General features: G+C 40.0%; 4 protein-coding genes and 2 long non-coding RNA genes across 29 annotated transcripts; 3 read left to right on the forward strand and 3 right to left on the reverse strand.

The window, feature by feature from the left end:
• Positions 1 to 50,477: 50,477 nt before the first annotated feature.
• On the reverse strand, positions 50,478 to 95,183 carry lnpep (leucyl/cystinyl aminopeptidase). The gene is made up of 18 exons (XM_002933428.5): positions 95,089 to 95,183; positions 82,294 to 83,128; positions 78,709 to 78,847; positions 75,695 to 75,826; positions 74,664 to 74,784; positions 73,277 to 73,431; positions 71,638 to 71,751; positions 69,822 to 69,953; positions 65,506 to 65,637; positions 61,942 to 62,099; positions 60,408 to 60,502; positions 59,316 to 59,499; positions 57,875 to 58,031; positions 55,645 to 55,820; positions 55,073 to 55,234; positions 53,702 to 53,842; positions 52,249 to 52,330; positions 50,478 to 51,669 (listed from the first exon to the last, which is right to left on the reverse strand). Exons 1-18 carry the CDS (start codon positions 95,102 to 95,104, stop codon positions 51,526 to 51,528), a joined length of 3,075 nt encoding a protein of 1,024 aa, XP_002933474.1. The 5' UTR covers positions 95,105 to 95,183; the 3' UTR covers positions 50,478 to 51,525.
• Positions 95,184 to 95,408: 225 nt separating this feature from the next.
• Positions 95,409 to 132,966, forward strand: erap1 (endoplasmic reticulum aminopeptidase 1). 2 transcript variants are annotated; one of them, XM_002933429.2, is made up of 19 exons: positions 95,409 to 95,483; positions 108,436 to 108,987; positions 109,994 to 110,132; positions 111,284 to 111,418; positions 111,622 to 111,742; positions 113,552 to 113,706; positions 114,981 to 115,094; positions 115,712 to 115,843; positions 117,508 to 117,639; positions 118,005 to 118,061; positions 120,445 to 120,602; positions 122,345 to 122,424; positions 124,233 to 124,416; positions 126,832 to 126,988; positions 127,326 to 127,510; positions 128,329 to 128,490; positions 130,173 to 130,313; positions 130,391 to 130,472; positions 131,130 to 132,966. In XM_002933429.2, exons 2-19 carry the CDS (start codon positions 108,467 to 108,469, stop codon positions 131,271 to 131,273), a joined length of 2,799 nt encoding a protein of 932 aa, XP_002933475.2. In that variant the 5' UTR covers positions 95,409 to 95,483; positions 108,436 to 108,466; the 3' UTR covers positions 131,274 to 132,966. The 2 variants fall into 2 exon arrangements, with proteins under 2 accessions (XP_002933475.2, XP_012823506.1); XM_012968052.3 differs by lacking the exon at positions 95,409 to 95,483 and adding an exon at positions 100,970 to 101,356.
• cast (calpastatin) lies at positions 130,050 to 220,117 on the reverse strand. Of its 21 annotated transcripts, none has more exons than XM_031895373.1 (43): positions 220,030 to 220,117; positions 212,705 to 212,806; positions 203,088 to 203,135; positions 190,276 to 190,329; positions 177,569 to 177,613; positions 174,541 to 174,591; positions 168,978 to 169,160; positions 165,263 to 165,316; positions 164,237 to 164,347; positions 164,023 to 164,082; positions 162,733 to 162,828; positions 160,711 to 160,794; positions 160,578 to 160,628; positions 159,665 to 159,757; positions 158,732 to 158,788; positions 156,602 to 156,652; positions 156,196 to 156,246; positions 156,011 to 156,064; positions 155,808 to 155,870; positions 155,209 to 155,307; positions 153,693 to 153,773; positions 152,881 to 152,931; positions 152,306 to 152,401; positions 152,161 to 152,223; positions 151,266 to 151,343; positions 150,522 to 150,620; positions 149,575 to 149,655; positions 149,174 to 149,201; positions 149,054 to 149,082; positions 148,682 to 148,777; positions 148,478 to 148,558; positions 147,572 to 147,676; positions 141,964 to 142,047; positions 141,042 to 141,089; positions 140,159 to 140,248; positions 139,439 to 139,525; positions 139,200 to 139,301; positions 138,229 to 138,324; positions 138,055 to 138,099; positions 137,299 to 137,394; positions 137,112 to 137,183; positions 136,291 to 136,345; positions 133,477 to 134,974 (listed from the first exon to the last, which is right to left on the reverse strand). In XM_031895373.1, the coding sequence occupies exons 2-42, from the start codon at positions 212,759 to 212,761 to the stop codon at positions 136,298 to 136,300; spliced, it is 3,018 nt and encodes a 1,005-aa protein (XP_031751233.1). In that variant the 5' UTR covers positions 212,762 to 212,806; positions 220,030 to 220,117; the 3' UTR covers positions 133,477 to 134,974; positions 136,291 to 136,297.
• A 10,915-nt stretch (positions 220,118 to 231,032) lies between these two features.
• Positions 231,033 to 232,114, forward strand: LOC116407640. 2 transcript variants are annotated; one of them, XR_004220469.1, is made up of 4 exons: positions 231,035 to 231,119; positions 231,236 to 231,271; positions 231,388 to 231,435; positions 232,081 to 232,114. It is a non-coding gene; the product is annotated as an uncharacterized LOC116407640 (long non-coding RNA). The 2 variants fall into 2 exon arrangements; XR_004220468.1 differs by having other exon boundaries at positions 231,033 to 231,271.
• Positions 232,115 to 233,271: 1,157 nt separating this feature from the next.
• On the forward strand, positions 233,272 to 241,982 carry LOC101732166 (serine/threonine-protein kinase mig-15-like). Of its 2 annotated transcripts, none has more exons than XM_031893352.1 (12): positions 233,272 to 233,379; positions 233,534 to 233,622; positions 234,106 to 234,174; positions 234,595 to 234,630; positions 234,789 to 234,854; positions 235,264 to 235,320; positions 236,078 to 236,206; positions 236,437 to 236,541; positions 236,645 to 236,735; positions 236,849 to 236,967; positions 238,187 to 238,338; positions 241,897 to 241,982. In XM_031893352.1, exons 7-11 carry the CDS (start codon positions 236,117 to 236,119, stop codon positions 238,295 to 238,297), a joined length of 516 nt encoding a protein of 171 aa, XP_031749212.1. In that variant the 5' UTR covers positions 233,272 to 233,379; positions 233,534 to 233,622; positions 234,106 to 234,174; positions 234,595 to 234,630; positions 234,789 to 234,854; positions 235,264 to 235,320; positions 236,078 to 236,116; the 3' UTR covers positions 238,298 to 238,338; positions 241,897 to 241,982. The 2 variants fall into 2 exon arrangements, with proteins under 2 accessions (XP_031749212.1, XP_031749207.1); XM_031893347.1 differs by lacking the exon at positions 241,897 to 241,982 and adding an exon at positions 239,055 to 239,284 and having other exon boundaries at positions 233,275 to 233,379.
• On the reverse strand, positions 241,878 to 242,767 carry LOC105948038. Its single transcript, XR_004220470.1, has 2 exons — positions 242,706 to 242,767; positions 241,878 to 242,625 (listed from the first exon to the last, which is right to left on the reverse strand). It is a non-coding gene; the product is annotated as an uncharacterized LOC105948038 (long non-coding RNA).
• Between the last annotated feature and the right edge of the window lie 45,591 nt (positions 242,768 to 288,358).

The raw sequence follows: 288,358 nt of genomic DNA on the forward strand, positions 1-288,358 counted from the left end.
GTTCTCAGCCTGAAAACTATAGGCCTGTTAGTCTGACATCAGTAGTAGGAAAACTTTTGGAAGGGGTAATAAGGGATAGGGTACTTGAATACATTGCAGTTCACAATACTATTAGTTTGTGCCAGCATAGTTTTATGCGTAACCTTGATGCTGGAATGGCAGTTGATGTCATCTACTTGGACTTTGCTAAAGCGTTTGATACAGTACCTCACAGAAGGTTAATGATCAAATTAAGGAATATTGGCCTAGAACATAATATTTGTAATTGGATAGAGAACTGGCTGAAGGATAGAGTACAAAGAGTGGTTGTAAATGGAACATTTTCTAATTGGGCCAGTTTGGTTAGTGGAGTACCGCAGGGGTCAGTCCTTGGGCCTTTGCTGTTTAACTTGTTTATTAATGACCTGGAGGTGGGCATAGACAGTACTGTGTCTATTTTTGCTGATGACACTAAATTGTGCAAAACTATAAGTTCCATGCAGGATGCTGCCGCTTTGCAGAGCGATTTGACAAAATTAGATAACTGGGCAGCAAACTGGAAAATGAGGTTCAATGTTGATAAGTGCAAAGTTATGCACTTTGGTAGAAATAATATAAACGCAAACTATCTACTGAATGGTAGTGTGTTGGGGGTATCCTTAATGGAGAAGGATCTAGGGGTTTTTGTAGATCACAAGTTGTCTAATTCCAGGCAGTGTCATTCTGTGGCTACTAAAGCAAATAAAGTGCTGTCTTGTATAAAAAAGGGCATTGACTCAAGGGATGAGAACATAATTTTGCCCCTTTATAGGTCCCTGGTAAGGCCTCACCTTGAGTATGCAGTGCAGTTTTGGGCTCCAGTCCTTAAGAAGGATATTAATGAGCTGGAGAGAGTGCAGAGACGTGCAACTAAACTGGTTAAGGGGATGGAAGATTTAAACTATGAGGTGAGACTGTCAGGGTTGGGGTTGTTTTCTCTGGAAAAGAGGCGCTTGAGAGGGGACATGATTACTCTGTACAAGTACATTAGAGGGGATTATAGGCAGTTGGGGGATGTTCTTTTTTCCCATAAAAACAATCAACGCACCAGAGGTCACCCCTTTAGATTAGAGGAAAGGAGCTTCCATTTGAAGCAGCGTAGGGGGTTTTTCACGGTGAGGGCAGTGAGGTTGTGGAATGCCCTTCCTAGTGATGTGGTAATGGCAGATTCTGTTAATGCCTTTAAGAGGGGCCTGGATGAGTTCTTGATCAATCAGAATATCCAAGGCTATTGTGATACTAATATCTACAGTTAGTACTAGTGGTTGTATTTATAGTTTATGTATGTGAGTGTATAGATTGGTAGGTGTGGGTTAGGTGTGCTGGGTTTACTTGGATGGGTTGAACTTGATGGACAATGGTCTTTTTTCAACCCTATGTAACTATGTAACTATGTAACTATGTAATAAGCTTGTATCAATTATAGCAGGTTCCTTAATGTTATCTTTAAATATCTGAAAAATCACAGAATTCAGTTTTTTAAGCAAATGTTATTCTTTGAATATATCATCCATATCGATATGCCCAGGAAATGTTTAAAACTCACATTTAAAAATTGCTGTGTGTTTGTAGTAAACACATAAATGTAATTTATGGCCAAATTTAAGATTTTAGAGATGTAGAAAGAGGAACGTGAATAAAATGTACTTCTGTTCTATGTTATTTGTTCTATTATTTTACAGAAAAGTTTCTCCCTAAATGTATTTCTGTATGTGTGTGAGTGGGTACATGGCAGAACACACCTGCATCTTGGAAAACATGTATGTACATGTATGACATGAAAGCAGTGACCATATAGTATTAGATGCATACAAGTCTACTACCGTATGTACTGCACCGCTGAGCATTTAATGATTGATTCTATTATATTATAATTATTATTTATTATTATTAATCCTGGATTTGACCTTGTCCATTATGTTACAGGGTCATTATGAAGTTCCTAAAAATATTTTGTATGTGCATTTGTGTATATGGCAGAACACACAGGTTTCTTGAATAATAGTATGTATTGTTACACTGTACATATGGAGGTGCTGCATTTAAAGGGGGTGTATGCTGGGCAGCCAGTTACACAGGGGGAGCTGTGTAATTGGCATTAAGTCAAGGGCTCTGTTGTACTGAGTAGTTCTACAGTTTTACACTGTGGTGAGCACCATAAACCCCATGGGCACAAGTGCTTCTTGGTTGGGCCTTAAGGGACATATTTTGTACCATGTTGTAGCACTTGTGACCTTGGGATTAGTAAGTGCAGAGTCGGACTGGTCCACCAGGACACCAGGAAAAATCCTGGGAGGCCCTGCCACCCACCCTCAAGCTAGCCACCCACCCCAAGCTAGCCACCTGCCCCCAAGTTAGCCACCCGCCCCAAGCTAGCCACCCACCCCAAGCTAGCCACCTGCCCCCAAGTTAGCCACCCGCCCCAAGCTAGCCACCCACCCCAAGCTAGCCACCCGCCCCAAGCTAGCCACCCACCCCAAGCTAGCCACCTGCCCCCAAGCTAGCCACCCGCCCCAAGCTAGCCGCCCACCCCCAAGCTAGCCACCCACCCCCAAGCTAGCCACCCGCCCCAAGCTAGCCACCCGCCCCCAAGCTAGCCACCCGCCCCAGGCTAGCCACCCGCCCCAAGCTAGCCACCTGCCCCCAAGCTAGCCACCTGCCCCCAAGCTAGCCACCCACCCCCAAGCTAGCCACCCGCCCCCAAGCTAGCCACCCACCCCAAGTTAGCCACCCGCCCCAAGCTAGCCACTCGCCCCAAGTTAGCCACCCGCCCCAAGTTAGCCACCCGCCCCAAGCTAGCCACCCGCCCCAAGCTAGCCACCCGCCCCCAAGCTAGCCACCCGCCCCCAAACTAGCCACCCGCCCCAAGCTAGCCACCCGCCCCCAAGCTAGCCACCCGCCCCCAAGCTAGCCACCAGTGCACAATTACGGCTTGATAGAAACACATGGCTATCTTTCATGGGAGGATCTTTTCCATAACTTTGTGAACATGTGACATGTGAACACTCCCTGGCAGTTTTAACTTGCAGATAAAGACCTGCTTCTAAAAAGATTCTTTAAATGTCCTCCCCCTTATAAAGAAAACATATGCTATATATTGCTTCATTAATTTATTAAAGAGGTTGTTTACCTTTGAATTAACTTTTAGTATTACATAGAATGAAATTTTCTGAAACAATTTGCAACTGGTTGTCATTTTTTACTATTTGTGGTTTTTGATTAGCAGCTCCACAGTTTGGAATTTCAGAGCTCTCTGGTTGCTAGGGTCTGAATTACCTTAGCATTAGAGAGTAGAATAGAGGATTTGCAAAAAAAAATATTAAAAATAATATAATAAAATTGTAGCCTTGCAGACATATGAGCTGCCGGGATCAATGACCCCCATGTAAAAGGTTAAAAGAGTCAGAGGAACAGAGCAAAAAATTTAAAAAATAAAGACCATTTGAAAATTTGCTAAGAACTGACCATTCTATAACATTCTAAAAGTTAACTTGAAGTTGAACTACCCCTTTAACAATTCCTACACATTGCCATACATTTATATATATATTTATTATAAGTTGTCCTTATTCAATACCAGGATCACTTGGCAGGATTGGGAATGATGGAAGCTACGGCAAAGAGTTGGCCACTGCTCCTGTATAAACAAAAGCTGTGTTTTCTGCACGCACCCAGATAAGTATATTGATAAAATAAATGCACCCCATATGTTTAGCGGTGAGCGTGACTTTCATTTTGCTGTGTCAAATAGGGCAGCAAATGTCTAGAATGTATAGAAAAAGAACTCGGCTAAATGCGCCCATTATACAGGTTCTTATCAGCCGACACACATTCTGCACAGCGCAAGGTAAGGAGAGGTCACATGTATTTTTCCTTCTATTCCCATCTAATTTACAGAACGCTTGCAACATGATTCGCTGCTGAATTTGATCACATAAAAGAGCCTTGTTTTATACAGACCCAAACATCTAAATAAGAACTTGACAGCTGACGTTTTGTTTTCTACATGTTTTCTACATTCTGGGCGGCTGCCTATAAAAACACAGTTGTGGAAAATATAATCCCTAGGAAATAAAATACTGATTCTAGCAATCTGGGTCCAAATAAAAAAAAATCACAAAATGTGTTTTAGAAATTTCACTCAATTTATCTTGGAAGATGGAGTGAGATGAGGGGGCGTTACAAAGACAGAAATAGTAATATCTTCAAATTAAAGTCATATTCATCTTCAGAGTTTTCCTGTTACATGTGTGTTTTTTTAAGACTTATGTTTTTTACAACCCAAACAAGCAAATCCCAGTTCTACTGAAAAACAAAGTATTGTGTGGAATTGAGTTTTAACAGAAGGGTTTAAACAGTTTGGAGAAAACTTTCAATGTGTGATTTTGGAAGCCTTCCATAGGACTCAATGGCACTCTACAGATCCAACCTGGCCAAAAGATAGTCAAGATACCAAAGCTTGAATGACTTCCGAAATGGTTGTAGTCTTTGTGAAAAATATGACTTTTTCGTGGAACGAAAACCACAAAAAAGTTTTAGAATTTTAATGATATTATTGTGGTCATTACAAAAAGCTCTATAAATTAGAAAATGAATGGGCCCCGAAATGCTGCACTGGTGGATAGTCAATGTATATTCCCCCTTATTAATAGTAGTTAGACAATGAGATCCTTGAGAAGAACATTGCCATGGAGGGGTGTTGATTAACTGACCCCAGGTCCTATAACCTCCAGTTTCAATGGGGTTTTGTTCCCAGTTACCAAACCTATAGGTAATGAACATTTTTTTTCTTGCAGGCATTGTTTCCAAGCTTCTTCAGCATCTCAGGTGGCCAATGTGTAGAGAGGTAGACACATGTATTAAGATGACATCTGTACCCTATTCTGTGCCCTTCAGATTGGGACATATGGGTCCTAGAGAGGATTTCCAGGGGGCCTGGATGTATTCAATGAAGGGCAGGATGAGCTGGGCTGAGTATATCAATGGTTTGTGTTTTTTCACTTTCTAGTAGACTTTCTAGCAGACCCTGCACAGAAAACTTTGGGTGACTTCAGAAAACAAAGCACCACGTGTGTTTTCCCACTGGTGATTCACTTTAGTGCCCATGGGGTTAGTCCTGTATCCAGGATTTAACCACAGGTAACAAACTCCCCTGTGTGCCATTACCGTAAGACACAAGAGGCCACATACTCTTGCTCAAGGGACCCCTATTATATTGAACATACAGGCACAGCCAGTTGCACCAGCTGAGATTTGGTTGTGACACTGCTCACTCCAGCAGCACCCACTAATGCACTAATGCACTTTTCTACAAAATGGGCCCAATGATTGTGCAAGGATTGAGGCATCATGTGCAAGTAGTAGGAATGATTAAGAATTGTTAATTGAATCATGGGTTGTGATGAGTTTTTGTACAAGATTTGTACATTAGCCCTACAAACATTTATAATCCTGTAGTTTATGGTTAAACTATTTTAGATCATGCTTCTAACTGAGAGCAATACTTAGGGCAACAACTTTTTAAAATGTTCTGAATGTTCCTAGGTGGCTTTTGCTGCTGCATATAATGCTGGCAAATGGTTCATTCAAACATTTCATCTCTAAATATAACAGCTAGTAATGACGAATCTGTCTTATTTCACTTTACCGAAACATTAGCAGACTTATTTGAGACAGCAGTGACTTTTTTTTACACAACCTTGACATTTTTTTAAAGGTACCAGTACTTTTTAATGCATGCTTGCTGCAGTTTTGCGAAAAAGTTCGGCAATGAAGAAATGCGGAATTTCACGGAGAATCCATGCCTGCCAAAAAAATTTGTTCATCACTATAATAGGGGTTTTTATTCACTTACTTCTTAGTATAGATTTATATACATTTTCTCTCAACTAAAACTAAAAGACCACCAGTGAGAAAGTAAATGGGTCAATAGGCGCCATTTGTGTTTTCTTCTTTGCACATTGTGTTCTGCTGTTTAGGAATTGCCACAGCACCTTGCACTTCATTCCAGAGCACAGACACCTGAAGCTTCCCCAAACTAACACAGAGATGACTGCATTAGTCAGTGCTGAGGGGAAGTAATGGGGAGCACATAAGCACCCCCCCCCCCACCTGTCCCCTATCAATCCAGGAGTACACACGTGTCAGTCAGATGCACAAATAAAGAAGTGCACGGTGTAGCATTCCCCAGGGTGCAAGTGCTTGTTAAGCGAGCACTAAGAAGCACACCCTTGCATGCCTTAGCACCCTATCATTTGGGCACTGGGGATCAGTAAATGACCCCTAATGTGAAGGGTGAGCAATTTCTTTTAATGTGTTTCGGTGAGTTATCATAGTAATGCTCCTGGAGTGTGAGAATGAAAGTAGCCATAACATCTGTCTTTTATTTCCAAACACCTCATGTCCATTCTTTCCACAGCAATGTAATAATATATTTTATAAAGAGGTAATAGGCACTAATACAAAATTCTTTTAAAGCAGCTGAGAAGCACAGACAGCTAGAAATGGCTGCCAGAAGGGACGTACAGTGTCTCAGCACCCAGGTATATTGCCCCATGGAAAGTTTAATATATCCCTGTTGGTTAAAATATCTCTCAAGCCCTGTTGGATAAAATACCTAGGGATGCACTGAATCTGAGTTATTTTTGGATTTGGCCAAACCCTGGTTCCTTGAAAGATTTGGCTGAATACCGAACCAAATCCAAATCCTAATTGGCATATGGAAATTAGAAGGGTGCTCGTTTCTCCTTGTCCTTATAGAAAACATACCTGGGCCCAGCCAACTATTACTATTTTAATACACTTTCAAAGCTTCAAAGATGTTGGCAAAGATCATTTGTCCTGGATATTAAACCATGGAGGAAATTTCTCAAAACTCCAATTTCATTTTTTTTCCAAGATTTTTTTTGCAGAAAAACTCACAAATTTGAATTCTGGTTTCCAAAACTCAACCATGTGATATTAATTAAGGGCAAAAAAAATCCAAAAAACTTGGATGTATAACAGGACGACGGGACTTGTCCCGGGCAAAATGTATATTAATGTATGGTTTTTCAAAATGTTTTGAGAGTTGGTGGAACCATTGGAAAACGGTGGGTAGAATTGGAATTCACCAATCACCAATCAAGCTGCAGTTATGTTTTTGTTTGACCAAGTTTTTTATATTCCAATTTTTTAATAAATAAGCAAACATTCTGGTAAAATACCGAGTTTATTTGAGTTGAAAAAAACCCTCTAAAATTCACAAATTAATAAATTGTTAAATAAGCCTCTATGGGGCAGATTTTTTAACATTTCCTGGTTTTTGAAACCACACCTAAAGCACAAATTAAATAAAATTTGTTACAGTTTGCCTAGGGCAGCTCCCATTGACTTCCTACATGACCTCAACAGCTTTTACATGGCAAAGTTTTATATTAGTGTTTTGCAGTTTTTACATTTAATACATTTTTTACATGAAAAATTAGAACCAAAAAACACGAATTGTGAAAAAAGTAATACGAATGTTTGCAAATGCCGCCCTATGTGCCTGCTACAACCTCCATCAAGTCCATTGTAATTTTACATTGTACATTTTAAGGAGGGCATTTACTAACGTTAGTTTTTGATTTTTCTGTCATTTATTGTCAAAACTGTGCCAAATACAAATGCAACATTTTGCCATCCACAAAGATTCCTTTAAAAACAGAAAAAAAGCAAGGAATTTGTGGTTTTCATGTTCTCTTTGTTTTTGTTTTCCATTTGCTTTTTCAATTCAGATCTTTTAACAAATGGCTAAACATTCATGGTTTTAGTGGACATGAGTTTAGTTGTGGTTTCAGAAACTTCTAAAACCATGAAAATCAGAATATTCATAAATCTGCCCCTAAGTGAAGCAAGACTGGGGGCCCTTAGATCACTATACACTAAACCAGTGCAAAATCTTCTGCACTCAGGGCACAAGGAAACCCTGTACGTAACATCTGCCTCGGCAGGGTGCAATGATGCCCATGGCTTCTCGTGTTCTCTCAGAATCTTGTCCTGCTGTGTTTTCTAGTTAGAATGCCAGGAACAGTTTTCTTTAGGGTGAAACATTATTATTTTTTTTTTTTTTTTTTTTTAAAACCTTCAGTGATAACATGGTTTTCTTTGAAAAAATATCAGTTCAAATGCCCTGTGTCACGGGAAGCATGTAGGCTACTGACAGATTGTAATGAAAATGCAGAAAGTGACCATCTATTACTGGTTCTCGTACTACAGCTGCCCCATCTATGCGCAGTATTCCTGCCGTCTCACTCATATTTATATTTATATATAAGCCGGAGTGGCTGTCGGAGCAGATACCCAGTGTAAATCACAGAGGTTTAACAGTGTTCGGATGCTTTTTACATTCACGTAGCCCTTGGACTGCATGCTGATTAATGCCATATTTATACATAAACTTTACCATACATTTCTTTATACAAAAGTTTTCTATAGGTAACACATATGAAACAAATTATATATTTTATACCCTTCTGAGTGTACAAAGCTGTCAAGATTTATGTTACATGTCCCATTGCCCCCCATCCCTGCTGCACACCGCCATATTACACTCTCCCACCCCAACCCTTTCTCTTTTCACTGCTTTGCAGGGGTGGTGTAATGTGGAGCTGGATTTGGAAACAAGGATTATTTATCAACACTGGGCAAAGATGCTCCTGGGCCCAAACCTGTGGCAACCAATTTACATTATTCCAGCTGTAGCTGGCTAACTACTGATTGGTTGCTATAGGTTTCTGCCCAAGTTCAAATTTGTGATGACAAGTGAGCCCACAGGAGTTCCAGGTCCCCCCTATAGCAGCTACAGGAACCAGGGCACCGGTGATCCCACTCCCAGTGTAATAGCTGGAGGGCTGGTTAAAAAGACTGTCATGACACTTGCCAAGGGATGCCACCTGTCCAGTTTTGAACCAGACATTTATGTCTCTGCTCTGATTGACGTGTATTTTAGCCAGTCATAGCTAGTTTCAGCAATCACTTGGCAATTTGGCAATAGGCTCTTCATTTTTATTTTCCCTTCGAAAGGCACAAACCCCTTATGAAATTTGAAAATGTGCCCCATACTCTTATTTGATAAGAGGTATAGGATCTATTATTGGGAATGCTTGGGACCTGGGGTTTTCCAGATAAGGGATCTAAATTTGGATCCCCATACCTTAAGTCTGCTAAAATCATAAACATGAAATAAACCCAGTAGGATTGTTTTGCCTCCAATAAGGATTAATTATATCTTAGTTGGGGATCAAGTACAAGGTACTGTTTTATTATTACAGAGAAAAAGGAAATCATCTTTAAAAGTTAGAATTATTTGCTTAAAATGGAGTCTATGGGACATGGCCTCTCTGTAATTCAAACTTTATGGATAACGGGTTTTAAGTGATGCCATGCCTATATATACAGGCCCCTCTGACTGCTGGTTCTCTAGCTTAGATATATATATAGAGCCAAGGTGGTGCACCCCACTCCCAAGTTTCTAACCTGGGGTTACGAGCAATGGTATTTGAGATAAAAATAAAAAATTGTTAGCACTCAGGATTTTGAGAAACAACAATCAGTTAAATTTATTGGTATAATGTCCCATAGTGACCAACGTTTCAGCCCCTCACCTTTTCCGCTGCTCCTGACGAAGGCCCCTGTGAGGGACAGAAAGGTTGAGTCACTTTGGGACATTATGCCAATAAATTTAACTGACTGTTGTTTCTCAAAACAATTTTTTATTTTTCTATATATATTTATATATACTAGAGAACCTGCAGGCAGAGGGGGCAGGTGAGGGCCACAATTCCCATTCAGGATCTCCATGGCCTGCAATACCCGTTCTGCCCACATCTGACATTGTGGACCCCCTTGATTTAACATCAGCATCACTGTTGTGATGTACAGGACAGTATGTTTAAATATATATTGAGTTTTTTGGGTTACTTTCATTGAAATATTTTTTACTCATACTGCATTCTTGTATGGCTATTTGGGTCCGTTTGGCCAGATAGAAATAAACATTCAACTAGAGACTTATTGGGCCAATTTGATTTAGATCTTTGAAGGCAATATTTATCAGGTTATTTATCTACAAAGGAGTTACAAAAATACTTAGGGGGTAGGTTGAACGGATGACTGGAGCCTTTGCAGCAATACCATTTTTCAGGGGCTTTTTTAAAAGTACAATAGATATACATTTGTATTTGAAATTGTGTATAACGCTAATTTGCATTGGCCTCTCTGCTTTAATCAGGCTTTAAAAACAAAAGTGCTGCCAACAGCCCAAAGATGAATATTGATCCCACTGTCATTTGCATTCATTCGTCTCTGGCTTTTATATGGGATGACAAATTAGCCTTTGAACAAGAAAGCCCTGTCCCACAGCCACAGAGAGGCTGACACATATAGTGTTTCCCTGGGCCACTGCCAGACAGAAGTGAAATTGAATTTCAGTGGATAGAGTGACGGTAGCCTGCAGAGATCTCCAGATTAGCACACAAGCATTTACACAGGATCATTAGAGGCGATGAATATAATAATATACCTGTCCATTCAGTAATAGAAAACATGCAAGAACCTTCATCTCATTTGCACTCAGTCAATGCCGATTTTGTCAACTGCTGCAGAGGAATGTGGGACTGGCCAGCATTCAGCCACCACACTCATTCCTTCCCTTCTAATATCTTCATTCCCACACTGCTCCAGGATGCCATTCCATGCTACATGATTTCTTCCAGTCCGTAACTGACTTCTTTTTGATCTCAAATTCCTAAAATCTTGATTTTAGCCCTCATTCATATTACTTAGAGCAGAAGTTTTCTCCAACAGTGGATTTGTAGCATGTTTAGTGTGGCCTATTCACTTTTCCAAAGGTTCCAGTATGCTTTGCTTCCTGACAGTCAGGGAAAGTTTTTATTAATTCACACATTTATCAAAGCAGACAAATGTCCTTTGAGCTATATTGTTCCTTATGGCGTGTTAGAGCTCAGTGACAGTTCTCTAACACTCCTTCTAAATCATTAATTGTGATTCGTGCGTCAAACATTATTATTATTATTATTATACATTTGACAAGTGTTTAAAATGATAATTAAGTATAATAAACCTCACACACATTTGGATAAATTCTTTCCCATTTGGTGTCTGTCAAATTTGGGGCAGTTGGTTAGTAAATTGTCATTAGTTTAGCAAAACAATAATATTACTTGAGCACAGTGGACTTAATGAAAGTGCAAGTGGTATTTATTGATGGCCATGAGGGAAACTATCTTTAGTATAACAAATGTCTGGCACTTGTCTGGCTGTGCCTAGCAGGTTAAAAGTTGGTGGTTTACATGCAATGGAACCTGGCTTTAAAAATAATATGCAAAACACAAATTCAAACGTATCTCCCTGAACTGAAGTGAAATAGTTTACAGAAGCCATTCAGCAGTTTTGCTGCCTAGTGTTTTTTTAGATTAATAACTAATGAAATCAAATAGGTTACTGTTTGGTATAGGTTGGCTAGAGGATATATTTTACCATCTATACTACACAGATGCCATTATATGAAGTGAAGAGGTTGGAGCAGTTACATAGCAGTAACTAGTAGTAACTTGATAAAATAAAACAATGTAATTCTCTATAAAAATATATTGCATAAAACAGCTTATAAATAAAATCCCACTATTTTCATAAAAATACAATTTTTTTTAGCAGCATGTGCCACTGGACAATCCTAAATAAAAAATTGTCATTTTAAGTGTTAATGGCCGCCCTCTGGGATCATAGGATTCACAGTGCACGCAAACAAGCCAAGGCACACATACATGCTAGGCCACAACAGCCAATTAATGGGCAGAGTTCTGTCTTTTACTCTTACACTTTTACAGTCATTCTTTTTTTCTATTGATTTTTTTCTTTTTTTATTATCTCTTTATTTTTATACATTGTTTGTGATTTATCAGGAGCAGAGAAACCATAATGGCCTGACATGAGACAGTGTTTTCTCTACAGTAAATCCCAGTAATGGTTAATACATATGCACCATAAATGCTGTCAAAAGGAAAGTATGTCTAATGCATTTGCACCATGTAGTAGTTTATCAGATGGAGGGTGCCATAATAGTTATTTTTTACAAGAACAAAGCACCCTAACTGCATGCATCCCAAAGACCCCCAGTTTCTGTCCAGCTGGAGTTTTGTTTTATGAGTCTGTTTCCTATTACCTGTAGGAATGTTGGCAAAGCAGCGACTAACTCGACTCGCTCATATAAACCTGAACATCCTGGGCAACAAAGTGTGCAACTTAAGATGTTCTGAATCATCAAATTACTTGTGCAGCACTAGTAAAAATGAACTGTTTTGCATGCTATTTAAAATTTAAAGGGGAAGCAAGTACTCAATTCCCTAACTTGGGGTGTCTTACTTTTATTTTGCTGTTATTAGCCAACTTTGAAAGCTGTAACCAGTGTTATCCAGGCAGAAGCTTGCTGCCTTCCTGTCTATTCTGTGGCACGAGGGTTCCAAAGGTTTCTCATTTGGTCTAATAACATTTGATATATCAGGTACCCAGGGTAAAAACAGTGCAAATTATTCTTTCCAAACATCATTTGCAGTCACAAATCAGCCCAAATATAAAAGTGACTGGTGCAGAAAGCTTTGCTTTCATGTCTAAACTTCTGATTAGTTGGTCTGAGTTACTGCAAAGCTAAATTTAGCTAAAAAAAATGAGACCTTCTTTTATTCTCATTCATTCTGGGGAAGTTGGCTGAGTGCAGTATCCTATGGCAACCAGTCAGCAGTCTGCTGCAGGCAAATTAGTGAAAGCAACTATCCGATTGGTTGCTATGGCTTACTGATCTGAGGTTTCATCCAGTAAATGAGCCCCACTTGTTTTCAGTTCTCTGCACAGGAAGACCAGTTGGTTACCACGTGATCATATTCAATTTACTTAAAGGCTTACATGATTATGAAGCCTATATTTGTATTCAACAGATATCAGTGTTTCAAAGGAAATTTGTAATATAAAGTTTCCGCATGACCTGCCGTTAAATAGTTTATTGTATCCTCTGTGACTGGCCAATCTCCTCTCCTAATCTTCTCATTTTCTTTGCCTTTTGCTCCTTACCTGGTTTCAATTTGCACAATATCTGTTTGGAATATTTTGGAGGCTGCTATGTCTAAACAGGAAAGCGATTCTTCCCATTACTGTGCATTAGGCCTCTGGAGTCAGCCACGGGGAAGTTCATATCCATTTTATCATAATAGAAAGCATACATTCATATGTAAGTTTACCTGTACGCTGGGGCACATTTTAGCTCTTTTTCTAGTCCATCTAGCATTCTGATTAGTTTTTCCGGTAGCATTTGATGTGTGAGATCCTATCGGTAATTTAAAAAAAATGTCATAGGGAACTTTTCTTGCCCTTAAAATTAGATTATAATAAATTTAAAGCAATACCTTGTGACCGGGTTCAAATGTACAGTACATTGTGTTACTATTCCCTCTGTGCAGATACTTGCAATGTATAAAGAAGAACGGCTCCCTGTCTGAGCCATTGGAAAGCCCAGTAAGAGACACATCATTGTGGAATGAAGGCTGTTATGAAACACACTGTGTGTAGATAAAGAGGGATTTGTCCATGGAGATGCAAATGCCGATATAATAAACAAACCCAGCTGAAGGGTGTGTACATTTGTGCAATAATCACACTTTTTATCCAATCCAAATTGTTCTTCAGAGGCAGTCAGTGGCCAAGTTCTTGCCCCAAGTCAGGTACATTACCAGAAATGGAAAGTGCATGGGTTACACTGAGCTGCCCTGCTAGCATCATTTATGTTATTAGCACTTGTATATAAGCAGTACTGGGGGCTTTTGAACCCATGGCTAAGAATAATCCAGATTAGTGATGAGCGAATCTGTCGCGTTTCGCTTCGCCATAAAATTCGCAAAATGGCAAGAAAATTCGCAAAACACATTTGGGTTTTTTTTTTGTCGCCCGCACAAATTTTGACGTGCCCGCGCATTTTTGCAGTGCCCACGGCCAATTTTGGCATGCCCTTTTTTTACATAAGCGCAACAAAAACAAATTTCCGCGCAACAAATTTTTTCGCTGGGAATTTTCACAGAAGTTTCGCAAAACAATTCGCCAGTAGAGAAATGCAGAAATTCGCTGCAAATCCATGCCTGGCGAAAAAATTCGCTCATCACTAATCCAGATACTTTACTATAGTCTTGGTTTTAGTATGTAATTTTTTCAGACATTTAACTCTAGGACCTGTTATCCAGAATTCTTGGTACCCTGTGTTTTTGGGATAACAGGTCTGTAAAGTGGATCTCCATACTTTAAGAGGTCCATTTATCAACATTCACATTTTCGTGGTTTTAGAGATTTCTGAAACAACTAAACTCATTTGTTTATCAAAAAGCACAAATTAAAAAAGACATAGAAAACGCAATAACAGCAGATTTGTATTGTTGTACGAATGACAGCATTAAAAAGCTTGAAAACCTCTAAAACCATAAAGCAAAGAAAGATCGTCCAGCTCTAAAAGGGACTGCCACTGACTTCTACACAATCTCGGCAGGTTTTAGATAATGTATTTTTGTTTTTGGATTTTGTGTGTTTTGACGCATGATAAATCACAAAAAATGGTGGTTTTTCCCTGGCAAAGTTGAATTTTGCAACAAAACAATACAATTGTGAAAAACATCAAGCGTAAGTAAATGCCCCCTAGGTCTAACAAAAATAATTTAAAAATGAACTAAACCCAATAGGATTGTTTTGCCTCCAATAAGGATTAATTATATCTTAGTTTGGATCAAGTACAGGTACTGTTTTATTATTACAGGGAAAAGGGAATCATTTAACCATTAAATAAACCCAATAGGGCTGTTCTGCCCCCAATAAGGGGTAATTATATCTTAGTTGGGATCAAGTACAGGTACTGTTTTATTATTACAGGGAAAAGGGAATCATTTAACCATTAAATAAACCCAATAGGGCTGTTCTGCCCCCAATAAGGGGTAATTATATCTTAGTTGGGATCAAGTACAGGTACTGTTTTATTATTACAGGGAAAAGGGAATAATTTAACCATTAAATAAACCCAATAGGGCTGTTCTGCCCCCAATAAGGGGTAATTATATCTTAGTTGGGATCAAGTACAGGTACTGTTTTATTATTACAGAGAAAAAGGAAATCATTTTTAAAAATGTAATTTATTTTATTGAAATGTAGTTCAGAGCTTTCTGGATTATGGGTTTCCAGATAACAAATCACTTTCATTAGTAATGAGCAAATCTGTCCCATTTTGCATTAACTGGGCTGGTGCCTCAGGCCCCTCCCACTTCATGCTTACATCTTTAGCATCGGAGCAGGTCCAGAGGAGGCCACTTTGCTAGCGCAGAGAGTGCTAATGTGCTTAAAAAACAAAAATTTGGCTCTTACAGTTACCAGAGGCAACTTTTTGCTGCCCTTGATAACTGGCCACTCACTGCCACTTGAGGCAAGGTTCTCACTAGGGATGTAGCGAACCTCAAAAAAAAAGTTCGCGAACCTGTTCGCGAACTTCCTCTGAAAATTTCGAATATTCGCGAACTTTGCGAACCCCATAGACTTCAATGGGAAGGCGAACTTTCAAAAATAGAAAAGCCATTTCTGCCCAGAAAACTGATTTTAAAGTTGTTTAAAGGGTGCCACGACCTGGACAGTGGCATGCAGGAGGGGGATCAAGGGCAAAAACCTCTGAAAAATTGACACACTGCGTTTTTCAAAATGATCGGTAATTTTGCGACTTTTTCGTATTTTCCGGCGCTTTCGTAAAGTTATCGTAAGTTTTGCGACTTTTTCGGAGCTTTCGTAACGTTATCGTAAGTTTTGCGACTTTTTCGGAGCTTTCGTAACGTTATCGTAAGTTTTGCGACTTTTTCGGAGCTTTCGTAACGTTATCGTAAGTTTTGCGACTTTTTCGGATCATTCGTACCGTTATCGTAAGTTTTGCGACTTTTTCGGATCACTCGTAACGTTATCGTAAGTTTTGCGACTTTTTCGGATCATTCGTACCGTTATCGTAAGTTTTGCGACTTTTTCGGATCATTTGTAACGTTATCGTAAGTTTTGCGACTTTTTCGTACCGTTATCGTAAGTTTTGCGATTTTTTCGGAGAATTCGTACCGTTATCGTAAGTTTTGCGATTTTTTCGGTGCCGGCGAACCCAAATTGCGAACATCACGAAAAGTTCGCGAATTTGCGGACTTGCGAACACCCGATGTTCGCGCGAATTAGTTCGCCGGCGAACAGTTCGCTACATCTCTAGTTCTCACCAACATTTTAAAAAATGCAAAACCTATTTTTGAAGGAAATGTCTACCATTAAAGGGATGAGTTTGGTGTTCCTTGGCAACTTTATGACCAAACATTTATAACTAATAATTTGAACTTAGGTTACCCTTAACTAAGGTTTTTAAAGATGTATGAACTTGCAAATAATAAATCATTATTCAAACAGGGGGCTGGGAATGTGCCTTGATCAGTCCCTATTTTGTACGTTTAACCACAGATTTAATCGTAACTATCAAAGTTTGGCTACTCACAAACTGGAGACAATAGCTACTGGGCCCTTTGTCTCAGAGAGTAGTTTACTAGAGCATGCAGTATCCTCCTCTGAGAGGCTCATTCCTGGGCAACTACTACTAACTATCACCTTGTTTTTGGATGTACACTAATTATTGCTTCAGTAATGAGGTGCCCTGACCTAGTCTTCATTGATGCCTGACCTCTTAGATTCTGATTACGCTTCCGCTCCAATTCAAAAGGGGGATCCTAGAGAGGAAACATACCATTCCTCTAACGTAGAAGGAGACACTCAATCCTGCCTATCTATTAAGATATCCAGAACAGCCTGTTTCCCCAGAGACAATTCACTAAGGTGCACTAATCACAGGGCACAAACATAACAGGATTTCCTGCTTTAGCACATCCCTACATACAGTATGTTGTTAATGCTTTAGCAAAATATTCACTTTAATCATTGATTATAAAAATACATAAAATTAAAAATACTGCATTAAAGCCATTCAGTTGAATACACTTTGTTGTTTTGCAGAGCCATAATTGTGTTATTAGTCAGAACAGGACCAAGATCTCTCACTAGGCCCATAACTTCTTTACAGAATCCATTGCCAAACAGCTAACGACAGAAGGCAGCTGATGCCCTTCAGTTATAAACAAATATCCCTCAGGAAAATTACAAACCTGAATGGCTTTTTAGCTTTTAGCATGAAATGCTTAATAGCGCTAATGGGAAGTTTAATGTGGTTGGGAGGCTATAGCTGACAGCTGCAGAGGTTGGTAAGGGAACCTAAATACAAAGGAATCCCGCTAGTAAAAGAACTTTGCCTGTGTATCCTGAGCAATGAGATTCTATCATAATTACTGTGGGTAAGATGTTGGTATTAATGCAGCAAGACTCCTGCCTCATTTAGGTAGGCTGTATAGGGCAAGAGCTTGTACTGAGGGGGCACTCTAATGCCTAAAGGCCCCCATACACGGGCCGACTATAGCTGCCGATATCGGTCCCTTGGACCGATTCGGCAGCTAATCGGCCCGTGTATGGGCAGAACAGAGCGGCCTGGCCGACCGATATCTGGCCTGAAATTGGCCAGATCTCGATTGGCCAGGTTAGAAAATCCAGTCGGATCGGGGACTGCATCGGCTCGTTGATGCGGTCCCCGAACCGACTGCCCCATAACCTCCTATGTAATCTGATCGTTTGGCCCCAGGGCCAAACGATCGGATTTTTTTTTTAAGTCCCTTGCTACCCGATATCGCCCACCCGTAGGTGGGGATATCGGGTGAAGATCCGCTCGCTTGGCGACATCGCCAAGCGAACGGATCTTATAGTGTATGGGCACCTTAAGGCAGCACCATTTCTGATTTTATTGAGGCCATTTCTATCAACCATACAGTACTTAAATGCATTCAAAACACAGGAAAACATTTGCAGAGAAAATGACTTTATTAATCGGATTCAGCCAAGTCATGGTTACACGGAAACAAAGATGAACACACACTTGGAATAAATTCACTGTTTCTCACTATGCTTTTAGGATACTTTGAGCCAGCAGGCTGAACAAAATTATTTTTAAATATGTATATTGCTAAGACCTATTATATTGTTGAATCTTCTGCCTCTAAAAGTGCAGTTGCCAGAATGGTTGGAAGACATACATAAATCCCAATGGCACCGTTTATATCACTGCACAACTCCATATTTCCTCATAGTGGATGAATCATGCACAATGGGCCTCAAACCGTTTAACTTTGAGTAAGGGCCATAGACCTAAAGGAAGGAAAATATGAATAGAGGTCGGTTTTTATTACTGCTACAAAGAGCCAAGGGGTATAAAATGAAAATAAGTTTCTGTTCAAGGGGTGTGATACTATCAAGCTGTCACAGACATAAATAATTCTAGATATCATACACTAGGCTGATTCACTAAGCAACCCACAAAAAAAAGGGATGTTGCTTTGCTATCATTTGCTAAAAAATGGGAGGAAATAATCAGACAAAATGATCCATCATTTAAATGGCCTGCTGCCAGAAACCCAAGTGCAACATGGTGAGCACTGTGAGGCGTACACCTCATCTGTTAGATGTGTAGGGCCTGCTCCCCCAAACACTTTCATCTGCTGCCAAAAACCACCCTGTACGTTGAATAGCCTATTATTTCTGTTACATTTCTTCCACTCACTGTGGAGACGTTGAAGAGTTTCTTATTGCCCGCTATGTTTGAATCTAATATATTCAAGAAAATTCAATTAAATATTCACTCTAGAAAAACACCACAGGTCATTTCTCCTGAGCCAACTCTTTCATTTATGTAATCCAGATAAGCTCAGAAGAAAAGATGAGTTCTATGAAAGTGCAATCAGATATGCGCTTGGAAGAACGTACATAAATCTTATGTGTCACTGAATCCTTTCCTTAGTTTCATATTCGGGATGTTGCGCCCTCCTACTCCTGCCCTCTGTGTTATTCAACAGCTTCTATCTGCCCTGGAGAGTCATTGCAACTGTAACTGCTCCAGTGGGTGGAAAAGGAAATAGGGGGTTATATATATAGCAATGATGTTACATACAGAATTTCCCTTGAGAAAGTTGAAGTTCAAAGAAATAACTTACTATTCATGCAGAACTCTTTAGAAAGGAAGTTCAACAGATACTATGCAGGGTCACCATTACAGGAACAACAAGGTGAAAATTGTAAGAAAAAAGTAAAATAGTGCTGTTTTACTGTTTAGTGCATAGTGCTAAGGGCTAGTAGGCAACAAAGAGCTGTGTGTGTTTTTGTCTGTGGGTGGGTGAATGAGTAGCAGTGACAGTGGGGAACAAGCAAACAGTCTTCTTAAACTGACCATAATATATTGGCAGGATTGATGTTTAGTTATTAATAGTTATCATTTAGTTAAACCTGCAAACCAGTTGTAGAGTTATAAGGCTTCTAACACTACTTGTAAACTCTGGATTATGGTGCGGAGCCAGACTATACCTCCTGGTACTGGGTTTGCTGAGCTAGGGATAGGGTGTTATATCTATTGTAATTGTTTCTTTCTGTTCCCTATTAAGTATTTTTCAACTATTATATATCAGGTTTATTGCAGGCAAGTATTATAGAAGGAGGGAAAAAATGCTGCATTGTGGGAAAAAAACATGGCAAATGTGATTGAAATGGTAGTTTGCTCACTGCACATCTGGACATACACGTGCTATCGTTTGTTTGTAGTTTCTATGAAAACTGCCAGTAGCACACACCAAGTTACTCTCTCTTGTCCTGCATGAAGGTACTCAGCATTCACAAACATCTTCTATCTAGTTTAGTAAGGCACATATTCTAGGCAGGGTTCAATGTTCTGCAGGATGGGGTTATACCCAGCAGCAGTAATACTGTTTTCTAATTTTCTTTAGATAAATTAACAACTTAAAATATTAATATAAAGGAGAGTCGTAGTTAGTAATGCAGAAGCCCCAACGTGATTTTTTAATGTGGGTTAAGCCCAGTCCAGATTGGTGGCCTTGGGTAGTTTAGAGAGGAAAACCCTTGGATCAAGTAGTCATTCTCCAGCAAAATTCTATAAGCCATCCACAACCATGAACCAATACAAAACCGGTAGGTTTTTTCACTTTGTGCACAAGTGGGAGCTGACCCCTCGTTACGTACTGAGCACGGGTCTAAAGCATTTGGAAAGGCCAGGGTACAACAACAGCAACAACAACAAACATTTGTAAAGCGCTTTTCTCCCGTGGGACCCAAAGCGCAGGGTATGCCGTAAGCACTTGTGAAGACCAATACAAAGTCTACCAGTATGCAACAAAAGAGCATAAAAACATTCAAATACTCATGCATATACTGTGTATATATATATATATATATATATATATATATATACAGGTATAGAATCTGTTATTCGGAAAAACATTATCCAGAAAGATCTTAATTACCATCTCCTGTAGACTCCATTATAAGAAAATAATTAAAAATTTTAAAAGTGATTTCCTTTTTCTCTGTAATAATAAAACAGTACCTTGTACTTGACCCAACTAAGATATAATTAATCCTTATTGGAGACAAAATGATCCTATTGGGTTTAATTAATGTTTAAATGATTTTTAGTAGGTTTAAGGTATGGAGATCCAAATTACAGAAAGATCCCAGAAAACATCAGGTTTCGAGCATTCTGGATAACAGGTCCCATATCTGTATATAAACATATGTTTTATGAGATTTGTTTTTCTTTGCTGCTTTCCCATAAGATAATAATGGGATAATACCACTGGAGTCGCTGCCTTCTGATTTAGCCATATCCTTTGCCGCTCTTCCAGTAGCCATGGAACTGTTGTGTTCATATTGGAAAGCCATGGTGCGATAAGTAAATGTTACTAGTAGAATTTCTTCACTATAGATTTGCAAAACGTTTCTTTCATGGGAGCAATGGCTGATCACTCAACAGGTCCATTAGGAGACGTTTAGTACACAACTGGAAGAGAGATATGCATGACATATGGCAAAGCCGTTAGTGTGAGTAAAAGCTGGAACGCATTACCCGGGGAATCTGTGTGGAATCTCCATCATTTTGTTATTTGCTTAAAACACTTCTCTGAATGATGACTTAGCGATAGGTAAGGCTGTGTGGAGCTGTGAGGAGCTAACAATAGCTGCCTCTGGGTATTGAGTTAGGAAAGATGATTGATGCCTTCTCTGGTCACACCATCTATAACCTTCACAGAATGTGCACATGAAAGGTACTTATTCTTCTCGTAGCACACAACAACACTGGCAACCATTATCCATATATTATTGTTTGAATGGAGGGATCTAATTTCGCCAAACACACTGTTATGGTTTCATTGTCATTAATTTAACTTTGCTGCCCTTGCGTAATAAAATGAATGTGTAGTTCTCTCCCTTAAAGGTGGGTCTTGTCTCTGAGGATTTCCCATCATAATCCAGCTGAACTCTAAAGAGCAAAGGCGAGGCAAATTAACTCTTGAACCACTGTCTTATTCAGAAAGTGATATTATTATGTAAACATGTGTATTTCTGATACAATGAGTGGGCCTAATGTGAATCACAGCTGTTTGATATCTTGATATATCCTAGCATTTCTAATGTTTGATATCTCTAGCAAATGAATCTGTGCTAATGGATTATTGGCAGTGCCCAAGGCACACAATCTGTTCAATAGTAAGTGGAGAAGCCTTCTAATAAATTGCTTTGGCTATTTCAGCATAAAACCATACAGCCATGAAGCTTCCTTAGACCAAGGTTGCTGCAGAATGGGTGGCACTGAACATTTTAGTAACTTTTGACATGGCACCACCATAGGATGCATTTTGCCAACAAATTAGTATGTCAAATTTCTGCCATGCTAAATTTGTCCCAGTCAACCATTCTATGTTCTACAGCTCTATGAAACTGAAACATCTAGGGACCACGCAAGCTCACAACATGGGCCTGTAACACTCACTACCGAGTTCTATCATTCTGGAAGCAACATCTGCATAAGAACTGCTTGTCGTGAGCTTTATGAACCAGGTTTGCACTAGCCGGGTTACTGGACTCTGCAATAGTGGAAACACATTTTGTAGAATAATAAAACACGCTTCACCATCAAGTAATCTTACAGATGGATGCCAGGAGAACCAGGGTTGGGCCAAGCTGACCGGGCACCCTAGGCAACCCGGTCAGCCACTCCCCCCCAACGCGCCAAAGCACAAGCAAGAAGGGGGAGAGGTGCAGGAGGGGGGCACGATCCGAACGGTCATTGCCTCCACCGCTAATGACAAGAGGCGGGGGCAATGACAGAGGAAGAGGACTAGGGGTAGGCAGGACAGGCTCCTGCCTGGCGCCCCCAATCGTTGTTAGAGGAATAATGATCTGGGGCTGTTTTGGCTAGGCCTCGTAATCCCAGTAAAAGGATAGCCTAATGTTGCTGCATAAAGTGACATTCTAGAGAACTGTACTTTCACCTTTGTGACAAAGTTTGGGGACTTTCCTTGTTTCAGCATGACAATGTCCTTGTGCGCAAAAAGATTAATACATTTTACTGAATTTGCTGTGAAAGGCCTTCCTTGGTCTGTACAGGGCCCAGACCTGAACCCTATCGAAAGCCTTTGGGAAGAATTGGAAGCCTGATTGTGACCCAGGTCCCACTGCCCAGCTATAACGCGGTGACCATAGATGAGCACTTAGAGGAGAATACACTGGAGGTACTCAAGCTAGCAGATAAACACAGGAACAACTTTATTTACAGTCACTCTTTTTGCTTTACCAATATTACTAATATTACTAATCGAATATCAATGAATAGAACAAAGGCCCGCCTACCCTTCTGTTCCTCCGCTTTAGGCAACAGACTTCAAGAACACAGGGGTCACCTCATCTGAGTTTATTTAGTGAGGTACTGCCAGAGCACTGGCCCTTTCCTTAACTTCTCATTGGAGCTTTAGCTGCTTAACTAGCTGGCCTACCACTATATTTCACTACCTACAGTGAGGTCTAACCTTACACTAGCTAGCCTAAGGGCAAGGCGACATTTAGAGGAGTATTTATTAACACTGGAGACAAATATCACTGGTGATGTTGCCCATAGCAACCAATCAGATCTTTGCTTTTGTTTTCTAACTTGTTGGTGACCGCTCAAATCTCATTTCTGATTGGTTAACATCCCCAGTGTTAATAAATACACCCTTTTGTGTAGGGTCCACTTCTCTACTCCTGTGTTATGGTAGGCAGGCAGATAGAAGCAGCTCTACTCTTAGTCTGCCCTTGCACTAACAATTGGCTTCTTTGGATGGCAAGCCTCAGGCTCCCTGGTGTCATTCACTCTTCTTCTTACATCATCCAAAAAAGTGGCTCACTACTCTTTACCTCTCTAGGGAAATCCCTTCCAAGTGGCACAAAGAAGAACATGCACTAGAACCTCTTCAGGGGAATCATCTAAAGGCTGGAACTGAAATAACACTATTTATACCAAACTATTTCTACGTCTTACAAAGTAGCAGTGCCTGACCATGCTGATGCTTGTTAGAGTAGGAGCTAACTCAAAAGTGCACTTTCCTCACTGCACTTGAGGACATACATGTGCCTGCATGTGCTTTTTATCCATGTAGTGTAGCATGTGATTTATTTATATGTCTGCACCTCCCTAATGCAACTGCGTGGAAAAACGATTCCTATCAAGAGGTGACTGGACAAACAACTAATAGCCACAGAGCAGTCATTTTAGATCTGCAATTTCTATTCGGCTTTAGTAAGAGGAGGAAGGGGCACTATCCATAGCATTCGTGGCATAGGGGCATGTTGCATAGGATTTGATTGTAACAGATATAGTTTTTAGTTTGTTTAGCGTCAGCAGTAAGTGAATGTGAAAGAAATTGTGGTGCAGATATTCTGTATTTATTCCTTCTAAAGCACAGATATTGCTTTAGCTTGTGTCATTTAAATGATTTACAAAAGACTCCATCCGTTTAGATCAACTTCCCTTTGCTCGAGCCATAAAACCTGGTCTGTGAGAGGCCCTTTGTGAATTGCTATACTTCTCTGGCCCTGGAACAAATTAAACCTGCTTATCTTACGTACAGTATGTAAATTAGATAGACCACCAGCAGAATGCTGGAAAATCAGTCCGGCTACTTGAATAGAAAGATATTGCTTCCCCTCTCTGACAAATTGACATTGTTCATTTAATTACATTTCTGAGACTAAAATAGCTGTGAGAATAACATCAATCACGCAATGGAGCTGTGCCAGGAATGCACTGTAAGTGCTGTGGCATCATTTTAGGACTTTCTAATCCCCTCTTGGGGTAGCACACAGCATATGTACAAAACATTCTTCCACCCCCTAAATTATGCATTTTCCTCAGTGTAGATACAATTTGTTTCCTTCATGTTACCGTTATATATATCAGGTTGAGGGATACTGGCGGATAAAAAAAGTAGGCGTTCATAAAAGGATATAATTAGGGGCTAACTATCTATTTATATAGCGCTGACACATTTTTGCAGTGTTTTACCTCCTGCCCCAGTGGAGCTTACAATCTAAGGTCCGTATCACATTCACATACACACAGGTCATTATTATCAGGAGCCAATTAACACGAGAGAACATACCACTCCAGAATTGAATTCAAGACCCCAAAGGTACAAGGCAGTAGTTGTAAGCCCCCCTTCCGTTGGTTGCATCTCCTTACCTCCAGATGCGCTGGCCAGTGGGGCCACAACATGGCTTGTCAGTGTACATGCATACCCCATCGCTTGCATCTTATTGTTGCAGCATCTTACAATCACGCTATACACAATGACATCATGAATGACGCACGGTGCAGATTGTTAATAAACAAAGGGGTAATTATAATAATTTGTTGGTTCTCCTTCCTGTCAATCACTATTATCCCTTCCTGATTGGTTCCCTGCCCTTTAAATAGTGCTCCCTCCCACTGCACCTTGGCTTCTGATTATTTAGTCCCTGTGCAAGCTTGTGTTTTGGTTGTTAATCCGGCTTTTGACTTCTGTCTATTTCCCAACTTCGATTCTTGCTGCCTGACCTGACTTTTGCCTGATCCTGACTACAGTTTCCTTCCTCCTTGTCTGTATTGAGTTTACAGTATGTCTAAATTAAGGGTCCACAGTAAGTTCCGGGGCCCCAAAAGGGAATTGGCAACTATTGGTGGTTCTCCAGTGGTTCTCCTGTTTCATGGAAGAGTAGGCCATACCAGCTGCCCCCCAGAGTTCCTTGTTAAGTGATTGTTACAGTAGTCCTGTATGTAAAAGAATTGAGTTTTCCTCAACCTAACATTGTTTTCCTGCCTGCAACCAACACACTCCTGCTGTGAGTCACTGACTGTTGCACCAGCTGATTACAACATGAACCAGCAATATGTTAGCATGAAAATGCAGCATTATTTCCTATTTATATCTCTAGCCCTATAAGCAAAAAAAGTGGCCCTGTGCCACTCCCTTCCATTGTATATGTCCAACCCTTTGGAGACAAGGCAATTATCAGTATAGATATCAAGGATTTACTATCTGGGGATCTCTGACTGTTGATGAGCTACAACTCCCAGTTCCTTACCAAGAGGCTGTGTTAGGGTTGGTGGGAGTTCAAGAACAGCTAAAGATCCCCAGGCTGAAACAGCTTAAATATAGGTAACTATTCCCAATTACAGACAGAGTCTTCTTGAATTGCCTAACTATGTCCCTGCACACATAAGCTTAGAGGGAACCCCTTAAAATAAAGATGTAAATTTAAGGCAGACCAGAAAAGTGCAGTCCAATGAGGTATCCCGAGCTCACAGAAACACCTTTAATGTTTAAATGAATTCAAGATGTTCCCTTTAAAAGCTCTAGTTCAAAGTGGCCGTGGCTGGCAATTTTCTCCTTCTGTGTTCACCGCTACTTCTATTATTGGCAAAGAGGAGCCCTGCAATCTCCTAACTGATACCATGAGTATAAGCGCAAGTCAGAGCAGACTCCTATTTTATGTCAGCTAAAAACAGGATAGACCAAAAAGTCTAGACAGGTAATTTTTATAAATAATTTTTATTCTGCAAAAACCATTGCAACAGCATTAACAAAGCACATGACTGCTCAGTGATATAATGGAGTCTGGATACAATAGCCAAATGCATACCTTTACAGGTCCAACAGGACTACATGCTTTTCGATCATCTGTTGCCTTAGTAATGCCTAAATGTACATTTAAATTCTACAGTCCAACTTGTGATAATACTATAATCAGTAAACTAAATATGGTGAGTGCATGAACAAACGGGAAGCAGGTTCTCCCTGTGCTGTTTAGGGTGGGTCCTCACCATAGGCACGTGGTAATCCCTTAATGATCTTGCCTTTATGCCTGGAGCAATTATAAATTAAGCCATTGACAATTTCCTCCGGGTACAGCCTAGCGGCACCCCTTATATCTTTTCCCAGGCTTTATAAATGAGAACTTAAGGCTCATGGCATATAGGCATTGTACATTGCAGTGGTCCTATTAGGGTGAACCCAGATATCCAAATTCTCATACAAGTGAGAGTCTATTTAACTGATGCTAAACGTAAATGTGGCATATGCTACTGCCAGGGCCCTTTAAAGGTACCAGTGGGCCCTGGGCAAAATTGAATTGTGGACCCCCACTGCACCATGAAATGTGTGATAGAATAAGCCTCAAGCAGGTGAAGTTCAATACAGTAAGGCAGGCAGTGAAGAAATGGTCTGTGCTTACTGAAGTAGACATGATGCCCATGTGTGCCTCTGGACTAACTGCCCTGGGAGGAGAAAAGTGAAAAATGAATAAAAAAAAAGTTGAATAAAATGAGGGGTCTGCCATCTCTGCAGGATGCTTCTGCCAAAAGTTATCCCAGATGAAAGGTGTGCTAGTGGGCTCCTAATCTTGGTGGGCCCTGGGCTAATGCCCCTTTCTCCATTTATTAGAATCGCCCTGGCCACTGCCAGTAGCATAGAACATTAGGGAACGCTGACATACATGGTCTTGAGCACATTACTGCCCTGGCTCGTACCCGATACATCTGGGCAAATTAGTATAATGCTCTATTCAATGGGGCAGCAAAAAGACATTTTTAGAAAGTAGTTTATGCAATATCACCATCATTAAACAATGCCTTGTATTACAGAAAACTAGCTAGTGCTGCCATGTCATTAAATAATTATCATTAATATAATCTTACAGACAGTCTGCATTAAAGTGGAGTGGAGAGGGAGAAATACACAAAGAGGGGAAAACAAAAGGGGTACTACATTCACTACAGTAACCACATCAGAGGCTGGAACAGAAGAAGACAGACACTGCACATCTAGAAGTACCTAATGGGCGACTATAGAACTGTGAAATGAACACCAGATGTAAAACTACTGCAGGGAAAGGTCTTCTTATGAATCATTGTAATTTAGTGACCTCAGTTCATTAATGTAGTCCCAGTAATAACATCATGTGACCAGTTTAACTTGAATCCAATAAGTCAATATGGATACAAATTAGAAAGTAGTGATGGATGCTGTTGGCCCTATCCCCAGTTGTTAGAAGAATATAAGGTGCTAAAGTACTTTCATGAATGGCATTAATGCTTTTTGAATTTGTGTCCATTTTAGTGCTCTGTACTTGTGGCCACAAATGAAGCTTATGGTTTTCTCCTTGCATATTTATTTATATTATTTCTTATTGTGAGCAGTCCCCCATTCCCCAGATATTAGGGCAGGTGAACACAGACCTGCAGGTGTCACAGACCTACAATAGCATTGTGCATGCCCCATTGGGCCCAGAGTAGAAATGACCCATTTGTAATAATGTCAACCATCCCCAGGCCCAGATTTGTCTGCCACAAAGGCCACATCTAAATTGAGTCCGAAGCACTGGGGTCATGCAGGAGTTTTTTAAATCTCTCAAGCACCAGTGCCCAGGTCTCTGTACCCAATGAGGAAAATCTGCATGTGCATAAAGGGGAGGGGGCGGTTGCAATGAGCACTGACAGGGGCTTAGGGGCACCTGCTAGATGAGTGTGGGCTCGACCATCCCACCACCAAGATCAACAAACTTCTGACTTCTTCTGGTGAGGCCAAATCATCAACGTTTATTAGTTCATGTATGGCCACCTTGACTTAGAACAGGCAGCAAGTTATTAGGCTAGTGATAACCAATGAATATTACCTGCTAAAACTTACATTTCTATTGTAAAACCTCTGCTGGTGAAATACTGCTCTGAATGACTTTATTGGACATACGATAGACAATTTAGGTTGAAGGGTGCTGATTCAAATAATACAAGATCATAAATCAGTAAATGCTTCAAATACTCTCTCCTCTACACTATCTACACTCCTAGAGGTAGTACTCACTGCCTTGGCAAAACAATCCCCAGGGCTAGGTGAAGCTTACAGAGGTCTCTTATTCCAGGAATCTATGTATTCCTATGCCTGACCACATGAGTCCCTATACTGGCAACATTGACACCGCAGGGTACTAATCCTTACTGGCCTTATTGGAGCCTCTGGCTGATCTACTAACTACACTGATCCTGCCTTTCACCCCTAGAGTGAGCCATTACAAATCTTTCCTGGCACTTACTTCTTCTACTGGAACCTACCTCAATCCAAGGCCCTTCAGCAAAAGAGACAGAACATGTGGTGGTGTCCCCTTTTATAAAATAGGGAACCCTGACACCCTCTGGCCAAATACTGAACTGCCAGAAAAATACTTTAACCCAGGAATGGGGGACAACTCCTCCAACTTTAAATCAGGTCCAACTCTAACCTAGTCAAAAACTTCCCCTACATATTATTGAACAACATTCTTGCATTTGCAATAAGAGAGAGAGCTTTGGTTACCTCTACAAGAGGCACTACTAACAGGTAGATAATAAACTATAGTAAATCTGCTTTTTATTAGCCACATATTGTTGTTATAATCTGTTGCTTTAACCTATTTATCCTGCAAATTACATAGTTCAGACTGAATTCTAAACTTGTTTTTACCATTTGTTCATCTCTATAGGGAGGGTGTGAGTAATTCTGCTGCCTGAGGCTGAGGCAGATTTCCCACGTAATGCTCTCCCTGCTTCCCTATGTTTCTTGGTTGCTGGGGGTCATATCCTGTTTGCACACTTGTGGGTTGCCACTAGAAACAAAACCCCTTGTGTCAGAGTAAGATTGACTCCTTGAGATGTTCTCCAGTTCCCTCAGCAGAACGGTGTTGACCTCACCTCATGCAGTTGTCCTGTCTGGCAGTTGGGCTCATCGCCTTATGCTCAGAGAATTTTTGCTGTCTTACACAAACACACCTGCGGGGTGTAGCAACTGCAAAGTGCAATTTGAATCAATCATGTCCTTTACTCATTAGTGTAGAGCAACATTTACAGGTTATTCCTATTACCTAAAGGGATATCATCATTACAGAGTTAGGGATTTGATTTTGTCCCTGGTGATTTAATAAGAACCAGAAAAACACAAGAAACTTCTACACCTTCCACATCAGTAAATATCACAGGGACTTCTCTTAAGTGGCGTCCATGGTAAGCAACAAATATAAAACACCAATGAGGAACCAGACAACATAGCAGAAAAATCCCCCCAGAGAAACCATAACTATACATCGCCCCGTCATTATTAAACACAGAGAATTATAAGGTTACCATAACAAAAATACAAATGTATTAATCCTAGTTTCCCACTTAAAAACGAATTTACTGCATAAAGAATTGCTACCAATAATCATTCACTCTCTTTAGCACCAGTGTGTGAGGAAGTTATCAAATGACTGTATTCTGTCTGAATAACAGGACGCCAACAAGCACCTCATGCTCTTTGCTTGATCCATATAAAGTAGCAGTAAGTTTCCACCTTCATGCAGTTTCAGTATATCTGGGCTCATGTTTTTAACTGGGATTCCGCAAAATGATGTCTTAGTTATTTGAATCCATTTAATCCATTTAATAATTACAGTTTTATTCTCTGTTGTCTGCTTCTACTTTGGTTCTTTATGATTAATGAGAACAGTAGGTGGATAGATAGTGTTGAATGGGGGAAATATGTTCTAAGCTGTTGCACCCACATTGGCTTTTATAGAATATGCGCCTTTCAGTCCTTGAGTCTCTGTTAACAACTTCTTCTTCGGAGACAAGTTACAGACAGAAAATCCACATGAATCTTTCTTAGATTTCTGCCTTAAATTCTCTGTTGGTCATTTCTTCTGAGAGATGAGAAATGCACAAATGTAGGGATGGCAGAAAATGCTGACATTCATTGCAGTGGATACAGTGATGACATATATGTATATATGTTAGAAACCTAGGAGCACAGAGTGCTTGGCCGGGGTGATCAAATGTCAAATTTGAGTAAAGATGTGGTTTAGGAAGTTTTTCCCTCCCATTCCCAGATCCATAGCTCAGCTCAGTCCCATTGGGGACTGCAGGAAGGTCACTTTTTGGTCAATCAGCAGAGTTATTTTCTATTTAAACAGTGGGAACTATTTATTTCAGGATCTATGATGTATCCCTGCTAGAAGTCAGCCCTGTAGCTATATCATAGCAGCATATACAGAATGCCCACATGTCCTGGTAAAACTGCTATGGTTCTTAAAAAAAAATGAAAAAAAATTGGCCTTAAACTATTTGGCTTATTTAACAGTTTAGTTCAAGTGCTCAAGATCAGTTGAACAGTTTACATTATTGGTACATTTTCCTGCCTCCTTGGTTTGTAGTAAGCATAGGGGCAAGTGTAGGTGTTTAGTCAGATTGTACCACCCAGTAAATAGTAACTCCAACATAACTCCCACATATCAGGCGGGTGCAGGCAGTATGACACATGACATAGGTTGGGTTTTATTCACTGATCAAAATACAGCAAATTGATTTGCAGCATGATTACTGTCATCTGAAACTGTCAGAAGTTGCTCTTAAACACTGATTAAATTAAAATACCTTAGGGGCATATTTATTAAGCTGTCTATGATATGTGCTGCCCTTACATATTTAGCTCTTGGATTATTTTTGCGATCGTGTTGCGTGGCATTCATTTATACATAAGCATGAAAACAATGGAGTTTTATAAATACAGTGGTACGTGATTTATTTGTTCACGCTTTTACACCATTTGGCATGCTTTTCTTTGCTATAAAATATATTCCTCTCCTTTATAAATATGCCCCTGATAGAGAAGTCCTACGAGTGCTATATTATATGACCCAGTGGGGATATATGGAGACCATTCACCCATAAGCTCTGTGTATATTTTATCACTGGTTAATAAGTATTCCTTTTGCCTTTACTGGGAATCAGTTGACAAAGATCCACTGTATCATAAAAACCTGCAAGTGTCCCATCAGAATGTGAATTGCAGAGATGCCAAACCTTATCAAGTGATTCAGAGGCAAAAATTTCCCAAACTCACATACACACATCTCACATACACACACTCACATACACACATCTCACATACACACACTCACATACACACATCTCACATACACACATCTCACATACACACACTCACATACACACATCTCACATACACACTCACATACACACATCTCACATACACACACTCACATACACACATCTCACATACACACACTCACATACACACATCTCACATACACACACTCACATACACACATCTCACATACACACATCTCACATACACACATCTCACATACACACACTCACATACACACACTCACATACACACACTCACATACACACACTCACATACACACATCTCACATACACACTCACACATACACACATCTCACACACACACATCTCACATACACACTCACATACACACATCTCACATACACACATCTCACATACACACACTCACATACACACACTCACATACACACTCACATACACACATCTCACATACACACACTCACATACACACATCTCACATACACACACTCACATACACACATCTCACATACACACACTCACATACACACATCTCACATACACACTCACACATACACACATCTCACACACACACATCTCACATACACACTCACACATACACACACTCACACACACACACACTCACATACACACATCTCACATACACACACTCACATACACACATCTCACATACACACACTCACATACACACATCTCACATACACACACTCACATACACACTCACATACACACATCTCACATACACACTCACATACACACATCTCACATACACACATCTCACATACACACTCACACATACACACACACACATACACACATCTCACATACACACACTCACATACACACACTCACATACACACACTCACATACACACATCTCACATACACACATCTCACATACACACACTCACATACACACACTCACATACACACTCACATACACACATCTCACATACACACATCTCACATACACACATCTCACATACACACATCTCACACACACACATCTCACACACACACTCACACATACACACATCTCACATACACACTCACACATACACACATCTCACATACACACATCTCACATACACACATCTCACACACACACATCTCACACACACACTCACATACACACATCTCACATACACACACTCACATACACACATCTCACATACACACTCACACATACACACATCTCACATACACACACTCACATACACACATCTCACATACACACATCTCACACACACACATCTCACACACACACTCACACATACACACATCTCACATACACACTCACACATACACACATCTCACATACACACACTCACATACACACACTCACATACACACATCTCACATACACACATCTCACATACACACACTCACATACACACATCTCACATACACACACTCACATACACACATCTCACATACACACTCACACATACACACATCTCACATACACACACTCACATACACACATCTCACATACACACTCACACATACACACATCTCACATACACACACTCACATACACACATCTCACATACACACACTCACATACACACATCTCACATACACACTCACACATACACACATCTCACATACACACACTCACATACACACTCACACATACACACATCTCACATACACACATCTCACACACACACATCTCACATACACACTCACACATACACACATCTCACATACACACACTCACATACACACATCTCACATACACACACTCACATACACACATCTCACATACACACATCTCACATACACACACTCACATACACACATCTCACATACACACATCTCACATACACACACTCACATACACACATCTCACATACACACACTCACATACACACATCTCACATACACACATCTCACATACACACATCTCACATACACACACTCACATACACACATCTCACATACACACTCACATACACACATCTCACATACACACATCTCACATACACACATCTCACATACACACACTCACATACACACATCTCACATACACACATCTCACATACACACATCTCACATACACACACTCACATACACACATCTCACATACACACTCACATACACACATCTCACATACACACATCTCACATACACACATCTCACATACACACACTCACATACACACATCTCACATACACACTCACACATACACACATCTCACATACACACATCTCACATACACACACTCACATACACACATCTCACATACACACATCTCACATACACACATCTCACATACACACACTCACATACACACATCTCACATACACACATCTCACATACACACACTCACACATACACACACTCACACATACACACATCTCACATACACACATCTCACATACACACACTCACACATACACACACTCACACATACACATATCTCACATACACACATCTCACATACACACACTCACATACACACTCACACATACACACACTCACACATACACACATCTCACATACACACATCTCACATACACACACTCACACATACACACATCTCACATACACACTCACACATACACACATCTCACATACACACACTCACATACACACACTCACATACACACTCACATACACACACTCACATACACACATCTCACATACACACACTCACATACACACATCTCACATACACACTCACACATACACACATCTCACATACACACATCTCACATACACACATCTCACATACACACATCTCACATACACACACTCACATACACACACTCACACATACACACATCTCACATACACACATCTCACATACACACATCTCACATACACACACTCACACATACACACATCTCACATACACACATCTCACATACACACATCTCACATACACACACTCACACATACACACATCTCACATACACACACTCACACATACACACATCTCACATACACACACTCACACATACACACACTCACACATACACACATCTCACATACACACACTCACACATACACACACTCACACACACACACACACACTAATACTGCTGAAGGACTCTTGTTTCCATTTAAATAGGGATTTTGACTTCCTCTGATATAGTGATATAGTGATATAGGGTTGATATAGGGTTACAAGAATTCGGAACTCACGAACACAGAAATAATAAAAAATGTTGATACTAGCAAAGATCAGAATACTGACAAAGAGTAATTTTATCCTCTTAAAGTAGATTTTTTTTTTTGCATATTTGTGTGACAGCATTAAATGGGGTTTTGTGGACCATTTAAAGGAAAACTATACCCCCAGAATGAATACTTAACAAACAGATAGTTTATATTGTGTTAAGTGACCTATTAAAGAATCTCACTACACTGAAACATATATATATATATATATATATATACATATATATATCAGATAATATTGTCCTTTTACATCTTTTCTCTTGAGCCACCATTTAGTGATGGGCTGTGTGCTCCCTCAGAGATCACCTGACAGGAAATAATGCAGCTCTAACTGTAACAGGAAGTATTCATAAAATGGCAATTTTCTATTTAGTAGTGCCCAACAGCTCATATTACTAAAAAAGTATATTTTTATGAAAATGGCTTATTTAGATGAGGCAGGGTTTTATAATATATTTTTATAGAGACCAACATTGTTTGGGGGTATAGTTTTCCTTTAAAGGGTCACTAAACATTGTAATTATGAGCTTGATACTGCATGTATCTGCAACATTAATGCAGTAGTATTTGCAATGTATGTGTATTATTTTTTTCTATATTTAAATTATATAATCTTTTATAATAAGTAATAGGTCCTAACTGTAATCATTATCCCAGTTATAGTCACCGCTAACTAACACCTTCCTTGTGGAGAGCGTAAGTGGCAGCTCCCAGAGAACCTACACATGCCTCCAGCATTATTATAGAGCATTACTGTCTAACAGTCACTTAGATTTAGTTTTGCAGGTAAACATCTGCCATTGGGCCCAGCGTTTACTACAAGCAGGTCCATGGGTAATATAGGGCATCGCCAAATTCTGAGACCATATACAAGAGATGTCTGTGTATTTTTTCGATGACATGTGCAAAGTACATATCAACATGTTAATGTAAAGAACAGGGGTGCAGTTTGCAGAATAGCCCCACCTGTGTCTGCCCCATAAATATAGCGGCAAAAGGAAGGAAGGTCCCACCTCCTGCCCCCTAACTTGCACATCATTTAGATAAGCACTGGGGAGGGGGACACAGTCTGCCCCATGGGGTAAATGATTGCAGGTGTTAAGTACAGGGCTCCTTTTCGGTCTGCACCCACCAGCAATTCTTAACTTGATGTTATGGGACAGGTAGGGAGTAGGAGAGGGAAAAGTATGTCCAGTATGCCCTTCTAAACAAACTGAGAGCTCTGATGTTTTTAGTGCAGTGTGGTGTGTATGTGTGATTGGAATGGGACTTAGACTGAAATGTCTACTGGGGCAGGGACTGATGTGAGTGATATATAATGTCTGTAAAGCTCAGCAGAGTATGTTGGAGCTATATAAATAAAGAATAATAATAGCGTTATTATCCTAATAGTTACTGTTTGGGACTTCTTCATCCATTTATTACAGATGGGTGGGCCCAGGACAGCTGTACAGCACTGAGAGGTGTTGGTGTCTGCCAGTGCTTCAGGCTTGACTCGTATCATTGTCCCTAAGGATTTAATAATATCCGCATGATCTGAGAGACCATACATTACTCCCTTTGAATTCAGACTTGAGCATATTTTCCCAGGGAGCATGCAGTTTTATACTGATGACATAAACAAAAATTACACATGGAAATGAGAGAATAAACAACAACGGGATGTTTCAGTCAAAAAAGATAAAAAGTGAGTTTTGCTTGAGCCAAGCAAGAAGAGACAGGAACGCGATGTACAAAAGTATTTATGTGGATTCAGAGGGAAAAAATGACTTTTTCATGATGTTTCAAGCTGTTATATTGGTGTCATCTGCTAATAAATCATAGTGCAAACCTTCTGCTTACTCATGGGGTTCTTTTAACTTTTTATGCAGGGTAAGACAGGGGTGTGCTACCCCTGGGGCCCCTGCCAGCCACCTGCTCCCCCACCGCAATTGGGGAAGGGGGTTAGCAGGGCAGTGATAGGGAAGGATGGGCAGGAATCAAGTCTGGGCCGGCCCAGCCTGACAATGTTCTTAGGCACTAATTTACACCAGTGCAGATATCTATAGCACAATCAGATACAGGTATAGGATCTGTTATCCAGAATGCTCCAGACCTAGAGTTTTCTAGAGAAGGGATCTTTCTGTAATTTGGATTCCAAAGGATTATTTTGCCACCAATATGGATTCATGCAGCATAGTTACCATCAAGTACTAGGTATTGTTTTATTATTACAGAGAAAAAGGAAATCATTTTTAAAAATTAGAATTATTGGCTTAAAATGGCCTTCCATAATGCTAAGCTTTCTGGATAATGAGCTTCCAGAAGAGGGATTCCATACTTGTACTAGATTGGAGTCAGTACAAAACAAGTTAGAAAATGTAAGCAATTTTTAGAAGACTAAATCAGCCTTTCTGTTGTGGTGTGATAAACACAGTAAACCATTTGCAGTACAGGGTAATACAGTTACTCCAAAAACCATGGTACCATGAACTTACTAAGGCAGGATAGGTGCAATAAACCTGATACTTTCACTCACTTGACTAGGAAATAAAGAGCTTAGAAAGATGTATAAAGATGAAGTGAAGCTGTTGAACTCTAAAAGTGGCTTAGAGATCATTGTGCAGAGAGTCTCTTTGGAGACACCACCAGCATATTCATTTAATTCTAGTGTTGCAAGTATCGTAGGCTCAAAAACAGAGGGGATATTTTAGGAAAATCCTAAGATCTTTAACATAATATAAATTATGTGACATTCTTTCAAGTAAAATCAGTCTATACGTTCAAGCTCAGGAAAAACTAGTGAGCAAAAAATAAAGGGGAAAATATAATGTTGCTGTACCACCTGTTGTGCCAGGAAAAAATTGGGATACAGGTACCGCAACCTTTGATAAAAGGCATTTCTGATGTGATTTTCTGTTGAGAATAACCAAATTTTATATGCTGCCTACTAAGGAACGTTACCCCAAACCCCACACAAAGTGATTGTTGGCCGCATCATCTGAAAATGACCAGTAGGCCCAAACATATTGCTCTGGGAATAGTTAAGTCATTCCTGCTGCATTGCAGCTGTTCAATAACTTCAACTACAACCACCATGCCTCATTCATCTCATCTTTGTGCTGTCATTCATAAACTTGCTTTTGTGCATTTCCAGATGTGAGCTACTGATTAAACTGCAACATGCATATGTAGGTATGTGTGCTGGCGAACTTAGATTGTAAGCTCCACCGGCGCAAGGACTGATCTGAGTGATCAACAGTTTCTTTAAAGATCTGCATCCTGTGTTGGTATAATACCATTTAAATGAAACATAAGCTCTGGTTGGAAGTAAGGTAAGTACAGATCCCAGCAGCCTAATAATGTGTGTGTTGTAAGTGCAGATCTGTGACTTTTATAATGTGAACTTTCATATAAAAGCTGTTAAAAAGTGATTATCCCACTCAGTATTGTATTGCACTGACAGTCATAACAAACTGGAGGTGTGCAGAAAATGTAACTGGAAGTGAGAGTGGGGCAGTTAAAGAAATATCTAAAAAAATGGCTCAGACAGGAAAGTTGCTATTTACACAGATAATACAATCGGTGTGAGGGGCAGTCCTGCACATTATCTACGCGGTAGGGAAAGTAGGTGTGAAAAAAGACAGCATGTCAGTTTGCATGTGGTCCATATGTGTGGCATTTGTGTGAAATTTGAAAATAATGAAACAACCTTTTTATTGAACGTCTACGCTTGATTGACTCTTCCATTTCAGAGAAAGAGACATCTGTCTGGCAAATGCATAGCCTTTAGGATGGGAACACAGAAATGATAGGCTTTCCATGGTCTTTCCATGAAACATGAACATCAGGAATAAGAATAACTTACCCTTTATTAGATTTCATGGGTTGCTTAAATTTGCATTTTTGTGACCCTCAACATTCTGAAACAGAGTTCATGGTTACTCCCACTTGTACAGGCAGGGCCACCACCATACGTCAGGAAGCCCCAATCAAATTCTTGGTGTTTAACTGCTCTGCCTAGTAGCAACTAGACTCAATGCGTCTTTCCTCTAAGCTAAGGCTGCCCACTTGCCTTTAGTCATTACAGTAAATCTGCATTGTGGTGCTCTCCTCTAATTATAAATCAAAACCCCCATACTTCTTAGTTGGCTGGGTCCCTGGATTTGTAGGCCACCGCCTGTCTGGCCCTCTGGGTGGCGAAACCCACCAACAAAGTAGAAATTAGCCCTATTAACCACCCTGGTTAAACCAGGGAAACCACAAATATTGACAACATCTGTTCAGATCCCTCACTGGGACTTGGCCCCTGACAGGACCCCAGACGGCCCTGCAGATATTTATTACACCTTTACATGCTAAATGTGCTAAACATTAACACAGTACCTTTTCTGTTTCTGCTGACCAAAATATAGTTACCTAATAGGGAAGGTTATAAAAGACACATACACAAAGTTCAACCTTTTGCCCAAGTTCCAGTATTCCTACCTTAATTTCAGCTGGTTTAGAAGAAGGCAAAAAAGAACCTATTCCCATTTTTATTAAAGAGTAAAAAATTAACCAGTCCCATGGTCTACATTTTACATATTAATATGAGTACTTAAAAAGGTATCCAACCCTTGCTTGAAACTGTCTAATGTATCTGCCAGATCAGTTGCTTCAGGGAGAGAATTCCACTTTTATCCTCCTTAGGGTGACGGAACACAAGGTGCTTTGTTGCTTTGTTTCCATGTCAACAAAATTGCTGCAGGTAAATTATGTAATTTATTTAATTATGTGTTTCAAATATTTTGGCTGTGCTAATTCACTTTCACTTGCATGGAAAGCTTGCAGACAGCAGGCCGGAACTACATAACTCACAATGCATTTCACTATGATGTTCCTTTCCTTATTGATATCACACATGCAGGGAATTGTGGGATTTGGAGGATGCAGGCTGAAGGTAGGCTGAAGAACTACTGTAATATATTTATATATATATTTTGTTTTTGGTTTTTTTTTTTGAGTCTCAAAGTAGCCAGCCAGATCAGCAAGAGAACTGGGGGCTTTTATTACATATTACATTAAAAATCATGAAAGGCAAATATTGAATTGATGTATAATGCAAACTTGCTTAAAATTATGTTTTCAAAAAGCTTGTGTTTGGGTGGAGTTCCCCTTTAAGTAATGTCCCTTCTTAAGCAGCAAAACTACCCTGCGCATTCTAGGGTCCCATTCTTATATCCTTCAAATCCCGTTACCATAAAACACCATTAAACATCAGTTTCTCATTCCCACCCCTCTATCCACCCATTTACCTTAAAGCATGTACTATACACTTTATTATGAGCTGACCCCTTTATATTAAGTTTATTATTTTTTTTCCTCCTATGATGAAATATTTCATTATTTGGGCTCCCTTGTGCTCTTGGGCGTGTTTGTACTATAACTGCATTACCTGAAAATACACCTCTGCTATTGTCTGGAATCGTTCTGGAAACAATTAGGTTGTGGCCCTTAGTTCCTTGCCCATATGTTTGCATTAAGATGTCAATACGTTCCAAATCCAGACTTGCTATAAGAGCTGGGACTGCAGGTATTGCTACTGAGACAAAGCATAAACATGTGCACTGACTGTTGTAAAATGAGGATCTTAAAAGCAAATGGGCTGTAGGTGTAATGTAACAGGGTGCTGTGAGTTACTGCTGTCCAATGGCTCTCGTGGCACACCTGTATCCACTTACAGCCAACACTGAGCAGATGTGTCACGTGGCTCCGCTCAGGAAAGTAATGGTACGATCCCGAGATTGTTCCTTTGGATCTCATATTCTTAATATAGAGGCATTTCCCAACAAAGCAAATATCCTCAGTATGCATAAACATCATAAAGGCATTGGCTGGTTTAGTTTCCATATCACAATTCTTTTTGAATAACAAAAAAGTATGAAGGAATATGCCTCCAGCTGACTGCTTCACTAATGGAATTTCATCACACTTCTTCTTTCCTTTTATGTCACAATATAAAGTTAAAATATTAAAAGGCAAAATGATTCACAGATGCTATTTTTTATTAAAAATAATCTTGTGACATACGTGATGCCAAAGTCTGGGGCGCAAACGGCTACGGTAAGGAGCAGAAGATACAATTAGAACATTTTTTTTTCTTCCTTTTATATTATATAAGGTGATAATATGGCTTTATGGGTTCTTAAAAAAACACTAAATAGAATTTCCTTCTAGTTATTTGCACTTTAATTCGGGGGTCATTAAGAGCTGAGAGCTTTTGTGCATATACTGTATGTACAATGAAATAATATTCTCATCTGAAAATGTCCCATTTTTGAATATTAGGGGCCTATGTATTTAAAGGCACTAAGTTTGCCCAGGTGCAGTAACCCATACCAACCAATCATCAGGAAGCATTTGCTGGTCACTTCTTTAACAGCAAACATCTTATTGGTTGCTATAAGTTACTGCACCTTTGCAAATGTTGTGCCTTTTGTTACATATTGGGGTTATTGTTTTATTTTTTGGTATATTTAGTACAGGTATGGGAAATCCATTATCCAGAAAGCTCTGAATTACGGAAAGCCCATCTCCTATAGACTCCATTTTAATGAAATAATTCAGATTTTTAAAATTGATTTCCTTTCTCTCTGTAGTAATAAAACAAAAAATTGTATTTGATGCCAACTAAGATATAATTACCCCTTATTGGAGGCAAAACAATTCTATTGGGTTTAATTATTGTTTTATTTTTTTTTAGTAGACTTAAGGTATGGTGATCCAAATTACGGAAAGACCCCTTATCCGGAATACCCTTGGTCCCAAGTATTCTGGATAACGGGTCCTATACCTGTAGTTTGTTCATATTTAGCAGATTGATACAGCACTTTTTGAGCAAATTCCAAACTGAGATTGAGTTTCCGCCTGGACTTTAAAAAGCTTGATAGTATTTTTAGTTTGATCAGCCATAAATGAATAAAGATATGTGCCGCTGACTGTTTCTTAAAGGAGACATATCGGATAAATGGGAAAAACCCTAATATTGTAGGCAATTATGAATAATATATGGTGCTGGTTTCACTTTGGGCTACAAATTAATCCTATCTGTAAAAATGGCCCCTTTATTGGAGCTCCCTATAGATCCTCTCAGGTCCCTGTCTGTGTTTTAAATGAAGGTTGGGCGTGTCCGAACAGTCACTGCCAGAAGCACAGTAGGAGGGGGAGAGCCAATCCTCTTCCATATGTCTTCTGTCTTTGGAATCCCTGAGGCGGCGCATGCGCAGTAGAGTGGAAAAGCTGACTTTCCTGCGAGGCCAGAGGCAGGAAGAGGAGATGCTCGCTACAGGTACCCCGGGCTGGTGCGGTTTTCTCCTAACAGGGGCACCAGCCCGGGGTAAAATGTAAGCGATTAAAGTCACTTTCCTTCTCCTTTAACAGCTTACTGTATCAGGCATTCTTCCATTAATTACTCTGCCAATTCATCTTGTTAAGGCTCAGAATTCTGAAGTGGTATAAACAATGGGTTTGAGATACAGCGGGATGCAGGGCCAAAATTAGAAGTGTGTATGTATGTCTTTATTTATAAAGCGCTACTTATGTACGCAGCGCACTACAGTAGAATAGATTAATACAAACAGGGGATTATTAAGATAATAGATAAATACAAAGTATAACAATAAATACAAATAAATACAAGATACAGTTGCAATAAGTTAAGAGTCAAAGACACAAGAGGATGGAGCTCCGTAGAGCTTACAATCTAGATGGTAGGCAGAAGAGACATGTACCTAGGGAGCAATGGTGGGAGCAGGCACGAACTAGTTCTGACATTACTGTAATTTTGGAGGCAGCTAGCAGAAGGACGGGGGAATTTATCAGTACTCTGTGATGACAAGCAGAGGGATTTATGTAATTCCCATACTCATGCCTGGGGCACCCTATTTGTTCGGCCCAGCACAGACAGGATCTCAGACTAATGCTCTGTTCTAAAGACAACTAGAATTACAGCCATGAAGCAAGAAAAGGTGGCTGCTTTGTGATGGACATTAAATGCCGGAGAATATCTGTGCACATGTATATAGCTACATACATACTGTAAATGGAGTAATTCTTCAATCATAAATTCTAAATTGTTTAGAATCCTTGATCAGTCAGGTTTTACTTAATCTCACCAATGCACCTACTCCAGTTTGTAAAGCAGTATTGGAAAATGAAAAATGGATTGTGTATTCATTTAAGAAAGAAGCATGTCATAGCCTAGATGTCAGCGAAAGACACAGTTAAACCAACATCTCTTACATATTCCAAAAAAAGAAGATGCTAAATAATACCCAAATATTAGAAGTCAACCAGGAAGCAGCTGGATACAGAAAACCACGGTAACTCAATCAGAATATGTTCATATCTCATCACGTACCTTGTTCCCACGTTCTATAGCTTACATAGGGATCCATTTATTAAAGCCTTTCAGCGGCAAATCTGCAAAATATTATGCCTCGGATTCCCCAAGCTAAAGGAATTCTATTGAAATAGCTGAGAATGTTTCCTATTGCTTTCATGTTTAGGTTTCCAGTATAAGAGTAGTACAGAAATGACTCCCAAAGAGCAGCACTTGGAATTTATATTTCTATAGGTTACCAGCAGTGATGCAAATCATAAAAAGGTTGTAGTGATATATATAGTTACATAGTTACATAGGGTTGAAAAAAGACCAGAGTCCATCAAATTCAACCCATCCAAGTAAACCCAGCACACACATATATATGAACAAATGAATAATACTTTTTTTCCTGAGCCCTTGGGGACTTTTTGACATTAATCAATCATTTGAAGGAATATAGGTAACTCTCCTTCACAGACTGCAGCAATTAAAAAATACTTCTAATATAGGTAGTTAGGCAAAAATGGAATCTATAAAGGCCGGAGTGGGCAGATGTAATAGCCCAGAACACTACTACCTCTTTTACAGTCAGTAACCAATCAGTGACTTTAGGGGGGGGGCATATGTGACATAACCATTTGGTTAGTTTGCATTTGAATCTGACCTAGACGCTCACAAACTAACTGAACAGTTATGTCCTATGTGGCCCCCCCTGAAGTCACTGACTAACTAAGGGCTTTGGCACACGGGGAGATTAGTTGCCCGCGACAAATCTCCCTTGTTGCGGGCAACTAATCTCCCCGAAATGCCATCCCAATGGCGAAAATGTCAATCGCCGGTGGGATGGCATATGCCAGAGTCCTAAGAGGTTAGAGAGCTGAAAGCAGGAAGTAGAGTTCTGACTATTATGTTAGACATCCACTCACTCCAGCCTTTATAGATTACATTTTTGCCTAACTAACTATATTACAAATATTTTTTAATTTGCCCAGTCTATCCATTTTACCCAGTTTCATTTTTACACTTAACTGTTCCTTTAAAGGAGTAGTCAACTTTCACGTTTTTTTTTTCAAATAATTTGCAGGTTAAGTTTGGTAGAGAATGGCCCTCAGGATTAAAAAATCAATAAATACAGGCCCTACTGATGCCCATTTCTGCTACTGTATCAGGCATCAGTGAACTTCTGCTAATACCATTAGTTAAGGCCTTGTAATGTCAAAGGCTTGGAGTTACAAGAGATGACTTTATCCCTATGAAACCCACTATTATAAGCCAAAATATTTATATAACTCAACTACAATTTTTACTGTGTGTTGGAATTCTGAAATTGCATTAGTGCCGTTCCAACTAATTCCCATAAATACTAGTCTGTTCTCTGATTAATTTCCTTCCGTCTTTCAAATATAGTTACCAACTGCACATCTGAAAGCAACAGACAGCGGCAAGGTTGTGCGCATTACTGCAATGAATCTCTTTGCTAAGATCTACACATGTGTGATCAGCCTACAAGACTATTGGCAGTTGTACCAGGAGGAACATGTGGCGACATATAAACAAAGCAATGAATACGTGTCTATCGACCTTTTGGACGCTTGTCCTTGTTTAATTATAGTAGGTTCTGAAAATAAACTCTCCTGTATAACATTTCACCCCCAGGGTATGTCCATATGGGTGTCTTCTTGCTTTGTCTTAACTGCACTTATCAAAGCTCACATTTGTAGCTTTATATATAGAGTATTACATCCAAGTCTTTCTAGTTCCTTTTAATACAGTCTGTATTACTTTAATCTGTGCAGTACTCTGCTAGGTGAAATACATATTGGGGTTTAGAGTGACATAGAGTGGCATTACATTTGCACAGGTGCAGTTACCCATAGCAACCAATCAGCAGGTAGCATTGACTGGTCACCTGTGTAAAAGCCAACATCTTATTGGCTGCTATGGGTTACTGCACCTTAGTCCCTTTTAGTACATAATTAACCAATCCCCACTGAGTGAGGTTTAATTATTATGTACGTTTTCGTAAAGATTTAAAAAAAAAAAAAAAAAAAAGGGAGGGGGAAGGGTATAAATAGCCAGGGGCGATTGATGGTGGGCTTATTGGCTCCTGAGGAAGCGTGCCGTGAGCACGCGAAACGCGTTGTGCATTTTGTTGTGTCTGATATACTGCTTCACACTGTAAGTAGCCTGCATTGTGCAGGGGCTTTATTTTACATATTAAACAATTTTATAATATTTTCGATTCCTCTTCATTCCATATACTCTGAGGACTAAGGATACACTGCAATAGCCGAATTGATTTCTCTACATGCTCTTATTTCAATCAAATCTGGTGAGCTTTTACTTTGGACACATCGTGTGGGTGTGATACACTGCATTGGGCTGATGTATAAGCACTTTTGATTGCTCGATTCACATTTTGCACCAAATTAGAACGCTAAAAATCTTTTAGCGTTTTAGTCACAAATAAAGTTTTGTACGTATTGCACTGGAAGAATCATTAGTTGAGTATAGCAAATTGAACATCTGTAAAAGAACAGGAGGCTGGAGATGGTGCAGGACAAGAGTTTCCGGACACCCAGTTTGAAAAGTGCAAGCCTAGGAACAAACAGCTACACAGTGTATGAATGAAACTGATAAACAAAGTCTTATCTGCTAGGAAATAGATGTACTGCCAGTTTTACACAGGACATGGCTGATAAGTTGTGGTGCCTGCAGAAGAGATAAAGCAATATCTGTAATGAGTAAATGTAAAGTGCAAATGTCCAATTTCTGTGTTTTTCATTTGCAGGTAACTGATTGGGCTGGTTACTCTTCCCCAGGTACTCTTACAACACTTTCCCTTTTAAATTCATTGTACAGGAATGGGATCCGTTATCCAGAAAGCTCCGAACTACAGAAAGCCCATCGCCCACAGACTCCATTTTAATCAAATAATTCAGAATTTTAAAACTGATTTCCTTTTTCTCTGTAGTAATAAAACAGCATCTTGTAATTGATCCCAACTAAGGTATAAATAATCCTTATTGGAGGCAAAACAATCCTATTAGGGTTAATTAATGTTTTATTGATTTTTTAGCAGACTTAAGGTATGGAGATCCAAATTATGGAAAGACCCCTTATCCGGAATACCTTCAGTCCCGAACATTCTGGATAACAGGTCCTATCCCTGAACACGATTTGATTTTAAAGTTTTTTAGTTTAAAATCTTTATGTGACTTTTAGTTTTAGTCACGTAACTCTTCTTTATTGCAGTAGGCTGTGCTGTACACTAATTCCTCGGACAATTGTTGGGGTCTGAAACATAGGGAGATATAGTGACTTGTGGCGATGAGCAACATTTTTTACCAGGTTTCACCATGAAAACGCCCATAGACTCCAATAGCTGCAAAAAAAAGTTGTGCATTAAAAAAACATCCATTAATATTAATGCATTTTGCACATTTTTGCCCTGTCGTGAATACTTGAAAAGTATCCAATATTGACAGGTTAGATATGATCAGTGTGTGTATGTCTAATTCTTCTTCAATCACTTTAGGTCTGGATATAAAAGATTTACTAAAAGAAGCAGTAACTTTCCCTTGGGATTGTTACATACATGAGGAAATGTAGTTCTATGAGGGGCATCTTATAGAGACTCTTAATAGGGCAGATTAAGTGGTTTTTGCGAGTATTTAGTCATACATTTATTTATTCCTGCAAAACATATAGCAAGCTGTAGAGAGACATTAACTAACAAAGTTATCAGACATAAAAAGCGATTGCAGCTATTACTGCCTTAATGAAGGGAACAAATCAGATGGTTAAGGTTTTCCTTGGCTGCGGATACGCTATTGCATGTTCAAATTGGTGGTAACACCACATTTAAAGATAATTGTTATAGAAGCTTCAGCCAAAATCGCAAATTGAATTCAGAAATTCATCTGGTATCAGTTAGCAATCCTGTTTAATTTAAAGCAGTTTAGGCAGATAATAAATCCATCTGAAAGTTCCCTTGACATCTGGTAATCAGAGGAGAACCCAGGCAATGCAAAAACAGAGAAAGGGATCCATTGGTTTAGTGAAATCCGTTGGTCATTTCAGGCTGACAATCTACAAGTTTCTGATCAGACTTCTGTCCCTCAACAGTACGCTCGGACCTAAGGCCATGAGCAATAGCAGCCACACCAGCTATAATGTCCCATGGATACCTGTGAACATGGCTATAGCCCAGACCTGCTATCTGTAACCTGCTCTGTCTGAGTGCTTGAAACATTCTTTTAATTTTAATGGTATTAATTACCAAAAAACTTCCTTCTTTGAATGTTTCTTTTCATTAGTAGAGATTAAATAATCCAGACATTGAATAAAAGACCACCTTCGTCTTACAATATTTGGGACCTTTTAACTTATATAAAACCATTGCACTTTCCTACTAGATTTCCAAGAGTATCAGATACGTGTATACCACAACATCTCATTCTTACCGGCCTATGGTTCTTGTTACTCTCCTATCTCTATTGTATCCATCAAGTTCTAGAGCTGCATTACTCCTTCCTCTTGTATTTACGGATAACTGTATTATTTTTAATATTCATAACAAGATGGCTGCAAAGCACCATGTGAGACTATGAAACATGCAATTGGGAGCGTGTCAAAGGTCAGTTCCTACCTGTATTAAGGAACCTGCACAGGTATCATTTGCAGCCCCGTCCTGGAAGACATTTGGGTAAAACCATACAATTTATTCCTACCTTCTCATTGTGAAGTTTTCAGTTAAAACCATAAAAACCTGAGAAGGCAGTTCTGTATCAGCAGTGACAAACCTTTTATGAGTGCACTGCAGATTTATAATATACATATAATTCGTGCCAGTTTACGTACATTCTATTGCCCTGACATGACAATACAAGGATTAATATAAATACTATAGCTATGATAAATGAATCAGTTCAGATGGTTTGGATTAAGATTTTGATTCCAGCAGACTGATCTGTGGCTGCTAGATGGTATTTAGATGCAACATAAAATTAGAAATCCATTACTGAGGATGATGGAGAAAAATACATTGCAAAGCCCCCAAATACATCATTTGAGATGAATAATAGCAAGATATTAGAGCTTGCTTGCTTTATATATCCCTGAATCTAGTGAATCTCAGCTGCTCTCTACCCTCTGGGTCCCTATTTTTAGCCATATCCCACTGGGAAGAATAAACATCCTGCTCAGGATTTATTTTCTTACATGCTTTAGTGTCATTTGCACAAAAAAATAAATAAATAAATGAAAAAGTGGCTGTACAGAACTGTGTTTAGTGTCAATCTGAATCTCATGGACAGTCGCCAGCGACTGAATTGTGAGATACTCCATGATACTCCAACTGCATGTCTGCAATATAATAAACAGATATGAAAGTTGTGCAATAGTTCCGCAGCTGTGTTATGGGCAAGGGCACACGGGATGTTTTTACACTGCATTTTAAAAACACAGATTTGAGCGTAAATATGCTAATAAAACCACACATGGCTGATGATGGGCGATTCTCAGGCAAATGTAAGGTCACCAAGCATCATTAAGCAATGTAATTAATTACAACACGAAAGTTACACCGCTAATAGGTTCAGGCACTAGCAACCTTGCAAGAGTTTTGCTGCCATTCTGTAAATACTCAGCGTACAGCGTACTTCAGCTTAGTATATAGGCTACCATGCGGATCCCATATTGCTCCATGGAATGGAGTTTTGTAGGCATATTGGCGTTTTGGCACAAGAACACACACAATGGTGTAGCCTGGTGGATCTCTGCTTGTAAGTGCACCTTGGGATTACAATACTGTGTATCCCATCATTTCCTATAGGGCTGCATATTATGTTAAAGTGGACCCGTCACCCAGACATAAAAAGCTGTATAATAAAAGTCCTTTTCAAATTAAACATGAAACCCAAAATAATTTTTTTATTACCACATCCATACCCATTATAAAAGCATTTTAAAATCCCAGCTGTCAATCATATAATGCCTGCCCCGCCTCTATGCCTTAGGCATAGGGGTGGGGCAGACAGTTACTTTAACTTTCAATTCAGAACTTCTTAGATGTCACTGCACTCCTCACATCCCCCCTCCCTCCTCACCATGTAACTGTGTAACCAGTGCATGGACATGGGTATCAGGTCCCCCCCATACTGGCACAGAAACAAGATATTGGCAGGATGCAATGCCTGCTTTGATAACAATGTCCACAAAATGGCCCCTGCCTGCTTGCTGCAATTGTGAATTCAAAGGCTGAAGAAAATAAGATTAAAATAATTTATATAGTGTAAGTAAAGTTTATTTTGTTTGCCAAACACAATAGAAAACAATGTGAAATTATTTCTTAAGGTGACAGGTCCGCTTTAATGTACGCTGAAATCCATGTTTTTAAAAATGTTACATAGAACTGCTCCATGTGCCCTTGCCTTTCCTTTGAAAATGTATTCAAATATTTGTTATAAGCTCTAGATAAAAATTGCTACTATCAGTAATTTGCTGGTAACCATTCCATAGTTGTACTCAATTTTCTCTTGGAAATTTCAAGCAACCTGGATATATGGCTACTATGGTCATCTGCATCAGGTAGGGCAGTGGTTACTAAACTTTGGGGCTGGCCCACTTGGGGGGCAAAGCCCATGTTCTTTGTCAAACATATCAGATAATAGGGCTTCTCCAGCAGAATTCGGCATTGAAATCCATTTTTCAAAAGTGCAAACAGATTTTTTTATATTTAACTTTGAAATTTCACATGAGGCTAGCCATATTCATAATTTCCCAGTGTGCCACAGCCATGTGACCCATGCCCTGATAAACTTCAGTCACACTTTAATGCTGAGCTGCAAGTTGGAGTGATATCACCTCCCACCACCCAATCAGCAGAATAATGGGAAGGCAGCAAGATAACAGCTCCCAGTAGATATCAGAATAGCACTCAATAGAAAGAAATCCAAGTCCGGTTTGGGACTCCTCCAGATACATTGGAGTAGGAGAAACAATAGGTTATCTGAAAGCAGTTCTAATGTGTAGTGCTGGCTCCTTCTGAAAGCTCAGACTCAGGCACAATGCACTGAGATGGCTCCTACACACCAATATTACAGCTAAAAAAAATACTTTTGTTAGTTCAATAATAAAATTTTAAATGGTAGAGTGAATTATTTGCTATATAAACAGTGTAATTTACAAATAAAATAACACCATAAATATTATGACATAATTCATTGGGATTCAGAGTAAGCACTTTTTTTTTCGCTTCCATGATTTCTGATAGAGGGATAGGGGAAAGAAGCTACCGTGCTCAATGTCACCTCATTAGAATAAAATCTGTCACAGAATATGATTTTTACTGTACTAACAACCAGTCCCTAAAATGTAAGAAGAGTCTTGTACTTCTGTGTGGATGTTATCTACTCCACATCGTTATACCTTGACTTTGAAAGCAAAAAGCACCACAACCAAATAAAACATTATACAAAAAAACTTTATATTATAATTTATACAAGAGATTTTGTGCAAGCATGGAAGTGAGTCTGCATCAAAAGTTTACATCCATATTAACATCTTTCAAGACATAGCAGTTATTAGAGCAACATTTTATCAGTGATCTTAAAAACCTATGCATCCAAAGCTCTAAAATTGAATTGTACTTTTTCACCCCAAATATTCCTTTTCATAATCAAACAGGTCAGTCATAGATGTGCCCCCAACTGAAAAAGCAACACTCATTGTAAGATACCACAGTAAAGAAGAAAGTGACAGTATCCCTATACCTGTTGCTCTAAAGGAGATGTAGGTCATTAGACACCAGGTACATCACTTAAGGAAAAGGAGGTCTAAGCAGAATATATTTAAGGGAAGTAAAGTTGGAGGAAATCCCATGTGACATGCTTTGGGCTTTTTGGCACTCATAAGTGCTGGACTTTTCAGTATGAGAAATCCCAGAAATGGTCAGTGAATCTGGTGTAAGCGCCAGACTATTTACCTCAAAGAGTGTAATGCCCATGTTCGCCAATGGAGAGACAGATGCCGCTTTAAACAGACAATTAGATTAGTAGCTCACTGGACTCTTCACTGAAGAATGGCACCATGTCCATGTTTCTTCCATAAGAGAGGTGGCTGCAAAGCCTATTTACAGTCAGTGAGTAGCATCCATTTTTCTATAAGAGGCAGCAGGTAGGCGAGCTGCCAGCTTGAGCTCTGTATAGTCCAATGTTTAACAAGCAACTGGAATACAGTGTTTTTTTAACAAAGTGTAATACAGAGGGAGTTTGGATCGCTCTACAGCTTTATGGCAATAATGTGGTGATTACCACACTTTGTAATAAATACACTCTCGCTCCTCAGCATTCGCACACAAAAAAAAAAAAAGAGGAATTTTTTTTTGTTTTTCGCCCTGAGCTGTCAAAAACACTCAAATAGTGCAAACAGTGTTGCAATTTCCACCCTCGCTTCTGCAAAAGAAACAGAGCAACAGTTCAACGTAAGAAGTTCTCTGGAACATGGAAATTCTAGTGTGAGGACTGCAACCAGGTCTTAAGGCTATCAAGGTTGTTTTTCATCCATTCGATGTTAAACTTGATTGTCTCCACGGCCTCTTTGACGCACCACATTTCTCGGCTCTTCCCCTTGGTTGAATTAAAAAATGCAATAACCTGAAATAGGAAAGCACTTTTTTTTAGCTTTGTGCCAATAATTACTGCTAAAAGTCATAATCAATAAAGAAACTATGATCATCAATTAAGAGGCTCTGTGCGTGTGTGTAACTGACACTGGGGCAGGGACTGATGTCATTGTGAAATAATTTGGAGATAGGATAAATATAGTACAATCGAGAAGTACTAGAAGTTACCAGTAATGGGATCCAGTTAAGACCAAAAAAAGGGAATGTTTTGGGCACTCTGTTCTCATTGTCAAGGAAAAAGTAAAATAGTGAAAACAGACTTGGAGATGGAGCAAATGTTACCTATAGGATGTATTTTTTATACAAATGAGTACAGTTACATGTTCCTGTTGCAACAAATTATTCTAAAATAGCCTGAAACATCTGTGATATGGCCTTTCAAATGTGCAGCCTTTACTCCACCCTCACTGAATCTGAGGAGAGCACCAGGTTTATTGTGCTGTGCGCTTGAAGCCAAGGATGCTAAACCTGAAGACCGCTTTTTGGTGGGATTGAAGCAAACAAGACCATGTTTGAACCACTCTTTGTCAACTATCATTTTGTTACTAACCTCATTTAAATGGGTATCAGTGGAAAAGTGGTAGGTAGTCGTGGAAACGATACTCTGTATAGGAAAAGATCCAGGCATGAACCTAAAACAGAATGTCCATTAATGCATATTTTTCTAAAAGAGTAATAGTGAATTTAAAGCAAACTGAGGCCATGAGGTCCCCAGTGCCTGATATCAAACTTTCCTACCTTTGGAGGAAGTCAGGCCCCTTTGTGCCCCCATAAAAAACACATTTTATAGCGCTTGGGTCGAGAAATTCTAGGGACTGTAGCACTAAAAGTAGTGCAATTTTTAACAGCCACAATTTCAACGTTGTCTATCTCCTTAAAACATATTATCAAGATAGTTCAATGGTAAAATATAAGGAAAAAGTGCTATGGAATCCCCTGGTGGCACAGCACATGCATACTTACAGCTGGTGCACTGGCATGTATGGTTTAAATGCCAAACAGGGAATGGATTGTTCCTCTGGTACAGAGCCAAATGAATGGGAGACAAAAGAAAAAACAAAAAAACCCACAACAAAAGACACAACCATACTTTTCCCTAGATAATCACATTTCATTTTATTATTCTATCTTCTGTTTAATCCTGGATGACTGTGTAAAACAGAAGTTAAGCAGATGTGTTTAAAGGATCCACTCCTTTTAACCACAATCCTCCATAAACTGAACTTTATTTTCACTTTTACAACAGGCACTTTATGCGCATTTAAAAACATTTTAGCAGTTCTCACTTACATGGTTATGTAGGGCATGTGCTGCCCACCAAATCTGAAATATCCCTACCACAACTATAATTAATACAGTTATATGCACAATTTTTCCATTTCCAAATTGCCAGAAATGTAATAATAGGACTAGCAATCAGGGCTGTGGAGTCGGTAGATAAATTCTCCGACTCCTCAGTTTCTGATACTTCCGACTCCTCTGTTTTTAATATGCTAATGTATTTAGTGAAGCATACAGTCAATGAAAAGCATGCTTCATGGTCACTCAACGTGTTCGTTTATGCACTGCGTGCATTGGGCTTTATTCTTATAGCAGAGAAGTAATTAATAAAGACTGTTTGTGAATTGGGACATTTAAACTTGCTTTATTTTTTTATTTTTTTTTATTCCCATTTAAATTTAGTAGGAGTCGGAGTTGGAGTCGGTTCATTTTTTGCCGACTCCGACTCCAGGTACCCAAAATTGCCTCCGACTCCAGGTACCCAAAATTGCCTCCGACTCCACAGCCCTGCTAGCAATATGCAACTGATAGCACATTTCATAGACTTTGCTTAAAAGCAGCCACTGACAAAAACGAGGAAGAAGATGTCTTCCCAAACCTCACCAATCCAATTAAGCCAAACAATGAGGCTTTAAACATGACAGTATTTCTCTTTTGGGTTATATGGGAGGGGGGACTTTTAAAATGAGATCTGCAGCCATATTATTAACAGGGATACTTACTTCTGAGTTATCAAATCCCAGTTCTGCTTGGCAAATTCCCAGGCCAGCAAATACCCAGGTGAACCTTTAGAAATGAATCCTAAAACAGCAGGCAGCTCCTGAGATCTTATCAAGCCCCCATCAAGACTCTCTTGCATCAACCTGATAGGAACATTGTGAGGTTATACAATTAGCCACTATTTATAGATTCGAAACCATTTTTTTAAGGGCACAAGAAGAATTGATTTAACCACATAACCCACGTATTTTATTTTTTTATATTTTCGTTTTATAAGATTATAAGATATAGAAGATACGGCTTACTTCTATGAAGTATGACATCATTACAATAATGTATAGATGGGATATATAGCACAATAAAATAAGCAAAACAACTTGTAGGAAAAGTACAACAGTCAGTATACCCAAGGTTAAAATACAGTATACATCACCAACCATCAACCAAGTACCAACCTTTAATGTAATCTCCTAGCTAATACCCCCTCATCCTCAGTGTGCAATCCTCCTTCATCCCCTTCTTGTCCCCCTATAACCCTGCATCCCTACTCCACTATTCCCTTTCCCTTCTGCTAAGGCTGCATTCTCACTCTGGCTCTGCATTCTCTCTAGGGATGCACCGAATCCACTATTTTAGGATCTGGTGAACCCTGATTCCTTTGTGAAAGATTCAACTGAATACCAAACCGAATTTGTATGAAGATTAGGACATGAGCTTGTTTATGTGACAAAAAGTCACAAAGTGAATTTGGTTCGCCCAGAGGCATGGATTTGGCCGAATCCAAATCGTACTGAAAAAAGGCTGAATCTTGGGCGAATCCTGAACTGCATCCTGGATTTGGTGCATCCCTAATTCTCTCCCAGTTAAGCAGAAACCCCCTCACACTCCATCTATCACTCTCACCACAAAATTACACCCGCTTGATCTGGAGAGATTGGAATATGGCATAATATAAGCCAGATTTTTGTTTTAAAATATTGGCAAGGATACAAGTGTAATCAGCACACTGGATTGTTAGAGTTCTAGGTCTAACTGTAAATATTCTTTAGTATTCCAATAACAATGCAGTGAACATGGGATATACTGCAAGTAAAGAAAGATGGCAGATGCACAGGTTATGCACATAATCATTGCTGAGGTACCAATATTGCTGAAGTACAGCATGCAGCCCAAGAAAGGCTAAATATACAAACAACTATCAATTTAGCCCACTGAGATTTATAATTCTATTCAATTTGTTATTTTATATAATAACTACAGTTACATTTTTTTCAGCATGCCACACTATATTTCTTGTCCTAGATAACCTTGTGTTTTACTTGTACATGCCCAAGTAAAACCACTACTAATGGTTTGGTTACTAATCCACATACCACTGTAATTTTCGGCCATTATCTGTACTTGCAAGAGCTTCAAGAATTTTCCTCTTTTCTGTCTCATAGAGGGAAGTTGTATATTTATCCCAGAGAAAGGCCCAGCCTTCTGCAGTTTTTGCTCCAACCTTAAACACAACCTTCATAACATCGGTGGGAATTCTAAGGAAACAAAACACACACTTTAGCTTCTAGGTAACTCAGCAGCATATTACAGATGTGAATAAAAAAAACGAAGTACTTCAAAGCACTAGGGCAAAGTCCAATTTCTTTTTTTTGTATATTCTGATTTTAGATAAGGTGACCTCTTCCTTTATACTGAAGTGGTCTGCCATTTTTACTTGGATGAATATTGGAATGGTCTTGGGAACCCTTATTAACAGAGCTAATTTTCCTGCTGATGCCGGTCTCCACCAACTGAAGAACACTTCATGATGCAGCTGCTAATATTAATTCTACATGCAGACACAGCAGACACAGCAGCCCTGTAATAGAAAAGTTATGCTTTCTTGATCCAAGTAGGCACAACTGCCGGTACTGGTGATCAACTCCAATTTAATGCTGTGTCTTACCTTGTGTTATTAAGACGCCAAATATTAAATAGCTCCATTGCTTTATCTACACAACTTTGAAGGCCACTTGAACAGGCAAAATCCAAGAGAGAGGATCTCAATTCTCGTTCAGCCAGTGTTCCTTCATCTTCCCATGTTTGGTTGATAAGATTAGAGAGTAGTTTTAAACCACGTTCCTAAAATGAAATTGATGTTACACTAAGGCTTATAGATGCCATATATCTGCAGCTCTTTCTACCACTTGGAGACATATGTACAGTGGATATAAAAAGTCTACACACCCCTGGTAAAATATGTCAGGTTCCCCTGGTAAAAATGAGACAAAAATAAATCATTTCAGAACTTTTTCCACCTTTAATGTGACCTATAAACTGTACCACTCAATTGAAAAACAAACTGAAATCTTTTAGGTGGAGGGAAGAAAACCAAAAAAACTAAAATAATGTGGTTGCATAAGTGTGCACACCCTTAAACCAATACTTTGTTGAAGCACCTTTTGATTTTATTACAGAACATTTTGACTTTGCAAGATTTGCCCACTCTTCTTTGCAGAAACACTCCAAATCTGTCAGATTGTGAGGGCATCTCCTGTGCACAGCCCTCTTCAGATCACCCCACAGATTTTCAGTCAGATTCAGGTCTGGGGTCTGGCTGGGCCATTCCAAAACTTTAATCTTCTTCCGGTGAAGCCATTCCTTTGTTGATTTGCATGTATGGTCATTGTCATGCTGAAAGATGAAGTTCCTCCTCATGTTCAGCTTTCTAGCAGAAGCCTGAAGGTTTTGTGCTAATATTGACTGAAAAGGCTTTCCCCTTGCCACTCTACCCCATAGCCCAGACATATAAAGAATACGGGAGATTGTTGTCACATATACCACACAGCCAGTACTTGCCAGATATTCCTGCAGCTCCTATAATGTTGCTGTAGGCCTCTTGGTAGCCTCCCTGACCAGTTTTCTTCTTGTCTTTTCATCAATTTTGGAGGGACGTCCAGTTCTCGGTAATGTCACTGTTGTGCCATATTTTCTACACTTGATGATGACTTCACTGTGTTCCGTGGTATACCTAATGCCGTGGAAATTCTTCTGTACCTTCTCCTGACTGATATCTTTTAACAATGAGATCCCTCTGATGCTTTGGAACTCTCTGTGGACCATGGCTTTTGCTGAGGGATGCGACTAAAAAAGACCAACTAGAGCAGCTGAACTTTATTTGGGGTTAATCAGAGGCACTTTAAATGATGGCAGGTGTATGCTGACTCCTATTTAACATGATTTTGAATGTGATTGCTTAATTCTGAACACAGATACATCCCCAGTTAGAAGAGGGTGTGCACACTTATGCAACGACATTATTTTAGTTTTTTTGGTTTTCTTCCCTCCACCTAAAAGATTTCAGTTTGTGTGGTACAGTTTATAGGTCACATTAAAGGTGGAAAAAGTTCTGAAATGATTTATCTTTGTCTCATTGTTGTACAGCACAGGAACCTGACATTTTAACAGGGGTGTGTAGACTTTTTATATCCACTGTATGTACACTGTCAATATTTACATAGATCATGATATAATTGATTAAACTGTAATTGCAAGTACTATTCTCAAATAATTCTTGAATTTCTGAAAGGTTTCCACCTTTCACAGCTTATTGTCAGGACACCCCCTGCCAGTAAAAGCTGAGTTTTGAAGATTCATAGATGCCATAATAACATTTCTAATTATACCATGGTGGAGGATAAACTCACACAAGTAATGCAGCCAATGTGGGAGATAATCGTGTTATTGATATGATGCCATAACATTTTGGCGGCCATATATTTGTTAAACAATCTCTTCAAAATATATGTGTATGCATGGGAATATACTGGAGTAATTTTAAAGTGTTGAAATTAGACAAAGTGTGTAGGGGATAATTTTGCTTAAAAGAAACCTTGGGAATTAGTCCCTTGTCTCTTGTTGGTGGCAATTACCATGACTCACATGACCTGAAGCTGCAAGGCTTTCTGGGTGCTAAACAATAGCCCTGCTTGCAGGTCTACGGCCATGAACTTTTAAGAAGCTACAGGAGGAAAGCTAGTGTGACTTCATAGTGTCACAGCTTATGAAGGCTGCATCTCAGAATCCGATTATGCAACTGAGCTATGTGCATAGACTGACATGCTACCACAGAGCAATTAAAGACCATACTGGTATAGGCTATTATAGGAATGAATAACAGAATATTATATACAAACCATAACTTTGTCAGACAGCTCATCCAAACCACGTTTTAATAAGATACCATGAATATGGTAAAACTGGTTCAAAGCTTGGGTGATGGGGGCACTGTTTGTTTCATTTGCAAGGTACCCAAGCAGTTCAAAAGCCTTTGCCAGAGGGACCTTCCCCACACTGTGGAAAAAAACAAAACAATAAGTCTATCACACAGAGGCGGCACTCAAAAAGACGAGTAGAAAGTACAGATGCAGAGTCCATCAAGTTCAACCCTTCCAAGTAAACCCAGCACACACAACCTATACTTACCAATCTATATCAACACATACATAACTATATATACAATCATTTAAAAAGTCTGTAAAAGTTTTCAATGGCATTTGTAAATTGCAACTGGAAGCAGTATTTATTGATCAGTTTCTATTCACTCCTGGATCTGACTATTGAAACAACGTAGCAGAAGCCAGCTTCCTAATGCAAGGCATTGTGGGAACTGGAGCCATTAACTTGGTGAAAATGTTTAATTAATGCATAATGGAAAGTTGCTTAGTACTGTTCCCCTTTAACTATAGACAGAAGATTTAAGACCTAGTCAAGGTGTCTTTAAAATGGTTCCAGAGGCAGTCTGCGGCCCTCCTTGTCTTGTTCCCAAATCCAAGCCCCAATATTGCCCAACACTTGCTGCCTAGGCAGCAGTACAAAATGAATGTGTGCACAATGGGGAAAATTGGGAAGCGATAACCATATAAAGTCAGATAGGTACCTATGTGACTTTTTACGTGTATCACAACCCAATACTCCCTATTGTGCATATATCGGTTCTGTGGTTAGCACACGCTCGTCTTCTTCTGATCTCAATCCTCAAAATTGGTGCAGGATCCCATAATCCTTCTTATCCCTTCCCTTAATTTCCAAAATGAACTGAAAAACCCTATTGCTAGTCATATATTGTTCTCCTCAAAACCTTAATTTTCATTAGGAGGCACTGATCAAACATGTGAGGTTTACTCCTGCGGTGTATCACTCAACAGTGTTCAAGACATGGTTATACTACAGTGCTTTTCCCTGTATTTGTGAGACACAGGTTTGGGAATCCTTAGTTTACTGCAGCAATCCAAAGGTAACCAGAGATGTGCTGAGGGTTGTTCACTTAGAACACTAATAAATCAAGCACTTTGTAGAAACATTCAGAGCAAGTTTAAGGTCAATTAATATTTCCTGTCCAACATAAAATACACACAAGAACATTCCAAAGAGCAAAGCAAAATATTTGCTGGCAAATACAGAAAAGCAAAAAGAGAATTTGTTGCATTAAAAATTACATTAACAAGAAGTAATTCATTTCTTATCATATGGTGATAATAAAAGGAAGAGATTTGATAAAGGCCATACAGCCTTACATAGACACCACAAGGCATGGGAACAAAGAACAAAACAAGAGAACACAACATAGCCCTTTACCCTGCAAGCATGAATATGTCATGGATCAGATTGGCTCGGTCACTGGAATGTAGCACTGTGTGATCCCTGAGAAGCTGCTTTATGAGGGCATCCCAGCCGTCAGCACCATAGTCAACTATATAGTATCCAGTCATGTTGACATTGAACTTCACCCATGGGAACTCACTTGACACATTTATTCTGCCTAAAAGAAACAAAAGAAAAATACAGTTTGTTTCACTCAGAGTAACTTGTCTGAAGAATGGCCAAGGTATGTATTTACCACCCCCACCTACCTACCTCCCTATCTAGGGATATCTATTTTATTGTAATAGAACACAAAATAACATTTTGTCTTTGTAACACTGATCAACAGAAATAGAATCCTTCAAAATGAAAACAGATCTCTGCAAAAAAAAATTACATCATGTTACAATGAAAAAATGAAAAATGAAAAAACCCCCCACTAAATAACTGATTACATAAATAGACACCCCCTTAAGATCAGTATTTAGTAGTAGCTACTTTGGCAGCAATTTCATATTTGAGCCTGTGTGGATAGGGGGTCTCTGTCTGCTTTGCACATGTGGACATTGTGATTTTCCCCCATTCCTCGTTGCCAAATCTATCTACAGGTATATCTGTCAGGTTGCCTGGATCGTGAGGGAACAGCGTTTTTCAAGTCCAACCCCAAATTCTCTATTGAACTCAGACCTGAGGGGGCATTTACTCTGCCTTCAGGCAGAGGTACAGCAGCAAGAGTGCACTTCTGTCCATACATGAGCACTGTTCCCATGAGTCAAAAGGAAAAAGCCCACCCATGTGAGGATACCTTGGTGCCTTCCATTACTCATAAATATGAACAGTAAAGCACAGAAACCCACAGCAAGAGGGAAAAAGACACAAATGGACTTTGACTTGGCCATTCCAGGTCCCTGTTATTTTTAAGCCATTCTTGTGCAGTTTTGCTTGGCCTCACCTCTGTATACGAAAGAAAGCCATACTGTGCAACCAACACGTTTAAAGTAAGTATGGCTCTCCCCTACAACAGCATCAGTACAGTCCTGCAGATATTGTATATAATATTGTATATTGTACTGTATTGTGTCTTACCTGTAACCTCTTTCAGGAGATAGATGTTGTCACACTGAGGTTCAATACCACTACACTTTCTGGTTACGTAAGTCAGTGGAATATGCCACACAGTACTAAATAAAAAAGGAATAACAATTAAAATACAGAAGGTGTAACTCAATATTAACAATTTTGTAAATTGTTCTGAACTACAAAATATTAAATACATCATACATGAAAAGGCTTGTATATACTCATGTACACTGCATGTAGCCTTGCAGCATAGCTAAACACAAATGATTGTCCTCCACATCTACTGTAGGTTCTGAACAGATCTATAGGTTTTGGGCTCATACACAGACTAATATACTGCTTTCTCACTCAAAGGGGTCTGAGCTGCCAGGGAAAATAAACCAAGGAAAGACACTGTATTCATCTGTCACTGGTGTCCTATAATATGAGCATTATTTAGAATTCTTGGCAGCACAATGCCTATTTAACCAAAACTGAAATGTACTCTCTAGTTGTGGTAGAAAAAAAGTGAAAAGGCAGATGAAAAGGTTACATGAACTCATAGGCAAAATAAATTCCATGCAATAACAATAACAAAACAAAAGAAAAGTGCAGCAAAAAAGGAAATCCTCTAATTTATGTAGCTTTCTGCTTACTAAACATTAGCTAAGTTAGCAAAAAGATCAGAGCTTCCAGCTAGTACGCTTGGTTTGGCTAAAGCTTGCCTGCTGTTTTTCTGGATAAACAAAACAAGCTTTTTGCCTTCAGGCCCCTAATGATTTATTTTCATATTTTGGTCTCCTGGAAGTAATCACTTTTCAAAGCTCTATTAGATTTAGAAGGTTTGCCCTTGCAGATGCAGGCATTCCCCACAATGCAAGCAAAATGGCCAGTTTAGAAATGCACATTTGTTTATATTTGGCCAAAGTCTGGGAGTTTGGAGTAAATTAAATTGCTTTTACAAAGGCAATTCTTCAGCAACATTTAAAGCATTACATACATTAATGGTAAATGAATATGAAGATGGGGAAGCAGGAGAGCTCCGGGTCCTGCTTCTGCCCAAGGTAGCAGACCTGTTGCTGCCCCCTTCCCACTTACTGCGATCAAACTGGGGTGAGAGGAGTATGATAGCCCTATGATAGTGTGTGTAATTGTGCTCTCTACACTAAACAGGGAAAGTGTGCTGTTGTCCATGAAAGCTAGATGCTGCCCCTTTGGCCTATATTCACTTACCACGCAGTCCTTACCTAGAGACATTTAACTACAAAAACACTTTTATTCTACAATATTTTACTACAAAAATGTTCAAAAGTCCAAAAGACTGCTTTTATGGTCTACACAGTACCTTTATTACATTTTAACAAGTCTGATTAAAAATAAATGGATAACTCCCTGGCTATATAATTTAAAAAGGGCATAAGCCAAGGGTATTTTCTGCTTGTTAATGATTTGGGATCCCTGCTGACTGCAATATATTTTGTACATAGTTGTTTAAGCAGTACCAGCCTCACACATATTAATTATTCTATGATGTATTTTGCCTTCTAACAGAAAAGCACACCTGGCATTTGTAGCATGGTCTGGACTAGGGGTACGAAGAAACCGCTCCTGCTGAACCGTGATCTCTTCACCTTTCCTCAGAGCTGTCACTAGAGGATAACCAGCTTTCTGAGTCCATGTCTTCATCATGTTTTTCACATTTGGATTTTTGTTGGTGACCTAGAAAATGAAAGTGAGTTTAGAAGAACATTACAATATTGTTTGTTAGTCTAGAACAAACACCACTAACAGCCTTCAGATAGCTGGAATAGGAAGAAAGCCTGCAAATATGTGCAGATAAAAATAAAGGAAAAGCAATTGCTAGAAAACTACTGTGCACACAGAACAGATCACTTATTACACAAATGGAACCATTTACCAATTTAGAAAATGTTAATTTTCCCCTCCTCCCAAAATAATATAAAAAAATATTTATGCAACTTTTGGAACAAATGTCATATTTCAAAAGCCACTTTGTTCACCTGACTTCTTAATTGGGTATGAAATATTTTAATGACCTGATGGATAGAGACATTATGTCCCTAAAACATATATGTCAAACACAAGGCCCGGGGGGCCAAATCCGTCCCACCTGGCTGTTTTATGTGGCCCTTGGTGAGTGTGTCTGACCATCCAGCCTGATCAATTTCCATTTTCCTCACATAGTAACTAAGACTAAGGGGCATATTTATCATGCTGTGTAAAAAGTGGAGTGAAGCATTACAAGTAATGTTGCCCAAGGCAACCAATCAGTATTGGATTTTAACAGTAGCAAAGCATCTATTGGCTGCTATGAGCAACATCACCAGTAATGTCTTACTCCACTTTTTACACATTGTGATAAATATACCCCTTAGTATCTTACTAAGTATATTAATAAAAAATTTGGCCCGCGACTTAGCCTGTGTTTTAGATTTCGATCCCCTTATGTGATTGAGTTTGACACCCCTGCCCTAAAGGTTCCTAAAGATCTATTTTCATCCAAAATGTCCTCTTAGCTCTAATTGTACCATCACAGTTAAGCATGCATATAAGGGCAGGAGATCTAGATTTGCTGGTAGAATAAAACATGCTGTAAAACAAAAACCCAGGGAGGAACTTCTGTCTATGACCAAGTTGGGGGTGGGGGGCTCTAGAACAATTTTTCCCCAATATAATAATTTCTACAGTAAGTAGATTTTAATAGTTCATCATGCTTTATATTCTGGTTTGACAGGTGACAGAAGTCCAGAGTTTATTTAAGCCTAGCATTTTGTGATCTTCCATGGTCCTCCTTAGGTTGTAAACTCCACTGGGGCTAAGTAAGTACTGAATGAAGTACAATCTATGTAAAGCACTGCGAAAACATGTCAGAGCTATACAAATAACAGACAATAAAATGGAAGACCTAGTTTTAGGCTAAAGTTTCCATAATATTTTAGGCTGCAACACTTAATCAATGACCAGTAAAACAATAAAGAAAAACCCAGCAATGATTATACACCTAAGCTGTGAGCCCCTGCTTTATAGTAAATAACATTAAATGGTAAGTTAAGACCCAACAAGGTTTCCTTTTATTTGCAAATGGGGGTATATTTTTACACATATAGTATAAACTACAATACTACTTGAGAACCTCTCTCTTAACTTATGCGAGGGTCAATGTATGCGAGGGTCAATGGTCTCACCCCCTCTCTCGGTTATACTCTACATTTTCATTATTCTCAGCTTCTTATTCCTTCTATTTTTCTTACACTTACCCTAATTTTCTTCATCCCTCGCTAATATACATGACTAAATGCGCACGGATATTGGGGTTTCTGCTAATACTATGCATGGCTCTACTCCCCTTGTTAATGAAATGATTAGAATGAAAGCACCATAAAGAAGAGCTAATAGTATCCTGATCTGGCAACACATCTGTCCAGCTGCACTCAAAATAAAAATGAAATTTCCACAAAATAGGGGACCCTAGAGCAATAAATGTTATTCATTTTCAGAGATGGAGGATATATTGCTTTAAATGTATTAAAAATAACAGTAAACTCTGAATGAACTTGTTTCAATAAGCTTATTTCCTGACTAACATTACTTGCCGAGATCACAACCATTAGAAATAAAAGGAGACGTAAACTTAATTAAATGAAAAGAAAAGGTGGATATGGTCTCTACTGAGATTTTGGATGGAACAGACACAGAGCAATTCTCCCACATTGTTTCCAAGACTTCTACATTTCCATTTATATTTTTACTTCTAGTTACCTACAAACAAAGCCTTATATCACAACAGTTGCTGGCTCATTTATAATACTTGGACTTTATTTTATTCAGCAGCAACTAAAGGCTTTCAAGCTGGAAGAGAAAAACTAAACTTGAATATATTATCCTTTATTAATATAGCACCAACATACGTACTACTGATATCATTGACATCAGACTCTGCCTGAGTGGAGCTTACAATCTAAGGTCCCTATCACATTCCCATAAGTCCCTGTCTGAGTAGAGTTTACAATCTAAGGTCCCTATCACATTCCCATCTGTCCCTGCCCTACCGTATAAACAGACTGTGTTCAGATGTATGAAGGACCAACTCATCTGCCTGTATATTTTTGGAGTGTGCTAGGACATACAAACTGGTTACAGATGAAATTGAATCTTGGATCCCAACACAGCAAGGTAGCACAGGAAGTCAAAGTTATCTGCATATTTGTGTTCATTTATATGTGTGGGCACTGCCATACTAATTGCTCCTGTACTATGTGGGAATGGATTAGTATGCATTCCTTATTATCAGAGGAGAGAATGTGAACACTCATGGTACGGTTTGTTCAATATGATTTTAACATCATATTTTAACTAAATACAGTGCACTTTTAAGCATAAAAAGTGCACTGTATTTAGGCGGCCCTTGAGCGAGGTGCCCAGTGGGATGCCTGTCAATACAATGGTCGGGAGCATGGTGAATTCAGTAAATATGCAGGTGCAGGAAAGATACTATGTCTGCACCTAATCCATTCAAACGTGTCCAATTTCATTAGGCACAAGTACACTATTTCCACCATGTGGCAGACCTCCATGCCCAATATAAACTTGAGGCCTCCTACTGGGTTCACTTTAAAGCTATGTACCTTGCATATGTATTAAGACTACTGCTAAGCACTTTTCTGTATGTAGCCCTGTCATCTCTCTTCTTTATTGTTCCCCCAGTTGCTACATAGGATTACTTTTGTGTAGCTGTTAATGTGGAAAGCAGCTCCACCTACAGGGAACTCATAAAAGCAAGTTTCCTTTCTGTATAATTCACAAGATTAGCTAAAACAGGTAAAAAGCAACAGATTAGAAAAGAAAATTCCTAGGCATTTTATCAACATATGGCTTCACTTGACACAGCAAAACTTTACAAGCATTAATAGAAAATCTACATTTCAGTACAGTTTCTGTATTAATATAAGATGCAGAAGTTTAGCTTTTCTTTGGATTTCAAGTGATGGGTGCTGAGCAGGTGTTGGTGCAACCGGGAGAATTCTCTCTCACACATAAGGCTTTTAATCTATTCTCCACATGACAATTTTACATATGAGGTAAAAAAATAAAAAGCAGCTCATACCACATTCATGCTGTCCCATAAACTATCACTGGTTGTAGATCCATACTGATGGGCTTGCAAATACTCCATGATGCAGTGATGGAACACATCCTCTGACAGGAATGCTTGAAGCATTAATAAAATGGACGCGCCCTAGGACAAATGAAAGCAGATGTTAGGTTTGGTATGCATGTCCTAGCAGCGTGTTCTAGCAGAGAATGTAAATTATGATTCTGGCTAAAGCCAGTGTATATACCAAGCAATTACACGGCCAAATAATATTCTAACAGACTGTGCCACGAAGAGAAGAAAGAGGAATTCATACTGGAGAGGATCTATGAAGCCCTTGAGAATACACTGGAGCCATTGATTTGCATATAATTTGCGGTCTTTTACAATTTCTCTTATAAATGTGGACTATTCCCTGCCAATCCCAAAGTTACAGGCATTAGAGTTTCATGGGAATCTGACCAGCAGCTCTAAAGGTGTTAACTTTTAGTATGTTGTGGAGAGGGCTATTCTTAGGCTATTTCCAGTTCGTCTCTCAAGTTTGGAACATTAGCAGTTGCCTGTTTGCTAGGGTCCGCTTTACCCTAGCAACCAGGCAGTGGTTTGAATAAGAAACTGGAATATGAATGGAGGTTCTGAAAATAAATATAAGTAATACAAAGTAACAATAACTATAAAATTGTAGCTGGAGGAAAGGCCTACGCATCGCGTCAGTTTTCCTGAAGTCACACAAAGTTTCCTCCAGCAGGTAACATCTCACTAACTTTTTAACTTTAGGGGAAAATATACTAGGAATACTAAATACTTAGTATGCTCTAATACCACACAGATGAGTTGGTCTGCAAATGTATTTGCTTATCCATTAAATTTTACTACCACTAAACTCTTTCATCTCTTATTCTACTAACCTTCACATATACAGGTTATTTCTCAAGCCCCCAACTCAACTTCTCATGCTACTGCTCCTGATCTCCGACCCTACACTTGGCTGCACCTTTTGACTTTTTTCTCCAGCTGTTTCCCTGGCCAGCTACTGTGCTTCTGCTCCCTTTTGCTTAATTCATCAACCTCTGCCATCTCGACCCCCAAATTCATTGGCCTCTGCATAGCATCTGATTTAAAGGAACAGTTCAGTAAATAAAACTGGGTAAGTAGGCCGTGCAAAATAAAAACTGTTTCTAAAATAGTTTATTAGCTAAAAATGTAATCTATAAAGGCTGGAGTGGGTGGAAGTTTAACATAATAGCCACAACACAACTTCCTGCTTTCAGCACTCTAACCTCTTAGTCAGTCAGTAACTTAAAGGAACAGTAACACCAAAAAATGAAAGAGCTTTAAAGTAATAAAAATATAATGCACTGTTGCCCTGCACTGGTAAAACTGGTGTGTTTGCTACAGTAACACTACTATAATTTATATAATAAGCTGCTGTGTAGCCCCGGGGGCAGCCATTCAAGCTGGAAAAAAGGAGAAAAGGCACAGGTTACATAGCAGATAACAGATACGTTCTGTAGAATACAATAGTGTTTTATCTGTTATCTGCTATGTGCCTGTGCCTTTTCTCCTTTGAATGGCTGCCCCCATGGCTACATAGCAGCTTATTTATATAAATTATAGTAGACTTTCTGAAGTAAACACACAACTTTTACCAGTGCAGGGCAGCAGCACATTATATTTTAGTTACGTTTATACACTTTCATTTTTTGGTGTTACTGTTCCTTTAAGGGCTACATGGGACTTCATTGTTCAGTTACTTTGCTTTTGATCCTGAGCACACAGGTCAGACTTAAAAGCAAACAGTTATGTCCTATATGGCCCCCTCAAGCCACTGATTGGTTACTGTCTAGTAACAGGTAAGACTGCAAATGAGGAAGTAGTGTTCTGGCTATTACGTTAGACATCTAAATCACTCCAGCCTTTATAGATTACATTTTTGGCTAACTAAATAAATTGAAAACATTTTTTTTACTGTGCTCCGTGAACTGAACAGCTAAAAACTTTATTTAGAGAATACGCACTTAGTTGCTCTGCACGTTTTTTTAATATGGTAAGGTCGCATCATGCCTTATTAAGAAAACATTGGCCACAGCAGACAAGCCATGTATAATCATGTATGCATCAGTTCTGCTTTTTCCTATTCCTGGTCAGTGCTACAAGGGTTTAATAACTCCATGCAGAGGTTGGCAAGAAAGCTAAGACTTTTCTTAAGTTCTTAAGGTATCAGTGTTGCCAATCAGGGGCATTACATGGTTCAGTGTCACCCTAAGGTGGCTTAGTTAATGCCACCCTGAGGTGCTTAGTTTTTTTTGTGGCATTGTGAGTTAAAAGTCCCAGCACTTTCTGCAGGATTTAGAGTAGGGGCACATGATTGGGGGTGAATAATCCCCCCTTATGTACCCTTACCCTAAAAGTCATGTAATTTACAATCTCTGGACAACTGAATGTGACATTTTTATTCACAGATGTTTTATTATGCTATTCAGGGCTTGGATTCTGTTTTGCAATGAACCAAATTTTTAAAATTGATTTAGCCAAAAACAAACAAAATGTGTATATGTTGCGTGCCTACTTCCATCCCAATCTCTTTGAAGGAAGATGTGCCGAAATTGGTCATCTGAAGGGACTGACATTTCCACAGAAGAATCATTAGCCCCCTTTATATATTCATGTTTTCATATGTTTTCTCTACAGTGCAAAATCCCAATTAGGGATCCTCCTTTATTACGGTTTATGGATTGCCACTTTGAAAACCACTATGAAAAACAAATCTTCCTACCCTCACCAAGAGTTCCAAGAAAAGACTGATTCTTCTAGCAGGAGTTTTAGGAGCCACGGGTTGCAATTGGGGAACATGTGTCTTTCCTCAACCTCAAAATTTGGTTGCTATGTAAATATGAAAGGGATATTGTTTTTGAGACCCTTAGGTTACTGAGCAATGTGTCTAGGAAAATGATTTTTCCACAAGTAAATAGGAGTGCTGGACTTTATTATGTTTGTTCTTGCTCAGCTTCCCTGCTGACTGCCAAATCCATTGTGAGTGCAGTACAGTTTCCAATGGAGAATTCCTGCTGGGAAATGTCACACCACACCCAAGAGGAGAAAAGACTAACTAGTAAATGCCTTCTGTTCGAAGATGCCCTCTGAAATATTGTAAATTAAAGAAAGGAGAGGATAAAAATATCATTGTAACATTGACTGTAGCATGTTTGTGTACACTCTACAGGCACACCTTCCTCAATGCTCAACTCCACCAGGGCACATGTTTGAATAAACTAGAACGAGAATCCCATCTAGTCCTTTCAGGAGCAACATATAAAAAAATTAGGAAAACCCATGCCCAGCCAAGGAATGCTGCAATAAAAAACAAGCAAAAATGTCTAATAAAATGTCTAATATCATATCAATAAGGAATAGGACAGTTGTCATAGTGAATCTAATTGATATCTATGGTCTCATGTGCATTACTATGATGTGTATTACAGAAACAGGTTGGTGGAGGAAAACACAATCAGAAATAGACAAAAAGTTTCTACCTGAACAACTCACTGATTGCCAGGCCATAGTAGTGCAAAAGAAACCGAGCTACCCATCATAAGATAGCAAAAGTACAGAACATATGCACTGTAAAACACTTGAATTGACCCAGGCCCAACTGTTCCCCCTATATGAACCACATTTCTCTAGAATTCCATAAAACTGCCCATTCTCTTGAATCAGGCATTCTGATTGGGAGGGGGGGGGGGTCAGAAAACTTGCAAATTCAATATAGGAAAATGCAATTACAATATAAGCTTAAATTAATAATAATCAATTAAAAATTCTGTACTAGTCCTCAAAATATCAAGTTATTCTTTATTCGCCCAGTCTCTGCAATCTGTCTCTTTTTATGAGGGGTCACAGTCAAGCCCCCATGCCCCCTCATAAGAATCTTTCTCAAAAAGCGTTCCTTTTCTTCCCAGGTTTCCGGTAGCCTACCCCTAAAACAAAAGTAGGACTTCTTGTAGAACTTCATTTAATGCAGTGCAGCCAAGGTCAGGCCAGTAAAGGCTACACAAATCTATTGCATGTGTCAGTGTCACAATAATACTAGAGAAAATACTAAAAGCTCTCCATCATATAAAAGCAGAAAAAGCATGAGGCTACTACAACACACCTATGCCATGGTAAATTTTTCAGTGAGTGAGTGGTCCACCAGTAGATCTTAGGCTGGTAACTAGTAAATCGCACCGAATCCATTATTGTTTACAAACAGCTCAATTAGATTGTCACTGCAGCACTATAAAATATTTTATAAATAAGAAAACTAAAGAGATGTTGCAGCTCTGTACCTTTATATAAGACAAATCATCAAACATTTCCTCAATCTGCTCTGGAGATTGAATATCTGTAGATATAGGATGAGAAGCATTTAAGGAGTCCTTTTGTAGGGCCGTGAAGCGCATCTTCAAGAAGCTATTTTCCTATGAAAACAAGAAATTTAGAAATATTATTATTATCATTTATTTATAAAGCACCAACATATTCCGCAGCGCTGAAGTATGCAAGATATGTTAAATCTACCAACAAACCATAACTGTTATTAAATGATAAAGTGTGTTTGCATGGTATATTTTTTTTTCAAGTAGGGGTCTAGGAATACAACAACATTGTAGGTGCAAGGCAGCTCGTGGCTTTAGCCAAAGATCCCAACAGCTCCACAATGTAAGGATATAACTCACCACTGTATACGTACTGTATGCATACTTACAAAAATAAGAGCACATTGATGAAAAGTGATGCACTATAAAGTTAAAAGGACAAATGCACATATCACAGAGCAGCATGAAAGCAAATACAACTGCAGCCAACAAATTCATGATAGGAGATGGTACATTGAAAATAAGACCTACCAGTAAGTACATGGTATAGGACATACTATCTGAGCACCATCTGTAATTTCCAAGTCTTATATTGTAGGAGATCATATATTGTGCACAAATTACCTGGCAACTCAGCTGACCAATCTTTAACTGCTGTCAGCCTAGGCCTCAAACTCGCTAGGGTTTATGGAACTACACAGAAGTGAGTAATGGTGGGGGTAAAGAACGTTGTGATTAGACAGCCTGACACAGCGGACAGCAGTGGACAGGAAAACTATACTCCTAACAATACATACTCTATGAAAATATATTGCATGAAACAGTGCATATGTAAAACACTGCTTCATCTAAATAAACCAATTGTCATAAAAATGTACTCTTTTTTAGTAGTATTTGCCTTTGGGTAATCCTAAAAAGAAAATTTCCATTTTAAATACTAGCCCCTATGATTCACTGTGCTCACACACAAACCAAGGACACACATACATGTTTTTTTAATTACTGATAAAAAAGGGGTAATTACCAACAGTATACCTTGTGTAATGAGTAGTAGTTCACTCCTAGCAAATACTGCATATATATGCCTATAAGTTATACGTGCAGTATTTAGTGCTTTTGTGTACCACTCAATCAATAGACAATTCACTGCTAATGGATGAATATTATGAAATCTGATACAGTGGTCAATGGTCTGCTAACTTGATAGCAAATTTTCAGTCATCTCTTACTGCACATAAGCAGCTTTATGAGTGCAACTAACATTTGATAAAGCTCACAGGAGATAGCCCCTACCAAAATCATATTCAAAATATGCATCTTTAAAAAGCAAAAAAGTGAAAGAATGTTGTCAACAGCTTGTAAACGGAATAACATTTTTAAAACATTATGCATGTAGCGCCATCTTGTGGCATATTGAGAAATATATGAAATTGCATCTAGTCTGTGTGGAGTATTTTGGGCAATATTGAAAACATGGCTAGAAAATAACTCCCACCAGTACATGTACATGACACTTTATGGACAAATCATCTCACAATCTGAGGCAATTTGGACAAACCTGTCAAATATCGCTAAGGCCAGTCTGTATATAGCCAGCATTGCTATCATAGAAAAGAGTGCTCTGATATAAAAACAATTAAGTAAATGCAGTGGATATTTTCCTATAAACTGAGAAGGAGCACCCATCATATACAGTTGGCACATTCATGGAGCAAAGGATATACTTATACTCTAATATGGTGTGTAAAAATGATTAAGCTACTTTAAGACAATACATCACACTTACTGAATTCAGTTCTGGGAAGAGAGAGCTCATAGACACATATTCCATATATGTTGCAAAACCTTCATTCAGCCACAAGTCATTCCACCATTCCATGGTCACTAGATTCCCAAACCACTACAAGGAAAAGAAAAGCCAAAACTAATCAGACACAGCATAATATGGAGTAATAAAATGGTAGAAGACTAAAGAGGAAAACATGCAATTATTATACAATTTTAAATGATAAGTAAACCACTTACTATACAGATGCAATAAAAGGTCTGAGAACGCTTTGATATTCTGGATTTCTGAAAAAATTACTTATAAAATATGTTTTGTGTTGATATCCAACTCACAATAAAAGAGAAACACAAACTTATCACACAAAATTGTAATTTTGTCAATACTGCCAGTCCAGACAGGAAAAAGAATATGAGACTCTGGGTTAAAGACTACTCTAGAATCTACTCTAGATTCTACTCTAGACTCTAGAATCTACTCTAGAACTAAAGTCAGATGTTTCAAACAATGACATGACATTAATGAGGTGGTTGGAAGTTTTTATAGAATAAAAAAAAGAAACAAAAGTTTGAGAGTGACAGTCGCCCCTTTTTTAATATCACGCTGCAATCAAAAAAATATCAGAAGAAATTATAAGGTGTATAGGGCTGGAAAAGGCAACATTTCTAAAAAGTGTTCATTTACTAGTAAGACAACTGTCTACAAATGGAAGAGATTCTGTTCTGTTTTTACTCTTCATAGGAGCGGGAAAACTAGAAAATAGGAGCATAACAAGCATTGGTAAAGGAGAAAAGAACAGTTTAAGGGGTAGTTCACCTTTAAATTAAGTTTTGGTATGATGTAGACATTAATATTCTGAGACCATTTGCAATTAGCCTTCATTTTTTTATTTATTTTTTGTTGTTGTTGTTTTTCAGTTATTTAACTTTTTGTTCAGAAGTTTGGAATTTCATTAGCTCTCTGGTTGCTATGCTTTAAATTACCCTAGCAACCAGGCAGTGGACTGAATAAGAGAGTAGAGTATGAATCGGCGAGGGACTGATATAACTAACAAAAAATTAGCAATAAAAATAAAATTGTAGTCTCACAGAGCAATAGTTTCAGGGCTGTTGGGGTCAGTGACCCCCATTTGAAATCTGGAAAGAGGTAGAAGAGGTAAGAAAAAAATTAAAAAAAACTATAAATTGGAAAGTTGTTAGGAACAGGACATTCTATAACAAACTGAAAGTTAACTTAAAGGTAAACCACCCCTTTAATGGCTATTATAAATGACTTACCTGTCCTGTTTTTACTTTGGCTTACCTTGTAAGATGCTCTATTACGGTGATGACACACATAAAGATTAGTCTCCCGCAATAAATCTCCTTTATTGCGGGCAACTAATCTCCAGATAATGTTTCCAACAGGCAATAGTGTAAAAAAGTTGCTGGTAAGGAGACTTTGCAAAACTGAAGTGATGTGTGTTTTCCCACCAGTGATTTGCATTACTGCCTGTGAGAAACATTTTCGGGAATTCAGTCGCCGCGGTAGTTAGAATTATTGTGGACGACTAATCTCCATGCCTGCAATAGCCCTAATACTATAGAGAAGTATCAGAAGACAAGCAAATAACTGGCATTCTGCATTACAAATAAAGTACCTGATGAGCCAGTTCGTGAGCAATCACTTTGGTTATGGATTGCTTATCTGCAACAGAAGAAGAATCTTCTTTGTATAGAAGAGCAGTCTCCCGAAATGTGATCAATCCCCAGTTTTCCATTGCCCCTGCTTGAAAGTCAGGAATAGCCACCAGATCTAGAAAAACATTAGAGTACAATAGAATATCAGTATTTCACTTCTATATGGTTATGTGAATATCATAAATAACTGTAGAACATTTAAGAGAGCAAGACAAAAGCACGTTACCTAACCACACTTCTAGATATCTGTTGAAGTAACAAAAAAATGGAAGGTAAAATTGGGAAGGTCATTTTGATATGAAAGTAATTTAAGCAATTCTTAATAAGGCGACTGTATTAGGGCAGTTGTGACAACCTAAATAAAGTCAAGCCAGTTGGATGCTGTAAAGAGAAGACATATGCACTGTATATTATAGGCATGTATGGAAGTTCTGGACACAAACTAAACCAGCAAATGGATCTATTGAGGTTTAATTTAAAAAAAAAAACAAAAAAAAAAAACCAACAACAACAAAAAACGACGTCCACAATCAATCCATAAAATACACCAGTATTATCCGTGTATCATACAAACTGTATAATCAACACACATAGTCTATAATAAGACTAGAGATGTCAGAACCGATGTGGCACTGGCTAAATTAACACACTACATATCATAGCTGATATCCCTTATATCTAACCTTTATAGACTATGGGTAAGCCCTTGGTATCCTCACTCATGCTGCCATATAAATACCCCTCCAACCATGTCCCCCCAACGTGGCTCTGTTTAATCAGATTAACACCACATACACCATTGCACTGCTGTGCCATGTGGATAATGTTGTAGCAATGAGGTTTACTTTTTAGCCTTTGGTTTACTGTTTTTTAAATCACTGGCTATAATTTACATAATCATTACATTATCCAGACTTTCTAAGAACACAAATCACCTTTAATGATGTATTTATAAATATAAAATTGTGACATCCTTCCCAGAAATACTTGGCTTGTTCCCAGCCAATAATAAAACCCTGCATTCTCAGAGTAAACATCTGTCATTTATCCTACATTAGTGCTTATCACAGACCACATAAATTGAAAACAAGCCTCCTCTTCCCTGATGGCTCAGAGAACACGATTATAATTTTATTTGGTGTGCATAGTGCAGAAATCTAGAACTGGGAAATGTATGGCTTTTTTGACTATACACCCAACTGCACATTCCTGCATTCTCGGTGCATCAAGATTTATACAATGAACTTTGCTGCAAAAAATATATTTTTGCTCTAGTCTTTAAGGACTTTACACAGAGATAGAATTGTTTTTTTATGCAAATTGTACTCTAAATGATAATGTACAAACCTAGTTTTTTAAGTGGGTATGCAATATTATAATAATTTGAATAAAAATACAAAAGCTTCATAGCAGAATCCAAAGCGTACTTGACTTGATCCATTTTCTCTGGTACAGCATAGACAGACACCTGGGAAATACAGAAATAAACAACACTGAGACACAGATAATGTTACTGTACAGACTTTATGCTCTTGGGGCTAATGCCTCTCCTTATATCATTTTGGCTTATGATGTTAGCAACATGAAAAGTAAGCAAAGTACCATGGCTTTTTTAATTTAGAAGTTATCATTCCTTGTAACAAAAGTGTGTGCATGTATTTATGTATGTAACACAGTAAATAAAGTACCCCCTTTTGTAAAATATAATGATTTTATGTCAACAAGGAGTTCCATGACCTCATAAAAGCACAAGACCGAAGGCCAAATGCTTTTATACAGGCCATGGAACTCCAAGGTGACTTTTAATATCCTAATATTTTTCAACAGGAGGTGCTTAACTTATTATTATAATACCCAAGTTTCAACAAGTTACATGACAGAAATGATATGAATAGAAAGGACTATACATAGCTAAACACCCTTTATAAAGATATAGGATATTCATGGCTCTTGTGTATGTCTATGTTATCAGAATTCTCCCACGTGAAACACCTTCAGATGACACAGCAACCATAGGGCCCATGGCACATTGGGTATCTTGACTGTCGAAAAACAGCGGTGGTCAAAATATCCCTATCCACAATTGACCATTTCCTGTGGAGAGGTATAGGCAATGCTCTGCCTAAGGGAGACATGGCAGTGCAGGGGCCACTACTGTGGAAGAAGGTGTTTCTGAGATATAATCTCAAGTCAAATAAAAATTGTTTCTTGGCAAAAAATGTGCTTATTGAAGATGCTCGATCAAAACATACAAACATTAAGGGGGTGATTTATCAAAAGTCAAGTTTGAGTCAATTCGAGTTTTTGGTGCTTAAAAGTTATGTTTCGAAAACTTGAAACTTAATAATCAATTTAGAAAAACAAAAAAAGTTACTTACCAGAGTGTCATTTGTTTCTTGAGTAGTATTCTTTATGTCACCGACTATAAAAGCAACTAGGTAAGTGCTCATATTCACACTAGTTGAATATTCATCTAGAAGCAGGCCATCACTCATTGTGCTTGTTTTTGCCTGAAAAGCAAACACCATTGAGTATAATAGGAAGAACTGCATGCATGCAAATCATATTATTGTGTTTCTATTGGAAAAAATAAGGTACTTTTCTAACATGCATAAAACTAATCCACTGCCATATCCTTCATTTCCCACGGTTTCACAGCCATGTGACTTGTGCTCTGATAAACTTCAATCACTCTTTACTGCTGAGCTGCAAGTTAGAGTGACATCAACCACCCCCCTTCCCCCCCAGCAGCCAATCAGCAGAACAGTGGGAAGGTAGCAAGCTAGCAGCCCCCTGCCCTGCCACCTGAATTTCTAAAAGTCACAGATATCAGTACAGCACTCAATAGTAACAAATCCAAGTCTAGCTCATGACTCCTCCAGTTACATGACAGTAGGAGAAACAATAGGTTATCAGAAAGCAGTCCTATTGTGTAGCGCTGGCTCTTTCTGAAAGCTCAGGCACAGTGCACTGAGATGGCTGCCTACACATCAATATTACAACTAAAGGTTCAAGAATAAAATTTTAAATGGTAGAGTGAATTATTCGCTATGTAAACAGTGTAATTTAGAAATAAAAAGTACACCATAAAAATCACAACAGAATCCCTTTAACATGCATAAAATTACCTCACTGCATGCACCCTTTTCCTCTGTTAAGTTCACTGCTCAAACCCCAGACTGTAGCACAATCGCTTTCTGTTCTTTCACCCCAACAATATTTCAATCCACCATTAAACGTGCTCTTGTCACACCTATACTCAAGAAGCCAATTTCTGATCCGACTTCCCTTGAGCAGATTGTCTCCAACCGGTTGCTGAACTTTCTGCATACCAACCACCTTCTCGATTCCTTTCAACCAGGTTTCTGTGCAGGTAACTCTACTGAAACGGCTCTAACAATGGTCATCAACAATATCCATGCTGCTAAAGACCAGGGTCACTATTCCATACTTACAGATGACACACAAATCTTTCTTTCCTGCCCTGATCTCAGCCCTGCTATTCAGGCAAAAATCAAGAAAGGACTTACTGCCGTGGCATCTTTTATGGCTGCTCACCACATAATGCTTAACATGTCCAAGACTGAAATGCTTATACTCCTGCCTAAACCTGGCTCCATCCCTTAGTTTAACATTACAGTTGAAAATGTCACCCTACATCCAGTACCCAAGGCACCAGTCTGGGTGTCAATTTGGCCTATCGCTCACATTCTCAGCCCACATTGCATCCCTCACAAGAATTTGCTGCTTATTTCTAAGTAACATTGTCAATATACACCCCTTCCTCTGCCCCTCCACTACTAAAACACCAGGCTCTCACACTCTTCAGGATAGACTACTGTAACATATTACTAGCTGGTGTCCCTGACCCACATTTCCACCCTCTGAATTCAGTCCTTAATACTGCTGCCGCCTGATCTCACCTGTAATTAAATCTCTCCCCACTACTAAAACTAATCTCCTGGCTTCCAGTCGAGTGGTGCATTAAATACAAAATTCTTTTCCCGGCTTTCAGAGCCCCTCATCCTTCTGCTCCTCTTTTTATATCAGCTCTCATCAGCCCATACACTCCCTCCTGGCCTTGCGCTTAGCTCAGGACAATCTAATGGCCATACACCATAACCACGGATAAATACTTTTTCATCGATTGTGCCACGCCTCTGGGATGCTCTACCTGATCACGCATCAGGAAAGATCCCACAATGACTCTTACTAACACCAATTCCTTAAAAACCCCCTTCTAGATGAAGGACTTCGCTAGTCTTCCTCTGCAGCAACACACCCTTTTCCTAAGCATTTGTACCCCACTGCCCTTTTTTTCCCTAATAGATTATAAGTTCCTTGGGGCAGGGACCTCATCCTAACTATATACTGAAAGCTCTTTAACATTGATTTATCTATTATTACTGTGTAACCTAAAGGAGAAAAGGTAAAAATTAAGTAAGCGTTATCAGAAAAGTCTATGTAAATACAGATATAAGCACTCACAGAGTCCTCTAAGAAAAGAAACATAGGATTTCTTTTCTTCTTTTGTGTACACATTTTCTTCAGTGTCAGACTTCTGAGCTACCAGCAGCTAGAGCTGCAGCACAGAAGCTACTGAGACCAAGGTAAAATGGCAGTTGCTATCTTAAAGGAGATGGAAAGGCTAAGTCACTTGGGGGTGCTAAAATGTTAAGCACCCCCAAGTGACTTTAATCGCCTACCCTGTACCCCGGGCTGGTGCCCCTGTTAGGAGAAAACAGCACCAGCCTGGGGTACCTGGAGCGAGCACTTCCTCCTTCCGGCTTCGTTTCGCTGCGACTAACACAATAGGCGCATGCGCAGTAGAGTAAAAACCGACTTCTCTGTTAAAGTTCCGCTATTCACTCTACTGCGCATGCACGCACAAGCGATACAGGAAGGAGGAAGCGCTGCAGGTACCCCGGGCTGGTGCTGTTCTCTCTGTACAGGGGCACCAGCCCGGGGTAAAAGGTATGCGATTCAAGTCACTTGGGGGTGCCTAACATTTTGGCACCCCCAAGTGACTTTGCCTTTCCTTCTCCTTTAAACAAACACAGGGAGCTTCTAGATGTTTACTCAGGAGGGGTAAAGCTTTCTGCAGAATAAATATAGTATTCTAGCACTAATGAATAGTATTCTATTGTCAATAAAATGCCATAATGACTTTCCTTTCCCCTTTAATATAACTATACCCCTGTTTGTGTTCACACCATGTAAAGAACTGCAATTGTGAAGCAATATAAATAAATACAATACAGAAGAAAGTTTAGGTTGGTCCAGTTTCTTTAAAGAAGCGGGGGTTGCTATCATTACAGAACTGAATTATAAGTTTAATTGACCAGAAGCGAATACTGAATGGAGTCTGATAATGGATGGATGTAAAGCTTACCTTTGGCATGTTTGAAAGAGAGATCATACTTTGATTTCTTATGATGTTGATCTGGAATGTGGATTTGAAAGCAGGTTCATCAAAGCACGGAAACACTTTTCTTGCTGCAAGTGGCTCAAACTGAGTGGCTGCAAGAGATCTGTGAAAATTGAAAAAGCATCAAACTGAAGATGAGTCCCGGAGACCTTGTTTATTTGGCTATTAGATGGACTTATTTAATATTTATAAAAGCAAAGGCAAGCAGCAGGTCCCTTTGGAAAGCACATTATAAGGTGAAACCAAGGGAGGCATAGTGGAGTTGATTGATTGTTACTACTGTGTAACTGAAACACTATTCCATAAACATACACACTGCTTCAGCATGCCTATGAACGTGTAAAGGCTGGCTGCTTCTCTACTGGAAAAGAAAACTCTGGTTCCATAAATGCAGAAAATTCAGATTCAAAACAAAGAGCTTGAAGAGAGAATCTGAAAATGGCTCATTCATAGGAATAAAACATAACTTAAAAATGCCTGATATGCATTTATGGTACATGTGCTCCTTTACTGTATAAACAAAAAAAGAAAAAACCACAAGGACTTAGTAGGGATTGCACAGTATAGGCAACAATGAATTCCCCAACCAGTGGCTCGTGAGCAACATGTTGCTCACTAACCGCTTGGTTGCCCCCAAACCAGGTAGTTATTTTTGAATTCCTGACTTGGTGGCAAGTTTTGGTTGAATAGAAACAAGATTTACCACCAAATAAGCTGTAAGCTGATAGTGTGCATAGAGGCTACCTAATAGCCAATTTTAGCCCATATTTTTCAAAAATTTCACAATTTTTAAAAAAAAAAAAACATTGCAACTTGGTAGTTAGCATTAGAAATGTTGGATTTGTCAGAACCTGTTCTTTTTCAAATATGTATTGCTGGAGTAAACCTATTGAAAGTTGAATTTTTGGCCTTACAACCTGAAAAATGCAGATTTCTGGATCAGTGCATTGGAAATTTGGTGGTGTAATGCTGGGAGAAGTTTCCATAAAACTGTACATATATTTGGTACTGGTGCGTTCAGGAGATAAAGGACTTTATAAATCAGCTGTAGTTTTGTGCATAAAACAAATTATGTTTATATTATATGTTTATATTAAGGAAAATGATTTTTTTTTTCTTCATTTTTTAGACATTCTGTAACAAGATATAGAATTCTAGCAGTGGAATTACACAAGAATTCTAACATATTTTGAAAGTTTAAGTTGTCCTAAAAAAGCAATACAAGGAGTTTTTCTGTGATTTAATTTGCATATGCAAATGAGGGCACTGATTCAGTTTGGTATTTGGCAAAATCCTTTATGGCGTATTTGTTATTCGGCACTAAATAATGAAAACAAATTTAAATGTGCTTAGAACAGGTTTTATAACATACTAAGCTTTATTATATGGGTGAACATTCCCTTTAATGCATATATGGTAGAACAAAGCGTATTTTTTTCACTTTTACACTGCTGAAGATAAACTAGACTAAAATCTGTCTAATCTCCATGCCTTACAGCTTGTGTTTTTGAATGAATACATTTATTCTTTATTCAGTGGATACAGTTCTCTGCCATGCAACAACAGAGACACTATTCTAAAAACATGTTTAGGCCTTGATGCTCAGAAGCAATGTTCCCACGAATACCTTCTTGGCTGTGTGCGCAAAAAACAATTCTTTTGTGCACTCATTTTAAACTTGTGTGCGCATTTTTAAAAACACTGTGCTCAAATCAGAATAGATATAACATTTAGGGGCTGATTTACTAATCCACGAATCCGAATGGGAAAAATTCGGATTGGAAAACGAACATTTTGCGACTTTTTCGTATTTTTTGCGACTTTTTCGTAGCCGTTACGACTTGCGCGATTTGTCGCGAATTTTTCATAGCATTATGACTTGCGCGAATTGTCGCAACTTTTTCATAGCATTATGACTTTCGTGAATTGTCGAGACTTTTTCATAGCCAATACAAATTTCGTGAATTGTCGCGACTTTTTCATAGCCATTATGACTTTCGCGAATTGTCGCGACTTTTTCGTATTGAGTGCTCGAAAAAGTCGCAAAGTACCGATCATTACGAAAAAAACGCATTCGGACGCTTTTCGGACGTTCATGGATTAGTAAATGTGCCCCTTAGTGTTTTCACACAAAATTCTTTGTGCGCACCACAATTTGTTGTAGATGCTGGTCTCAAAATTTGTGCACGTGCACAAGAATACACCATATAGGAAAATTGTTTGGAAGCTAAATACTTTTTCTTACCCATGTTTTCTGAGATATTAAGCACTCTCTGATCAAGGCCAATAGAAGCCATAGTTGCCATTACTGAAATACTCTGTAAGCTGTAAGATCTTGCATGCAGTGTCTGCTCAATTTTTGGCTTGTTCCTTTCTGTTTATAGGGGTACATGCCCCACATTTCCTACCCTCTGTCAACATGACCAAAATAAACAGATCTTTTAATTCTAAGTTCTGTTATACAGGGTATTTTGTTATTTTTTTTTTTTTTTACTAACTTATTATTTTCTTAAAAAGCTTTAATGCATAATCATAAGGGCTGTGGTTGTCTTGGACTGGTACAGAAGCCCAAAATATAATGTACAACATTTATTTTTATTTTATTTATTTACAAGGCATTTTGTTGTGATTATGTGATTCAGTGTTTTACTGGTGGGGATAGACACTGATTTTCAAATAAAGATATTTTCAGAAATTTTGTTTCCAGTTCTGGAGGAGATTTAGCGCAGGTGACAAAATGCCCATTCTACCATCACATACACCCTAAGGGCGGTGTTGAGCAATTCTATGTTCCACCATATGCAACACATGGGATATAATGGTTTTATTTTTTCCAGTAGGTCTGTACCAACAGGAATGTCATCAAGCCTAATCTGTATTGCATTCATCCTTTATTGGCTGCTATATGTGGTCAGGGATATAGTTATCACAATTAACCTCTTTTATAATAACTTTGTTACATTAGAGGTTCCCAATTTTATGTACAGTGTATTTTTTTAGTGAGGAGGAGCACTGGCCCATGTTTTGAAGTTAGAGATTATATCACTGGGGGGGCGCCTAATAAATCATTTTCCCCTAGTGATCAAAGCTGTCCTTTAAGCCGTAAAAAAAAAAAAAAAGTTTGCAAAACTACACTACATCACAAAATATTTTACATTGTTTTCAGGTAAACATAAACACTTTGCATTCTGATGACAGCATCCCTTTAAATTACCACTGGGAGGCCATTGATTGTGAAGGATTTAGGGGTTTGTTTTCTTTATCAGTTTGAAATGTATTTGTTTTGTGTTGCAAGGGCATGCGAGATTTGAAATCAGGTCCAGATCTACCAAAAACCAAACCCAGGGAATGTCCCAGAACATCAGGACGTGCAGGCTCTACTGAGAAGGACCCACATTACATCTTGTATTGGTTAACGGTTATGCATTTCTGTATGTAATCTATAGAGTATGTTCTATTTTACAGTGCTAAGGAACATGTTTTACCTATATATTTACAACTTCACATGTATAATATATGTAAGTAAATAAAGTAAAAAAAAATTATTACCTCTTATTGCCTTTCTCCATGTAATCAATTTTGTAAAATCCATAATAGGTGCTTGAAAAGTTAGATGTATATTGAATTGTAAGCAAGCATTCCTTTCCTTTCGGCAATGATTCTGGTAAAATAATAGCAATCTCCTCAAATGTAGGATATTCCAGAACTTCAGCATCCATAGTTGTTCCCTCAGTTACAGAGACATGTGCCTTGATGATGCGAAGCCCTGAGCTGTGCAGCACAATATTGTTGGAGCTCGCTGTGATATTCAGCTTTATCTGTACAGTGCCAGCAAAATACATAGTTGTCATGTCTGGATGCAAGGTAAGAACATAATGTACTGGTTTTATGGAATTGGGAAGTCTACTTTTTGCCCATGGGAAAACTTTTCCATTTGTAGCAATGGGATAGACTAGTTCCAATGGGTGCTTTTTTTCATGGCACCCATCTTTGGTAAAGGTACACTTTGGAAGGAGATAAACCACGGTAACAACAGAGACTGCAATAATGACAACAACTACACACACAATAACTGTCCTTGCAGAAGGCACTGGGCACAACCCATCTTGAACCTGCCTGTAGTTTGCAGCACTATTACGAAGACCTGAACTTCTGTTCATGAATGACATGCCTAGCAGTTTTGCAGAGGATTCATAATCCTCTTCATCTTCATCCAATTCATTTTCACCCAGTCCACGCACCAGTAATCTTGAGCTTCTTGGTTCATACTCAGTTTCCTCAGATTCTAATGGATTCAGAGTGGGCTCTTTGGCCAAGTCAACCACATCCGGTTCTTCCTCAAACATACTGTTTTCAATCATATTTCTTGGCAACTGGGCCCGATCTGAGAAAGAAAATCAAGTGTTAAATTCTTAAATGAAACCCTTAGAAAGGCAATGTCATTACAGAAGATGCACTTCATAAGATTTGTAAATGTAGGGCCCAATTGTTTTATTGAGATAATTACAGAAAGCAAGACTGAAAAATGAGTGTTAAAGTATAGAAACTAGGTCAGCTTTGTATACAACCCATTTAAGAAACAGGAGCAGCACAAAACAGATACATGAGGGACTTGGCAGGTTTCCAAAGGAAGCACAATGAATCAGTAGTTTAACATTTTTTTTCAATTATGTCTACAATTATTTTATAACTGCAGGAAATGCCACTGTATACAAGGAGATCATACTCAAACAGCCTAAGGGCCCATAAATTAAGCACCAAGCAGGTCTGCCTTTTGGTAAAGCTAAAAGTATCGCAGAGAATCTACTTTTTTGTATCAATGGTGGACATTTCTGTCTGGCAATAAACTACGCAGGATTAGGAGGTGCCTTATTTTGAGAGTTTGAGATCACTTGCACTCAAATAGATACCCAGGTACACAGATGGCTGCATTAATGAAATGTATTACAATGCAAATGCTGATGGCCCATCTATGAGAATGGCCAAACTATTTAATATGTGACTGATACCAGTGGTATCACATCACTGTAATGAAATGTTCTATGTCTTGGAGAGTATTATAAGTGACTTACTGCTCTTATATTCCTACAGAGTAATGCAAATATCTAAAAAAGACTGAGCTAAGCAGTCATTTTTGGTAGTAGGTTAAATGCCAAGAATGGATGATGAATAGAAGAAGACATTAAAAATGTGAATAATATACATTAACTTTAAAATATATTTAGGCTCATATTTATTCCACTTTCAAGTTCACATGAATCACTGTTCCTAATGAAAATATAGATTACACTTTAAATCCTAGGCAGGAAACAGGCAGGACACAAAGGTAAATTATTAAAAAAAAACCAAAATGAATACAAATTATAATAAACTGCATGTTGCTGACAGGATGAATGTCCTTTATACTGAACCAAATCTATCTGGCTGGCATTGACCATTCCCCAGGCAAAGCCAAAAGAGCCTGGCACATAGCCTATACTTCTGTAAGCGAGTGTCTGTTTTAGATAACAGTTGGTTTCTCTTTAGCACAGCACCAACATCATTATGGGAATTTAAATTCAGACAGAGAATTTAGCGGAAACCTTTAGCTTGCAATTGGGCTTTCAGAGCATTTTCGTTTTTCTGCTGCACCTGTTTTAACACAGGAATAAGGGATGCCATTAGGGGTGGCAGGGTCTCAGGAACAATATTCAGCATGGGCCCACTTTGTATAATCCAATTTGCAACTCTGTAGCTGTAACTAAACAACAACCAGTATCCCCAGACAGCCTTTGGCAGCATCTTGCCTTTCTATGCACACTTGAGAGTGAAGCAAAGAAAAATCTTTGGGGTGCATCATAGTCTCAGCAAATACACCAAGCATCATTGCCTAAATGCCAGGCATAACCACTTAAAATCCACCATATTCATGAAGCGGTGTTTTGGTTTTAGGCAATTGTGTACCTCTTTCTAATATTTCAACACCAAATGCAAGTCCATCTTTAGAAACACACAATTTATTTGACACAATTTTTTTATGGCTCTTCTGGGGAAGGAATTTTTCCAGTATAGCCATGATTAAAACAAGAAAATATTTTTTGTACTCAGGGTTCTTGAACCACTATTTATAGGACAGAGTGAATTCCTGAAGGGCTTCATGTGTTCAGACCTCATTTGCTATTTGTACATCTTTATCTAAATAAAAATAAATGATCTGACCGTCTGTAACTGCCACATTGCACACCACCCACCGGCTGTCAGAATGAGCTGCTCATTCTTGCTCGCACTACTAGCAAAGGGTCGAATGTCACCTGTATGATAATTAGAGACTCTGAGAAAATGCCCATCTGTACAATCCTACATCAAAGAATTGAATCTGATATTGCACTTTACAGCAGGATTTAATTTCACCACTCTTCCTTTGTTTAAATAAGTACCTACAGCTGCAAACAGAAACCTTAGCCAATAAATGTCTTAATAGTCACATAGACATACTATTAGATTGTGCCAGCATGGTTTTATGCGTAACAGATCTTGCCAGACTAATTTAGTCGCCTTTTATGAGGAGGTGAGCAGGAACCTTGATGCTGGAATGGCAGTTGATGTCATCTACTTAGATTTTGCTAAAGCGTTTGATACAGTACCTCACAGAAGGTTAATGATCAAATTGAGGAATATTGGCCTAGAACATAATATTTGTAATTGGATAGAGAACTGGCTGAAGGATAGAGTACAAAGAGTGGTTGTAAATGGAACATTTTCTAATTGGACCAGTGTGGTTAGTGGAGTACCGCAGGGGTCAGTCCTTGGTCCTTTGCTTTTTAACTTGTTTATTAATGACCTGGAGGGGGGCATAGACAGTACTGTTTCTATTTTTGCTGATGACACAAAATTGTGCAAAACTATAAGTTCCATGCAGGATGCTGCCGCTTTGCAGAGCGATTTGACAAAATTGGAAAACTGGGCAGCAAACTGGAAAATGAGGTTCAATGTTGATAAGTGCAAAGTTATGCACTTTGGTAGAAATAATATAAACGCTAACTATCTACTGAATGGTAGTGTGTTGGGGGTATCCTTAATGGAGAAGGATCTAGGGGTTTTTGTTGATAACAAGTTGTCTAATTCCAGGCAGTGTCATTCTGTGGCTACTAAAGCAAATAAAGTGCTGTCTTGTATAAAAAAGGGCATTGACTCAAGGGATGATAACATAATTTTGCCCCTTTATAGGTCCCTGGTAAGGCCTCACCTTGAGTATGCAGTGCAGTTTTGGGCTCCAGTCCTTAAGAAGGATATTAATGAGCTGGAGAGAGTGCAGAGACGTGCAACTAAACTGGTTAAGGGGATGGAAGATTTAAACTATGAGGTGAGACTGTCGAGGTTGAGGTTGTTTTCTCTGGAAAAGAGGCGCTTGCGAGGGGACATGATTACTCTGTACAAGTACATTAGAGGGGATTATAGGCAGTTGGGGGATGTACTTTTTTCCCATAAAAACAATCAACGCACCAGAGGTCACCCCTTTAGATTAGAGGAACGGAGCTTCCATTTGAAGCAGCGTAGGTGGTTTTTCACAGTGAGGGCAGTGAGGTTGGGGAATGCCCTTCCTAGTGATGTGGTAATGGCAGATTCTGTTAATGCCTTTAAGAGGGGCCTGGATGAGTTCTTGATCAATCAGAATATCCAAGGCTATTGTGATACTAATATCTACAGTTAGTACTAGTGGTTGTATTTATAGTTTATGTATGCGAGTGTATAGATTGGTAGGTGTGGGTGCTGGGTTTACTTGGATGGGTTGAACTTGATGGACACTGGTCTTTTTTCAACCCTATGTAACTATGTAACTATAGAGGGGATCTACAGTCAAAAAGCGAATTGCTGGAAATTTCTATTTTAACGGGTTTGAGAGGTAGTAACAGTTACAGCCAGTGTTTGACTGGTTATACCAGGTTTTCAACTCAACAGTTCTCTAAAGGTCAGAGTGTGAGCAATCCAATTTTCTATGCACTTCCTGTAAAGTGAGTTTTTCTGACTTACAGAAAGAGATGTTAGGCCAAAATCCTAGTAAACTGCTAATATCTCAGAAACCGCTAAAAACGAAAAACAAATGTAAATTGCAAAAACCTCAGAGAAGCACTCTGAGTAAGTTTACATCAAGTCATTGTTTGGGTTAAGATCTTCTTTCAGCATTCTGCAACACAGGCAGTGATTTAAAGGCCAGGGTAGCACGCTCCAAGCATTCAAAGAGTATTTTTGCAAATTATTTCACCATGGAAGGACTGCACCTTGCACATCAATTTACCATTTTACTTTTGCAACTGGGCATATTACATTTAATCAAAGGAACAGGAAAAATATGTTCAGGACAAAATGGTCTCTTTTTAAAACACTCTAAATCAAAATCTTATTAAACTTTTACTCTGCCTGCTGACTCTTCTGAGGAGAAAGCATCCTCCCATAAAGATGTTATGAGGTGCGAGTGCAGGTTTCCTTCTCGGAGATGTAGATTGTTGTCTCTCACCACACCACTTCCTGGATACTTCCTGTATGTGTGCTCAGCAACACTTGACAGTCTCTTATTTATACAGTGCTGACACATTTCTGCATTGTGTTACAGAGATTAAAGGGAACCAACAAATGTATTTTTTTTAGTAATATTGATGTGTAGGCACCATCTCGCCATCTGCACCTGAGTCTGAACTTTCAGAAGGAGCCAGCACTACACATTAGAACTGCTTTCAGGTAACCTACTGTTTCTCCTACTCCCACTGGATTTCATACTATTGGATTTTGACTGGACTTGGATTTCTTACTATTGAGTGCAATTCTGATATTTACTGGGAGCTGTTATCTTGCTACCTTCCCATTGTTCTGCTGATTGGCTGCTGGTGGGGAAGGGAGGGGGTGATATCACTCCAACTTGCAGCTCAGCAGAAAAGTGTGACTGAAGTTTATCAGGGCACAGGTCACATGGCTGTGGCACCCTGGGAAATGAAGAATATGGCTAGCCCTGTGTGAAATTTAAAAATGTAATATATAAAATAATTCTGCTGAAGAAGCTCTATGCGGTTATAAAAAAAAAAAAAAAAAGTTTTCCCATGACAGTATTTCTTGAAACACTAACATCAGACCAGGTGCGGACTGAGATTCAAAACAGGCCCTGGCATTTTAAGTTCACAGAGGCCCAGCAAATATTGACTGTCTGTGGCATCTTACAGCAGCCCCTCTGGCATTTGTTAGAATTCACAGATTTCCAGTCCAGGCCTGCATCGAACCCGGCCCTAGTAAAGCTTACTATGGTCCCGATCACATTTACACACAGTAACATATGGACAAAGGTGATGTAACTGGACTTTGCAATTATTTTGCAAACTAACAAGTAGTTTTTTTTTACAGCTGCACAATGTTTGGGGGGTTTCTAGCATGCACAGACAGCTTTGACTTGGTCATTTCAGAACCCTCCATTTCTTATTTTTCACTGTTCCTGGGTAGATTTACTGCAATGTTTAGGGCAGTGGCATTGCCTTAGTAAAAATCTTCATTACCGCTGGCACCTAATCTCCTTGACATGCCATCCCACCAGCAAGAATGCGAATTGCCAGTGGGATGGCATATGCATCGCTTCGGTTTCCTGAAGTGACCCGAAGTTGTCTCTCAAGGAAGGCAATTAGTTTTTTCTAGAAGGATGTTTTTGGGGTATTGGTCCTACTATTTAATTGTAGTGCTTTGTTTGATGTACACCAGCAAGACGGATATTAATGTTCTCTCGGCTCTGGGGATAGGTAGAATAGGTACAGGTATAGGTAAATCAAGGTTGTTAGCTGTAAAATTAGTTTTAGAGGACCAAAAGTGCTGGATTTGGAGCAAGCACACAGCATATGCATAAAAATGTGCTGGGAACTTTTGGGTCCTAGGGCACTCATCTTAAATTCATTCTATATGGTGTAAGGGTAATGTACCACGAACAGATCTCTGCTACTGCAGGTGACTAATATGTCAGAAATGCCTTTCCACTGGCAACAAAGGGAATTGCTGGTGAAGAGGCCTACGCATCGCTTTGGTTTTATGAAGTCGCACAAAGTTGCCTTGCCTGCAGGAGGCAACTAATCTCTCCATAAGACATTACTCTGAGATACGCCCAAGGGAAGAAAATTTAAAAAGTGAACTAGTTTATCCCCTGCAGAAAGCGAGTTGTCAATAGAGTATCAAGTGCATCGATCAATATGTCCACAGATAATGTGTCCACATTCAAATGTCCTTCAGTTGGTGTATTTTGATTGCCAAAGAGAAGTGATGAGAGGAGGCATCCTGCCTTGTACCCGTGATTATACCTTTCCTTCCCCTTTAAAGAAATGTTAAATTCCTGGCAATTTATCTGCATACCCATCTTCTGCTGTAAGCTAAGCTTATGCTCTAGTGCCTAAGGCTATGAAAGAAAGCAATAACAACACATATAGTGCTGCATTTTTTGTATAGCTGACACACCCAGGCACACACAGTGCACATGATATCCTTTAATCCAAACAAAACCAAAATGTTCCTCTTACATTGGGGGTGCTTAACATTTTAGCACCCCCAAGTGACTTAGCCTTTCCTTCTCCTTTAAGTATATTAAAAAATAATTTAAACATTAAATTAAACTCAATAGGATTGTTTTGTCTCCAATAAGGATTAATGATCACTTATCATATCTGAGTTGGATTAATTACAAGGTACTGTTTTATTATTATGGAGAAAAAGGAAATAGTTATAAAAAATGTAAATTTTTTGATTAAAATGAAGTCTATAGCAGATGACCTTCCTGTAATTCAGTTTTCTGGACAACAGGTTTCTGGATAACACATCCTATACCTATACTGGAAACACGCTGGTGCTCTGGCTGGAATCAAACCTAGGACCCCAACACTGCAACGCAGCAATGTTAAGCACTATGCTACCAATTTTTGCACGGCTTACATAAAAGACCTACCTCCCTTTAGGTAGGCCAAACAAGTGATTAAGTTGCCATAGGTATCCATATGTGAAGGAATTTACCCAGGGGAGAGGCTGTCACATAGAGGTGAGTTCAGGCTGCTTTAATGCGGGTGTGTCAAGAGGCCAAACAAAAGGATGTCACAGCTCATATTAGGCTGTAGCTGTGTTGCAGCCAGCATGCTCTGTTTAAGCAGTGGCAAGTGTGCACCAGAGAGACCAGGGACAGACATAGGATATTTATTTTGTATCTTATAATATTTTCTTAAATGTAATTAGCTCTATAAAAAATGTTTGAGGGCTGTCCAACTGACGATCTGGCCCTCCTATAGACTGTTATGGCCCTCAGACCTTCTCAGGGTGCCACAACCATGTGACCTGTGCTCTGATAAACTTCAGTCACACTTTACTGCTGAGCTGCAAGTTGGAGTGATATCACTCCCCTCCCAAAAGCAGATCAGCAGAACAATGGGAAGGCAGCAAGACAGCAGCTCCCAGTAGATATCAGAATAGCACTCAATGGTAATAAATCCAAGTCGCACTTGTGACTCCTCCAGTTACATGGGAGTTGGAGAAACAATGGGTTATCTGAAAACAATTCTAATGTGTAGCACTGGCTCCTTCTGAAAGCTCAGACTCGGGCACAATGCCTGCAAACCAATATTACAACTAAAAAAAAAAATAAATTTGTTGGTTTAAAAAGAAAATTTTAAATGGTAGAATAAATAATTTGCTATGTAAACAGTGTAATTTACCATCAAAATCATGGCAGTATCCCTTTAACACCAGCTGTGTCATTTTCTTGCCCCATAAGAGACAAGCAATATCAAAAAATGCAACTTGATATAGACAGACATTTTCTTAGCCTGCGTATAACAGCAGGCTGAGAAACCGCTACTCCAATCTGCTTTATGGTATGTCTGCACCAAGAGACACTGCGAAATCGAGAGCACAAACATGGAATGGATACAGGAAAAGGGGGCTTTACCTTGAATTGGTATGGTGGCCTGTCAATTTTATGATCATGTACTAAAACCTCAATCAATTTAGTAAAACGGGACCAGGGAATGTGCATTTATTAATCCCTTATCTTCTGTATGCTTTTAAATAAAATGATATTACAGGCTCTTTATAAATAAACCTTCTTTTACTTTGCATAAAGATTTACAATCAAATAAATGCCAAAATATGTTTGTCAGAAGCATGGTTTGTGTTGATCTGAAACAGCGCATAATGTGCCCTTAGCATAAATACACATTACAGGGTTTGCTTATACACAGATCTCATTATAATTTCCTGCAAATATTTAACTTATAACAAGAAACATGGAAGACAAATTCATGTCCGTTTCAAGAATGATTTATAACTGTTCCTGTAATTATGTAATGTTTAGAGAAGGCGGGTACTCTGCAATTCCTGACAGATTTTGTGAGACATAGCACCCATGTGCAGGTTAATTATTACACTATTATGGCAGCGTGATTTTAGGGCAATTTAACATTCCTAGTATTTTGCTGACCATGCATTTTCCAGCTCCATGAAATTGCATGTACTAAAAAACACTGGCAATTGCCCCTTAGAGAAATAGGACACAGGGCTGTTTGGGGTGCCTTAAACACTTTGTTTTTAAGTAGCCAAAAAAATGACAAAGCACCAAATGGCCAGGCAAAACTACACATATCCAGGCACAGACATGGTCAGTACAGTAATATAAGCTGTGTTTACTTTGCTTGTGCAGGATAGTTACCCATGATTACAACACATTGTTTTTAAATAGCACACTATAAATTACACTTTTTTTTTTATTGCTTTTTTATTTTTCTACACTTTCAAAAGTTTCCAGTTACCTGCTCTGTAAGCACAGTCGCACACTTTCTAAATTGTTAGTGTTTGATATTAGTTACTGTCAAAGCTTCAAGTTGGGGAGCATGCTCAGTAGGGCTGAGGCTGCTGCTGTTGAGATGACAGCAACCAAAGTATCAAACTGTAACAGTTCAGTGTAATTTATGTGTTCATATTTGGAGCCAAGTTATAGTTAAATTATGGTTGCAGTTCAAATGTAAAGCAGAGAACCATGAGTTTAATCAATAAATCAGGAGTGTTATTTTCAACACCAGTAAACATGTACAGGAAGCAATACTAAAAGGTCGCAGCAAAGTGTACAGAACCAACAACTTTTATCATATCAACTCTGCCCTTGAAGATTTAAACAGTTTAGACAAACCAGAGTACTGTTTATGCCAACTATTTTACCAGTTTATCAGAATTTAAAGCATTAAGCATTTTACAACAAATGCCAAGGGAAGTGTGATATGTATCCCTAGCAATGCAGTCTGTGGCCACTTGTAGCTGCCCGGAGGCTGACGGCTGAACTTAATAGCTTAGTAATAATGCCTACAATCTAAATACACTCTTTCAGTTCCAATAACAATGAACTTGATTTAAATCACCACTGGAACATGCAGCTTCAACAATCTGACCCCCACATTGCACGTGAAACCTGGCACAGCAATTAGAGAGATTATATACAAAATGCTACAATCTTATATACTGCTTTGTGGTAAAATGGTAATAATACTGCTGACAGTGATCCCATGTAAAGACTGTACTTTCAGTTTACATCTTTCTGCACAAAACACTTCTCCTTTTGTGTCGTGAACACATAGCGAAACTATCGGTATATTTAAACCACATCAAACTATTTTATTTGTAAGTTTAGATTTCCTTTTGCAGTATTTAATACTCCATATATTAACCTATTATCTGTATTTCCTCCTTAGTCTCTAGGTACAAATAAAAACCTATATAAATAAAATAAGGCATACAAACACAGAGGACCATTATGACTACTGTATATACTTTAGGCCAGGGGTCGGGAACCTTTTTGGCTGAGAGAGCCATTAACACCACATATTTTAAAATGTAATTCCGTGAGAGCCATACAATATGTTTGGCCACGGATGCTGCGGGGCAAGGTAGGGTGGGTCCCAAGGATGCTGGATGTGATGAGGAGGAGGGCGTGGCCTGTGCTCGGCGGAGAGAAGATGTTTTCTAAGGCTTAGAACACGTCTTCTATCCGCCGATCGCAGGCCACGCCCCCCGTTATTTTTTTTATCAAAGATTTGGCAGTGAGCCAGATGCAGCCATCAAAAGAGCCACATCTGGTTCGCAAGCCATAGGTTCCCTACCCCTGCTTTAGACGAAAAGAGCTTCATAAATATTCCCATATTTTGTACCCAGTCACAACTTAAAAATATAATTTATAATAATAAGTTAATTAATTTTATTAATGGGAGATGTAATACCCCTCCTCCAATGAATGGGCCTTGGTAATGAGTGACAGGGACAAATACAACTGTACGAAGTAAAAGAAAAGCTATCATCTCAACTGGACTTACAAGTCATTATTAACATTATTACTTGGAAAATGTAGGTTTGGTAATACCTTTTATTGGCTGAGTAGGTAAAATTACAAGCTTTTGAGATGATAATATTACATCTCTAATTCATGCTTAAAGATGCTACATTAAATGAAACTTTAATAGAAGACATTTATACACACCAAGATGGAATAGTGGGGGTTTAACAAATGACTGCCAAGTGGCAATTAGACAAGAAAAAAGTAAAGGATAAGATAAGGGTTAGTTGAATGCAGAGTCTAGAAAGCCAACATTTTGGGAACAACCATACCCTTCCTTTGTTAACCTGACAAGCCCAGACTGGCAATCTGTTGGTTCTAGCAAATGCCAGATACCTGGTAGGGGCCAGTTTGGGCCTCTGTGTACTTGCAATGCCAATACACATTTTGACTCTCAGCCCAGACCTGCAGCTTGTTGATGGAAAGCTAACGTGGCGCCAACCTGATATGCTGCCATGTACTAATTTTGCCAAAATTGAATAATTCCACTTTTAATAAGGAGATGAACTCCATCTGACAGCCACGCTGTACCTGACAAGGCAAGTGCAATGGTATGACTGTAAACAGGACTTATCTTTAAAGAACAACCCTGTATATTGCAACAGCAGTTTAGCCACATATAGGAGTATAGCAGCTTTGGCCTGGCTGCTAAAGGAGAAAGCCCCCCATTTCCCAAGCAAGTTCTTAAATAATATGGGTACTTCCAGGAAAAGTGACTTGTCTCAAGATTGTAGATGACGCTGACAATTTTCAAACATAAACAAGTGGAAGGCTCCCAAGTGCGGCGCAAGTAGGTGCTACTAATAAGCTCCCTTACCAGTCCATGTTATCTCCCCTAGCAGGGTGCTGTGTGTGACCTTCATCTACCCCTCTGCTGCAGCCGGCAGCCTTGTCTGCCTGTAGCAAGAGGTTCCTGCTCCGGGACACTACAAACAAAGTGCTAAGCTAACAAGGAGAGGGCACGGCAGGCAGTGTATTCATCAATATCACTTACTATTTATAGAGTGCTTTGGACACTTTTCAGTCTTATTTTATGTAGTCGCTTCAGTTTCATTTGCCCCCCACCCACCCTTTTGGGAAGCACAACAACTGCCCTAAAGTCATACCCACAAGCCAGGGTGCCACGGTATTTACAAGCTAAATATCCTAACTACAGATCTCACAACATGCAAATGCATACGAGCGACCAACCCTTGCAACAGTGACGGTTTCAGAGGTTGTTTATCAACACAGAGTGACCCATGTCGTGCCCAGTCCCAAGTAGCAGTGATAATCATAATCATAGCTGCCAAATATTTCCAGCACACAAGTGATGGGCCTGGGCACCCCAGGGGACTTTCTGCATGAGGAATAGGGTGCACCATCTATAGGAAGTCTAATAAGCACCAACTCTCAGTTGTATTAAGCATGTAACAGACTACATTACCTGCATAATAGAGACTGTCTCTCTTTGTCATATACACAGAGGGGCTGCAGTCACTCAGAAGAATATCTTCATGGGAAATACTTCTGTTGCTGTTGGGCTAACTCTGACATTAGCAGGCAACTGTGTGAGCAGCTGAGATGGCCACATTAGCCGGGGCTACTCTGTGAGCAGCCGAGATGGCCACATTAGCCGGGGCTACTCTGTGAGCAGCTGAGATGGCCACATTAGCCGGGGCTACTCTGTGAGCAGCTGAGATGGCCACAATAGCCGGGGCTACTCTGTGAGCAGCTGAGATGGCCACATTAGCCGGGGCTACTCTGTGAGCAGCCGAGATGGCCACATTAGCCGGGGCTACTCTGTGAGCAGCCGAGATGGCCACATTAGCCGGGGCTACTCTGTGAGCAGCCGAGATGGCCACATTAGCCGGGGCTACTCTGTGAGCAGCCGAGATGGCCACATTAGCCGGGGCTACTCTGTGAGCAGCTGAGATGGCCACATTAGCCGAGGCTACTCTCACACGTGACTGAGCGGGTTTGGGGGAAGTAGGGGTACCTACCGTTTGAAGTCTCCATGTTCAGGACGTGCGTGTTCGCTTCCGCAGGGACTCAGTGTATGTTACAGGCACCCGCGGAAGGGAAGGGACTGTGATGGATATGATGGGGGGAATGCACTGCGGCAGTTAATTTGGAACCATGGTGCGCCGGAGCGCAGCGCTAACAGTACCAGGGACAGACCACAGATTAGAGTACCGGGAGGAGGAGCGACTGTCTTCGTGCACTTCCTCTTCCCTCCCCTGTAATGTCGCCCTCCCGAGCACTCTCCAACCCACACTCACTGACAGGCGGCTCTCACGTCCCAAGCACAGTGCTGCAGACCCCGCCCCCCTCAGCCTTTGCTTCTGGATCTAGGGCCCAGGCCCCTCCCCCTGCTGGCTGAGCCCTGCTGCACCCGGTGAGTTTGGGACTGATGCTGCCGCCTCTCGTACTGTGACTGCGCTCACTCGCGTACCTCGGCATAGAAGCAGTTAACTTAAAGAGGAATGCTCCTTAGAAAAATAATCTTTTTTTGTGGTTAAAACTTAATGAAAAGATGAACTGGAAAAAGTCTAGTGAAAATCAAAAATCTGCTTATAATTTGCCCTGTGCATATCCTATAGCAGTCCTGCCCTGCTTTATGGCTAATTCCAGAAATATTTTTGTAAGTGTGTTCTGTCACACAGTGGCCATGGATACTAGGGAACCCGCATTGCTTGGATCTCTGTAGTCTGAGATCTGTATGATGATTCTGGGTAATCCCAATGGTCATTTCCTTGAATTGTCATGGTCCACTTAAAATTGAGGGTTGTGGGAAGTTCTGCAAATGTGGAGCAAGGCCTGTTATTGTGGAGGGAGAAGTCCTGTGGCCTGGGGTCTATATAGGTAAGTTGTGAGAAGAAAAGGCCCCCATGGGCTGATGCAACTTTGTCAGTGTAGTGGTCATGGCCAGCCTGTGTGTGAGTGCGGGCTAGGCCTCAGTATAACTAGCTAGTGACAGTATTGACCTGTAATAGCTTCTAAGGGTGAAGACACACAGAACTACTAAGTAGCAGCTACTTGTCATGGCTACTAAACTCCAGAAAATACCCTGCCTTAAGGCCGTGGCAGATGGAGAGATTAGTCGCCCGTGACAAATCTCCCTTGTCGCCCGCGACTAATCTCCCCAATATGCCATCCCACCGGCGAGAATGCAAATCACTGGTGGGATGGCAAATGCGGCGCCATGATTTCCCGAAATCACGGAAGTTTCCTCTCAAGGAACCGCATATGCCATCCCACCTGGATGATACTCTCCTAGTCTGCCAATACTGAGAATTGCCTCTGGTAAAACACACATAGAGATAGTTATCAGTAAATGATCAGCATTGTCTATTTCTGTAGCCATGACAAGTAGCTGCTTCTAGTAGCTCTGTGTGTCTTCACCCTTATACAGAAAAGACAGCCAGGCTAGTTAGTATGGCAGCTGTCACCCCATGTTGAAGATTATTGGCTGTATTACCCTGATAAGTGTCACCAGATGGAGTAGCAAGTAGTGAATTGGCTTAGGATAGTCAAGAAAATGTATAAACTGTCAGCGAGCCAGCGACTGTGTTGTGTAGTACAGCTCAGACATCATAAATATATAATAAAGGGATTATTCGCTATTTATGGGGTTTACCCCTGTGAGGTTTTCAGGCAACTCTCCCATAAGTGAGTTTGAGTGATGCATTTCTAATAGGTAGAGTGCACTAAATAGGGCCACTAGGGTTCAAAGGCTTTAACTGTCTATGGCTGGAGAAATTCTGCAATATAATAAAAAAGTATTGGTTCACTGCAAGTGTGTATACAGTGGTGTGAAAAACTATTTGCCCCCTTCCTGATTTCTTATTCTTTTGCATGTTTGTCACACTTAAATGTTTCTGCTCATCAAGAACCGTTAACTATTAGTCAAAGATAACATAATTGAACACAAAATGCAGTTTTTAAATGAAGGTTTACGTTATTAAAGAAGAAGGAAAGGCTAAGTTACTTGGGGGTGCCAAAATGTTTGGCACCCCCAAGTGACTTAGATCGCTTACCTTCTACCCCGGGCTGGTGCCCCTGTATGGAGAAAACAGCACCAGCCCGGGGTAGCAGCGATCGCTTCCTCCTTCCTCTCTCGCTGCGCGCGCATGCGCAGTAGAGTGAAAAGCCGAACTTTAACAGAGAAGTCGGCTTTTTCACTCTACTGCGCATGCGCCGGACTTGGAGTCTAGGGGAAAGGAAGGCGGAAAGAGGAAGCGAATCGCCCCAGGTGCCCCGGGCTGGTGCGGTTTTCTCCTAATAGGGGCACCAGCCCGGGGTACGAGGTAAGCGATTCAAGTCACTTGGGGGTGCTTAACATTTTAGCACCCCCAAGTGACTTAGCCTTTCCTTCCCCTTTAAGGGAGAAAAAAAACTCAAAATCTACATGGCCCTGTGTGAAAAAGTGATTGCCCCCCTTGTTAAAAAATAACTTAACTGTGGTTTATCACACCTGAGTTCAATTTCTGTAGTCACCCCCAGGCCTGATTACTGCCACACCTGTTTCAATCAAGAAATCACTTAAATAGGAGCTACCTGACACAGAGAAGTAGACCAAAAGCACCTCAAAAGCTAGACATCATGCCAAGATCCAAAGAAATTCAGGAACAAATGAGAACAAAAGTAATTGAGATCTATCAGTCTGGTAAAGGTTATAAAGCCATTTCTAAAGCTTTGGGACTCCAGCGAACCACAGTGAGAGCCATTATCCACAAATGGCAAAAATATGGAACAGTGGCCGGCCGACCAAAATTACCCCAAGAGCGCAGAGACAACTCATCCGAGAGGCCACAAAAGACCCCAGGACAACATCTAAAGAACTGCAGGCCTCACTTGCCTCAATTAAGGTCAGTGTTCACGACTCAACCATAAGAAAGAGACTGGGCAAAAACGACCTGCATGGCAGATTTCCAAGGAGCAAACCACTTTTAAGCAAAAAGAACATTAAGGCTCGTCTCAATTTTGCTAAAAAACATCTCAATGATTGCTAAGACTTTTGGGAAAATACCTTGTGGACCGACGAGACAAAAGTTGAACCTTTTGGAAGGTGTGTGTCCCGTTACATCTGGCGTAAAAGTAACACAGCATTTCAGAAAAAGGACATCATACCAACAGTAAAATATGGTGGTGGTAGTGTGATGGTCTGGGGTTGTTTTGCTGCTTCAGGACCTGGAAGGCTTGCTGTGATAGATGGAACCATGAATTCTACTGTCTACCAAAAAATCCTGAAGGAGAATGTCCGGCCATCTGTTTGTCAACTCAAGCTGAAGCGATCTTGGGTGCTGCAGCAGGACAATGACCCAAAACACACCAGCAAATCCACCTCTGAATGGCTGAAGAAAAACAAAATGAAGACTTTGGAGTGGCCTAGTCAAAGTCCTGACCTGAATCCTATTGAGATGTTGTGGCATGACCTTAAAAAGGCAGTTCATGCTAGAAAACCCTCAAATAAAGCTGAATTACAACAATTCTGCAAAGATGAGTGGGCCAAAATTCCTCCAGAGCACTGTAAAAGACTCGTTGCAAGTTATCGCAAACGCTTGATTGCAGTTATTGCTGCTAAGGGTGGCCCAACCAGTTATTACTTTTTCACACAGGACCATGTAGGTTTGGATTTTTTTTCTCCCTAAATAATAAAAACCCTAATTTAAAAACTGCATTTTGTGTTTACTTGTGTTATCTTTGACTAATAGTTAAATGTGTTTGATGATCAGAAACATTTTGTGTGACAAACATGCAAAAGAATAAGAAATCAGGAAGGGGGCAAATAGTTTTTCACACCACTGTAGCTCGTCTCAAATACAATAAAGGCCTGCACAGTTATTGTAACGGGGTGTGTAGTCACCCCTAACCCCATGACACTTGTTTATAATGAACAATATACAATGAGCTGCATAAATCAAGTGTTCACAACATTAAAATCAAGCTTGTAGCTGGTACCTTCTCAGTTTATTCTGCAGGTAGGCTTATCTGAAAAAAGATTACGGAATTATCTGTGAGCCGAGTTAATACCTTGTTATCGTCCTCCTCCTTTCATCCTGTGAAAAACACCATATTGTTACCTTTAGCAGTAACCAGTAGCATGTTGCCTTTTTGCTAATCAGCAGAATACAAAAATGAATATAGCTAATTCATTTTTTTCTGATACACTTATGCAGTCAGATTCTTGTGCGAAAATAATAGCTTAGCATGTGGGCCAGATGTTCAAAATACATTCTACCCACAAGAATAGCCAGATTTCACTAATCAATCATATTAATCTAGGATTGTTAGGTATGTGCAGTTCTATTTCCAGCCAGCCACATACTGTACATAGTGCACATGGTCGTCAAGATTTTCAGTCAGGAGTGGCCAGCAGTAATCTGCGAGAAAAGACATTTTTACTCAAATTGATTCTTCTTGATAGTTAATGTTAACATTATTTTTAACATATGATAACAAGAAGTAATTTACATAAATATTTCCCATATCAATTCTTACCACTTTTCTTGCTTATTGTGTCAGGCCAAAAGTGCTGGAAGACGTCACTGGTGAAATGCCACTACTTAGTGCTGGTGAGCTGTTGGGGAATTAGTCTACGAGTAGTTATTTCAGATAGCACTTCTTCTTTTTCCTTGCCTTAATACTGCTCCATATTTTGGGGTATATTTCTGTGTTAGAACAGTAAAGTTCAGTAATCTGTCAGCATCTGTCACTAACCTAAAGAAATGAAAATGTAATATGTGTATAGATGTATGTGTGTAGTATATTACTTTTCTGGTGTAATTTGAGCAGAAGTTTATTTGTGTGTTTTGTATTTCGTATTTAAAGAGGAACTCTGGCTTCTGAACCAACATTTTTAAAAAGGCCCAAACAACACAGAAACTCCTAATATACGTATCACTGCAATCTGTTCCTTCAAAAAGTAAGAATAGAATTTTTTATGCTGAAATCCAGCTGCAAAACTGTTCTTCTCTTTCTGCATCATTTGAAATCCTGGCAGGGGAGGAGGGACTAAAACATGGACGTTACAAATAATAATAACTTGTAATAAAATTGTAACTCCACAGTTTACAGACAGCATGCAAGAACTACATAACCCATGCATTGAACTGTGAAGTTTCTTTCCTTATTGACATCATGTGTGCAGGGATTTCGAGGGATACAGGCTGAAGGTAGGCTGAGGACAGTTAAGTAATGTTGAATGTCAAAGTAGCCAGCCAGATCAGCAGCAGAACAAGGGGCAGGTTTAGGTAACTGTTCCAAACCAAATTATTACATTAAAAATCATGAAAAGGCTGCATATTTGTAATTTGATGTATATTGCAAAGTTGCAGGTGAAATTATGTTTACTTTTCAAAAATCTTAAATTGTGTGTGGGTTCAGTTCCCCTTTAATTATGGTAACCATATGCTGGCTTGGATTGATAGATTGAGGTGCCAGGGACCTCTGGCAGACCAATAACCATGGCTCCTCTCATTAAAAGGAGTGAGTTCTAACCCCAAACCACCTTTTAGAATTCTTTCAGTGACTCTTTTTCTATATTTTGCCTTCATTTCTTACATCTCTGCTACCCTTATGGCCTTGACTCCTTAAATTGTTCTCTAGAAATGAGGTGTCAAACCCCAAATTGTAGGCAGTGTGTCAGGGTTCTCTGAAAATGTCAATTAGAAGTGTTGCAGAACACTTCAATCACCACACCTAGGGAAAATTGGGGGAATACCAGGGAAGTGTGGGATACGCAAAACTTGGCCTGACTAGAATGCTGGAAAAACGATGAATTTCAGGAAGTGATGCTTCTGAATCTTATTAAAGCAGATCCTACATAAAGATGATACGTAGTTCTGTGCCTTTAATTGCTCGGCTTTCATTTTACACCTCCAGCCGTTCATTTTACTTCCCATAAGTGCTAGGCGAAAGCTTACAGTGAAGGGTATCTGTGTGAGTAGATGAAACATTTTGCTTCTAATAAATGGAATGTGGGCAAATCTCACAGAATTATATACATGTGTCTTTGCACTTTTCTCATGTTATAAACAATCCTGTTTTCCTACGTTTGGAACTGATCCAGCTACTGAAGAGAAAGTGAAAGTAAATGCAGGCAGTTTGCCTGGGCCGAGGGCACTGCTACACTGAATATATATTTCTATCCTTCAAGTCTCCCCCCCAACACACACACATTGTGTGCATGGGAGAAATAGCCTTCACTTGTCGGAGCCTTACTATACTGGAATACAAGAGAGGCTTAAGGGTGGACTTTTATTTTTGGTAAGTTCCTAATATGATTATGAATCGTGTATAATGTGTAAGATCTGTTCCCAGGCCCTTATAACTTATATATCTTTATAGCTATTGCCATACATACTGTACATGTATTGTCTCTTTCCAGGTGAGCATTGCTAGCAGCAGTTCCTGTAAAGTCAGACTACAAATGTTTATCCATGAAACATCTGGTATAAATTGTTATGTGGCAATTACCTGTTTATAAAGATACCGACCAGTGCTGTCTTTAATGGCTACAGGGCCTGTTGCTAAGCATCCTTTGTATAAAGGGATGTTGTTAAACTACACCCCTGATAACCTTTTCCTATAACTGGATGCTGAAATTGGTTCTGCTACAATAGGCGAAGGCCTGTTAGGTGGGCAATACATAAAGCATAGCTGTAGCCTTGCAATATCTATTTCCCACCCCATAACTTCCTAACCACAACTGCTGCCCTATAGGGTCTTGCCTATGTCTATGTGTGATTTTCTCACTGGCTTTATAAATTCACTAACAAAGATCATATTTCTTTCTGTTCTAAATAAATTCAGCCCTGCTGCTTAGTACTTTGTGCATGTTTATGCAGGAATTCTGTTCCATAATTCCAGTGCCTTGGGTTCTGGATGTGCTTGTATGTTTTTATACATTTTCTGGCTGATGATAAATTGTAGCAATGAACAACTAGTTGTACGGGAGGAAGAAATAGCAGATTACTTTCACTTTAATGACACTGATAAACTTACGATTTATTTAGAAAACAGTTTTCTTTGCATTTGCTGCCTTTCAAAACTGTTTTATGGCAGGTTTCCCTGTCCTTTCGAACATACTGGCATCATTCATGGTATTTGCCTGTATTAGGCTTTAGCTTTACTTCCTGGCTCACTCCATGTGACCGCAGCCATTTTAGGCAGGTGCAGTACAGGAGACGTGTGTCTGGAAATACTAGTACTTCACGTTTTTCTGTCACAGATATCATATTCTATGCATATTACTGTATTGCAAAAAATAATGTATCTAAGGTAAAATGTCTTTTTAGATGCAAGAATGATTCTATAATAACTAGCATGTTCTACTAAACACCCAGCATATTGCCTAGGAGTAGGCCATGAAATACTGACACTGTATCATAACATTGTCTTTGCATGCTTTTTATAGTTTTGCCTTAAAAGTATTTGCTGGATCCCCATGTCCCTCTATGAGGGGGCGGCCATATTTGTGCAGCAGGAGGCCGTTAGTATTAAAAGCTATAACTGACAGGCTGAGAAGGGACAGTCAGGTTGGCAAAACAGACAGGTTTAGGAACTTAAGTAACAATTACTTAGAGCAGCCCTATCATTGAAAATGATCAACATGACTTATAGGGAACTTTTATGTACATTAAGATTTTGAAAAGTATTGTATGGGATCCGTTATCCGGAAACCCGTAATCCAGAAAGTTACGAGTTACAGAAAGGCCGTCTCCTATAAACTTCATTATAAGCAAATAATTCTTATTTTTAAAAATGATTTCCTTTTTCTCTGTAATAATAAAACAGAACCTTGTACTTGATCCCAAATAAGTTATAATTAATCCTTATTGGACGCAAAACAACCCAATTGGGTTTATTCAATATTTAAATGATTTTTACCAGACTGAAGTTATGGAGATCCAAATTACGGAAAGACCCCTTATCCGGAAAACAACAGATCCCGAGCATTCTGGATAACAGGTCCCATACCTGTACTTTAAGGGCAGGGGTACACGGGGAGATTAGTCGTGCCGCAACAAATCTCTGTTGTCGCGGGCGACTAATCTCCCTGCAATGTCACCCCACCGGCTAGAATCTAAATCGCTGGTGGTATGGCATACACAGCGCCGTGATTTGCCGAAGTCGCCTTAAGAGGAAACTTTGGTTGACTTAGGTAAATCACGGCGCCGCGTATGTCATCCCACCAGCGATGTACATTCTAGCCGGTGGGATGGCATTGCGGGGAGATTAGTTGCCCGCGACTAATCTCCCCGTGTGTCACTGCCCTAATACTGACTGCTGTAGCAGGGTGTAGGGTTAAGACACACAGGGCGATTAGTTCCTGCAGCTTTTTAAAAAGTTGCAGTGACTGATTGACAGGCATGAATAATTGAAGTCCCGTGTGACTAACCACCCCGTCTGGAATTGACAGACGTCTTTCTGTCTAGTTTTCAAGGAAACACTGACATTACTACTTGAATAAATGAAACAAAATTACATATTATTCCTGTGATGTTCTTTAAGGACTGTTCTTTCTTATCATGAATATATTATACATGGGTGTAGAAGATACAGTAAAGAACCCAACAGAATATTTTGCATGTGAGTGGGGGTTACAGGGTGTATTATTTGGATCAGCTGTAGAAATCGATACTAACTAACTAGTAGGTAGCATTAAAGGGGTTGTTCACCTTTGAGTTAACTTCTAGTATGATTTAGAGAGTAATATTCTGAGACAATTTGCAACTGATCTTTATTTTGTATTATTTGTGGGGTTTTTTTAATTTCACTTTTTCTTTGGCAACTTTTTAGTCAGTTATCTAGTTGCTACGGTTCACATTACCTTAGCAACCAGGGAGCTGTTTGAATGAGGGACAAAAATATTTATAGGAAAGAAAAATAGGAATAGAAAAAAAAGTAAAAGAACAGTAAGAATAACATAAAATTGTAGCCTCACAGAGCAATAGTTTTTGGTTGCTGGGGTCAGTGACCCCCATTTAAGAGTCATAAGTCATAAGTCAAAAAACTAGACAAGATATAGAATGAAGACGAATTGAAAAGTTGCTTAGAATTGGCCATTCTAAAACATATTAAAAGTTCTCTGGTAAACAACCACCTCTTTAAAGGGGTTGTTTACCTTTAAGTTAACCTTTAGACTGATACAGAGTAATATTCAGAGACAATTTGTAATTGGTCTTCATTTTTCATTATTTGTGTTTTTTTTAATTATATTGCTTTTTGTTCAGCATGGCACCAGTTTGGAATTTTAGCAGTTATCTGGTTGCTAGGGTTCAAATTGCCTTAGAAACCAGGGAGTGGTTTGAATGAGAGACTGATATATTTATATGGAAGTACCCGAATAGAAAAATGAGGAATAAAAAGTAACAATAACAATAAAATTGTAGGGTCACAGAGCAATAGCTTTTTGGCTGCTGGGGTCAGTGACCCCCATTTGAAAGAGTGAGAAGAAGAAGGCAAAGAATTCAAAAACTTTAAAAAATTAAGACCAGTTGAAAAGTTGCTTACAACTGACCATTCTAAAACATACTAAAAGTTAACTTAAAGGTGAACCACCCCTTTAAAATGTTTGCTTGTTAGAAGCGAACATCTGTTTCTCTGCCGTCTCAGGGGAACACAGGGAACATATGGGGTATAGCTCCACCCTCCAGGAGGCAGGACACTTGATTAGCATATTGAAGGGGCGTGCCAGGTGCCGGCTTTACCCCTCCACTGTACCCAATCCAATCAGTTTTTAAAGTGTCCTGCTTCCAGGAGGATGGACAGCTAGGTCCATCCTTTGGTCAGGGCCCAGCCCTGACACCCGGGGTGATACCAGGAGCAGGGTTACCTGCGACCTAGATGGTTAGCCCCCTACGAGGGAAACCCACCGGGGTCGACGTTTATCCCTTAGGGGAATACACAGACCACCCAGACATTCCTGCAACCGCTCCCCCTACCTAGAGCATAGCAGAGGGTCTGACCGGTGAGGCGCATCGGTAAGTACTGGCATGCCCCTGCCTCGAGGCTGTTCCCAGCTTGACTCGCGCAGCCCGCGTATGGAAGGGGGGTTCCCCCCCTCTGCAGGCTGGCTCCGGACAGGGTGCGCGCTGCCCGCGCACGCTCACGGGGCTTCCGCTGGCCGTTCCGGCCACGGGAGATTGAGCGCAGTCCCGCCAACGGCGCTTCCACCCGCCATACCAGCGCGTGTGCAGGAAGTGATGCACAACCACGCGCATCCCTGACTTGGCGCCAATTCAGTGGAACGCATACCACTTCCTCTCTCACAGCGCACCAGACAGCGGCAGTCTCACTGCTTACAGCAGCACTCCTGTTCTAACTGACAAACAGAGGCTGACAGGCTGCACGGTCTTCCCTTACTCCTACCCCTTCCAAACACCATGGCAGAAGGTAGGTCAGGGGGGCTATTCCCCAGGGCAGGGGGCAAAGCACCCAAGGCAGCACAGGTGACATTTTTCTCCTGCAATAAATGCCAAAATAAGATCCCAGGGGGGCAGGTTGACCCGCTATGCAGATCCTGCTCCAAGGATCAGGAAACTACCCCTGCCCCAGAAGGTAACCCCAGCCTGGCCACAGCACAACCCGTGGAACTTCCCCAAGAGGGCACATCCTCAGCAGCCGCGGCGGGTCCCCCGGCTGAACCACCACCCCCCCTATGGGCGGTCCAATTATCCCAGTCACTGGCATCCCTTCAGGGACTCCCCTCCCTCGCTGACTCCCTGGGAAAGGCACTGACCAAACTTACTAGCAAATCCAGCCACAAGCGCAAGCGATCAGGAGACGGCAGAGGTGAGGCCAATACCCATAGCCCCTCTGATGTCTCCTCCGGGGAACTGGGCCCCTCAGGTTCCGAAGGGGAATTACCTCCTTCCGATATCTCTTCAGGGGAAGAGGAGGATGAGGAAGAGAGTCATGATAAAAACAGAGACACTCATCACGACATCAACGGCATCATCACGGGGGTGATCGAGATATTGAACATTTCACAGACAGCTGAAGCACAGTCTCATCCTACAAGCCTTTTTAAAAGACAACACAAGTCACCGGTCATCTTTCCTTCACATGACCAGCTCAATAACATAATACAGGATGAATGGAACTCCCCCGAAAGAAAATTCCAAGCCACCAGAAAAGTCATATCCATTTTCCAAGGACCTGATGGACAAGTGGAGTATTCCCCCATCTGTGGATGCCCCAGTCTCCAGGTTATCCAAGTCTACAACACTCCCAGTTACAGACGCAGCGGCCTTCAAGGACCCCTCGGACAGGCATCTCAAGGGATTCCTAAGAGCAGTCTTCACCTCCTCCGGCTCAGCCTTGCGCCCAGCCTTAGCCTCGGCATGGGTAAGCAGAGCCATACAAGCCTGGTCCGAATCTCTCCTCAGGGGACTTGAAGACGGAACTCCCAGATCGGAATTAATATCGTCTGTCCGGTCAATAGGCGACGCTTCAGCCTACATATGTGATGCAACTCTGGAAGACGGTATTCCTCACGGCAATATCCTCGGCGAGGCGAGTATCCGAGTTGGGCGCACCATGCGCCGCACCATTCCTGATTTTTCACAAAGATAAAGCAGTCCTACGCACAATTCCATCTTTTCTACCAAAGGTGGTGTCTTCCTTTCATGTGAACCAGGAGATCATGGTACCGTCCTTGTGCCCGAACCCCAAAAACGACAAGGAACGACGACTACACAGTCTGGACGTTCTGAGAGCCCTTCGCAAATATACTGAGAGAACTAGGGCATTCCGTCGCTGTCAATCGCTCTTCGTCATTCCCTCCGGCCCCCGACGAGGTCAGGCAGCCTCCAAGACATCAATCGCAAGATGGATCACAGAGACCATTCGAAGAGCTTACCTAAGCAAGGGCAAACCGTTACCAAATGGTATCAGAGCTCACTCTACGAGAGCGATTGGGGCCTCCTGGGCGTGGCACAACTCGGCATCCTTGGACCAGATCTGCAGAGCAGCCACCTGGTCCTCTGTACATACCTTCACAAAATTTTACAGAATAGATACCTTTGCATCTGCCGAAGCCTCCTTCGGACGCAAAGTGCTGCACGCCGTGGTGCAGTAATATGTCTAAACACTAAAACAGTATCCCACCCTGTTCTTCCTGGGGCTGCTTTGTTAAGTCCCCATATGTTCCCTGTGTCCCCCTGAGACGGAAGAGAAAATAGGATTTTGTTACTCATCCGTTTCTCTGCAAGTCGATAGGGGGACACAGGGCTTCCCGCCCGTTATTTAATACATTCCGTGACCACGTTGGTCAGCAGTTGGAATAGTTCTTCTGTTACCTGTTACCTGTTCTGCATATTATTGCTAGTTTTCTGATACTGTAGCAGTATTTCTTTGATACAAACTGATTGGATTGGGTACAGTGGAGGGGTAAAGCCGGCACCTGGCACGCCCCTTCAATTTGCTAATCAAGTGTCCTGCCTCCTGGAGGGTGGAGCTATACCCCATATGTTCCCTGTGTCCCCCTATCGACTTGCAGAGAAACGGATTTAACGGTGAGTAACAAAATCCTATTTTGCTGTGGGTTACTAAAGCTGGAATAAACTTTGCATCTGTTTATAAGTCACGAAAGGGGCTGGGGTTCCCCTAAATATTACATTTATAGAAATGACAGGAAATGAAACTGAACTTCAGGCATCCCCAGATCAATTGAATCATTAGAGGTTACAGGTGACAATCAAAGCTCAAGGATAAAAACCTTAGCCAATAAAATACCTAATGGTATTTTATTGGCTTCGTTATTAAAAATGATACCTTATGCCAAAGTTAATAATAGGCAAGTAAAGATAACAGGGAGGCTAAAATATTTTAGGGAAAATGCTTTCAACCTTGCAACAGATAGGAAAGTACTCAAACAGCGAGAGTTTCAGTGGGAGAGCTGTAGTACGGTTATATTCAGTGTTCCCTTTAGGCTGTTTGGGCAGCAAGGAAGAGTAAGGATCAGGGAAAGGATGGCACTGCCAGTGATGGGCCTAAGCTCAGATACACAAGTTATATCATGGGCTGCTACCACTGGACTGATTGGCAGCAGAATATAAGCAGAGCACAGTATGCAGAGGAATAAGCCTCTTTATTTACAATGGGTGATGTTCACTCTTTAGATTATAATAATGTATAAACAATGAAACAAATAGTTTGATATGTATACATACATACCTACACACTCAGTAGCACTCCTTTGCCAGTAGCAACCTATTAGCAATTAGCTATGAACAGTCTGTTACTTAGTGCACTAGTGCAGTTTGCTACCTATGGTCATTAAGCCTCATCCTACACAATTTTTTCTTTCTTAATTCATTTTTACATTTTTTTTCTTTCAGAGTTACCTTTATAAACAACCAAGGAAGGAAAATGCTGAGCACTGCTATAAAGCCACGAAGAATAAAGGACCTGCCATTGTGCTTTGTGGTTGTGTATTTAATGTGCATATCTTTCAGTATTCAGCCTGCCTTAGCTGCTAGCAAGGCTTTAGACAATGCTGAAATGTTCCCTTGGAAGAACCTAAGGTTACCTACATTTGCAGCTCCTTTGCACTATGACCTTCTAATCCACCCTAATCTAACCACTCTTACATTTAGTGGCCTCACCAAGGTTACAGTTACAGTAACCCAAAAAACTAGCTTTTTGGTCCTTCATAGTAAACACCTGGAAATTACAAAGACAACTATAAAGAGAAAACTTGGAAAGGATCCAGTGCTTCAGGACCTATTGCTGCGAGAGCACCCTGTGAATGAGCAAATTGCACTTCTGGCTGCTGATCCATTGATTCCTGGAGAAAATTATACAATCTACATTGAATATAATGCCAACCTTTCAAAGAATTTTCGTGGGTTTTATAAAAGCACCTACAAAACCAAAGATGGAGAGGTCAGGTATGTCTATATTGAAATACCGTACTGCCATTACATAAGTTAATGTAGATGCTGCATTCTAAAAAAAAGGATATATTTTTTGTGTTCAGATATATAATACAAAAAGATAAACTCATTATTTATCTTTTAAAAGCATATTTTTTCAAATTACTTTTTTCAAAAGCTACCCAATATATGATGACTTCATAATGAAAGTTTAAATAGTTCTTCTGTTAAGTACAGCCTCATATAAATAAATGTATGTACTCCTTTTACACTATCTGGATGAAGATGATTCTTCTCTATTGGATCCTCAGTATTATGTCTGTAAGCACTGCATGGGTAGTCATCCTGTTTAACAGTAAAGGAGTGGGGCTAGGTACTCAGATTATAGTGTTTGTGTGTGTGTTGTGCCATTTGTCACGTTTAGAAACAGTAATATTCCATTGTTCCACGTCACAATAAATGACCACTTTTATTTAAGTCCTGTGAGTGCAGAATCTATCTTTATGGTTTATGTGATATCTGACATACTGCACCCAGGCACAATAGCTCCAGAATTATACGTGAGTGCCTGTATTACCATGTATCAAATGTATTTGAGCATAGTGCTTTGCCACAGCCCACCAGTGCATGGGAACAAATATTGCCCATAACGTGATATTCAAATGCAATGACATTAATTGGTTGGTGGAGGATTTTGGAAGTCGTAATATAACAACTGCTGGTTAACCTTCATGCCAGTCATGGTAGCGTTTGCACAGTTATAGTGCTGGGTCCCAGTTTTATGAGTTGTAGGAGCCTAAAGATGAATTTAGTGGGAGACTTGGGGGCACATTTACTAATCCACAAACGTCCGAAAAGCGTCCGAATGCGTTTTTTTCGTAATGATCGGTATTTTGCGATTTTTTTCGTAAATTGACGCGACTTTTTCGTAGCCGTTATGACTTTTTTGTAAATTGTCGCAACTTTTTCGTAGCCATTACAACTTGCGTGAATTGTCGCTCTTTGTCAATCTTTTTTTTAGAGTACTTGCATCAACCCAATTTGAGCCAACAGCGGCAAGAACAGCTTTCCCATGTTTCGATGAGCCTGCCTTCAAAGCTAGCTTCTCAATTCAGATAAGAAGAGAACCAAAGCACCACGCTGTGTCTAACATGCCTGTAGTAGGTATCTCTAGTGCGCATGTCTACAGTTTAGGATATTTTTTCATTTACTGATCCATCTTCAGAATAAACTGAACATTTTCAAGCTCATTTATATTTTTGGTTATTCTGAAGTTAGTTAAGATGTATTCCTTAGTAATTAAGCTACTAGTTATGTTTGTGTTTTGTTTGTAAGAGATGCCATTCCTCATTTAATAAATACACACAAAGAAATTACTGTTCCACGGGTAATCTGCTATGTAGGCACAAATGGATAAATACTGGACCAAAAAGAAGTGCAAATATTGCCTTATCTATAACAAAGTTAAACAAGCAATATTAGCTAACCCACAGGGCAGGTTACCAAAAATCATTGTCAGTTGTGGAAATCGCACACAAAATCACTAATGCAATTATGAGATTTTGTGTTATTAAGAAAAAGTAAGGAAAAAAGCATTTTTTAAGGTGCCATAAAAATTAGTTGGAAGTGGATGTTCACCATTGTGGCAAGTGAAAATTGTGTTTTTCTACACTAAAAAACACATTCATGATATTATATAAATATGCAACACAGTGCAACACACAGTGTTGGGAAAGTCAAGAATTTAAACTGTAAGCACTGAAGCACTGAAGTCATAAATATGCTTTAACCCCAGTGTAGATCAGCACCCATAAATAGAATATGTAAAAATATATATATTTATACAGGTATCTATTATCTGGGAACCAATTATCCAGAAAGCTCTAAATTATGGAAAGGCAGTCTCCCATAGACTCCCTTCAAATCAAATAATTAACATTTTAAAAAATAATTTTCTCTGTAAGGATAAAACAGTACCTTGAACTTAATTCCCACTAAGATATAATTAATCCTTATTGGGGGCAAAACATTCCCTTTGGGTTTTATTCATGTTTAAATGATTTTTCAGTATGGAGATCCAAATTACAGAAAGATCCCATATCCAGAAAACCCCAGGTCCCAAGCATTCTGAATTGCAGATCCCATACCTGTATATTTAAAATATGGGAAAAAGTTAAGATCTGCATGGTATAGATGTAAGGCAGTTTTGAAGGGAACTAGCAGGCACACAAAGGAGAGTATGTGAATACATGTACTGGATGAACTCATTTAATCATTTACTGGTAGCTGATAATTTCCTTCTCTTCTATAGGTGAAGACTGTGAATATTGGAGGGGGGCTGCTTGAGGACCATTTTGCTGCTAGTGTGAAGATGAGCACATACTTAGTGGCTTTCATTGTCTCAGACTTTAAATCAATCAGTCAAGTGACAAATCATGGAGTTAGGGTAAGTGTTACTAACAGCTACACATGCTGAACATCATGTTGATGACATGTTAAAAAGTATTATATATGCCCTAAAATCTTAATTATTTTTAGATGCTTCAAAAAACTGGGCACATTGTGGCTGCCTCATACTATTCCAAATAAATAAACTGTTGCAGGAGATGCATGCAAAACCATTAATCAGTTCTCTGCTGCCCTTTACAGATTTCCGTGTATGCTACTCCAGAGAAGATAGATCAAGCAGAGTATGCCCTGAAGGCAGCTGTAAAATTGTTGGACTTTTATGAAGACTACTTCAACATTTCGTACCCTTTGCCAAAACAGGGTAATGCAGTGGATTTGCTTGTTTTTATAATATTATTGTGGGCCAAATTCATTACTGCCAATGGCATTCTCAGTTCTATAGGGAAAGTTAAAGGGAAGGAAAGTCATTTTGGCATTTTACTGCCAACAGATTCACCACATTAGTGTCACCTAGAATGCTATATTTATTCTGCAGAAAGCATTACCATACCTGAGTAAAGAGCCCTAGAAGCTTTCTCTGTTTAAGATTGCAGCTGCCATTTTAGCTTGGCGTTCATAGCTTCCTGCTTGCAGTCTAGCTGTTATAGCTCAGATTACACATTCCTAAGGGTGGGGGGAGTGAGTTTTATGAATTCTTATGGGAGGGGGGTGGGAGCAGGAGATGAGAGAACTGGGCAGACTCTGGCCCCAAGAATGAAGGATTTTTCGGAGAGAGGAAGTCAGATACCCTAAGAACATGTTTACAAAAAAGACAAGAAATCCTGTCTTTTGTTAGGAGACTTAGTGCAGTCAGAGTACTCAGAGTACATATGGCTGTATTTACATAGACCAGTGCTGTCCAACTTCTGTGGTACCGAGGGCCGGAGTTTTTCCAGCCTCCGTGGTGGAGGGCCGATAATGGAAGCTAGTTTTGACCACTCCCCTTTTTAAAACCACACCCACTTAAAACCACACCCATGTTATTGCATGACCATAGCCATATTAATGTTAGTAGTACAGCAAAAATCTGCCATACTCTGCCTTCCCTACCCTGCCTGTGTGTGCCATACTCTGCCTTCCCTACCCTGCCTGTGTGTGCCATACTCTGCCTTCCCTACCCTTTGTACACAAAACACAGAAAGAAATCGCCAGTGCTCGGTCTAACCCACGCTGTAGCGTTGACCAGCTGCTAGAAACACACTATTATGCCAGCCCTCGGTCTAACCCACAATCTGGAGTTGACCATCTGCTATAGACGATAAAAAGCTATTAATTATACACAAAGAGAAAGAAAGTTTGCCAGCGCTTAATTTGCCTTTTAAATTATTTTTAAAGGCAAACTAAGCGCTGGCAAACTTTCTTTCCCTACCCTGCCTGTGTGTGCCATACTCTGCCTGCCCTACCCTGCCTGTGTGTGCCATACTCTGCCTTCCCTACCCTGCCTGTGTGTATGGCCACATACAGGCAGCATAGGTCAGGCAGAGTATGGCACACACAGGCAGCCTACAGTGACACAATGCTGGCACTGCTCCTACAGTCTGCACAATAACTATATATTAAAAAACTTTTTAATTGCTGTACCACCACAGTATATGTTCTTTTTATAGTGTGCAGGGTTTATTTGTGGGTTTCAGACACCTGGTCTGAGGTGTGAACAGGGGAACAATATGGGTGATTAGAGCCTGAGCCTGAGGTGTGAACATTGCAGGGGGTGAACAATGCAGAAACTAAAAGGTGTGAACAACACAGGGGATTATATTTTGAAACAATACAGGGGGATTACAGCCTGAATCTGAGGTGTTAACCATGCAGGGGGGGCAGTACTGATACCATTTAAAGCTTACACAAAGGTAAGCCATCAAAGCAGCCAGACAGGTGGGGGGCCACACAGAGGGGGGTCGCGGGCCGCCAGTTGGACAGCACTGACATAGACCTTAGTTTTTACCTTTCCTTCTCCCTTAAGGAAATAAAGAGGAAGGTGTTATCTAGGGCTTTTCTTTTTTATGTATCCACGGGACTATAAGTTGGTTGACCCATAAACAGGGATAGGGCATGTGTATTTTATAATACCCTTCATGGGTATTTTACAGAATCCTGTACTCAATGCTTTTTTTAATGTCTTATCTTAAAGATCTGGCTGCAATACCTGATTTTCAGTCTGGCGCTATGGAAAACTGGGGTCTGACAACCTACAGGGAGTCTGCGTTGCTTCATGATCCAAAAACATCAACCGCATCGCATAAACTCTGGGTTACTATGATAATAGCTCATGAGCTGGCACATCAGGTTAGTAGTCAATTATGGATTTCAGATTTATAATGAACCATTAAATTATAGATAATTAATCCCAACATGAATCTGCTATTCTTTATCTATAGCAACTCAGTTTTGGATGTTTATTTGGCCTCATTGTTTTGCAGCACTAATTTGAGTGTCTATTCATAGGGGCCATCTGTTTGCAGCACACACCCACGTGTGCATCTTACCTTTGATGACATGACAGTGCCAATCGTTTGCATTAATCAATACTGCATGTGGATGAAACATGTTGAGATGCGGAGTGCTAGGGATATGACAGTTTCTGGCCTTTTGTGCTGGAGAAAATGGGTCCTCCACTTTTTTGCATAGTGAAAGAAAATACCTAAGAAAATTCGAAGCAACTTTTCAACTTTCCAAACTTTGCCTTAGGCGCACACAGAGTTTGGCCCAGCACTGTACATAGCTTACAAATTTTTAATGGTTCTGACATTTGTTTGTAAATGTAATTGCTATTAAAAGCATTACCTGTATGATTGTTTACATTGCTTAAATGCTTAGAATTAAATTCTCTTAACTAACTGCAATGTTAGCAATATTTATTCTACCAAGGAATAGAATGCCAAAGCCTTATCATTTGTATTTAGTCACAGTAAATGTTATGTAAAGGTGGGCAGAAGGTCAGAAAGGTCAGATTTAAGCTGCCAATTCGAGTCCTATAGACCGATTCTGCAGCTTATCTGCTTGTGTATGGGGCCCGCCAGCATATATGGCCACCTTAACGGAATAGTTCAATGTAAAAATAGACAGACTGCGCAAAATAAAAAATGTTTTCAATATAGTTAGGTAGGCAAAAATGTAATCTATAAAGGCTGGAGTGGGCAGATGTCTAACATAAAGGCCAGAACACTACTTCCTGCTTTCAGCTTCCTGCTTTTTAATGACTTGAGCGGAGGCCATATGGGACATAACTGTTGAGTTAGTTTGCATTTGCATCTGACCTACATGCTCACAACTAACTGAACAGTTATGTCCCATGTGGCCCCCCTAAAGTCACTGACTAACTAAGAGGTTAGAGAGCTGAAAGGAGGAAGTAGAGTGGTGGCTATAATGTTAGACATGCACTCACTCCAGTCTTTATAGATTACATTTTTGCCTAACTAACTATATTACAAATATTTTTTATTTTGCACAGTCTGTTTTACCCAGTTTCATTTACACTAAACTGTTCCTTTAAGACAGAAGGGAACACAGTCTGTGAATATATTGCAGGTTAATGTTAACACAAGCTTTCTTTTCATTAGTGGTTTGGGAATCTGGTAACGATGGAATGGTGGAATGACCTTTGGCTTAATGAAGGCTTTGCTAAGTTTATGGAATATGTTTCTGTCAGAGTTACCTATCCAGAGCTGCAAGTGGTAAGTAAACTTACTGGTTATACAGTGCAACCCACACATATTGTTGTATTTGTTATGCTGTACAATGTGTGTTGACATCCAAAACAGTTCATAGCTTTAGCACCTTACTTTAATATATGTAGGGTGAAGGAATAACTGAAGAATGGCACTTACTGGGCCCGGGGTTTCATGGTTATAGCTACTGTGTCAGCTAAATGTCTTGCACCAGAGTTAGATTGTATGTTTTTACAGGGCAGGGAGCTTTTACTGTAAGGCGAGCCACCCCTTTAAATCATTTTTTACAGGGAAAGGAAATAAAAAATGTTTATTCTTTTTTTTAAGTTTTGCAGACAGTTTCTCTGCTCAGCTTGATATTTAACCTATATACAACCTTCCTTTCTAGGCAATAGTCTAACATTCAGGCTTTTATATGCCATGAATTGAATTTGTTGCAAACAAATAAACAGATATTCAGTATTGTTCTAAATAAAGCTCACCGGGCCACCTTGGCTACAGGTTCAATATATATACATTAATCAGTATTCACAAATACTTAAAATTCAGCAACATGATATTGTGATTGGCTGGTTGGAACCAATTGGTCTTATTTCAAGCGCATCATTTGTTTTTGCCTTCAGGAGGATTATTTCCTGGACAAATGCTTTCGGGCTATGGATGTTGACTCACTGAACTCCTCTCATGCTGTATCTACACCTGTGGAGAATCCAGAAGAGATACAAGAAATGTTTGATGAGGTCTCATATGATAAGGTACAATATTGGGGTTGCAATAATAACAGGTTAAGGCAATGTTATGTGATGGTGGGGTCAGGGAGAAACCCATTTTATATACTATGTACTCCTAATGTATAATGTTTATTAATTGTGCTAAATTTAATCTGTTTTCCCATTTCTTGTATTTCTGTTATTCTGATCTATTAAAGTGTATACTAAAATTTGTAAGGAGGTTGAATGTAGGAAATGTAATATTAATATAGGGCAATGAATTCAAGCACAGCCTTGCAACCCATATTTCCTTATTTACTTCTTTATCTTTTTGAAGTAGTAATGTACCTTTTGTGTTCATGAGAATAATGTTTTATCCATAACTACTCCTTATGGCTTTCTTAAGCTCTGCTCAAAGATTTCACTTTCCTTCCACACCTTATTTCTTTATTTCCTGGGCCTCTTATCTGGGGTTTCTCTCTTTGGTTTCACTTCCTTGTCTCCATTCCTTGTTTATTCTCAGTTCTCCAGCCCTTTTGCTGCACCCACATCCCGGTTCCCAAGAGCTGACCACACCTTCTCTTTTCCTGGTTGCCTTTCACCCCCTTTCTTCAGAAGTTGCCTACTTTCTTGTTTGTCAAGCCCCTCTCTTCAATGACTTTACAGCCATTCTACTATATGGACTTAAAGGGTTAAATCCCCTGCCCGATCCTTACCCACATTTTACAGTAGCTGTTCCCTGTCACTTTCTAACAACTGTCTCGTTCTTCTCTCCAGTCTGGTCCACTGCCAGTTGCTTCTTAAAGTGGACCTGTCACCCTAAGGAATAATTACAAGTTGTATTCTATTGTGTTTGTCAAGCAAAATAAACTTCAATTACACTATATACATTTTTTGAAACTTATTTACTTCAGCACTGGAATTCACCATTGCATAAAACAGGCAGGCGCCATTTTGTGGACACTGTTATTAAGGCAAGCTGTGCACCCTGCCAAAATCTTGTTTATGTGCCAGTATGGGGGGGGGACCTGATACCTATACCTTTGCACTGGTTACACAATTACATGGTGAGGAGGGAGGGGGAATGTGAGGAGTGTAGTAACATCTAAGAAGTTCTGAATTGAAAGTGAAAGTAACTGTCTGCCCCACCCCTTTGCCTAAGGCATAGAGGCGGGTCAGGCAATATATGATTGACAGCTGGGACTTTTAAATGCTTATATAATGGGTATAGATATGTTAATAAAAAAATGACTTTGGGTTACATGTTTAATTTGAAAATGGCTTTTACTATACAGCTTTTTATGTCTGGGTGACAGGTCCACTTTAATCCCTTCTTTGTAACAGTTGTCTGGTTCCAGTTGCCCACCCCTCTCTCCAGCCACTGTACCCTGCTTCTCTGCCCTGCCAGTCTAGCTCTTCTCTGCAACACTTTGGCTCCTGTGCCCAGCCCCCCTCATCATCTAGCAGATTCTAGCCCCCCAATCTTTTCCCATTACACATTTAACCTCTTAGCCTCATTAAACTGTTATAAGAACTTGTATTTTGGATAAAAATAAAGCCCTTATGGAATAAAGTACTGCAAACAAAAATATTAATTATACACACTGCTTATGACTCTGTAATGACAATTTTAATTAACAAATAATATACTAAGTAAGAATATTGCATATTGTGTAATGGGCTCCATTCTGTCCCCTCATATTTTTTAGGGTGCTTGCATTCTTAATATGCTGATGGACTACATGGGTGCAGAAAGCTTTGAAGCTGGAATTGTGGATTATTTACGTCGTTATAGTTACCGCAATGCTAGGAATGAAGACCTGTGGAACAGCATGACGGATGTAAGTAAAGTTTATTATCATTTATTATAGTTTTTACATAGGCATTCTTGGCCAAAATTTCTCCCTACAGGTAGGAAAGTAACGTAATCTTTGGTGTTGGAAGAACTTGTGCCCTTTGAGGGAGGAGGGTGTTCCATCCATCGCTAGTTACTTTGTCAGACGAACCTTTTAATAGGGGCACTTTTCCTTGAGAATATCTGCAGACTTGTTAATGTTAAATGGATATAATTTATCAGTTAGATTATGTTTATTGCAGTCGCCCTTTTACTTGTAGAATAGATACATTGCTTGTAGTATAGACACATTATTTGTAGTATAGACACTGCGTTTGCATTGATTAAACTGTGGTGTGTTCTTTCCCTAAGGTTTGCCCTTCAGATGAGACAAACAGTGGATATTGTACAAAGACTCGCCAAACATCTGTAAGTTGTCCAGGATCCATTAAAAAATCATCACAATCCAGCTGATAGAGCTTCATATCCCCCAGGGCTTGCAGCATTAAAGGCACCATGCCAATTTCTCCCCTGTTTATTAGTGCTCAGTGCAGAGCCATACTTGGCTACAAAACTGGTAAATGCATGGTGGTACACATCCCCATCCACACAAAGCACCAATACTATCCTTGAAGCCCAAATAATGTGTACCTGTGAGGCGCTTAGGAATCTACTGTACCAAGGCACCAAGAGTCACAAAACTGCCATCTCAAACCTGAATAACAGCACTTCAGTACTTCCCCTGGGAAGACAATCACTGCTCCGGTTTTATACCCTCTGGCACAACCCACAACTTTCTCAATTACTCTCTGTACCAGACCCACAGCTATGAGCTAAATACATCAAATACCTGGATTAAGTGATAACAGGGTGAAATACTTCCCTATAACACTCTAAAGGCCAGATTCGAATTACCTAACTGGATGCACAATTATTTTTAGTTACGCCACACACTCAAAACTTTGTTGGGTCAATCTGATATTAATATGACCCCTCAAAGATTAGGAGAGATTCTCTTCAGCCCCTCACTTAATATACCTGTCTCCCAATTCTACTCCTTACTAAACAAACCAAGGAAAACTGGTGTTACAACTGTACGAAAAATGGTTAAGAGATATACCACATCTCACTAGAAATGTGGAATACTATTATTGAATCTCATAGTACAGTACTAAATCTCATAGTATCAGTTCTAAAAATAAAGATATCTACACAGGACGTATTTGACCCCTCATAAGCAGCACTTAATAAATGCAGACATACCTGACAGCTGCCCCAAATGCAATCACTCACCTGTGGATTTTATGCACATTTACTAATCCACGAACGTCCGAAAAGCATCCGAATGCGTTTTTTTCGTAATGACCGGTATTTTGCGACTTTTTCGTGAATTTTTCGAGCGCAATATGAAAAAGTCGCGACAATTCGCGAAAGTCGTAATGGCTATGAAAAAGTCACGACAATTCACAAAAGTCATAATGGCTATGAAAAAGTCGTGGCAATTCACGAAAGTCATAATGGCTATGAAAAAGTCGCGACAATTCACGAAAGTCAAAATGGCTATGAAAAAGACGCGACAATTCACGAAAGTCATAATGGCTATGAAAAAGTTGTGAAAATTAACGAAATTTGTATTGGCTATGAAAAAGACGCGACAATTCGCGCAAGTCGTAACGGTTACGAAAAAGTCGCAACAATTTACGAAAAAGTCGTAATGGCGACGAAAAAAATCGCAAAAAATACGAAAAAGTCACAAAATGTTCGTTTTCCAATCCGATATTTTTCTCATTCGGATTCGGATTCGTGGATTAGTAAATCAGCCCCTTAGTCTGGCAATGCCCAGCCATTCAAAAATATTTGTTGTTGGTCAGAGAGAAAATCAGCCAACTACTGGCACTTATTGACCTTGCCCTAATATTGTTGTTTAGATTATGAGGCATTTCAGATGCCATAAGGTACAGATTTTGTGAAACAATTATGTAATCATCTCGGCACGTTAGTCACCACAGGTTTCAGATTTGCTTAACCATCCTTCACTTTTATTGATATGCATCTGTCCAGATAAAATAATCCACAGATGCAGAAATGAGAGGCGTCATAGTTCCTTTTTGATTCCACTCAGAACCTCCCTTACTCACCACTGGCTGGCACATTGCTATTGGCCAAATGTAACAATATCTTGCCGTTTGACCCAAGTACTTGTTGGTTAACAGTAATGCCAACCATATCTGGCCTCCCTGATTATTTGAAGACGATTACTTTGGACTAAAGAGAGATAGAATTTTTTCTATTAATAACTAATATCTTGGAGATTCCTTTTGAATACTACTGCCTGCATCATACTTAAGTATTCTTATTGTTATCTTTGCTTTTAAGAAATGATTTGCTTTTCTGTGTGTTCAACATTCAAAGTAAGAAAAATACCTGGCTGAAACTTCTAGCTCTTTGAATCCAATTGACACTTAACCTGCAACAGAACTTCTTTCTAGTAATGTCATATTCTGCTCCAGTTCTTATTTTTACCCACCCAACAAACAATAATTACTTGTCTAGCTTATCGCTTCCAGAGAACACTTTGGTACCCAGTAAATACCCCTATAAAGGTCTGAGCTGAAGCAAACACCATGCACCTTCTTCATATTAAGTTAATAGAAAGTACTTCTCCAACCTAATTTTTCACTTGGGTAATTAAACAGCTGAAGGTCCATGCTTCTAACATATAAAACAAATGTAAAACAAATGTGAAAATTTAGTGTCCCTATATCTCATTATTGCACCTTAAAATGAATTTTTCCCATTTTTGTTACTACAGCACTGGTCTGAAGGTGAAATTATTGATGTGAAGTCAATGATGAATACTTGGACTTTACAAAAAGGTTTCCCATTGGTGACTGTAACAGTGAAAGGGAAGTATGTTTATCTCCATCAGGAGCATTATCTCAAAGGGAGCACTGATACTGAAGCTTCTGGGTAATTTCTATAAATGATATCTCATTAATTGTTTTCTTGCACTGAGAAGTATATATAATGGTGGTAGTGTGGGCAGTTATAGTTGAGCAAGAGGGTCTTGGACATATGAAGCACAGGTTGTTCTAACCATTCTGATACATTATTATGGTGTTATACGGTTATACAGTTATATAACTGCAAGTGGAACCATTCTGGATTTCATTTCACCATTGGTCGCACGAAACATCGTCAGATCCGCCACACACCATTCAGGGCTGAATCGGCAGGTAAGGAGGTAGAAACAATAGGATTTCTACCTCCTTCTGCCGATTCAGCGCTGAAGGGAAATTTTGGTCAGGCGCCTTCTATGGCGCCCGATCAAAATTTTCAAACTGGTCCGATCGGCGAGTCGGCCGATATCAGCAGCTTCCTGCAATATCGGTCGACTCGCCGACATACCATACACGCACCGAATATCGTACGAAACGAGGTTTCATACGATAGTATCGGTGCGTGTATGGCCACCTTTCGTATAGGTGTATCAGTTCTACCTGTTGCTAACTGAGGAGTTGAACATTCTGCATATACTCATAATAATCATATAAACACCTATATTATTGATAAAATATAATATACATATATATCTCAATATGCCAGTAGTCTATATAAGAACATTTTTGATACAAGTAGATACAGATGGATCAGCACTCTCTTAGTTATCAGCAATTCGTAGGTTATTCTGTCATATAATGTATGATATAAAAATATACAACATTCCTCCATACACAAACCAATATCCATAAGTGATTCTGTTTCCTGAAATGACTTTGCACGGTGATGATGTTTAGCTTTAAAAATACTATAACATTTATGTTATTTATATGATTTTATTAAACATAGCACCGAACCCACCCAGAAGGATTCGGCCGAACCAAATTCTTATTAACATATGCTGCGTGCGCGGCAAAATTTTTTTCCCCTGACCATTTAACCCTTTCTAAATTCTGATGAGCATATGCAAATTTAGGCTAATTAGGATTCGGTTCGGTTGGACCGCGGAAGCGAATCCTTCAAAAAAAGCCTGGATTCAGCCCGAATCCTGAACCAAAACTGGGATTAGGTGCATCCCTAATTAAATACAGTCATGCTGTTTGTTCTTGAAAAATCTATGGGCTGTGTTGTATCTTGAGGTAAACAGGGAAACCAAAGCTACCACACGTTTTGTTCTTGCAAGTTAGATAATGAGATTACCTGTATACAACCCCCTTCCTTTACCCTGTGTTGCCATTAAGTACGAGGATTATTTTAGAGCTGTAAAGTTATGGGATACTGTTGGGTTTGGCTGTGGTGGCACAGTTCCTCAATATGTTGACCCTGGTGAAATTTGATGTTAGTGGTTACGATGGATTTTAACCCTTGATAAAGCAATATTGAGTAGTGGACTGTAGGTGTATGAAGACTGTTGGATCGGTAGCAAAAAATTATTATTATAATCTTATTCTTAGGCAAGGCATTCTGGGAAATTCTGGTAGCTAGATTTACAAGTGAGTGCCTCAGCTGATGCATTTGTCTGGCTCTATAAGGGGCCATTGATACATTCTTAACATTTTCCCTACAGCACTGGGAATAATCACGTGTAGTAGAAGACTACAGAGAATGCTAATTGTATTCAGACAGGCAGTTATTTATTGTTTAATTGCTGTGTGTTAGAAGCAACGTTTAAAAGTTACTATAACTGCCTTGGTTGTATTTACTGTTTCTAGATTACTTTGGCATATCCCTTTGACGTACATCACAAGCAAATCTAACACAGTGCAAAGATTTCTGCTGATGAGTAAAACAGGTAACTATGTATCTATAAGGGGAGAATCTGTATAAAAAGAGTGGCATGTGCTGTATATACATAAAGCTATAACTTGAACTTCCCACTGCGTCCGTCCCACCTCCTGTGCCTGTTGATGCTGGGGAGCCCTGGGGCTATCGCCTGGTAGATCTAGGGTGCACACAGCAGCCTGCGTTGGTCGATTCAATGTACTTGTGTACTAAAGAATCATGTGCAGACAGCATTTTGGCACAGAGCACTGCTATTGACGCAATCCTGACTTTCAGCTCAATTGTGTTTGATTCAAATTTGTTTAGTACCATGAGATGAATACCATCTGGTCATGCACCTCTGTTTACCTTTTCATATTCTAGGATTTTTGATTTTCCTCCTGAGTCGCCCATGCATCAGTAGTTAATTTGTATTAATCTATTAGCCTTCTATTTTCCATGTGCAGCAACTGTAACATATATAGGGAATTTGGTTTTTGGTGGCTCTAGTTCCCCAAACATCTGCTCAACATTCTAAACATGCACATTTCTCTGCTAGCAAAAATGTAAATACCCCTGCTGTGTAATAAGCCAGTCACAAAATTAGGAGGCTGGAAGGGTATAATGGTTGGTGGCTGGCCCACAATTAATTGGAAATGGCAGTGGGCAATTCAGGTTTTCCATAAGACCTAATAAAGAACAGTGCCAAGGAAACTGAATATAACTCCAATAACCGATATTCTGCTTAGCTGTACCCCTCCCGTTGGATACACCCCTCAGCATGTTTTGCAAGCTTGAGATAAGGAGGATTGAGGAACTTTGCTGATGTTTGTTACAGCCAGATGGACGTCAGTAGTGTGTGCTACCAGAGAAATGGAGCAGAGAGCCAGGACTTGCAAGTTTACTCAGACTCTGACCAAAATCATATGAACATCAGCAGCTGATCCAGTTCCCCTTTCTATGTCAGTGCCTTGCATGGTTTCATTGTTACACTGAGTAGAGAATATGTGCAGGAACCCTGTATTATTCTCTGTTCTACCACTTCTTCTTTCGCTCTTCTGGGGCCTGGAAGCCTTTCCTGTACTCCTGAAATATCCACATAGATCAGAACATTTGGGCATTATGAAAAGCCAGAGGGTTTCTCAAAATTAGATATATTTACCGTAAACCAGTCCCAAAGAGCTCTTCATTATCACTTACTTCAGTCCCTACCTCACTGGAGCTTACAGTCTATGTTCCCTGACAAAGCCATCAACAGTTTCATCAGGACCCAATTAACCTGCTGCATATTTTTTAAATTAATTCTGGCGATGCTGATGTGCATTCTGAGGTAGGAATATAATTGTAAGCTCTACTGGGTCAGGGACTGATGCTAATGGTTAAACACGCTCTATATAGCAAAATGTCAGCACTGTATAAATGATCAAGAATATAGGTATGGGACCCATTATCCAGAAAGCTCTGAATTAGGTGAAAGCTGTCTTCCATAGACTCCATTTTAATCAAATAATTCGCAATTTTAAAAATTATTCCCTTTTTCTCTGTAATAATAAAACAGTACATTTTATTTAATCCTAACTAAGATTAGTAATTAATCCTTGTTGGAGGCAAAACAATCCTATAGGTTTAAAGTAATTTGTAAATTATTTTTTTAGTAGTAGTTAAGGACTGGAAATCCAAATAAAGACTCCTTATCCGGAAAACCCCATGTCCCGAGCGTTCTGGATAACAGGTCCCATAACTTAATTCCTATAACATACATTGGCTTCCATTAAGAGGCCACCAAATATAAATATCTAGCAGGTTATTATCCCAACTCTCTGTTGTTTGGCACTGCAGATGTCCTAGTCCTGGCAGAAGAGGTGGAATGGATAAAGTTCAATGTGGGGATGAACGGTTATTACATAGTACATTATGAAGGGGAAGGTTGGGATGCACTGATTAAGCTCTTACAGGAGAACCACACAGCTATTAGCAGCAATGACCGCGCCAATCTCATTAACAGTGCTTTCCAGCTGGTAAGGTAAGTGCCACAGAGGTATCATTGGGCATCAAGCTATAAAGCATAGTTTCCATTGACACTGAAGAGTAAAGGAAATGCTTTATGGATATGAACCCAGCTAGTGATTTTCAGTGAATATTATTGAGATAATTTTAACAAAATGTTGGTCTTCCACACTTTGGGCCAACAGTGTTGCTTTGCAATCATTTTCAGCACTTATTGCTCTTTGTTTCAGTTTTGGAACTTAGTAGCCAGTCAGCATATAGCACTCACCTTTGTGCTGTGTGAAATCAAACATCTGATTGGTTGCTCTGCCTTACCTAACCTGGAGCAACCTTTGTTACATAGTTACATAGTTACATAGGGTTGAAAAAAGACCAGTGTCCATCAAGTTCAGCCCATCCAAGTAAACCCAGCACACTTAACCCACACCTACCAATCTAAACACTCACATACATAAACTATAAATACAACCACTAGTACTAACTGTAGATATTAGTATCACAATAGCCTTGGATATTCTGATTGATCAAGAACTCATCCAGGCCCCTCCAAATCCATTTACCCACATCAACCAATCACTAGCACAAATTGGCCACACTCTGCAGGCCGCTCTGCGTATTTACGCTGTGCTTCTACATGTGGTACAGCCCCCTGGAAGGCATTGTGAAAATCAGTGAAAAGTCTATGTACACAGAGTGGGACTTTTATCATAATTACTTTATTTATATTCCATTAAAAGCATATAATGAGCATATATATACAGTCAGGGCCGCCATCAGAAATCACGGGGCCCCTCAGAACAGAATTTTCTGGGCCCCCCTCCTCCCACGCCCCGCTCCCCTCCCCAATGGCCCCTCCCATCAGTACAAAGGACACAGAGGCCCCCTAAAACACTGGTAGCCAGGGTAACATTTTGCATTGGTGCCAGGGCAGAAACCCCTAAAACATTGCTAGCCAGCCCAGGGCCCCCTAAAACATTGCTGGTCCTCCCCCAGTGTCCTCATACTGTGGGCCGCTCCCTGCTGCAGCATCCTCCAGCTCCCCCCTAGTATCCTCCAGCTTCCCCCAGCATCCTCCAGCCCCCCTTACCGTCCTCCCCAACATCCTCCAGCTCCCTCCCCAGCATCCTCCAGCCCCACCTACCATCCTCCCCCAGCGTCCTCCCCAGCATCCTCAAGCCCCACCTACCATCATCCAGCTCCCCGTGCTTCCTGTGGCTCTCCCTGCTCCCCCCAGCACCGCCTGCTACGTGTGCTTCCTGCGGCTGGACCCTTTTCTTATGCCCACCGGCTCGCCGCTGCATCCAGTTTTTATAAGGTTGCGCCCCGTGCATCCTGACGTCACATGTACGCACGGGGCGCAGCCAATTGAATTACCCGCTGACCACCAATGACCCAAGGGCCCGTAATTCTTTAAAGGGGGCCCGTGCTTAAAAGCTGTACCACGGCCGGGCCCCCTTTAAAGCAACAATCGTCAGGGCCCGGGACAACAGTCCCCCCTGTGCCCCCCTGATGGCGGCCCTGTATACAGTATATGTGTATCCCACAGGACCACACACTTGCTGAGTTTCATGGCTACTTGCCATTTCCTCAGAAGTTTTTGATGAGGCTACTGTATATTAAAAACTAATGCTCCATGTACATGGAATTTTGACAACAACCAATTGTTTGGTTACATAATAAAAGGTGAAAAGTTTGCTACAGATCTAACCACTATAGCAACCAATCAGCAGGTAGGATTCACTGGTCACATGGCCACATGTGTTACTGCAATCTATTGCACCTATTGTTACATTACCCAAATTTGGTATTATATATTATAATAGGTATTGGCGATTGGGTTGTATCATTGTATTTTATTGATAAAAGTATTTCTTATACATCTTAAAGTTCACTTTTCAAGTTAACATTTAGTATATTATAGTATGGCCAATTCTTAGCAACTCTTCAGTTGGTCTTCATTTTTTAATTTTGATAGTTTTTTAATTATTTGCCTTCCTCTTCTGCCTCTTTCCAGCTTTAAAATGGGAGTCACTGACCCCAGTAGCTTATAAACTATTGCTCTGTGAGGCTACACTTTTGTTGTTTTTTGTAAATGTTTTATTACTTGTCTTTATATTCAGGCCCTCTCTTATTTATATTCAAGTCTTGCCATCAAAGCAGTGCCCGGTTGCTAGGGTAATTTGTACCCTAGCAACCAGATAGCTGCTGAAATTCTAAACTAAAAAGCAACTTAACAAAGAGCTAAGTTTGAAAAAGACAAATATTAAAAAAATTGCAAATTATTTATAATGTGACTATGTACAGAAGATGAACTATTCCTTCAAGTACAGAATTGATATAGCTGTAAGTTCCTGGTGGCTACAGGAATAGAATGTATTATGGTAATACATACTAAGCTATGCACTATATTGTTTTTATTTACCATTACCAGCATTGGGCGATTGCCCATTGACAAAGCTCTCAGCCTTTCTTTGTATTTGAAAAACGAAGACAAAATCATGCCGGTGTTCCAAGGGATGGATGAGCTGATTCCAATATACAAACTAATGGAGAAGAGAGATATGCAGGAAGTAGAAAGTCAAATGAAGGTAACTGGAATGACATATCTTTGGGCTGGGCTGTGAATACATGGGTATCTGTTACCTGGATTGTTACCTGTATTGTAACATTCTCTGTAATGGCTGATGCAGAAGTTATTTGTAGGTTAGCAGTGTCCTGTTTGAGGGGGGTCACTTTGATTTTGCTATCTGCTTTGGCTGCTTTTGGGTTTCTCTCTCTTGGGGTTGAATGGTAAAGTTGCTCTTAGGGCACCAATGCCAGATTTGCTATGGTCACTGCTTTTATGAGACAAAAAATAAAGGTGCTATTTAGTGAAAAAGGAGTGGTGACGTGGCAACAGAATTTATTGAATATATTTATTTGCAGAAATATATTCTCAATCTTCTGCGCAAGTTGATTGATGCCCAGTCCTGGACAGACGAGGGCAGCGTTTCTGAGAGGATGCTGCGCAGCTCGCTCCTCCTGTTTGCCTGTGTGCGCCAGTACCAGCCGTGTGTGCAGAGGGCAGAGCAATATTTTAAGAGATGGCAGGAGTCCAATGGAACAATAAGGTATCTGGTGGCACTAAACAAACGTCATTTAAACATATTAGGGCTTATTTACGAATGCAGCTGCAAATGTGACTGAGATAAAATAGACACATATTATTATCATTTATGGATCCACTTTTTCGGATTTGGCCGAACCCCCGAATCCCTCGTAAAGGATACCCAACCGAATCCTAATTAGCATATGCTAATTCCGTTTTGGAAGGGTTAAATGTCCGTGCGCAAAGAAAAATTTTCAACTTCTGTGTTAATGTGACAAAAAGTCACATGATTTTTAGGATTCGATTCAGCCAAATCCGAATTCTGCTGAAAAAGGCCAAATGCTGGATTCGGTTATAATTGTATTAAACATGCCTGTGTAATGGCGCTAATCACCAATACATCCAGCCTGCTCTGATGAATTGCGCCACACAAGTTCCCTGAATCAGCCATTTTAGGCCTACATAGACGCACTGCAGCAGGAGGGGCAGTATGAAAATGGCCTTGTGTATGATCAGCAATTCTCTTAAGCCCCTGAAACCTTCCCACATACATTAATGAACAGATAATAGCTATTTACTGTTACACATACCTTGTTACTAATCAAAAAGGTACTTAATACCACAACCAGTTCTACCATGTGACTTGCTCATTTCCTTCTACCATGTGACATAGTGGGGCTCATTTATCAATACTGGTCAAATCTGCACCGTTTTATAGAAATATAAAGTTTTTGCGCAATAATCCTGGATATGTCCATCTGTAATACCTGCACCCTGACATGTACCATAATGGTACATAAATCCCTAATCTGCCTCTAACAGGCTTTGTGCTTTCTCCAGCTTGCCGCGGGATGTCGCATCGGCTGTTTATGCTGTGGGGGCGCAGACTCCTGAAGGATGGGACTTTCTCTTTGAGAAATACAAAACGACTCTGTCCGGGAGTGAAAAGAACCAGATTGAATTAGCCCTGGCTATCACTTCTCTTAAACATAAGTTACAATGGTAAAGCAATTATGGCAACACAATTATAACAACACGGGGTTATAATTACACTTATTATATATTATATCAAGGCCTGACAGTGTGGTCTGATCTTAACACTGTGGGGCTTATTTACTGATGCAGTTAGCTCTTTATTCCCCACTAAACTGCTGGGCTGCAAGGCAGGGGTGGGGGGAAATTGCACAGCCATTACCCAGAATGCCTTGTAGAACTGCTGTACCTTATTTCTAATAGGTTTAGTAACTGGCCACAAAAGGCAAAGGAGGTGCCCCTGTGCGGCAGCTATACATGCTGAACCTATTCAAAAATGGCAGATATTTTATCCACACTGCATTTCCTGGTCATTTGTCATAATCTTTTATAAACTAGCAACCAGCAGCCTTCTGTATGTGATCTTGGCTGCCACAGGATTTGTGGAGTTGTAATTCAGTAACAACTGCATTTTAAGCAATCCTTAAAGGAGAACTATAGTCCTGGGCGCTAAAATCCCACTTAAATATCACTGCCTAGACAGACCCCCCCTCACCTCTCCCTTATCGCATAGTTTTTAAGTTTAAACTCTGTCCCTATCGCTACCCGCTAGCTAAAACAGTAGCGCAGTAGTGTACCTGCCCGATGTCTTCTTACCGACTGAAGACTCTATGCGATAAGGGAGAGGTGAGGGGGGGGTCTAGGCAGTGATAGTTAATGGGGCTTTCAGTGCCCGGGTGTATAGTTCTCCTGTAAGAGATTTAGTACAGGTATATGAGCTGTTATCCGGAAACCTATTATCCAGAAAGCACCAAATTACAGGAAGGCTATCTCCCATACGGCTGATGCCACATGTGGCGTTTTTACGCTGCGTTTTTTCTCAGCCTAAAAACACCGCACAAGCCACACAGCCCCTGACTATGGCGTTTTTCAGCCTAGTACTGGTGACGTAGCAAATCCCGTTTCCATGGTGCTAATAGTGCGAAATAGCAAAAAACGCTGCGTATTTCCGCTAGGTCTGGCATCTGCCTTTGTGTATACATAGGAATAGCTTGCTTTGCAAATACTGGCGTATTTCAGCCAATGCTTGCAAAATCCGTGCTAAGGCGTTTTCTAGCGTATTTCCGCATTGTGTGGTTTGCTTCGAGTCTTTTCAAGCTATTTCTATGGATGATGATATCGGGCGTTTTTCAGCCGCTGAGAAAATTAGAAAATACGCAGCGTAAAAATGCCTCGTGTGGCATCAGCCTAAACCAGTAGCTTGTACTTGATCCCAACTAATATATAATTAATCCTTATTTCATGTTTAAATATATTTTAGCAGACGTAAGGGATGGTGATGTCAAGATTCCTTATCTGGAAAACAGGCCCTATACCTGTACACTAATTTCAGTTAGTCAAGTGATGCAAATGTTATAAGGATCCCATGTAGAACATATCATGGCTCGAGTGCTTTAAGTTCTACTTCATTGGTTATTTCAGCAGCTAAATGGATTGGCTTATTCACCCAATGTAGAATCTACAGCTTCAACATAAAAGTGTTGCAGAACCCAGGGTTCCAGGTTCCCTTTTGATCTATACCATGCTGTCAGCATTCGGTGCCGCTAGTGGTGCAAGGAAGGTTTAAAAAGCACTGCTGAGTTTGCCTGCTTTGACCCCATTTTAAACATTTAAAGTAATAAACTGCCTGTTGTATTTGTTTCTAATTTCAGGCTGATGGAAGAAGGGATGAAAGGGGATCATGTCAGAACTCAAGACCTCCCCCATATTGTTCTGTATGTGAGCAGGAACCCAGTGGGTTATCCATTGTCCTGGGAGTTTCTAAAGAACAACTGGGGCAACCTGGTGCAAAAGTAAGAACTGTTACTTGCCTTGGATTGGCATCCTGGATGTTTACTTACTGGCCTGATATGGTTGGTTCTGCTTGCAGGTTTGAGCTGGGATCGCGTACAGTTGGCGACATGGTTGTGGGAATCACAAAGCAGTATTCAACTAAAGAGTGGCTGGAAGAGGTATAATTTGCAAGACACATTTCTGAAAAGCAGTGCTAGGAACATTAAATGGAGGATGGGGTCCTTCCACCGAAACTGATCAGCTGCCTGGCATGGAGCAGTGCTTTAGTTACAAGGGTAGCCATCTGTTTCTGTAGGCAAAGGAGTGGGTCAGCAGGGATTGAGGTTACATATTTAATTTAGTTTGCAAAAAGGCCAAAGTTCATCAATTTCAACCTCTCCAAGTCACCCCCCAGTGCACATATATATAGCAAATAATTCAGAAACTATAAAAAATTATGACCAGCTGAAAAGATGCTTAGCATTGGCCATTCTACAACATCATAAAAGTTCATTTAAATGTTTTAAAAAGAATTAACTTTTGGATGATACCTTGGGCAATGTGAGTAAGGACTTGCTCCAATTTTAGGTTGAAATGTGCAATATTATATTTAATTAGAGTTTTGCATTTATCTGTATCATTGTCACATTATATCTGCCATCATTAGGACAGCCAATTCAATTTGTATAGAAAAACATGTGGGATTGGCACCAGCTTATTAGTTAGTATAGTAATAGTATAAAAGCTCAGAGAATGCAACCTGCACCAAGTTTGTTAATGCCCACATATGCGGGCATAAATGTGGTTTAACTGTAAACTCCTCTCCCTCTTTTAAGGTCACAGGATTCTTTGATTCATTAAAGGAAATGGGCTCCCAGCTCCGCTGCGTTCAGCAAGCCAGAGAGACGATTGAAGAGAACATTAGATGGATGGATAAGAACTTGGATCTTGTTAAAAGCTGGTTAGAGAATAACAGCTAGAAGTTATTTGTTTAAGAATCACTGACACTGGCCTTACTAAACACAATTGGTTTTTGCTTTAACTGGTGAATGTCTATTTTAGGAAATAAGGGCTGCACTGAAACCTGGATTTGGTTTGGTATCTGGGCAAATGAGCCTTTTTCAGCAGGCTTCAGATTCCACTGACTCTAAGCTGAATCCTTAAAATCAAGTGACTTTTTGTCACATGAACAAGGAGCGGTATTTTTTATTATTATTATTCCTTCCTTACCCTACTTTAAATATACAAATTAGAGTTTCAATTCAAATTGGGATTTGACTGAATCCTTTGTTCAAGATTTGGGTTTCAGCTGACTCCCAAAAATAGGCAATGGAGATGTGCCAAAAATCATCCCGGCTGCCTCCCATTCACATGTAAAGGAAACACTTTTCAGCTGGAAAACACTCTCTGTAGCATCTCCGGGTTGAAAACTGTTCTCGTATAAGGAATGGGAGACAGCAGGGCTAGTTTTATCATCTCTTCCCTGATAAAAAGAGCCCCATGTGCCACAAATCAGCATCTGTAGCCACACATACAATCTTGCAAGCCTGATTTAGGCACCCAGGCGACAAGTTTAACATGTTGATATCATCATAGGGCCCCCACCAATCTGAATATTGGAGCCAGCTGAAATATCTCCCCAAGCCCCTATATGACTGGCCATCATTTGGGCCTCAAAAATGAGCTGCGATGCTGACTCTGGAGTGGCCAAATTGGCAGTAAATACGCAAATGGTTCAGTCCAGTTGTTTAGCCTTGAGGTCAAATGACCTTATAGTATAAGGGATATGTGTGGCCTTTGTACTTCCCGCTTGGCTAAAAAGACACACACATGCTCATTATGGGCACTAGCCATGTTTACTGGTTCACTGCATCAGAATAAAAATTTACAAAACAGTTGATTGATGGCCACACACAGGGCAGAAATCCTGGACTCCCAGTGTAGCTTAAGTGGTCTGCATAAGTGCAAACTCGTGCACTGTCCCTTTATTACCCCTTCAAACATCAGGTAGATTGATGAAAGCTGTATCATACAGGAATATACTAATGTCTAAATCACAGGCCCCTGATACCTTAAGGCAGGAGTCCCCAACATTTCTTACTTGTGAGCCACAGTCAAATGTAAAAAGACTTGTAGAGCAACACAAGCACCATAAAAGTTCATGGAGGTGCCAATTAAGGGCTGTGATTGGCTATTAGGCAGCCTCTATACTCACTTACAGGAGGCTTTATTTGGTATGAAATACTGTTTTTACTTAACCAAAATTTGCCACTAAGTCAGGAATTCAAAAATAACTACCTGGTTTGGGGGCACTGGGAGCAACATCCAAGAGGTTGATGAGCAACATGTTACCCCCGAGCCACTGGTTGGGGATCACTGCCTTAAGGAGATGGAGTAGGTTGATGTAAATTAGTCCACATCTCATGGAAAGGGTCCTGTGAGTGAGCATGCCAACAGTGAGCTGCACGCCCAATGAAATTGCTGGATATTGTAGAAATGGCTCTAGAGAAATAGTGCCATGTATAATACAGTACTAAATCTAAAGTATTCAGCTGGGGGGCTGGAAAACTATGTGTAAATGCTGGACATTGTTAGGGTTTCTTTATTTTGCTGAAATGTGTGAATTGTGTTAAAGATAATTTTGGAATTAAATAAAAAATGAAATAAATGTAACATGGCTAGTCGTTTGCTTTAGTGCAAGTCAGTAGCTACATGAGGAGAGATATCACACAGTGTCTGCTCTGCTCATGGCTACTCAGTAGGGCTAACTGGGCAACTTACTGCACATGTGCAGATACAAACTGGAAAATTAAATGACCATTGCATCTATGCAAGGACCTATGTACATAACTTAGCCCTACTCATTGCATATAGTGAATTTTAGGTCACCCAAGCACAGGGATGGGACATCTTTATCTGACCCACCATCTCTGATCCCAATATGGGGGGGGGGGGGGAGGAGTTGCCCTCAATACAGAAGTCACACAAACCTGGACAATGATATAAGGCAACAAAGTGGTTAAGAGCTGACTTGACACCAGTGACAGGAGCAGTAATTTGGGGTGTTTTGATCCTTGTTCTACCAATACAAACACAGTGGGCAAAACAGTAATGTCAGAAAAGCCGATTGGTACACTATTACAGTTCTGCCCAGATGAGGCCGAGAGAAGACAGGAGAGCCACTGACATTAACATCTTTATTTTCCATAGTGTTCCACAGTTCCGCAGTCTATAGCAATAGAGCCCTTTGTATCGCTTGATGCTTCAAACAGTAGTGTCAACTAATTCCTTCTGTATTTTTATTGTTACATACAAGCCATGGGTGGGCAACATGTGGCCCCCAACACCGTTCAGCTGTCAGTGAGAGCATCCTAGAGGTTGCTGCTTTGAGTTAACCCTTCAAGTGCTGTATAATCTACAGAGCTTACATTCTGTTTTCCCCTACTGGAAATAAGTATGGTGCCAATCACAGCCAGCACTCCAAGGGTTAACTGTGTGGGTAACAACTGCAAGGTTTGCACTAGATCTAGTAAAGTACAGATACCAATCAACAAGCAGAATGTGCTGGTTACCTGAAAGCCAACATTTGACTGGTTGCTTTGAGGAACTAGACCTGGTGCAAACTATTATCTGACCCTCTATCTGTAGGAAGATGACAAACGGAAGCATTCGCCTGGGGAAGGAAGGCATATAGTACTGCGCGCCCAGCCAGGACGGTGCATGTGAGCCCCCAAATAGGCAGGATATGGACAATGAGGGCCATGTGAGCAATGGTAACAAACAGATTATTACAAGGCACTGTTCATGTAAACATTTCATATAGAGCCAAAGTACTGCCCCCACTCATTATATCTGTCATACTGGAATGCACCCCCTTCAGCCCTCCCAGCAGCAACCTGAGGCTAAAGGAAAGGCATTCTTGCTTTATCTTCAAAAGGAAAGTAAACCTTAAAATTTAACATTTAATGTACTTTGAAAATAAATGTAAGAATCTATGTATTTATATTTGCCCCTCAACTTATTTTCCAATTTAAATAACTGGTTGCTGGGGTCAGTGACTATCAAGCACACAGCAGAGTAACACTAAGGCTAGAATTTTGTATTTCTGACCATACTATTTAGTCCCTAGTATGTCATCCCAACCCCGCGCATGCTTCAGCCGCTGACTCCAGCAACAGCACAGAACTAAACTGGCAATAATAAAAATGGTAACATTCTACTGAGAATTCATTTTAAAGTCAATTTCCCCTTTAACACCTGCCATGTAACCTTTTTATCTGCAAAATATTAATACAAGGAAAAGTGTTCCTATTTTACACCAAAGTAGAATACAACACTGACACCCCAGAATATAGGAAGAATAAGGCAGTTCTAAGTTACCCTTGAAACTTAGAACTGCAGTATTTATACCAGAGGAAGACTGTGCAAAGGCTGCAGGCTTTATTCTGCCACAGAGAGGACTAATTCATAGTGATATACATCTTAGTACAAATATAAAAGCGTCCCCCTTTGAAGAAATAAAGAAAACCAAAAATAGAGTTTGATGAGTAAAAAGCACTTCCAAAAGTCTGTCAGGGTGCCAATCCAGGGTGGAGCCAGCACCCACCCCATCTACAGGCTGCGCCAGCTTTCTTCTTCCCAAGCAAGTCTTGCATAAGTGCAAAGAAAACTGTACATTAGCCTAGGAGAAAAAAGGAAAAGCAGAGGCTATTATCCCCACTGCTACTATAGGCACCATCTCTCCCTACTATACCTGCTATCCCACAGCCACAGTCCCTTCCCAGAGGCTATTATCCCCACTGCTACTATAGGCACCATCTCTCCCTACTATACCTGCTATCCCACAGCCCCAGTCCCTTCCCAGAGGCTATTATCCCCCCACTGCTACTATAGGCACCATCTCTCCCTACTATACCTGCTATCCCACAGCCCCAGCCCCTTCCCAGAGGCTATTATCCCCACTGCTACTATAGGCACCATCTCTCCCTACTATACCTGCTATCCCACAGCCACAGTCCCTTCCCAGAGGCTATTATCCCCCCACTGCTACTATAGGCACCATCTCTCCCTACTATACCTGCTATCCCACAGCCCCAGCCCCTTCCCAGAGGCTATTATCCCCACTGCTACTATAGGCACCATCTCTCCCTACTATACCTGCTATCCCACAGCCACAGTCCCTTCCCAGAGGCTATTATCCCCCCACTGCTACTATAGGCACCATCTCTCCCTACTATACCTGCTATCCCACAGCCCCAGCCCCTTCCCAGAGGCTATTATCCCCACTGCTACTATAGGCACCATCTCTCCCTACTATACCTGCTATCCCACAGCCACAGTCCCTTCCCAGAGGCTATTATCCCACTGCTACTATAGGCACCATCTCTCCCTACTATACCTGCTATCCCACAGCCACAGTCCCTTCCCAGAGGCTATTATCCCCCCACTGCTACTATAGGCACCATCTCTCCCTACTATACCTGCTATCCTACAGCCCCAGCCCCTTCCCAGAGGCTATTATCCCCACTGCTACTATAGGCACCATCTCTCCCTACTATACCTGCTATCCCACAGCCACAGTCCCTTCCCAGAGGCTATTATCCCCCCACTGCTACTATAGGCACCATCTCTCCCTACTATACCTGCTATCCCACAGCCCCAGCCCCTTCCCAGAGGCTATTATCCCCACTGCTACTATAGGCACCATCTCTCCCTACTATACCTGCTATCCCACAGCCACAGTCCCTTCCCAGAGGCTATTATCCCCCCACTGCTACTATAGGCACCATCTCTCCCTACTATACCTGCTATCCCACAGCCACAGTCCCTTCCCAGAGGCTATTATCCCACTGCTACAGTAGAAACCATATTGATTTAATATACTTGCTATCCCACAATCCCTTTCTGGAGGCTGATTATTACTACTGACATAATTGTTTTCATATAAATTGCCCTTCTTGCCTTCCCACGTAGAAAGCTTTGATTTTGTGTACTTACTATGGGTCTAGCTTTTGCCAGCCTTTGGCACACTTGGTATCGCTGAGTTTGCCTGCTTTACAAACAAGAGAAATTAAAAATTAGATTTCTTTTTTAGCAATTTGTATTAAGGTCATATCAGAAATAAAGAAAATTTTAATAAATAAGGTGATCATGCTCCTTATTGGAGAGTCTTGTTAGTAATGGCTTTTCCTGCTAATATGAATAGCAAACACTTTAATTAAGGAGCTGCGAGTTCAGTCTCTGCCTTCTTCCTGTCAATATTCCTAATATTTTGCCCTCCGCCAGAGAACTGTTAAGTGCTCTGGCACACGGGGAGATTAGTCACCCACGGCAAAACTCCCTGTTCGCGGGCGACTAATCTCCCCGAGTTGCCTACCCCTGCCATCCCACCGGCGAACATGTAAGTTGCCGGCGGGATGGCAGACGCGGCGGCGCGATTTCGCGCAAATCGCTGAAAAAGACTCGCGGGTCTTTTTCGGCGATTTCCTGAAATCGACCCGCCGCGTCTGCCATCCCGCCGGCGACTTACATGTTCGCTGGTGGGATGGCAGGGGTAGGCAACTCGGGGAGATTAGTCGCCCGTGAACAGGGAGTTTTGCCGCGGGCGACTAATCTCCCCGTGTGCCAGAGCCCTAAGGTTACGGTGCTAAATCAAACTTAATCTCCTAATGTTAAGGGGGGGGGCTTTAATGGCCCAGTAAGAGGCAAGGAGATAAGATAAACAGATGCAAATTAAGAAGGACCAAAGAAATTACACACAAGACGATACTGACCCTTACTGGATTTCTAAGTATGTATGTATGATTTTGTGTACTCACCTTTGCAGCATCAGGTGCCTTTCCTGAAGGCTGCGACACTGGAGCGCTAGCACATTGTTTCTCAGTCTTGTCCTACACAGACATTACAATACATCGTTACAGTGACACCTAGCAAGGTACAAGGACTCCCTGAATATCAAATATAAAAAGCAACTGTGATTCAGAAAAGTAAGGTGTAGTACAATACCGTTGAAGGCTGCTTTGGTTGTTCAGTAGATTTTGTGTCACATGATGCAAATCCGCTTGAAAGAGCATCGATCGCTGCATCGTCACTTAAAGGCTTCTGAAACAAGATGTCACATGGGTCCATCAGATCAGGATGAAGTCATTTTGCCCCTTTAACATGGAAATGCAGTATAAAACCAAGAGTGGCCTTAAGGCGAGTTACACTGCATTTCCTTGTCAAAGAGACAAAACAAGTTAATGTATGAACCCAGAATAATGCTATGCCAGATTATATTGCATCCAGAACTGGATTGTTCACACGTGGGTTGGGCATACTGCTGCCCTGTTGGGCAAAAGCAGCATGGGTAGGGGCTGCAAGTGGCCAATGGCTCTGCAAGGTCCCCTTATGGAACCCAATCTTTTGCCTGAGGGCTGATCTGATGAGATAAATTTTGGCCTAAACCTGAGCAGCCAAAGTAGGAAAAAGGTTCCTTGTTTGGTGAGCTAAATAAGCACACTATTTCCAGCTACCTACCTAGTATGGTAATAACAGAACATATAGGACTGATACCGTATATAAGTATCGGGATTCAATTACTACATAGATTATTAGAGCATATTATGTTATATATATGGCCTGTTTTCTTTTTATTATTTATGATGCTATATTACACACACACACACAGGCCGTGGCTTTGTGCTCCTCTTGCTCTGCCTGCGCCCCGGTACAGTAACACAGGGATGTAAATGCAACTTATTGTTGCAGACAAATTTTTACCTTTGGTTTCTCCTCCGCTTTCGCTGGTGGTTTTGCAGGTTGTCCCTGAGAGAAGAAGCACAGGAAGCTGTTAGCACAGACACAAACCAAAGGGAAACATAATGGTGCAGCAGGGGGCATGGGTATAGTGGCAGCTGTGCAGCAGGGTAGAAGATCTTCTTACACTAGCCTTACCTTATCATCTTTACCATCCAGCAGCTTTCTGTATTCCGGTGGGATTGTATCATCTCTGTCCCCCAGTTTGTCTATATGCTCAGCTTTAGCTTTTTCCTGCACCAAATAAACAGCAGTTTAAAGCTGGCCACAGACACAAAAATATAATCATACGAAACAAAGTTTTGTACGAATTTCAGACCATGACAATCAATCAGTCATTTAGTCGATCTGACAGGTTAGAATATTTTGGTAGGATAACATTAATCTGTGCACGTATTGTGTATCTGACAATGTCATTGGGGGACCTACAGTGTATTTCTGGGGCATCACTTTCGTAGGAATTTCGTTCTACAGTTTCAGTCTGAATGTTAGTTTTAGATTGTTGCATTAAAATGTACAATTGATACCCAAAAGTTTGTCTTAAAACAACTAAAATCTAAACGCGCAAGGCCAGCTTTATCCTACAATTTCAGTCTGAATATAGATAGTTATATTTAAACGTACGACCAATATCCTAACGTTTGTCAGAAGAAGACAAGAATATAAATGTTTAAGTCCAGCTTTATTCTTTCAGTCATGGATGGAAGAGCCGAGGCTTCCCTTCAGTCAATCTCCTTGGTAACACTGGCCCAGCTTATATATAGCTTATATTTTTACAGTATTGAGAGGTTGCACCACTGCTGATAAACTAGAACTCCTACCAATACCACAGAAAGTCTGCAGTTGTGAGTTGTAGTTCAGCAACTGCCAGATGGCTGTGGCTCTGCTGCATGCAATCTAATTTTGCTGCCTGAAGAACAAAGAGAATAACTGACTGGCAACCATAGAAGAGCCCACGGTATCCTGCTGCAGCCAACAGTGCCAGAGAATACAGTCTATAGCCCTGTCATAAACTCGGCACAAAGCACTGCATTTATTTATTTTGTTCTTCCGGTAATACATATACATTGCTTAAAGACAGGTGCCACACCCACTAACCAGTTACTCACCTTAACTACATCCACCACCGGTTTGTTTTCATTAGGATCCACCTCTCTTTGTCCCAGGGAGCCAGAAAGTAAATCTAGTGCATCGTCGGGAATCTGTATATCCTGTAAACAGAAAGCGACAGTTACACTTCCCAATCATATACCTATACTTATTTTTGCCTTAGACATCAGCCAATAAATATTCCTTGCATGTACCCAGTAAATATATATACTGAAAGCAGGCCCACCCCCCCACTCACTAAAGCAGCGTCCTGTGGAGCTCCAGACTTGACGGCGGAAGCTTTAGAACAAGATATAACATCTTCTGATCCAGAACCTTTTTTTTTCTGAAAATATTAAGAAAACATAAATATAAGAAGAAGACAATCCAGCAGGCAGCCTAAACTCCTACTGCAAAGCTTCCCAGAGACAGAAGGCTTTTGATAGAACTTTCCATCTTTCAGTTTTATTTTCCTACAGTATACACCGCCCTTTCCTAACTGGCATGCAATGAGAAATTTGTGCCCAGAAATCTGTTTGCCAGCTCCTAGCCTACTAGGCATTGCCACTATTTATGGCAGCAATCCAAACAAAATAGATTGCCTCAGGCTGCCTCCCATTGTCAGGATACTTTAAGCACTGGATGTTAGTCCTACAACTGTGATGATCATCCAGATCATCCACTGTTTATGTGGGGATTCTGAGTAACACTGTACTTACACATGATAAAACCCTTTCAAAGCAGTGGCATCTCCTCAGCAGTTAGTTCTACACATAACTCATCTTAGAGGAGCACATTTTTGTGTTTTCTGTGGCATCATAAAGTTGCTGCCATTAACTCCCATTAGCTTATGCTCACTGGAGCATGCGGAGAGATATTATTATTATTAAGTCCAAAACTTTAACAAATGTAATTTTCTTCCCGAAACCATATGTACAAGCTTGTGCTAATACAATAAATAAGTGTATACGGGACTTACCAAAGAGCCCTGCAGTGGGGCATCAGGAGTGGCAGGGGAAGTCACAAAGCCTTCAGTCAAAGCATCCAGCAGCTCGGCCTCACTCATTGGCTGCATGGCCATGGTGGAGTTGAAAGAAATGAGAGAATATACAGGTAAATAATCAGCAATGAGCACACCAAGCTAGAGTCGGGCAGGTACAGGCAGCAGAAATGGCAAACTGCATTAGACTCCACGTGAAACACTATCCTGTGGCCAGTGAAACATGAGAGACAAATGGGTGCTGCCTAGCAACATCCTATAACAACAGAGGGATTCCCTAGTGCATGTTCAGCCTTCAATATAAGCCTACACACAATAGAAAGATAGGCACTGAACTGAAACACAGATTATATAGTGTTAGAGATATCTACAATATCATTCTGGGCATTAAAGTGCCCCATGGACAAGCAGATTAAGTGTGAGGTTACCTTGAGAGCCTTATGATCTGGGGATGAATATACGCTGAATAGCCTTGTTAGTGGCTTTATTGCCTCTAAGCACTCAGTATACTCAAGGCCTTTGTAACATTGCATTAATATTTAAAGACAGTAAGTTAATACTTTACTCTTAAGTGCTCAAATTAGCATGCTGGCTTGCTGTTTACAAAATGGGAAACAATGCTATGATCTTTCTGTTGGCCACATATAATATCCAGACACAGCCCTGCTTCCCCCAATGGTAATTTGCTCACCACTTGTATCTCATGCATATCAACTTAGATCCATCAATCATTAACCTGGATACACCACTATCACACAGCCTTGTTTCCCCTGTCTGACATATGGCAGATTTGCACTGTGTAGCACCAAAATCACCAGCGTCCAGTGTACTCACTATACAATATACATTCAGTGAAACCTACCTTAGGGCTTTGTTCAAGTTTTGGCAGCAAGGGCTTTCCGTCTTTATCCTGTATGATAAACAGCAATGACCTTACAAAGGTAACACTGGGTAGTTCTAAAAGCTAACAATTACTACATCTATGAAATGTGATGCAATATCTCTCCTGGTTGGATTATTAGGGCATAGTCAACTTCAACATAACCAATATATAGTAACTATGAAGGTCTTTGCACTCCCACCTTGTGAAGGAAGCAGGATAAGGACCATGAGTGGAGGTTCCGCTACTTCATTCACCCCAGAGCCCCTAAATACTAAATTTTAAGAAGCACATTGTTCACTTCAGTACAGGCAGGGAACTCATTATTTAAATATAAATAATTTATTTAAATATAAATGATATCTTAAATTTTAATAGCTGGGTTGGCTGTTCGTCTGTAATAAGGCAAAGCTTTATGATAAAACTAACTCAGTACAGATCTATGTTGATTCTTTTTTAATGTTTAATCTGCGTAGGCATAGGCACGTGCCCCATATTATTTACAGCCACAGGCCAGAAGCGTTGCATGTAATAGATCCCACAAGTTTGTCTGAAGTGCTCCAATTTAACTAATGTTCTTACATCCTGTTCTTCTATAGCATGACTGCTTCTTGTGCATTTATAGGATTCAAAGGCTTATGGCTGTGTCTTAAAACAAGGATGTTGTTCCGTAAGAGATAAAACAAAATGGCACCATCCAGTACATAGAAACCTGATCTTTCAGGTGTTCTTAGTGTGGTTTTGCATTAAGAACCTGGATTTTTTTTGGGATATAGTCAGTTTCCCTTTAAAAGCATGATTATGGCCCACACCCAAGGAGCTCTGTGAAGTTGTCGCTTTACTGTGTGATGAAGCAAGGATAGATCTGTAACATTAGTTTCATACATGAACTTAACGGAGGTACCTTCACTTCCTTTAGCCGGCGGTCAGGATGTATTGTTTTTTCATCTTCTCCAAGCTTTTCTTTCTTCTCTTTGCCTGTTCCCTCCTGCAAGAAGCAGCAATGGTGAAGTTTTACTGAAAAGTTTACACTGAACTTTGGCAGGATCTGACACAAATGATGATACATTATCTGTACACTACTGTATAGTCCATTGTTGCTATAAAGGAGAAATATAATTAACTTTATATCTAATAATATCTAGTATATGCACCAGGATCACTACAAGTATGGCTACAAGGCACAAACAATAGGTTTTACCCAAAACAAGTGTTAAATCAATTTGTACCAGCAATGTATGGTTCCAGGAAGGGCAATTTATATACACTGTATGCAGCACATTTACTGGCCTACCCTCTGTACAAAAAGCATATGGACTAACAGGCATTGACCATTTGTTATAGTGCACTAACACATACAGATAAAGCTGGGTGCTGCTGGGTGTATGCAACATATCCCATGCCAGACTGTCCCACAGTCCTAGAAAATACTGTACATAGACACACACATACACATCTTAAACGATACACAATAAAGTATACAATACAAAACAATGAATAATGCAAGAATTAAACAACAAAGCAGCTGTGTAAAAATAAACAGGGGCTATTGTAGGATGAAATGGCTTTCATTAATCATGCACCAACACTATAATACCCGTTCTCTGTAAACTCCTATGAACTCCATACTAAACCTCATGCATTAATTACAAACACAATAGTCTGTAGAATTCAAACAGCCAGATATGAATCTTGATAAAAACCATTTAGATAATAGGAGGAGAAGTCTAGATTCTATTATTTCAGTCCAGGTTAAATGGTATTATGAAGAGCAGAGTAATGGCAAACCTAATAATTAGGATATATTCTACAGACACAGAAGTCTTACGTTTAGCATTTGCCATACTCAGCAGATCATCAAGCCTGGACCAGACAATGTAATACAGGTCTGAAAAGTCAGTGGCATAATATTGGGGTTACCCTGCTTAAAGGGGTTGTTCAACTTTAAATTAACTTTTAGTATGATGTAAACAGTGACATTCTAAGACAATTTGCAAATGGTCTTCATTTTTTTTTATTTATTGTGGTTTTTGCATTATTAACTTTTTCATTAGCAACTCTCCACTTTGGAATTTCAGCAGTTATCTGGTTTCTAGGATCCACATTAAAATTAAAAAAATCCACTGGAGAGCCAAATGCGTTATGTGTTGTTTATTGGACACATATACCTTGGACATTCTACACCAATAAACAACACAGAACACATTTGGCTCTCCAGTGGATTTTATTTTTACATGGTACTTATTGAAGTTGACCTGGCAAAACCTACACCACTGTTTGATTGAGCCCCATCACTGAGTTACACAAGTTAGTATTTTTCTTTTGTCATAGGATCCACATTACCCTAGCAACCAAGCAGTGGTTTAAACGAGAGACTTGAATATAAATAGGAAATGGCCTGAACAGAAAGATAAGTAATAACAAATGACAAAAACAATAACATTTTAGTTTATGGGCTGCTGAGGTCAGTGATTCCTATTAGAAAGCTTGAAGGAGTCAGAAGACGACAAATAATTCAAAACTATTAACTATAAAAAAAGACTAATTGAAAAGTTGCTAAGAATTGGACATTCTACAACATATTAAAAGTTAAACTGAAGGTTAACTACCCCTTTAATAGGAATTAAGTCCTCTAGAAAATCTATAGTTAATAAGGTGGCAACTTCTTTGCTAACCACTTCTTCTAATCAATTCTTGGCAAATAGGTTGCTTCCTACTATTACCCTGGCCAGCTCCATGTCAGTTACGTATGGGGTAGATCCTCTTCTTAGATCCCAGACAGAGGGCCCTCCCCTATCACAACCTTAAAGCCTTCCCCCTTATACAGGTGTATTTTTGGTCTTTTATCTTTTGATCCTATTTTAAAGGATACATCTCAGGGCTTTGCCGAGAAGAAAGCCTTTAGGGGGAGTTAGGTTTAAAGATCTTCTTTAAAAAGAGCCACTGACTTGTGTAGGTAAGATATATACCTTGTTGTGAGTGTTGAATCTTGTTCCTTATGTGGTTACAAGGTTGCAGTGAGTAAGTAGGTATCTATTTCATGTGGCTACTGTTTAGGCTGCAGGTCTGTATTCCAGACACAAATTGTTTTGAGGAATTGTATCCAATCCAGGTGCTCTCAGTTGCCTGCTGACTCCTATCAAGCCCCAGCATAGCTAATTAGCCACTTACCTGCACTGCTGGCCACACCCTGCTATGGGGTTTGCTTTACAGGCTTCTGGCCTGTGTTACCTATCACCCAGAGGCAGGAACTGAACTTGGTGCAAGCAGTCCTATACCAGGTCTGTTTTTCAAACAGCAACAGAATATATTTTCTGCTAGTGCTGAGTATATGGATTTGATTCCTTCTCTTGATTGGCTGTATGGAGATTAGATGAGTTCAAATATATTCAGGTATTCTATTACACATTGGTGCTGATGTTACATTCTGAGTTGATTTCTTTATTTTATGCTTTTTATATTGCTTTATTAGTCTTATTTGTTAATACTGGGTGTATCATACTAGTTTCACCATACTGGTTATTAAGAGCTGTCATTCTGTGTAATGCTGAAATCTTGCAAAACGGTCATTCAGTAACAGAATACTGTACATTGCTTAACAGGCCCTTTACAAATAGGAGAACTTATTAGTTGTATACTGTGTATATCACTATAGGCCCTTTTACATTTAAGGCCACTCAGTAAGTGGGTACTGTATCATGTATAACACTACAGGCCCTTCTAATCAGGGCCACTCAGTAATTGTTTACTTTATATAGCACTACAGGCTATTTGCATTTATGGCCACTCAGTAATTGTACACCATGTGTATCACTATATAAGCCTTTCCTCAAAGGGCCACAGCAATTTTGAACTGTACATTTTACTACAAGCCCTCTGTATTTAAGGTCACTCGGTTATCATGTACTGTGTAAATTACAAACCGCTCTAGATTAGAGCCATCTAGTTGAAAATACTGGGTATAACAACAGCAGTCTCAATGTACATGTATTGAGTTGTCAGTGTAGAAACTCAGCATCTAAAATGTTCTAGATACTATCTGTGTACTACTGCATATAAGCAATACCAGCCCTTAGGTTGTAGGCCATTTAATATGCTAATACTGGATTTTAAGTGTTAGCCTTCTATTTATAGGGCTATTAAGTTATGTGTATTTCTATTTTATTTACAGTTAGGGCCATTTCTTTTACTAGCTGTGCATGCTTTAGGCCAAGCCTTCTGTCTATACAGCCATTTATTATAATGTCCTACTGCAATGGCCCATTTAGCTTTTAGGCTAGTCAGTATAAACATGCAAAAGGGTCCTGGGCAGGACTGTAGAGTCTTACTGAAGTGTTCTATATCATTTTTTTATTCTAGGCTGCTGCTTATTTTGGTGATACTTGGTTATAACTGGTAGGAAGTGACAGTGGAAAACTTCTGTGAGATACTGCTGTTTCATATTAAAACTGGATGTATGGCATCAGCTGATATTTTATTATGTCCATTCAGTTTTATCTATACTCAGATACGATTAATTCAGTTCAGCTTTTAGTTCTGTGTTGTCCTGATCTAGAAGAGTACCATCATACTTAAAGTTAGTGTATAAGGTAGGGTGTATTGCGGAAGTTGGTCAGTCGTATGGTACTGCAGATCAGTATTTTGCTATTATCAGTATTTCACGACCATTATGTCTTTGGTTTATAGCTATTTGGATTATTTATACTGTGATAGTCCAGTATATTCATAAGGGGAATATTCTGCAATTGACTGTAAGTAAGATATTGCAGGCTGCAATTCACTTCACTGATGTGATCTGAATGTGTTTCTACAACCAATCATTGATATGAAGCTCCTTAACTACTCAGGTTATTAGTTTCAGCAGTTCTGCACAATGGATATACTCCCTGTTACACATACTGTGTGTAGATGACTGCAGTTAAACGCTCATCACTAGGTTATTCCAATGGCATATAAATGCAGGACATATCACTACTGTCCATAATGAACTCTTAATTGTTTATAAGTGGTATCGGAAAATTCATACTGCCATTTTTCAGTTTTATGTTTTACAAATATCTTTTAATGATTTACATATGGGCAGGCTATTGTTACTGTGACTTTGTGGTTCTCAGTTTTTTAATACCAGTAAGATAGCACTGCTGTATTTTACAGTCTGATAAGCTGGTATTACTTGGATTGCTGAGATGCAGATTTGTATAATATATGTTCATAACATAGGGTTGAACATGTATTAACACAGTCCTCATACTACTGTACAAAGAATCTAGGTTACAGTGGACATTACATTAGTGATTCAACTTCCCTGAGATAGCCGGTGTTTTACTTGATTTTGAGAGCTCTTACCAGTATCTCTTTTGAAGGTGTAATGATATATATACTATAATGATATATATACTATAATGATATATACAATTCCTGTATATCATGGGTATATTATTATTATTATTATAGTAAAAATTAATAATGGTTGCCCTCCAGTTTGTTTTTTTCTTGTGTGTAGATTGCATGTTGGATTTAACCTCTGTTTTATTTCATCTGGCATCTTCAAGCTGTTTCCAACAGTTTATATAGGTTAAATTAGTTGCATAAGCTGGGTTAGAATGAGAGAAGAATCTCTCTGCTCTGGGCTTGGTACAATGTTCTGTAAGTTGTCTCAGCTGTTTTAAGTTTTCAAAGATCTTTTTGATAATATTTGCTTATATTCCCCTCCCTATATGTTAAGCTTCAGTACATCACATGTGTAGCTGACATGGAGGGAGATGACCAGGCCCGGATTTGTGGCGAGGCCACAAAGGCCCGGGCCTAGGGCGGCAAACATTTAGGGGCGGCATGCCGCCCCGCCGCACCGAAGTTCTGCTCCCATACGGAGCAGCGGGGACCTCTCCCCGCTGCTCCGTATGTGTTCATATCGGCGCCCGCAAAAATGGGCGAGTTGCGCATGCGCGGGGGGGGCGGCTGCGTTGGGTGGCCTCCGGGCACTCGGATTTTAAATCCGGCGCTGGATATGACCAGGGTAAAATGGAAATTACATCATGCTTACCGTGATTTTCTATTTCTGGCCATCTTCCATGTCAGCAAGTTTTTTCTGTTCTCTATGATAAAGGAACCTGGCTGCTTGGACACCTGTTTAAGGGAGTGGGAAGGTTTTTAAAAGCGGAGGGTCTTCTGTCTGGGGTCGATGGGGAGCAGCTAACCCTCAAGTAGCCAACATGGAAGAGGGCCAGGAAAGCAAAAACACGATAACTATGATTTAATTTTTTTTTTATTCCTCATTTTTACCTTGAGATCTGAGTTGTGCATGAATGAGTGAAGAGCTATCATAACTCATGTTCTTTACCAAGAATCCCCCTATAGCCTCTGAGCCAGGTTAAGTAGAAGAAGATGGAAGGCAGGATAACTCCAACACTTGCTTTCAAATTGCAAACTAAAATATATACAGAAGAGGCCAACAGAAAATAGGGCATCAAACTTTATGGTAAGTTAGCAAAAGTTGAGATGCATACTGTTACCTTTACTTTATCCACTGGAGGCTTCTTGTCACTCGGTTCTTCCTTTCGAACACCTAAGGTACCAGACAGGCTATCGAGTGGATCAGCTGGAGGTGCTGGTGCTTTCTAAAACATTGCAAAACATAAACCCTTTTAGAATGACAAACAATTTCACACACGTTATTCCTCACATACACCTTCTGTAGTCCGCTCATTTCTTTCCATAAATAAGTAAAGCATTTGGAATACATTTTCAGTAAAATACTAAGTTTTTTTTGTTTCTTTATTACAGTCGCTTCAACTACAGCTCTTTGTTACTTCCTTGTCTATTGTGAAGCTCCGCCCCTTTTCCGAGCGCTCCTCTTTCTATGATGACCTTGAAAAGGTGCCTACTGTGCATGCCTGATTGGTTTTAATCAGAGCAGAAGCAGCGTGCATGACCAGTAGGTACATCTTTGAGGTCTTCATGGTCAGAGAGAGGAGTGCTCAGAAAGCAAAAGGGGTTGGAGCCTCACACTAGACAAGGAAGAAACACAAATCTGTAGTTGAACAGGCTGTAATAGAGAAATTAAATAAATCTGCATCCATGGAGACAGGTATGTTATTCTGGGGACTCTTCACATGTGTCAAACACAAGGCCCGTGGGCCGAATACGGTCCTTCTGGCTGTTTAATTTGACCCCTGGTGACTGTGCCTGACTGCAGCACCAATCACCTGACTGCACTGTGACTGTGCCTGACCGTACAGTATCTTTATAAAAAAAAATTGGCGGCAACTTAGCCTGTGTTTTAGATTTCGCCCCCCTTATGTGACGGAGTTTGACACCCTTGGTTTAGAGCAATTTTAGGGAATTTTAAGATAAAAGGCTTAATATTTCTTAAAGAGCTATATTTTACCAAAAATTTTATGAAAATAGCTGTCACTTACAGAAGGAGTGGGTGCAGCTTTAACAGTAGCAGAGGAGGCAGCAACTACTTCTTTTTCTGCCTTTTTCTCTTGCGAGGAAACCTTTTTTTAAAAAAAACAAAAAAAAAAAAAACTTATTCCTGCACATGTAATGACATTTACTCTTATACTTCTGACATAATTATGTTATGCAATTACTTAAACATGGAACATTTTACAACGTACTTTAGGTTCGACAGGATGAGCCTGTTGTGTTGCAGGAGATTCAGAACAATCAAAGTCCATAGAAAACTTATCAATCAGCTGATCATCGGTCAGAGGCTGAAATTCAAAATGAAGCAGTTGAAAGAAAACCTTGATCTAAAACACAAGAAATAACCCTGCAGGATTAGTCACTGCGACTGAAGCAGTACACTATGGCAGGAAAGTCGCTGCTTTTGGTCACCGAGACCAACTTATTAAAAGTCACGGCGACTAATCATCACCCTACGTGTCTTCGCCCTTAGGTTCATCAGTTAATCAAATGCAGCCTAGACTGACTGCAGTCTTAAACCTCCATAAAAATAAGCATTATTAAACACAATATGCAAAGCTTACCTTTTCCTCTGGCGGTGGTGGGGGTGCATCTTTTCCATCTACTTTCCCCTAAAAAAAAAAAAAAAAAAGTGGTGCTTTAAGGGGATTCTAGAAATTTTTTTTTTTTTTTTTTTTTTACATCAGTTAATAGTGCTCCTCCAGCAGAATCCTGCATTGAAAAAGCAAACAGATTTTTTTTTTTTTAATATTTTTGGGGCTAGACATACTCTTATTATGAATATGAGCCATGTGACTTACACTCCGATAAACTTCAGTCACTCTTTGGCTACTGCCACACAGAGCAGTTTCACTACATCAGCCTGGGTACAGACATACACAGTGGCTTTCGGCAACAAATTGCATACTTGTGTGCATTCCATGTGTTTCCATGCCAATATACGCTATGTGTGTCTGCACCCAGGCTGATGCTGTGCAGACACTTTTATTGTAAAAAGTGCTCCCATGCCCCACCTAGTGGTAAATATGAGTAACTCTCAACAGAAAAACACAAGGCCTGCCATGACTCCCTTACTGATACTTACATCTAGTAAGTGCCTGTATGCTGGAGGGATGCTGCTGTCTCTTATCCCAAGTCCCTCTCTGTATACCGCTGTCTCTGTTTCCTATTATCAGAAATACAGGTATGAGAAAATGCAAATATTCTGCTTAAATGTAACATGAAAGCACATAAATACTGATGATAAAATGCATTTTTTTAAATCTACAATTCTACTTATATAGTGAAGATTATATTGTAACTATGTGAAGCTCAAATAAAATTACAAAGCACTGTAGGTAATTAGAAAAATAATTAAGTGCTAAGCTAGACTACCCATCTTCCATATTTGTAAAGCAGCATATCCTTCACATGCAATATTTGATCAAATATTGAGCCCTTTGAAAGGATTTTAAGGCCTTTAGTCCTTCATCCTTTTTATGTCAAAATAAAGATTCCCAGTTGGTATCAAAAGGTCTCCCCCTTGTTGGAGCCCATGTAAGGTTAAAACTATAGTGCCTTGACTCCATTACCCTTCTTTACTATCAGGGATAGGTTCTTATTGCCATCCTTGCATTGGCTTATATGCTTCAACTTGCAAAAGGCTCTCAATTAAAATTTCCACCACCCTATAAATCTAGAGCTCTACTTTACAAACCCAATTACCGAAATGCAAGGGTAGAATATCTAATTTTACAAAATGATTCAAAAAGATTCCTTCAGAGGCAGATGGTTCTCAGAGACTGATCTGACAGGTAGGGCTCTGGCTCTGAAGTCCCTCCACACTATAGTTGAACTACAGGTGGCCTTGTGTATTGTGTTTTGTACCTCAGTAAATCTACCTGAACAAAAAAAATCCAAGGCAGATACAAACCACTTGGACTTTTACATAAAGGAAGAAAAATAGAAAAGGCAGTTGGGCAACCTTAGTAAATCATTATTCTATTAATAACCAAGGCAATCATCAACCCAATAAAGAAAAGAAATCCTTACCGTCACCTCTGGCCCAGTGTACACAGGTGATTCAGGGGCTGTTGGATCAGGACCTTCCAGTGTTCCCAATAATTCATCTAATGCACTGTCCATACCACCCTACATCAAACAAAAAGAACTAAGTTAGGGTGATAAACTATCCCAAACCAACACAATTTGTATTGGCAAAAAAATTATCACATCACCACCACAGTAACTGGCAAAACAATTATATAGTGCTATGTCCTATAACCCAAAACATCCTAGTGCCAATTAAAACCTACGTTAAAACCTAGGTTAGTCCTACTAGGACACAAATAGCCATTTTTTTTACCCATTCCAGAGTAACAGTGGGTGTCCTCTAAGCAGCAATTTTTTTTCTCAGGGCACTTGTGAGTCAACTGAATAACTTTTTGAAGGGCAGAGTAATTGATGGCATTAGCAGCCAATTCTATTGGCTTTCATATAGGTAAGATGTGGCTATAGACACAATCCAACCACAGAACCCTGTAAGAGATACAAGCACCTTTGGAAGTCAATTTAAGCACTTTGCAATTAGCTTGTGTAAGTAAATGAGCTCTACTCTGCATCTTTCAAAATCTGTGTATAAAGCAGTTGGTATATGCCAAAGGCAATCAGTATTTCAGACATTAGGAAAAACAGGGCTTAATTTAATTGCATTTTCTATGGGACAGTAGAAGTTATCATTCGTGGTATTTACAGAATTGTTGGCTATAAACATCAGAGGCTATATTAGTTACGTACGGAGGGCGCTGCTGCTTTTACAGTGGATGCAGATGATGCCGCAATTTCAGGTTTCGTTTTGTTACCTTGAGGAGTTTCCTTCAAAATTCCAACAGACAGAAAATCATATTAGTCTTTGACATACTTTATTGCATAAATGTAGCATTTGTGTGGTTAACTCCATACATACTTTTATATAAACTTAAAATAGTTTTTAATAAAATTAAAATGAAATGTAAACACAAATCCAAAATTATAATATTCAAGCTTTACATAAAAAAATGCTTTCTCAATTAATCCAAACAGCCATGGAAATGTGTGTTAAAAAGAATAATTTCCTATGGCAGGTTGCTCCAGTGTCTAGTACCTTATATTAGGTGATTTGATTGTTTGATTTACAATACACGTGCCCTGAGTTCAGTCTCTTCATATAAATATTCAATGACTGGGCCAAACACTATCTGCAGTTACTGTTAACCTTTGAGTTAACTTTTACTATGCTGTAGAGAGTAATATTCTGACAACATTTGCAATTGGTATCCATTTCTTTGTGTGTGAGTGTTTGACTATTTGTTTTTGTTCAACAACCCTATCAACCAATTAACTGCTAAAATTCCAAACTACCTTTCAAACCAGGAAGTGGTTTGAATGAAAGAGTGATATGTTTATAGGAGAAAAGCTAAATAGAACATTAAGTAATAAAATAAAAAAAAATAATAAAATTGTATCCTCACATAGCAATAGTTTTTTGGCAGCAGGGGTCAAAGAACCCCATTTGAAAGTTGTGAAGAATAAGACATATAATTCAAAAACTAGAAAAGATAAAGACCAATGGAACTGGCAATTCGACAGCATACGTGTAGTTAACTTAAAGGTGAACTGCCGATTTAAGGCATCTACTCTAATCAAGACTTACAGATGATGAAAGTTGGCTCACTGACTTTGAGCAATAGCACTCGTGGAGATCTTCAGTGTTCCTCTATGATGAAGTACAAGCAGTGGCACTTGTTAGGTTATGATTAAGAAAAAATGCCCACTAGAAACATACTGTATGGACTTACTTTGGGTTTAATGGCTGGCGTGGTCTGAACAGTAGGTGAACATGAAAGCTCAAAGTCTTTGGAAAACACATCTACAAGCTCTGTGTCGGTCATAGACTGCAAGTAGAATACATTATACACACAATAAGTTATCATGTAAGCTGTTGTTTTTTTGCCCCAATCCACAACCTCAAGCCCCTATAATACATTGTTCTGTTACCAGTTAGTTCTGAGACCTGACGAAGGGGCACGCCCATGAAAGTTGTGGTTACTTATGCAACTCAATAAACATGAGGGGCTCATCCCCCACTTGCATCACCTTGTGTGCTGCTACCTATATTTTCTTCTGTGACCAGTTGCATAACTCTGCATCCAGTTATGCCATATTGCAAAATATATTGCACCCATTTACACATTCATACAGAGTAATGTGGTAGGAGAGTATTCATTGAGAGCACAAGGACAGACATGCAGAGTAGTTGCAAAGGTAGGTTCATGACCATGATCATTTGACAAACCACCATTACAAGGTATATAGTTAAACTGCGTCATACATAAATAAAACACAGGCATGTGTATATTTGAGCTTTTCCTACCGGTTCTGGTTCAGGTGCTGAAGGCCACACATCTTTCCCATGATCCTTTCCCTGAAAAGAAGATAGTTCAGTGACTTATTGCATTTGATTACTATTATCATTTGCCATAACAGGCCTTTTGAAACAAAAACAGTATGGTTAGAGGAGATGTGGCTTCAGTCTCTCAAAAAGTACTGAAGGCCCAGCAACAAACCCAATGTATTCAGTGCTTTCAAAGGGCAACACTTTGCCACATTTATTTTATGCATCTGACAAGCAGGTTACCGTCTTACTCATTTAAAATTTACATTTTGCAGAATTCTGCATCTTTTATACCTTTGACAGATTCATTCAGTATACATTAAAATTGACAAATGCAAAAAATCAACTTGTGTTAAAAAAAAAAATTTGATATGTTTGGAGTTTATTTCAATAGACGGACATGCAAGGGCCTTAAATGTGCTTTCAAAGCCTCATCAGCACACTGCGTATTGGTGCAATTATGATCTGATTCAGGTGGAGTGGAAGGAGCTACAGTTCTGTACAGCTTTAATTGCACTGACAGATTTTTATAGCATTTTGTGCAAGTGAGAGCAGTTGATAAACAAAATCAGTTTGAAACTGAGTGAGCTGTTTGCCACAGAAAAACAATCTTGCAGAACAGACAATTGTAACAAATATAAGTAAAGGACAGGAAAAGGTTCACAAGTATTTTTATAGTTTTATAGAAAACTATGTGCTAATATTTACTTGTCATTCATTCAGTTCATTTAAGTACTCTCCTATATTATTTTTAAAAGGTATAAAACGACATATTTATAAGGTATACATACATCTAATAATTTTCTGTATTCTGGAGGGATCGTACTATCTCTTTTTCCAGTTTCTTCTAAGTATGTTGCTGTAATGTTCTCCTGTAGAGAAAACAAAAACTCTTTAGAGAAACACATACAGTACATAGGGCAATCACAACAGCTTTTAAACCAATCACATTATTGTTGTTTTCTATGAATTTCCCTGCGCTTCTTAGTTAGATAAACTGTTACCCATGGCAAATTATAAGCATTCTATCCCACTAGTGACAGCAACTGAAAGTGCAAATCTCTAGGGAACTGCAAGGCCCATGAGCTTTCAGGGATAACCTTGCTGCCAGTAGAAGCAGAACATCTGGCACATTTAAATTGTCTGAGTGAGCCTTAAGCCCTGCTGAATCTGTGCTCACACTGTATCATTTCATTTATTAAAAGACACACAGAAATGGAGATTTAAACTTGTGTTTAACTTGATTTAAAGCTATGTATGTCTTTAATGGTATCGCTATACTTTTATACAGTATATTAATCTCCACACACACCACAAAAATATTTTTTTTTTGACATAATAAAAGAAATAAATGACTTATAGGCATTTGCCGGAGTATACAGGTGTGTTTCTCCCAATACAAGGTATACTGTTTGGCTTAAAAGCGCCCAGGGAAGTGAATGCACCCTTAAAATGTGTAAGTGGTATGCTGAAGAATTTGTTTTCTTTGGACAAAATAAACTTACGCATAGATGTAACCACAACAGTGTTTGCTTTATAATACATTTCTCTGACCTCTGTTTTTCTTCATAACTTCCTACAGCCACTGACTAATGCTAGAGAAAGGTTGTTCAGATGCGACAATATGTGTTACTTGCCTTATATTTACTGCATGCTAACAAGATACCTATTAGATTGGATCATGGTTTCTTCACCAAAAACAGACCTTCACTAAGCCTGAAGAGACACAGAGCTCCTAGTAGCAGCTAGTATTGTCTGTGGCCAGGTATGACAAGTAGCTGCTACTAAGTAGCTCCATGTGACTTCACTCTAAGGGTAATGTCCCATGGAGCAGTTCAGTCACCTGCAACAGATCTCTGCTATCACAGGCGACTAGCTGCTCCGAAATGGCTTTCTACCGGCAGCAATAGGGGTTCTTACCCTAACACAACACACAGCCGGATGATTTCATAACCTTTATTTCTCCATTCTATTCTAGAAATGATAATTGTTTTTTTGGTGGCATATGTTACTGTCCCCATTACAATATTTCCTGCCCACCCCTGATTTTTACCATTTTGGTGGCTGAACCACTGCACATCTTACTGCCTTACTTACTGCTTATTTGACTGGAAGTGATTGTGATTATATTGTGCTGTAGAATATATTGGTATTTTTTTTTTTTTATAAGCAAACAATGTACAATTACTGAAACACACCACTCATAATGTTGTGGGTGTAAATGATGATGAAAGTGTTTACAGTAATTCTTAATTAAAGTAGAAACAATAATAGAAATAGAATAGGAAACAGCAGGTGACATCTTACAGTAACTTCTGGACCCTGAAATACTGGAGACCCTGGAACATTTTCTGGGGGTCCTTCAAGTGTTCCCAACAACTCGTCTATTGCTTCTGATGGTATGGACTAGAGAATAAAAATGAAAACTCTAATTAAAGCATTGGCCAAAAACCCTTTGCATACTGTACAAAATACATAAAGTTCTGAAGTCCCACTGGCAACTGCAGAAACTCACTATGGGAACCACATCATGGTAAATAAAGTCCTTGAACAGAATATGTACTGGCCATAAGTCACAGCACACAGGGTCTCATCAGCTGAAAATATGTATAACAAGCAAAATTGATTGTCACTGACATATTTTGTCCAAGGTTATGCTTCATTACCTGTTATGCCTAGTTTTTCAGCAGCTTAAAAATGTAAGACCAAGCAAAACTTATGTTGTATGCTAAATGGCTGATAACAAAATTGCTTATACTTTAACATTAGGGCATGTGTATAAATGGTGCATGTGGTGCAAAAGTCAAACGGCAAGTGCATATGAAATAGTATTCAGAAAGTAATTTAGTCAAGACAAAACAGCCAAAAAAATAGGCATAGCACCTCAGTTCAATAAATGAGATTACCTCAGTGCTTTGTTTGGAAGCTTCGGCAGCTGTGGCTTTTGCTGTGGCTTTTACCTCTTTTTTCTGTAAAAGAAGGATGCATAAATGTTAAAAACTAGCAGTAATGACAACTAAAAGCATACTTTAGGGGTCATTTACTAACACAAATGTACAAAATTGTACAAAATTAAGCAAAAACACACCAGACAAATGAATGAGATTACCTGAGTGCTTGGTTTGGATGTGTCTGCTGCTGCTGCCAGTTTTTCCTCTTTTTTCTGGGAAAGGAGAAAGATTTAAAATTGTATCCAATCAGTAATGGTAACAAAAAGCAGACTTAGGGGCTTATTTACTGGAACAAATGCACAGTATTAGAAAAAACACTCCTCAGACATATGGATGAGATTACCTGAGTGCTTGGTTTAGACACTTCTGCTATTTTTGCTTTTTCCTCTTTTTTCTGGAAAAATGATACAATTAGACTTAAGGGCTTATTTACTAACACAAAATATCAGTAAATGCACGAAAGTATGAAGCATCTATCCCAAAGTGCATAGCAAATGCTTTAAATGTTTAATTATCCAAAACAGATGTAAGACACTTTTTCATTTTCTTATGTACTGAAAATGCAAAAATATTAAAAAAGGGATTTTTTTTTTTTTATCCAGAAAACCCCAGGTCCCAAACATTCTGGACAGTAGATCCTATACCTATTCAAGTTTTGAGGATGTGGGTGGGTCCTGGGAGTTTTGCCCCAGGGCCCATAGGGATATAATTACGGGCAAGTCCATGCCCAAGTCCATGAAAGAGATTACCTGAGTGCTTGGTTTGGAAGTTTCTGCTGCTGCGACTTTTACTTCTTTTTTCTGTAAAAGGAACACAACATACAAATTGTCATGGTGACACTTAGGGGCAGATATATCAAAATGTACTTTTAGAGCTCAATACATAAAAACTCACCAACTTTCTGTTTATTCCTATGGAATTTTTAGTAGCATAATTTATCAAAAGGTGAGTTCTAACTTTCACCCATTGATAAATAATAGTTTTTTGTGTGCAGTTTCTGAATTAAAGGGGACCTGTCACCCTAAGCAATAATCCTAAATACATTTCCATCATGTTAGTTGAGCAAAATTAAACCTCACAAACTATATAAATCTTGTTTCCTTCAGCTTTGGAATTGCTCAATCACAGCAAGCAGGTAGGCGCCATTTTTGTGGACATTGTTAGTGTCCCATGCCCATGCACTGGCTACACAATTGGATGGAGAGTAGGGAGGGGAAAAGTGAGAAATGCAGTGACATCAAGAAAGTGCTCAATGGAAAGTGGTTAGTTATTGTGGCATAGAGGTGGGACAGGCAATATATGATTGACAGCTGAGATTTTTAAAAGCCTTTTATAATGGGTATGGATGTGTTAATAAAAAAGTAATTTGGGTTTCCTATTTAAATTTTAAAAGGACTTCTATCATACAACTTTTTTGTCTGGGTGATAGGTCCCCTTTAAAAATTAATCAAGGTACTTTTTATTATCTGCTTCTCAGATAGTAAAGAAAAGAGAAAGAAAAGAATAGAATGGGATGCATTTCATGCTGTACTTCCCTGCAGGAGAAAATGCACGTATGTACGAGCCATTAGATCAGTTAGCTCAAATACATCTTTACCTTCAGGCAGTGGAAATATGTAGCAATGGTGTATTTGAGCTGTCTGTTTAAAGAAAAACAGCTGACACAATACAAGCCAGTAGAGACAGATGCTGAGAGGAGGAGAGTGAAAAGTAACTGAATTATTTCAGTGCCAGTACAGAATTTTTATTGATTATATGTAGAAGGATTCTTGTTTGCATGAAGTAAAGCTTGCAAAAAATGTTTGCCTTTATGATAGTCCACATGCCCCTCCTAGCTTCTTATAGGAATAGTAACACCAAAAAATTAAAGTGTATAAAAGTAATAAAAATTATAATGTACTTTTGACCTGCATTGAAAAAACTGGTGTGTTACAGAAACAATACTATAGTTTATATAAATAAGCTGCTGTGTAGCCAGGGTGGCAGCCATTCAAAGGAGAAAAAGCACAGGTTACTCAGACAACGGATTGTATTCTACAGAGAGTAAAGGTCCCCATACAATGGGCAATTGTAGCTGCCGATATTGGTCCCTTGGACCGATTCGGCAGCTTATCGGCCCGTGTAGGGGCAGAAACGAGGGGCCTGCCTGACCGATATCTGGCCTGAAATTGGCCAGATATCAATCGCCAGGTTAGAAAATTCAGTCGGATCGGAGACCACATCGGCTTGTTGATGCAGTCCCCGAACCGACTGCCCCATTGCCGCCAATATAATTAGATTGTTTGGCCCCAGGGTGGGGATATAGGGTGAAGATCTGCGAGATCGCCAAGCGAGCGAATCTCAACATGTATAGGGACCTTACCAGTTATCTACTACGTAATGTGCCTTTTCTCCTTTTTTCCAGTTTAAATGGCTGCCCCATGGCTACACAACAGAATTATTGTCACTGATACCTTGATGTGGTATGGTGGCTTACCAATGTTATGATCATAATTTTGTAACTAAAAACCCCTGTGTTTTGTAAATACATGCACTAGCATAGATAATTTACTTATGAAACAGGGGACCAGGGAATGTTCATTGATCAATCCCCCTCTCTTTTTTTTTTTTTTGTATGTTTGTAGTGTCACTGATAAGCTTATGGCCATTCATCATGAGCAACTGGCAACTTTGACCTATGTCACAAATTTTTGTCAAGCAGAAACACTCGTAAAATCACACTTTGCCACCTCTCAGAGTTAAATGCCAATTCAATGTGCCAGCTTTAGGGTGTGATTCTAGGCCGCAAACAAGTGATGGTGCTTTCACAGGATTGGCTTTCAGTTCTATAGGGAGGGGAGAAAGCCAAGTAGAGACGCATTTGCTATCAAAATTATTACCTGCACATCTGGCTGTGTGGCCACTGCTGCTGCTGATTTTGGTTTCACTTCCATTTTCTGTTAACAGAATATATTTAGATTAACTGTTCCAGATTTCAGTTGAGGAAAAAAGAGCTGCCTCTTCTTATTTTAATTATCCCCACTACTATACACCATATCATCCTACTATACCTACAAAATCACAGCCACAATTCCTTTCCTGAGGCTACTTAACTATTCTACTATTATAGGAACCATCTCTCCCTACTGCGCCTGATATCCCACAGTCTCTTATCAGAGGCTATTATCTCACTGCTACTATAGGCACCATATCTCCCTACTATACCTGCTATCCCACAGCCATAGTCCCTTCCCAGAGGCTATTATCCCCCCACTGCTACTATAGGCACCATCTCTCCCTACTATACCTGCTATCCCACAGTCCCTTCCCAGAGGCTATTATCCCCCCACTGCTACTATAGGCACCATCTCTCCCTACTATACCTGCTGTCCCACAGCCACAGTCCTTTCCCAGAGGATATTATCCCACTGCTACTATAGGCACCATCTCTCCCTACTATACCTGCTGTCCCACAGCCACAGTCCTTTCCCAGAGGCTATTATCCCACTGCTACTATAGGCACCATCTCTCCCTACTATACCTGCTATCCCACAGCCACAGTCCCTTCCCAGAGGCTATTATTCCACTGCTACTATAGGCATTTTAATAAAAACAGGCCAGAAGATCTGTACGTAGGACAACTACTTCACCAGATCTCTCTTGGATTCTCATGAATGAAATAGTATCTTGCTTTCATCACTAAAATAAATATGGCTGGTACAAATGTACAGATCTTGAGGTGTCACAGCAATGTGCGTGAAAGATATGCAATTATTGTACTGAACAAGTGCAATAAATAATATGTATTCGCATATAAAAAAAATGTTGCTCACCTCTTCCAGCTTTGGCTTCTTTACTTCGGGGGATGCCTGACTGCTCTCAAAACCAGAAGACAGGGCTGCAACTAATTCATCATCATCCATGTGCTGGCAAGGCACACAAAAACATCAATGTAAATCACATATGAACTAAACTACTCCTACAAGTAGTAATATATAAATGAAGATACAAATATACATACTGTGCACATAATACACATTCATGGCAGTTACTCAAATTTACTTGAAAAACAATTTATTTTACTTTAAATAAATATAGATGGAAAGAAAAACCATATTAAATAGGTAGTTCACCTTTAAGTTAACTTACAAGTTACAGAATTTCTAGTTCTTAGCAAATTCTAATTTTTTTTTTTTTTTTATATCTTCTATAGGTATCAATTTTATTTTCCACTACTGTGTTTCCTTATACCTGTAGCCTGACGGCACTTCTTTTTTGTTTATGGAGACCCAGTGAAATAGTTCCAGGGTCACAGAGTCTAGCAAGGAGGGTGCGTTCTCACGGGGCAACAATGGTGCAATGCCCTGGAGTGCACATTACCCTCTACATTTTGCCTGGAAGTGCTTACATGTCTGTGGAGGTGTGTTAGGTTTTGGGTAATTGGGGCAGAATGTAGGTGGAGTGTGTTGATTGGGTCACTGCCTGCAGATTAAAGTACCTTAACTCTATAAGTTGCCTTAGAAATGAAATGTATTTTTTCAGCATCCCTTATAACTGTATGATCACTGAACTCCAAGGTGACTTCTAAATCCTCATATTTTACAACATTGGTTACAGTATTTATGTGATACATGACATCACTAAGCACCAAAAACCTCACTGAGCACTGTTTATTAGCATATGCTTTACAAGATATTCATGTGAAACATTTCCAATTTTTTTAGGAATATTTAACCGATTATTCACCTCTTCGGGTTCCTCGGGTGGGGTAGGGGGTGCCATCTTTTCACCTTTACCCTGAGGAAAACACAAAAGGCCACTGTTAGGATTTGCCTTCTCCTCAGCTAGTCTAGCTGTTTAACCAGAGAGAGTAACTTACATCCAGCAGGTGCCTGTATTCAGGTGGGATGGTGAAATCCCGTTTTCCTAGCTCCTCCAAATACTCAGATGTAACAACTGTGTCCTGTGGTACAGAGGAGGGAGTATAACTCCTGTTACATATTTTATGCTTACAATAGAAATAATCAACTACACTGTAGTGAACAATATGAGCAATGTTACAATAAAAAAACTGAAGAAGAGAGCTGCTGTAGCCTTGCAGTTTGGCCCTTTAATGATTTCTCCATCTTTTAGGGTAGGTTTGGAATCCCGATACCTTACACATCTGCCTTTTATTTTAAGCAAATAACCACTAGGTTAGAGGGATATCCCTTTTGCTAGCCTAAGGTGGGGAAGAGGCCAGAGCCCTTATGGCCATCAGCCAACAGTTCTACATCAAGGGGCCCATTTACTAACCATCAATTTTATTTTTTTTTAAGCTTGATTCAAATTTTCTTCAAAAAAGTAGCAGAGAGATTTACTATGCGTTTAAAAGGCTAAAAATCCAAATTCAACAATTTGCCAGATTAAACTTGCCGAGTTCATGTAGTAGTGAATGGCAAAGGCCCCTTCACTTTCCTTGAAGCTCTTTCTTTTGTCATAAAACTTTAGAGATTTTGCTGGATTTTGTCCAAAAATTACAACTTTTTCGAAAGTTTGGTTTTTACAGCAACACTTCAAAAAAGTTGAATTTTTTATGACTTTTCTTTTTTTTTAGTAAATATTAGACACTCAGGAAAGTGAGTTTAGTCGAATTTGAAAATAAAAAAATGAGAAAGAAATGAGTTTTAGTAAATGTTCCCCTTACTTACTACAAACATACCAATATACAATGTATCATTATTTCTATTAATTGCCAATAGCAAATGTTGTAATTTAGTATTTCCTCTTCCAGCATGCTAATTTGATCATTCAGCTGGACTCCCTGAATAGGCCAACTGTGCGAAGGCTCTTGCTCTCCAATAAAAGGAACTGATTCTTGCTATTCAAAGACACAACCTGTACAACTCTAAATCAGCATTTGGGCTAAGTGCGAAACTTGTTTATTATATAATAATGAATACATGTGTTTATTTAGTAATGGATTTTCCCTGAGGATACTAACCCTGGCACAGAGAATGTAGCCTTAGTTTTAACCCACAGGTACCAAAATAATGCATGCATGCACAGGACTTTTAAAGGTATGGGTATACTGAATACACTTACAAATACTGTCTGTTTTAATTTTCATTTACTGTAATTAATTTCATTTAATTTCCAGCTGCTTCCACACAGAATGCCAAACCAGACTCCCTAGTGAACTATACAACAACCCCCTACTGGCCCATAAAGAACCTGCAGGCTGCTTGCAAGAGGATTATAAAAATGGAGGTGGTTGTGGCATGACAGCTGAATGTCAGTGACACCACTGGGGAAATAATACATTGCCCAACAACAGCCCTTTAGGAGTAGAAAGTGCCAGGAATTCTCTGTAGGTAGAAGCCACTAGCTTTAAAGGAACAGTAACACCAAAAAATGAAAGAGCTTTAAAGTAATACAAATATAATGCACTGTTACCCAGCACTGGTAAAACTGGTGTGTTTGCTACAGTAACACTACTATAATTTATATAATAAGCTGCTGTGTAGCCACGGGGGCAGCCATTCAAGCTGGAAAAAAGGAGAAAAGGCACAGGTTACATTGCAGATAACAGATAAGTTATGTAGAATACAATAGTGTTTTACCTGTTATCTGCTATGTGCCTGTGCCTTTTCTCCTTTGAATGGATGCCTCCATGGCTACATAGCAGCTTATTTATATAAATTATAGTAGACTTTCTGAAGTAAACACACAACTTTTACCAGTGCAGGGCAGCAGCACATTATATTTTAGTTACTTTTATACACTTTCATTTTTTGGTGTTACTGTTTCTTTAAACTTGCCCTTTGCAGATAAATGTGCATGCACATGAATTAGAAATAGGGCCATTGCAGGCTGATTGAGATTAAACTGGGAAACACTGCAGGTAACTAAGCATGTTCACCTGGATTTCTGGTCCAGTAAATTGTGGAGACTCTGGAATATCTGCTGGGCCCTCTAACGTTCCAAGTAGTTCGTCCAAGGCTGCATCTGCGTCTGTCTAAAAATTCAAAAGAAGCCATTTTATTTTTATCAATCAAATGGTCTTAAGTAAAATTGCTTTCCCAAGTTTATAAGCAGCAGTGTCACAAGGGGAGATTAGTCGCCCTCGATAAATCTTCATTACTGCAGGCGAATAATGCCCCCGTAATGCCATCCCACCAGCAAGAATGTAAATCGCCGGTGGAATGGCATACACACCTCTTCGGTTTCCAGAACATGGAACAGACATGAATGGTTTGAAGACACACTGAGCTACTAGTAGCAGCTACTTGTCACAGCTACTAAAGACAAGAAAATCTATGCATACATACACATACAACATGTCTATTTAGTAGCTGTGACAAGTAGCTGCTACTAGTAGCTTCGTGTGTCTTCACCCTAAGGGATGGTAATGTAAACCAGTCTATATCTCTGAAATCTGCTCTCAGTCAAACCCAATTATAATAGCATGTTATTTATTACTTAGAACAGGGTGCACTATAAACCTGCTTCAGAATAGAGCACGCTCTGTAAATATGGACATTACTACCATGTCCCTCAGATAAACATAATGCCTTCTGATTTATTGTCCTTGCTTCTTTCAAATGACATGCTCGAGCTTCACAGTGAAACATTAGTTTGACTTGGTGATGCCCCAAGCACTGACCTGCCCCACCAGCTCACTCTTCCTTTTTGGCCAAGAAACTATTTATGATACTGTAGGACAAGAACCACTGGGGTGCAGAAAGCTTTTCATGCCACTAGATGGCACTAGTTCTGTTTAAAAGCCTGATCTTTGTGCTTTTAAAAGCCATTATACCCAAGTAAGGTAACAAATAATTTGTCTGACAGCCCTTCTGAACTCTTCTGACACTTTTCAGACTTCACATAGTCTGTACTCCAAACCCTCCAGGCCAATTAAGATTAAAATCTTGACTCCGCAACCACCTCATGTTCCTTTTTTAAAAACTCTGAGGAATAAAAACAAGATATTTCCAAATAATCAGCAAAATAAAATTGCAGCAAAGCTTTCAGTCTTGAGTGCCCAGGATTATTTGAAGTGCTTAATGTGAATATTTAGGCAAGGTGGTTTATTGTCTTCCAGAGTAGTGCATGAGTATTAGTAAATTCATTGTTAAATATTTCCACCAGTCAATCCACATGTACATTTAGAATGAATATTTCATCCCTTATATAAAAGCTCCATTCTTACCTTGGCCGGTGGCCCAGAAGAAACCTTATCCCCAGTAATGGCTTTCTTTTCCTCTTTACTCTGCAATATAACAGTTTGAATTCTATCAAAAATAAGGTCTAGGTCTCGCAATGCATTTTTTGAACAAACATATACTTCCCTTTTAGAGTCCATTCTACTAATATTTTTATATAAAATTTTATATTTCTTATATTATTTTCCTTTAGCTAATTACCTCATCTTTCGGCTTTGTTGACTGCACAGCAGTGACTGCAGCGGCGGCACCAGCAGCTGCTAGAGCTCCAGTGGCAACTGCAGATACTTTACCAGCAGAACTAGGTGTCATCTAAACAAGGAGAACAGGAGAAACTTAGCAATATATTCCATGTATGTTGAGATTTGGGTTCTTGAATGTACATATAGGACAGCTTGCTGGTTTTGCCACAGTTTCTCCTGGTGTGTGTTCAGTGCTACCAATAACAGTTACACTTTAATTCCCTGCTATCAATAACTTTTACACTTCTTAAAGGAACAGTAACACCAAAAAATGAAAGTGTATAAAAGTAACTAAAATATAATGTGCTGCTGCCCTGCGCTGGTAAAAGTTGTGTGTTTACTTCAGAAAGTCTACTATAATTTATATAAATACGCTGCTATGTAGCCATGGGGGCAGCCATTCAAAGGAGAAAAGGCACAGGCACATAGCAGATAACAGATAAAACACTATTGTATTCTACAGAGCTTATCTGCTATCTGCTATGTAACCTGTGCCTTTTCTCCTTTTTTCCAGCTTGAATGGCTGCCCCCGTGGCTACACAGCAGCTTATCATATAAATTATAGTAGTGTTACTGTAGCTAACACACCAGTTTTACCAGTGCAGGGCAACAGTGCATTATATTTTTATTACTTTAAAGCTCTTTCATTTTTTGGTGTTACTGTTCCTTTAAGTGGCTGCACTTTTAAATATCGCCATTAGGGCACATGAGTAAAGTTGCAACTGTGGGGTAACTCTTTGCAGAATGGTGCACAAACAGTAGTGCCTCATTTTGAATAAAGCACTGCCTGGGTTTTGCTGCACTGAATGCAGAATGGATGGTGAATTGAGGGTACATGAGTGTCCCCTGGAATGCCGGTAGGTCAGATGTCATCCAAAACGTGCACATTGGGGAGGGCCGGGGATACACGAGGGGGAGAGAGAGTTTTGTCAATTTAGCCTGTAGAACTAAACATTTACACTTTATATAAGAAGTCAGTTCTTACCTTAGGTAGCACAGCTGGAGAAACTTTATCACCACTTTTCTTTTCATCTTTACTCTACAAGAGAAACTTTTCTTTGTAAGGAATAATTTAAATGCAATTAGTCAAGTTTTAGAATTTAGTGGTTTCTCCCAAACTTCCCTTATCTATTTGGTCATGGCACATGAGACATATTTCCTGGCATAATTTTTTAGGTAGCAGCGGAACACCTGGATCCTGCCAAGGAGCCTGTCATAGGTGGTTACCACTGAAGCTAATAACAGGTTTCCGCTGACACAGAAAATGCTCTGCGATCCATGAGGTTTGCAAACTATAATTTGTACAGGATCATTTTTGTTGTGCAGATGTGTATTGACAAAAAAATAAATAAATAACAGAGTGGTTCACCTTTAAGTGACTTTTTGATATGTTATAGAATATACCATTCCTAACAACTTTGCAATTGTTCTTCATTTTTTATAGTTTTTAATTATTTGCCTTCCTCTTGTACATCTATACAGCTTTCAAATGGGGTGGGGCTCTGTGAACTTAGTTTTATTGTTGTTGTTACGTTTTATTTTTTATGTTTCTATTCAGCCTCTCTACTATTCGTATTTCAGTCTCTTTGAAAACACTGCCTGGTTGCTAAGGTAAGCAAGACCCTAGCAACCACACAGCTGCTGTACAAAAAGCTAAATAACTGAAAAACAACAAAAAAAAAGACCAATAGCAAAATGGCACACAAAGAGTTAATTGAAATATGAACTACCCCTTTAACCCTTTTACTGCCAGCCATTTTGGTCAAAGCGGAACTTGTATTGCCAGACAGTTTTTGAACATTTTGCACTGTTTCACTTTAGGGGCCTTTCCTCGGGGGGACTTTTAGTTTACCAAGGAAAACAATATATCGTTTTTTTCAGAACAACCTAACCTTTAAAATATGGTAGAATTTTTGTGTAATTCCAATTCTGTAACAAGATATAGGCTTCTAAATGTCTAAAAATGCAAAAAAAATATCAAATTTTCCATAATATAATCACACATACTAGAAACAAAAATTATTTTATGCACGAATATACAACTGATTTGGAAAGTCCCATGTCTCCTGAACGTGCCAATACCAAATATATATAGTTTTATGGAGATTTCTCACTTGTATAGGTCAAAAACTCCCAGCAGTACACTACCAAATTCCCAAAGCACTGCTCCAAAAAAACTGCATACTTTGGATTTCAAGGCCAAAATTCCACTAACAGAAGGTTTATCCCAGAAAATTGTACATTTTTGGAAAGAACAGATTCTGGGGAATACAGAATAGGCACAACTGTCTGTCTACTCCAAACTATCAAGTCGCAATGCTTTCCTAAAGTTATTGGTTTTTATCAAAATTTGTGATTTTTTTTAAAAATCGCTTCAAAGCTTCCAGTCTATAGTATCTTATCTCCTACAGGTCATAAAGTAACCAAATAAAACACCCTAAATATGAATGCCTGGGGTCCACTGAACAGTTTGATGCCCAATATGTATAGGTTTACCTAAGTATGTGGCATGTAGGGGCCCCAATGTGAACATACCCCATATGAACTGTCATTTCTGTCATTTCAGCTTCTGCAAAATCAACACATTTACATCATTATATGTGGGATAAAGCTAGTAAAAAGTATGCTCACCCCAGAAAGTCATATATTTTTGGAAAGTACACATTCCCCCGAATCTAAAATGGGTACCCATGTCTTTCTACTCCAAAGTACCAAGCCGCACAGCTTTTCTAAAGTTAGCAATTTTGATGACATTTCCAAAAATCCCCTCAAAGCTTCCATTTTGAAGCATCTTATCTCCCACATAGTGTTAGGTACCAAGATAAAACACCCTAAATTTGAACGCCAGGGGTCCACTGAACAGTTTGATGCCCAATATGTATAGGTTTACCTAAGTATGTGGCATGTAGGGGCCCCAATGGGAACATACCCCCATATGATCTATCATTTCAGCTCCTGCAAAATCAACACATTTACATCCTTTATGTGGGATAATGCTACAAAAAAAGTACATTCACCCCAGAAAGCCATATATTTTTGGAAAATACACATCCCCCCGAATCTATAATGGGTAAATATTTCTTATTGCTACAAAGTACCAAGCTGTAAAGCTTTCCTAAGTTTGCAGATTTATATGACATTTCGAAAATTGCATAAAAATGTTGCAATTTGCCGCATTTATCTCTCACAATTTCTTGATAAAGATCAGATAAAGACAAATCACCCCAAAAAGGAACACCAGAGGTCTACTGAACAGTTTGATGCCCAATATGCATAGATATACCAAAGTCTGCGGTATGTACTGAACCCTAAATGAAAATAGCGCATAAGGATTTCTCGCCTGCCAGCTCAGCTTTTGCACACAGAGCCCCCTGTCAGTGTATTATGTGCCAAAACTTCCCCTAACCATACAGAGACCCCCACAAAACCATATATTTTTGGAAAGTACACATTCTGACAAATCCAACAAGGGTAAAGAGTCCTTTCTACACCAAAGTACCAAGCCGCAAAGCTTTCCTAAAGTTATCGGTTTTTATGACATTTCAGAAAATCGCCTAAAAATGTTGCAATTTGCCGCATTTATCTCACACAATTTCTTGCGTACAAAGGCAAGTCACCCCAAATAGGAACACCAGAGGCCTACTGAACAGCTTGATGCCCAATATGCATAGATATACCAAAGTCTGCGGTATGTACTGACCCCAAAATGAAAATAGCGCATAAGGATTTCTCGCCTGCCAGCTCAGCTTTTGCACACAGAGCCCCCTGTCAGTGTATTATGTGCAGTAACCCCCCCCTAACTATACAGAGAGCCCCAGAAAACCATATATTTTTGGAAAGTACACATTCTGATGAATTCAAAATAGGTAAAGTTATTTTTGTACACCAAAGTTACACCTGGCAAAGCTACGCTAAAAACAGATCAGGAATACTAATATAGGGATAAAATGTGATAAAACCACAAAAATTGTGCAAATCAGTGAAACAACAAAATAAGTTACATGACAGTGTAATTAGTGGCCAGAATATCTGATCCAATAGTTACGCTGTCAAAATAAACAGTTTTTAGGTAAAAGAAAATAAAAACAAAGTGGTAAAATGAAAAAAAAAAAAAAGCAAAACAAAAACAAACCAAAGTGTTTGTGTATACATGTGTAAAAGTTGTGTGATAGTGTGTAAGTGTGTATAAAAGTGTGAAAAATGAAAAAAATAAAAATAAAAAAAAAAAATAAAAAAATGCTAAAATGTGTGTGTAAATGTATGTAAGTGTGTATAAATGTGTGTATAAGTGTGTAAATGCAAGAAAAAAAAAACTCCTTACCTGTTCCTGAAGACCCGATCGCTCCTTGCTCAGTTGGGCCGGCGCTGGGGGAGAGGGAGGAAGCAGGAAGCAGCAGACGCGATGCGATCGCGTCTGCTGCTTCCTGGAGGGTCCTGCGAGCGATCGGCTCGCAGGACCCTGATGACAGCCCCCCTGGCACATTGCCCAGGGGGGCTGTCATTGTTAGAAGCCCTCTGCAGCGCTTAAACGCCAACGACGTATGAGACACGTCGTTGGCGTTTAAGCCCTTTTACTGCCAGCACGTATGCCATACGTGCTTGGCAGTAAAAGAGTTAAAAGCAATGGTTAAAATGTCAGTAGCAGGCAAGCAGCAGCACTGTGCATTGAGAAATGAGATATCCAGTATTTTAGGTCTCACCTTGCTGTCTGTTTTTTGCTGCTTCCCAGGGATAGGCTTTATATCTTGTTTGGGAGGCGATTTTGCTGCACTTGGCTTTGTTTTTGTTGGTTTGGTTGCTGTTACTGGGGCTGAGGAAGGTGCTGCTGTTGGTTTGGATGCAGCCGCCAGGGCTGCTGAAGATGCTGTTGTTGCTTCTTTTGGCTACAATGAAAGAATACATCAATACTGGAGGAGATGCCAGTTATGACTCTATATATTGCTAACAAGTTCTGGTCCCTACTTTGGTCTACTGATATCTACAGGGTGGGCCATTTATATGGATACACCTTAATAAAATGGGAATGGTTGGTGATATTAACTTCCTGTTTGTGGCACATTAGTATATGTGAGAGGGAAAACCTTTCGAGATGGGTGGTGACCATGGTGGCCATTTTGAAGTCGGCCATTTTGGATCCAACTTTTGTTTTTTCAATAGCAAGAGGGTCATGTGACACATCAAACTTATTGGGAATTTCACAAGAAAAACAATGGTGTGCTTGTTTTTAACGTAACTTTATTCTTTCATTAGTTATTTACAAGTTTCTGACCACTTAAGGAAGTTAATATCACCAACCATTCCCATTTTATTAAGGTGTATCCATATAAATGGCCCACTCTGTAGAACAGGTTCACCCCACTTGTAAATGACAGCCTCTAAATCTAAGTTACCTTCTATCTACTATTCTAGTATTATAATATATGTTTGTAGCACATCTTTTACAGTTTGTTTTCTGATGGGCAGTGATGATACAGCCCAAGTCATTAAACACACAGCAATCCACCAGTGACTGGAATATGAATTCAAACTGAACACAGATACTCACTGCATTTTTGTGCATCTGACCTGACCACTTATTACAGCCCTGTATTTTACTCATGGGTTTCTGTGCATTTCAAGGCACCACAATCTGGCAAGCTAATATCCTGAGTAAACATCACCTTAAATACTAATCTAGGAGCTCTAAAGAGACTGCAAAACAGAAATGGCGGGGATACAAAGAGTATATGGCTTCACCCATATAGTAAGACTAAACTAAAAGTAACTAAAAGGTTAACGACAATTATGAATTTCAAACCATTTGAATAAAGTGTTATGTGGAAACTGAAAGTTTGCTGTTACAGACAGAAAACATCAGGGAAAAAATCAACATGTAGAAGCTTATATATACTGATGGATTATGCCTATTTATAAAGCAGATAGGTGGTTATAAAAGACCTTTTCCACCTTCCATCGCAATACTAAACTCTTATTTATAAGGTGAGGTTATCCAACCTGAAGTGCAGAAGTCTATAGAGCAAAAACCCTAGAAGCTATTTGTAAATTAGCAGAGTATACTATTCCTATGATCAGGCATAATCCTTCAATTGCTACTTTATACATTAAAAAAAACAATGCCCAAGCCACCTCATTCTACCCTTGTTATATTAAGTGGTAGAAAAGACATTTCTCCATCAGTAACACTGAAGGCATCTTTCCTCCTTAACTAGGAGGAAACATAACATAAGCATGACAGAGTATTGACATGTCTGGGTGTGTAATGTTGGTAGGCACTCAGCCCAACAAACACCCAACTGTATTTGCTGACAAAGGAGATTCCTCCAATGACTGAGAGTTGTTTCTCCTTAAAGTTTATAACCCATCATTTCTCATGACTCATATTCTGCTTTTGTTGCTATTGGTCCTATACTGAGAGTAATTTTATTATTCATGTATTTAGTAACTTATGTACACAGAACATTGTTACTGTTATTAGAATTATTGTTATTACCATTTATTTATACAGCTCCCACATATTCTACAGAGCAAAGACTGTTCATCATTCACATCAGTAATATAGGCTTAAAAAAAGACGTCCATTAAGCTCATTTTACTTTCTACGTGAAACGTGCCTAACTGCAGGTTGATCCAGAGGAAGGTAAAAAAATCTGTATGAAGTCTCTCCAGTTCCTTACTGACTCCCAAGAGGAAATTGTGCCAGTCCTTGGATCAGCTTTGTGCTAAGAGCTAATTTCTGTAACCTTGTATTTTCTTAATTGCTAAACAGCAATCCACCCCTATTTTGAAGCTATCTAATGTATCTGCAAGTTCAACACAGTCCTCACTGTAAAGTCTTTTTTAGAATAGTGTGATGGAACCTTCTCTTAATTTCCATAGATGCCCTTGTATCTGTTGGAGGGATCTACTAGTAAATAAAGCATTAGAGAGTTTATTATATAGTCCCCTTATATATTTATGCATAGTTATATCCCCCCTTAAGCATCTCTTCTTCAGCATAAAACAGACCCAACTTGGCCAGTCGTTCAAAACTGACACATTCTATTCACCAGCTTAGTTGCCCTTCTTTGGACCTCTCTAATTCAGTTATACCCTCTACGGGCACTGGAGACCAAAAAAAAAAAGGTCGCTATCTCATTTACACATACTATGGTTAATTTTGGTCAAATTAAGCCAATTAACCTAAATGTAGGAAGAAATCAGAGCACCCAGAGAAAACATATGCTCTCAGGAAGAACATGCAGACTCATCTGCGAATAAACCATGGCCTTCAACAAAGCAGTCAAATTAACTACATGTAACCATTCTCCGCACATTTCCATTTCTGCATATAAACAGGATAGCAGATCCTGGCAAAAAAAAAAAACAGCTTAGACGAATGCAAATTTAGCATAAGTTGCAACATTGAAATAGCCATAACAGGAAACCTTATAGTTAAAAACAATACAACATAAAAAGAAAATTATAGAAATAACTGTTTAGGTACAAGAAAAGGACACTGAAAAATAGTGGAATCATCTGTACATGGGAGGAGAAAAAAGCCTTGAGGAAGTATATTCAGTAATAAGCTCAGTGACATACAATAAGTCAAATTTAATAAAGTCAAAACAGCAGGGAAGGACAGGGAATGCAGCTGAAATAACAGAGGTGATATGGGAGGTGGATAAAGGATGATATAAATGAATTTACCAGAAAGGGTCGGGTATGATAGAAAAGAAAGAAAAATAAATCCTATTCAGTCATAGAAGGTTTGTTATAGACAATAATTCCTATATTTTTCCTTTTATTTTTTGAGTATTAAAAACTGAGAAAATAAAGTGGAATTTTGCTGTTTCTTATTGAGCTACCCTGCCGAGATATGAGAGGTATTAACAGAGGAATTGCTATACTGCACCTCAATTCTGCTACCTACTGCACCCCTGATGGTCACAATCTCTATGGGACTTAATACTAAAGATTTTCAGGTTTCCCTTACACATGCCAGGCAATATGGCTGCACTGGCAGAAGTGCATCTACGCAGAAGGAATTATCAGTAGTGGTGAGCATAAGTTTTGTTGCAAAGACATGTCCATAGACTCCAATATATTGTGTGCTGAAAAAAAAGTTGCTGCAGTTTAGGAAGGTTTCCACAATAAAATGACCTTGAAAAACAATGGAAAAGAACATCAAAATGGGACAGATTCGCCCATAACTGGGCCATTCGCCATCAGATGCCCACATAATATACTGCCCAAGAGGCAAGTAAATTCCTGAATGATATTGTGGCACCAAGCTTCCCACGCTGCCTAGTCCCTATCCAAGTGCAAGCAGTAACTGACATGAGGGATGTGACAGCCAAGATACTAATTATCCTTTGTGGTGAGGCTGGTCTGCAGCCCTGCAATTCTAGTTTCTATTTTGTGACATTTAAAAAAAAAAAAAAAAAAAAATAATACTGAAGGGTTTAAAAGTATCCCTGGCCACAAAACAGTACCCGCGTGGATTTTCTGCCCCTCACTGCCCAGTAATGCTATTTTTGCTATATAGCTACATTCCCAAATCCACCATTAAAAGGGCAGTGTATAAATTTACCCACCATACACAAAAGCTCATATACATTAGGAGAGGCCCACCAGCTGTTACCTTGGCAGAGCTGCAGTCTAAACATGCTTGCAAGGTCCCACATTCCCCACAGCTATATACTTTGTAAGTTATGTGTTTATTTTTTGCTTGTTAAATTGCTGTTATCCATTGCACTAATTATAGATAGAGATGAGCGATAGAAAGGGATAAAGAAAGAAGCACAAGCCATTTGCACAGTTCTACCCAACAGTAAAATAGAAAAATAAATACCAATATTATATAATATGGAAAATTACCAAAAAAAGACATTTATCTGCCTCAGGCAATTATAGTTACATGTCTTCCAAAGAACAGCCCTGATAATCAATAAAAAGTATGTGTATTTAGGCAGACAAGTGGCATATATAACACTATGGAGGGGAAGAGCGAGATCAGTAGACAATGCCTATTTGATCTCTTAAATATTGCTAAAACTAAGCCTAAAAATACTCTTTTTCACTGTATCTCATAAATTGGGATTATGTAAACAAAAAGGTGGATAAACACTATTAGAACTGGCAAATACATATATTATTTATTTCTTAAACTCGGCTTCTGAATACCAGGAACCATCCCATCCCTGGTAAATGGTCGATAAAAGATGCCGACTCATTCTAGCCAGAGTTGGCTGCTTACTGCCGCCGACGGGTCTGCCTAAGTGATATCTGGCTGAAAATTAGCATATGTCAGTCAGCAGTGACTATTTTTATGTGACGGCAAGGACCACAATGTATCATTGATGCAGCCCCCACCCAACAGTCTGCATTGGTGGGCATTATGATCTGATTGTTGGCCGAGTGCAAACATCTGCTTGAATGGTGACTTTATTAGCAGATCTTTAAGACAGCTTTAGACTGGGAGAGTCCTTCAAACCCTCCCTCACCTTTTCCAGGTTTAAGAGGTGGATTATGGGACTTGAGTCTCTCTACTTTCCAGAGAAAGTGGTTCACAGATTCTCTATGAGGGCTCGTATGAGCATTTTTTTTAGGTGTTCCCCTGTTGGCGTTCTCCTGTGTTCCACCACAGGGGAGTGCCTTAACAATTGCACCCCATTCTCCCTTATGGGGCTGTACTAACACACGCACATGATGGAACACAGCATGCTGCATTCCACCTGAGCTAAGAAAAAAAGGTGTGCGTAGGAAGAAACGATTGTCAGTACAAGCCCTAAATCAGAGGGGACTTCAAGCCCTATAATCCATATCAACAAAAAACTCACATAATAGTTTTAGAGTGGGATTTGGCAGTAGCTCAGATGTGTTATTCCTAACCTACGCCTCGTGGAAGGATAGTTATCGCTCACCCTAGTGTATGTTATACTAAAAACCACATCATAACACTGAATCTAGCGCTTAGTGAATGCAGTGGGTCTCCTGCAATAAAATACTAAGCTGTGGGGGTGGGTCCATATTAAGTAAGGTGGGACACTGTATTTTACTATAGCCTGGTTACTCCTTCATGTGGAAGGAACAGAAAATCAATTTCTGCAGCCTAACATAGCCATTGATTTACCGTAATTATCTACGAGCGAAGTATTGTATTAAATTTAGTATTACGTCCAGTGAATTGCAGGTATTATGCAAATAAGAATACAATCAAATCCATGCAGTTATTTGCCAGTTGTACAACAGCAGGAAAGGATAAAATCGTTTGAATAAGCTCACCTTTGTTGGCTTTGTAGATTTGGCTGGTTCAGTCTTGGGTGTTTGTTTAGCCTACAAAGATATGCACATTTAAATAAGTTTTAGTTTGCTCTGCCATTAGTTTCCAAACTGAATCTATATATTAGAATTTTATAGTCACAGTATAGACCCGTGTCATTAGGGTAATAAAGATCCGGTCTTGCATTTTTTTTAAAAACCTAATTCCCAATCACTCCAAATGTTAACATGAAATAAGCTCTGAAAAATGGGCAGAGTGGATCATTATCACCCTAATGATATAGTGCTGAAGGGATTTTGTCATGATTTTTATGGTGTACTTTTTATTTCTAAATTAAATTGTTTACATAGCAAATAATTCACTTTACATTTATCTAAAATGTAATTCTTGAACCAACAAATTTATTTTTTTTTAGTTGTAATATTGGTGTATGGGCAGCCATCTTGGTGCATTGTTTCTGATTCTGAGCTAATCTGTAGCCAGGCATGCAGAACTTGGATTTTTTACTATTAATTGCTGTTATCATATCTACCTTTAGCAATACAGGTGTCAGGTAGCTCCTCCTTGCTACCTTCCCATTGTTCTGCTGATCGGCTGCTGGGGGAGGGAAAGGAAGGAGGATAACATCACTCCAACTTGCAGCGCAGCAGTAAAGTGTGGGCGAAGTTTATCAGAGCACAAATCGCATAACTTTGGCACCCTGGGAAATGAAGAATATGGCTAGCCTGATGTGAAATTTCAAAAATCTGTGCTTTTAAAAAAAAAAATGGATTTCAATGCAGGACTCTGCTGGAGAAGCCCTATTAACTGATGCGTTTTGAAAAAAATATGTTTTCCCATGACAGTGTTCTTTTAACATCTCTGCGCTGCTTGCAAACTAACCCCATATCTGTAAGTATTTGTGTCTAGGGTAGTACAGTAGTTATATCCTTTTAAGATGAAGATTAACTGTTTTGCTATACCGTTCACATTCTAGTTTGTGTCAGTGCTCAATTTTTCCCATATCCTTTCCTGATTCAGGCAGCCCACAGAACATACTACAAAGTAATTGAGTGTGAGGCTTATTTACTAACACTAGGCAAAACCTGCTGAGATTTATCTAGAGCAGTGCTGTCCAACTTCTGCGGTGCCGAGGGACGGAATTTCTCTCACATACATGGTGGAGGGCCGCTAATGGAAGACCGTTTTGGCCACTCCCCCATTTTAAACCACTCCCACTTCAAACCACACCCACTTTATCACAATGGTCGCTGCAGGGATATCAACCATCATTCATATGTTAAAGAATTATATTATATCATATTAAGACACACCCTTAAATCCATATGCCTCCTCCTCCCCTGTGGATAGCACAGCATCCCCCAGCATATAATTACACACCGTAGGAACCATTATGGCTATTTCCAACTGCTAACAAACTCCCAGAACAAACTCCTGCCAGGTTCACCTCCCACAGGCAGCATGGGGTAGGCAGAGTATGGCACACACAGGCAGCACTCTGCCTGTCCTATGCTGCCTGTGTGTGCCATACTCTGCCTGTCCTATGCTGCCTGTGGGAGGTGAACCTGGCAGGAGTTTGTTCTGGGAGTTTGTTAGCAGTTGGAAATAGCCATAATGGTTCCTAAGGTGTGTAATTATATGCTGGGGGTTGCTGTGCTATCCACAGGGGAGGAGGCATATGGATTTAAGGGTGTGTCGTAATATGATATCATATAATTCTTTAACATATGAATGATGGTTGATATTCCTGCAGCGACCATTGTGATGAAATGGGTGTGGTTTGAAGTGGGAGTGGTTTAAAATGGGGGAGTGGCCAAAACTGGCTTCCATTAGGTTGCTGTGCTATACCCTCCCTGCCCTATGCTGCCTATGTGCCATACTCTGCCTACCCTATGCTGCCTATACACAGGCAGCATAGCCCAGGCAGTACAGTACAGTTCTGAGGTGTGAAGAAGTGAACAATGTGGATGATTATAGCCCTGAGCCTGAGGTGTGAACACTGCAGGGGGTGAACGATGCAGAGATTAAAAGGTGTGAACAACACATTTTTAAACAATACAGAGGGATTACAGGTGATAACTTTGCAGGGGGCTAGTTAATCTCAGTACTGATACCATTTAAAGCTAACACAAAGTTAAGCCATCTAAGCAGCCAGACAGGTGGAGGGCCACACAGAGGGGGGTCGAGGGCCGCATGCGGCCCGCCAGTTGGACAGCACTCATCTAGAGTAAGTCAGCTACATATAACAAGGGGCAACTCCTTCAAGAGACACCAGTGCCACATCTCCTCTGTACTCAGCTGGAACACAACATAGTTCATGGCCCCTCGCACTCTTGCAGCCCAGTCGAACTTGGGCAATCCCATCAAACATATGCACGGTGCCCAGAGCAGCCCTATAGGTTCTAATAACTACAAAACAGACAATTCACAATAATAATGCAAATCAATGTAAATTGCTCCTAGCATGTCCATAAGTAATCCCAGTTTATATGCAGGATACAATGAACCCTAGCCCTAATTTATGTATGTGAATTACACACACATAGAAGATAAGACAATAATGAAATACTGTGGGCACATTTTAGCATTTTAAAGTGGTATAAGTGTGAGATGAAAAGCTTTATTGAGCTGCTTGAAAGTGATTATACGGTTCTTCTGAATAGGAAAACTAATTAGAGCTCAAAAAACATCATATTGCACTTTTATGTTTTAAAATAAAGCTTAAGAAAGCCCATAAATTACAGTGTATTATTACAACAGAACCAAATATAGGTCTTAATTCTCTTTAAAACTGCAAAACATAGACAACAGATGGTTTACCACTTTTAAATAATTACTATAGAACTAGTTTTAAATAGGTTGATTGTACCATATGTCTTAATGTATACTTTGCAGGGTGTACTGGTGTATATGTGGACTACATCTAAACTGGTTACTAATCAGCGTTGCAACAAATGGATTTATTTAAAGGACAAGAAGCAGGCACACTAATAGTTACATAGAACACAGTATGAATAGTGAACTGCTTACCTGTGTATCCGCCGGGTTCATAGTTTTTCCTGAAGCACTAGGAGTCTAAAAAGAAATATACATAATTTTAGTAAAATTTAAAACACATTTGTATATGTTTTAGGACTAAACTCTAAAGGAGATTTTAATCAGATTTTGTGGGTCAGGTTTAATCTGATCTTGTCATGCAACAGCACACAACATCAGGCAACAACATAGGGCATAGGATCCTCCAAAATATGATCTCCACAGCTGTAATGATAGTCGGATAGTGTTTTGTTCCTGCATCTACATCCAACAGTCAACGTATTTGAATGAGAAAAAAAGTCTGTCAGACACATCAGAATTATTCTTGTCAGAAGCAGACGCGACATGCAGCATTCCCTTCCCTCACGCTTGTTGTGTTGGATGGCAATCCTTTCATGTAGTTTACACATCAGATTTTATATCAGTCCTATTATATTTTAACGCATGCAACTACATACGACTTATAGGATGCATTCTGTTGATCCAACACCATTCTACAAAATCTCCCATGGAGTTTTAGCCCTTAAAGGAAAACAATTTAAGGTTACTTTTGGGTTGCAGAACATAAAAGCCAAGAACCCCTCAAACTGATTCAAGGGAGCAGTAATTAGAATGCATCACCAAACAAAAGTTTTTATATGTGATCTTTGTGATCTTATGACAATGGCAAACCAAGGTGTTAATTTAAAAACAAGCCCTTTACTCCTGGGGGCACATTCCTGAAAACAAGAGTTAGAATCCCGAATGGGATAAATTTGGATTGGATACGATAACTTGTTAAGATCGCAAATATCACGAATATGCTTAAAAAAATCGTATTAGTCACGATAATATTGTATTGGCAATCTGAAAAACATGAAATTTTTGTATCCGAACGATCGTAAAATGCAGGAAAACCTTCCCGACTTTGATCCTTCCGTGCATGATTTTGGAAACCTCCCATAGGAATTAATGGCACTCTGCAGCTCCAACCTGGCCCAAGTCACAATAATGCAGCTTGAATGAATCCGAAACTTTCGTACTCGGCGCAAAAATACGATTTTGTCGCAAGGTACGAAAAAGTCCCCGAAAATACACCGAACGAACACTCGGAGCGTTCGTGGATTAGTTAATCTCCCCCCTAATCTCACAGAACCTGGCACAATCAAACATCCCAAGGAATGAAAGAGCTCACAGCACACTACCAAGAACCCAAGTCTAAGATGAATATGAGAAACATTAAGTTTATTGCCAGAGAGGCTGCTGTAAAATGCCATACACACTCACTACTTTTTTTCAGTCAATGTGCGGATATTTAGGCCTCTATGTACTTTAAATGCCAGGGCCTATTTTCAATCTCAGTTCAGACCTTTTCTGATATATTAAACCTTTTCTGATATATTAAATAAAATGTAAGCCCCACCTGGAATGCCTCATGTCACTATATGTGCTTTAATCTCTATGAAAGATGCTAAATATTTTACTATTTTGTTCTTATTTTTGTTTTTTGTATGTTTATTTCTTTTTTGCTGAATCGTAAGGCTAATGTTACACATTGCGTTCTGCTGCCATCCACCCAGTGTTTCAAAAGCACTGACAGGCATGTCAATGTTGCTAAATTTTCTTCTGTCATGTGGCCTTCACTGCTGTTTTTAAAAGTGATGATTGCCACTATTTAGCAGCTTTTGCATTTTTAGCTTCAGAATGGGGATCATGCAGAGCACAAATCATGACAGCCTTTTAACCCCGGGCATGGGAGGGGTCCATATCGAATGTTGTGGTGGTGCACAGTAACGTCAATTTACATCCCTAAGTCTGCTTAGTAATTAGTGTGGTAGCATACCACAAGGCTGCACAGCTACCAGAAGTAACTGCTAATCAGGAATGCAACATTCATATTTAAGTGGTGAAGCCTTTGTATTTGAACATGTAAAAGATTCTAACTTTCTGCAAACCAGCAGTTACAAACCAGATACTTATACCTTTTAAATTATGTTAAATGCTATCACAAGAAAAAGGCTTGCTTTAAAAGACAATATCCCTCATACCCTCCCACAGTAAACCTGTTAAATATATTGTATAGCTAGATTCCTGTTACATTTGCACTTCCGGCATAAACATTTCTCAAAGTTCATTCCAGACAGGCAGCTGATATTAGTGTAAGCATTTGGCAGCTACATGAATGTTCTAGTCTTTATTTCTGGAACTCCACGAAATTGGGTGAGCAGTGACATAGAAGTGCAAGTGCCAATCTATGTCATCTCATTTGTAATAATATAGGGTGGCACAAGCTGAGCTAGGAGTAATGCATAAAGTGCTTGTGGAAGAATGTCACTTGGAATAATGCATAGAAAGCTGCCTCTATATCACTCTGATCAGTTTTCATTCCTTTTGATGCTTTTACCATTTTGATACACATGAAAAAAATCATATATTTTAGAACCTTATTGGGAATTCAGCATGACCCAACATTTGGTATGGACTGCAGCATGATGTATTTTTATCTAATAAGACAAAACCACATCCTTCAGAAAATGTAAAACTATACTGATTGGTTATCTGGATGGTGGAAGGTCTTTCCTCCATATTAATAACATTGGCATCAATATCATTCTTTAACTAGCCAGGCTGGTAAAATGCTGATCAGATGGCAACCCTAGTTGTTCCCATTCTGTTACTGTTACCAATGGAAAGTGGAAAAATGTTGCGTTTAGCACAATAATGTTACTTCATCTGGTGAAACTGCCAATTAGTTGCAGTGCAGGAATGTATCCAGCTGTGTGTAAAGGAAAACTATACTCCAAAATGAATACTGAATCAACACATAGTTTATATCATATTGTGTTGCCTATTAAAGAATCGTGCAAAACTGAAACATATATATCAATGAATATTGTCCTTTAACGTATTTTCCCTTGAGCCACCATTTAGTGTGTGCTCCCTCAGAGATCACCTGACAGCTCTAACAGGAAGAGGTGTGCGAGAAAAAGACAATGTTGTCCACTGTTAAGCTGGTTTGTTTGTGCCCACATGATTTGTATGATCCCAGGTGGTGGTCCTTAGCACTTAGGGCTTATAAAGATGGACCCTACAGTCCCTTGAAGTGGCATTTTCCTACGTTCCACCGCAAGGAACACGGTGTTGTACTTAAGCATTAGTGCCCACTCCTGTGATACAGACCAACAGAGCAGAGTTAAATGAGTCAACAATTGCCATGTGGTGGAAGTAATAGGGAAATAAAAACCACATGGTACACATGGGTATGTAGCCAGTGCTCATGCTTTCTTGTGGTTGTATATCTGGTGAGTTGGATTTGTGTACATGTGCACTGCACCCTAAACATGCTCTTACCACAGAACCATATCTGAATATACAGTGGTGTGAAAAACTATTTGCCCCCTTCCTGATTTCTTATTCTTTTGCATGTTTGTCACACTTAAATGTTTCTGCTCATCAAACACATTTAACTATTAGTCAAAGATAACACAAGTAAACACAAAATGCAGTTTTTAAATGAGGGTTTTTATTATTTAGGGAGAAAAAAAATCCAAACCTACATGGCCCTGTGTGAAAAAGTAATTGCCCCCTGAACCTAATAACTGGTTGGGCCACCCTTAGCAGCAATAACTTCAATCAAGCGTTTGCGATAACTTGCAACAAGTCTTACAGCGCTCTGGAGGAATTTTGGCCCACTCATCTTTGCAGAATTGTTGTAATTCAGCTTTATTTGAGGGTTTTCTAGCATGAACCGCCTTTTTAAGGTCATGCCACAACATCTCAATAGGATTCAGGTCAGGACTTTGACTAGGCCACTCCAAAGTCTTCATTTTGTTTTTCTTCAGCCATTCAGAGGTGGATTTGCTGGTGTGTTTTGGGTCATTGTCCTGCTGCAGCACCCAAGATCGCTTCAGCTTGAGTTGACGAACAGATGGCCGGACATTCTCCTTCAGGATTTTTTGGTAGACAGTAGAATTCATGGTTCCATCTATCACAGCAAGCCTTCCAGGTCCTGAAGCCGCAAAACAACCCCAGACCATTACACTACCACCACCATATTTTACTGTTGGTATGATGTTCTTTTTCTGAAATGCTGTGTTACTTTTACGCCAGATGTAACGGGACACGCACCTTCCAAAAAGTTAAACTTTTGTCTCGTCGGTCCACAAGGTATTTTCCCAAAAGTCTTGGCAATCATTGAGATGTTTTTTAGCAAAATTGAGACGAGCCATAATGTTCTTTTTGCTTAAAAGTGGTTTGCGCTTTGGAAATCTGCCATGCAGGCCGTTTTTGCCCAGTCTCTTTCTTATGGTGGAGTCGTGAACACTGACCTTAATTGAGGCAAGTGAGGCCTGCAGTTCTTTAGATGTTGTCCTGGGGTCTTTTGTGGCCTCTCGGATGAGTTGTCTCTGCGCTCTTGGGGTAATTTTGGTCAGCCGGCCACTCCTGGGAAGGTTCACCACTGTTCCATGTTTTTGCCATTTGTGGATAATGGCTCTCACTGTGGTTCGCTGGAGTCCCAAAGCTTTAGAAATGGCTTTATAACCTTTACCAGACTGATAGATCTCAATTACTTTTGTTCTCATTTGTTCCTGAATTTCTTTGGATCTTGGCATGAAGTCTAGCTTTTGAGGTGCTTTTGGTCTACTTCTCTGTGTCAGGTAGCTCCTATTTAAGTGATTTCTTGATTGAAACAGGTGTGGCAGTAATCAGGCCTGGGGGTGACTACAGAAATTGATATTGAAATTGAAAATTGAAATTGATAAACCACAGTTAAGTTATTTTTTAACAAGGGGGGCAATAACTTTTTCACACATGGCCATGTAGATTTGGAGTTTTTTTTCTCCCTTAATAACGTAAACCTTCATTTAAAAACTGCATTTTGTGTTCAATTATGTTATCTTTGACTAATAGTTAACGGTTTTTGATGAGCAGAAACATTTAAGTGTGACAAACATGCAAAAAAATAAGAAATCAGGAAGGGGGCAAATAGTTTTTCACACCACTGTAATGGGAATGTAGTTTGGCTTGAGGGATGACAGCTGAAGATCCCAATGTTAAGGTTCTAAATAAAACTGAAGAATATGATGGACAGTGAATTTTGCAAGGGTAGCTCTGCATACTCCAAGTCATATCTTAGTGCAAAATATTACAAGATTACCTAGCAACTGGGCACAATAGGTGCCTGAGTCATTGCTCCGGCACTGGGTGGGAGGAGATCCAGCTGAGACACACCCATGCCTGACAGTAGCACTCACAATGTCTGGTCTGATTAAAGTTTAGTACTGAAAATTGTTTGCTATAACAGACAACAGAGAAATGCTTCATTCTGTGCAGGACAAACCCTGCATGCTGCCAATGCAGCCCTTGCTAGAGTCTCAGGGGGATACTAGAGTTTGCTAACAGAACGTGCTTTACATTTTCCCAAGGCTAACAGCCTTCTAATGTGTCCCATAAACTCTGCACTGTCATCAATCAGACTTCTATGCAGCTGTCAGTGCACTAGACTCACCAACCAAAATTGTTATATTGACCAGTCACAAAAAGAAAGCTGCGTAGGGTGACTTATTGCTTGGCAAGGTCAGCCTAGCATTCAGGCACTTTCCAAGATCATTTGCCCATTAGCAGCACAGAATCTATAGATTATGTTTCTTTTTTCCTTGGAATGTGATGCAAAACACAGAACTAAGTGGTTGGTTTGTAATTCTTTTACTTAAAGGGGTTGTTCGCCTTTAAATTACCTTTTAGTGTCATGCAGTGGGTAGTAGTCTCAGACAATTTGCAGTTGGTCTTTATTTTTTATTTGTGGGTTTTGAATTATTTAGCTTTTTGTTTAGCCGCTCTCCAATTAAGAATTTCAGCAGCTATCTGGTTGCTAAGGTCAAATTTAAACTTGCAAGAAGCCAGTGGTTCTTCCAGCTCTGTCCTCCGAAATGTAGTGTTGGTTTGTAGTCTTAAAAACAACATGGGTTCATTTACGTCCACAAAAGCAGCAAGCAGAGTGCACTTCCAAGTCAAAACACCATGTGTTTTTACCCACAACCTAGTGTTTTTGCCATGATTCCACCACCATTTAGTGTGCAAGTGGTATGTGCAATCTGATTGACGCAGGGCGCTGTGTTAACCCTAGAACTATCACCTGGTTCAGTGGTGGAAGTAGCTTCAGAGTCCCCCTGCTTTAATAGGTGCAACTGGACTCTATTTAGAATGGATGGTAGGAAGAACAGAGCAGCGTCAAATGCAACTATATGGTATTGCAAGGAGCACCTTTTGATTACATACCTTTAATTAATAAGACTTTTTGTTATTGTTGTATTAGCGAGACTGCACAAGCCGTTGTAAATAGCCTGTTTCTACTATAGAGTGTAGTTATTGAAGATTCATGATTGCTGCAGCAGTAATAGTTGTCTGCATTTTCTAACAGCTACTGTTGCACCCACTTCTAGGTGATGACCTTACAGTGCAGTATAGAAATTTTTATCTTCTCATACATGAACAGTTTGTACCACTACAACTGCCACCAACAATTGCTGGTACTTATAGCTACAACTACTCTCCTCTGCATTTACAGACCTCACAGTTCATCTTGGGAAATGAAGCATCTGTGAGAATGTCATTGATGAATCCCTGCAGTAAGCATTATGAATATAATGGTGGCAGCAGGATCAGTGTTCTAGCTGTCCTGCTACTAAAGTGCAAGCAAACCTTGGAGCACAGCAATGTGAGTGCAATTGCAGCAGCACATGGATGACAATGTTAGAGGAGAAGATTATTTCAAACCATAGCATGCATACAGAGGGAGAGATTTTAGTGGATTTGTGTGTTTGATTAGCTTGCACATTATAAAGGATAATGTACTGCTACTAATTTCTGAAGCTGTGTAATAGATGCACAGCGCGGGAACAACTGTAACAACCTATATCATTACTACTATAGAGATGCTGAAACTTTAAGCCAGTGCAGTCAGTTTATAATATAAAATATGACATTTCTAGCCATATTCATTTTTAGGGGTTAGTTCTCCTTTAAAAGCACCTATTACCTAGAAATGATTTCCCCTATTGGGTGTGGTACTAACAGAGCCTATACTTGGGTGCTGCATAGTGAGTGAGCTGGGGCTCATTTTGCACCCCAAATTGGGCATCTCACACTAGGGGGCTGATTTACTAACCCACGAATCTGAATGAGAAAAATTCGGATTGGAAAACGAACATTTTGCGACTTTTTCGTATTTTTTGCGATTTTTTTCGTCGCCGTTACGATTTTCCCGTAAATTGTCGCGACTTTTTTGTAACCGGTACGACTTGCGCGAATTGTCGCGACTTTTTCATAGCCATAACAAATTTCGTGAATTGTCACAACTTTTTCATTGCCATTATGCCTTTGGAGAATTGTCGTGACTTTTTCATTGCCATTATGCCTTTGGAGAATTGTCGCGACTTTTTCATTGCCATTATAACTTTCGTGAATTGTTGCGACTTTTTCATAGCCATTACGACTTTCGCGAATTGTCGCAACTTTCGTATTGAGAGCTCGAAAAAGTCACAACAATTTGCGAAAAAGTCGCAAAGTACCAATCATTACGAAAAAAACGCATTCGGACGCTTTTCGGACATTCGTGGATTAGTAAATGTGCCCCTAGGAGTGTGAAATAAGAAAACACCAAGTGCTCCCACTGCTCCCTTAGCCAGCAGCTATTTGGAGTTACAAAAGCGTTTCCCTATGGCACACAAGCTGACACAGCGCCTATGAACGCAAACACCACAGTGGGCTAAGTGGAGAGACTGTTTCTTAGCCTGGAAGAAACCGCACTGTGTGGCACTACCCAGATGGCAAATAAATTGTAACCGAGCCACATGTCTCTTTACCTTAAACTGCAAGAGCACCACTAATCCACTTATCAACCAAAACAAACTGCTGTCGAGGTAACAGCCAAGAATAATGAAAATTCAGTTTTTGGCACAAGAAAGTTCTTAAGCCATTGCAGCTAAAGCATGGGTCACGTCACATGGGTGTCACTGTCACTGCAAACTGCTGTCATTTCCAGTTGAATGGCACAGGTTGGAAAGTTTGGGCAAAGATGGCTAATATTATTGTCTCTAAGCATAATAGGGCGTATCTATGAAGCAAATACAAAGTTCAAAATTTGCATACAATCCACTGTGTTTACAATTCATTACGTGCAAGTACAGGTGCATTTATCTGGAGCCTGGCCTGGCCCTATTTTCACTTTTACCTTGCTACCAGGGAGTATTCGCTGACTCCTCTGCGCTTCTTCATCCATTCATGCACCATGCACTGAACACAGAAAGAAATCGCCAGCGTTTGGTCTAACCCACGCTGTAGCGTTGACTAGCTGCTAGAAACACTCTTGTGCCAGCACTTGGTCTAACCCACATTCTGGAGTTGACCAGCTGCTAGAAATGATAAAAAGCCATTATTTATACACATAAAGAAAGAAAGATTACCAGCGCTTAGTTTGCCTTTAAAAATAATTTTTACAAAAAATGAGGCATTAGTACCACACTTTGGCCAAAATATGTAAGCTCACATGCCACGTCAAGGCCCCGCATTGTACATGAGTCCTACACTGCCTATTAACATTGAGTTTGTGATGCAATTAAAATAAAGTCCCCCCCAGTGAACAATGTGACTGAGTAGTAAGCCCCCGTTGCATCTACCTTTAGCTCAAAAGGCTCTAGTGAGAAAGCAGGGAGCTTTTAAGCCCCAGCTCATTAACATACACATGAAGTAGTTCATTATTTAAAAGGCTACATAGCAGCTAGAAGCAATATTTGGCTACAATTTGTCACATTGTGCGCTGGGGGACTTTATTTTATTTTAATTGCATCACAGACTCAATGTTAATAGGCAGTGTAGGACTCACGTACAATGAAGGGCCTTGACCTGGCACGTAAGCTTACATATTTTGGCCAAAGTGTGGTACTAACACCTAATTTTTTGTGAAAATTATTTTTAAAGGCAAACTATGCATAATGCACTGGCCAATACAGTGCATCGGCAAATAAAATTTTCAAATCTACCAAATCCATGATTTAAGAGATATTCATGGAACATAGATCAGGGTGATCCAGCAAGAATACGTGTACCAAAAATTATAATAACTTTATTTTCAAGCAATATCACTGGCATGTGCCTTCTTTTCCTGTTATCATTGCTCCCTGTCAAGTCGGGGGTAACTATACATCATTCACATCAGTCCCTGACCCAGTGGAGCATACACTCTAAAGAAACTTCCTAAACCCTTCCATGAACCTCAAACCTCACTACATTGCTTGTACCTCCATGTAACTGTGTGTATTTATATCTATTTATTGTAATGTGTGGCCTTCCTGTCAACACTGATAAATGTACAGTTCTGCTTAAAAAAACAGCAATATATAAATACAGATATATGTAAATAAACTATTCTGTAAAACGAAAAGGACCAAGCTGATCTATACCACACCCTGTAAATAGGACAGCAAATACAGCAGCACCCATGGGAATTCCTTGTCAAACAGACAACACACTCTAGAAAGACACTATGTGACTTTGTACTGCCAGAGTACAGTTTTTGCTTTAGGCATCCCTGCCTGTATCGGTACAATAAGAGAAAAAGACTTAATTCAGCTTGCTTGCTACATGTGAACTCTTCAGTATGTGTAAGTGCTCAGCTGCTACAGCATGCATTTTGCTCTCTAGGCAAAGAAGGAGATAATTTGGTTAAAAGTCCCTACCTTATTATTTTGAGTGGTGTCCATGAATTGCCAGCTTCTCCCAATTCTGCTTCACTAACCACAAAATAAAAATGTCTTTTTGACTCTGTTTGTGCACACGCCTCTGCTACGTAACAGCTCTCTTCCCAAATCTCACGCACACATGACAGGGCACAGCCATTCCTGAGTGCAACTGTAACACTGTTACTCACCACCCAAAACAACCAGTGACCCCACCCCTTTCTCTAGACTTCCTTAACTCCTTCAGGGCATTTCAGAAATGAACACTAATGTTCTATGCAGGGATTTGCCTTAGTCATTTATTGCCATCTGTATAAAAACAAAATGCACGTAACGATTATTCAGAGGGAAGCATGAAATTAACAGTGACACAAAAAGAAATCAGCTCAGCATTAGCAGGGTCAGAGTGAATATTACAGTGTCCCTAATAAAGCAATGCCCTGCACTGTCACTAATCAAAAAGCAGATTACATAATTGAGTAGGTATCACTCACATGCACGGAAAAAGGCAAGAACAGCTAACATCAACGTGTTCAAACATCTTATGAACGTATGTATTTTCACTTACGTCAGCATGGATATTCATACAATATTGCTTAATTATCACATATATAGTTGTATTAACTTAAAATTGCTACCTTTATGAGTCACTGCTTGTAACCGGATGTGAAATGGTAAACACTGCTGACTGAGAGAAATATTTAAAACTCTGCTCTATCGAAATAAACAATTTTTTATAAAAATATACTTTTTAGTAGTATGTGCCATTGGGTAATCCTAAATAGAAAACTGACATTTTAAAGGGATACTGTCTAGCAAATAATTTGCTCTACCATTTAAAATGTTATCCTTGAACCAACAAATGTATTTTCTTTAGTTGTAATATTGGTGTGTAGGCAGCCACTGGCATTGTGCCTGATTCTGAGCTTTCAAAAGGAGCCAGCACTACGCAGCTACAAAGAAGACATGCAGCAATAATATTCTGCAACTTTTTGAAAAGTTGTGACGAATAATTCGCAGAGCGAAAAACTGCGCGACTATACGCCCCATGTGTCTTCATCCTTACATCAGTTTTCAGATAACCTATTATTTCTCCTACTCCCACGTAACTAGAGGGAGTCCCAAGCCGGACTTGAATTTTTTACTATTGAGTGCTATTCTGATATCTACTGGGAGCTGCTATCTTGCTCCCTTCCCATTGTTCTGCTGATTGGCTGCTGCGATGGGGGTGAACTTGCAACTCAGCAGTAAAGTGTGACTGAAGTTTATCAGAGCACAAGTCACATGGCTGTGGAACCCTGGGAAATGAAGGCTATGGCTAGCCCCATGTGAAATTTCAAAATTGAATATAAAAAAAAATCTGCGGTTTTCCATGACAGTATTCCTTTAAAGGAGACATATCCTATAAAAATTAACAATGTACCAGGCAATTGTACTCCTCTAGATATAGAAGGATTGTGCTAAAAAAGTTGTTTAATTCGATTCACGATGCACACACACAAACCAAGGGCATACATACATGTTAGGTCACATCAGCCAATTAATGGGCAAAATTCTGTCTTTTCCTCCCACACTTCTTCCTGTTACAGTTACGGCTGCATTATTTCCTGTCAGTTGATCTTTGTAGGAGCACACAGCCCAGCATAAAATGGTGGCTCAGAGTAAAAGATGTAAAGGGCACTATTAATATATATATATATATTTTTTTTTTTTCCCAGTTTAGAAAGATTCCTTAATAAGCCACTTAATATGATTTCATGTGTTGGTTCATTATTATTGATTACTGATTTGTACCCCACAAGCACATAAGTCTGTTGTTTGCAGGACATACACAAAAGTAAGGAAGTGAATGCCCCACATACCTGATAAGACTAATATTTTATATTTCTGTTTTCAGTGGACAGAATAAATCTGTGAATCAGCTTTGAGACCAAAAACATTGGTTTATAACCATTCACGCACCTTAGTTTTAAAAAGAAGATTTTCATTATTAAAGGAGAAGGAAAGGTAAAAACGAAGTAAGATTTATAAGAAAGGTCTATGTAAATTTTTGTAAACATGTTCTTAGGGTATCTGACCGACTCTCCCAGAAAAATCCTTCATTCCTGGGGCCAGAATCTGTCAGTTTGATGCTAGCAGTACTGTAGCAATAATTTGAATCCCCAAACTCCACTGTAGCCAGTGATTAAGCAGTTAAAAATATAAAAACACAAGTGTTGAATAGATTTATTGGCATTTTAATCAGCTTAATTATGCCTTTTTGTAACTTGCTCTGGTTAAAAAGCTGAAATTCTACCTATGCAAACATATTGAATAAAAATTACCTTTCTGCCCTGCCCTGCCCTAAAGCCATGCCTGGATGCATTGTTTCTCATACTCTTTATTTCTGGATTGCTTGTCTCCTTATAAAAGAAACTAGCAATTTAATTTGATTGTAAGCACTGCAGCTCCTAGGATTTCCATGCCATTATTTAGATGTCCCTGTTTTCCTGGGATTTCTATGGTTAGCACCTTTTCTGGAATAAATACCAGCCTTCCTATGTCTCTTTTATCTTGATTCCCCATTAATAACACTGGAACCATGTGCTATTATTACTGCATGAGTCAGTATAATACAGGCCACATGGCAAAACCGAGACTGAAGGATAAGGATTTAACACAATCTATAAAGTATATATACTTTAGGTCACTTCCGCAGAAACTGACCCACCAGCTCAGTACCAAGGTACATATTTAGAGATTCTAGAGAATATTTAGAGAATCTGAAATTCAGAATGAGCAGCTGTAAGACAGGCAGAGGCTACAAGATCTACTAGTTAGAAAATGACATCAGCTCAGCTCTGAAATCTCATAAATGTGTGAAACTGTCATGAAGTCACCCTGACCACAGTGTAACATTCTTGAACCCAATAAATGAGACATTTTGTAGAAACCGTCCCAAATTCCAGCCGTAAACACAACATTTTGTAATAAAAATGTGTTTACCTTGCTGGTCCCACTTGCTTGGGCCCCTGAAGGGCCACTGGCACCAGTTTTCTTCTGTAGAAACATAAAATACAAAATTATGATATAACCATAGAATTTATGCAATACAATGAACATGAACAGTTATATGGGACATAAAAGTTTATTATATTTATGAAGTACCAAGAGTTATCTCAATAAGAGATGCCAATAAGAACATATTGCACAGTTTTGGATGATTAGGATCAGACCCAGACAAACAAAAATGTTGACATATTTAATGTTTAGGGTATGTGTCACTTAATTATTCTTGATCTTGTTAGTCATCAGGCAGATTTAATCCTAAGAATGCTATTGACACACACACAAACATGCACACACTAAATTTCCCATTCACTCGTAATTCATACTAAATTAACAATGGCAGCAGCTATGCCAACACAAACAACCTATGAAACACCTTTTGGTGTTTTGGCAGCCAAAAAATATGGGCACAAAACACCAAACTGTTTCCTCTATCGCCCTCTATAAGGCAATACAGACAGTGCTAGTTCAAGGGTTTCCTTGAATCACCCAATATGATAAGCCCCTAGGGATGCACCGAATCCAGGATTCGTTTCAGGATTCAGCCAAGATTCTGCCTTTTTTAGCCTAATCTGCGTAGGCAAATTAGGATTCAATCCAGTATCCAAATCCCAAAATAGTGTATTTGGTGCATCCCTACTCCAAACCAGTGCGTTCCCCCCTACCAACACCCAAAGTCCTCACTACATTAACACATGAGGTAGATGTGAGTTGGGGTGGGGGGTTCAAAGGACCTTACAGGCCTCTGGTCTGCCTGCACCCCACTGCTCAGAACCCCCTGTGTGGCACTGGTTTTATAATCAATTGGCATGAAACAGTGGATTATCATTACTAGGGATTTTTAAATTTATTAAACCTGGATTAAAAAACACCCCTCATATTGTTTGCTGGGGTCATTTCGTACAATTACTCCTAGGTCCTCTTTATCAAATATTCACATAAATCCTTTTAGCAATAGAAGTATCAGGCAGTTTTAAACTCCAAAGGGTTTCCAATTATTTTAAATATCCCTTCAAAAATCATTCTTCCTTTGCAAAGTCAGTTGTTCTACAAAGCATTAGGTAGTGTGCAAACACAAATATGTTGCTTTTATTAACCACTCCTTAGTCGCTAACATACAGATTAAGTAAATGTGACTCAATACAGAAAGAGAGCTGTGACAAACACTCTCTGTACAGAGTTTTTCAGTCAGTTTTCTATCCATGTACAAACTGTGGTTGCAAGACTAACCCACCTTAAAGGAGAAGGAAAGGTAAAAACTAAGTGTGCTTTATCAGAAAGGTCTATGTAAATACAGCCATAAGCACTTATAGTCCTCTATCAAAAGAAACACAGGATTTCTTGTCTCTTTTTTTGTAAAGATGATGTTCTAGTGTCTGACTTCCTCTCTCAGAAAATGCCTTAATATCCCGGGCCAGAGTCTGCGCAGTACTCTTCACTTTCCCCTCTCTTGCTCCCCCTCCCTATAGAATGCTAAGAACTCCCTCCCCCTCCCTTAGGAATGTGTGATCTCAGCTGTAACAGCTAGATCTACGAACAGGAAGCTGTTAAAAATGGCAGCTGCTATGTTAAGCAAAGGGAGGAAGCTTCTAAAGCTGTTTACTCAGGTATGTTAATGGTGTTTGCAGAATAAATATATTGTTCTAGGTGGCACTAATGTGGCAAATCTATTGGCAGTAAAATGCCAAAATGACTTTCCTTCTCCTTTAATTTATGAAACCAAGCTGTGTCAAGTTACTGAAACACTAGTATAGCATATAAAGTGATTTAGGAAATATCTTCCAAGTTTTGTAGAAGCTATATTAGATGAGGCAACGTGACTGATTAGCAAAAAACAATCACTAGGTAGCCTTGGACAGACAATACTAATTTCATGTAGTGCCTCTTAGCTCCATATTAGCAAGATGTGAAGTGGCAGCAGGTGACCCTACGCAAACCCTGGCACACAGACAGGAACAGACAGTCAATTATCATTAGAATCCACTTGCTGTAGCTATACAAACAAACTGTCTGGGGTATAACTACACTGACAAGATAAAAAGGGAAAAGTACACAAATACAGTAGTAAAGCTAGAGATTCCTCTATACATAAACAGCTCTACATTAACTCTAGCTTCTGCTCTGATAAAGAGGTAGTTTTCCTTTAAATTCGGTTTTACTATGATGTATACAGTTAGATATTGAGACAATTTGAAGTTGGTCTTTAATTTTTATTACGTGAATTTTGATTTATTTAAATTTTTCTTCAGCAGTTCTTCAGTTCGGAATTTCAACAGCTATCTGGTTGCTATGGTCCAATTTACCCTACAAACCAGATGGTGGTTTAACTAAGACAATGGAATATAGGTAGGAATTTTGGATTCAGTTCGAGATCCAAGAGCCTCGCCAAACCAAATCCAAACCCTTTGTATTGCCACATGCACTTCTTGCACATGAGAAATTTTGTGCACCAGCGTTTCCAGCATCATCTTAGGGAACTTTCACTTCTGGTTTTGGATTCTGTTCAGTATTAAGCGAAATCCATACCCAAGAATTTGGGTTTGGCCAAATTACAGATGATCGGAGTGTAGGGCTGTGGCTTAGGCCTTAAAGTTAAGTTAAAGGTGAACTATCCCTCATAACAGTTGATCTGCTATTCAAATAACAGATATCCCCAAATCCAGATGATTTGTCAATAAAAGCCCCACTGTAGCCAGGTCCACTTAAATATGGAGAGCAGGGGAACCCAATAGAACCCAATTAGGAAAGCAAAAGGGGAGGTTAGAAATAGTTAAATAACAGACCAAATTCATCAGCTGGCAGAGTGTAGGGCAGTGTGGTCATGTATTATATCTGTTGCTATTCTTGGTCCCAAATGCAACCCTACACTGCGCCTACTGAGTAATTCTAGGGGTTTTATGTGGTCATCTGAAAGTGTTTAGGAGAAAAAAGCAGCAAAGTGACTTTTTACCCACTTGGTCTGCTAAGAGAGTACTTATAATGTAATAAAGAGACTGTTGACAAATGTCACTGTTCTGTTTACCGAACGACTGTAACATTCCTGGGATTACAAAACAAGGAGGTGCCTGTGAGATGTCGGTGCAAACTGTTAAATTTAGATGATGGGTTAATGAATGCATATATTGTCACTGAGCTGCCTGGTAAGGCATTACATTATAACAGCTGAAATAGACTTTATGGCATAGTAAGCCCCACTTATTTGCCAATATTTTCCCTCTTTATATCAGAGGGAACAGCCCCAACTGCTAATTTCATTCAGATTCTAATGAAGGGCAACCTGCAGTGGCTATATTGCCAAGAAATATGGAAGCAAAAACGTTTGAAACATCTGAAAGGTTTTCCTCAATAAGAAAAGCTAAACTACATTACCTAATGCAGCTATTACTATTCCATTCACTATGTAAAGGTTTCATTCTGTGAGGAATATTGTATTGAAAACAAATATATCTTCACCTGTTTAAAGAGCAGCACACAAGGAGAACTGTATTCAACTCCCTGTATGCTGGTATCTAAGTGCTGGGACTGCCCTAAGTTAGTGTCACATAAAAGGGCAAATCTACAGAACTGGAACCACTAATCTGCTGGAACAGGTTTATTTGAGATAAAATTGTGCCATCTACAGACTAAGAATGACACAACAGGGTTTTTTTCTATACTTTTCAGAACTTTATACAGTGGTTATTTCTGTCATAATACATTTCCTTTAAAGGAGAAGGAAAGGTAAAAACTAAGTAAGCTTTATCAGAAATTTCTATGTAAATACAACCATAAGCACTCACAGAAACGCTGCACTGTGTTCTCTTTCAAAATATACAGGATTTCTTGTCTGTTTGTTTTCCTGTGCCAGAGACACACAGCCCTCTCCTCTCTCCTGCTCCCCCCTCCCTCAAGAATGCTAAGAACTCCCCCCCCCCTTAGGAATATGTGATCTGAACCAATCAGCAGGAAGCTTCCTCATAGTCTTATAAACTGAGCATGTACACCGGTCTTGGTCTTGGTGCAGGAGCAAGGCATTATGGGAACTTTCTTTACAGAGCTCAGCGGTTTTTTTTTTTCCCTAGGAGGCTTCTGATCATCTGAACAGGAGAAATATGGGGAAACTTAAGGGCACTATTGAGACAACTGAAGGTATGCCTGCAGCTTAAGGCTCTCATATCCCCCCCCCTTACTTTTTTAGAATGTCAGGTTATTATAGATGGTTTGCATTAATAATTGCATGTTTTTTATGCATGTTTTTTTTGCTGTTTGTAACACAGTAATTGCCAGGCCTTTCTGGGTATCTCAGTGCATATGGCTGTGGTTTGAACAGTTGCACCGAAGGTGCAGCTTATCTTGCCAGTTTTAGCAAGTCTGGCTGTTAAGCAAGTCTGGGTGTGTCACATTCATGTTCTTCTCAGGCACAGGAAAAGGCAACCAGGGGAACTTGCTACTGTCATGGAATGATGTTTTTCAGCATTCCACTAACTGCAAAATAAGTGGTTCTTTTCTAGAAATGTTCTTCTCCAAGGTGCAAATAGGGATACATAGTCCATTACCTGGTTTTCAAGTTGTTTTTTAACTGCTACTAGGCTAAGAGATCTCATGTCATTAAATAATATTTAACATTTTACCTATTGGTAATTAGGAGCAGATTTACAGCAAATTGAATTGTTTCACAATTACTAAACACTGTCCTGAAAATGTTTCTGACAGTTGAGAGAGTTTTAAGAATTTATACATTTAACCCTGATTCACTTTGTCACAATGTGTTCTATGGGGTATTACAGCATAGACGTAGTATTCGTAGCAGCACTGACCTGTCAGCCATCTAAATCATTAAGCCCCCATGTCAATTGCAAGCAGTGTAGACAAATCTTTTACACACTAGAAAAAATTCTTCCTCAATGGAAAAGAGATTGTTATATCATAAATGTTATTTTTCCCCTTCATAAACTGTCCCCTAAATTGCGTTGTGAACTAAGCTTTTCTCAGTTCCAGCACATCGCAGACTCTGCAATAAAGCATCTATTACACAAGGGTAAATAACATACAGCATGTTGGTTACATTTAACTTTATGCTTTAATATCATAAGTCTGATGTCCTATGCAAAGACTGGCCAACCGCGATTGAAGAATCTCTCTGAAATTCCACCGGCAACAAAGGGAATCATGGGTGGAAAGCCCTACATATCGCTTTGGTTTTCAAAAGTTTTGCATGAATTCAGAAAGCCAAAGAGATGCGTAGGTATCTCCACCGGTGATTCTTTTAGTGCTGGTGGAAAGGCTAATGCATTGCTTTGGTTTTCCAAAGAAACTTAGCGACTTCGGAAAGCCAAGACAATGCCTTTCCACCAGCAATTCCCTTTGCTGCCTCTGGAAAGGCATTTTAGAGAGATTCGTTTCCACATTAGCCTAAATGACAAACTTTTTCCTCAGACCAGAAGTCCGGAAGATATTCAATTTCCAATCATTAATTGTAAATGTGACCATACACTGAAAGATCCGCTCGTTTGGCAAGGCTGCCAAATGAGCATATCTTTCCCCTATATGTCCATTTTAAGGTGGGCAATATTGGATTAATATTGACTGAATAACATTGGCAGGATGCAGGCCATCGGGGCAAGGACCACATGAACAAGCTGATGCTCTCCTCCCCCTGACAGGATTTTTAAACCTGCTCAATCGACAACTGCCCAATTTTTGCCCAGATATTAGATGGGTGCGCCTGTCTGAGGGGCCCATACACAGGCTGGTAATTTGCTGACTCGGCCGTCAGCAGCTTTCACTGGCCTATGTATGGACGCCTTAAGTACCTAAAATAAGCACTAACTGAACAGAAAGCCATGACTGAAGCAGGGGATGGAGAAGACCTTAGTCAAATGTTATGGAATCTTTTGACAAAGGCATCAATGTGTCAGTTTATATTCTAAGGACTTAAATTCAAGGGCAATTCATTAAAAGTATTATAATCAATTACTCATCGCCTCAATGTGCACCTTGATTATACCTTAAGTATTCATATGTGTATATATAATGACTCTGCAGACACAAGGCACTTAGTATTAAATTCTAGTCTACCACACCCAACATTGGAACCTAATCTGGTTACTGGCATGTTATTATTTATATCAATGACATTATAGTTTGCATACATAGAATGATTTAGTAAATTATTGGAATATAAGCCTCCAGCTGAAATATTAATAAAGAAAGGCTGTTTTTTTGGGGGCTGGGGCTGAAATGCAACAGTGCAGTTGCCTATAGCAACCAATCAGATCCTGGCTAATTTAATTTAAAAAAAAAAAGCCTTTAATGAAAACTATAACTAGTCACACAGTGGGGGCAGGTATCAATCTGTTAGCTCACCACTTACCTATCTATCCCTATCCTTAAGGTGGCTCTACACAGGCCGATTTTAGTTGCCGATATTGGTTTTTGGTATTGGATATTCGGCGGCTTATCTGCCTGTGCATGGGCATGAACGATGGGCCTCCCCAACTGACATTTGGCATGAAATCGGCCAGATCTCGATCGGGCAGGTTGACCACCAAAACAGTGACCAGATGGCAACCCTACTCAGGGTCAGAAACCATTATCTTTTGAATTTCTGGTTATCACATTTTACTAGAAAGGCAGCTAATAGTGTACAACTACCAGTTACCAAGTGGTCGCCAAGTGAAGTGGATCTTCTCCCGATATCCCCATCTATGGGAGGGCGATATCAGGCTGATTCAGTCTTTGGATCTAGGGCGAAACGATCAAATTCAAATGGCTAATATAGGCACCGTTGGTTAGGGGAACAAATCTCCTAGCGGTCCCTGAACCAACGGGCGCCTATATTCTCCATTTCAATTTGATCGTTTTGCCCTAGAGCAAAATGACCGAATCAGCCCGATATCTCCAACCTGAAGGTGGGGATATTGGGAGAAGATCCACTCGCTTGGAGACCTCGCCAAGTGAGCGGATCTTACCATGTATGGCCAGCTTAACAATAACAGGTCAAAAGTTAGCTGGGTTTACACAAGCCTAAAGTAACTGGTAGTCGTACACAATCAGCTGCCTTTCTAGTAAAATGTGATAAGCAGAAATTAAAAAGATAATGGTTTCTGAGTCATAATACCCTCAGTAGGGTTGCCACCTGGTCACTGTTTTGCTAATCTGCCAATTGCAATGAACTTTGATGCCAAGGTAATTAACTGAGATGAAAGAACATAGAACTATTGGTATTATTCTTCCAGGTGGCAGCCCTGACCCTGGCCAGTGTCACCAAAAATTTTTTTTAGGCGTGTTATAAAAGCTACATTCATGCAAGTAAAAGTCTTTTCTATACAGGTATGGGACCTGTTATTGAGAATGTTTGGTGCCTGAGTCTTTTTTTTTTATAAGGTATCTTTCCGTAATTTAGGGGGCAGATTTACTAAACCTCTAACATTTCTAATTGTTTTATTTTTAAAAATTCGACTAAACTTATTCCCACAAGTGTCTGACATTTACTAAAAAATCCAAACTAAAAAAGTCCACGCTGGAAAAAATAGCACAACCTGAATTATTTTGAATTGTCCCCCCGAAAAATGCTAATTTTACGAATTGTCGCACAAAAACCAGTGTCAAAACTCTGAAACCTCTAACGTTTCAAGGCAAAAGAAGGATCTTTAAGGAAAGGGACATCTGCCATTGACTTCTACATGAGCTTGGCAAGTTTTAGCTGGCGAATTGTCGGATTTGGAATTTTAGTCGTTTGGATGCATAGTAAACCTTGAAAAAAATTTTTTTTTTTTACCCCGTGACTTTTAGCACTAAAAATCAGGGGGAAAAACTCCCTAAGTATACCTAAAAATCATTTAAACATTAAACAAACCCAATAGGATTGCCTCCAATAAGGATTCATAATATCTTAGTTGGAAACAAGCACATGGTACTGTTTCTTATATATATCTCCCAGCATGACAACACATATCCGGTCTGACAAGGTGAGCTCCATACCTGATTACTAAATGTGAGCGGAATCCAGATACCAAACTAATATACTTGGGATTGATTGTTAAATACTCCAAGAGGAAACCCTCATCCTTTAAGTATGAAGTCAGGCAAAATCCCTAATACAGTTTTATTTCTGTATGAATCATTGAGATTAAGGCAGCAGCCTAACTATCAGTTGTCTTTTCTGTTTGGACTACAAACATCTAATTATATTTAGGTATAACTGCATATTAAAATAATTCCACATAGCACTGATTGAACCTGCAAAGTTTCATATGACAAGTGCAGCAAGCACACTAATACAATACTTATTAACACTGGAGACAAACCTCATCGGTGATTAGAAGTTGATGTTGCCCATATCAACCAATCAGATCTTTGCTTTTGTTTTCTAACTTGTAGGTGACTGTTAAAATCGAATTGCTTATTGGTTGCTATGGGCAATGTCACAAGTGATGTTTGTCCCCAATGTTACTAAATACACCTATATAAAGCCTACGACTGGCAACTGAGATCCTCTGTAGATACGCTGTACATCTGGTCTCACAATCTTAGACTATGACTAATGCCTTCTTTAGAAAGCATGGCTAAGCACTTTGCCCCTTGTGAAAAGCATGCATATTTGTGCCTGTAAAACAGAAATTGTAGAATGTAAATGTGAAGCCTACAGGCACAAAGGCTACAGGTGTCACTGACGTCACCCATGCAGTATTTTCACTGCAACTGTCAATCCCTGCAATGCACTGGCACCTGGCTTGCAGGCTAGATAGGCTTTCACAGATATTGTAAAAAAAACACCAGATGCAGTGCAAAGAAAAGCTGTACTGCAAAGCAAAAAATTGTATCCATCAAAATGCTAGTGACAAGGGTGCTCAAATTAATAAACCTTGCACTAAAATGCCATTTGGGAAGATTTTATTGCATTAGCTGCATACTACAGGGTTTACAGATCAAGTGGGGCTCTGAAATGAACACTTGCCATAAGAAGGCATTACTTCCAGGGCTCTATTGCATGCTGTACCAGCACAAACAACCTTTGAATAGCATGCTATAGCTATGTCTGGCGATGCATATATCTAAAAAAATACAATTTACACAACATCAACAAAATGAGGGCACAAATTTGAATCTGTGTTGTTAGCACAGCAAATCGTAGGCAAAATTCACAAAAAAATCTGTATTGTTGGTAAAAAGAAACATGGAGGACTGCAGGAAAAGTTTGCACCTTGCAATTGCTTCCTAAATTATCCTTAATGTAAAGTGTCATACAAAACACAGGTGGGGAGAAGCGGAGCCAAGACTCTGTGTGACTTTGGCCTTAAGTGTATCAAGGAGAGCAAATAGACTTTGGCCCTAAATTACACCTAAATTAGCCTCTATGCAGTGTTGGACTGGCCCCAGGATACCAGGAAAACTCCCGGTGGGCACAGGGGTCAGTGAGCCCTCCTGCTCCTGACCATTTGGCCTACTTTATGGTCATTCCCTATTTCTGAATGGGAACAAAGAGGAGAAATAAATGGAAGAATAGATGCTAGCATGTAAATTAAAAAGACTTGGTGAATAAAGTGGTTTAATCAGGAAAGGAGGAAAAATAGTTTGAAGTGTGGGCCCATGGTCTAAGGTTTTCTGGTGGGCCACTGGGGTCCCAGTCCAACACTGCTTTATGCTTCACCACTGTAGCAGATCCAAGGATATGAAATCTCTGTGGCCTTGTGCAGAGTTGCAGTCAGGGACAGAGTAGCAGTGCATGACCAGACATGGTCTAATGAAATGAGAATTCATATAAATGAATTCCCATTCTACCAAGCCAGCCAAGTATTGGGGGGTACACCATGCCAACAAATTAGTATGGGGGGCAAGAGTTGTTAAAATTGCCCTTGCCTTATGTTGCATGCATTATTTTATATCACTCAATGGGGAGAAACACAGAATGTGTGCATGCTAGTAATAGTTGCACACTGTATTTCTTCTTTCAGTTGGCAAGATGCACAGACCTAGTCAGCCAGCCAATCCAAACCTGCAGACTTAGAGGACACCCTCTGGCCTGCCAGACTTGATGAATACATCTCCAATACAATATTATTATTGACACCAGAACCTGTCTGAGCTTGTCTACTTGGTTATGCTGTGAGTGGATCATCCATATCTCCACTCTATCTGTTAGAAGGAATAATATATTTATAGGCTGTCATTAGGAAAATATTGTTCATTTTATAAATATAAGCACTTAGTGGACATTCACAGTTTAATATTGAAAAACAAAAAAGATGATTCGGGTGCAAAATGACTGCAACCGGTGATCATGGCTAAGGCACACATATGTTTCATGTTAACATGATCCAGTAGAAGCCAGAAGCTATCTCATCAAATAAAGCCACACGGGGCTACTTAGACATCAGTTTGAACCTTGCCTTACTACTTTCTGTACCAAAATCATTTTAGCCCTCCCCCCCACAAACTTTGGAAACAAGTGATATTCCCATTGGCAAATATTAAAACCGATGATCAGTCAGCACTCCGCTTCCCTTGCTAAACCTTCTGGGTCCCCAGCAGTTTCAGGATCTGCTTCTTTTATACTGTATTTATACTCCTGCTGCCACCTCTAATCAGAAACCAACAAAGCTGCATCTATGTGCCTGGCCTCAAACCAGCAGTCCAGTCAGAGATCAATATCTGGATGTACAGCACGTGGCAAGCTCTTTATTAACTCCCACGTAACAAGATGGATGTTGGCTGATCTATAACAAACAAAGTGAATAGCTTGCTAGTTTTTTACTACAAATTGTCATGGGGTTACATCAATTAATATTCCCATATTAGAACAACGGATCTATTGCCAAGGCTGGTAATTCATAGCCCTCTCCTGACAGGTTAATGACATAAGGGATCATTAATAAGTGCAAGTGCACTGTGAAAAGTACACATTTGCATATAGCTTGCATGTTTTTAAATCACAATGCAGATTTTTCTCCCCCATAATTCCTGCGTAATTGTAGCACCAAGAGGGAGTGGCAACTGACACAAACAAGTCCAATGCACAGAAAAATTTCAGTCAATTGCGGTGCACAGCAAACACTGACATGGTGGTAGCTCCAGAGCACCCCGGAGCATTGTACATTATATTTTGGGGCTCTGAACTAGCCCAAGACATCCACAGGCCTTTAGTAGGGAAGATCTGTACCTGTAAAGATGCTCCAGTAGCCCCCCATCTTCTTGTCTGTGCTTCACTGCACATGCTCTGTGCTGCTGTCACTTACTGAGCTTAAGGACCCACTATATATAGAATATAAATACACTATATATATATATATATATATATATATATACTATAAGGCTGATTAGTAATTAATTCAGGTTCATCTTACATGGCAGCTCTGAAACCAGTGCAGTTAGCATCATTATATAATAATCAGCCCTGCAGCCAACCTCATTTTCTGCTTGCTCATTTGCGTCGACCCCTAAGCTTAGCTTCTTAACAGCGGCCCAGACCACACTGAGCATGTGCAGTCACAACTTCTGTGACAACTTTGAAGGCCTGCATCTTTACTGTTATAGACATGCTAAACCTTTAGACTGTTCAGTATATAAAATATGACAATTGTATCCAAATTAATTGTTAGGGTTTAGATCTCCTTTAATAAATAAAATTGATTCACCCAACTGCATACATTTCTGAGTGACTGCAACTGCTTTTGCAGGCCTAAACCTTTTTTGTACCGTCTCTGTTTAACTCTTTGTTAACAGACATATGCATACAACCATTCACAGTCTGATACATTTCAGCCGTCACACCTTAACTCAGAATTTCTCTAGCTGTAGCACTTTCATGCTTGATTGATGCCCCCACTTTAATGCTCAAGATGATACAATGTTATATCTAAAGCACAAGGTGAGTATGCAAAGTTAAATTTGGAATTAACCTTAGTTTGCTATAGACATAAACAGATATAAACACCAATATCCTAAGGTAAGCTTTGGCTTCCTTCCCTGCCTTTGTCTGTACTGAACTTTAAAATGTCTAACACATATTTTTCTGTTCAGTTTCTCATTTTCTTCTTTCACTCTACCATTCAAACCCCTCCCTTGTTGCTATGCTCATAACAACTCAATAGCAGCTGAAATTCCAAGCTGCAGAGAACAAAATTGATCAAAACCACAAAAACCCCCTCACTCTTAATACATATGAAATGAACAGTTTTTCTTTAGACTTACCCCCTGTATGTAATAAAAGGCAGTAAGTTTGCCCAGGTGCAGTAACTTACAGCAACCAATAAAATGTTTGCTAACCCCATAATAAATCTTGTCTGTAATACTGAGAGTTGTCTGTGATACTGAGAGCAATCTGGAGTGCTTGAGATTATTAATCCCTGTGACAAATCTTCGTTGCTACCCGCGATGCCATCCCACCGGCTAGAATGTAAATCGGTGGTGGGATGGCATATGCGTCACTACTATTTCCCAAAGTTGCCCGAAGTTTCCTCTCAAAGGCAACTTCGGGAAATCGTAGCGACGCATATGCCATCCCACTGGCAATTTACATTTTAGCCGGTGGGATGGCATTGCGGGGATATTAGTCGCCCTCTGCAACGAAGATTTGTCGCGGGCGACTAATTTCCCTGTCTGCCACTGCCCTTATATACAAGGCAAGCAGTATCTATCCAATTATACATTATGGTTATTGACCTTATCTTGACTAATTCCATTGATTGTTTTAATTTGTTTATAGTAATAGTTTCCTGAACTGTACTTTCTACATGGTATTCAGATTTGTGTAATAAAGTTAGCCTTACCTCTGCTCCTTCTGATGGCTTCTTGTCTGCAGGCTTCCTATCACATTGCTGGAAAAAAAAATACTGTTATGGCAACATACATCAAGATTATGGGTAGTGGTTTAAATGACAGAACTGTGCCAATTGCTAATAATAATACAGGTATAGGACCTGTTATCTAGAATGCTTGGGACCTGGGGTTTTACAGATCTTTTTTACAGTGATCTTTCCATAATTTGCATTACCATACTTTAAAATTGTTCAAACATTGAATAAACCCAATAGGATTTCACCTAAAATATGGATTCATGCAGCTTAGTTACCATCAAGTACAAGGTACTGTTATTACAGAAAAAAAATATTTATTAAAAAATAAAGTTATTTGGTTAAAACTGAGTGAATGAAAGGTGACCTTCCTGTAATTCCAAGCTTTCTGGATAATGCGCTTTCAGATAACGATCCCATACCTGCATAAACAATTACAAATAATATGCTCAATAACGGTACCGTGTCTTGTTTTGGCATAGAGTGCAGTATTCTACCAAAAACTAGAACCAGAAAATATCCTGCCATAGACAATACTGAGCATTGCCTCTGCTAAAACACATGTAGAGACAATTATCAGTTAATGATCAGCATTGTCTATATTAGTAGCCATGACAAATAGCTGCTACTAGTACCTCTGTGTGTCTTAACTCTAAGGGCTCTGGCACACGGGAAGGCAACTTCGGCGATTTGCGAAATCGCCTGCGCATCGTGTGCCATCCCACCAGCGACTTACATTTTTGCCGGTGGGATGGCAATTCGGGGAGATTAGTCGCCCGTGAACAGGGAGATTTGTCGCGGGCGACTAATCTCCCCGTGTGCCAGAGCCCTAAAGGGATAATATGAATAATGTTATTCAAGATCAGTATATACATGCAACGTTCCCTCTAATTTTTTATAGGCTGTGTGCGCAAAAAATATCATCCGTGCGCATTTTAAAGCAAGATTAAATTTTTGTGCGCTACAGAATGTTTGTTGGAGTTCAGTTATGGGCATTTTTGCGCAGGTCTTTCAGTTTGTCTAAATCAAGTTACAAAAACACGATGTTATTTCAGTTATCAATAACACTGTTTATTCAAACAAGTTTCATTGTTAAATGCTATACCTATTAATAACGTGTAATTATATTTTATAGGTAGCATTTCGAAACTAAGAGTAATTTAGTTTTCACAGTTTTTCTCTGCGATCTTTCATATTTATCCAGTCTGAATAAATTCTGTCAAGATCTATCGTGCCTCCATTTTGAAGGTTACTCTTAATACGCATCAGCATTTCCAAATGTTCCAAACTGTAAACGGTTCCTTTGCTTCGTTTTCAGATTGTTCATTAAACTAAAACCACGCTCACAATCTGCACTCGAAGCTAAGAATGTGGCACCAATGTCCATCAATTTTGCTAATTCTGCAAATTGATCATTCTGAAATGAAAATTTGCTGGGGCGAAAACTGCCTATAAGGATTTACACATTTAGAAATCAGGACAGGACTTTGTCTTTCCCCCAACCTTACCCTCACCCAGCATTCCTTCAGTGAAGGACCTTCACTATACATTGTGTGCCTATGCCACATCTCCAACTACGGTTGCCCCCTGGCTGGTAAAAATGAAGCCTGATGCCAAAGTTATTAATCCCCCATTGATTTGTTTGCTGCTGAGCCAGCACTACCAAAGCAGAATCTCCATGTTAGCTGGGATGGCAGTGTAACTGTGCTGTACATACTTGTATACACCTACCTGGTCCTCATGACATGCCATCCAGCACTTCCCACAGCGCAATGCCTTTGGAAATAACTCAGACGTCTCCTCGGTCTCCCTCCCTCGTTACCCCGGCAACAGGTACTTCTGGCTCCTGTCCGGTGCTGAACGTGCTCCTTGCGCGCACCCCCCCCCCCCCCAGACGTCCGTGCGTGGGCAAGTACGCGCGCAGGTACGCACGGACACTCTACACATTGCACCGGACAGGAGCCAGAAGTACCTGTTGCCGGGGTAACGAGGGCGGGAGACCGAGGAGACGTCTGAGTTATTTCCAAAGGCAAAAATCATTTTAGGCAAAAATTTAATTTTTGTGCGCGCTATTTTAATTTGTGTGCGCGGGTTCGGAAAGTCGTGTGCGCGCGCACACGCGCACAGCTTAGAGGGAACAGTGTATACATGTACTTGCTTAAGTACACAGGTTTGTAGATATGTACCTTAGAACCAAGGCATGGAAACCATGAAATCCAATAAAGGACTTATAGCTCTAAAATTCACCCCCCTAACTTTCTGACTGTGAAGTTCAGTGACCCTTTAACCAGTAAAGGGTTTCAGTGTCTGGTTAAGGCATCTTACAGGTGTTGATCTTCACCCCTGGAGCAATGCCCAGAGCTCTAGTGACAAGGAGTGGAACACAGATTAAAAGCATATAAGCCATAAGTATTATGGAGTTCTCTTAGAAGTACAGGACTGTTGTCACTGTGGTTTTAAGAAATAGCAGGAGGACCCAAAATAGAAATGTCAGAGGGCCACCTGGTATGTCACAATAAATGTAAGGAATGGTAGTGTAAGGTTGCAAACCACGATATGGGCAATGTACATACTTCAAGGAAACCTATACCCCAAAATAATGTAGGTCTGTATAATAATATATTGCATAAACAAGCTCATATGTAAACCCTGCTTCATCTAAATAAACCACTTTCATAAAAAATTAACTTTTTTTAGAAGTATATGCTATTGGGTAATCCTAAATAGAAAATTGCCATTTTAAGAATTAAGGGCCACCTCCTGAGATCATAGGATTCACAGTGCCCACAAACAAGCCAAGGCATATACATGCTTTTTGCTCCCACACTTCTTCCTGTTATAGTTAAAGCTGCATTATTTCTGGTCATGTGATCTCTGAGGGAGCACACAGCCCATCACTAAATGGTGGCTCAAGGGTAAAGATGTAAAAGGGCAAAATTTACTGATATATATTCCAGTTTAGCTACATTCTTTAGTAGGTCACTTAACATAATATAAACTATCTGTTGGTTAAGTATGCATCCTGGTGAAATAGTTTTCCTTTAAGCAGTAATTAATTACTTTGGCATAGTAGTAAATTAAATAATAATAGCACTTCAACCTGGAGCAGTTCCTTCCAGACCATTAGTCGACCCATAAAGCCATGCCTTTACTGCCTATAGCGGTTATCTTTGCCAGTTAACTCCAAGGAACTTGTTGCTATTATCCCCGGTAACATTAATGTAATATGTTGTATTACCACAAATGTTTTCTGGGCAATCTGCACAATGAAACATATTTGAGCCACCTACAAGTTTAAACTGCTAATCTCCTTGTGTGACACTAGTCTAATATGTAGCAGTGACCATAGTGGGTTGTACTTTTTTTTTACAGCCCTAAGATACAATGACGAATTTCCAGCCAGCCTAAAGAATTTTAATCTGTTTATGTGCTGCAATAATTTCATTTCTGTCATTATGAGAGTGGCCTTGAGAATGCAGATTTACACATTTGTCATTTAAATATCTATTTAACAGACACTGATTTCATAAAGCCGTTAAAGAAAACATGTATATTATGATGGCATATGCCCTAATTCCAGGTAAATACTGTATATGACATCTAGCCCTGTGTAATATTACCTCAGTTTTGTAAATTTACTTAAATAGTAAAATGAAAGTCCAATAAAATCAGTCCTATAAGTGATATGCTGTACCTATTTTATAAAGAACTTCCCCCCACCGTACACCAGAGTCTTTCTACTCTTCTTTACCCTAATGCCTCCCACGCATCCAGATTGGTCTGTAAAGGCATGCAAAAGAGATACTCTCTAGCAAAGATGTGCCCTTCTTACTTTTCACATTTTCCTTACTTTATTACAGGTATGGCATCCCTTATCCGGAAACCCGTTAACCAGAAAGTTCCAAATAACGGAAAGACCATCTCCCATAGACTCCATTATAAGCAAATAATTCTAATTTTTAAAAATGATTTTCTTTTTTCTCTGTAATAATAAAACAGAACTTTGTACTTGATCCCAACAAGGGATGTAATAATTCCTTATTGGAGGCAAAACAAGCCTTTTGGGTTTATTCAATATTTAAATGATTTTTAGCAGACTTAAGTTATGGAGCTCCAAATTACAGAAAGATCCCTTTTCCGGAATTCCCCGGGTCCCGAGCATTCTGGATAACAGGTCCCATACCTGTACTGCTGTTCCATAAAAAATTATGTACCTGTCAAAAATGATTCATTTTCATGAAGCCTTTAGTTCCGGAACCCTAAGTTAAACTTAACACTCATTTACATTAAACTACATTTACATTATTTGTGGCCTTTGGGAAAATATACATTGTCAGGAGAGGAAGGTCTGGATATGCAAGTTTACTAGTTCCTACTAGTGAACACTTCTTACCCTTCTGCATGAAAATATGAAATATTCTTGTGGATCTGCTTTAAATATATAGATTTGTTTATAGGGATACTATAATCTCACAACATTGTACATATTTTGTATTGCACGTGATATGATTTATAGACATATCTGCTTATTTTATTGGTAGGTAGGAGTCCGATCAGTCATTGGATCTAATCATAATTCATCCAAATAAGGCTGCACTTGCATCCAAAACAGCAGACTGGAAGCGCCAGAAAGTGAAAAGATGCACAGGGGGTCACAATTAAAGTAGGCCTGGTTCTCGGCCCAAAATCATCAGCAAATGCAAGCTTTCCCTATGTTTAGCTTGTCTCTTAAGTCTCTGTATGAAACAAGGGAAAACTGTAGAAATATCAATTTCCTGACCAGGGAACCCCTTACACCAGTTTGACACAACTGTTGCAGCAGTTAATCTGGGAGCACAAAGGGTGCTGATTCAAGGTTCTGACTAGGGTTGAATAATCCAGTTGTGCTCTGTGTGGTGATGAAATGGCATTGGTCAGCAATACGTCAGTAATTATTCATGGATCAGGAATAGGGAGTTTTCTTTACCTGTTTTCTAAAAATATATAATGCACTTATTATATAATTGGCCGATCCTTGTGGCTGGTGTTTACTTTTAATGGAATAAGAGTTTACAAACCTGTATATTTAATATGTAGACCAAGAACTGTTCTATCATTCTGCACCATATATATTAATTTGTTATAGTAACAGGCAGCTCTCTGAATAATATCATTTAATAGCATTTATTATACAATATAATTGTACCATTTAGATGATATGAAGCCTGTCATACAGCATTTGAGAAACTGATATTTGAGAATCTGGTAAAATTACCCCAGATCTGTCTGACAGATCATTTTATTCTCTGTATTAGACAGTTACCAGATGCAGAAATTATCAGGGATACTACTACTAAATGCAAGCTACAGGGCTGCACTAATTGCAAAATGATTACATTTCAGTTACAAGCAATCAGCACTGCCATTCTAACTATATTTTCTAGAGGGGTCCCCATTAACATATTATCTAAACACTCACTGTATACCATCTACTCTAAAAAAGGCTGTAATACCATTCTGCTATAACTGCTAGACCCCCTAACCCATACTTCAGTGTGGACACACTCCACACTCCAACACAAATTACTGTTCCCCCCATCTGTAGTCTCCATTAATATAGATATGTGGCAACAAGAGAGCGAGACAAGTGATGTTAACATGGATACTGAATACATGGCAGGGTTTGCCAACACTGAGATTTCACCTTCCTATACCACCTTACACCTGACCTCTTATAGGATTGCCCCCTTGCTGTGCATGGTATCCCTAGCAAGATATGTGATTGATCTGTATTAAAAATTAGTGGCTCAGTATGCACGCTTAATTTGCTAGTCACACTGTCAGATTTTGTCATTTACACCCTGTATAATCATTTGTGTGTTTCTGGGTGCAAAAAAATATATTATATATATATATATACAGGTATCGGACCCCTTATCCGGAAACCCGTTATCCAGAAAGCTCCGAATTACGGAAAGCCTGCCTCCCATAGACTCCATTATAAGCAAATAATTCAGAATTTTAAAACTGATTTCCTTTTTCTATGTAGAAATAAAACCGTACCTTGTAATGGATCCCAATTAAGATATAAATAATCCTTATTGGATGCAAAACAATCCTATTGGGTTTAATTAATGTTTTATTGATTTTTTTAGTAGACTTAAGGTTTTGAGATCCAAATTACGGAAAGACCCCTTATCCAGAATACCCTTGGTCCCAAGCATTCTGGATAATGGGTCCTATACCTGTGTGTGTATGTATATATATATATATATATATATATATATATATATATATATATATATACTAATCAAGCAAATTAGGCCTAAATAAGGCCTAATTATCAATCTGTGTTAAGAAAATGGAGATCTAACCTAACACCCCACACATTGCTACTTAAAATGTCAAATTTATTAAATTATGCATTGATTTTAGACAATTAAATAACTCTGTGGCGTAAAAACAGCAGAAACTAGAAAAATGCTGTGTGAAAAACTGTTCCCTATGACGACTTTTTACTTTAACAATGACTTTTGCTGGAATTTACCTTCACCTGTAAACATACTGCACTTCGTAAGCACAGTTACACTCATAGGTAGAACTACAATATGCACCATTATCTAAATGTGTAACTTTGACCTTGCAAGTTAAATATTTCAGCCTACAGCAAACAGCTTTTTACTGGCCAAAAATAGTTATGTGACGTGAGTGCTTGAAATTCTACATTATTACTTCCTGTCTAAGCAATGGAAACTAAATGTATATTCATTTACAATTCTAAATGCACAGCATTCCTGGTGCCCTTGTTGTCTTCTACCTATTATGGTTTTTTGTCTTTATTTAAGCCCAAGAGCCTAAAGCTGCTCTAATCCCAGCATTCTCAGTGATCCATTGGCATAAGCTAAAAATTGCTCGTAGATGCCAAATGATGCTGAGCCATTAATACTTTCATGTTTCTTTCCTGATGAGGCCAACTCATTACAAATAATATAAAATATTATAAAGCAATCTTTGCAGGTGGATAGGATTCTCAGGCTACAGTGTCTGTCCTACAAACTTGCGGGTGTGAAAAAGACCTGTCCTATCATGGAAAGTGACTGACATTTAGCCTTTTGCAACAATGCTCAATAATACAAGATTCCCCCATTTACATTGGTGTAAAAGTCACTGATAAACTACAATGGTGAAGCTTCTGTGCATTACATATCCTGTCTGCTACTGACAGCAGTGCTGTGTGCAACTCTGGAACCCTTGGGTACAAAGCTTCCTGTTCCTATCAGTTACAATGACTGGAGAGAATATCTGAAGTTCCGAAACCGAGGCAAAGCTGTAAGACTTCCTAGCAGGATAAAAGCAAGGGACCTGGAGCTGCCATTGCAGGGTGGGAAAGTTTAGCACATTGTATCCCCGAGCCCAGCACAAAAATGCAAAGAATGTCGTGACAGCTCCCATCCAAGTACTGCCTCTGTGTAATAAGCAACAACAGAGGGGAGCACAGCCCCAAATACGATCATAGATCAGTACTTTGTTCTAAAACAATACACACAGCAGCTCCTATTGCACAATGCTAAACCCATACATAAACAGAAGGATGTATCCATTGTGAAATATATTAGTTTAAATAAGATGGTATTTACCGTAGCATACCACCAGCTTGCAAAGGCCATGTCTGGGTTTCTTCTTGCTTTTTATCCACTTGTTATCAACAATATCCCCATGTACTTAGCTCGACTGCTAAATTCCAAGCTTAGCAGTGATATTCATACACCTCTGGCTGGGAGAGGAGGGACACTCCAGTTCTCCCGCCCCGACGCTCCTTGGCTCTGGGAGGGCACAATACCAGTGTACTTAGAAGAGTGGAACTGCACTGGCACCACACCCATGCTCCTCTGTGTTGTCCCCCGCCCCTCCAGTGAAGCAGGGTGATCCCCAGCCTGGGAGGAGTAAAGCTGAAAGCACTGGCAGGTACTGTCCTGATTTAAAGACTGCCATTAAAAAAAAGCACTAGATCAGATAGTCAATTCCAATACTACCAGCACAACTTCCATAACTTCTTTCTATGTATGTTCTGTGCAAGCATCTCTGCAGTAAAGCAAACTTTGTTGTAGTACAACTCCCAGCATTCTCTGAAGAAAAGTTATTTCTAACAGCAGGAAGTGAATTTAGTCAGTGGCACAAGGGGCAATGCCAGGTGTATTGCTTGGCAAGTTTTTTTTGTTTTTTTTTAAGTCAGCATCAAAAAGCCTAAAATTGTCCTCCATTCTTAAGCAGGAATGGCCTGACAAGTACCTGTACTGGTAAAGTTCAGCAGAGGCTCATCAGATCCAGGCTCATACTGGCAATCTGTGGATTCTGGCAAATGCCAGAGGAGTTGCTGTAAGGTGCCACAGGCAGTCACTATTTATTGGGCTGGTGGTGGGCTGTTTAGGCCTCTGTGTACTTGAAATGCCAGGGCCTATTTTAAAGCCCATTGTGGGCCTGATCAGAACATGAGACAGACACTCAGAGCCAGTATTGACCCCACATTTATATAAACATACCCCCGGCAGGCACATGTAGAGGGTAAGGTGGTCTACAGTACCATTCTGTTTGGGCATCACCAACCACTTGCATATGAGGGTATAAAGAAATTCCATTACTAACCCCTACCCAACTACAAATGAGGAAGGGGTGGTTAAAGTCATATAAAGCCAGCAATTAAATGGGAGTCTATGGGACCCATGTTAATTTCCTTACCCCCCTACCCACTGCCAGATGTAGAAGAAAAGGAAGTCAAGTGTTTTCCAAGGACACAAGAATACAATCTGTTTGTGATATTGCTGTTGTTTTACGGTATTAAAAACTGTTACATGGAGGTCAGTCACATCTGCTGTAAATGGGGGGTAGGAACTGACCATTGCGGTGGTCCCTTGGACTGTTGTCCTTGTCCATCCTATGTACTACATCTCGAAAGAGATGACCTTAGTACCCCATACAAAAATAAACCCCTCAGATATGGGGCCTAAAGACCAGCAAGTCTCCCCTGCACAGTAATGGAGCAGCCATATTATCATGTGAAATAATTATCATTTATATTGAAATCAGTGTGGGTAAAGGGTGCCTATGCCATGTGAATACAAGTGCATTTCCCTTCCATTTGATGCCACATATATAAGTACAGAAATACTCCCAATTTAGCATTATTTGCCAGCCGGCTGATTGCCACTTCTCTTCCTTTGCCCTTAGTGCCTGAAGGCAAGGTGCCTTTTTCAAAGTAGGTGCAAGTTCCCCTTTAAGGTCTATGAGACATGAAAGGAACAGCGCCCATATCCGCTGAAGCCCCAGGAGGCAGCGGCACTTGGCTTCGGTTCAAGTCTGTGGCGAAGTCCCCCGGTAAGTGGCCCTGCAGCATTGCCTGTACTGCCCCAGCCTCTCCCCGCTCATCCCGCTAGCGCAGCCCGCAGTGAGTCACTCCCCAGGCATGTCAGGCACTCGCCCTGTATGCTGTGTGTGGCGTCCGCCCTCAGCCCTCCCTATACGGGCTCCTCTAATCACCTGGGCGCCTGTCACCCTCTTCCTGCCAGTGCAAAGTTCTGCCCTGGGTGCTCCCTGTGCCAACCTGCACACTCACTTACCTCTTTAGTGCCCTTGCCTGGCCCCGAGTGCTTCCTCCCTTTGCCCGGCTTTGACATGGCTGTAGCAACTTACTGCTCCCCTCTCTCGCTTCTTTGGCAGGACTGGAACAAAACAGAGAAGAGGCAGCTTATGAGGGAACTTCCTAATGCATGAAGCAGCTTTTCCGAGCCGAGTCGCACAAGCCCCTCCTCTGCCGCCTGCTGCTGCTGCTACTCCTGCTGCCAAGCGCTGCCTTCCCCCGGCCCTGCTCTCTCTCCCTACTGTGCCAGGACTGAGCTTACCCAGGCTTTGCGCTCTCCCCTATCTCTGGGCTCAAGTGCCAAGTGCCGCCCTGCCCTGGCTCTGATCTCTCTCCCCAATCTGAGGGCTGAACTTTCTCTTTGTGGCTTTTAGGGTGCGTGATTGCGGCCCAGCACTTTGTATACCAGCCCCTGTATATCTTGCCTACCGGCCAGGGGTGTGGTGTTATATTCACATGCTGAAGTGTTTGCTAATAGCGAAGGCGCAACAGGTCCAACAGATTGTGCAGCATTCTTTCTGCCTGCCTGGGAGACTCCCTCAGCCTGTCTCTCCTGTCAATCCTGACCTCTGCTGCTGCTCATTGCGCCAGGGCAATTCACCTTGGCATCTGGGGGCTGTGGGACAGTCAGCCGCAGGGTTGGCTATGGGTGCCCAGCTGTACACATAGATACTGTTCCTACCTAGTGTCATCTAAACAAACACTACCCCCAGTGTGCCCCCAAACATCAATACATACTGCGCTGTGGGCTATGTTGGCGTTTTATAAATACATGTGTAGGGGCCCATAGGGTTAAGCTCCCTATGGCTTTATCCCCCTACCTCTTTACACCTCTATTGTTATTGGGTAATAGCCCCTGTACTTAAGTTACAGTTCTAACACTATTCCCTATAGGTCTATGCAGATTGACCACTCCCCCTGCAGACTGATATAGTGTCTGGTGGCAGACACAGGCCCCAGTACAGCTATTTTACCCCAGAAACCACCACACTATCTGGAGAAGTCAGGGACAGGGCCCAGTGAACGAGGTTATTTTAGTATGAGGACTTAGACTGATTAGTCATAGCACGGAGTGTGACTTAGTCAGGGCTACTTATAGGAGAATTTAGTGGGTTTAGCATACTCCAGGCTCTGTCTGCCTTGCTGTAGGGACCACAGTTCAGACGCAGGTATCAGGCTAGTATTAACCTCTGAACCACTGTTGGCAGTAGGGCTACGGTCCAGTAAAGGGTATTCAACCTTGGGAATCCTGCTAGTGCCTCACATAGAATCTCCATTGTGGTGCTGTGCTGTTTTTCTGCTTTACAACTGCTATTACCAACTGTACCAATCTACCTCAACTTGCTGTGAGTATTTACTGATCCCTGTGATAATAACATCTGTCTTGGACAATAAAGAGTTAACTAGTTAATCTGCAAGAGCTCCTGGTGTCCTATTACTTAATACACTACACAGTACTAGTGGGAGTTGTAGTACAACAACATCGTGAAAGTCACCTTCCACTTAGCGAAGGCCCACTCCTTTGAAAGAGAGTCCTAATGTGCCCCATACTCTAACCATAGCCTGGTGTTTAAAGGTGATTTTTAGCCAAAAAGGGGTTACACATGTTAATAATAATAATACATAGGTGTGTTATGGCTGCTGCCTGTAGCATGGGGGCACAGGGGCGGAGCAATAACAATGTAGATTGGAGGAGGAGCAGTAAAACAGCACCAGCAGTACAGCCAAGACAGGAATTCCATATAGATTCCTAACACTGACATCTTAAAGACAAAACAAAAGTTAAAATCACTGAAAAAAAACATTTTTAGGCAGAATATAATTTCAGCCAGTCATGGTGCAGGTGCCTAACATTTAACTCTTTCAGTGCCGGACACAGGATTTCCTCATACAGGGCTAGATAATATATTGGTTTATACAGTATAGAGCAGCTTTTGCTTTTTGACACAGATATGAAGATTTTTAGGTAGCCTTTGCTATACTTCTCAAATGTATAAAACCAACAGAACTAGGAAGATTGTGTAAGATATTGTAAGCTTTTACACAATTTTAATTGTATACCAAATTGTACATTATCTATTCCCGATGTACCATTAAATACACTAGTGATGACTGCGGCAGGGTACACATACAAGTGCTTACCACAGTTTTTGCATTTTGAACACTGCACTTACCACCCGTACGTGAAGCAAAATGGAGTGCAAGTACCTTAAATTTCTCTAATTAATGCCACAGTCGTGCATGGTGTACCATCTGATTCTCTCTGTTTTATATGCAGATGGGGAGAAGCTGATCTATTCTCATTTGCAGCCCTGTGTAGCTGCACTGACAGGCACAGTCTCGGCCTGAGTGCTACATGGAGCGAAGATTGACCTGAAAATGCATGTTTTCACGTTTTTGGGCCAATCTCTGCTTCGTGCATCTGCTGCACAAAGGCCAACACTTTGACTGTCAGGGCAGCTAGACATAGGAGTGGACCTGCCTTCCTCTGCCTGCCTACAAATTGCAGGCAACGATAAGCCCTGTGGCCTTAGACAGCCAGCGGCATTCAATTCATGAAGGGAGGTCCAGCAGGCACTGTATATGGGCATCACCTTTGACAGCCTAACTTGCACATAATTCAGAAATGCAACCTAGGGAACACCAATGGGCACAAGATGCAGCAGGTCCCTGTTCTTACCACCCATAGTGCTCCACTTTGCACCCTACATTGCATTTAGCACAAGGTGCAAAGTGCAGGTAAGGTTGGCCTAACAGGTAAAACACCTGCCAAGGCCGGGGCCAGAATTACAAATTTACCCACCGGAAAATATCTAATACCCTTAAGATTGGCCCCTGGCCAGCCTCAATCTGCCTAACACCTCATAGCTCTGCCCATTTGTGTCATTGTCCCATCCATTTGATATTGCCCCCTCCCTTTGTGTCCACCCCTCACCTGCTTGTAAAATATCACTAGAAAGGTGGCAACTCTAAGCACAGGCTAAGAATCCACCCCTATGCTTCAAAACTCTGATTGTTGTGCCTGCAACGGGAGCCATTGCTTATCTGCAGTCCAAGAATCTGCCCCATGTGGCATTAGCCTTCAGACGCAAGTGCTCTGTTACTGAACACAAAAAAGTAAATCTGGGAACTTAAAAATAAAGCTTGTTGAGTTTTTCCCTTTGGCCCTTTTTGTGATTTTGTTTAATTTATAATCCAGATACAGGCACTGAATGTAGCACTATGGTCAGTGCTGCCAATAGAAATAAATTGGTCTCAATTAATATTGGAGCCCAAGGCAATATTACTTGGCCATGTGCTATATTTTTTCAGCCTGCTGCCTGAGTAATAAAGAAGTGCATAGTACAGGTATGGGACCTGTTATCCAGAATGCTCGGAACCTGGGGTTTTCCGGATTAGGGAGGCTTTTTGTAATTTGGATCTCCATAAATTAAGTCTGCTAAAAATAATTTAAATATTGAATAAACCCAATAGGCATGTTTTGCCCCCAATAAGGATTAATTATACTTAGTTGGGATCAAGTACAAGGTACTGCTTTATTATTACAGAGCAAAAGGAAATCATTTTTAAAAATTAGAATTATTTGCTTATAATGGAGTCTATGGGAGATGGCCTTTCCATAATTCGGAACTTTCTGGATAATGGGTTTCCGGATAAGGGATCCCATACCTGTTACACACACTGGAGGGGAAAAGGTGGATTGGTGGCTTTTGTGTTGTTCTGCAAAAAGGAATTGGAACTGCCTTGTGGTTGTTAGGTTTAGTAAAGTTGCTCTTGCACTACTGTTATTTCATAATGCCTTTATTCTATAGAGTCACTTTAAAGCATTATTAGGCACAGAGCAAAGATATCATTGCACTCTTACTACCACCCCCCCACCCCACCCATCTTGCAGCACCTAAAAAAAAACTTAAAAACACCATCCTGTCCCCCATACTGGAAAGTGCCATTGCTCATGTTTTTCTGTTCCCCCATGGAAAGTTAGAACTGTCACTGACTAGTCAAGCTTGAGAAAGGCAGCTTGGCATTGAGGCCAAGCAGTCTAGTCTGTGAAGAGGAGTCGTTTACTTTTTCAATTGGTATTTTTTAAGTAAGTTTTATTTTCGTGGAGTTTAAGGGCTGTGATGCACAGGGAGATTAGTCGCCACACGACAAATCTTCCTTGTCGCAGGCGACTAATCTCCCCGAAATGCCATCCCAACGGCTAGAATGTAAATTGCCAGTAGGATGGCATTCGTGGCGCCGCGATTTGCCAGTAGTCAAAGTTTCCTCTCAAGGCAACTTCAACGACTTCGCAGCGCCGCATATGCCATCCCACCGGCGATTTACATTCTAGCTATCTCCCTGTGTGTCACAGCTCTAAATGTGAAAGTTTACAATCATATAGATGGAAAATTCATGGTGATTTTCTGTCTCTATTACTATTATTAATATTAACACCTAATTATAAAATATTGACGTATTCTGCAGCATTGCACAATAACTGGGTGTATATATTAAACATATAAGAAAACAGAGAAAACAACCAACCACCTATACAAGAGGTAAAGAGGGTCCCACCCAAAAGATCTAACAAGTTACTACAAAATATTGAGAACTTTTTTTTACCTGAAGAAGAACACATTAAAGGAGACATATCCTATACAAATTATGAATGTACCAGTGAATTATACTCCTCTAGATATAGAAGGATTGTGCTTAAAAAAGTTGTGTTTCAGACTGATTTATTGAGAAATTCCACAAAAACCCCACTAGCCCCGCCCATCTGTGCCACTTCCTGCTGGCTGAATTCTCTGGATGAGCTGGGGAGCCGGCGGCCCTCCGTACCCTGCACTGTAGGATAGGAACCAATCAGCAGCTAGGCTGACCTGATAGGGAACTGAAGCCTGTCTGTGCTTGTGTAAGTGCAGGGCTGTGATTGGCTCTCCCCCTCCTACTGTGCTTCTGGCAGGGACCGTTAGGACACGCCCAGTCTCCATTTCAAACTCGGACAGAGAAGTGAGAGGATCTATAGGGAGCTCCAATAAAGGGGCCATTTTTACAGATAGGATTAATTTTTAGCCCAAAGGGAAACCAGCACCATATATTATTCATAATTGCCTACAAAATTAGGGTTTTCCCATTTATCCATTTTATGTCTCCTTTAAGGGGTCGATTCATTAAGACACGAGTTTGAATCCCGAATGGGAAAAATTCGGATTGGATACGATAATTTCTGAAGATCGCAAATATCACGAAAATGCTTACGAAAAAATCGTATTAGTCACGATAATATAGTATTGGTGACCTGAAAGTCACAAAATTTTCGTACCGAAAGATTGTAAACAGCAGCAGAACCTTTCTGAATTTTTTGCGCAAGCATCCGGAAAAGTCGCGCAAGTGTACGAAAAAGTCGCGCAGGCATAAGAAAAAGGCACGCAAGCATTCAAAAGTCAACGCTCCGAGCATTCGTGTCTTAATAAAGCCCCCCCTTAGTGTTCGAAACGTTGGATTAACAAAGATTTTTTGTTCTTTTTTAAAGTCCCTGCGTGTGTGTAGCACTCTGTTCTTCGTTCATTTATATATATATCATTTATATATATATATATATATATATATATATATATACAGTGGTGTGAAAAACTATTTGCCCCCTTCCTGATTTCTTATTCTTTTGCATGTTTGTCACACTTAAATGTTTCTGCTCATCAAAAACTGTTAACTATTAGGCAAAGATAACATAATTGAACACAAAATGCAATTTTTAAATGAAGGTTTACGTTATTAAGGGAGAAAAAAAACTCCAAATCTACATGGCCCTGTGTGAAAAAGTGATTGCCCCCCTTGTTAAAAAATAACTTAACTGTGGTTTATCACACCTGAGTTCAATTTCTGTAGTCACCCCCAGGCCTGATTACTGCCACACCTGTTTCAATCAAGAAATCACTTAAATAGGAGCTACCTGACACAGAGAAGTAGACCAAAAGCACCTCAAAAGCTAGACATCATGCCAAGATCCAAAGAAATTCAGGAACAAATGAGAACAAAAGTAATTGAGATCTATCAGTCTGGTAAAGGTTATAAAGCCATTTCTAAAGCTTTGGGACTCCAGCGAACCGCAGTGAGAGCCATTATCCACAAATGGCAAAAACATGGAACAGTGGTGAACCTTCCCAGGAATGGCCGGCCGACCAAAATTACCCCAAGAGTGCAGAGACAACTCATCCGAGAGGCCACAAAAGACCCCAGGACAACATCTAAAGAACTGCAGGCCTCACTTGCCTCAATTAAGGTCAGTGTTCACGACTCTACCATAAGAAAGAGACTGGGCAAAAACAGCCTGCATGGCAGATTTCCAAGGCGCAAACCACTTTTAAGCAAAAAGAACATTAAGGCTCGTCTCAATTTTGCTAAAAAACATCTCAATGATTGCCAAGTGCGTGTCCCGTTACATCTGGCGTAAAAGTAACACAGCATTTCAGAAAAAGAACATCATACCAACAGTAAAATATGGTGGTGGTAGTGTGATGGTCTGGGGTTGTTTTGCTGCTTCAGGACCTGGAAGGCTTGCTGTGATAGATGGAACCATGAATTCTACTGTCTACCAAAAAATCCTGAAGGAGAATGTCCGGCCATCTGTTCGTCAACTCAAGCTGAAGCGATCTTGGGTGCTGCAACAGGACAATGACCCAAAACACACCAGCAAATCCACCTCAAAAACCCTCAAATAAAGCTGAATTACAACACCATAGCAGAAAAGTACCCCATTATGACTGCAGGTGAAGCCGCTATTGTAGTTTATAGAAATTAAGCAATATGGTAGCCAAAGTTCTGTGTGGACTGATAACAAAATAGATGGTTAAGTTAAATGCTGCTCATAATTTGGAAATGCATTGCCTCTAATTACATCTCACTGTTAACTCACTCACTGGTTAAATGATGTGTTGTAATTGCAAGTTGTAAGCTGTACTTACATAGAAAGCTCTTCCTTTTATTGCATGGGCCATCCCAAAGATTATGAGGTCAAGGGGAAATAGACCTCCTGACACTTCTTTTCTTCCTCATTTTGTATCCTTCATAACCCACCACGAAAGGTCATTGTACAAGACCAAGTGTTATGAAGGAGTTATGAAAGTAGCATTTACATACGGTGCATTAATGGGGATATTGACACCAAAACAGTTTATTGCATAAACAAAAGGCAGAAGTAGATAATAAGTAGATGTGCACAGATCAGAACTTGTGCCACAATGCTGTGTACCAAAAAAATGCAACATATCCTATAAAGACATAATTCTACAAGCCAAACAGTTAAAGCTACCTTACCTTTAGTTTTTCTGTGCAGTGTCTTGGAGTGTTTCCTTGACTCTACCATAACCTTCTTTACTTTAACAGTGAAAGGGATGGAATAGGTGAGCAGTGGGAGGAGAAGGCCTGAGGGAAGCAAGGTTTCATGTATCATGTCCCAGTTATGCATTTCTAAATACAGTATGCCTGGCATGTCAGGGCACCTTCATACTGCATTTGTACACAAGACAGAGAGAATGTGGTAGGACAGTATAATGTTCTGTGTCCCAAGTAATCTGCAATATACTGGCCTAGGGGTTACTGATAATGGTTAGAGGATCTCCTGCATACAGCACAGGAAAAAAAATTGCGACTGAGCAGCAGCAAGCATAATGAAAATATTTACTTTATTTAATTGTTTCATTTGCCAAAAGGAAATGTAGGTAAGTGAGGTAAAGGGTGTGGAAGGGCAAATCAGACATGGAATGTGCAGGACAGAAGCATAATCTACATTTCCTTTGTTATACTAAGGTCAAGAGGTTTGCAGAAAAAGATGTAGAAATTACATATTGTTTTTCCTTAAATATACAGTAAAGCTGTGTTTTCAGCCTTTTTTTTAATCAAGTATTTGCTCAGTTCTCCTGTCAATTGATAAAAATGTTACAACTATTTGAAAACATTACAGCAGCCATTCTGCTAAGCATTTCCTTTTTTAATCTGCATTAAAGTTCTGCCATGGGGTGCAGGTTGCATCATTGGCAGGCACAAAGCAGCACTGTCCTACCACCTGCCAGTGGGCAGACAATAAGTATAGGGCACCTTGGCACTCTAATCTGGCAAGAAGAAGGACCTCACCCACATACCCTGGCGCTCCGGTAGTGATGAACTCGGTGCACACATGCTACAAATGATACAAGCAGAGCAAGCCCTTGCAAATTTATTGCAGACGTCCAATGTTTTGGATGCTTGACAAAGGGTTTTTTTGCTCCAAAACATTGCACGTCCACAATAAATTTGCTAGGGCTTACCCTGCTTGTACCTGCTCTGAGTGCATGTGCGTTTTTTTGTTCACTGTAATCTGGCACCATACATTTGCCTACCGGCACCTATTAACTTGTCTAAATGATACACTAGCTAGAGGGTGGAAAGGGAGGCATCCAACTTTCCCCCATTTAAATACAGTGCTGCAGCACTGTATTCATATGGAAAGCTCAGGATCTGAAGAACCTGCAACCACAGGGACTGATAGTGGGGCAGGTTGCAAATTTTAAAAACATTGTGGCTTTTTTTTTTTTTTTTATAAATTTTGTACTTTTTGTGCTTTGTAATCCCCAAACATATTGCTTACAAACCAGTTGGATATTGATCCCAGTGTCTTCAAATTAGCTACTTATTTTTGAATTCCTAACGTGAAAGCAAGCTTTAGTTGCACAAAAACCATGTGTGCTGCCAAACAGAACTTCTTGTTGGATGCCAGTCGACATAGGGGTTACCAAGTTTGGGCACCCCCGGCAAATTTAATCATTTTTTTTATTTGTGTTGGTGTCCAACTCTTTTTTTGGATGTGGCTCACAGGTAAAAAAAAGTTGGAAACCCCCGTTGTAGAGAATCTCTCAGATTGGGCAAGAGCTCAAGACTGAGGCAGTCTGAGGCATTCTTTACAACAGGTGTACCCCTACTTATGTACTCATATACCCCTACTCAGATATATATGGAATGTTTATTGGGTGAGGAGTGTGCCAAAAAGTGTCTATTTTTTGACAAACTGTGTCAAACTCTATGCAGCTTTAGATATCAACTATCAAAAGATTGCTTGAAACAATAATACATATTAGTTTTCAAGGCCTTATCACTGAATTCCCCCACTAGATTTAAATCTAGTTTAAAGTTTTGCATGCAGGCGCTGGTGGAGCTCCCTTCTTTCTTCTCATCTTTATAATTGGTGAATAATCACACAATTACAGGACCGGTCTCTCTTATTTGTTTGCTTTAGGTAAGTGTATTCAAACTGAGTAATGTGAAGTGAATGAAGTAAATTACATTTGACAGGCCCCAGGACTTCTGATGAAATAGAATTGCCAAACACACTGTCTAATTTTATTCTTTCTTTTAGTAGATACATGCACACTTTCAGATGGTTGAGCCGCACCTAAGCAAGGGGCTAAAGTAAGAGACTAACAAGAATTAACACTCAGGAACTCAGGTATACTCCATGTATATACAGGAACTAAAATACAATGGACCAGTAAATGTATATAGGGTTTTCATGCATGTTAGTTTATGTACAGAACAGAAGCGAATCTAAAGAACTGCAAGAGCATTGAAGCTGACTCTGAAGGGCTGAAGATGACTCTGGGCAGAGTGATGAAACTGATAATTCAGCATTTTATAGTAATGTCAGGCATATTTCAATAAAAACACACGCACACAAAAAAACACATGTACACACAGTGACACAGAATTATATTCTAATTCATGCCAAGCAGCAGGCTGACACACCTAGGCACACACTAGCAGGTATATCAGGGAGAGATGGTGCCTATAGTAGCAGTGGGGGGATAATAGCCTCTGGGAAGGGACTGTGGCTATGGGAGAGCAGGTATAGTAGGGAGAGATGGTGCCTATAGTAGCAGTGGGATAATAGCCTCTGGGAAGGGACTGTCACTGTGGGATAGCAGGTATAGTATGGAGAGATGGTGCCTATAGTATCAGTGGAGGGATAATAGCCTCTGGGAAAGGACTGTGAATGTGAGATAGCAGGTATAGTAGGGAGAGATGGTGCCTATAGTAGCAGTGGGATAATAGCCTCTGGGAAGGGACTGTGGCTGTGGGATAGCAGGTATAGTAGGGAGAGATGGTGCCTATAGTAGCAGTGGGGGGATAATAGCCCCTGGGAAGGAACTGTGGCTCTGGGATAGCAGGTATAGTACGGAGAAACGGTGCCTATAGTAGCAGTGGGATAATAGCCTCTGGGAAGGGACTGTGGCTGTGGGATAGCAGGTATAGTAGGGAGACAAAACAATTTTTCAGTGTGAATGAAATGTATAACCCACTCCAGATACCTTGTGCTTCGGTTTAAACAAAAAAAATACTTAACTCTGGAGCGCCCTCTTCTGTCCAGACTTCCCAGATGAGGTCTTATGGGGTAAAATAAAAAAAAAATAGCGTAATACAGTAATATGATATTATTAATTATTAATTTATATCTAAAACAAATCTAGTGAACACTGCTACTAAATTTACTTCACTTTTCTGTGAAACCACATAAATACAATCCACCGCAGAATGTTCGTGTCTATTTAAATAAGTGAATTTCCGTATTTCACACTCTTCCGTGACTACTTTTTATCCTTAGCCAATTGTGCATATACTTACAGACCAACACTGTGGTCTTGGAGCTTGTAACAAATTCCCTCGTGGTTGAACTATAACTCCCAGCTACTCTTTTTCCACTTTCTCCTGCTGCTGGACAAATATACAACGGACATGTGTAAAATCCTAAAACTTTATTCTAAAACATATTAAAAGTTTAAACTCACAAACGCCATAAAAATTGCGCCCATCGGGAGTCCTTTTGTAAACAGCGTTGGATCCTTGCTTGCTTATCAGTCTCTTTATGCGATCTGCAGTACTCGCTTTGATCCTTGCTTGCTTATCAGTCTCTTTATGCGATCTGCAGTACTCGCTTTGATCCTGGCTTGCAAATCTCTCCGTCCGCTTTCTCCCTTTGGCGTCTCTCTCCACCGCTGATGCGTTTCGCCGACTGGCTTCCTCTGAGCGATGATCTAGTAGGGAGAGATGGTACCTATAGTAGCAGTGGGATAATAGCCTCTGGGAAGGGACTGTGGCAGTGGGATAGCAGGTATAGTAGGGAGAGATAGTGCCTATAGTAGCAGTGGGGAGATAATAGCCTCTGGGAAGGGACTGTGGCTGTGGGATAGCAGGTATAATAGGGAGAGATGGTGCCTATAGGATAATAGCCTCTGGGAAGGGACTGTGGCTGTGGGATAGCAGGTATAGTAGGGAGAGATGGTGCCTATAGTAGCAGTGGGATAATAGCCTCTGGGAAGGGACTGTGGCTGTGGGATAGCAGGTATAGTAGGGAGAGATGGTGCCTATAGTAGCAGTGGGATAAAAGCCTCTGGGAAGGGACTGTGGCTGTGGGATAGCAGGTATAGTAGGGAGAGATGGTGCCTATAGTAGCAGTGGGGATAATAGCCTCTGGGAAGGGACTGGGGCTGTGGGATAGCAGGTATAGTAGGGAGAGATGGTGCCTATAGTAGCAGTGGGGATAATAGCCTCTGGGAAGGGACTGGGGCTGTGGGATAGCAGCTTTGGTAGGGAGAGATGGTGCCTATAGTAGCAGTGGGGGGATAATAGCCTCTGGGAAAAGACTGGCTGTGGGATAGCAGGTATAGTAGGGAGAGATGGTGCCTATAGTAGCAGTGGGGGATAATAGCCTCTGGGAAGGGACAGTGGCTGTGGAATAGCAGGTATAGTAGGGAGAGATGGTGCCTATAGTAGCAGTGGGTAACAGATTCTGGAACCACCAGTACAGCACTGTGTATACTGTCTCTCTGTACCACCAGTACAGCTCTGTGTATACTGTCTCTCTGTACCACCAGTACAGCTCTGTGTATACTGTCTCTCTGTACCACCAGTACAGCTCTGCTTATACTGTCTCTCTGTACCACCAGTGTACACTCTGTACCACTCTGTCCAAAGTACATTTTGTCTATAAAAATACATTCTATATACAAAATGCAATCCCCAGTAGACAGAATTAAAGTGTGGATATAAACACTGGTAAAAAATATACAAAAGATATATTTCTAGTGAAGAATGAGAATAAAATCAATTTTGTGCACAAAAGGATATTATTATATTACAAACTCCATTCTTTAAATTTTAACAAGCTTTCTGTCTCACAAATGTATAACATCCATACAAAAAAACAGTTATGTGTAAAGTTGCTTACAGAATGAATAATGTAAAACAAAACTTTGACAAAATATATAATGGTGTAACTGGCTAGCATATTCCAGCTAGATTTTCATGACAAAATAGATGCGTGTAACAGAAAGCAATATTCTATAGCACAGAATTCATTGTATCAACAAAATGAATACACAGTTCCACAAAAATAATAAAATATCCATTCTGTGAAACAACACTGTCAATCAAATTCATGAACCAATAAGAAACAAGCATATTCATTATCCAATAATATGCAAGTTTTAACTGGAGTCAATTTACTGATCTGCCCACTGTTTTAATTTGTCTATAAAGTGTTCACACACACACACACGCTACATACATACATATTGTACTAGTTAGCTTACAGCAGTCTCTTAATAATTTACTTATCCATAGTTCAACTACTACACTATGTAGCCACAGGGGAAAAAAAATCCCAGTGGGCCCCACTTTGGGCGCACCACCCCCAACCCCAACAGTGGCTGCAAGGAGGAAGAAGGGGGTATGCAGTGTGCATTACACACAGGGCGGGGGTGAAGGCTGGCAGCGGGGGAGAAGTTGGCAACTGAGGTGAGGGGCTCCTGGGAGGGCAGCCCTGCTGGACCCTGGACACCCCAGTGCAACACCACGCACACACATAATACATCATATAAATAATTGATGATCCTCCTGAAGTACCAATATGTAACTGATCCCTTTTGTTTGTACATAGTACTGATGTATGTTGTAGTTGAACTACAGCTAACTAGGATACTGCTCATAAGGCCTACACATCATACTATACAACCAGCCTGTCTGCATCAAGTTCTGAAGTGGCTGAATCACATGGCTACGCATATTATGTAGTAGTTGAACTATAGCTAAGCACATTATTAATATTGCGCTATCAGCTAACTGCTGCAATATTACAGCTAGGAGGAGTGCAGACATTGGAGCCTAACAATCACCTACAAAGCTTATTAGGGTCACTACTACAGTGGGGGAATTATACAAACTTGTGCAACTTCATATTGCAGTGTAAAGATATGAGTCAGCTGGTATCCTTGGGGGGAGGAGCTTATATTGCAGTGTAACAATATGAGTCAGCTGGTATCCTTGGGGGGAGGAGCTTATATTGCAGTGTAACGATATGAGTCAGCTGGTATCCGTGGGGGGAGGAGCTTATGTTATATGGGTTTGTGCTCTACTCACTGGTGTAAGTGTCTCACATATATTGAGTTACACTGCTACCATAAATATCTGTATATTGTACTATATCAAGGGCCCCCCACATGAGTGGTTATTCTGCTAATGTTAGAGTTTATTTGAAATAATGCTATTTATATCTTGTGTTTTATTGACTTGTCAGGGGTAGGGTTGCTAACCAGCCAGTAATTTGCCAGTCTAGCTAGTAAATACCAGGCAAGGCCGGGGCCAGTATTGGGAATTTACCAGTCTACCTGTCATTCTCCAGCCTACCCTCAACCTGCCCAAAATCCCTAATCAAGCCAGGTTGTTATTGCCTATACACACAGGGTTTCTGTGGCTCCGCCCCCAGCCTGCCCACCTATATCACTGGTCCCTCCTCCTCCTCCCCCTACATTGCTGTCTCACCCCCTCCATGTCACCAATTTTCCCCTCAGGGTCCTACTCCCACTCCCTTAGCTTGAGCAAGAATCTTTCTAAAAAAAATAAAAAGGGGGGGGGCAATCATAATTAGGCCTGTAATACTTACCTGAAGGTATTATATTTATGTTTTAAAATGCTTTATTCTAGATTCATTTTTAGCTGCACAATCTAGAGAAACATCATTAGATCAGTTTGTGCCACAGAATCAGTACAGAATTAGGGTGAAGACACACAGAGCTACTAGTAGCAGCTACTTGTAATGGCTACTAAAACAGACAATGCTGATCATTTACTCATAACTGTCTCAACATGTGTTTTAGCAGAGGCAATTCTCAGTATTGTCTATGGCAGGGTATTTTCTGGTGTTTAGTAGCCGTGAAAAAGTAGCTGCTACTAGTAGCTCTGTGTGTCTTCACCCTTATAGTTCTCATCCACCTGTAAGACATTCCATTTAAGAACCTGTAGAGTTTAACAGCTGCCCTTTTAAGAGTGTTTGTTCTTTGTTAATGGTTATTGCCATGCAGCACAGCAGCCATTAGAGGGCACCTCTATATCAGGCCACACATCTATACACTGGGGATGGTGCAGCCATGTGGGGCAGAGCTGGCAGTTTTTTACCTTGTGAAATAAATCCTACAAACAAATCCTCCTTTGGGTGTGTGGGTGTGTGGGGGTGTGTGGGTGTGTGTGTGTGGGGGGGGGGGGGGGCAGGGTCAACACTTTATATGAACAATTCAAACAGTGGGAAGAAAGACCAGTAAATGGACTTACATTAAAACTTGCATGTTATTGGATAATGAATATACTTGCTTCCTATTGGTTCTTGTTTCACAGAAGGGATATTTTATCAGTTTTGTGGAACTGAGTATTCATTTTGTTGATAGAATGATTTTTGTGCTATAGAATCTTCCTTTTTGTAACAAGCATCTATTTTGTCATAAAATCTAGCATGGAATAAGCTAGTCAGTTACACCATTATATATTTTGTGCAAAGTTTTGTTTTACATAATTCATTCTGTAAAAACTTGTTCTGCTGTATGGATGTTATACATTTGTGAGACAGAATGCTTGTTAAAATTTTCAGAATGGAGTTTGTAATATGATTATATTCTTTTGTGCATAAAATTGATTATTTTCGCAGAACTATATCTTTTGTATATTTGTAACCAGTGTATATGGCCACACATTTATTCTGTGTCCTGGGGATTGTCCTTTGTTTATAGAATGTTTTTATGTAGACAAAATGTACTTTGGACAAACGGCACCCCATACTGTACCACCAGTGCAGCTCTGCGTATACTGTCTCTGTGTACCACCAGTACAGCTCTGTGTATACTGTCTCTGTGTACCACCAGTGCAGCTCTGTGTATACTGTCTCTCTGTACTACCAGTGCAGCTCTGTGTATACTGTCTCTCTGTACCACCAGTACAGCTCTGCGTATACTGTCTCTCTGTACCACCAGTGCAGCTCTGCGTATACTGTCTCTCTGTACCACCAGTACAGCTCTGCGTATACTGTCTCTCTGTACCACCAGTGCAGCTCTGCGTATACTGTCTCTCTGTACCACCAGTGCAGCTCTGCGAATACTGTCTCTCTGTACCACCAGTGCAGCTCTGCGTATACTGTCTCTCTGTACCACCAATGCAGCTCTGCGTATACTGTGTCTCTGTACCACCAATGCAGCTCTGCGTATACTGTGTCTCTGTACCACCAGTGCAGCTTTGCGTATTCTGTCTCTCTGTACCACCAGTGCAGCTCTGCGTATACTGTCTTTCTGTACCACCAGTGCAGCTCTGCGTATACTGTCTCTCTGTACCACCAGTGCAGCTCTGCGTATACTGTCTCTCTGTACCACCAGTGCAGCTCTGCCTATACTGTCTCTCTGTACCACCAGTGCAGCTCTGCGTATACTGTCTCTCTGTACCACCAGTGCAGCTCTGCGTATACTGTCTCTCTGTACCACCAGTGCAGCTCTGCGTATACTGTCTCTCTGTACCACCAGTGCAGCTCTGCGTATACTGTCTCTCTGTACCACCAGTACAGCTCTGCGTATACTGTCTCTCTGTACCACCAGTACAGCTCTGCGTATACTGTCTCTCTGTACTACCACCAGTACAGCTCTGCGTATACTGTCTCTCTGTACCACCAGTACAGCTCTGTGTATTCTGTCTCTCTCTGTATCACCAGTACAGCTCTGCGTATACTGTCTCTCTCTGTACCACCAGTACAGCTTTACGTGTACTGTCTCTCTGTACCACCAGTACAGCTTTGTGTATACTGTCTCTCTGTACCACCAGTACAGCTCTGCGTATACTGTCTCTCTGTACCACCAGTACAGTGCTGCGTATACTGTCTTTCTGTACCACCAGTACAGCTTTGCGTATACTGTCTCTCTGTACCACCAGTACAGCGCTGTGTATATTGTCTCTCTGTACCACCAGTACAGCTCTGCGTATACTGTCTCTCTGTACCACCAGTACAGCTCTGTGTATTCTGTCTCTCTCTGTATCACCAGTACAGCTCTGCGTATACTGTCTCTCTCTGTACCACCAGTACAGCTCTGCGTATACTGTCTCTCTGTACCACCAGTACAGCCTTACGTGTACTGTCTCTCTGTACCACCAGTACAGCTTTGTGTATACTGTCTCTCTGTACCACCAGTACAGCTCTGCGTATACTGTCTCTCTGTACCACCAGTACAGCTCTGTGTATACTGTCTTTCTGTACCACCAGTACAGCTCTGCGTATACTGTCTCTCTGTACCACCAGTACAGCTTTGCGTATACTGTCTCTCTGTACCACCAGTACAGCGCTGTGTATATTGTCTCTCTGTACCACCAGTACAGCGTTACGTGTACTGTCTCTCTGTACCACCAGTACAGCGCTGTGTATACTGTCTTTCTGTACCACCAGTACAGCTCTGCGTATGCTGTCTCTCTGTACCACCAGTACAGCTCTGCGTATGCTGTCTCTCTGTACCACCAGTACAGCTCTGCGTATACTGTCTCTCTGTACCACCAGTACAGCTTTACGTGTACTGTCTCTCTGTACCACCAGTACAGCTTTGTGTATACTGTCTCTCTGTACCACCAGTACAGCTCTGCGTATACTGTCTTTCTGTACCACCAGTACAGCTCTGCGTATACTGTCTCTCTGTACCACCAGTACAGCTTTGCGTATACTGTCTCTCTGTACCACCAGTACAGCGCTGTGTATATTGTCTCTCTGTACCACCAGTACAGCTCTGCGTATACTGTCTCTCTGTACCACCAGTGCAGCTCTGCGTATACTGTCTCTCTGTACCACCAGTACAGCTCTGTGTATTCTGTCTCTCTCTGTATCACCAGTACAGCTCTGCGTATACTGTCTCTCTCTGTACCACCAGTACAGCTCTGTGTATTCTGTCTCTCTCTGTACCACCAGTACAGCTCTGCGTATACTGTCTCTCTCTGTACCACCAGTACAGCTCTGCGTATACTGTCTCTCTGTACCACCAATACAGCTTTACGTGTACTGTCTCTCTGTACCACCAGTACAGCTTTGTGTATACTGTCTCTCTGTACCACCAGTACAGCTCTGCGTATACTGTCTCTCTGTACCACCAGTACAGCTTTACGTGTACTGTCTCTCTGTACCACCAGTACAGCTTTGTGTATACTGTCTCTCTGTACCACCAGTACAGCTCTGCGTATACTGTCTCTCTGTACCACCAGTACAGCGCTGTGTATACTGTCTTTCTGTACCACCAGTACAGCTCTGCGTATACTGTCTCTCTGTACCACCAGTACAGCTTTGCGTATACTGTCTCTCTGTACCACCAGTACAGCGCTGTGTATATTGTCTCTCTGTACCACCAGTACAGCTTTACATGTACTGTCTCTCTGTACCACCAGTACAGCTTTGTGTATACTGTCTCTCTGTACCACCAGTACAGCTCTGCGTATACTGTCTCTCTGTACCACCAGTACTGCGCTGTGTATACTGTCTTTCTGTACCACCAGTACAGCTCTGCGTATGCTGTCTCTCTGTACCACCAGTACAGCTCTGCGTATGCTGTCTCTCTGTACCACCAGTACAGCTTTGCGTATACTGTCTCTCTGTACCACCAGTACAGCGCTGTGTATATTGTCTCTCTGTACCACCAGTAAAGCTCTGCGTCACCGAGTTTAGATACTTAGGTATAATTGTGTCACTAAAGATAATGGATACTTCACTGATAACGTTATAACTGACTTGCAGAACCCCTCGACAAAATTATAAACTAAGCAGTGAATTAATATTCAAAACTAAGTAGAAACATATCTGATTGGCTACTGGGTACAGTCTACTGACTGTTCCAAAACATTGTCCTATTGCATAAGCACATGATGGCTGGAGGAATGTGCCCTACAGGTATAAAAAAAATATTGTTGATGAAAGAAATATACTCCTCGCAAAGGAGGCCTTTAGTCCCCCCCCCAGTTTAGTAGATATCCATGGCTCTGATCAATTTTTCTCTCTTAACCAGGAACCATCTGTTGGATCTGGCAACTTTGTTTGCCAAGTGAGTATCAAATAATTCAATAATAAAACACCAGTCCCTTGATATAACATATGATCTATTTTCCCTTTCTAAAATGCTGACTTGATTTGATAACTTGACTTTTATCTCTTAACCAGGAACCAACAGAAATCCCTGGCAACAATAACTGCCAGGTAAGTAGGTTTGGTTTTCAGAAGTTTAGGGAATTTGTATTGTACAAGGTACATTTTAGACACTAAACTACAGAGTTATAGTAAGTTGATTAGATAACTAACTTTATTTATCTTAGGAGGAGGAGCCAGAGCAGAAAATGGAGCCGGCTATTAACATCTGCCATGTAAGCATAAGAGAGGGATGAGGGGGCAAATAAAAATCATCCTATATTTTATTTATGCAAGACTATGGGGCCCATTTACTTACTCACGAACGGGCCGAATGCGTCCGATTGCGTTTTTTTCGTAATGATCGGTATTTTGCGATTTTTTCGGAAAATTATCGCAACTTTTTAGTTACCAATACGATTTTTGCGGAAAAACGCGAGTTTTTCGTAGCCATTCCGAAAGTTGCGATTTTTTCGTAGCGTTAAAACTTGCGCGAAAAGTTTCGCTTTTTTCTCAGCGTTAAAACTTAAAAGGCGCGACGTTTTGCGCAAGTTTTAACACTACGAAAAAAATCGCAACTTTTTGCGCAAGTTTTAACGTTACGAAAAAATCGCAACTTTCGGAATGGCTACGAAAAACTCGCGTTTTTTCGCGCAAATCGTATTGGTAACGAAAAAGTCGCGATAATTTCCGAAAAAGTCGTAAAGGCGCCGAAAAAATCGCAAAAAACACGAATAAGTCGCAAAATGTTCGTTTTCCAATCGGAATTTTTCCAATTCGGTCGGAATTCGTGTCTTAGTAAATCAGCCCCTATATATCAGCTTCTTTAAAACATAAATATTAAAACTTGCAATATCGTTTTCTTATCTTTTTTCAATCAGGAGACTCCAGAATTCCCTGATAATAACATCTGTCAGGTAAGACAAAATAATAGGGGCACAATAGAAAAAGATATTTAAGAGAATATCAAATTAGAGTTTCGCTTTGGGGTGGCAATTTGTTAGGCACCACCTACTTGGCCAGAAATTAAGGCTAATGCCACATAGGGGGCTGATATTGGCCTTCAGAAAAACACAGGCCAAGAATCAGCCCCTACACTGGCATCAGCTTTCTTCCTGGTCTGAAACCAGAACCATTGCGTCAGGCAATGTGTTGAAAAGGGCTCAGTTTTTATTGGAGCCATGAAATTATTTTTAAAATCTTTTTTTCTGACTTAACCAGGAGGAAGACCTGATAGTGGAGGCGAGTGCCGACACCAGCCCCTGCCACTACCAGGAATCTTTGATTGAGAGCGGAGTCCCTCAGTATAACACCAGTGAGGTATGGGCCAAACATTTTGCAGGGTTCCCAATGTGTTTAAAAGGGCTCAGTTTTTATTGGAGCTACAGGGGTTATGAATAATATCTGTAAAGAATAATAATAATAATATTTACCCAACAGTGAAAATTATTTACTAACATAGTTTGGTGTGGGCAACTGCATTTGGGCAAGTTAGCCTCAGTTAACCAGTCAGCATCTGTTTCTTACTGGTCTTCTAGCATGTATAAATTAGAAAATAAAAAAATATGATTGGTTGCTACGATTACATACACTCATACAATTTAACTCATAGGCTCCTGCCACACATGCTAGATACTCGGCCTTTGGATAAACACAGGCTGAGAATCCGACCCTATGTTCCTAAATGCCACCGCATCCGGCATTTACCCTATATAAGTAAATAAGTACCACTGTGTCGGGTATATAAAAATCACCCTATATTTTATGCAAGACTGTATATCAGCTTCTATACAACAGAAATATTACAATGTGCAATAACTTTTTCTTACCTTTTTTTCAATCAGGAGACTCCTGATATCCCTGATGATAACATCTGTCAGGTAAGAAAAAATTATAGGGTCACAATATAAATAATATAAATATAATATTTTAGGAGAATATCCAATCTAGATTCACTTTGGGGTGGTAATTTGTTAGGCACTGCCTACTTTGCCAGAAATTAAGGCATCAGCCTTCTTATTGGTCTGCACCCAGAACCATTGCGTCAGGCAGTGTGATTAAAAGGGCTCAGTTTTTATAGGAGCAATTAAATTATTTTTTAAAATCTTTTTTTCTGACTTAACCAGGAGGAAGACCTGATAGTGCAGGCGAGCGCCGACACCAGCCCCTGCCACTACCAGGTAAGCAGAAAATTATGTAAAAGAGAAACACAATTATATTAAAATATCCAACTTGGCTACATAAAATCCATTGTGACCGTTTCTTTAGGAACATGTTAATGACACTTTTAAGCTCTCACTTAGATGGTTGAGAAACTGTATTTATATTTCCCAGCGTCACCTAAAGAGACTGGCACCAACACTAGCCAGAACGAGGGCTCAGTAAAGGAACTGAGCCAAGAGGATAAGAAAGACCTGAAGGAGGTTTGAGCTTCATTTTTTTTCCCTATAGTTTAGGTTTGAGTTTAATTTAATATTTTTTCTCTCGATATAGCATTAAATCATTTTAAACCTATTTGGGCTCCGAGCAGGTCCCCATCCAACCACATCATGCAAACTCTTATGTAGGCCCCATCCCACTCTTACCTGCAGGTCAATGCACAAGGGCTCAGTGGGGTGGGTTGGGCACCACTTTTTGCCTCCGTTACATCCTCTCAGACCTTCCACATCTCCCATTGCCCTTCTAGAACATACACACTAAAGCCAAGATCCAGGCAGGCTTCACTATACAAACTCCTGCAATCAGAGCAATGAGGGGTATAAAAGAAAGGACACTGCAAAACATAACAACCATCAAGCCCACTCCAAAGCTCTATCTCCCCTTATTTATGGGCACAAACATATACATTTGGGTGTTGCAGTTCTACTTTAAGATCAGTTTATATAACAACACATTTTCTTTCCCAGGAATCTGGCACTACCACCTGCCGGCCCGAGATCTCCCGAAGAAAGCGAGTGGAACCTCCGACCAACGAGGTGGGTCTCAATGAGGTTTAAACAAACAGACCTAATTCAACCTTTTCATCGATTTATATTTAAATTGATTTCCCCTTTTCAATCCTTCTGGATAATGAGCTGCTCTTATCTCAAAGCCCAGCAGTTCAGCTTGTGTGGGAGAGAGGGATTTTTTTTATAAAGAGGGTTCAAACTATAAGCAAAGTATAGTTCAGCACAAGGCCTGTTCCTTAAACTAAAGTTGTAAAGGGGCAAATGTTCTCTGTTTTAACCAAGATGTATCTGCCAGTCCATTATAAACGTTCTATGTATGAGCCAAACGACTTTAACTAACATACTGGCACCACATAGTAAATGAATCCTTTCCTTGCTCTACAAAATATAATGTTAGCAGTTCCACAAAATGAGTTGCTCTGATTAAATCCCTTTTCTCTTCCTCAGGGGAATAACACCATCTGACTGGCTGAGAAATACCCAGTAAGTAGCTGTAAAACTGTATTTTGGCTTAAATGTTCCAGCCCCCAGTCTTCTACCCTCTGTTTCCTCTTACACCTTCTGTGCTTCTCACATGTTAGAAAGGTTATTTGTCCAACTGCTTAATATTAGTTTATCACATTTTCAATGCTGTTTTTCAGGAGCCCGGGAGATATTTCAAATTGGGCGAACAAATTGGAGAGGACCCCAATGGAGTGATTTACAATGTAAGATATTTTGTTCTGTGTTAAAATATATGTGTGTGCTTTTGGGTTATTATTATGTAATTATTATTATTATTATTTTGTAATTCTGTCCATTGGTTGTGCCCTCTAGAGTATTGTCCTTTCTGTGGTTTTCTTGTACTTCAGCCAATAAACCTTTCAATATTTTTATTTGTAGATTGTAAGCTCTTTTGGGCAGGGCTCCCTTCACCTCTTGTATTGGTTATTAATTGCTTTTTATGTTACTCTGTATGGAACCCACTTATTGTACTGAATATGTGCTGAATATGTTGGCGCTTTATAAATAAATGTTAATAATAATAATATTTATATGCTTCTGTATATGTTTTTGCTTTCCCATTCTGTTTTGTTAGCAATGATCGCTGAGTTTCTTTTCCTACTTTTGTTACAGGGATGGCACCGAAGCAGACGAGTGGAGGTGGCCATTGTAATCATAAAAGATCAAGAGGTAATGTGTCTTCATGATTACTGATTACTGTAATTAGATACTAATTAGCCTTTTGTTATACCTACATTATGGTTATCGGTAGAAAGAGAACTTGTTAACCAAATACAGTCAGTGAAATACCCTGGGCCTAATAACTATGTTACTGTAAAATAAGAAATACAGGTATGGGATCCCTTATCTGGAAACCTGTTATCCAGAAAGCTCTAAATTACGGAAAGCCTGTCTCCCATAGACTCCATTTTAATCAAATAATTCAGAATTTTAAAACTGATTTGCTTTTTCTCTGTAATAATAAAATAGTACCTTGTAATTGATCCCAACTAAGATATAATTACCCCTTATTGGGGGCAGAACAGCCCTATTGGGTTTATTTAATGGTTAAATGATTCCCTTTTCTCTGTAATAATAAAACAGTACCTGTACATGATCCCAACTAAGACATAATTACCCCTTATTGGGGGCAGAACAGTCCTATTGGGTTTATTACACTTTTTTTAGTAGACCTAAGGTGTGGATATCCAAATTACGGAAAGACCCCTTATCCGGAATACCCTTGGCCCCGAGCATTCTGGTTAATGGGTCCTATACCTGTACAGTTTGATATTAAATAACTAACAGAGTCTCCGTCATATTATACAGTACTCATGTAGGGATATTACAATATCACTGTCATTTTTCATAACATCAAGTTAGGTTGGGGTATTTGAAATTGTTATTGTATCCATTTTATTTACCTTGTTTCTTTTTTTGAAACTAGAAGCAAAAAGGAATACAAAAAGAAGTTGAAGTCCTTGAAATGGTGTCAGGCCATGAAAACATCGTGGATTTCTATGGGGCTTATTACCATCAGGCCCCACGGACACCATCACTCCCTGAAGGACTATGGGTAAGGAAGTGTTTATTCGGAGAGGTTACACATTTATGTAGCAAACATGCCAATTTTAACTGATCTAATACGCATTTTGGATGCAAACATGATCCAATTTGATAAGAAACAGTTGCAGCTGATATTGCAGTCACACCAAGACTTAAAGCCACAAAGCCTCTTCCTTGGGTTCCCAATACATTTTTAGGGAAATAAAATAGTTGACCAAATATTCTTTATTTGTTTTCTAGATTGCTACTGAGTTCATCACTGGTGCCACTCTACAAGACCTCATTGGCACCAGAAAGACCTTAGGAGAAAGGTGGATCTCCTACATCTGCAAACAAATAATCACGGTAGGTCACAAGTTGAACTCCTTGGTGCTACTCTGCATATTTCTAATTAATCAATGAGTACAAAAATATTTATATACTTACTTTTGCTTTCTTGATTTCTCAGGGCCTTTTCCACATGCAAAAAAAGAATGTCATCCACCATGACATTAAGCCCGGAAACATCCTAATCACCTCTTTAGGAGAGGTGAAGATTGGTAAGTGACGCTTGGAATCTGAACACAAGGATATTTTTTTCTCCATGTTGTTTATTGGTGGCTAGCATGTCTAAATGAACATTAACATCCCTGCTTTTCTCATACAATTTCAGGTGAATTTGGATTTGCCACATTTGGAGGAAAGAGCAGCAGTACTTTTGGGACTATAACATACTCGGCCCCAGAAGTACTGGCTAATTTTGCCAGCAACAAGCTCGAGTATGACCATAAGGTATTGCGATGTCTTCCCTATCTTTTTAGTTTAGAGTTAATGTCTCTCACTTTACTTACCCCTCTCATAACAGAGAATGCAGAGCTGTAATGTGGTTTCTGTGATACGAGAATCTGAAATGAGAGAGTGAAATGCATTTTAGGTGCAGGATACACAGGGTCAGACTGGGGGGTGAAGGGCCTGCAGGTGCCCCTGCCGGCCGCGTCCTAACCCCCCCACAGGGGCCCCCCTAACCCCCGCAGGGCCCCCCATCCGACGTCCTCCCCGAGCACGTAAATTTAACGCATCAGGGGAGGAACAGTTGGGCAGGGGCAGCGCCAGCAGGGTCAGATCTGGGCCCATCAGGATTTTTCTCGTTAGGGGGAGAGGGTGGGGAAATGGAAACAGGAAAGAGGTGGAGAGGGTGGGGAAATGGAAGTAGAAAAGAGGTGGAGAGGGTGGGGAAATGGAATAGGCAGTTAGGGGGAGAGGGTGGGGAAATGAAAACAGAAAAGAGGTGGAGAGGGTGGGGAAATGGAATAGGCAGTTAGGGGGAGAGCAGGAACATGGAAATGGGTTAATAATGTGTGTGAATGAGAAAGAGAGTCAGGAAAGGTAGGGAAATGGTAAAGGTAGAAGTTATGGTGAGGGGGACATTGGGATATGAGGTAAAGTAAGGATGGGGAAAGGGATAAATGGGTAAATGAGGGCAGGTAATTGCTGTATGATGCCATAGACAGTCACTTTTTATTGCGCTGGGGGGGGGGCTGTTTTGGCCTCTGTGTATATGAAATGCCAGGGCCTATTAAGTGTCCCAGTCCGGGCTGAAATAAGGGTGAAGGTGATGTGTAACATGTGTAGCTCTTGAATGCACGAATGCAGACTCTCGTGCTGAGCTTGAGATCTTGGGGCTGGTATCTGGCAGCCAATACAAGCCAGGCTAAGATGTTGGCAAAACCAGAGAGACAGAAATTTGGTCACAGGTAAATGTACCCTAATAATTCAGGGTTCGTAATAAATGGGCTCACCCTCTATTGCTGTCTCGAACAGCCCCTATCTGCCTGTGTTGTGATTGGGCAGTGAGGCACTTTAAAGAGAGGATAATGGGGTATACAGGGCACTTGGCTGTGCTGATTCTATTAACAGACTGTTAAACGTGTGAACTCTGGAAAATGAGATATTATGTAACATGAACAATTATGATATATGATATAATTTTGCCACTGTTTCTTTTTTCCAGGAGCGACGATTTCCGTTTCTTCATTTCCGAGTACCTGCAGAGAGACCCATCCAGAAGACCGCCTGCAAGGCAACTTCTGTCGCACCCCTTCATTGGAGAGATCTGGGGTGAAAGGGGTGTGCAGAAGAACATTGCCCAACAGCTGCACAGAGGTAAGGGAACTGCTCATTCTCATTATAGTTCACATGATGCATTGACTTTAACTTTCTACTGCTCTCATTCATACAATATTCTGTTGCTTTCCTACATACAAATTCATTTGATACTAAAGCCACCAATAATAAAGACTTGTATTAGGGCAGAGGTCACTAAACTGGGCCAAAGGTCTCCATACACGGGCCGATAGTAGCTGCCGATATGGGTCCCTTGAACCGATTCGGCAGCTTATCGGCCCGTGTAGGGGCAGCAACGACAGGCATGCTCGACCGATATCTGGCCTGAAATTGGCCAGATATCGATCGGCCAGGTTAGAAAATTCAGTCGGATCGGGGACCGCATCGGCTCATTGATGCGGTCCCCGAACCGACTGCCCCATTGCCACCAATATAATTTGAATTAATTAATTTTTTTTACCTACACGCTCCCCGATATTGGCCACCCGTAGGTGGGGATATCGGGTGAAGATCCACTTGCTTGGTGATCTCGTGTATGGGGACCATAAATCTACGGGACAGACAAACAAGCTGAGATGGGAGAACACGTTATTATTAGATAGTTGTAGTTGACCTTTACATTAGCAGCAAAGGGAACGTTATATATAAAACACGCAATGACAAAAACTATAAATGCAAATAGTAAAAACAAACAAATGACAGAATTATTAAAAATTCACCTATTCCATGAATAACGCTGAACAATCTCTCCTTAGGAATGAAGCACTAAAAGAACAGAAGAAGGCAGCCATCGGGGGAGGGTTTGGGGCATAAATAAGGGGGCCTATTTAACATCCTTGGGCCCCCCACATAACATCGTGGTCCCGATGGCAGCCCTCTATGTTCTCTTCTTCATGGACAACAGCATCTTCTAACAACTGCATCTGAGAAATCTTTATTGTGTACTGATTTATACAATAAATATTCCATCTTTAGATTATATCAATCCATGCTAGATTTTCTTATTGGGGAGGCCATAATAACCTTCAAGCCCACTGTTGGCTCATATCCATCATCCTTTTAATATAAATTCTAATAATGAGTAAGAGAAGAAGGCATAGCCCACAACTGGACAAAAAATAAAAAAAATATACAAAATATTGTATTTTCATATAGGAAATGCCTACTTAAAGGGTAAGGCAATTTAAGATTCCCAGTAATATAGTGGCATTCTAAAACATATATTATTATTTTTTTTTTTTTCCCCAGCTATTGTGTTTAAATTGTAGTATGGTTTTTTCCTTTGGAGTTGCCATGATCACTGACCATAGCAACCAGTAAGGAAACAAGAAAGGTGCCCAAGTGACACCCATAGAATGGCCAGCCCATTGAATAATTGGTTTATCGGTCAATTATAGGAAAGGTGCATCCTAAATAGAAGACCTTGAATAAATAAAATTGTAACTTGCACTTGATATTTATTTAAAAAAGGAGCAAAAAAAAAACCAAAATGAAAAATGTAAAAAAGAAAGCGATAGATATTTTTAAAAAAAATCTCTCTCTTGCCCTTTTAATTGCCCCATTTTTAAATAAATATCTGAGCAATGGGGGCTCTTCTGGGCCTGTTGCTGGCTGGGGGCCACCTCCCTGGTAGGATAGTGAGCACTAAGAGCACAAACACTCCTTACTCTTAAGGCTTTTCTGTCCCTGCTAAAGGCACAGAGAAACGGGCAACGAGGCCCTCTGGCACAGAGAAACGGGTAACGAGGCTCTCTGGCACAGAGAAACGGGTAACGAGGCCCTCTGGCACAGAAAAACGGGCAACGAGGCCCTCTGGCACAGAGAAACGGGTAACGAGGCTCTCTGGCACAGAGAAACGGGTAACGAGGCCCTCTGGCACAGAAAAACGGGTAACGAGGCTCTCTGGCACAACAGTCACTATTTACAACAGAATCACTACAGGTTTCCATTGCTGCCAACTGGCTGATAAGGTGTAAACATTTTTGTCCTTATTTTTACTGAGACATTCAGGGACTGTATTACAGCTTTGTGTTGCCTTTGGGGATCACTGCAGGGAGATTATTATCAACATATGGAGGTTGATACTGATAATAATGAGTATATATATATATTAGCGATTAAAGTGCCCCCTATTGTAAAATATAGGGATATTATAATTATAAGTCCCCGAGGAGTTCTTTATAATATATAGAAAATAAAGTACTCTCTATTGTAACATATAGGGATATTATAAGTCACAGAGGAGTTCCTTATAATATATAGTGCATAAAGTACCCCCTATTGTAACATATAAGGATATTATAAGTCCCCGAGGAGTTCTATGACCTTATAAAGGTACGAGGCCAAGTGCTTTTATACAGGTCATGGAACTCCGAGGTGACTTCTAATATCCTCATATTTTACGACGGGGGACTTTATTATAATATACACGTTGTAGTGAGTCATGTGACAGAAATTACATCACTAAGTACCGTTTATAACAATATTATTTACAGTTTGGTGCCATAGGGAAATGACCAAACTGTATATTGTATATATATGTTTCCATTTCACACACATTGAGGGCAGTGGCTCACCTCTTCAAGCAAAAAGCCCAGCCCTATCAGCAGCTCATACTCCACCAGATTTATATAATACACAAAAGTCATTAATATCCTGTAAATTTTATCCTTATAAAGGTGCTTAGTGATGTTATCAATTAAAAGAAAAGTTGTGTGAAGTTCCCTCGGAGTTCTATGAGCTGTATAAAAGTACTCAGTCCTTGGCCTTGTGCGTTTATTTGGTCATGGAACTCCTCTGTGGCTTATAATATCCTTATAATTTACAATAGGGGGTACATTGTTCCCTATATATTTACAATGCTGCGGGCAAGAACATTCCAATCACAGCAGTTTGATGTTACAGAAAAAAATTCTAAATCATAAACTTTGGGCTCACTCAGTGACCAATCAGGTTTTCATATTAATAGTTTTATAGGCCCTTTTTGCAACAGGCCCCCCCCCCTCCCCCCTGCTATTTGGCATCACCTGAAAAAGCCAGAAGCTCCAAGATGAACAATCATTGTAACTGGCATATGTATGGCCACCTTTACCCTAAGGGCGAAGACACACGGGACAATTAGTCACTGCAACTTTTATAAAGTCACAGCGACTAATCGGCACAGCGCAAACAACATGCAATTTGTCGCTACTTGTATATTAGTCTATGGCAACTTAGTTGCATGATTAGTCGCTGAACTTTTGAAAGTTGTGGTGACTAATTGCCCTGTGTATGTTCGCCATTACACCACAATGTCAAAGGGTCTCTGACTTTTGTACTCATTAGTATTAGAAGCCTAATGTGATTGAGGGCAGTGCTGATATTATTTGTACCCATTATAAAGATATGTACAGGCCACACACGGATTTCCTCAACTAAGCGGCAGTTGTCCCACTTGGGAGGGGCACAGGCACAGAGCGAGTTTGGTCAGAACTAATTGTTATCATATCTAATCAAATTATTGAAACAAAAAAAAAAAAAGAACAAATATTTTGCTAAATTGTTCCTCCAAAATGTTGTTTAATTTGCATTTTTTTTTGTTTGTTTGTTTTGTTTTAGGGTATAGTTGTTGTGTTTGGCCGGACTTGGGGTATTGTTCCTGAGAGGAGCAGGCAGTGCAGAGATGAAACATGCCTGTGTGGTACTGAGGTTGGTGGCACCGGGCTGGCGAGAGGCTGGTATGATATAAATAAGGAATCTAGTTACCTATTACACACCTGGAAGCTGGTGGGATCTACAAATCAAGCAAAAATCATTCTGGGCAAACAGAAATCCTAAGCGCTGCCTATTGCTGCACCCCCACTGGCGCCCCCTGGCTACAGTGGTTATGCGGCACATAAGGAATATGGTTGGGCGGTGACATGCAGACCAGCATTGTGGGGTCATGTGGCATACAGTATAGGGCTCATAAAGAAGTAGGAGGTCCCCCCCACAAGCTGGGGCAAATGAAACATTCCAAGTGCAACACGACAAATGACAGATAATGAGCGTTCCACCAGTAACTGGCTCAACCAATCACAAAGCTCAGACTGAGAACAGCTCAAGTGAGTGACTAGAAATGGCAGTGGAAGAGAGTTGAACAGTTTGGTCTGTGATTGGACATGATGGAAAGGGGCGGAGACAGAGTTCTCATTTCACACATCCATCATCTCATCCTCCAGCTCTGCATCCTCTGCTTCCCCTTCCAGCTCAGCGTCATCCTCCTCCTCTTCTTCCTCGGACGTGATGTCGGGGTCATCAGCTTGCACTAGGCACTTGGGGCAGGAACACATGAACAGGTAGTTCTCCCTGGGCAGAAAGAGAGCAGGAAACATTGGGGCAGGGTTCCACAGACTCTCTATAGATCGCTATAAATAAGACTATGGTACCTGAGAATCTTTTGGCGGCTGTGCCAGCTGCGGTCCCTCTGGCAACAGTCTAGGTAACTAATGCAGATTTCCTAGGGAGAGAAGCAATACAGGGGGATATATGGGCACAACAGAATATGGCAGATATAGAGGTAAATACCCCAATGAGGGGATCCTGCAGTTACAGCAGTCTGGTGAATAATTATTCCCTCTATATATTTGTCTTTATACATGTGGAGTAGAGCGACCATATTATTTCCACTACAGCATAAAATGGGGGGTGGGGTGCAATGCTAAATGTACCTCTCCAGGCTGGATATCTTCCAAAGAAGTAAGATGGAGGATAAAGTTGTCTGGAAAAGATGCCTCTGCGTTTGGCACACAGCTATGGTTACCTGCAAGGGAGTATGAAACATCTTCACTGTGAACATCTTCTTTTAGGGCCACTAAACCCTAATATTTCCCTGCTGAATTGTGTTTAGTACAGGGGAATCCCTATGCTGCCATAGTTTTATGGTATCTCTCTGTACAGGCTATGAGCAAACTTAGGGGGCTGTTCCTGCTGAATTGTGCTTAGTACAGGGGAATCCCTATGCTGCCATAGTTTTATGGTATCTCTCTGTACAGGCTATGAGCAAACTTAGGGGGCTGTTCCTGCTGAATTGTGCTTAGTACAGGGGAATCCCTATGCTGCCATAGTTTTATGGTATCTCTCTGTGCAGGCTATGAGCAAACTTAGGGGGCTGTTCCTGCTGAATTGTGCTTAGTACAGGGGAATCCATATGCTGCCATAATTTTATGGTATCTTTCTGTACAGGCTATGAGCAAACTTAGGGGGCTGTTCCTGCTGAATTCTGCTTAGTACAGGGGAATCCCTATGCTGCCATAGTTTTATGGTATATTTCTGTACAGGCTATGAGCAAACTTAGGGGGCTGTTCCTGCTGAATTGTGCTTTGTACAGGGGAATCCCTATGCTGCCATAGTTTTATGGTATCTCTCTGTACAGGCTATGAGCAAACTTAGGGGGCTGTTCCTGCTGAATTGTGCTTTGTACAGGGGAATCCCTATGCTGCCATAGTTTTATGGTATCTCTCTGTACAGGCTATGAGCAAACTTAGGGGGCTGTTCCTGCTGAATTGTGCTTTGTACAGGGGAATCCCTATGCTGCCATAGTTTTATGGTATCTCTCTGTACAGGCTATGAGCAAACTTAGGGGGCTGCTTTTGCTGAATTGTGCTTAGTACAGGGGAATCCCTATGCTGCCATAGTTTTATGGTATCTCTCTGTACAGGCTATGAGCTAATGGTGTTTACCTGAACTAATTATGAAAAGATTTTATTTTTCTAAATGTTCCACAAATGACATCAAACATTTCTAACTGGTCCTAATTGGTCAGTAATGCTCCCTGAATTGTGCTTAGTACAGGGGAATCCCTATGCTGCCATAGTTTTATGGTATATTTCTGTACAGGCTATGAGCAAACTTAGGGGGCTGTTCCTGCTGAATTGTGCTTTGTACAGGGGAATCCCTATGCTGCCATAGTTTTATGGTATCTCTCTGTACAGGCTATGAGCAAACTTAGGGGGCTGCTTTTGCTGAATTGTGCTTAGTACAGGGGAATCCCTATGCTGCCATAGTTTTATGGTATCTCTCTGTACAGGCTATGAGCAAACTTAGGGGGCTGTTCCTGCTGAATTGTGCTTTGTACAGGGGAATCCCTATGCTGCCATAGTTTTATGGTATCTCTCTGTACAGGCTATGAGCAAACTTAGGGGGCTGTTCCTGCTGAATTGTGCTTTGTACAGGGGAATCCCTATGCTGCCATAGTTTTATGGTATCTCTCTGTACAGGCTATGAGCAAACTTAGGGGGCTGTTCCTGCTGAATTGTGCTTAGTACAGGGGAATCCCTATGCTGCCATAGTTTTATGGTATCTCTCTGTACAGGCTATGAGCAAACTTAGGGGGCTGTTCCTGCTGAATTGTGCTTTGTACAGGGGAATCCCTATGCTGCCATAGTTTTATGGTATCTCTCTGTACAGGCTATGAGCAAACTTAGGGGGCTGCTTTTGCTGAATTGTGCTTAGTACAGGGGAATCCCTATGCTGCCATAGTTTTATGGTATCTCTCTGTACAGGCTATGAGCTAATGGTGTTTACCTGAACTAATTATGAAAAGATTTTATTTTTCTAAATGTTCCACAAATGACATCAAACATTTCTAACTGGTCCTAATTGGTCAGTAATGCTCCCTTCCTGCATTTTTGCCATGCTAGGCAAGGGCTAGCTCCCATCCTTATGGGCTGTAAGAACACTGATCATTACTGCTGTGCACTTAGCACTTAATAACCAACCATTAGTGTTTTTTAGGTACAAATAAAAAAATTCTTGTAACTTTTTTTAGTTTTAAAAAAAGTATTTGATGCTGTACATGAAATGTAAAATGCATAAAATGTAGCTGCCATATGAAGTATCTGTAGAGTCATTTAGTTTTTTATTTTAAGATTCCTGTTGATCAATATTATTTAATATTATTTCACTAAGTGGTTTTCTTGTAAATGGATGTAAGTACCCAGAAGATAGAGGCTTCCTGCAGTGGATTGTGTGTCTCTTCTCCTCTCCTGTACTGTCCATTCATAATGGAGTGCTTATCTGCAGTTAAGTATAAATCACAGACCTATATATATCGTTAATATAGTCTGGGGAGATCCTCCTAGTATAACAGAATGTCTGTGGCAGAAGAATGTCATTTCCAGTTTTGATGGTGGCCTGGGAGAGGGGAAGGGGTGGTATGGGAACCCTTCAGTATTTTGATTTAATCTGTACGGATTTTCTTAGTTACAAAGATGAAAGTTAATGAAGTGCATGCAGAGCATTTCAAAAGGAATGAATTCTGAATTCTAAAGTAATTGACGGTAGATCATAAAGGGTCATAAGGGCTTATTTCTGAATGCAGTACATTATGGAAATGTTGTTGATCCTAATCGTATAAACTGCAGTGTTTAAATAATAAAATGTTAAGTTTCAGAAGACTTTCTCACACTATTATTAAAAGGTTCCAATAGATTTCAAATACTCATCCTCCTTACACAAGGGGGTGTCACCTGGTACATACATGAATAGTGAGGCCATCCTTGTTCTCCCAATTTCATCCCATACTCTGTAACGGTATCGTATAGATTCACATACCAACATTTGTACATCAATAGCAAGGGCTGGCATTTGCTGCATTCTTTTCTGATCCCTCACAGCCCCATAGAAGCAATTTGCTGCTGGCTAGTGCAACTAATATTCATAAAAAGCTCGCTTACAGTCTAGGATTTAATTAGATTTTATTATATATTTTCGGGTGAAATGTAGTCTCTTCTGTAAACTTCTTTGAAGCTCTTTAAATGCAATTATTATTGTGCAGTGCTACAAGTCCCATAAGTACGATATGGTTTAATCAGAGGTAAAATTTGATATGTTGCTTTGGCATTGCTGCTAGGTATTCCATAAAACCATTTTGACTTGTAATTTTATTTTTGGTAAAAAAATCCTGCTTTATGTCTCTAAGAAGTTTCACAACCGTTATGTGAGCCTTCATTTTGTATTTTATTGGTCTGATTTCTTTGGTCCTTTGCTGTTTGTTAGTGCACATCAGGATAGACTGTGCTAGACCAGAAAACCAACTACTCTTGGTTGCTATGGGTTACAGGACTGAGCTGGTATTCCTGCATAAGTCAGATAATGTTTATCTTTATTTTTTACATAAGTCTTAGGATATATGTTGTGTATGATTCTATTACTGTTTGGCCCATTAAAAAGATTCCTAAACTGGAGTGAGAAAAATCATCACAGCTTGCGAGTTGTGCTTTTTTCTAACTTGTTTTTTTCCTAGAAGCGACATGCAAGAGCATAGTGCCTGTGTTTGCCAGTCATGTGTGTTTGGCTGTACATGATACACAAAACCTATATCTCCGTTTTCAGTTAATTACTTACTTTTGTCATATTATTATTTGTTTATAAGTATTAAACACAGCAAAAAGATCTCTTGATGTAAAAGTGCAATATACTTTATAGCCTGTGCAAGAAATACAGTATGCGAGCTATTGGCCCCATTAGAGTAGTGTAGTGCTACCATTCTAACAATAAGCGAGTAGTGTAGTTTATAAACAAGTAGTGTAGTGATACCATTCTAACAATAAGCGAGTAGTGTAGTGCTACCATTCTAACAATAAGCTAGTAGTGTAGTTTATAAACAAGTAGTGTAGTGATACCATTCTAACAATAAGCGAGTAGTGTAGTGCTACCATTCTTACAATAATAGAAATCCAAAAAATAGGAAAAAAGCTTCAGCAGGTTTACTGCAAAACATTTATTGTGGGTAGTGGTAACCCACAATAAATGTTTTGCAGTAAACCTGCTGAAGCTTTTTTCCTATTTTTTGGATTTCTACAATTGTATTTGGTTGCAGCACAGAGCAACAACTAGGAGCTGAAGCTTTTGTTCGCAAGTATTTTATACAAAGTTCACCAATTATTTTTTATTTTTGTACATTCTTACAATAAGCGAGTAGTGTAGCGCTACCATTCTAACAATAAGCGAGTAGTGTAGCGCTACCATTCTAACAATAAGCGAGTAGTGTAGCACTACCATTCTAACAATAAGCGAGTAGTGTAGCACTACCATTCTAACAATAAGCGAGTAGTGTAGCACTACCATTCTAACAATAAGCGAGTAGTGTAGTGCTACCATTCTAACAATAAGCGAGTAGTGTAGTGCTACCATTCTAACAATAAGCAAGTAGTGTAGTGCTACCATTCTAACAATAAGCGAGCAGTGTAGTGATACCATTCTAACAATAAACGAGCAGTGTAGCGCTACCATTCTAACAATAAGTGAGTAGTGTAGCGCTACCATTCTAACAATAAGCGAGTAGTGTAGCGCTACCATTCTAACAACCACACAAATAGGAAGCTGCACTTAGTCTGGTTTTGGCTTTTCATCAGCACCTTTGGCAACTTCCATATCATTTATAGCTCTCAGTGGATAATAGTGAATAGCCATTAGCATGTTGGTTAAATACCATCTGGCGAGTCAGACAAACTGGTTTTAAATAAAACGACACTGGGAATCCTATAGGATCAAGCAGAGTTTGAAAAGAGATTGTTCTTGGAAAAGTACAGGAAAGTAAAGCCTGTCTGTGTGGTGGAGCCACATAAAAGCAGTGTCCGACTGGGACCCCAGGGGCCCACTGGAAAACCTTAGACCATAGGGCCACTCTCCGAACTATTTTTCCTCCTTTCCTCACCTAACCTCTTTATTCTTCTAGTCTTTTTTACTGACATGCTAGCATCTATTCTTACATCTATTTCTCCTCTTTGTTCCCATTCAGAAATAGGGAATGACTATGAAAGAGGCCAATGGTCAGGAGCAGGAGGGCCCACTGACACCTGGGCCCACAGGGAGTTTTCCTGGTATCCTGGTGGGCCAGTCCGACACTGCATGAAAGGCATTGCAACCTCAGTCACTAACCCAAATCCTGGGCTCTTCATCTGTTGAATGTCCACCAGACTTGTTAGTTCCTTTTTAGACAGTGGTGGCACCATCTTGACAGATCAATGGAGTCCCATCTGGCTGCCATTGGCACTATGCATGCATAATGCAGAGTCCAATAGTCAGTGTACTGTGTGGGCATTAGGCCCCACTGCCTGTGGGGTGCTGCTTGGAAAGTAAAGGCTACCTGGAATCATCGGCATAACTACTATACAAAAAAGCCTGCGAGAGGGGTCTGTAGGTTCTTGATAGCCACTTCAAAGGTGAAGTTCTGAAATCCTCATCCTAGAATTGTGAAGTCTAATTGTAGTAGCCTGAGCTGTCAAGGCATGTTTTTGCATTGAGAGAAGCTACAGTAAAAAGATAAAACTCTGCTGACACCTATTGGCAAGAATGCATAAATTCTTGAATTAAAAATTGTTACCTGAAATACTAAACTAATTGTTTGTCTACTCAACACAGAGGCCCACCAAGCTGTACAAAAGCCCATGGTAACTCTCATAATTAAAGTGCTGTTTACTTCAGAAGGCCTATTACACTACACTGGAAACCCCCCAATAATATCCAACTCTCTATATTTGTATTTTATATGTAGGAGTTGCTATATTGTTTTCCTTAGGTAGTACAGTATGAGGGTATAGCACATTTGCGTCTGATCACGCCATTTTAACTATAAAAGGAGTATTTTTAGAAAAAAATGGGGTGTGTTAATTGGGGTGCCCACAAAAGTGGGCATGGTCAAAAAAATTTGCCACGCGGCAAATCTTCTTGTCCCTCTTTTCATTTTTCAAATATTGGGAGGTATGTTAATGGCGATTAGCAGCATATTGTCAGGGGCCAAATTGATGTCTAACCCTAGAACAATAGGTTCAAAAAGCCTCATTAACACATATATAATCTAGTAAAACACTGATTAAACAAAAAGTGTAATTTATATAATCTTATATATAAAAAGTTTTTACCTCACATTTGCATTATTATGCTAGTTTTAGTTAAATTAATTAGGAAAAGTAAAGCTACCCAGACAAATACCCCTCTCATTAATCACTTCACTGACACTATCCAACTTATCTGTGCCCCCATAGCATGTCCACAACTACAGTGATGCTTGATAACATTGGCCACCTCCTTTAGCTGTGTCATTTCTGTTTCCAGCAGCCATCTTGTGAGTGTGACTAAGCAGTACATGCACACTGGCAACTAAACTGGGATCATGGGGTAATCTGAATTCAAGGTTGGACTTGCCCAACACGGCACTGGGGAAAAACTTAGTGTGGTGGGAGAGTGTAGATGTGGGACTGGATTTGATGGCAGACAAATTGTTATAAAATGTGGATAAAATATCATCTAAAACAGTAGTCCCCAACCTTTTTTGTGCCAAGGACCGGTGGCAAGCGGGTAAAATTTTCCACGTACTGGAAGATGGGTGGGCGGGGTTACGCACACGCTTTTATACGCGCCTATTTAGCGCAACCAGGAACAGAGGCGGCCCACTACAAAGCAGCCTGCAGCCCGGCACTGGTCCGCCGGCCGGCGGTTGGGGACCCCTGATCTAAAAGACTAAATCTGAAAACTGTCTGTTTAAAAGACAAATTTCCAGAAGTGGAGATAATAAGGCGGAAAATCCAACAAATCTATCTCCACTTTATTTTGTCTTAATATGACTACATTTGTGAATTACCCCCCATAGTGTATTGCTAATTCTGCCTGAGCCTTGCAGCTATCGTTTTACTAGTAGCCTAGACACAAATCACATTTAACCTCCCACTGTATCTTTCTAATCCCATTATAAAAGGTGCGCTTGTCCTAGCAACCCAGGGGTATGATAGGGCATCGTTGGGGAGTAACCTGCAGAATATACATGCCACAAGGTGACAGCAACCTAATTTACATCATAAACTGTTATAAGAAGTGCTATAAATCTACGCCCATAACAGTATTCCTCAGTATTAATCAGGCTTCTGCCAGAAAATTTGGGGATATTTTGGTCGCGGAATCAAACAAAGATGCCAAAGAGATGGGGGGAGAAAAGAACTGATGTTTGTTAGCTTAGTTTAGGGACTAGATGTTACAAAAAGATTAAATAGTTCTACCAATTGATTGTTGCTTGTTGATGCGGCCTTTACCTGGATGGCATGCCTTTACCATTGTTGGGATCTGATTGTTTGGCTTGAGGGACAGACGATTGGTTCAACCTGATAATGGCCACCTCCAGTGTTGGACTGGCCCACCAGGAAAACTCCCAGTAGGGCCAGATATCAGTGGGCCCTCCTGCTCCTTATTATTCTACCTACTGCATGATTATTCCTGTTTTTGTATGGGAACAAAAAGGAGAAATAGATGGAAGGTTAGAATATAGTAAAGTATAAAGTAAAGAGACTAGGAGAATAAAATGGTTGAGTGAGGAAGAGACCCCTGGCATCCCAGTCTGACACTGACCACCTTAAGGTTGGAATATTGGGGAAAGCTTCATTCATTTGGTGGGAACTACCTTGTTCTAAGGAGTTTAAAGTGACAGAGAGCTCTTATCTGGTTTTATGATTTTATTTTTATTATTTATTTTACTGGGTTCTTTTGGTTTTTAAGTGATACAAGTGATACTTTAGGGCCTATAGTTAACTGTATCAGATGGAATTGTAACATGTTAGCAATAATAACCAGCTCACATATACAAGTCTAGTACTCAGTACTCATTTCTCAGACCAAAACTTCCACTGGCAGTCACAGGTTGTTAAGGAATTATTTTAAGATATTCACCCCAATTAAAGTATAGTTGCATGGCTAGGTCATGTATTTCATATTAAAGGATATATACCGTATATACTCGAGTATAAGCCGAGTTTTCCAGCACTCAAAATGTGCTAAAAAAGGAATCCTCGGCTTATACTCGAGGCAACTAATTTTGTTAAATAAAAATTATCATACCATGTAGCAGGCAGGTACACACGCATGTCGCATCCCCAACCCCCACGTCACACGTAGCGCTGCCCGGCCCAGGCACTGCAGGACTACTCATCACAGTGGCGGGTTTAGGTATCAGGAAGTGGTTATAAATAAATAATGAAACAAATATTCCCTAGTGCACTAACTATTCGGTAGAAAAGTGATCGGTAGAAAAGAAGCAGGAGATGATGTTTTACAACTCGTCACAGCGGTGGATCTGGCGCCCGAGCCTCGGCCAAGCATGCATACACGGCGCTTCTCATTCGTGCGACTGGGGGAGGTAGCGCGCGGCGCTAGGGCGCCGGATCTGCCACTGTGACGGCTTGTAAAACATCATCTCCTGCTCTGTTTTCTACCGATCACTCGTTTTTGCCTGTAACCGAATAGTTAGTGGCAGGTTTTTAATTTGGCGCGTAGTACTGCAGTGCCCAGACAGGGTCCGGCCGGCGCTACGTGTGACGTGCGGCGGTGCAACAGCGGTGCATGCATGAAATGTGTTTACCTGTCTGCTACATGGTATGATCATTTTTATTTAATAAAATTAAAAACCAGGATTATTTAATTATTCAGTTAACTCAATTTGTTATACTGTGGCTATACTTGTGGGCTATACTGTGGGCTATACCGTGGCTATACTTGTGGGCTATACTGTGGCTATACTTGTGGGTATACTGTGGCTATACTTGTGGGCTATACTTGTGGGCTATACTTGTGGGCTATACTTGTGGGCTATACTTGTGGGCTATACTGTGGGTTATACTGTGGGTTATACTGTGGGCTATACCGGGTGCCTGTGCCTGTGTGTAGTTGTGTATGTGTGTGGTGCCGGGTGCCTGTGTGCAAAAATGTTGCAATTAAATTGAGATATTAACCTGTACAACCTTGTATGTGGTTATCTTATGTTGGATGCGCCTCATTTTCCAGCCCATACCTTGTGATTATTAATATGGTAGTCATGTAAGCACTTGTGAGTGTCCTTTTATTAAATAATTTGATTATTTAAACTTAGCAGTAGCGGCTGCATTTCCCACCCTAGGCTTATACTCGAGTCAATAAGTTTTTCCAGTTTTCTTAGGTAAAATTAGGTACCTCGGCTTATATTCGGATCGGCTTATACTCGAGTATATACGGTACATTGCATTTCTCAAAATAACTCAACCAATCAAACTATTACGTAGTCAATGATAAATAATTCTCCTTCTTCTGGGTTATAAAATCCACCATTCTGGGATTTGGCAGAACCTCAAATCCTTTGTGAAAGACTCAGCTGGATACCGAACCAAATCCTTATTTGCATGTGCAAATCAGGCCATGGAAGGGTGACAGAAACCATGTACTGCGTGCCTGGTTAAAAATTTTCAGCTTCCATGTTTATGTCATGAAAAGTCACATGATTTTAAGGATTTAAATTTGATTCTGCCCCGCAGGTGGATTTGGCCGAATCCTGCTAAAAAAGGCTACATTTTGGCCGAATCCCGAACGCATGCTGAATTTGGTTCATTCCTAATAAGATTTTCCTTTTCATCCACTGGCCCACTGCCTAGTGCCATAGTAACCTCACTGCATGCTGGGTAAAATATGGTGCAGTATCAGCCCTTTGATAAATGACCTTCATTTCTATTTTTAATGTAGATCTTCTGCAATAAAGAAGGCATTAACACATTTTGATAAAAGGCAGCCCATTTTATTGTATTTATATATGTTATACTTTAAACCCATTAGGGATTTTTTGTTACGATTAGAGAATGACAATGTAAAGCTATTGACTGGTTAATCGTAAGTGATGCGGCCAAGCTCTGTGACGGGTATGCTGCTAATTCCCTTGCAGTGTACAGAATTCAGATGGGTTCATGGGATGTGTGCATGCACATAAATTGTGCTCTTATTAGTAACCTTCATTCTCCAGCACTAGCAGGCATTGATCCTGGCTTGCCACTTTGTAATTAATGTGTGTGTGTGTTTCTCTGTTTTTCTTTCTTTATTCTTCTTCAGCCCAATGCTCTGTGCTATGTAATGATTCTCACTGCTCCGTGCAATTCATTCTATTGATCTATGACCTACTGTACAATGACAGTATTGACTGCACAAATGCTTTAAAGAGATTTCAATAAAACATGAATTGCTTCAAACTAATATCATAATTGTATAACTCGGCCCATTGTTTGGATATCCAACTGCCCAAGTCTGCCCATGACAATTCCTTAACTGATCAATGAATGCAGATGGAGCATTTGGCATAGGCTTTTTTCCCACTGAAATGAAGTGTGCTCCTGGTACACCATAGGCACCAATAAAGCCTGCACCATCATATTGAACAAATTCATTATTTTGTACACAGCACAGCCCCTAGACTGCCAAATCTCTATTTATATATTGGACATTTATATATTGGATGTAATCCCGGTGTTATACATTGTACTTTTTTGTTTTTTTGCTGCCAAAATAAATGGCATTGGAGGTGAAGCTGAACAAACTTCATTTTAGGCCACTCTGTGTAACAGAAAGGAGCCATTCATTGATCATATGATTTTCTCTCTTAATTTTATATATATATATATATATATATATATATATATACAAACCGGATTCCAAAAAAGTTGGGACACTAAACAAATTGTGAATAAAAAATTGAACGCAATGATGTGGAGTTGCCAACTTCTAATATTTTATTCAGAATAGAACATAAATCACGGAACAAAAGTTTAAACTGAGAAAATGTACCATTTTAAGGGAAAAATATGTTGATTCAGAATTTCATGGTGTCAACAAATCCCAAAAAAGTTGGGACAAGTAGCAATAAGAGGCTGGAAAAAGTAAGCTGGAAGACCAAATAACACTAATTAGGTCAATTGGCAACATGATTGGGTATAACAAGAGCTTCTCAGAGTGGCAGTGTCTCTCAGAAGCCAAGATGGGTAGAGGATCACCTATTCCCACAATGTTGCACAGAAAGATAGTGGAGCAATATCAGAAAGGTGTTACCCAGCGGAAAAATTGCAAAGATTTTGCATCTATCATCATCAACTGTGCATAACATCATCCGAAGATTCAGAGAATCTGGAACAATCTCTGTGCGTAAGGGTCAAGGCCGTAAAACCATACTGGATGCCCGTGATCTCCGGGCCCTTAAATGACACTGCACCACAAACAGGAATGCTACTGTAAAGGAAATCACAGAATGGGCTCAGGAATACTTCCAGAAACCATTGTCAGTGAACACAATCCACCGTGCCATCCGCCATTGCCAGCTGAAACTCTACAGTGCAAAGAAGAAGCCATTTCTAAGCAAGATCCACAAGCTCAGGCGTTTTCACTGGGCCAGGGATCATTTAAAATGGAGTGTGGCAAAATGGAAGACTGTTCTGTGGTCAGGCGAGTCACGATTTGAAGTTCTTTTTGGAAATCTGGGACGCCATGTCATCCGGACCAAAGAGGACAAGGACAACCCAAGTTGTTATCAACGCTCAGTTCAGAAGCCTGCATCTCTGATGGTATGGGGTTGCATGAGTGCGTGTGGCATGGGCAGCTTGCATGTCTGGAAAGGCAGCATCAATGCAGAAAAATATATTCAGGTTCTAGAACAACATATGCTCCCATCCAGACGTCATCTCTTTCAGGGAAGACCCTGCATTTTTCAACAAGATAATGCCAGACCACATTCTGCATCAATCACAACATCATGGCTGCGTAGGAGAAGGATCTGGGTACTGAAATGGCCAGTCTGCAGTCCAGATCTTACACCTATAGAGAACATTTGGCGCATCATAAAAAGGAAGGTGCGACAAAGAAGGCCCAAGACGATTGAACAGTTAGAGGCCTGTATTAGACAAGAATGGGAGAGCATTCCTATTCCTAAACTTGAGAAACTGGTCTCCTCGGTCCCCAGACGTCTGTTGAGTGTTGTAAGAAGAAGGGGAGATGCCACACAGTGGTGAAAATGGCCTTGTCCCAATTTTTTTGGGATTTGTTGACACCATGAAATTCTGAATCAACATATTTTTCCCTTAAAATGGTACATTTTCTCAGTTTAAACTTTTGTTCCGTGATTTATGTTCTATTCTGAATAAAATATTAGAAGTTGGCACCTCCACATCATTGCATTCAGTTTTTATTCACAATTTGTTTAGTGTCCCAACTTTTTTGGAATCCGGTTTGTATATATAGTATGAAGTAACTTAGTAACAAAGATGAGGCTGAAAAAAGATGTCCACAAAGTGCATTTGGGGTGCTAGAAGCCACTGCCGGAACCACTCTCTCTCACTGTGTATAATATACATACTGTATATAATATACTACTGTATAAAGAAGAGCCTTTCCCTGCATTTAGGGGGTAATTTATCAGCATTCGAGTTTGAATTTTTGTTCACGATTTGAGTATTTTAGCCCTTAAACTTGCACAATTCGAGTTATGGTTCAAAAACTTGAATGTCTAGAATTGATTTAATGCAAAAAACCCTAAAACTCTACTGTAATACTTTGCCATATAAAAGCTTTCCAGTTTCTATAGAAGTCAATGGGAGTTTTCCTAGGCAAAGTCAAGCTATATTTTTGAACTTGAATTTTAAGTTTGTAAACTTGAAAAATTTGAGATTTTTGCCTTTTATATTTAAACGAGTTTTCCTTATTAATAAATAAGTAAGCATTTGTTATGTGAGTTTATTCGATTTAGAAAGGAAATCGAAAACTGATATTAAGCCCATTAATGTTGTTATATATATGTAACACCTATTTGGCTATAAAATGGCCAACCCAGGCTAGTAGCGTGCTGTAGAGCATGTGTTACATGCGACCTTAATGCACAGGAGTGGGCCTCCGCTACGTGGGAGGTATATAATGGAGCTGAGGGGTTGTTGAACTACAACTAGCTGCAGTAGTGTGGTGCAATAGATAGAAATGGACGCCAGAGGATTCTTATGAATGAACTGGGTAATACTTTATTTGTCCAAGACAAAGGTAATCAGGGTTATCAATACTCACTTAATAAATGCAGAACAGTATGCAGTTATACAATTGATGTAATTCGGATTAACAGCAGAAATATGATGCTCCCCTGTGTATCCCTTCTCATCAAGAGGATTGGGCAGGTAGAACAACAACAGCGTGATAGGTAGGAAAGCTCACCGGCATAGTCCCATGCTCTTTTGGAGGTTAGGGCAAGGCATATTTGCTAACCTATTTCCCTAGCACTTCTGTGTCCCTAATCTAAGGCCAGTAATGCCTGTTAGGAAGACTACTCCTTTGCTATTATCCTGGATGGAGCAAATGGCTGCTCTTTCTGTATAATTCTGTCTGAACTCACCACTTCTAGAGGGTGCTATGAAATATGCTGCTATACTGTCTTTTCCTCATTCACGGGGCCCTGTCCCCGACTTAATTTGGATGGATAGTGGCTTACTGGGCCGGATCTGTACCCAGGCTCGATGGAGCTCTGCTTCAGGTAGCAGATCAGCAGCCAAAGAGGAAAACACTTCCTTGTGCAAGACACTATATAGTCTGCCAAGGGGAGTGGTTAAATGAGCTAAACCTGTAAGGGATAGCTTTAGAAACTGTAACCTGAGTATAGAGGGGTCTGCCCTATAACAGTACAGATAAGGAAAAGTAGGGAAGTAAAGCCATAGGGAGCTTAACCCTATGGGTCCCTACATTCACCCGGGGGAAGAATCCATTCCGACCCGGCAATGATAAATAACCATAAGTACACTTTCAAGCAATAAACATAGTGCAAGAATTTAGTGCAAAAATATAAACAGTACCAACATCCGCTTCTGGTATCCTATCCAGAGGTATACCTGGGTACATTGGATAACTGTAAAGAAAAAGTTAGGCACATACAGCAACTTTTACTGACTTACATACACCTTGAGTGTCCGGTTGGATCACCCGGTGCACACATGGGAAATACTCCTGTTGTTCCAGGTTCCCAGGCACATACTTGGCTGTAAAGAAATGTTGCATTGGGTTAACATTCAAACTGTGACACAATCCCACCCATCAACTTTATTAAGTCCAGGCCTTCCACCCAACCCCAGTGTTCATGGATCTCTCGACATGCACTTCGTGGTGTGGATTAGGCAAGGGGTCCTACCCTCAGGTAGGTGAAAATAGAAGTTGTAGTGGGGTGGGGCGCAGCAGTCTTTTTGGTTGTTCACCCAACTATTTACAACAAACAAGGGTTCTCAGCAGTGCCCCCAAGGGGAAAACAGTCCCTTAACCATATAGGGTTTAACTGAGAATTAAGACATCCGGGGCCGGTTATAACTGTTCAACTTAATAACCAGTGGTAAAGTTCACCTCTAGCTCCAAGGAGCGAGTCTCTTTGTGAACAATCCCCAAAATTAGGACAGGGGTCCAGCAAAATAAGCAGTGGATCACCCTGGAGGAACTTACTCCTTTTCCCCAAACTTCTTGCGAATGTCCTCGTAGGACCTGTAGAAGGATGGATGCGGCTTATTGATCTTTGCGCCACTAGGGAGCTTGGCCATGATGCTATGGACCTTGTCCTCCTGAAGTTTCCCGCTGGTTCTGACACAGTGCTTCAGTACGGTTCTCCCGAACCACCATTCAGCGAGAGTAGCATTAAGGAACTCCAAGTCCTTTTGCCTCTTGGCAGCATTAGAGTGAAAAATGCCACCCGATCCGACATCGGTTTTTTCTAACAGTTCTCCGTACAGCCACTCTTGGAGGTGTTTGTCTACTTCGTCGTATACCCACTCGGGGGCATACGGCATATAGTACCCCCACTCCTTGAGGACACGCTTGTTTATAACCCGCTGTACCCGGGACACCGACCGTGATTTGTAGGGATCTGCCCGGCCGGGCATGACCCAAAATTCCTCCTCTCCTTGTTGAGGATGGTATGGCGGCGGTGGAGTGACTGATGATGGCTCTCCCTGATCCTCAGGGTCTGGGCTATCTGCAGAAGAACTAAATTCCATAACGTTCCAATTTGGTTTTGGGAAACGTTTTGAGGGCTTGTTGTCATCCGATGCTTGACTTTCCTGGCATGAGCTGCTATGTGATGCTGCAAGTCCAGGCCCAGCCATGGTAGCTGGTTTCGGGGTGCGTCCGCGACCCCTCCCCTTTGGTGGAGACTTGACCTCCTCGCTTTGGGGTGTAGATATTTTAAGCTGGGCCAATGCCTGCACTCCCTCCCCAACCACTTTAGGGGAATCTGAAACTGCAGGTGAGGTGAGCCCTGAAGAGGTTCTAGTGTGGCCCAGTAGTATGGGTGATGACACCCGGGGGAGATTATCTGGTACAGGCTCCCCAGTTTGGACAGGAATGGCAGGTTCTTCCTCTTTTACTGTAAGAGGCCCTGCCCAACAAGGAAACAGACATCCAGGGCACCTGATGGTGGCTTCCCTGAAGACCCATTCGGAATCTTTCCCACACCCGCCACAACAGGGGATCATTACGTGGCGGCGGGCTGATAAGGATTTTCTAGAGAAAGTCCCGGTCCAAATGTACCTGTCCTTGCTGATTTGTGGCACAAGGTCAGCCATCTCTAAGCCCTGGGCCCCCTCCGGTGCCTCAGGGTCTGGCCAGCCGTCCCACCCCTCATCCGCCATCTTAGGTGTAGGTAGTGGTGGTGACTGGTAAATGCGCACACTTTAAGGGTCCGCCCCGCTATGCGGCTTGGAAATGTGTGCTTGGGTGCCTGGTGATATCCTACCGCAGCCGCGTGTAGGTAGTAGTTAATGGCACTAAATATTGGGGAAAGTTCTCCGCCTCCCCTGCTCCGCAGTATCCTAACCCTTAGTTTGGGTAACAGTAGGGAGCTTTTAATGTATGCTCTGCCCGCAGGCCTATCCCAGCGCAGCCGCGTCTGGGTAGTATGAGCAGAAATGGCAAAAGTTATTTGTGATGTGCCCAGCGCAGCCGCGTCTGGGCAAGGTGCAACACCCGACTGTGCCCCAGGGGTATGGCTTCCCGCTCCGGATTATCCTCCCCGCTATGCGGCTTGGTCAGGCAGTGGTTACTATCCCAATCCCTTTTACCGTTAATCTCTACCCGCGTCCGCGGCGTAGGCTGGTGTGGATGCACAGTAGAAACGGTGACTCGCGTCCGCGTAGTCACCTATTGCTTTGTGGATATGTGCCAGAAGTTCTATTAGCAGCCGCTAGAGTTTCTGCACACGCTGAACCAGAGCAACGGTAGACGCGTCTGTCTCTTGGAAAAGCTCTCCACAAAATGGCGCTGGTGACGTAAGGCCCCTCCTCCCCCCTCCGAAATCTCGTAAACAGGTCTGCGTTACGCGGGATTTCGGGGAAAAGAGCGCCAAAGTCAGCAGCGCTTGATGGGCAGGTCCACCGGCCAATGGGAATACTCGGGGAGAATCCACAAGCCCGAACCCACGGCCAATCAGTACACTGCAAATACGATCAGGCCTGCGGCGCCTTTTGCTTAATGCGTCCGGCAGAGCCTGTCAGTAAAATTTAAAGTGACACACACAACTACTCAGTCCCCTCAAGGCAATGGCTCCGGAAAGAATAAATCAAATATATTGATTCAAAAAGCACGTTGGGCGCCAAATGTAACACCTATTTGGCTATAAAATGGCCAACCCAGGCTAGTAGCGTGCTGTAGAGCATGTGTTACATGCGACCTTAATGCACAGGAGTGGGCCTCCGCTACGTGGGAGGTATATAATGGAGCTGAGGGGTTGTTGAACTACAACTAGCTGCAGTAGTGTGGTGCAATAGATAGAAATGGACGCCAGAGGATTCTTATGAATGAACTGGGTAATACTTTATTTGTCCAAGACAAAGGTAATCAGGGTTATCAATACTCACTTAATAAATGCAGAACAGTATGCAGTTATACAATTGATGTAATTCGGATTAACAGCAGAAATATGATGCTCCCCTGTGTATCCCTTCTCATCAAGAGGATTGGGCAGGTAGAACAACAACAGCGTGATAGGTAGGAAAGCTCACCGGCATAGTCCCATGCTCTTTTGGAGGTTAGGGCAAGGCATATTTGCTAACCTATTTCCCTAGCACTTCTGTGTCCCTAATCTAAGGCCAGTAATGCCTGTTAGGAAGACTACTCCTTTGCTATTATCCTGGATGGAGCAAATGGCTGCTCTTTCTGTATAATTCTGTCTGAACTCACCACTTCTAGAGGGTGCTATGAAATATGCTGCTATACTGTCTTTTCCTCATTCACGGGGCCCTGTCCCCGACTTAATTTGGATGGATAGTGGCTTACTGGGCCGGATCTGTACCCAGGCTCGATGGAGCTCTGCATCAGGTAGCAGATCAGCAGCCAAAGAGGAAAACACTTCCTTGTGCAAGACACTATATAGTCTGCCAAGGGGAGTGGTTAAATGAGCTAAACCTGTAAGGGATAGCTTTAGAAACTGTAACCTGAGTATAGAGGGGTCTGCCCTATAACAGTACAGATAAGGAAAAGTAGGGAAGTAAAGCCATAGGGAGCTTAACCCTATGGGTCCCTACATATAGATAGATGATAGATAGATAGATATACAACTTATACATACACACACAGTGCAGGGAAAGACCAGCACATTTTTGTGATAGACTTAAAACAAAGATTTGTCTCACATATCACTTGTGTCCATATAAATATAAATATACAGGTCCTTTTCAAAAAATTAGCATATTGTGATAAAGTTCATTATTTTCTGTAATGTACTGATAAACATTAGACTTTCATATATTTTAGATTCATTACACACAACTGAAGTAGTTCAAGCCTTTTCTTGTTTTAATATTGATGATTGTGGCATACAGCTCATGAAAACCCAAAATTCCTATCTCAAAAAATTAGCATATCATGAAAAGGTTCTCTAAATGAGCTATTAACCTAATCATCTGAATCAACAAATTAACTCTAAAAACCTGCAAAAGATTCCTGAGGCTTTTAAAAACTCCCAGCCTGGTTCATTACTCAAAACCGCAATCATGGGTAAGACTGCCGACCTGACTGCTGTCCAGAAGGCCATCATTGACACCCTCAAGCAAGAGGGTAAGACACAGAAAGAAATTTCTGAACGAATAGGCTGTTCCCAGAGTGCTGTATCAAGGCACCTCAGTGGGAAATCTGTGGGAAGGAAAAAGTGTGGCAGAAAATGCTGCACAACGAGAAGAGGTGACTGGGCCCTGAGGAAGATTGTGGAGAAGGACCGATTCCTGACCTTGGGGGACCTGCGGAAGCAGTGGACTGAGTCTGGAGTAGAAACATCCAGAGCCACCGTGTACAGGCGTGTGCAGGAAATGGGCTACAGGTGCCGCATTCCCCAGGTCAAGCCACTTTTGAACCAGAAACAGCGGCAGAAGCGCCTGACCTGGGCTACAGAGAAGCAGCACTGGACTGTTGCTCAGTGGTCCAAAGTATGTCATTCGGAAATCAAGGTGCCAGAGTCTGGAGGAAGACTGGGGAGAGGGAAATGCCAAAATGCCTGAAGTCCAGTGTCAAGTACCCACAGTCAGTGATGGTCTGGGGTGCCATGTCAGCTGCTGGTGTTGGTCCACTGTGTTTTATCAAGGGCAGGGTCAATACAGCTAGCTATCAGGAGATTTTGGAGCACTTCATGCTTCCATCTGCTGAAAAGCTTTATGGAGATGAAGATTTCATTTTTCAGCATGACCTGGCACCTGCTCACAGTGCCAAAACCACTGGTAAATGGTTTACTGACCATGGTATTACTGTGCTCAATTGGCCTGCCAACTCTCCTGACCTGAACCCCATAGAGAATCTGTGGTATATTGTGAAGAGAAAGTTGAGAGACACAAGACCCAACACTCTGGATGAGCTTAAGGCCGCTATTGAAGCATCCTGGGCCTCCATAACACCTGAGCAGTGCCACAGGCTGATTGCCTCCATGCCACGCCACATTGAAGCAGTCATTTCTGCAAAAGGATTCCCGACCAAGTATTGAGTGCATAACTGAACATAATTATTTGAAGGTTGACTTTTTTTGTATTAAAAACACTTTTTTTTTATTGGGCGGATGAAATATGCTAATTTTTTGAGATAGGAATTTTGGGTTTTCATGAGCTGTATGCCCCAATCATCAATATTAAAACAAGAAAAGGCTTGAACTACTTCAGTTGTGTGTAATGAATCTAAAATATATGAAAGTCTAATGTTTATCAGTACATTACAGAAAATAATGAACTTTATCACAATATGCTAATTTTTTGAAAAGGACCTGTATATATATAGTCCCAGAGGAGGAGCACTCACACTAAAAAATATTTTGACTGGAAAATAATATAATAGTCCCACGAAGGACAGCACTGAACAGGTCTTATGCAAGCAAAAAATTAGGTAGGCAGGTAAGCAGAGGATCAGGAGCATTGAGACTGGGACACCACTTCTTCTGTCAAAATACACAAGTTTATTTGGGGCAAACTACTCCCAACATAAACATCACAGTTCATCAAACTTATTCAAGACTTGTCCCTTCTCTTGGGCTCTCCCAAGGGGCTTGTCACCAACCCCAATGACCTTCACACATCCACGGTGACTCTCACCCTTGGCTGCTCACTCAGCCCTGCTGTCTCTCCCCCTCCTGGAATACCAGCTCACCAGCTTCTGGCACTTCTACTGTACAGCGCTGCATACATAAGTAGCACTTTATAAATAAAGATATACATACATACATACTTTGGCTTCTCACTCAGCCCTGCTGTCTCTCCCCCTCCTGGAATACCAGCTTCTGGCAGACTTTGGCTTCTCACTCAGCCCTGCTGACTCTTCTCAGCTCTCACCCACCTGGTCACGGCTCCCTCTGTTCCTTGCAGTGGCAGGCAGCACCCCCAGCCCCTCTGGGAGCTCCTCACACAGGCAGGCGGCCTTCCAGCCCTGTGCCCTGCTCTGAGAGTGGACACCTTTCTCAGAGCACCTTTCTTAATTAGCTAACCTGAACTAGGAATCCCTCTGCTGTCCATATTACACACCTCAAATGTACACTTTATCATACATTTTTAGAAAAGACAGCTGTGTTTCCTAAATAAAACAGAAAAGGAGACGTTGTGCTCACCACTAAATTTTAAACCATTAGTAGGGGGTGCAATGAGACTGTGACCACAAAATTTCTATAGACAACAACAAGAGATACTCTACCATTATCAATATATATAGGACATTAAGTCATTCTGTGCAATAAGCTACCCCTTTAAGCAAAACAGGGATTATATATATATATATATATATATAGATAGATAGATAGATAGATAGATATATACACAGGTATGGAATCCCTTCAAAATCCATTTTAATCAACTAATTAAAATTTTCAAAAATTATTTCCCCTTTCTCTGTTATAATAAAACAGTACCTTGTACATGATCCTAACTAAGATATAATCAATCTGTTTTGGAGGCAAAACAACCCTATTGGGTTTCATTAATGTTTAAGTAATTCTTTTAGCAGACAAAGTATGGAGATCCAAATTACGGAATTAATCCTTACCCGGAAGATGCCAGGTCCCAAGCATTCTGGAATACAGTTCCCAAACCTGTATATAATCCCAGTTGTAGCTGAACTCCATTCTCTAAACCAGTTCCCCCAGGTGCCTACTTTTACCTAACATTTTGATCAATTCTGGAAAAAATATTCTCTTTCCTTTGCTTATTATCTTCCCTAATGACATCAACTGCCAAAAAAAAATAACAACCAGGTGGAAGCTTCCCTTATATCTTGTCTAAAAGCAAATGCATTACCCCACCTTGGGATAAACTAGTATGGGAGCCTATAATAATTAATGAATAAAACAGCTTCATGTAAACCATACTGCAGTCATTATCTTGGTATTACTATTTAGTAATTCTAGATTTTTGCGTCTACCTCAGCTGATTAAATTTAGCCCTATGTTAAATCCAGCAGATTAGCAGGGTTCAGTTAGGTTCAGCCTGTAAATAACATGTTGACATGAGAAATACACCTCTGCCAGTGATGGGCCTGTAGCAGAGACAACAAAGGAAGACCAATTCAATTTGAACAATGGGATTTCAGTGCTATACATTTCCTGGAATGTTGTATAGTAATTGCAGTGATTCAATAGAAAATCTTTTGAGCAATAATGAGCCATGGTAACATATCAGTCACTGTGTAATGTAAAGGTTTTGACACTGGGTAGTTCTAAGAAAGGCCATGGCTGAAATCCTTGTATTTTAATATTTCATGATATTGCATAGCCAATATAGTGTGGTCAAATTTAAAGCACTTTTGAACATTTTCCATGGAATTCCTGCCTAACTTGTAGCTGAAACAGGTGGAAAAAATAAACAAAAGCATGTAAAACCATCTCTTGTATGACTCGGAGGTGGGATATTAAGTCCTTACTGAATCTTTACAGAGATTATTTATCATTCCCTGCACCAGAGGAGTTTACAATATAAGGTCCCTATCCCATTCACACACACTATGGTTAGTCAGAAGTCAATGAACCTGTCTGCATGTTTTTGGAGTGTGGGAGAAAACCGGCGTACCGGCGAAACTCCTTGCTGATAGAGCCCTGCCTTGAATTGAACTCAGTCTTCTGCAAGGCAGAAGTGCTACTCACTGAGCCACCATGCTACCCTTCTTTCTTTCTTCTGATCTACAGGTGAATAAGGCATCAGAGAATATCATAAACTCTCTCCTTATGTATTTATACATAGAGATCATGTTTCTTCTTAAGCTGCTCTGTCCCATTCTAAGCAACATCACTTGGCCAACATTCCTTAAGATGTTCCATATTTTTTATTGCGTCTCTGAACTTTCTCATCTCATCAATTATTTTGAACACTGGAGACCAAACCTACACAGAATACTCTAGGTGGGGCTTTAGTGTAAAAGGGGGAATAATTGTCCTCTTCGCCAATGAAGCCGTACCCATTTAAATACAGGACAATACCTTCCTGAGCCATGCTGCTGCTGATTGCCATTACTTGCTATAGCTGAAGGATCCATAATTGCAAAGTCAAACAGCCAGACCTGTCAAAGTCAGGATTCGGGACAGTTTATGACCCCGAAAAAAAGAAAACACATACACATGTAGGCAAACATTTTTATTTGAATAAACACAGTCCAGCCACATTACGTTGGTTAGTTTTAGAAGAGGTGATTGTCCCAAAAAGAGGGGAAGATAGAACATGCCTGTTACTACAATGTGAAGCAAATTGGATACATATAATGGATACTTTAGAGCCATTTGGTATGAATGAAGCCTTGAGTTTCAAATGCTTTTTGTAATATTATGCCTTTTACTTTCAGATAATGATACTATGGACTCTTGCAAACTGAACTTTCTTGAACTATGGACTCTAGTTTGCATGAAAACAGAATTACTATATCTAGAAAATGATATCTGGTAGGAGATTGTCTTCCTTATGAATTATACTCTTATATGATGTAACACACTGTGTACTGCACTTGAACTATTTGTTAAAATTGACTTCTGAATAGTAAGTTATTTAGATGCCATTCAGGAGTAAGCCACTAGATGGCAGTACACCTTCGTTCCATATTCTATGCACCTGGCCACAATATGGAGCTGGTGAAACTTGTTGGTGGGGGTGTAGGGTATATAATTTGGTTTACTTGTGTGTGCGCCTGCGAAAGGCTGTTAAGCCGAAACATGTAGTGCTATGTTGTCGCTACAAATAAACTACACTGGTATGAAACATTAAGAAAACCGTGTGCTCTCTGGGTCATTGTTTTTTGCATTTGTAAATGATTTACAGCCAGCATGGGGTCTGTAACCTGTTAAAAAGCACTTACTGATCACATAAAGAACTATATAAGGACCTTTCTGTAACTTTGTTGCTAGAAACAATGCAGGATCTTACTGCTACATTTACGTAAATATCGCCACTTATGGCAAGACAAATGTGTCTCATCGCAAGAATATTGCAAGAATATTCTGTGATAATAGGTGATAGTGTTTAGACAATTTTTACAAACTTTAGTAAACCGATACCTTAGTATGATATGGGCAATGATATTGTAAAACTATTTGCAATAGGTCATCATTTTATTTTATTTATTTTAATTTCAGCAGCTCTCTGGTTGCTCAGGTCCATTTTACCCAAGCAACCAGGCCGTAGTGAAAATGAAGTACTTGAACATGAATAGAAATGGCCTGTATATATATCAGGGTACAAAATAAACCTAACAAAATGTGAAGCTCTGAACCTACACATACCCCAGGAGAGAGCAATGGCAATGGCCCAATCTTTCCACTTTAAATGGAAATCAACAGCAATTAAGTACCTGTGGGTAATGATCACTAAGAACACACAGGATCTATCAAAACATAACTATACCCCCTTGATAGAAAGGCTAAAAAGGGATATACAGCAATGGCAAGGATATAGTATATCATGGCTGGGCCGCATATACTGCTTAAAAATGAACATACTAGCCAGAATCTTGTACCTTTTTCGCACCCTCCCAATCAAATACCCAAAAATAGAAGGTAAATCACTACAACGTACTATGGATAAATTCATCTGGGAAGGGAAAAAAGCTAGAATAAGCAGGAAACAACTACAGAAAAGTAAATATAAAGGAGGCTTAGGGGTCCCAGATTTGTTTGGATACTACAAAGCAGCCCAACTTGCCCAAATACAAGCGTGGCACATGGTAGAAGGGCAACCACGATGGGTTGCACTAGAACAAGCGCTGATCCAAGATACAAAACTGCCTGAGATAATGTGGAAACCCACTCCCCCAGCATTCCTAAAACACGGGCCATCATGTATAGCCCACTCATTACGACTGTGGGCAAACTACAAATATAGAGACAAACTAAGCAAACCGCAATCACTAATGACACCACTATTTCAAAATCCAACTTTCCTACCAGGGACTAAAACATCTGATTTTAGATGGTGGATACAGAACGGAATAAAAATAGGAGACTTGCTTACTGGGAGCAGAATCAAGTCATTCAATACCATGAAAGAGAAATATGACATCCCCATGCGTGAACATTATCGATACCTACAACTAACACACTGGGTGAAAACCTTCCTGAGGGAAGGATGCGACGGAAACTACACGAAATATGAAACTGAATGCAAAAAAGGTCTGAAAAGTAGGGGTACTTTGTCCCGCATATACTACCATATGATACACGAAACTGGGAGCAACCCCCCTAACTTTCAAGAACAATGGTCCACGGACCTAAAACAACCCATAGACGATGAAGCATGGGAAGAGGTAGAGGTAGAGGTAGAGAAACGTGGCACCCATATTTAAGCAGACACCCTATCAATACGGGTATAGATCAAGACCCATAATGATGTACTCAAAAAACAATAAAAAACAAGAACCCTAATGGACACCTAACACCCTCCAAGGAGCAGAAATAAACAGACCACACAATGTTTGCAAAAAAAAAAAAAGTTTTTATTATTGTCTTATGTTATCTTATCTTTTTGTTCTTTTTTTCTTTATTCTGTAATGCATTTTTTTAAGGTTAAGACATAAAGGTAAAACTAGGAACGAGTATAATATTACCAAGCGCTGCTAGTTAGCAGAAGGTAAATGAGCAGGAAACAAACAGTTGCATGAGGAATATACCTGCCTACCTGTCACCCAACATTAAAAGCACTGGTTAGAATACTACTAATACATGAACCAAACTGTACAGTATGTTTTTCCAATGTGCCTGCTTTTTCTTTTGTTGTCTCTTCTTTTTTCTGTACAAAAAAAATTAAAAAAAAATTTCAAATGAAAAACTGGAAAGAGGCAGACGAAAAAGGCAAATAATTAAAAAACTATAAAAAATGAAAACCAATAATGGGCCATTCTATAACATACTAATGCTAACTTAAAAGGGAACCACTTCTTTAAAAGCTCTGGAAAAAAAAATTAGTAAATTATATCTATCGCAACCCCAAGGTCCAACTTTCTACATCTTAAAAAGCAGACAAAGACAGCTAAATCAATTGCAAAGAATTTGTATCTAACCATTTTTACTGCATGCTTAATATACTGTATATTTAAACCATATAATTTTTCAGTATATTATTCATTTTATACATCTTACTGTTAACGATATAGGCAGCATTACTTAGTCCGGGGGAAGTAAATGTCATTAACAGAGTGTTCAGAACATACCTGTTATATTTTATGACCTGTACAAAAACAGCAAGCTAACAATAGCGATGATTTATTGCAAAGAGATACACAACAGGTTTCCTCTTCTGCGACATTTGCTCCCTTACGTAAAATGGGAAATAGCGGTAACCATAGGAATGACCCCTCGTTACTGCTGTCACTGTTTACCACTGCCTTAATTGGTAGCTGTCTGCCTTTTTATATATATATATATACACACATTTTTTTCTAACAAAGCAGAAGGAGAAGTTAAACATTTTTAATGATAAAGACAGAAAAATATTTCTTCACTCATTCATCTGTATTAATATATTAAGACATTGTATTCACTGAAAGTGCCCTCCTCTTCAATCAATATATTTACTGTATGTATTTAACCTGGTGAGTAATTTCATAGTTATCCCGGGCTGGGAGTCCTACACTAATTTTCATTTGATTCTTAAAAGAATTCCAGAATTTCTTTATGCATTTTTGTAGGGGTTATGGGTCACATTTATTAAAATTCAAAATCAGGCAATCAAAATTGCATTTTGAATTGTATCATAGTTAAAGGACAATGAAAGCTGAATTTACTAGGGAGTGTCAAGTTAATTGGAACCCACAGTGAATCTAATCACTGTGGGGGGGGGGGGGCAGTGATCTTTTAAGCAAAATTGCACTGGATTGAGGAAAAAAGTTGGGCAGAGCTGTGTCACCATCTTACTTACTTTTTTCAGGTATCCCTAGCACGTTGGATTATTATTTAGAAATTAGCTTTCCCCATCAATGCGTTTTTCGGTTAAGATGATTGTATAAAAAGTTTATGGTGGGAATAATGACCGGGAAATGCTCTTTTCTGCTTTGGAACAGTTGAGTGGTGACTAGCACTTTCCCTTTTGCTATTAGTTCATACAGGAGCAGGAACCAGTTGGTGATTCCCATGGTGTCTAAAAAAACTACCTCTTAAGCACTGTCTGGGGTAATGGTTTGTGAACTGAAATTGAGATATGTGTGTTGGGTAAAGGGGGACTAATGCAACAAAATATGTAATATAAGCCTTGTCTCGTGCAAATAAATATTCCAGAAATAATCAGTTAAAAGTTCTGTGCTGTTTTTGAAATAATCCCCCTCTCAACATCTGTCTCTGTTCAGGTGACTCTCTGCCAGAGTTGGTCATCTGACCTGGCTGTCAAATAAAATCTGCCAAAGGATTTCTGGATAATGGAAACAAATTTTGTCTGGAGAGTGGTAAGGTGGTCTGGTGCAGCCATACAATGACAGTGCAGTTTTGGGCTCCAGTCCTTAAGAAGGATATTAATGAGCTGGAGAGAGTGCAGAGACTGCAACTAAACTGGTTAAGGGGTTGGAAGATTTAAACTATGAGGTTAGACTGTGAAGGTTGGGGTTCTCTGGAAAAAAGGTGCTTGCGAGGGGACATGATTACTCTGTACAAGTACATTAGAGGGGATTATAAGCAGATAGGGGGGGTTCTTTTTTCCCATAAAAACAATCAGCGCACCAGAGGCCCCCCTTTAGATTAGAGGAGCGGAACTTTCATTTGAAGCAGCGTAGGTGGTTTATCACAGTGAGGGCAGTGAGGTTGGGGAATGCCCCTCCGAGTGATGTTGTGAAGGCAGATTCTGTTAATGCCTATAAGAGGGGCTTGGATGAGTTCTTCAACAACCTTAATATCCAAGGCTATTGTAATACTGAAATCTACAGTTAGTATTGATGTTGGTATATATAGTTTATATATGTGAATGTATAGATAGGTCTGTATAAGTATGTGTATATATGTGCACTGGGGTTCATTTGGAGGGGTTGAATTTGATGGGCTTTGGTCTTTTTCAACCCAAATTGACTATGTAACTATCTACCAAATCCCCAAGAATAGATCTGTTTAATTCAGAGAGTTGAATACTAACTACCCTAACACTACAGGGTCAAGAACCATGAAAAATGTAACAAAACCATTAAACCACAATACCATATGATGGAATAGCAGTGTTGTAGGCATTGTGTCTGGAGCGTAATGACCTTAATTTAACGGGAAAAAAAATGTGCCCTTGGTTTCTTTCTGGTCTTTTTTCTTATTTTCTATGACTCATCTAGTAACTATGGCAGCAGCAGCAGCAGCAATGTCAGAAATGGAACAGTGCGTGTGATTATTATATCATGGTCCAGTTAGTTGGGTCAGATAATAAATCATTTTGTGCTTCTTATGATACATTTGATATCCTGTTGTTATGGTAAATATCAAAGAGATTAAAACTGTCACTATAATCAGAATTCATTTTAGATTGCTTATTAAAGACAGACGGTATCTGTTCCATCTTCTTGTTTATTTAGAGGGGACACTGCCATACCATCATTGAACTTTTCTAATATTTCTATTGCATTTTTATATGATTCTTATAGATTCAAAGCAGGGTTTTTTTTGCTACTAATGTGATGCTATGCTAAGGCTAGTGATGTAAACCCTACATATTGTATTATTCATATTATACACTGACAGAAAATGACTAATTGAGTATTGCTGCTCACAAAGATGCAGCCACCGTCAGCTGTCAGAGAACAAATGGTTTTTCTGCATCCGACTAACATGAATCAGCTAACATTAATTGCACGTAAAAATTATATTTAATAAATGCTCTTTAAATAAATACTGTTTATGATAGCGTGGGTGACTTGTCATCTGCTTTTACCTTCTGGGTTCTGTGGCCAGTGGGTAGGGGGTTTTATACTATTAAATTAGAGCTAGAGAAATGTTAGCTCTAGAGCTAGCGTAATTCTTAGCACTGGGGCTCACACAACAGCCTTCTGCTGCCCAGAGCTAGAGGCTAAAGCTCATACAAATAAAGAAGACTCTTACAGGTTAGGAATTGTTTTGTGCCTATACAGTACTAGAGGGGCTCTAGGGAAGCATTTGAAAACAGATGAACATTTTTAACATTTTGAAGGTTCAAGGTTCAAGAAAATATTTAAATGGCTACTGAAATTGTGCATAGTTTGCCACTATTCTCCTACTAATTGGATATTTATGTCACAGAGCCTGACCTTGACTACAAAATAACAGCATGTCTGGAGGGGGGCTGCACTTCCTGCACCTGGGCCCACCCAAGCTTAGTTGTGTTACTTGCCTAGATATTGTGACCCTTGCATTTTGGGCACAACTTGCACCAGGCAATGTACCATTCAGTTTGTCAGAAATACAAGGGAGCAGTACTCTACTACCGTTTTTTGCACTTTGTCATTGGCCCCACTTTCATAAATGAGCCCTAGTATGTCAATATATGAGCCAGTAATGCAGTGAGTGTTACAGGCTTTTCTTCATAATGTTTGCACAACGATTGTGTTACAGAAGAAAGTGTGGAGGCAATGTTTTCCTAATGTATTACCAGCAATATCGTCATAGATAGGCAAGCAGACCATTAGTCAGCTCAGTTCATTGTGAGAAGAGCTTATTGCTAGAGTTTCTATGTTCCAACAGGCTTAGCAGCTGTCCTGTTCAAGGCTTTAATGTTGGGAATAATGTGACTCATTGGAACTGGTATTGCTGCACTTAACTCTTCTAGAACCACCTTCCTCACTAGATGCTAATGAAAATCCTACCAATAGAAGGAAAGGAAACAATATTACATGTTTTCTACATCTAATCTGCCTCAAATTATTTTTGACTATTGATTTTAACAGAAGGAGAAACAGAAGAGGACTGTGAAAATATATAAATAAATTTGTTTTTATGGAGATCTACACTGAATTCAAAAGTGTTTTTAGCTTTATCTCTGGAGAATCTTATAATGCACAGAAATCCATACATAATGGCAGTTTGGAAATAAGGACTTTGCTGAACTTTCCTAATCCCTCGCCAAAAAACAAAAACTGCAAAAAATATGGGATGGTGGACTAATGAGGTTAGGGTAGGAGTTAGTGCTTTATCTATGCAATTACCAAGAAGCTGCCACCAGGGGGAGTGCCAAGGGGACTGAACCAGGCTAAAAATCTAAAAGCAGAGCATAAGGGAAAAAAATGGAAGGGGAGAGAAGGGCAAAATAGGAAAATATGCAGTAGGCACAGAATGAATAAGAGGGAATACGGTTTAAGAGAAAAGATGCAAAGTATAGAGAATAGATGGGTGGGGATCAAAAGGCAGAAGAGAAAATGTAAGGGATGGAGAATGGACAAATGAAATGAATTGAGAGCAAGAAATAAGACATTTTTAAAGTTTACAATTTAATTCTATAGATCCATAGAGACCAATGAATGGCATTTGAGTCTTTTTTAGCTTCTAGGTTGAGCACTAAAGCTTATCTGTTATCTGCTACACGGCAGCTTATGTTGATCAATTATGGTTGCGTTTCTGGAGCAAACATAGTTTGTACTGAGGTTAAGTGAAATTGTGCTACTAAAGCTGGCCATACACTGAAAGATCTGCTTGATTGGCTAGGCCACCAAACAAGTGGATCTCTCCCAGATATGCCTACCTGGATTTGGGCGATATTGGATTGATCTGATAGTTCTGCCTTCAAGTCAAACAATTTTTGGTCTGTTGCTTTTGAGCAGAGAGCTACAACCCCCTTAGTGCTCTTGCACTTACACCCCCTGGGGTTGTAAATAAACCCTTAATTCTAAGCAAGGTATTAGATTACAGTTGCACAGTTCTATAGATTTCTTTGCTGGTTTCTTTACTCTCATCTTAATATGAAGATTAACCAGACTTTAGAATAATATATATCTTTCTAAATTAACACATAATGTTCCTTTTTGTAGGTGCTGTATTACCAGATCATACCTCAAAACATTCGAAAAATATAAAGAGGGACAAAAAAAAAATGCTGTGTGCAGCGCACCTGAATGTTTTGACCACACACATTTTTGTGATGACACCCCCTAAATAGCACTCCCATTTTACAAAATTTGTCAGGTTATTTAAAGTTTGAACACATTTCTGGGGGTTTTGGGGTCTTTTTATGTGTTATTACGATTTTCCTCAAAAAAGGTGGAAGTCTCAGTTCCCCAACAGACCTGTTTAGTTTATTAATTACAATTGTGTAGGTGTAGATTGTTTCTGGGCTCTCTGCTAAAAGCTTTTTTAATTAAGTTTGAGAAACACTGTATCTTTTTTTAGTGTTCAGTGCATGTTCAGTGCAGGAAATGAAAGGAAATTGAGGGACTTTTCAGAAAGAATCGAAGATTGCGGGGTAAGCTGTCAAAATTGGGACTGTCCTGCGAAAATCGAAACAGTTGGGAGGTATGCCAGATATATACTTAACATTTAAAAATAAAAATAATATTACTTTTGTGGTGTTGCTGGTCTTTTGGAGAAGTACTTGTTATTATAACCAGGTATTTACTTATAAACATACTCCGTGTGTTTGCTAATCTGTATTATGCACCTAATTCTCTGAATGGGAATGACATGAAATAGACAGGGCACTCTGGGCTGAAAGCAACAACTGGACAGAAAATTGGGTGGAAGGAATTATTGTACTGTCCATATTCTAACATGAAGACGGTGGCTGAAGAGATTTAAAAAGATACTGTTTCTGCCACTTAACCAGTCAATCCCCCACTCTCAAAAAAATGTAACAAGGCTTGTATAAATTTACAGCGGAAAAAATGTTTAATAGGATTCTGATAAATCTAAAATTAACAATTAAATCATAATGGTATCGAACTATATATGGTTTTAGGATTTGAAAGGAATGGAACTGTAAAACATTCCCCATTGCCACATATTCCGTCATCCAATAATTCGATTCTAGGAAATCATTCAGAGCACCGACGGCATTAATCATATTGTTTTGAGTTGCCCATGACGAACGCAGGCCAGACTTTTCATTAACTGTCCCCTCTGCCCCACCTTCCTTATCTCCCACAGATTGCTGCTCTCTTGTCCTGCGCTCAGCAAAACAGCTTTCATTATTATTTCTCGTCTGGGGAAGTGGCAGCCATAAATGAATCACAAGCTCCGTGTCAGTTTCTGATTTATTGATTTTATTAACTCCTTTGGATTGAATGTACTCTGCTTTCTTTTTGCATTCTGCTTTTGTTTATGAATGGCTAAAACAGAAAAATAATGAAAAATGAAAGTGACAGGAAATGAAAGTGATGGAGTCTCCCTATGGATGAGATAAGCAACACATAGAGGCCCATTTACTAAGGTTTTTGGTTTTGATTTTTTTTAATGTTTTTTTCAAGATTTACAAATGTGTTTTTTGGCAGTATACAATTGTTTTGAGTAATTTTTTTGAAAATTTGAGAATATTTTTTAAAACCACGAACATTTGAGATTTATAAAACTTTATGTGACTTTTTTAGACTGACAAAAAGTATGCTAGGTTTAAGCTGCCATAGCTGTCCTATAGAGACTTAGAAGAATCGAATAGAATAAAACAGTCAGCGACTGCCTGTCCTTAACATATTTTCAAGGAGAAGTTAAACACTTTATTGTTTTCTAGTTTACACACTTTAAGGGGAAGTGAATCCCATCATTGTTTCATATTGCAAACACTTTGAAGGGGAAGTTAATCATATCATTGTTTTCTATTTCACACACTTTCAAGGGGATGTTAATCCCATCACTGTTTTCTATTTTACCCAGTTTTAAGTGAAAGTTAAACACATTATTGTTTTCCAAGAATGAGCACCGGTGCTCCTAAAATGGCTGCTTTTTTGGAAGAATAAAGAGGATTCATGAAAATGAACGGCCATTTAAATTTCACAAATTGCTCAAAATTTTCAAGTTAACAGCTATGTGTTCTCGACTTTTTCGTTACTTTGGCTAAAAAAAATGTGATTTTCAGACATTAAACTCAATGTTTTCATTTGACCCTACTAACATTATCGTGACATCAATGTCATTATTCAAAAAAAATACCAAGTTGAGTTTATACAAGCCAGAAAAAAATATACTTTTAGTAAATCTGCCCCATAGTTTATTTGTTGGTGCTTTGCTTCTCTTTTCCATAACTGTGCTTTTAGCTAACTGTGCCCCCTTGGCTGCTGGACCAAGGCCCCTGTGGTTTTTATAAAGTGAACTATGACAGTGGCCAGAAGTCTTCTGGAGAAAAGGGGGAAATTTTTGGAAGAAGATGGGTTTTGGGGACTCAAAAAGGAGGAATACGGGAAACCTAAACCAATACAGTGTCTAAGAAAAGACAGTAAAATGTTGGTATACTAATATTTATATGATGATATAATATTATTAGTCAATAGTAATAGAAGACAGTACAACCTCAAATACATATATAATTATACCCAACAGAAATATAATTATGAATTTCATTCTTAAAGGAGAAGGAAAGGCTAGTAAAGAGTTAATCTCAAGCTGCAGGCATACCTTCAGTTGTCTCAATAGTGCCCTTAAGTCTCCCCATATTTCTCCTGTTCAGGTCATCAGAAGCCTCATAAGAAAAACGCTGAGCTGTGTAAAGAAAGTTCCCATAATGCCTCACTCCTGCACAGACACCCAGACCAAGTGAACATGCTCAGTTAGTTAGACTATGAGTCAGCGTCCACATTCCTGAGGGGGGGGAGCGAGTTCTTAGTATTCTTGAGGGAAGGGAGAGCAGGAGAGAGGAGAAAGCTGAAAGCTGCATGTCTCTGGCAGAGGAAAACAGACACAACTAATCTTTTTACAGAGAAGTCAGTGCAGCGTTTCTGTGAGTGCTTATGGCTGTATTTACATAGACCTTTCTAATAAAGATTTCTTAGTGTTTACCTTTCTTTCTTCTTTAATACATGCACTAAATATATAAGTAGATAATTACATGCACTGGATGGTCCCATGCTTGTTACTCATTGTTGTGAGTTGGAAAGGCTAACAAAGAAGAAATGTACATGAATTACATTGTTTCTCTGTAAAACATAAAAAGTAGATTTTTAAATAGTTTAAATAGTTTTTATGTGTTTGAGACATGCTTCATAGAACATAGTATCCTTGTACTTTCAATAGGATTATGTTTTTTGAGGGAAAGATTTGATTCTGATTAAGGGGCTTGATATCAAAAAGGTTTTTTTTGCCTCTGTATATATATATCTCAATGGCCGATGTGGTCCCTGATCTGATGAGAAAATCAAACTTGCCCAATCGATACCTGTCCAATTTTAGGACAAATATAGGTTGGGTAGGCAGCTTAAATCTGCCCGTGTATGGCTGCCTTTAGTCTTAAATGTACTGTTGTCTTCACAAGGGCTAGTTCTCATTTACTGAATACTTAATATTGTGAATTTGCTACATTTCAGCTCAGACCAGAGCCAATTTTGAGGGGTACCTGTAGCATAAGCTATACACTTATCTATAGATGCTCTTTTACAAGTAATAAGTTCCATCATGCATCATGCCACAGCTGGTGCCATCATTATAAGTCATTGGTACATGTGTCAGAACATATATATCATTGTAAGGAACCACAAAGGATGTGAGAATTACACGAATGCCCATTTCTGACCCAAGTAACCATAGAAACATATACACATTTTCCCATCATATAGGAAGCTGAAAATAGAATAAATTTAAATTGTCTGTATTTAGCCAGTAGCACCTTCCTTATGCAACATACAGTAACAGTAAAAAGGGCATTACAATTGCTTATCCCCTAATATTTTTTTAAAAGCACACACAGCGAACACATAACTAACAAAGTAGGATATACATATTTTATATTTAGGGCCGTGACACACGGGGAGATTAGTCGCACCGCGCCAAATCTCCGTTGTCGCGGGCGACTAATCTCCCCGCAATGCCATCCCACTAGTTAGAATGTAAAGTTTCCTCTCAAGGCAACTTCGACAAATCGCGACGCCGCGTATGCAACCCAAATTACTGCATTCAGGTCAAACAGCCTAACTTTAGAGGGATCTTTTAATTCCTCTAAATGTCATTGGGCATCTGCCCATCAGCAGGTAATATACACAGCATATGACAATATATAGCAGACCTCAAATAATGTTTTAAAAATAATTTTTCTCAGAAAATCTGCAGCCAAATGATTCTCCCACAATAAGAAATTGTTGATATTACATTCATTCTGTGATAGCAGAAAGTAAAACATCCTGTAGTTTTTGCTATAGTGCTGAACTGTATCCATGCTTATACTGACCCCCAACCAGTGGCTCAGGAGCAACATATTGCCCACCAACCCCTTTGATGTTGCTCCCAGTGGCCTCAAAGCAGGTGCCCATGCTAATTAACTACATGTTAAGAAGTGATCCCCATTTCTTTCGGTTGTGATAGGATTATCGCACATCCAAATAATTCTCCTTGAAAACATTTTCGCCTGCAGTAAGGCTGTGTGCAATTATACAGCCAATAGTCCACCTGGTATTGTTTTGGGCATTGCCACCTTAACTACAATATTCATGTTGTTTGCTGTTGGGATTATACATACTGTAGAAACTAATGATAACAGGGCTTTTATTTTGACATTCTCTGTATTGCCCCTTTATTTAATATTGTAGTGATTGCCCCAGTCCTTCTCCTTTCTCTGTACCACTGATCATTTGATATCGGAATCATACAGCTTGCCAGATGTTCTTTTTTTTTTATTTTGTATTGCCATTTAATTTAGTATTACTACTCAGTATCCCTTGTGATGCATGAAACAGCTTGTTTGTAATGTTTGATGACGGATGTTACAACCATTAAACACATCTCAATATACTCTCTATGTTTGTCTAAGCTGCTCTGACCTAATGGGTTTTGGAATAAAACTTTTCTGATGATGACACCACAGTCAGTTTTCATCCATGACATATTTTTTCTTCAAAAGAAAATAAAACCTTTTTTTAAGTTGTTAGTGATGAGCAAATTTTGAGCATGAATTTGCAGCGAATTTCCATGAAAATTCGTTGCACATAAAAAATTTTTGTTGCACCTCAAATTCGGCGCAGTCGTGTAAAAATTGGGCACGTTCATGTCAAATTGGGCGCAGTCGCTTCAAAAAAGGGCGTGGTCACGTAAAAAAAAGCATGGGCGACCATTAAACACGCAGACAACAAAAAAATTGCGCGACAAATGCATTTCGCACATTTTCTTGCCGTTTCGCTAATTTTATGCCGATGCGAAATGGGACAGATTAGCTCATCACTAGTCTTTGTGGGATTATTTTATAGCTCATAGATGAATGTGCTGTACACTAACTTGTGACAATCAGAGAACTGTATGGGCTTTGGTTCTTCTTTGTATTATACAAATCTAACACATTAGTTAACAAATTAGTTGCTATACCTTCATTTCAGTTTGAACCATTTTCACTGCCAATGTAACTATTCCGAATGGTGGGGTGAGATTCCATTCCCCAGTTGTGATTTGCTGACTCCCCAAAAAGGTCTGAGCTTTTTACTATTAGTACACAAAAGATGTACTGGCACACAAGACTGAATGCAAAGGTCCTTTAGGAGTGTCCCCATAATGTTACATTAAACACGAAGGGGTTATCTCTTCTTGCATTCAGTTTTGTGTGCCAGTATATTTTTTTATTGTATGTGAATTGAGAGGGAGCCAATCCCTCATACTGTGCATCAGACTTCCGATGTACAAGAGGCCAGGGAGTGCTGCTGGGTTATCATTCTTTGCTATCAGTAGACAGAGTTTTAGTTGGTGCGGGGAGTGTCTGGGCAAAACCTTAGATTATCGGGATGGGCCTTAGTCGTGGTATAAACCATAACTTTACCGGCACATACTGAGGGGTCAGTTCAGTTATGGGCAAATACATTTTTACATATTGAAAAAACAGTTTTCCCAATCATCCCTATAAAAGTATGGTCAGATTATTGCTTTCTGTATTTGAGATGTAGTCTAATGTCATCAATGGGAAATCACATTCAAACTGTTATATAATAAAGCTGTTTTTAATGTGTGAAAGATGCTCTTCATTTTGAACATGAACATTGCTCTAAGTGCTAAAAAGCACAAATTTTCAAGCCCCTCTAGTAGCCTCCCCAGACTAAAGCTATTACAGTAGTGCATTTTTATGTTTACAGAACTATTTCCTTTGTACAGGTTGCCATTTTTGTCAAAATATTATCCCATCTATATTAATTATATTTCAGGTTACTTTTTCGAGGCATTTTAACATTTCTTTTTGAATGATGATATTTTTGCCTGGGGTTGTTCACCTTTATATAAACCTTTAGCATGATGTAGACACTGTTATTCTGGTTTACATTTTTTATTTTTTGTATCTTGTTTTAGTTTTTTAGATTTTTGTTCAGCAGATCTCCAGTTTGGAATTTCAGCAGCTATCTGGTTGCTAGGTTCATGTTTACCTTAGTAACCAGCCAGTGGTTTATACAAGAGATTCGAATAGGAGAGGGACTGAATAGAACTATAAATAATAAAAAGTAACAATAATACAATAGGGCAAATGGTCTTTATTTTTTATTATTTATGGTTTTTGAAATATTTAGGTTTTTTGTTCAGCAACTCTCCAGTTTGGCATTTTGTCAGCTATCTGGTTGCTAGCGTCCAATTTAAGCTAGCAACCAGTCAGTGGGTTGAAAAGAGAGACAGGAATATGGGAGGAGAGGCCTAAATTGAAAGATAACTAATACAATGTAAGAATAACAATAAAATTGTAGCCCCACAGAGTAATAATTTTTGGCTGCTTGGGTCAGTGACCACCCACCCCCCTTGAAAACCTGGAGTAATAACTGTAAAAATAATTTGAAAACTATATAAAATAATTAATGAAGGCCGAATTCAAAATTGCTATGAATGGGAAATGTTATAACATACTATAAGTTAATGTAAAAGTGAACTACCCCTTTAAATTAAAAAAATATGATGTAAAACCTATAAAAGCCCAAATCCAACCCCTGATGATTTCTATGGGTAAGCAGATGGCAAGGGATACAGGGAGATATTTCCCAACATACCATCTGGTGTTCTATACAGTTATCGGATAATAATAATTATTAACATAATACACCATTTTGGAACAACCTTGAAAATAAACAAAATAATTGCTGATAAATAATGATTCCAGTGATTCATGGGATACATGGGATTGCTGATATCTGCTGATGCTTTTGGTGAGCAGATCTGTCCATGTGTTGCCTGTGCAGCACAAAGAGAAAGATAGCGAAACTCTGGCTAATTAGTCTATCAGGTCTGGCTATCACACCAGCCATAAGTCACTCCTTGATAGGCGGGATGACCAGTGCTTTTCTAAAGGTCACAGATTATAGTATTAAAATGCAATCATCAATATGTTAACAGGATCCATTTTAAATATCACATATGAAATATTCAGTCTTCCCCCTGCTAAATACACATGCAGGTATGTCCCTAAATCAATGTGTTTCTGAATGCAGTCTATTAAATTTCATTTGTATGCTATATCAAGTTAAAGAAAATAAATCAATAATCTTAAATATATCTTGGATCCTAAGGCTGATTTCAGATTTAAAAATGTCAGTCATCTGGCCACATCTATAGGTCCAGACAAACACAATTCTATTTGTAATCTGCTTACCAGTAAATACATTTAATGGACTGGCACCTGCAAAAACTCCAACACACAGGTCAATGTATTTAAAGCAAGAATAATTTCCTGATTATAAGGGTATTAGGCCTATGAGCAAATGGCTTGGGGCATGAAATAGTTAAGTCTTTTTGTGAAAATCTTTTAATAATGATATTTTTTATACCTGTATGTTGGAGTTTTTGCAAGATCCATTCCGATCTGTTTTCTCTATGATGTTCCTGTGCCTTTAGTGAAGTTGGGAGTTTTTGTCCAAACCCAACAGTTATACTGGAAAGCTTTTTTTTCTTTGCTTCATATATCTGGGATCTATTATTGGATGCCTAAATCCATTCAATGATATGTATATTCAACCACTGGATTAATATGAATTAATATATCCTACAGCAGTCCCCAACCTTTTTTACTATTGAGCCACACTCAAATGTAAAAAGTGTTGGTGAGCCACACAAGCATGAAAAAGTCCCTTGGGGATGCCAAATAAGGGCTGTGATTGGCTATTTGGTATCCCCATGTGGCCTGCTGGCCTGCAGGAGGCTCTGCTTGGGGTAAAACTGTCTCTTTGCATTTCCAAAACTTGCCTCCAAGCCAGAGATTTATAAATGGGCACTTACTTTAAGGCCACTGGGAGCAACATCATCAAGGGTTGGTGAGCAACATTTTGCGCACAAGCCACTGGTTGGGGATCACTGCCCTACAGGGATCTTTATCAGGAATGTATAAGGCTGCTTATAGAAATGATAAACCCCTCCAACATACTGTATATGCTCTAAGAATAAAAGAGCATAAGCTACACAACCCTTTTAATGAGCAGGGAATTACGTAAGAGATATAAAAGGAAATTAAAGTAGGCATATCACTTGTAGCTGTAAACGTTATCAGTTATAAGGCAGCGTGTATGGGACTAGAAGCTAAGCAGCCATTAAACTCCCTGAAAATTGTAGCTGCCCACTCCCCTTTGCTGGTGACATCTGTGGTGCATGGGAAGAGTGGGCTGATTATTACTTGCTCATAATTATCCTGCACTCCTCATAATCACAGATCTAGTTGGATATGATATCAAGTTTTGGACAAACCCACCTTACTGTCCCACTTCATTCAGAGAAGCACTAGGAAGAAATTAAATTCTTCAACAAGTAAAAGTGTTCTTAGACCTATATGGAACCTTCCTGTCCATGTAGAAGAAAAACTGAGTACTCTGGGTCATTATAAGGCTGTTTTGTGACAATGGCTCAATGACAGTGACTTAATATTCATTCACCTTGTATTAGTGTAGTTAACAGGATGGCAGTCCCCACAGTGGAAAAATTCTTATTGCTTTGCCCATGGCCCCCTCCCTTTACATTGCCTCTCAAGCGTTACATGGAAAATGGGTTTGCTACAAAGTCGGATGTGTCACTGAAAGTACAGTAATTGTTTATCTTAATCTTCCATAAAATGTTAATGCACTCAAGGGGACAGAGCAAATGGAAAATGTATCTCAAGTCTGTTTGTGTGATGCAGTCAGCAGGAACCGAGGTGTAAGAGTGGTTGGTTGCACTTTACTTACTGTCAGGCCAAAGTGGTTTACTGAACGTACTGAATCTGTTTTAAAGGGTAATAAACACTACCATCTTTCCGGCACCCAGGTTGTTATCTAAATTGGCTCTGGATAGAAGCCTTAGATAGACTCCTTGACTAGAAACTGTAGTTAAGTTATAATGGTCAATAAACTGGTAGGAATTGAGATGCCAATGCTTCAACTTGCTCAGCTGGTTTAAACATATTATAAACATATAATAATTACAAATAATATACAATTACAAAAAATATAATATTACAGGGATATAAGTTTTGTCATAAAGGCCAATAAAAACAGAAACTGTTTTCTATAATGTAGTGCTACAGTGCATGAAGCTGCAAGAAGAATTCCTTGATCCCCAGTCCTATGCACTGAGAGATCTTCCCTTTAGATCCCTTGCTTACCGGCACGCACGCACACACACACACACACATAGAAACATCTGGCTGGAAATATGTGCAGTTTTCAAGTGTGAAAACTGCACAGCATGTGTACATGACTTCACAATTAGGGGGCTGGCACACAAGGAAAGGGCAGAACTGTCAAGAGCAGAACATATAAATAGTTGCCTTCAGACATGTCTACCAAGGTTCTCATTCATCCAGGCCATGGTATATCTATCCCTGAACAGAGGAGGGGGCCTGAGACACCGCTTGTCACCTACATACAATGCTGCTTTGACATCCTTACCCCAGCGGTTTCACAACAGTTCACACTTCCAGTCATGTACTTTGAATAATTAACACCTTCATCAATGAGCATCATGGTACCATTGTGATTGGATCATACCTTCTAACACCTGTCAGTTTCAGCTAACACCTAACTGAACAAGTTCAATGGAACCATTGTGATTGGATGTCTGTGACTGTACTACCATCAAGAGTTTAAATACCGGGGAATTCCCTACCAGTCATTTGAACTGAAGAAGCCACTCGGATGAGTGGTGAAACGTTTTCAAGAAAAACTCAGAAAAGTCCAGTTGTTTTAGACTTAATTTTTCTAGATACTGTATATCTATAATAATAAGTCAGATCAACTGGACTTTCTGTGTTTTTCTTGAAGACATTTCACCAGTCATCTGACTGGCTTCTAAATTGAGAAAACCAGTTGGATGACTGGTGAAATGTCTTCAAGAAAAACACAGCAAGTCTTGTGATTTGTCTTATTACTACAGATTTGCCTTCAGGCAGTTCAAAAATGGTATAAGAGCAGTTATCACCCAGTGCCATTTCAAAATTCAATACTTTTTTTGATTTCCCAAGCAGGGAAAGATCCAGATCTTGGTAACCAAGAATTGTTGCTAATATCATGGACTTACTAAGAACAACTGAATTTATAGAAAAGAGCAATGCATCAAATTTAGATGTTCACTGATCAGAAGAATCTGTTTATTAAAGGAAAACTAAAACTTGACTAAAGAAATAGGCTAGAAATGTTGTACATTATGTGTTGGACTTCTGTACCAGCCCAAGGCAACCACAGGCCTTTAACAGGGAAGATCTGTGCCCCCAAAGATGCCCCAGTAGCTCCCCAACTTCTTTTCGGCTAATTCCCTGCACATGCTCTGTGCTGCTGTCACTTACTGAGCTTAGGGACAGACTCACAATATACTGTATATATAGAATATAAACGTCACAATATAAGTAAATAATACAGATTATTAGTGCATGGTAGCTCTGTAACCAGTGCAATTAGAAATTAATAATCAGCCGTGTAGCATCACAATCTATGACAGACAAACCTCATTTTCTGCTTCATATTTTGTGAAACCCCATAGGATTATTTCTCAACAGCTACTCAGAGCTCACTGAGCATGTGCATGTCACTGACACTCCTAACAAAATCCAGTATAGTGACCCCCTGTGACAACTTTGAAGGCCTTGATCATAACTACTATAGAGATGCTGAAACTTTAGGCTGGGGCACTACATTCAAAATATAAAAATGACATTTCTAGCCATATTCATATTAGGGTTTTGTTCTCCTTTAAGCTGTCTATTAAAAAAGATCAATTTCATGCCAAGCCAGATGACAATGTCATTATAATGTTTAGGCCCAGGTCTAAGAATGTTAATTCAAATGCCCTTTTTAGATGTTTTGAACCTGTTCATGGGGTGGAGCCTGTGACAGATCCTATTTAAAAAGCTAATTTGTGGTTGTGCAAGTTAATTGGCTGGTTATCCTGCAGTTCTGCGTACTATATATCTCAAGAATATTCTTAAGAACCATGAATAGTCTGTATTTATTAAAGAAAAAATCCTCAGTCACCAGAAAAAAACATTTTGAGTTTTTTGTCTTCATTGAAAATGAATGGAACAATGTGATTCTTGGCAGCATTTAATTTTTTTTTGAGACGAAACTCACATGATATATCTGCCCCTAAGGGGCACATTTACTAAGACACGAATCTGAACCGAATTGGAAAAATTCCGATTTGAAAACGAACATTTTGCGACTTTTTCGTATTTTTTGCGATTTTTTCGGCGTCTTTACGACTTTTTCGTTACCAATACGATTTGCGCGAAAAAACACGAGTTTTTCGTAGCCATTCCGAAAGTTGCGCAAAATCTGCCGATTTTTTCGTAGCGTTAAAACTTGCGCGAAAAGTTGCGCCTTTTTCGTAGTGTTAAAACTTAAAAGGTATAACTTTTCTGCTCTTTCTTTATCCCCTTACTGTAAGGACAGAGCATCCTTTCCACCCACCAGTAAGTACAGGTCTCTGTTACAACCTGCAATTGACGGCGCTTCTTAACTTTCATGACTGAATAATTTTTGTTAGGGGATGGAGCTGTAGGGGGGTTGTCTCTATATTTACTCCTGTCCCTCATGAAAACAGCTCTGTAGTATGCAGGCAGCACTGCATTGATGGGGCCATACACTGCTGCACTATGTGAACCTCACTTCAAGACCAGTGGTGAAACCCTGGACCGCGGGGTTGGCTTCCTCTATAGCCGCTCTGGTTGGTGAAATTGTGTGCGCCCACTGCAAATGTTCTTAAGCGAGCGCACTTGCATGTAAGTGCAAGTGTGTGTGGGGGGGGGGTGGCGCTAGGCACCTGTGATGATGATTTTTTTTTTGCAGGGAGGCCCGGCGCATTCTCAGTACACCGCTGCTCAAGACCTACCATCAGAAGATCACTATGGGTTGACAGAAACCATAAAAGCATCTTTGCAATTGTAACCCTATTTTGGCTACGGTTGTACTTTTAACACGCAATCACCTGCGTGTGGCGCTACAGGAGCCCTGAGCCCCCGCTTATTATGGGGGACAGGTGTAATATAAATGAATGGCGTGCCTCCACCCAGGGTAGGTATAGGTAGAACTATATGTCTCCTCCCTGGGAAAACTCTATGAGGTCCTCCTTGGACCCGGACTCCCAGCAACTCCCGGTACCTTGCCCTCCCTTGGGGTAGCTGCTTACCAGGCAGTTGAGGATCCTCAGTATATGAACCACCAAGACACTGGTTAAAATGGTGAACCAGATGAACTTGTTTATTGATGCAGGCAGAACACTTCAGAGGATGTCACACAGACGGCTCAAGTCACACACTCTCTCTTTGGGCTACCCCCGGTACTCCCGCCGGATGCTTCCACCTAGGAACTCACCCCGGTCCACGCGTAGGGCCCCTTCACTGGGAACACTCCCAGGTGCTGACTTGGCTCCTCTTACTACACACTACAGGTCCTTAACTCCAGCCATGAGTGCTGGGGGGTCTTAACCCCTCTCTCTCCTGTTGGGGCTATCACTGCCCGTTCTCTCTAGCCTGCCTGTCACTCCTAGAGTGACCTGTTACAGTACCTCCTGTACTAGAACACAAGCCTGTTATACGCTTCTTTACAAGAAGCAGTCCCAGGACGAAGACCTGCTGAAACTGGGTGTCAGCCCTTTTTATACTTTTAGCACAGCGACATCTAGTGGTTGCTGTTAACTTGCAGGGAAACTCCCTTTTCACACATAAACACCCAGGACCACCTTTAGGTGTCCAAATCTCATAAGGCCACCCTCATGGTGCCTGTCTAAAGGGGAACTAATCCTGAAGGGGCCCAATTCTTTGGGGTCCCTACACAATATACTGATTTTACACTGGATTTAGCTTACAGGACTGACGTGAATGATGTATAATCTCTGTAAAACTCTGAAAATGTTAGTACTATATAAATAAAGTACAGGTATAATAATAATAAGGAGCCAAAATGTAAAGAATAAGGCAAATGTAAATAGGCCTCTGAACCCAAATTAAGAGGGTAATGGAAAGATTAGTAGGCATAACTCTAATGCTTGGTTTCTGGGTGTGTTTGTATAGTAAATTAAGGGTGAATATATATGTTAGTCTGGCCTGGGACAAACAGCTGCAGGGTATTTACCAAATGCAGCAGCATATGTATTACACCTTAGTTTACCCAAAGAAGATTTGATGTAAATTATTGTTTAGAATCCCCTCAGCTGTAAACATTTACAGATCCACATCTCTATATACTGTACAACTGGCTATTGCATCAGTGATATCCCCAGGCCAGCTTGTGGGGAGAAAAATGAATAAATAATAATATCTAAAATATAACTGGCACATGTATGAGCTAAACTATTGCTAAGCAAGTATTGACACTGTTAAACTACCTTAAAAAAGAACCCCCTGAAAGTTGAAAATAGCTCAGTCCACTCAGTACCTAATGTATGTCTGTGCCTGTGCACAATGTAACCACAAAGTTGTATTTTTTCAAGTGCTATTTTAGTAAATCTAATGGTTGCTGAATAGTGAAACTGAACTAGAGATTACAGAGCCTTCACCTAATGAACTCCCCCCTGCCATGCTTTGCCCACGGCCTGTGATACAGGCTCAGTAATTATAGCATTATACACTTTAGCTTACACTTAAGAAATTGGATAATTGCACTTTATTTATTCAGAATCTGCCGCCTTTGGACTATAAATAACAGCACCGTAAGGGTTTAAAATGTAAACCAGCTGCCACAACAAAATTAACAGAATAAGAATTAGAGACGGGGGCAATGCCCCACCAGGAAGTGGGAATTATATAATTAAGCATGTTTATCCTTGGTTCCCAAAATTCCATTGACAACCTTTCATTGCCCCAGGCCCCCGTCTCTGGGACTTATGGGTATGGATGCTGCACTATAGGAAAACGATAGCACCAACATGTTTTGGGAACTTAGCAATTCTGACATATTTGGCATTAAATCTCACCCTATAATCTCTAGAACATTTTTATATTCCCTCCACATTATACAGGTATCGGACCCCTTATCCGGAAACCCGTTATCCAGAAAGCTCCGAATTATGGAATGCCCGTCTCCCATAGACTCCATTTTAATCAAATAATTCAGAATTTTAAAACTGATTTCCTTTTTCTATGTAGAAATAAAACGGTACATTGGAATTGATCCCAACTAAGATATAAATAATCCTTATTGGATGCAAAACAATCCTGTTGGGTTTAATTAATGTTTTATTGATTTTTTAGTAGACTTAAGGTGTTGAGATCCAAATTACGGAAAGACCCCTTATCCGGAATACCCTTGGTCCCGAGCATTCTGGATAATGGGTCCTATACCTGTACAGAAATCTGGCCATGTGCACCAATATTTCAGACAATTTACATAGATCCTTGGTGAGTGCAAGGGCTCCCCTTCCATATCATCTGGCTGACTCAAATCCAGTCATACCCATGGTTGGTCTTCCTGCTGCCATAAAAATATTACTCTCTTACTCTTTGTTGCACACAGGTAGTGCCTTTGTGAATTTGGGAATAGTTATAATCCTAATACTATGACAAGGTCATAATCACTATGTATAGTGTGTAAGAGTATTTAGTGATGTTGCTCAAAGGAAGTCCTTTATTAATTTTTTACCCGTAAGCAACATTTAAATTTAAAAACATGTTGGGGAGCAACGTATGAAAATTTTTCCTAGGGGTTGACCAGTAAGGGCTGTGATTGGTTATTTGGTAGCCCAATGATGACTGACAGACTACAGGATGCTCTGCTTGACAGTTCACATGGTCTTAATGCCTCCAAATCTTGTCTTCAAGTCAGAAATTCAAAAATGAAAACCTGCTTTGAGGCCACT

The sequence above is a fragment of the Xenopus tropicalis genome, chromosome 1 (genome assembly GCF_000004195.4).
Source record: "Xenopus tropicalis strain Nigerian chromosome 1, UCB_Xtro_10.0, whole genome shotgun sequence".
NCBI classification, from domain to species: domain Eukaryota; kingdom Metazoa; phylum Chordata; class Amphibia; order Anura; family Pipidae; genus Xenopus; species Xenopus tropicalis.

Excerpts from the sequence above, each read along its gene's own strand:
- LOC101732166 (XM_031893352.1), top strand. The coding sequence starts at position 236,117 with ATGGTGTCAGGCCATGAAAACATCGTGGATTTCTATGGGGCTTATTAC. Across the intron at positions 236,736-236,848 it reads TTTAGGAGAGGTGAAGATTG|GTGAATTTGGATTTGCCACA; the intron begins GTAAGTGACGCT and ends ATACAATTTCAG. Across the intron at positions 236,968-238,186 it reads AGCTCGAGTATGACCATAAG|GAGCGACGATTTCCGTTTCT; the intron begins GTATTGCGATGT and ends TCTTTTTTCCAG.
- cast (XM_031895373.1), bottom strand. The coding sequence starts at position 212,761 with ATGTCAAAGCCGGGCAAAGGGAGGAAGCACTCGGGGCCAGGCAAGGGC. Across the intron at positions 165,317-168,977 it reads AGCAAAAAACAGACAGCAAG|AGTAAAGATGAAAAGAAAAG; the intron begins GTGAGACCTAAA and ends TTTCTCTTGTAG. Across the intron at positions 156,653-158,731 it reads CCACACAGCCAGATGTGCAG|AAAAAAGAAGTAAAAGTCGC; the intron begins GTAATAATTTTG and ends TTCCTTTTACAG.
- lnpep (XM_002933428.5), bottom strand. Across the intron at positions 59,500-60,407 it reads TCTCCTGAAAGAGGTTACAG|GCAGAATAAATGTGTCAAGT; the intron begins GTAAGACACAAT and ends TGTTTCTTTTAG. Across the intron at positions 52,331-53,701 it reads TGGGATTTGATAACTCAGAA|GTTCATGCCTGGATCTTTTC; the intron begins GTAAGTATCCCT and ends ATTCTGTTTTAG.
- erap1 (XM_002933429.2), top strand. The coding sequence starts at position 108,467 with ATGCTGAGCACTGCTATAAAGCCACGAAGAATAAAGGACCTGCCATTG. Across the intron at positions 115,095-115,711 it reads CCTATCCAGAGCTGCAAGTG|GAGGATTATTTCCTGGACAA; the intron begins GTAAGTAAACTT and ends TTTTGCCTTCAG. Across the intron at positions 120,603-122,344 it reads ACTGATACTGAAGCTTCTGG|ATTACTTTGGCATATCCCTT; the intron begins GTAATTTCTATA and ends TACTGTTTCTAG.